Source organism: Lithobates pipiens, unplaced genomic scaffold (genome assembly GCF_037356315.1).
Source record: "Lithobates pipiens isolate NorthernLeopardFrog02 unplaced genomic scaffold, aLitPip1_a1.2 Scaffold_18, whole genome shotgun sequence".
Classification (NCBI taxonomy): Eukaryota; Metazoa; Chordata; class Amphibia; order Anura; family Ranidae; genus Lithobates; species Lithobates pipiens.
Window position 1 is genome coordinate 374,749,812 of NW_027507758.1, and position 288,358 is coordinate 375,038,169.

Genomic DNA, 288,358 nt, shown 5'->3' on the forward strand with positions numbered 1-288,358 from the left:
CGATGCATAGTAGCCCAGTATGCTTTGTCCTTAATTTCTGAATTTTATTTCAGACTTTTATGGTTTAAAGGGGTTGTAAAGGTAAATGTTTTAAGGTTCTATGCATTAAGGTGAAAAAACATCTGACAGTGCCTGTGCCCCCAGCCCCCCCGTTTTACTTACCTCACCCCTCGAAAAAGAAGCACCTGCGAGAGGAAGCCGAGACAGCCGCCGAGGGACCCCAGAAGAGCAGGTTCGGGGCCACTCTGTGCAAAACGAGCTGCACAGTGGAGGTAAGTATAACATGTTTGTTATTTAAAAAAATTAAAAAATTCACTTTACAATCAAGACCATTCTCATGAAAGGTGCCTTTTGTGCATGCCCTTCGAATGCAAAGGCCCCCTTTTGCCTTGAGGAATACATTAAGGGAGCTACTGAGGGAAAGGGGGTTCCTACCTTTCTATCCACAATTGTGCTTTCCTATTGAATGGGATCCCTCTACCATAAGAATACAATCTGCTCATACTCACTTATGGGACAGTCTTAGATTTTTCATATGCCCATTGATTACACCTTTTGTGGATCAATTCACACGTTCAGCAGGATTTTAAGTGTCTAAAGCCAACCATAGACGGTTTGAATCTCGGTCAGTACAGCAGGAACCAGTCAAGATTGGAACCATGTATGTGCAGATTAAATGTACCTAAGTTGATCACGATCAACTTGGGCACAACCAGTCTGTCGGATTTTACATGTGATTGTTGCTAAGGGCTATTATAGTTGCCAGCAGTAATCACTGTGTTCTCCCGGCAGGGGCAGGTCCCTCTCTGGGAGAACACAATGGCTCCATTGGAAGGATTCCCCCCTCAACACTGACAACCTGTGGTGAAAATCGCTCCATTAAATGAGCCAGGAATCCAAGAGCCACTTTTGTGCATCTTCTGCATACCTTTTAACTGTCTGGCATTCTTCCCATGCAATGGAAATTCATAATGTATAGTCCCCGTTTCCAATTTTTGCCTTGTTGCAGCGTAAGGGGAGCATGCATGCCACAACTTGGAAGTGACAGAGCAGACTGTGTCCTGCTGTGCTTCTTGTGGCCTTTTTGTCACTTTGCTATGCCTGTGTGTTCTTTATGGTTGCCCAAAAAGTAAATCTGTCCAGCAAGGAAAGCTCTTACAAGGCAGATCCAGATCTTTGTTTTAGGTGGCAAAGAACTTGTCGCCTCCACAGCAACCTTATACTGCTGCCCCCAGAAAACATTCAATTTTGCCCACACTGTCTGTACCTCATGACTTGAATATTGAGAGGAGAAGATTAAAAAGAGGAGATTTAATCAGGATGTCATTTTATTTTGTCCAGAAACCTTTTCATAAACCAGATGTACCAGATTCTGGGTTATATTTATAGAGTTTGCTGGTGGAGGTACAGCATACCATTGTGTTTTATACAAACTGGCTTGAAGTAAGGCTTACAGTGAACCCATTAGTATAGAAATATGAGAGCTACCATTATTGGTTTGGTTTTAAAAAGGTGAAGCTCCAGGCCTGTCATCCTGATGCAAAATCTAACTTTTTCTTTAGGCAAATAAACAAACCATCATCTATTTAAATACAACCTAAAGGGGACCTGCCATGACAAAAATCTGTGGACAGCTATAGAAGATAAGAATCTGGCTATAATGCTGCTTTCACTGCTTTCCGAGTCACGTATCTAGAACACATATACAGAAAGTGAAGTCAGAACTGATCTACAGATTTATTTCTCATCCCTGGTTTAGAAAATTTTGAAGACAGTGTTTCAACACGATAGGCAGCTAGCATTTTCTGGCCAGCAGTGGCTTCCCACGTATCCAATCACAAATATTCCAAATACACAACTTGCTTTTTACCTAAATGAATTTTGTGTTTAGGACTTCACAGAAAGTTGCTTTTGCCTGTGTCAGCTTGCAATGTCTATGGACACTCATATGTAAACTATTTTTAAGAAATGAGCAATACGTAAGACAGTATGCAGAACACTTGCCAATTTGAAAAATTGCAGTATTAAAGTATGTGTAAACACGAGGAGTGAAGTCACTTATGCAGGGTGTATCCAGACAACTGAATCATTTCCTATAAGGAGGGTGGTGAAGAAAGAATTTGTACTAACGCAGATAAAAAGTGCTTCAAGTGAGTTTGCCACTGTGTTAAATAGAATGATAGCCACCCTGTTAAGCTGGCCATACACCTATAGATTATCTGCAGATTTTCTATGGTTAGATGGAAAAAGTGGGAGATTCCTCCATCCACACAGTTTAGCGAACATTGAGAAATCTGTTGCACTTTTTCCATCTAACCATAGAAAATCTGCAGATAATCTATAGGTGTATGGCCAGCTTAAGGCCTCATTCACACAGGTGTTCAATCCATATGTTCGTTAGAAGGGCCCTCTTCGACTGCCCAGGATACACAAATGTTCCATACAGGGGCCTTCCGGCAGCCTGCTGAAATCAATGGCAGGTTGCCGGCTGTCAGAACTTTCGCACACATCCTGGAGCACACATAGAGTATCCTGGAGTGCACATTTGCTCTTCTCCATGCACTGGACCTGCATTGATTTGTGCTCTGGGATGCGTGTGAAGGTCCATGTAGCTGGTGGCCTGCATAGAACACTTTGTGCATCCCTTTGCAGGGATAAGAAACAGAGATTGTTCCCGCTGTACAAAGCCAACACAGGGCTCCGGGCTGTGATTAGACACAGCCGATCAACATGTTGGCCATGTTGACAGACTCCCACTGTGTGTAATCACAGCGGGTATCAGCGAGGGGGCCTGCATCTGTGCGCCCGAAACAGGCAGCGATGTACCAGTAAGTCGCTTTGCCTGTATGGGCTGCTTGTCTGCAGTATATTTTGGGTGGGCGGTCCACAAGTGATTAAATAAAAAGGACAAAAACAAAGAATATCCAGCATGTTTAACAAAAGATATACTACTGTGCCATAGGTGCCTATTGAATTAGGATGTGCAGCCCAAACACATATGCGTGTTTGCACATGTGTATATATACTGACTGTGTCAGTAGAACAGTGCATGGTGTCCGTAGGGCAGTGCATGGTGTCAGTAATTATTATTATTTAAACAAAAAAATGTTTTTTTATTTTTCAAGAGCCCTGTTTGGGTACTTTGAAATATTAGGGGTCTAAACAGGGGCATCTGCACCACCCAGGGTGATTAAGGTTTGCCCAGGCAATGTCTATATGTAAAAACTTAAAACCACAAAGTAAACTGTGGGGTTGATTTACTAAAGCTGGAAAGTGCAAAACCAGGTTCAGCCGTGCATGGTAGCCAATCAGCTTTTAACTCCAGCTTGTTCAGTTAGGCCCCTTTCACACGGGGCGGATCAGTAATGATCCACCCCGTGATGATCCACTCGCTCAGCGGGGATCGCTCCGTTGTCCCCGCTGAGCCGGCGGCGGACAGGGACCGCCCTGTCAGCTCTCCGCTCTCCTCTATGGGGATCGGATGAGCACGGACCGTCTGTCCGTGTTCATCCGATCCGCTCTGCAGACGGATAGAAAAATAGGATTTTCCTCCTTCTGCAGAATCGGACAGTAGCGGAGGCGGACGATATCTGGCGTCTGCGGATGTTTATCCGCAGACACCCGCTATCCCATAGGGATGAATGTATGCCCGTATTTCATCCGCAAACGGATGAATGAAATACGGACATATCGTCCGCATGTGTGACAGGGGCCTTAAACTTTGACAAAACCTGGAAGCCGATTGGTTTCTGTGCAGAGCTTCCCCTAATTTAGCACTGTCCAATACTAGTAAATCAACTCCTGTGTTGCAAAAAAGGAACAGCAGATGAGAGGAATTAAGGAAGATTCGTATAACAAGAAAAGTGGGAGATTCCTGTGATTTCAGGGCACGTTTCAGCTTGGAGAAGTGTGTTCCCGGTGTCAGTAATGTCACCCTGGATTATGTAGGCCTCTCATTATTACATGCATCAGGACATTTAGTTCTGCTACTTCTGTACAAGGCCAGTCCAGTGTGCAAGGACCAGTGAAGAGAGCTGGTAAATAACAAAGTCCTTTCATCCATCCTGTAACCTGAGTCTGTCACTAGGCAGCAGGTGCCTCTGTCATAAACAGGAAACTTTCACAGTAATTAGAGCAGATGTAGCTGGGAGCGGAGGGGACACTCACCTGTAACATGGAGACTAAATCACTTTTATCTCTTCTCTAATCTCTACCACACTGCCTTTATTTAGATTGCCACAAAGCAAGCGAATGCAATACAACTGACCAAAACAATCAGAAACCTTTGAACTATTATGCTACTGATTTTTAAGAAGAAAAGGTTACAGCAGCCTTTTTTCAACATTTTACCATAGAACATCATTTTTGGGTCTTAGTATATGTGTATAATCAGTAAAATGTAATTATAGTAAAAGAGTGCAGAACTACCGCTGCAGGAGCCGCTTGGTAATTTGGGTTCTGTCTTCTGCATCTCATCTCCAAGAACAATCTCAGCCCCTCTGACATACCCAGTTGAACGAAAGTAACTGCCAGCAGTTACAAGAACCTGGATATATACAGGTATACCCCACTTTTAAGTACACAATGGGGTTTATTTACTAAAGCTAGAAAGTGCAAAATCAGGCTCACTTCTGCATAGAAACCAATGAGCTTTTAACCCCAGCTTGTTCAATTAAGCTTTGGTAATAAAACCTGGAAGCTCATTGGTTTCTATGCAGAATTGAGCCTGATTTTTGCACTTTCTAGCTTTAGTAAATAAACCCCACTGTGTACTTAAAAGTGGGGTATGCCTGTACTCACCGGTCACTTTATTAGGTACACCGGTTCAATTGCTTGGTAACACAAATTGCTAGTAAGCCAATCACATGGCAGCAGCTCAATGTATTTAGGCATCTAGACGCAGCGAAGACAACTTGCTGAAGTTCAAACCACAGTCGCCATATCTAAATCCAATAGAGAACCTTTGGGATGTAGTGAAATGGGAGATTTGCATCATGGATGTGCAGCAGACAAATCTACAGCAACTGCGTAATGCTATCATGTAAATATGGACTAAAATCTCTGAGGAATGTTTCCAACGCATTTTTGGATCTATGCCACCAAGAATTAAGGCAGTTCTGAAGGCAAAAGGGGGTCCAACCCGGTACTAGCAAGGTATACCTAATAAAGTGGCCGGTGAGTGTAGATACCTTTTAACTTGGCTGTGAATTGGCACCAGTAAATAGACACAAGGCTGTTTAGCGATAAATAATCTCAATTGTATGGGTTAGAATAAATGGTGGTTTGAGCATAAATGAACACACAGAGGGTAGGGTTCTGAAACATTCTGCTACACAGTATAATTACTATGCTATGGTAATTTAGAATACAGTTCTGTACCATTAGACTGGATTGAATTCATGAATCCGTAAAATCAGCAATAAACAATGCATATAAGCATTAACTGCAATGTGAATAATAATACTATAGCTAGTCTAGAGTGCACTCTGGGAGAATGACTAGGATATGGTGCAGAATCCCATGAGACAGTTTTTTAGCCTTTATTTTTCTGTTTAATTTTTTAGTTAATTCAATACTTTTCTTTCTTTCCTCCCTTTTTTTCTTCTCTTTTCTCTTTTTTACACTTCACATTTAATTTCATACACTTGTTTCGCACACACATGCTCTCACGGCCAATGATGCTGGCCAAGGTTACATAATACAGCACAATAATTGGATGAAACAGTATCTTTATTATCATTTCAGTATAGGTGATAAGAACACTTTAACAGACATTAATGGGTTTCTAAATATTTTACATTGCCTTCATGGTAGTTTTAATTTTGTCTATAGTAGCCCTTTAATAACTTAGGACAGGTGCCTTTGGTACAGATTGCATGCATACGATTGTATGAAAATATGGCAACTAGTATGCAGGATCTTGCTGGCAGAAAGATCGATGCATAAAGAAAAATGCAAAAAAAGCCACCTAGCATCCCCAGTTACTAGGTTGCAGGCCCCTCTTACCACTTGGCCCCCGTACACACAGTCGGACATTCTGCCAACCAAATCCGTTGGATTTTGTCCGACGGATTTAGTCCGAAACTGTGGCATACACACGGTCGGACCAAGTTGTCTGATTTAGCGGTTGCCAAGAACGCGGTGATGTAAGCCGTGTACGGCGGGACTAGAAAAGGGAAGTTCAGCACTACGTCGACACCCTTTGGGCTCCTTCTGCTGATCTCGTGTTAGTAGAAGTTTGGGGAGAGAAGATTCGCGTATTTCAGATTAGTGATTCAGATTGCTACTGCTCTTCAGTTTGTGCTTGTCTTTGCGTATCTGATAATCAGTGCGTGCAGTCATTAAGTATTTGTTTCTCATTGTGGACTATATCTTGGTATAGTACGCTTTGAAAGGCATTTTTTATTGTCTGCTTGCTTCTGCTATTCAGTTCGTTCTTTCAGGCCTTGCTGTTTATCGGAGCTTTCTGGTGTCCGTTCTGACCAGCTGACCGTTTTCAAACCATGTTTCGTCTACGTACTCGTCGTACAGTTTGTGCTGTGCAGGGGCTTCATGTTGGGGTTCTTACTGTGACACAAGCCTGGTCCATGAACAGGGAGGGGAGGCGTTTGTGGACCAAGAATTGGTTGCGCCAGCGTCACCAGTTCTCGCACATGCCTTTGCTTCGTGAGATCCGCGAGAATAATCCTGATGATTTCAGGAATTATCTCCGGATGACAGACCCCGTTTTTCACCGTCTGCTGGCTTTGCTGACCCCTTATATCACCAGGCAGGATACCTGCATGCGGCAAGCCATCACTCCGGAGCAGAGGCTCATCGCCATGTTGCGCTACTTGGCGGCAGGGAGAAGCCTTCAGGACCTCAAGTTCTCTACAGGCATCTCCCCCCGGGCTCTGGGGATCATTATTCCAGAGACCTGTTCTGCCATCATTCAGGTCCTGCAGAAGGACTATATGAAGATAAGTTTTCTCCTTTAACATCACATTCTATGTATTTCATGATTGCTAATGTCTTGCATTTCTTTCCTCATCCCCTACTTACCATCATTGCAATATGCTCTGAGGCTGGGTTCACACTGCTGCGGCTACGAGAACCGGATGTGATTCGCACCGCACTGCAGTGCAAATCACATCCGATCTCTGTGCGATGCGAGTTCAGCCATACAGATAGTATGGCTGAATTCGCATCGCACCCGCCCCAAACTCACACAGGACCCTTTTTTTGGTCCGCAGCAGAATCGGATCGCATGGGTGTTCACACCATGCGATCCGATTCCTGTCTGAGTTTGCAGATCGCACTGCGATATGCGAACTGATCTGGGGGTGTCATTAACATTTCACTGACACTCCCAGGCAGTGTGAACTGCCGCCGGGCGGCATGCGATGCGGGAACCCGCAGCGGATTTGCGGCGTTCCCGCATCGCTGCAGTGTGAACCTAGCCTAATTCATATGCTCTGCCCCTTTGTCCTCATGCAGATTTGCCTCACTAACTTCCCCACCATGCTCTTCCTGGCCCATAAAACTATAGTCTAGTCACTTACCAATGTTTTTTGTCAGCTCCATAGTATTGCTTTCCCCTAAACACCCCCTAAAATATCTACAAATGTGATGTGTGTGCTTCAATTCATGCAGAGTGACTTTTTTTTAATTTTTGGGGTTGTGCCAAACTCACCCCTCCCCCCAACTGCTACCTCAGCTGATAGCAATCCTCTATCTGCTGACTTTACCAAACCCAATACACGCTATACCTACCTTTTTGATGATCACATTTATGGACAAGTTCACCTAAGCATGTAGTGTAAGGGCCTGCCTCAATACTTTCAAATGCTATTTTTTTTTTAACATATTAATTATCTTGATATGTAATAGCAGAATGTCAAAATGTGCTTCCATTTTGTTTTCATTTTGTTATTATGACACTTCTTACCTGTCCGGTGGGCTGCCAATAGTGTAAGTAAGGAGGGGCTTCCCAAAGTATCACACATTATTTAGGCATTCAGTTCTCAATCAAGTGGAGAGGGTTACCTGTCCTAAACATCCCCCCTCATTTTTTAGCAAGGGCACATCAGATGGGGGGGGGGGGTGAGGGGGTGATCACTCTCATAAGAGGACCTTATACTTTAGGCTTTAAATACTAATTTCCCAAAATGTTATACTCATTTTTACCAAAAATGTGGGTGTCTAATCTGCTTGCAATGTTGATTTGTCAAATTACTAATTTTTTATCTTGTTTCACTACACAACGCCACAGGAATGGCAGACTGTGGCCTCCCACTTTGCCAGTTTTTTTTCAAGTTGTGCCTTTTTCACCAACAGTGCAAACCCAAGTTCAGAGCGAGATGAGGGGGACAGTCTCTTCTTCAGAAAATGTTATGTTGTGGGTCTGCTACACACACACCTTGTTTTTGTAACTAATGTATGTAGTGCATTACTGACCAAAATCGTGCTCATTTTCAGCACCATGGCAGGAAAATGGCATGATTGTCCAAATTTACACCTCACTTTGGGTGCTTTTTACTAAAGGCACTTCCACTATGCATTACAAGTGCACTGCAAAAGTACACCTGAAACTGCACTTGGAGGGCAAAGTGGAGTTGCCTTTAGTAAATCACACTCCTTCTCAGCACAAACTAAATTTTACTACAAATACATTTTTGGCGCAATGAAAAAGGAAGCCACACATTGTTGATAATTAAACTTTTTAATACAAGCACATTCACATGTGCGTTTAAAAAAGGTTTTTACAACAAACCAAGAAATTGTGTGTATCCAAAACAGAGTTTAATCAGAATTTTGTTTACTTGTTGTTTTTGTGTAAACAGGCATGTATCAAACCGTAAAATACAGAACACAGGAACTTACAAAGTTCAACTTTGAAAAGTGAAGACAATATCAGACATGAGTATGTACAAACTGGGCTGATATTGCCTTCATCACATGGGGTGTGACCCCTGAAAAATCCAAATTTGGAAGATGTACACAGTGTGTTAACATGTGCTATCTCCCATCATGGGGGATCAATGTACATGCTTTGGGGCTGCAACCCCTTCATCTCAGACACTTTACACAAAACACGTACATTGATCCCCCATGATGGGAGATAGCGCATGTTTACACACTCTGTGCATCTTCCAAATTTGTAATTTCGATAAATACAACTTTTTTTTTTTTAATAGCAAAAATAAAACCCTATCTAGTTTTTTGTGTTTCACACTCTCCCCAAAACATCAATGATGTTCTTCATTTTATTTTTAACATCATTGATGTTTTGCTGTATATTTTCCAAATCCCGATTGCACCCCATTATCTCCCCAATCAGGATCTGGGCACTTTCACTGGTAAAACAAGAATCTTCTTCCACATCACCTACAAAACAAAGCAAAAAAGCACATCATGTAATAAAAATATGGTGACATACATTGCTGAGCTTACCGGAAGCTGTGTTCTCCAACACTCACCTGTTGTGGTGACAATTTGCCCCTTCCTCCTCTTGCTCCTGCTCCTCTGTTTGTGCTTTTGGAAGTTGGCCTTCTTTGGGAGGGGTGTGGTCCCTGGTGTCCTCATACTTGCCGAGTCTTCTCTCCCCTATGAGAATGTAAACAAAGAATAATTAGCACACAGAGGGCAGAAATAGGAATCTGAAACATTGCTTGGAAGTGTTGTACAATTGTGTTTTTTGGCCGAGTTCCAAGGTGAGAACATTATTGTGGACACTTTGTTAAGCTGGAATACTTCCCTGCAGAACGATGTTTCTTACGAACAAATGAAACCATGAACTTGAAAGTGGCCATTTTAAAATGCACAACATGAAATCAAAGCACATGGAGCAGTATGCAAGCAAGAATAATCATATGAACACATGACAACTACTTACTTTTTTTAAGAACACGCTTGATCCTTAGATACTGCTCGTGCTCCCTCAGTTTCAGGTCTGACCAGCGTTTTCTCAGTTGATCCTTGGATCGGCGTACCCCAAAATTCTTATGAAGACTCTTCACAACTTTAGACATGATCTTGGCCTTTCTGATATTTGGGTTTGGGTAAGGTCCATACTTCCCATCATAGTCGGTCCGGTTCAATATGTCGACCATCTCCAACATCTCTCCAAAAGACATATTTGAGGCCTTAAATCTTGTCTTCCTGGATTGGGACGTTTCAGGCTCCGGGATTTCCTCACCCTCCTCCTCGTAAGTGGAACTATTATTAGTGCGCACCTGCGTTCTCTCCGCCATGTGCTCTCCCCACTGCGCCGGAAGCGAAGGGGCGGGGAATAGTCTAGAAAGAACGTCAGGAGCGGGTGTAGTTTCACGCATGCGCACTGTATATAAAACGCAACACGCGTGTATCGTCCGTACGATCTGGGAAGAGAGTGAGGCGCGGACGCAACGAACGTGCAAACAAAGGTAAAATTTTTAACTTGGTGCTTCACTAGACTAGACTGCTTCTATATAGGCCGATGTTGGGACAAGATTAGGAGGGTTTTTAATGGCATTATTAGTATTTGAGGGTTTGTCTTGTGTTGTGTCTTGCAGACAATATGGATCCATTCCAAAACCCAAATTTTATGGGGCTATTCCTAGAACTCTACAAGGAGATGCCCTGCCTGTGGCAGTTCCACAACAAGTTTTATGCCGACATAACAAAGAGGAACGCAGCGCTGGAGAAACTGCTTTCTTTGGTGCGGATCATGGTCCCCACGGCAGACATGGCCTATCTGAATAGGAAAATTGGGGCCATGAGGAATACATATTTCAGGGAGAGAAAGAAGCACCTGGGGTCCTTGAGAGCAGGAGATACAGATGCTGTTTATTACCCCAGGATGGTTCACTTTGACAGGCTGCATTTTCTGGTAGACCAGGGGGTACCCAAGCCACCACTCAGGCCACCACTCTCCAGTCTTCCTTCAAGGCATCCTTCACCCCCAGCTGAGGCTTCCAACGTCCAACCTGGGCCTTCCAGGCAGCAACATGTGGTGGGGCCCAGCTTGAGACAGGTATTGCATTGTTGAACATATTTCTTGTGTTACATTGAATGATGTTAACTAGATGTTCTTATTGATCAGTAAGTTGTGATTTATCAAAGTGGTTTACATCTCAATAGACAGTAGTGACCAAAAATGATTGAAACGGGAAAGAAAAATGCTGGGCTCAGAATGATAGTCTGTTCTATTTGGTAACATTCAATTATCAAATGCCAGGAGCACAAAATGGTGTGATTGATGATCAAAAAACTAAAACTATGTCCCCTTTTCATACACAGGAAGACCCCAGTCGGGGGGAGGCTGTGGCAAGTGGCAGCCAGGAGGTCGACCAACGCCCTCCTCCTCCTGCCCCAACTACAGGAGCCCAGCCACAGCCTCGAAGGATGCCTGGTGGGAAGTGCCCAAGGAAGACGAGTGAGTGATGGCCTGGGTTCAGTCTGGTCTGCCAGAAGATGCAGCCTCTTGAAGACCCACATCCTGGGGACATAAATGGCATCTGAATTTCCTGTTCTCTAGGACTTCGGGACCAGACTTCTCTCCCTGAGATATGTACTCCTCAAGCCACCAATTTTTTATATTCTAATTTGTTCATGTCTGCCCTGGGGGCCAAAGGCTGCACCAAAGTAACAAGTTTCTCCAGCGCTGCGTTCCTCTTTTTATTTTATTGCGACCAAAATAAAGGTTTTTTTGTTTGATGAAATACTTGTTTATGTGTTTTTCTTCCAAAAGGCCAGTTTATTTTTGAGCAGGCAGGTATATTTAAAAAAAAATAAGTGAAATAAATAACAAGGGGTACCAACACTAAACAACCTCCTGTAGATTAAAAAATAAAAACAAAATATCAAAAATACAATAATGTTGTGGTAAGTTTACACACACAAAACACCCCAAAAAAAGGAGAAATGAGCAAACTGTATTTAAAGGAGATTTTTAGGGAATCCAAAAAAAAAAAAACATCCAAAAAAGAATAAACAAAATCTAAAATTGTGTAGATGTGACGCAAACTAAAATTGTATTGCTGAAATGGTTAAAAAAGAGTAATGAAATACGTTCGGGAGAAGTGTGTGTGACTATGAGCATCAAAAGAAGTTCCTTCTTGCAGCATTGTAAAGAACAAGAGAATGCGCTTCATGAAAGAATTTTTAACATTGCAGCGTGACAAATGTGCTATATCGCTTACGAGCAGTAGTTTTACCTGAACGAGCGCTTCCGTGTCGGAATTTGAATGTGAGCATGCGTGGCACTTTGTCCGTTGGAGTAGGCTACACATGATCGGAGTATGTCCTATCGGACCAGTTTGTCGTAAAATATTTCCAGCAAGTTGGAAAATTTGGTCCGACGGATATTCCGACGGAAACAGTCCAATGCATACCACACACAGTCGGATTATCTGACAACACGATCCGATAGGACACATTCCGACGGATTCTCCGACTGTGTGTACAAGGGCTTAGTGTGCTTCTGTTACTAGGATGCAGGTGTCTCCTATAATCTAATAGAGTACATTTGTGCTATACACATGTAACCACTAGCACAAATATCTACATGTGTACAGCATAAAATATGCTCAATATTGAGAAGCAGATTGTTCAGAAGTTTATGCAGGTGCAGTTTTTTAGGCTTGTGCACACAGGTGCCCAAAGCCATATAATATAATGTAAATTACAGTCATATTTCCCTGCCCAGGAGGCACAACTGCAGTGTACAGCCACCAATAGTTATGAATATGTCATGCTTGCATAAATACATGCACGTGCTAAAAATGTGTCCTAGGATTTATGCCTGTGTTTGTGCTAGCACAGCATATACCTGTGTCCTGCTAGTGTACACTCATCCATTTCTATAAGCAGCTGTACACTGCAGCTGTGTCCCCTGACCACAGAAATATGTCTGCAATTTACATTGTAAAGCCTCATGCCCATTTTTTTTTTTTTTTATGAATCTGAACACACTGCAAGTTTACTGACCTTCATGCAGTTGAGTGCATGGGCCTATAGGGCACTAGGAACTGTACACCCATGCAGAGGGCCATGTTTATCCATACCGAAGAGACATGTGGTCTATGCAGTCAGTCTGTTAAAATCAAGGACAGGTTTGACGGCTGCACAGATCATCACACACATCCCCATGGGATTGATGCACAGTTGTAGACATCATTCATACGGGTGTACTTCTCAGTACAGGCCATGTTTATGCACTTGAAAACAGGCCCATACTGGGACAAAAAATAGGCCCGGGCATTTTACACTGAGTAGCCTTTTTTTTTGGTTTGTTTATACCAAATTACAATTAATGGCAACTACCGGTTTACTGTGCACTTAAAGCTGTAGTAAATAATTCCTCCTGCTAGGCAATGTTAGGCCGGGGCTTCACAAGTAAACAGTGCATGTTTAGGAGATATTTACTGTACCTATAGGTAAGCCTTACTTATAGGCTTACCTATAGGTAAAAATCAACCAAGGGAGTTTACTCCCACTTATAATAATAACATGGGACTAAGGCCGCGTACACACGGGCGGACTGTCTGACGGACTTGGTCCGCTGAAACGTGTTTCAGCGGACAATCCGCTCGTGTGTGGGCTTCAGCGGACAGTCTGGCGGACTAAGTCTTTCGGAATTTCCGTAATATTGTCCGTCCAAACTTGGTTTCAGCGGACAGTCCGCTCGTGAGTAGGCTAGTTCGACGGACTAAGTATGGCGCATGCTCAGAAAGGATTTACACGGCCGAAGGTTGCATTGCAGTGTATTGGACGTCGTATTTCTAGTCCCGTCGTACGTGCTGTACACGTCATCGCGCAAGCTTTCAGCGGACTGTCTGTTCGTCGTGTGTGGTCAAGTCCGTTCATTCAAAAGTAGGACGGACTGTCTGTCGGATTGTCTGATGGACTTAGTTGGACGGATAGTCCGCCCGTGTGTACGCGGCCTCAGAAGAAAAAGTGATTCTGATTGGCTGGCAGAGGTTACAGCATATCATTACCTCTCACTAACTGGTTGCTAGAGATTATAGCACATAATTTCTGCTTGCTGATTGGTGTTCTAGAGGGTACTGCACATCATTACTGCTCACTGATTGGTGGCTGGAGGTTGCTGCACATTATTGCTGCTAACTGATTTATTGCTAGTGGTTACTGCACATCCTTACTTCTCACTGATTGGTTGCTAGGGGTTATTGCACATCATTACCGCTCACTGATTGGTTTGTACAGGTTACATAGATACTTAGTAGGTGAGGTTGAAAAAAAAGACAAAGTCCAACTTATGTGTGTGATTATAGGTCAGTATTGCATTGTATATCCCTGTATGTTGCGGTAGTTCAGGTGCTTATCTAATAGTTTTTTGAAACTATCGATGCCCCTTCGCTGAAATCACCACCTGTGGAAGGGAATTCCACATCCTTGCCGCTCTTACAGTAATGAACCCTCTACGCAGTTTAAGGTTAAATCTCTTTTCTTCTAATTTCAGTGAGTGGCCACATGTCTTATTAAACTCCCTTCCGCAGAAAAGTTTTATCCCTATTGTGGGGTCACCAGTATGGTATTTGTAAATTTTAAATCATATTCCCTATCAAGAATCTCTTCTCCAGAGAGAATAAGTTCAGTGCTCGCAACCTTTCTTCATAACTAATATCCTCCAGACCCTTTATGAGCTTTGTTGCCCTTCTTTGTACTCGCACCATTTTCAGTACATCCTTCCTGAGGACTGGTGCCCAGAACTGAACAGCATACTCCAGGTGCAGCCGAACAAGAGTCTTGTAGAGTGGGAGAATTAACGCTTTATCCCTGGAGTTAATCCCATTTTAATGCATGCCGATATTGTTTGCTTTGTTTGCAGCAGCTTGGCATTGCATGCTATTGCTGAGCCTATCATCTACTAGTATCCCCAGGTCCTTTTCCATCCTATATTCCCTCAGAGGTTCTCCCCCTAGTGAGTAGATTGCATTCACATTTTTGCTAACCAAATGCATTATTTTACATTAAACCTCATTTGTCATGTAGTCGCCTGCCCCATTTATTTGTTCAGATCTTCTTGCAAGGTTTCCACATTCTGCGGAGAAGTTATTTCCCTGCTTTGCTTAGTGTCATTCAAAAATACAGATATTGAGCTGTTTACCCCATCCTCCAGGTGGTTTATGAACAAATTAAACAGAATTGGTCCCAGCACAGAACCCAGGGGGACCCCACTTCCCACCCCTGACCATTCTGAGTATTCCCCATTTATCACCACCCTCTGAACTCGCCCTTGTAGCCAGTTTTCAATCCATGTGCTCACCCTATGGTCCATGCCAATGGACCTTACTTTGTACAGGAAACATTTATGGGGAACTGTGTCAAATGCTTTTGCAAAGTCCAGATACACCATGTCTACTGGCCTTAATTTATCTAGATGGCAGCTCACCTCCTCATAGAAGGCTAATAGACTGGTTTGGCAAGAACGGTTCTTCATGAATCCATGCTGATTACTGCTAATGATGCTGTTTTCATTACTAAAATCTTGTATATAGTCCCTTATCATCCCCTCCAAGAGCTTGCATACTATTGATGTTAGGCTAACTGGTCTGTAATTCCAAGGGATGTATTTTGGCCCTTTTTTTAAAATATTGATGCTACATTGGCTTTTCTCCAATCAGCTGGTAATCATTCCAGTCAGTAGACTGTCAGTAAAAATTAGGAACAATGGTCTGACAATTACTTGACTGAGTTCTCTAAGTCTCAGTTGCAAGCCATCTGGTCCCGGTCATTTATTAATGTTAAGTTTTCCAAGTGTGTTTCTAATTCTGTCCTCTGTTAGCCATGAGGGTGCTTCCTGTGATGTGTCATGGAGGACAAACACTGCAGTTTTGGTTACTGAAGCACCCCAATTCCCTTGTGAAGACTGAGGAGAAGAATAAATTAAAAACCTTCGTCTCCCCATCCTTTGTAACCAGATGTCCTTCCTCATTCTTTATGGGGCCAATATGGACTGTCCTCCCTTTTTTACGGTTTATATAATTTCTCTGCTATGTGTCTTTCGTGTTCTATCTTAGTCGCCCTAATTGCACCCTTACATATCTTGTTGCATTCTTTGTAAAGTCTGAATGCTGATGATGATCCCTCAGCCTTGTATTTTTTGAAGGACTTTTGTTCACTCTTTTGTTCGTTCTTTTACATGTATTTCACAATGGGATGCACTGGCTAATGCCCTTATTTAACATTTAGCCAACCAGCTGCCATAGTTATACTGCGGAAGGTTGTTACGGCTGCGCAAATCGCCGTAGCTGTATGCCGCTTCTTTTAGACATCACAGCAGCCCGACGCACGTCCCTAGAACTGGTGCGCGTTGCCGGCGGGCACGATGATAGCCGGGCACCCGTGATCGCTCATGACAGAGCAAGAACTTGGATCTGTGTGTGTAAACACACAAATCCTGGCTCTCTCAGGGCAGAAGAGACAGATTGTGTGTTCATATTATGTTTGAAGACTGATCTCTCTCCTCCCCTAGTCAGTCCTATCCCCCTACAGTTAGAACACACCTAGGGAACACAGTTAACCCCTTGATCACCCCTAGTGTTAATCCCTTCCCTGCCAGTGACATTTATGCAGTAATCTATTTTAGCTCTGATCCCTGTATAAATGTCAGTTGTCCCAAAATAGTGCCAAAAGTGTCTGATCTGTCCGCTGCAATGTCACAGTCCTGAAAAAATTGCAGATCGCCACTGTGACGTTGATGGCTAGGAACTCTGGCTCCTAGAAGGGGCACTCCAGGAGAAGTGGGGACAGAATGTCTACGGATGTCTGAATAAGTAAATTGGGTTAAGTAGGGTCTGAGGCAGCTTTCCATTCACCTATTGTTCAGTGTGCTAATGAGATCCACCTATTATCTGCTACGGGAAGTAATTACACTCCTAGTCATGTGTAGGGCACTGTTTTATTGTTAGGGGAATGCCCCTAGAAAATGAGTTAAGAAACTCCGTGCATGAGGAAGCATATAAAAAGCCAGCTGTGGCTAAATAAAGTTGTTGATTGACTCCCCGAACTGTGTGTCGTCCAGTTACTGTGGGGGGGGGGGGGGTAAAAGGTGGCCGTGGATAAGTTAGCACTTCCTCGGCTTCAAGGATTTCCCAGCGGACTTGAGGATCCGCTACAGCCACCATTACTAGTAAAATTAAAAAAAAAAGTAATAGTTAAAGTTACATAAATCGATCCCCTATTTTGTAGACGCTATCACTTTTGCGCAAACCAATCAATATACGCCTTTTGCGATTTATTTTTTATTTTTTTTTTGACCAAAAATATGTAGAAGAATACTTATTGGCCTAAACTGATTTATAGCGCAAAAAATAAAAACCACAGAGGTGATCAAATACCACCAAAAGAAAGCTCTATTTGTGGGTAAAAAAGGACATACATTTTGTCTGGGTACAACATTGTATGACCATGCAATTGTCAGTTAAAACAATGCAGTGCCCTATTGAAAATAATTGCCTGGTCAGGAAGGGGTCAAATATGCTCTTAAAGCAAACCCATCTCTCCTCTGTTCTTTGTTTCTAAGATTTTATCCCAATTTATATCTTCTAGCTAGGTTCATAGTTTAGGGAAGTTGGCTCTTTTGAAATTCAGTGTCTGTGTTCCCCTCGTGTTTCTTATTTGTGTCATTTATATTGAAGCCAATTGATCTGTAATCGCTGGGTCCTAAATTGCCCCATATTTCTACATCCGTGATCAGGTCTGTAATGTTGGTAATCAGTAGGTCTAGTAATGCATCTACCATCTGACCCATGAAATTGTCCTGCAAGACATTTAGGAACTGGCGAGCCTTAAAATAATGTGTGGTTCCCCCGCTCAGTCTATGTCCTGATAATTAAAATCCCCCATTATGATAACACTTCCCATCCTTGCTGCTAATCCAAATTGTGATAGGGGGTCCATCTCCCCCTCCTCCCTCAGGTTAGGGGGCCTATAGCATACTCCCAGTATTATTTTCCCCTTAGCTTCATCTGTGCTTCTGCACATTATTAGGTTACTGCACATTATTACCGCTCACCCATCTTTTAGCTCCATAACCTCAACCAACTCTCCATTGCCCTGCCCAACACCCCCCTGTACTCTTCATAGCAACACCCACAATGCCCTTCTTTACTCTCAATAGCCCTGCTCACAAATTTCTCTTTCCATAGCCCCACACCCAAATGCCACTCACCTCTCCATAGCTCCTCCCACAAAGCCCCCTCTGCTCTCCATTACTCCATCCCCAAATGTCACTTTGCTCTCCATAGGGATACCACTTAAAACCCACTAATTCCAATAACCCTGCCTACAGCTCCCCCTCCAATCATCAGATTTCCTCTAGGCACTCTCTGTGCCGATGGAGCCCCATAGATGAAGCTTGCAATGCAGGCATTCCCCGAAACTCCCTCGCCCCATACAAGCCAATGTCACTGATTACTCAGGTCGCTGACAGGGTTAGGAACAGTCATAGGCAGTGGGGAGAAAGACCTACCTGGTCCTGACCAGTCAAGCTCACTGTTAGCGGGCTGCCTGCCGCTCCCACACTGATCTCAGCTCCTACCCCACAGCCTCCTGAGTTTACAGGCTGCATGACATGGGTGGGGTCAGAGCGTCAATGTAGCCCCTGGCCCCATCCACTCCTTGCTCGCTGGGCAATAATAAAGTGCACAACACTGCCTGGCTTCTGTGCACCTGGCTGCCCTGCAGTGTCAGTGGGACCCTGATTGTTAGCAAATGCGGCCTGGCAGCCCGGCCCACCGGACCCTATGGCCAGTTTGGGCCTGCCTGAAAAGCACAAGTGGTCCTTGCAGCCAGCCATGTTAAAATCAATGACAGGCAAAGGGACCTTCATGAGTTTTCACCCTTATCCCTGGGTGTACAGCCACATGAGACTGATGCATAGCTAAGGTTGTAGGCTGCATGTGAAGAAGGCTGTACAGACTGCTGTCAAAGCAATCATGGATTATAACAGGCTGGCTGCATGCATCTCTGCATAAATGGGGCCCTCTGCATGGATGAATGAGCCCGTGGAAAACAGATCCATAAAAATAAAGTGTACTGATAAAAATTACACATTTTTGCACACAAATGCAGCAGCTATTAAGCTTCATTCACAAGGACAAAATGCATATTTTCTGCACAGTCAGAGCTATCAGAAGATCCTGTGTAAAATATGTCCCTAAAGTACTCACATTTAGACACATACAATTCTTCTAATGACTTTACATGTTTATGGTAGGTAGGTATATATGTACATTTAGGCCTTATTCACATGGCTGTAAAAAAAAACGCATGGCTGCAAAAACGCGAGTTTCAATTACGGATCTGAATGCAATTGCATAGTTTTCAATGGAGCCATTGACACAAACATGAGCTGTTTTCCGATCCATAACACAGGATACAAAAATCAGCCTCTAAGAACATGGGCTTTATCCACCTATAAGTATCGCATGTATATGTGTTTAAGTATGTAAATTAAAGCTGAACTCTGGGCACATTTTTAGATTTAGCATGCAGTGGGCGTTGCCTGCACTGCGTGGGTTAAAGTGGAACGTTAGTCAAGAAATTAAGTCCTGCTAGGTCACTTCAAGCTGGCCCCTTTTGCAGGTATAGCTACACTATATTGTCAAAAGTATTGGGACACCTGCCTTTACACGCACATGAACTTTAATGGCATCCCACTGCCCCAGTCTTATGCCCTGTACACACGGTCGGACATTCCGACGACAAAATCCAGATTTTTTTCTGACTGATTTTGGCACAAACTTGTCTTGCATACACACGGTTGCACAAACTTGTTGAAAAACAGATTGTTCAGAACCAGGTGACGTACGACGGGACTATAAAGAGGGCAGTAGCCAATAGCTTTTGTCTCGTAATTTATTCTGAGCATGCGTGGCACTGTGTGTGTCATTCTATACACACGATCGGAATTTAAACAATTGCATTTTGTTGTCGGAAAATTTTAGATCCAGATCTCAAACTTTGTGTGTCGGAAATTCAGACGGAAAAAGTCAGATGGAGCCCACGCACGATCGAAATTTCCGACAGTGTACAGGGCATTAGCCCGTAGGGTTCAATATTGAGTTGGCCCACTCTTTTCAGCTACAGCTTCAACTCTTCTGGGAAGGCTGTCCACAAGGTTTAGGAGTGTGTCTATGGGAATGTTTGACTATTCTTCCAGAAGCGCATTTGTGAGGTCAGGCACTGATGTTGGACAAGAAGACCTGGCTCGCATTCTCTGCTCTAATTCATCCCAAATGGACAAACATTCCCATAGACACACTCCTAAACCTTTAAAATTCAGTAATACACAGTCTCACCCTGCTTTGCACATACTCATTTGCTCTCTATATTTGGCCTGTACAAATCTGACAGTGTCTAATCTGCTTACAGCCCTAAAGAATTAAAGTTGAACTATAGGCAAAACTTTTTTTTTCCCATTTTGGATAGAATAATGGAGGCCATCTGTGTCCCATTATGGAGATTTACCTTCACTTCCTGCCCCGTAGCCAAACAGGAAGTGAGAGGAAATCCCTGAAAAGTAAGGGAATCCCACTGGGACCCCCAGGTCACCAGATCTAGAGTCCCCGTTGGAAGATTTCCCCTCTATTACTTTTCTAGGGACAACCCAGACTTTGGGATTTTCTTTCACTCCCACTTTCAATGATAATAGTAAACAGCAAAAATAGAGAAGGTAAATCTTAACAGGGACACAGACAGCAATAATAACCGACAAGCCTTCTAATCCCTCTCCACTCTATCCAAAATAGGTTTGCCTTTAGTTATACTTTAAAGCTGTAGAAAACTCTTTGAGTATAAAAAAAAAAGTCTCATAATGTGCTAGTATGCAGACGGGAGGCTCGGCCGCTGCACAGAGCTTTGAAGGAACGGCACAGGTAAGCTGTACCTTCAGAGCGCATTCGTCAGTGACGTCACGGGCTGCTGCTTGCTAGAATATCTCCTAAACTGTGCTTTATTATAAGCTTACCTGTAGGTAAAAGTAAATAACAAGAGTTTACTACAACTTTAAGCCCTCCTATCCTTTACAGCCAAGGAAGAAGGTTCTGTTTGATCTACAACTGCCATGGTGCTGCACATGTGATTAGTTATGACACCAGCCATATGATGGTTTGACAGTTTGGTTGAGAACATACGCAAATATGACTTTAGGATTTACTGCACTTTAGGGGCTCTGGGCCTCAGCAAAATGGCAGCCTCCAGCAAGAAGGAACAGGAGTAGGGCTGCAACTAATGATTATTTTCATAATCGATTAGTTGGCCGATTATTGTTTTGATTAATCGATTAATAACCTTAAAGGGGTTGTAAAGATAAATGTTTTTTCACCTTAATGCATTCTATGCATTAAGGTGAAAAAACATCTCACAGTGCCGGTGCCCCCAGTCCCCCTGTTTTACTTACCTGACCCCTCGAAAGTCCCGCGCTCACCCCCGACGTCCTCTTCTCCACTCAGCCTGGCCACTGATTGGCTGGAGTGGATGGATTGAAAGCAGCGCAGCCATTGGCTCGTGCTGCTGTCAATCATATCCATTGATGTTGGGGGTGAGGCCGAGTGATACAGCGAGCGGCTATAGTCACCAGCTGTATCACGGGAGCGCGCCCGCAAGTGCTTCTCACCATGCAAGGGAGCTCGCATGAACGTGAGAAGTACTTGTGGGAGGAAGCAGAGACAGCCGCCGAGGGACCCCAGAAGGCCATGTTCAGGGCCACTCTGTGCAAAACGAGCTGCACAGTGGATGTAAGTATAGCATGTTTGTTATTTAAAAAAATAAAAAATAACTTTACAATCCCTTTAAAATAAAAATAAAAAAGGTAATTTTGCTGCGATTTGCCTTTTTTAATATTTTTTTGGCCAATTTGTTATTGGGCAGATTAAAAAACGCAAATTGCTGCAAAAACGCATTATTACATGCTTTTCTGCAGCTTCTCCATTTAAGTATATTGAACCAAAAAAACAAAATAGCACAGTTTTGCTTTAAAAAAAAAAGTCCATGTCTTTTCCAAATACGCAGCAGCTAAAAAAAATCATGGATGTGAATGTGTCCCATAGGAAACCATGTAAATGAACTGTAGTGTGTTTCTGCAAAAAGCACCAAAAAACACAGAGGTGTGACCCAGGCCTGAGATGTTTAGTAACATAATGGGCTTAAAAAAACTAAAATGAGTACAAAAAGAGAAAATAATCGCTACTGTAAGGGGTTCATTATTTACTATGGGACAGTGAAAGTAATATTTACAGTAGCGATTTGCTCTTTTTGTACTATAAAGGGCTAATTTTTTTTTAACACCATTATGTTAGTGGCCGATTAATCGATTATAAAAATAGTAATCGATTAATTTCATAGTCGATTAATCGATTAGTTGTTTCAGCCCTAAACAGGAGCAATGCTGGGGTCAATTTACAACACACACTAATTTTGGTAGCATAATTATTAATTCGGAATGTATATTTCTTGCTAGAGAATATTTTTTATCAAGTAATATGGATAAAGTTCTTTAACTGCTTGCTTTGGTCTGGTGATTTGGCGAGCCGAGATATACTCACCTAAGCCTCTGATCCTCCTAGCTCATAACTGGTCCCTGCGGCCACCACCAACCCCCCCACGGCTTAGCGGTCTTGTGCAGTGGGCTGTTCCTGACATCATCACACCCATAGACTGGGCTCTGGATCTGAAGATGTCAGGAACATTCCACAGCTGGATGTGGGGGAGCGCCGTTATCCTGAGGAGCGAAGGATCAGGTGAGTATAGACTCTGTGTTCGCCCCTAGAAAAAAAAACAGTTAGCTCATGCAATGCTACAGCCCCACTGCATGGGAAAAAAATTAATTTACCTGGAGTTGGGCTATAAGTATTAGCAAAGGGAAAAGTATCCTAAAAACAAATTATGTATGCCTACGCGTCTTTGCGTGTTTAAATGCATCTATATGCAAGACCTTTGGTCTCCATGACTGTACTTTTTGCTGCTTTTCATCCTACCTATCCCACTGCTCCTTCAGTGTCACAACTTGACTTCCTCCCCTCCTCTTCCTTTCTCCATCAGGGTCACCCAAGGTTCTGTTCTTGGACCTCTCCTTTTCTCAATCTACACCACCTCCATGGTTCAGTTGATTGACTCCCATGGCTTTCAATATCATCTCTCGTCTCCTCACGCATCACAAACGTACTAGCAGACATACAGTATCAGTCTGGATGTCACATCACTTACCGAGCTCATGATATTTCCTCCCCCAGGTGCCACGTCCCCTGATTTCTCTGTCAATATCAACAGCTCAACTATGAACCCCCCCCCCCCCCACCAAGGTCCTAGGTGTAATCCTGGACTCCAAACTAACCCTTTGGCCTCACATCCTATCGCTACCCAAAATTTGCCACCTCAACCTTCACAACATCTCCAAGATACACTCCTTCCAAAACAATGTCACCACAAAGCAAGACCGCTCCCTGGTCATCTCTCGCCTTGACTACTGCAACTTTCTCCTAAATAGGCTATCCCCACTTCAGTCCAGCATGAATGCTGCTGCCAGGCTCATCCACCTCACAAACCTCTTAGCCTCTGCTATACCCCTCTGCCCATCCCTCCACTGGCTGCCACTCAACTAATAAATTAAATTCAAGATACCAACAATAACTTTCAAAGCCATCACTAACCTAGTCTCAAAATACCAACCTAATCGTTCTCTTTGCTCTTCCCAAGACCTCCTGCTCTCTAACTCCCTTATTACCTCATCCAATATTCACCTTGTTCACTTTCAAACGATCCCTGAAAACTCAGGCTTCTCTGAAGAGATATCTGGCCCCCACCTAACAACTGTACATTTATTTTCTCCATTGGCACACCAGTCACAGTTTTTACCTCTTTTATCTCTTGACCTTCTCACTTAAATGGTAAGCTCTGATTCCTACTGTATTAAAGTGGTATTGTATTTGTACTGTCTACCCTCATGTTGTAAAGCGCTGCATAAACTGTTGGCATTAAATAAATCCTTTATAATAAATTATTATTTTACTGATCATTACGCAGAAACTTTTTTTTCTTCAGAATTATTTTACAGCCCTGTGAATGAAGCCTAATGCTGGCCATACACGGTTAGAAAAAAAAACGATCAGGTTTCTAAAGATTTGTCGGACACACATGTGATAACCAGACATCATCCCAGTACCATTTCTTAGAGCCAGCAGTTAGCTTTCTTGTAAAAGCTATCGGAGCGGCTTGTTAGCTGCTTGATTGCTATTAAAAGCAACGGGAGGGAAAGCCACCTCCCTGCAGCTCTCTCAAGCTCTCCCGTCCCACCGGGAGACTGAAGCGACCAGCCAGTGCTTCCACCGGTTGTGGACAACCAAGCAAAGCCAGAATCACCTTTCATCGGCTTTTTGTAACAGTCAGCCCAGGTTCACACTGCTCCGACATGAAAGTTGTGCGAATTCTGAACCGACTTTGCCCTGCATCTTCAGTCTGACTTTTATCTATGGCATTGAAGTTGTATCAAAGTGGGAGAGACTTTTTCTAAAGTCAAAGTGACTTGTGTCAGATCAGTTAAGACAGCTCTCATAGGGAAACATTTAATTTGGCATGCCATGTGACTTGGAGTCTCACAAGCTAGATCCCATGTTCTGCCAGTGTACACTGGGCTTAAACCAGAAGTGACGACATGACATCACTTCTGGTTTACTTGGAAAGCATTGGTGCCAATTTTTTAAAATCAAAAGCATTCAAAAGCACCGAACTTGGTCTTTTGAACACTTAAGTGCACAGGAGGGATTTGGGGTCTTATGGACACCAGATATCTCCATAAAGAGTATCTGTAAACAGGCTTACTGCTGTCACTAGCATGTTTACATTCCTGTATAAAATAGATCAGAAAAAAAAAATAATAATAATTAAAACAACAGTGAAAAAATAAAAGGAATAATAACAAAAAATAAATAAAATGTAAAAGTGCCTCCGTCCTCCAGTGCAAAGAATGCCCATACCAGTCCTGCAGGCACGCATGCAGACCACACATGTATCCCCGGGAACATCAGATCATGGGCAGTAATTGTATATATGGCACTTGGAGGAATCATGTCTCACTGTGAATGACTGCATCTTCCCCGTGAGACCCTGAGACAAGAATGGTATACTGCAGCTGGGGTGGGACAAATTTTAATGGGGTGGGGGGGGGGTTGGATGTTAGGTGTTGCTGTAGATCATGGGGTGTTAGGTGTTGCTGTAGATGGTGTGTTAGGTGTTGCTGGAGATCATGGGGTGTTATTTGTTGCTGTAGATCATGGGATAATAGGTGTTCCTGTAGATGGGGTGTTAGGTGTTCCTGTAGATCATGGGATGTTAGGTGTTGCTGTAGATGGGATGTTAGGTGTTGCTGTAGACTGGATGTTAGGTGTTGCTGTAGACTGGATGTTAGGTGTTGCTGTAGACTGGATGTTAGGTGTTGCTGTAGACTGGATGTTAGGTGTTGCTGTAGATCATGGGGTGTTGCTGTAGATCATGGGGTGTTGGTGTTGGTGTTGCTGTAGATGGGATGTTAGGTGTACAATGCATGTACTGGGAGGCTCCTTGCTGCTCTGAGACTACAATGCAGATTTAAGGGGAAGCTGACACGAAGGCTGGACTGATCCATTCTCCATGCAGTCCAGAGCCAGGAAGGGAGGGGGGAGGAAGGAGGTGGTACCGGCACCCACAGCACCCCGAGGGCAGACAGAAGTAGACAGGCAGCAAAAGACAGAGACCTGCGGATCGGAGAACAGGGGCCGCACCCTTCCTTCCATCACACCGATCTTCTCTGCAGTACTGGCACCGGCCCAGACCCGGCACCGCGGAGATCGGAGGTGTGTGCGGCTGTCCGCATCCCATAGACCCGTGCTGTGTGTCTTCTATCATCTGTAGGCTGATTGTACAGAGGGGGGTCAGGGGGTCACAGAGCCTATGTCCCCCCGATCACATCTCCCGATTCCTGCACCCCGATCACATCTCCCGATTCCTGCACCCCGCTCCTCTGCTGCTTCTATTTCTCCTGGCTGGGCTGTAGAGTTGCCTGCTGATTGGGGCAGATTATAGTGCAGGTGGGAAGTGTCAGTGCAGATACAATGGGGAGATAGATCAGCCTCATCTGATCATAGAGGAGGTACTGCTGTGCTACTTTGGGAATAAACCTGTAGTTTGTTGTTGTTTTTACATTTTATTTTATTTTTTGATCAGGTGCCATGTTTAGAAGTTGTACTACTGTTGATTGTAACAATCTTGTTTTGCTTCTGAGCATTAGGTTCATTGGCTCAGGATCCTGCACTGACATCGGAAGCGTTCCCTATACAGGCGGCCATCCCTGACTTCTGATTTGGTATGTAATATTTTTTTATATAGGAAAGGACCCAGATTTTTTATTTTATTTATTAATTTTTTTTAGTTTTTGTGTGCATGATGATGGCCATACGCATGATGATCTCATCGAACAATTATTCTCGGTATTAGATAATATTATCAGATCTATGAACTATCACAAATCTTCAATCAATTTAGATTAAAACCAGCTGATTTTATCAAAATTGTTCTGATGAGTCTGGATGGATCATAGTAATGTTGATAATTCCATATGATCATTAAGCATATGGCACATTCAGTCGTCTTTCTGGCCAGACAATAAATTGATCATATGGTCACAGTATAAAACTGTTCTGTGTATAGCCACCATGAGGGGAAATTACGAAGACTGGAGCAGCTGTCCAACCAATCCGCTTCTAGCTTTAACTTTCAAAACTTAAAGCGGTAGTAAACTGTAAAAAAAAAAAAACTCCCTGCAAATTAAAGTGTTACTAAACCCACAACAGTAAAATTAGTGTGCATATGCAGTAAAGCATACTTGTTATACCCACTGTGGAACCTAAGGGGTTAATCCTTTGCATTGTGTATAAAGGCTGTTTGATCCTGTCTTCTCTGATCCTCCTCTTCCACTGTCTCCAAAAAATAACCTGATATTTACAGAACCAGGGGACAGGCTGCACACGCTCAGTCTGATGTGTGTTGCTAGAGAGTTGTTGGTTTTTTTTTTTTTTTTTTTTTTTCTTTTGGGGGGGGGGGGGGGGGGGGGTTGCATGTGATCAGCACTGTCCAGACAGAGGATGGGGGAGAATGAAAACTCCTCCTACAAGCTTTACTAGGAACTGATAGAAGTCACAAGACTGCTGAGGAGAAAAGATATTTATCAGTTTTTATTTACTAAAATAATAGCATTTTCATGTTCTGTGTACTGTGGGAGACCAGATATAGTGAATGCAGGGGCTAGGTTTAGTAACACTTTAACCACTTAAGCCCCGGACCAATCGGCTGGCCAAAGACCAGACCACTTTTTGCAATTCGGCACTGCGTCACTTTAACTGAAAATTGCACGGTCGTGCGACGTGGCTCCCAAACAAAATTTACGTCCTTCCCCCCCCCCCCCCCCACAAATAGAGCATTCTTTTGGGGGTATTTGATCACCCCTGCGGTTTTTATTCTTCCGCTATAAACAAAACAAGGACAATTTTGAAAAAAAACACATTATTTTTAACTTTTTGCTATAATATATATATATATATATATATATATATATATATATATATATATATATATATATATATATATATTAAAAAAAAAAACTTTCTTTTTTTTCCTCAGTTTAGGCCGATATGTACTCTTCTACATATTTTTAGTAAGAAAAAAAAAATTGCAATAAGTGTATATAGATTGGTTTGCGCAAAAGTTATAGCATCTACAAAATAGAGGTTAGTTTTATGACATTATATATATATATATATATATATATATATATATATATATATATATATATATATATATATATATATATATATATATATATATATATATATATATATATATAATTTTTTTTTTTTTTTACTAGTAATGGCGGTGATCAGCGATTTTATTTATTTTTCGTGACTGCGACATTATGGCAGACACGTCAGACAATTTTGACACATTTTTGTGACCATTGGCATTAATACAGCGATCAGTGCGATTAAAATTGCATTGATTACTGTAAAAATGACACTGGCAGTGAAGGGGTTAATATGTATCCTATTTGTGTTCTAACTGAAGGGGGGGAAGGGACTGTGCAGGGAAACTAACAGATCGCTGTTCATACTCTGTATGTACAGACGATTTGTCAGCTCACTGTTCAGAGCTGGAAACTGTGTGTTCACACACACAGCTCCCTGTTCTCTGTGTGCCTCAAGCGATCGCAGGAGCCCGGCGGCAATCAAGACCGCCGAGCTCTCGCATTGGCTCGAGGAGCGTGCGCCCCCTAGTGGCCGTTTATGCTACCGACGTAGCATAAGGGCGATTCGCGCAGCCGAGCCATGCTGCTGCAGTACAACTGCGCTGGCTGGTCGGAATGCGGTTAATGTCATAACGTGCTTGCATGCTTGGCATACTAGCACATTATGAAAGATTTATTTGAAAACGTAGCCCTCCAGCAGTGCACTGTTAACGCTGACAGGGCTTCCATGTTCACCTGGTCTTCCTTCCGGGCTCCTTCCACCGTTTGGCTGAGCCAGTGGCACAACATTTTTTTTTTTGTGGCCCGCACGCCGTCCATTAAGAGCGCAGTGCACATGCGCCGGTGATGTTACCGCTGCCGCTAAAGTAAATATCTCCTAAACGGTGTACGTTTAGGAGAGATTTACTGTATCCACAGGTAAGCTTTTTTATAGACTTACTTGTGGATATATAATTTAAACCAAAAGCCTTTACTACATCTTTAACTGAAAATAGAAACTGATTGGTTGCCATGGACAGTTGCTCCATATTCTGTTTGCTTGATTTACGGTAAATGTCTGTTCTATTGGTGTTCTCAGCTTACCTAACAAATGCTTCCTCACAACACGTTAACCCATCAGTTTTGTGCGCAACAGAGCTAATGCAATTTTAATGCTCCATAGATCTTTCTTGGCTGGATTCCCCTTGCTAATATCAAAGTTGTGTTTGTTCCCTGAAGCTGTGGATTGGCACATCTGGTTGTTGTTCTGCCGGTTACTGTCTTGTTAATCTGGCGCTCCCATTCATCACCTCCTGATCGCATTTGTTCATTTTTCCTGAACATTTTAAAGGAAACCTGCCAGCAGAGAACTATGGTGGGTGCCATTGCCAAGGTAAACTGGGGGTTAGAGATCATCCAAAGTCTGACAATTACTAGTCTTTTACCTGGCTGACATCACATATATCCTGCAATTCATAGACACCCACTACAATTCTGTCTGCTGTTCATACAACACATGATACTTTGTGACAGATTCAAGTAACTGTTGGTAGTAAGGTGTGTATGAATTTGTTGCAGAATTGCTTCAAATAGAACTTTTGTCTCAGACACAATTTACTCCAAAATCTAAAGCGTCTCCCCCCCCCCCCCCCATCCCACTTACCAGGAGTATGGCGATCACTCGCACTCACACACCAGGTCGCTGCCTCACTGGGTTTAGAAATCCCCTTGGCTTAATCTCCAAAACATACATCGACAGGTACATTTAGGAGCATTCTAATTGGTCGGCGCTGACCAATCAGAAGCCATCCTGTCACCATTGGCGAAGAGGAGAGAAAGCCGCTGGGATATCAAATCCCCCAGACTGGTATAGCGGTGATACGAGCTGTCAGTGCGGGGATCGCCAGACTCCAGGTTAGCAGGACCGGGGAGTGGGGGGATTGGGGAGGGGGTCCAGTGTAAGTTCACCTCTACAGATTTTCTGTAAAGATGAGCCTGCACTTTAAAGTGGCTGTAAACCCAGAGATGAAACAAATCTTCCATAAGTTGTATCTGTCTGAGCCTTCTTTCCTCTACATCCATACAAAATGCCGAATTTTATAAAGCTTGTCTGAGTTGTCAGAAAAAAGGGGCAGAGAGCTGATTGGAGGGAAAGGACACCCCCCTTCGCATAGCACATAGGAACCGAGCTGAGGCTGTCAATTGGCTGGAAGTTTCTCCCTTGTCAACTTTTTTTTTTTCCTTGGTGTCAGAAGTGATTTATGCTAATAGCAGAGTAGCGAGGCAGCAGATAGAAATGACACAGTGCTTTTAATTAAGACAAGTGACCTTTTTTCCCTGTACAAAATCGTGGTAAAATTATGCGATTTGTTTTTTCTGCCTGAAAACGCTATGCTCAGGTGTGAATGGGGCCTGAATATGAATGCTTACAAGAGACCTTTCCAGCTGCTTGGAGAAGGGCTCTCAGTACGTATCCCTCACTCTGCATCTTTTCTGTTCGACCAAAGTAACATTCTTTCTAATGTTCGTTACTGAATGCTGATTAATTTTTAGAATGCTACAGTAGCCTAGGTGTTCTGTGTAGTATACTTTTCTTATACACATGTGAGTGTCCAGATGAATGATTAATCCTCTGGCAAACATAGACTCTTATCCTGGCAATCCTAAATGACCCAGCAGCTAGGTAACCAGAAAGTGGACCAGCTAACTGCAGCCTGGTAATAGACAGCTTAGGTTCTGGGTAAACACAGATGGCCTATGGAGTGCACTGTACATTTACTTTATAGTACCGACCTTCAACATCCATTTCTTATCTATGATGGAGAGCAAAAATGTGTAAGGTGTAAGAAGACCTCCTAACATGCACACACATAAAATCTTTAAGTAGTCATATGAGTCACTGGCCACTCTGCAGCCTTTACTTTGACCATGCTGTACAGGAGCTGGAACTCCGCCTGAACTGTTCATGTACTCTCCCCCTGCTCTCCCTAGTTTACAAAGAATAGAAATCACTGTAGAAGCATGCAAAGATGCTGCAGTCAGTCTTACCTGTACTGACTCCCAGGGGCCTACCTAGAGCATTTGGCACCCGGAGCAGATTGCACCACCCCCCCCCCCAGGCGCTGGTGGGCAGGTAGGTGGCGCACCGCACATCGATGTGTAGCGCCTCTGCACACTGCGACCTACAACTTGAAAGAGTCCTCATTTCTCTGCTTCCCGGGCAGCCAGGCCCCTCCTTATCCGCCGCAACAACAGCGCAGAGGATTGTTAACGGCCACTGTCACTAGACAGAATCACATGTAACTGCCAGTGGCACACTTACTATGTGCTACTGCCAGTGGCAGCACTAGGGTTGGTGTCACCTGGTGCAGTAAAACATGGTGCCCCCCCCAAAAAAAAATTATTTTCCTGTTTTCTGAAAGTGTGCCAAAGATGCAGCATGTAGGACTTTTGGTGTGCTTTCAGAAAATGCAGAAAAAAAACATGAAACCTAATAGAAATCTATAGGACCGCAGCTATAACTGTGGGAAGACCCCTATTACACTACACAGCCTTCCCGTACCTCTGGACCCCTTTAAATTACACAGCACCACACCTATGGACCCCTTTACATTACACCCACCCACCTCTGGACCCCTTTACATTACACAATCCCCCCCCCCCGCCAAAACACATGCTCCTATACCTCTGGACCCCTTTACATGCAGTGTGGGAGACACAGAAGAGCAGCCCCCCCCCCCCCCCATTTTGGGATTTTTAAAATGTATTTAGTTATTTTTTTACACTGGTGGTGGATTGCTTTTCAGAGGGCATGGATTAAAGGGTTAGTTGATTTTTACAATCACATTTCCCATGCAGTGCAATAGGGATGCACCAATACCGTATACATTTTATTTTTGTTTTTTTTATTTTTTTATTGGCATGTACAAGTACCAGTACTCACTGATACCAATGCCTTTGCTGTGTGATTTGAGGCCATACAAAATGAATAGGCTCAAATTGCATTGCAAAGAATCGCATGTGATTTGAAAAGGAATGCAGTGCAATTCCTTTCTGAATCACATAAGGTTTCCTATACCACTCCTGCGTGAACCCAGGCTGAAGTCACTATGACAAGCCTATGACAAGCCTGGGTTCACGCAGGAGCGGTGGGGGAAACCTTATGTGATTCGGACAGGAATCCCTATTCAAATCACATTCTTTGCAGTGCAATTTGAGCCCATTCATTTTGTATGGCCTCAAATTGTACCGCAAAGGTATCCGTTTCACATATTGGAGCATTTGCACAAGTACAAAAGATTAGTATCGGCACTGATACCAGTATCGGTATTGGTGCAACCTTACAGTGCAGAGTCCCCAGTACATTAAAAAACACTGCTCAGGGTTTAAAAAAAAATAAGCTTCTTTTTAATGCCATACCTGTTGGCCATCGGTGGTCCCTCCCAAAGCCTGTCCAAAGAACTCAGATAAGTGGCCCTCCCCATCCTGCCTGGATGTCAGGATGCACCTGATGTTAGGCACACCCCCAGCTTGGCTGATTCAGTTCTCTCACTCTCTCATCAGAGGGAAAGAGAGTGCACTGCGCATGTGCAGGTTTTGAACACGCAAGAGTGCTTGTTCCTGTGAAACAGGAGGCATGCAACCAATGCCCATCGAGTCCTGCTATCTAGTTAGGTTGGAGAGGGTTGCCTACCTGGGAGTTTTTTCAAGACAGGCCTGGGCCTACATGTACAGTATGACATTGGAAAGAAGCTTATTTTGGATAGAGTAAGGGAGGGTTGAAGCTGCTATCAGTACTCCCCTTTTTTTTTATCTGTGTCTTATTAAGGTTTCCCTTAACTTCCTGTCCTATAGTGTAAACAGGAAGCGAGAGAATATCTTTTTATTGTGAGAAGAATACCCTCCTAAACAGTTGTCACAGGAACAGTTGTTCCCATTGGCAGATTTCCCCTCTATTCCACATACAGTAATAATCTTAGGGAGGTTCTAACGCCTCATCATGTAATATAAAATGTTTAAATTCTAAACTTTCCCTGTATAAAAGTAAGAAAAAACATCCTTACTAATCCAGAGTCTAGCGTTGTCTTGCCTGTCGGGAAAGTTCTCCTACACTGCTCCGCTCGGGCACTGACATCTTGAAATCCAGTGCATGCGCAAACACATCACAGGGATCTTTGCTGGGTCTGTGCATGCGTTCAACCCCCTGCTGCCTCCTTAGTTGAGTGACATAGAAACCCCAGGAGGCCGTTCACCGGACCATGGGCATGTGCAGAAGTGCTGCAATGGACCGTGGCCTGACCTGCAGCATTGAAGCACATGCGTGGGGTCCAGGAACATCATCCTCATCTAGAAGAAAATAACAACAGACCTGAACTTTTTGAAAAAAAAGAACAATTTTTTTTTTTTGTTTTGCAATTGTGTTTTAGGGAGGGGGAGAAGTCAGGGAGAGGAACATTGGAAAAATGGGTGAAAGTCCACTTTAATTACTAGTACTTGTTGTCATGTCATTTGTGTATAATAAAAACCTACATCAAGCATTTCCAGACCTGAGGACTTCTTAAAAAAAATGTTGATTATTTAATTTTCTTTTTGTTCTAGTCATTTAATAGTTAATAAGTCAGCAACAGAATGCCAGGCCTATTTGATACATGCACCTGGGTGCAGCTCCCCCTAGAGGCTTCATGTGTAAATGCCTGTGCCAGTGGATACAGTCTGGGGCTTCGTGCTCACCTCACCTATCGCAACACTAGTAATGAAACCGTGCAAGGTAGGTTCATGGTAATGTAGATCCAATTGCTTTTTGGGATCTCTCAGGATTTTTTTTTCTTCCCTGTTCTAGTATCACCCTTTTTATAAGGTTTATGTCTGTAATTAGAGATTTGTATAGCACATTAGATTTTCTACTACAGTGTACATGAATGTAATTGACAAGGCAGCATGGAGAAGAACATAAAACAGGAAGGTGAAATCTGGACCACCTGATACAAATGTAATCTCTGTCTCACCCTGTTCTTAATCTGTTGCATTCTGGTGACCCAGCATAAAGCTGCCCTTTATCCATATGTCCACTCAAACAAGATGGATAGAGGTACACCCCCCCCCACATCGGGACAATGTTTTTTGACAGCGGCACCTCAGTGGCGGTAGCTGACTGAGGACATTTTGCAATATGTCCTTCTGACAGTCAATCAAACAATTGATTATTTGTCAAGCAGGTACTGCCACATGCTAATCGAATTTAGACCATTGCCTGCTGAACCAGCAGAATTACGATCTGTCTATGGCCAGCTTGACATGGAAAAGGGTCTTGGCAATGAAGCCTTTCAAACCCAATTTTTAAACTTCTAATTGCTGGATTAAATTTTAAGCGTTCATTGATAGGTTTTACAGGATGCCTGTCAGGATTTACAATAGTTGTTGTTATATTTTAATTGGCCAAAATTTCCCAAAAATCTATCTCTTATTAAAAAAAAAAAAAAAAAAAAAAATAGTGTGTTTTTTTTTTTTTTTTTTTTTTAAGTACATATGGAGTATTCAACAGCAGTCTCTCCCTGTCAGGGCTGTAGATAAGGGGGTACCACCGGTCCTCCTGTACAGGGGCCCAGGCAGCAGGGTAAATCAGATGTGGGCAGGGAGGGTGATCGGCATGGCAGGGGGGCAATCGCTAGAATGGATCCCCTGTATGGCTCTCTCGTTCGCAGCTGAAAGTTGGCTTCTTCTCTACTCCCTCACTCCGGCTTTCAGCTGCTGCAGAGAGACATTCAAGGGATCAGTTCCAGTAATTGCTCCCACACTGCCGCAACTATTAACCTCCCTATGCACCATACGTTGCCCCCTTTGTGCTCCCCCAGCCCTGTGGTGCTGCTGGCTTCCCTTCTCTCCTTCCTGCCAGTAGCGGAAGCATACAATAGAATGCTTCAGGATGGAGAGTGGGAGAGAAGGGTCTGGTAAATATGTCATATTTACCAGCCTCTTTCCTGAATGAAGACAATGCATGATCGGTACTAATTACTCATAACTGAAGCATAGTAAACTGTGTTTATTTGAGGAGGGAGGGCGGTCAGGTTGTGTATATATACGGCCCAGTAGTTTCTAACAGCAGCCCTGCTCCCTGTAAATGCCTACAATCCTTAAACTGAGTCCCGGAGTTCCCTCATTGGCAGCTGACATCTTTGGCAAGTCTTCTTCTGGGTTCTGATCTTTGGGTATTTTGATTGGCTGAGATGATGTCAAAGTTCCACTTTGACACACAACCACCATGTTACCACAAAGAATGTTTCAATGTTAAATCTTTGTTTAATAGGGGCAGTTGTTTTCTTGACACTTTTCAGCAAGTTATCTCCTCCAGGAAGCAAGATGATTCTTATTATCAGTTCACAGAAAAGAGAAGAGACCGCTTGGTTTTATTGTCTAACTTTTTAACTTTAGGAATTTAAAAATATTGGATTTTTATATATTGTGGGTATTCCACGCACCATAAAAATCGCTTTCAATAAAATTGATTTTTTTCTCAGGTTATTCGACTATTGGGATGTGGTGCGGGAGCTTATCCATCAATCTAATTAATAAGTCCCTAGATTCTTCATATTATTTCATTCATATTGATAGAACATAAATAATGTGACCGCATTTGTCATGAACAATTGGTCAAGTAAGTTGATAGAAAAGTGATCAGTAATTAATGTGGCCTGCCTTTTGTGTCTTGTAGCCATGTTTATATATCTTCTGGAGGAAGGGGAAGTGGTGACAAGCTTTGAGGCAGTGACTGGCAACAGGAAGGTTCAAACGCAGGTTCAGAGTCGGAGTCGAGTAGAAGATTGCTGCTTTAGTTGTCAGTGGGAGGCACTGCCAGGTTACTGCCCCAATGGTAAGTAGCCACTCAATCCATTTTAGCTAATTTAGGATACATATAGGATGGCCTCCTAAATACACACATCTGCCTGCATCTTGGTTTAACTACTTCGCAAAGAGCATGGATCTTGCAATAACCACTAACAGACCTAATATTGTAAATTGTAGGTTTTCTGTGATTGTTTTCTAAAAACTTAAAATGACCAAGTGTGTAAACATGGAGATGCTTTTCAACATCTGTTGGTGCCATTTTTTTTTTGGCCAGTCACAGGGCGGGGTTCGTGCATTCGCAGTAGGTTCCCGGCTGTGAAGCCACAGCCAGGCGCCCACAGTTAAAAAAAATCCTGGCGCTGCCGGCCGGAGGGGGGGACAAGCGGGGGTTCGACCACACCCCCCCCGAACCCCCCCCCCCCCCCCCCCCGCATTGCTGGACCGTGGGCAGACCCTTTGCTCTTAAGCACTTTTTAATGTTTTCTATCTATTTGTATTATTTTGTACACCTGTACACTTTACTACTGGAAATTTGTATTTTCCTCTTTTGGTCCTTCCAAGGTGGTGAACGTTTGAACCAGGTGTTCCTCAGAACACATCCAAGAGCTTTCTTGAGGCAGTGTCTTAGACTGTCTTTACAATTTTGGGCTTAAAGTTTTTCTAAACCCAAGAACCAATCTTGAATATATTTCAGCTTATTAGTCCTTGGATGTGGTGACTGTTAATTTATTTTATATATATATATATATATATATATATATATATATATATATATATATATATATATAACACTTTTTTTTTTATGTCGTTTTTTTTTTTTTTTTTCTTCATTTTATTTTTATTTTTAGCTGATGATCTGGCCAGTAACGCACTTTCTGTCCTCTGGGCATAAAACACTCATTTACTGTACTGTATCTGTGGAGGGGCAGTGTTGTCACCATAAGTCAGTTGGTGAATAGGATTATAGAACTTCTACCCCCCCCCCCCCTTCTTCTCCATTAACGGTAGGGGAGGTGGGACCAACTCCCCTACAATTAGCTGTTCGCTCTATTTTGCTGTATAACTGCCTTCTATTTATAGGTTTCTTCTTTGTGCCATTAATTTGTTTCTTAAACCCACTGTTTCCAGTTTGTTGTTACAAACCAAGGTCACACTGTTTCAGGGATCACTCCTCCATCACTTTTTGATTGATGCATCCCCTCCGTTATACTTCATTGATGACCTATTTTTTTGTTGATGCTTATCCTTATTCTCCATTTTGACGAAGGTTGAGACTTTGTATAAGCATTTTTATATGCACTTTGCCATACTATGTATGTGTAATATCCTTTTGCTTTTTTTTCAATAAAAAAAAAAAAGTTCAGAGACAAGCTAATGATAGGGTGGCAGAGGTCACAGAAAGTAATCGAGATTTCTGTCAGAATCGAAAGGTATTTTTTATTTTTTTTGCCCTTTATTAACCTGGTAAAACATGAGGCTTTTTTTGGTATATTTAGCAGACCAAGAGGGAGCAAATAAAGTTAATTATTGGAATTTACATACACTTGAATGCATGCCTTTTTATAATGTAGTGCATGTAGTGCATTTCTATGCATCTTAACATGTATTTTCCAGTGGGAAGGACCTTCTCTTTGTATGTGCTACCATTTATTCATATTAACGATACACTTTATGAAGACTGCAGGTAAACTGGAGCAAGCAGGATTTTTTTTAATGAAACATACAACAATGTAGGGTGAAATTGTACCATGAAAAACAGTAGGGCTATCCATGTGCTGTAGGTGCAACTTCACATTTAAGTGTAGAGCTGCAAATGAACATCCCATAGATCTGGGCTGATGTTTTGCAGATCATTGAGTTGAATTCTGAAAGGTGCTTCCTTAAAGTGGAACTGCATCCAAATGGGGAGGTACTCTTGTCTGCTTCCCACCCCCCCCCCCTTTCCCCCTTTAAGGTGTGGTGTGTGTGTGTGTGTGTGTCTTATTTATTTTTTGCCACTTTTGGGCTTTTTTGACTGGTGGAGTGGGTACCTGGATTTGACAGGTACCCATTCCCACTTCTGGTCGGAATGCTGTGGCAATAAGTTCACCCCCCCCCCCCCCCGCAGCCTTCTGGGGCATGTCACAGGTCCTAGAAAGCTGTGGGACCATTCACAAGGCGCAGTGCATCTCGTGAATGCACAGTGGGAGGCCGTCTATGAAGCCACCAGCAGTCATTGCCTGCTTCACAAAGTAAACATGCTGGTGCCTGTACCCCAAGGCCGAGTGAGGACAGCGTTGGATCCCTGGACCGGTGAGTGTCCAATTATTAAAAGTCAGCAGCTACAGTATTTGTTGTTGCAGCGCTGACTTTTGATTTATTGAAGAATCGCTTTCATTTGAAAGCTTATACAACTTGTTTAATATTATGGAAATAGGTTTGGATTGCTTACACCATAATGGATGAAGGGACTGATTTCATGAAAACCGGAGAAGAGAAAAATTGTAGTTATCAATATTAGATAAAGGAGTGCTATGAATAGATCTGGCGCTATACCTGTGTATCAGAAACTTAATTAATGTGCTAAATTAAATTTGAAATTGTTACATTAATCCGGTGTGTAAGAGTTGGTGTGCAATATATTAGTGTTGGGATAAAGTATAAAATATAAACTGTGGGTGGGAAGTAAAAACTCAAAAATATATGTGTATAAATTGTTAAAAATTTACCAGCATGCTGGCTGGAAAATAAAGTATTGTCTCAGGTGCGATAAACCTAAATGGGTGATTACCTTATGCACTCTTAATCACATGAGTACCTTAAATATGTGAACTACTTAATAATTCAGGTAAAAATATTACATGTAAATATGAACCATAAACATAATACAATTGTGCACAAATGTGACAAATAAAATCTATGCGTGCAATAATACAATTGTGCACAAATGTGACAAATAAAATCTATGCGTGCAATACTAAAATGTACAATAAATCCGTGATAAATATCAATACCCCACGTGAAACATGCCAAATATTACGAGTGAAAAAAGAAAAAGGAAATAAATTTAAAAGGAGGTGAAAAAATTCCAGAAATAGAATAAAATAAAATAAAATAAAAATGAAAAATAAAAAATATTAAAAATAAAAATAAAGGATTTTTTTAGGTATTTGTCCCAAGTAATAAAAATATAAAAATGTGTACAAAGAGAAAAAAAGGGGGAGTAAAAAAGAAGCAAAAAAGCACAGTCTCTGATGCAGTGCAGTTAATGGGGGATTTCCCGTAGATACAGGAGGGGATGTGATGGATCCAAACAACTAATCTTCATGCATTGTGGGCACTTATAGGATGTACTCTCACCAGAAAAATAACCCCATCCGGGGTGGATCAGCCTTCACAGTATAAGCTACCGTGTCGCTCTCTGGCTTGCTTCAGATAGGCTGTTGAGGATCCCTCGTTATTTCCAGGTGGAGTGTGCCTCAGTATATATATTGAAAGAGAGGACCATACATAGTGTGATACTGTATAAATCACTTTATTAAGAAGATACTAAAAATTACTCACACTTTTGAAAGAAGAAAATGGCTTGAATAAATGCAGTATAAAGGTGCAGTGTGAAAGGTATGGAAGCTGCTGAGAGCGTTCCGTTCGTCTTCCACGCCGTAGTGTAAAGGTACAGTGTTAAAGGTAGGAAAGCTGCTGAGAGCGTTCCGTTCGTCTTCCACGCCGACTGTATTGGAAGTGTGTATTCGATAGGCCACGCCTATCGAATACACACTTCCAATACAGTCGGCGTGGAAGACGAACGGAACGCTCTCAGCAGCTTTCCTACCTTTAACACTGTACCTTTACACTACGGCGTGGAAGACGAACGGAACGCTCTCAGCAGCTTCCATACCTTTCACACTGCACCTTTATACTGCATTTATTCAAGCCATTTTCTTCTTTCAAAAGTGTGAGTAATTTTTAGTATCTTCTTAATAAAGTGATTTATACAGTATCACACTATGTATGGTCCTCTCTTTCAATATATATACTGAGGCACACTCCACCTGGAAATAACGAGGGATCCTCAACAGCCTATCTGAAGCAAGCCAGAGAGCGACACGGTAGCTTATACTGTGAAGGCTGATCCACCCCGGATGGGGTTATTTTTCTGGTGAGAGTACATCCTATAAGTGCCCACAATGCATGAAGATTAGTTGTTTGGATCCATCACATCCCCTCCTGTATCTACGGGAAATCCCCCATTAACTGCACTGCATCAGAGACTGTGCTTTTTTGCTTCTTTTTTACTCCCCCTTTTTTTCTCTTTGTACACATTTTTATATTTTTATTACTTGGGACAAATACCTAAAAAAAATCCTTTATTTTTATTTTTAATATTTTTTATTTTTCATTTTTATTTTATTTTATTTTATTCTATTTCTGGAATTTTTTCACCTCCTTTTAAATTTATTTCCTTTTTCTTTTTTCACTCGTAATATTTGGCATGTTTCACGTGGGGTATTGATATTTATCACGGATTTATTGTACATTTTAGTATTGCACGCATAGATTTTATTTGTCACATTTGTGCACAATTGTATTATTGCACGCATAGATTTTATTTGTCACATTTGTGCACAATTGTATTATGTTTATGGTTCATATTTACATGTAATATTTTTACCTGAATTATTAAGTAGTTCACATATTTAAGGTACTCATGTGATTAAGAGTGCATAAGGTAATCACCCATTTAGGTTTATCGCACCTGAGACAATACTTTATTTTCCAGCCAGCATGCTGGTAAATTTTTAACAATTTATACACATATATTTTTGAGTTTTTACTTCCCACCCACAGTTTATATTTTATACTTTATCCCAACACTAATATATTGCACACCAACTCTTACACACCGGATTAATGTAACAATTTCAAATTTAATTTAGCACATTAATTAAGTTTCTGATACACAGGTATAGCGCCAGATCTATTCATAGCACTCCTTTATCTAACATTTTCCACCCCACCAGGTGGATAGTAATAGAGGCAGCTCTTACCTACTTTCCTTTTTTATATTTTATGTGGATTCGCTCATAAGTTCCTTAGCGCAACCTACCCCTTTTATTTTTAGTTATCAATATTGACCAGCCAAAAGTTTTTTTATTTTTTTATTTGTGGAATAATATGGTGAAGCATGAGTGGTTGCTGTAGGCACAAATTCCCATTTTTAGAGCTTATTTTCTTTTCTCCACTTTTTCATAAACCAGTCCAATGCCAGTGTTTCGTCAGACATTCTGTCGCCACTATCTTGCTACACCCCGCACTCGTCCACAGTAAGGATACAGTGAGAAGGCGGCAAGGTGGATACCCACCGGAGTCTTGCATTTCACACTTATTTTTAACAGTAAACGCAGCTTATATAGTGAAATAGAGGATTTAAAAATCATCTGTCTGACTGTTTTGATGTTGAATTATAAAAGCAGCAATGTTCTGTCAGATCAGCAAACCTGTGAGAGCAGCACTGCTTTGAAAATTCAACATCTAAACAGTCAGACCGATTTTTAAATACTGTATTTCGCTATAAAAACTCAGTTTACTGATAAAACTAAGTGTGAAATGCATGACTCCAGTGGGTGCAACAAGATGTCCGCTTGCCGCCTTCTCACTGTATCCTTACTGTGGACAAGTGTGGGGTGTACCAAGATGGCGGCGATGGAACGTCACTTCCATTACAAAATCTGAGGGGTCGCCAAATCTGACGAAACACCGTCTATGTTGAATATGTAGCTAGAATTGTTTTGCCTAATGAGTATATCTGAGGGGTCGCCAAATCTGACGAAACACCGGCTATGTTGAATATGTAGCTAGAATTGTATTGCCTAATGAGTATATTTTTGCCATGAGTTTTTCTTTTCAAAGGAAATGGTATATAAACACACCATTACCACAAGTGTTTGGGAACACTGCTGTCAGCACTTTATGGTGATCTCAATTTTTATGTTATTTCTTTTTTTGTTAATATTTCATCCAGAATGTGCTTTATAATTTAGGGTCACCTTTTAAAAAAAATTACTGCACGTGTTTTTTCAGCTAAAACAAAAAATGAAATTTTTTTTTTTTTTTTTTTTTGTATTTACTTTTTTTTTTACAGGAGCCTGTAGAGCATTGCATCCATGATTAGCAGATTGCGGGTGCAATGTCAGGTTCCTGTAGACACTGCCTAAGCTTTCTGTCTGTAATTGTGTACAGGCTTCCTGTTTTAAAAGCTGTAGGAAGTGTCAGTGAACTATGGGAGCACTCGCCAATGCCCTCTCGCAGTTTATTGAGCGCTACAAACCAACTGCAGTGGTGGAAGATGGGGCTTGTAGTTCATTCATTCACAGATTGAATGAATGAATGGGGGGATTGGAGCATGTTACACACTGCACTAAATACAAGTGTAATATGTAACATGTTCAAAAAGGTGGACTTTGCTTTTACAGAGGAACTAAATTCTGTAGGCCCAAAAAAAAGGCAAGCAGAGGACAAGGGACTCGGGCAACCAGTGTTACCTGAGGTCCCTCTGCAGCTGATCTTTCTATTACTGACTTAGCATAGGTTGTGCTGCACTGTGTCTGTGTGTAAGCGGCTATCTTGGAAGAGTCAGGATTTTGCTTCATCATATCGGAGCCTCCAGCAAGGAGAACAGTGAGCAGCAAGTAGTGACATCACCAAACTCATTCCATATCTCCTGAGAGTAGCAGTCGGGGGGTCATGCCTATGATTTTGCACTGCAGATAGGCTAAGACAAAAAGTACCGGTACATTGTTCATGGTGCTTGAGTACAATTACCATTTCTAATTATTTCCTATAACATAGCATATGTTTTGTTCTAGGAAATAATTAGAAATTTTAATTGTACAATATATATATTTTTTTTCCTTTTGGCAGGTCTGTTTTTAGAATGTTCTCCCTTATTTGCATAAATCTCAATCTCTTCACTTCTCATTGTCTTTCTTTTTTCATGTTTTTAGGTCACCTTGTATTGGATGCAGACACGGCACATAATGTGTTTGTGCTCAGTGTGGGAGCTGTACATCCCTCTTCAGTAGTGAGTGTGACTCTGCAAAGTTGCAGAGAGCTGCAGACTCTTCCAGGAGGAACTGTGCGTGTGACCCTCAACTCTACCCTTACACCCTTGGCCCTGAGTCCAGGGGATCCTAGCGAGCATGGGGATGGTCTTTGTGACGACAGGTTGTGCTTATGGTGATTGTGTGTTATGTGTACTGGGCTTTCTGGTGTCCTTTTATTACAAACGTTGTCCTATCCCTCCCTTCCTGTATTTGGAATCTCTTAACTCTTTCTGTACGATCTGTCCTTCTATCACTACCACCACCATGTAGTCATAACCTTTGGTTAGCTGTAGTGCTCAAAATGCAAACCAAGCACTAAACAGCCTGATTGGTCTTTGAGGTATTTTAAAAATATTTTTCCAGAATTTTGTGCTGCAACAGAAAAATAAAGAGCTTCTTATCGTGTAGGACATTTTAGTCTTGGGTTGCACAAGTGGAAGTAGTCCAATGTACAAAATTAGAAAAAAATTATGTTTTGTAAGGCTTAGGCAATTTTAAACAACCATATTGGTTATATTTTCCATTTTTAAAATGCCCGTTTTAAAATATTTAGCTGTTTGTGTAACAATCTTCATTGTACTTCTTATATTTTTATCAGTTCTATAAACACTAATGGGCCCTTTCACATGGGGTGGTTTCCTTTCCAGTCAGCAGGGGATTGGCTCACAGATCCCCTGCTGATTGGAGGAGAGCGGGCAGATGATTCAATTTCTGTAGAGCGGACACAGACAATCTCCTATGGGTGGCCTGGAGTAGCACCCAGTTTATACCCACCTGTCCATAAGGATGCATGGACCTCCTGATCAGGTCTGCCTCTAACCATCTAAAGACAATTTGAGAAAATTCTCAGTACTTTAGAAACCATATAGACCATTCTAGATTAAAAGTGCTTGTTTTAATTTACTGATGCACGCATCCTACAGAGCACTCTTCTTGTGTAATAAGTTAGGTGTGTATCGTGACCTAATTACATCTATGTGACTATAGGGATGTATGCGCTTTGAAGACATTTCTGTGTTCTTTGTCTTACAGTCCGGCCAGTTGTTTTGGTGGTGTGAGTGGAGCATCGGTAAATTCTTGGCTGCTGATTCCAGATTCTCCTTCCCAGTTACTGCACTCTGCACATCCCCGATCTCTGTCTACTGCTCTCTCCAGCCTGGCTACTAACCCACAACGCTATCAGTTTACCTTCCACTTACAAGTTCAGGGACCTTGTCTTCTAGCAGGTAACTATTTTGCTTGTAAAATGTTATAAATAAATGTTATAAATAAAAGGAGAATTAACCCAAGTTTCAGTTAACACATTTGATGATTGGGAAAAATAAATAAAAATAAAAAATAAATAAATATATTGATTATATAGCCCCCTATTTTGGAGAAAATTTACTATTGCTTCTCTCCTTGTACAGGTATAGAGAGTCCAACCCATGCTCTTCGTGCTGATGCAAGCCCTTTTGCTCTCTCGGCTTCCTCCATCTGGATTAGCTTGGCAGAAGAGTATAAATGTGACCGTGCTTTGGAAGTTATCTTGCACCCTAGTGGTAAGTAATGGGGAAAAAAATCATGATTTCGACATTGGCAAGCACACAGAGCTTCAGAAGTATGTTTGATCTCAGCTCTAAATTGGATTTTACCCACAGCCGGCCATAGACAGTTGAAATCTCAGCTGGTTCAGCAGGAACCAGCCGAGATTCAAACCAAGTATGGGCAGGCTGAATGTACCCTAGTTGATCGATCGACTTTGGTACAATCAGCCTGTTGGATTTTACATGTGATTATTGCTAGCGGCTGTTGTAGCTGCTAGCAATACATGCTGTCTTCTCCCAGCAGGGATGGCTTCCCCTGGGGAAAAAAGGCTTGCCTGATTTTCCCCCCCCAAGGCAATTGGATATTCCCTGGATCAACAACCTCTGGTTTTATTATCTAGACATAATAATAATATCCAGTTATATTCACTTATGGACCGCCCGCCGCAGTTTTACGGTGGCTGTTTGAAGGAGGAGATCATTGTTATGGCAGCAGCTAGCTGCCATAAACCCGGTATCCCCTTCTTCAGCGGGTGTTCCACTACAAGATAAAAGTGGTCTTTGCGGCAGATTCACCGCGAGATCACTTTTATCGGTGGCGGGAAAGGGCCCCCCTCCTGCCGCTATCCGGTGCCCTCCGGCGCTTACAGGAGTCGTCGCCAGCGGTGGTGGCGATCGCGTCTTGTCTCCTGTTTGGTATGGAGAGGAGGGGGAGATGGCCCTCACCCGTCTCCATACATTTGCTGGGAGGAAGCGATGTGAAAACGTCACTTTTGCCCACAGCTCTTAAAGGGCCAATTTTTTACAATGAAATTACAAACTTTTTATTTTAATTGCATTTTAGTCTAAATATGAGATCTGAGGACTTTTTGACCCCAGATCTTATATTTAAGAATAGTGATGGCCGAACGGTTCGCCCGGCGGTCGTTTCGCGGCGAATTTCCGACTTTCGCCGTCCGCGGGTTCGAACGCCTTTTTCCGTCGTTCGCCCCGGCGGACTTACGTGTTTAATGTATACAAGAACTTTAACCTTTCGTGACACGTTTATCATGTGTTACAGGACAACCAATTGAGACATGACAGCTCATGGACACTTGGACATTCCCCCTAACCTATAAATACACCCGATCCGGTGGCCATTTTACATTCTTTCTTCTGTCACTGTAGGGAAAGGATCCTGTGTGGAGTAGGGACAGAGAAAACGCTAGCTATTTGGTACACAAAAGTTCTTTTCAGGACTGGTATAGGTGTTAGGTCAGCAGCCTGAGTTTCTTTTGTCAGTTTAGATAAAGGGACAGAGCGCTGTATGCTGCTATTTTAGGGACAGCTCAGCCAGATTAGTCTTTCTTCATCATCATCATCATCATCATCATTAGCTGTTACTATCAGGTCCACAAAAGAGCTGTTCCAGCTAATCGTTCCAGCCTACTCTTTTTTGCCAATTTGTATAGGGACAGGCAGGAAGCAGTGTGTCAGGCAGTGAGGATAATTTTAAAGACTTGCTGTTACTATTAGTTCCACAAAGGTTCTTTTCAGGACTGGTATCAGTGGTACGGTAATAGGCTTGTACACGTATAATATTCTTTCTTCCAAATATAGAAAGAATATTATACTTGACTGCTGCCCTTCTGCTGCAGTCTGCTAATCATTCACAACTCACTTGTTCCACAAAGCTCTTTATCAGGACTGGTAACTTGGTCTGTCTAGGGTGCTACGGTACATAGGCTTGGGTGCGGTACAGTCTGCTGTTCTGTAAGGACCGCTATCGGTCCACAATACATAGGGTTGCCGTGCACTACTGCTGACCGCTGCCCTATACTGCAGCAGTCCTTCATTGGTATAGGGACTGACGTACAGTCTGCTAATCACTAACACACAACCTGCTTGGTCCACAAAAGTTCTTATAAGGACTGGTAACTTGGTATAGGGTGCTACGGTACATAGGCTTGAGTGCGGTACAGTCTGCTGTTCTGTAAGGACCGCTATCGGTCCACAATACATAGGGTTGCCGTGCACTACTGCTGACCGCTGCCCTATACTGCAGCAGTCCTTCATTGGTATAGGGACTGACGTACAGTCTGCTAATCACTAACACACAACCTGCTTGTTCCACAAAAGTTCTTATAAGGACTGGTAACTTGGTATAGGGTGCTACGGTACATAGGCTTGAGTGCGGTACAGTCTGCTGTTCTGTAAGGACCGCTATCGGTCCACAATAGATAGGGTTGACGTGCACCACTGCTGACCGCTGCCCTATACTGCAGCAGTCCTTCAGCGGTATAGGGACTGACGTACAGTCTGCTAAACACTAATACACAACCTGCTTGGTCCACAAAAGTTCTTATAAGGACTGGTAACTTGGTATAGGGTGCTACGGTACATAGGCTTGAGTGCGGTACAGTCTGCTGTTCTGTAAGGACCGCTATCGGTCCACAATAGATAGGGTTGACGTGCACCACTGCTGACCGCTGCCCTATACTGCAGCAGTCCTTCAGCGGTATAGGGACTGACGTACAGTCTGCTAAACACTAATACACAACCTGCTTGGTCCACAAAAGTTCTTATAAGGACTGGTAACTTGGTATAGGGTGCTACGGTACATAGGCTTGAGTGCGGTACAGTCTGCTGTTCTGTAAGGACCGCTATCGGTCCACAATAGATAGGGTTGACGTGCACCACTGCTGACCGCTGCCCTATACTGCAGCAGTCCTTCAGCGGTATAGGGACTGACGCACAGTCTGCTAAACACTAACACACAACCTGCTTGGTCCACAAAAGTTTTTATAAGGACTGGTAACTTGGTATAGGGTGCTACGGTACATAGGCCTGAGTGCGTTACAGTCTGCTGTTCTGTAAGGACCGCTATCGGTCCACAATACATAGGGTTGCCGTGCACTACTGCTGACCGCTGCCCTATACTGCAGCAGTCCTTCATTGGTATAGGGACTGACGTACAGTCTGCTAATCACTAACACACAACCTGCTTGGTCCACAAAAGTTCTTATAAGGACTGGTAACTTGGTATAGGGTGCTACGGTACATAGGCCTGAGTGCGTTACAGTCTGCTGTTCTGTAAGGACCGCTATCGGTCCACAATACATAGGGTTGACGTGCACCACTGCTGACCGCTGCCCTATACTGCAGCAGTCCTTCAGCGGTATAGGGACTGACGTACAGTCTGCTAAACACTAATACACAACCTGCTTGGTCCACAAAAGTTCTTATAAGGACTGGTAACTTGGTATAGGGTGCTACGGTACATAGGCTTGAGTGCGGTACAGTCTGCTGTTCTGTAAGGACCGCTATCGGTCCACAATACATAGGGTTGCCGTGCACTACTGCTGACCGCTGCCCTATACTGCAGCAGTCCTTCATTGGTATAGGGACTGACGTACAGTCTGCTAATCACTAACACACAACCTGCTTGTTCCACAAAAGTTCTTATAAGGACTGGTAACTTGGTATAGGGTGCTACGGTACATAGGCTTGAGTGCGGTACAGTCTGCTGTTCTGTAAGGACCGCTATCGGTCCACAATAGATAGGGTTGACGTGCACCACTGCTGACCGCTGCCCTATACTGCAGCAGTCCTTCAGCGGTATAGGGACTGACGTACAGTCTGCTAAACACTAATACACAACCTGCTTGGTCCACAAAAGTTCTTATAAGGACTGGTAACTTGGTATAGGGTGCTACGGTACATAGGCTTGAGTGCGGTACAGTCTGCTGTTCTGTAAGGACCGCTATCGGTCCACAATAGATAGGGTTGACGTGCACCACTGCTGACCGCTGCCCTATACTGCAGCAGTCCTTCAGCGGTATAGGGACTGACGTACAGTCTGCTAAACACTAATACACAACCTGCTTGGTCCACAAAAGTTCTTATAAGGACTGGTAACTTGGTATAGGGTGCTACGGTACATAGGCTTGAGTGCGGTACAGTCTGCTGTTCTGTAAGGACCGCTATAGGTCCACAATAGATAGGGTTGACGTGCACCACTGCTGACCGCTCACCTATACTGCAGCAGTCCTTCAGCGGTATAGGGACTAAGAGTTTTGTCACAGGGTCATTTAAAAAATGACATGCAGAGGAAGAGGCAGGCCCTTCCGCAGGGGTGGTAGGGGTAGGGCAGGAGCAACAGGCTTGAGCCAAAGTGGGAAGTTGCAGAAGGTGCGTTCAATTACTTTAAAGGATGCACCAGACTTGGTTGAGTGGCTCGCTCAGCCTTACTCTTCTGCACCCTCCTCATCCTCTCGATCTGCACCCTCTTCTTCACTCTCTGCTATGTGCACCCCCAAAGACACTACCACCAACAACACGACCACCACCACCACCACCACATACCTTCCGCTTGAGTCACTGGAATTATTTTCCGATCCATATCAAGAGGACATTTCTGATGCGCAGCCACTCTTGGTATTGGATCAGGAAGAGGAGGTAGCAACAAGCGCTACTCAGCAGTCTGACGCCAGTACCCAGATCAGCCCAAGGAGGAGGTTGGTCCCCGGTGTTGCTGCCTACTCTACTTATAGCGGTGGGGAAGGTGACGTTGATGATGACGTGTCTAGTGATGTCACGTGGGTGCCCACAAGAGAGGAAGAGGAGGGGAGTTCAGAGGGAGATATGGACCAGCAGATAGGGAGGAGAAGCAGCAATGACTTACATTGCACAGCAGGGACAAAGCAGACTGCAAATGTATCAGGAGCGAGTCATCGACCATGTACGGTCACATCTGGCGCTCCCAGGACACCGGCACATGGCTCCGCAGTGTGGGCTTTTTTTAACGTGTCCGCTGCTGACAATAGCGTTGCCATCTGCAATCTTTGCAGTCAACGCGTTAGTCGCGGTAAGCCCAATACTCACCTAGGGACGACCGCCTTAAGAAGGCACATGAGCAGCCATCACCGAGCCCAGTGGGAGCAACGGAACACACAAAGCCACACTGCAGGCTCTCACCGTCCAGCCTCGTCTTCTACTTCTCCTTCTCCTCTCTCCTCACAATTGTCCTCCACTCCACCTTCCATCACGCCAAGCTCACATTTTTCTGCAAAAAGGCAGGCTTCCGTGGGCCTAATGTTTGAGCGTAAAAAAATGATGACGCCGGATAACCCTCTTGCCCAACGGTTGGCGGCTGGCTTGTCAGAACTCATAGCCCGCCAACTACTGCCATATAAACTGGTGGACTCGGAGGCCTTTCGCAAATTTGTGGCCATTGGAACACCACAATGGAAGGTCCCAGGAAGGAAGTATTTCTCAGAGAAGGGCATCCCAGAGCTATATGGCCATGTTCAGCGGCAAGTGAATGTATCTCTGGCACACAGTGTCGGTGCCAAGATACATCTGACCACAGACACGTGGTCTAGCAAACACGGGCAGGGAAGGTATATCAGTTTTACTGCCCACTGGGTGAACCTTCTGACGGCCGTCAAGCATGTAACCCGTGGCACCCGTGTAGATTTGGTTTTACCGCCACGGATTGCATGCAGGCCTGACTCTTCTTCTCCTCCTCCTACTCCATCCTCCTCCCTCTCCTCCTCAGCTGCCTCCTCCTTTTCCGCTGCTAGCGTCTCTTCCACTGCACCGCCCAAGCTCCCCAGAACCTATTCCACATGCCAGGTGAGACGTTGCCATGCCGTGCTGCGTCTGTTGTGCCTGGAAGCAAAGAGCCACACTGGCCCGGCACTCCTTTCAGCTTTGCGTTCACAGGCAGATGAGTGGCTAACACCGCTCAATTTGACAGTTGGTAAAGTGGTGTGTGACAACGGTGCCAATCTGCTTAGCGCATTGAAACAGGGCAAAATCACGCACGTGCCGTGCATGGCACACGTCTTAAACTTGGTCGTGCAGCGATTCCTTGTCAAATACCCTGGGGTCCAGGACATCTTGCGGCAGGCAAGGAAAATCTCGGCCCATTTCAGAAGATCTTACACGGCCATGGCTCGCCTTGCTGACATTCAGCGGCGACACCATCTGCCGGTCAGACGTCTTATTTGCGATTGCCCGACGCGATGGAACTCAACCTTCTATATGCTTGATAGGCTGCTCCAGCAGAAACGTGCAGTTAACGTCTACCTGTATGAACTCTGCGAAAGAAACGGTTCTGGGGAGCTGGGTTTTTTTTCACCGCGCCAGTGGCTGCTCATGCGCGACACATGCAGACTTCTGCGGCCATTTGAGGAGATCACCAAACTGGTCAGTCGCAGCCATGGCGCCATCAGTGACATGGTACCTTATGCCTTCTTTCTGGAGCGTGCATTGCGTCGTGTCATTGATCAGGCTGTGGAGGAGCAGGAGCGGGAAGATGAGGAAGTCGCAATGCTGGATGAATTCCCAGGGGGGGCTACTCTATCTGAGACAAGTCAACAACAGGAGTCTGATGAGGAGTCAGAGGAGGATGGTGCCGGGGCGGATGAGCAGGAGCAAGAAGAGCATGCTTTAAACCTTTCTGGGATCCCTGTTGTGCGAGGATGGGGAGAGGAGAATGAAGAGGACGACATTATCCTGGATGATGAGCAGGAGCCAGGCCACCACACCGCTTCCACTTTAGTGCAAATGGGGGCCTTCATGCTCCAGTGTTTTAATAGGGACCCCCGTATAAAAAGCATGAGGGTCAAGGACCAGTACTGGGTGGCAACGTACTTAGACCCCCGGTACAAACACAAAATGGCGGAAATGTTACCGCCGTCGCAGAGGGCTGTCAGAATGCAGCACTTCCAGGCCTTGCTTCGAGAAATGCTGCATTCTGCTTTTGCGTGCGCTGGCAGAGGAGCAATTCCCACTCCCAGAGAAGGATTTGCGGGTACCAATCCAACAGCGCCTGCAAGAAGAGGCCGGTTTGAAGATGTGTTGGTGACTTCGGATATGAGGTCATTCTTTCAGCCGACCCATCGACAGGTGTCATCCGGATCCAGCATCAGGGAACGCCTAGACCGTCAGGTGTCCGACTACATTGGGTTAACGGCCGATGTGGACGCTCTGAGGAGTGATGAACCCCTAGACTACTGGGTGGGCAGGCTTGACCTCTGGCCAGAGCTTGCCCAATTTGCAATCGAACTGTTGGCTTGCCCCTCATCCAGTGTCCTGTCCGAAAGGACGTTCAGCGCAGCAGGGGGGATTGTGACCGATAAGCGTACTCGCCTAGCTCACCACAGTGTTAACTACCTCACATTTCTAAAAATGAATGAGGCATGGATCTCGGAGGAATTCAACACATGTGATCAGTAGACCATGTATATGTCTATAAACAATTTTTGGAATCAAGCACACAGACCTTCTTAATTCATTTGGCTCACTTCCCTGACCCAAAAAAGCACACCGTACTATATGCCCCTACCCTCCTCTTTGAAGAGGTTGAGCGGTGTCATATTTCTACTGGGGCTGCTTATTATGAGGGGTTCCCACCATCCCTGTGCTGTGCTGACTTCCTCCTGGGTGTTCTTATTATGAGGGGCTCCCACCATCCCTGTGCTGTGCTGACTTCCTCCTGGGGGTTCTTATTATGAGGGGATCACACCATCCCTGTGCTGTGCTGACTTCCTCCTGGGGCTGCTTACGGTGCTGCTGTCAGCGCTGTATGTCACGGAGCTGCTGTCAGCGCTGTATGTCACGGAGCTGCTGTCAGCGCTGTATGTCACGGAGCTGCTGTCAGCGCTGTATGTCACGGAGCTGCTGTCAGCGCTGTATGTCACGGAGCTGCTGTCAGCGCTGTATGTCACGGAGCTGCTGTCAGCGCTGTATGTCACGGAGCTGCTGTCAGCGCTGTATGTCACGGAGCTGCTGTCAGCGCTGTATGTCACGGAGCTGCTGTCAGCGCTGTATGTCACGGAGCTGCTGTCAGCGCTGTATGTCACGGAGCTGCTGTCAGCGCTGTATGTCACGGAGCTGCTGTCAGCGCTGTATGTCACGGAGCTGCTGTCAGCGCTGTATGTCACGGAGCTGCTGTCAGCGCTGTATGTCACGGTGCTGCTGTCAGCGCTGTATGTCACGGAGCTGCTGTCAGCGCTGTATGTCACGGAGCTGCTGTCAGCGCTGTATGTCACGGTGCTGCTGTCAGCGCTGTATGTCACGGAGCTGCTGTCAGCGCTGTATGTCACGGAGCTGCTGTCAGCGCTGTATGTCACGGAGCTGCTGTCAGCGCTGTATGTCACGGAGCTGCTGTCAGCGCTGTATGTCACGGAGCTGCTGTCAGCGCTGTATGTCACGGAGCTGCTGTCAGCGCTGTATGTCACGGAGCTGCTGTCAGCGCTGTATGTCACGGTGCTGCTGTCAGCGCTGTATGTCACGGAGCTGCTGTCAGCGCTGTATGTCACGGAGCTGCTGTCAGTGCTGTATGTCACGGAGCTGCTGTCAGCGCTGTATGTCACGGAGCTGCTGTCAGCGCTGTATGTCACGGTGCTGCTGTCAGCGCTGTATGTCACGGAGCTGCTGTCAGCGCTGTATGTCACGGAGCTGCTGTCAGTGCTGTATGTCACGGAGCTGCTGTCAGCGCTGTATGTCACGGAGCTGCTGTCAGCGCTGTATGTCACGGAGCTGCTGTCAGCGCTGTATGTCACGGTGCTGCTGTCAGCGCTGTATGTCACGGAGCTGCTGTCAGCGCTGTATGTCACGGAGCTGCTGTCAGCGCTGTATGTCACGGAGATGCTGTCAGCGCTGTATGTCACGGAGCTGCTGTCAGCGCTGTATGTCACGGAGCTGCTGTCAGCGCTGTATGTCACGGTGCTGATGTCAGTGCTCTGTATTACGGTGCTGCTGTCAGTGCTCTGTATCTCCTGCACCCTCTTGTTTGCCTACCCTGGTCCCTGACCTTCCCTCTCCTCCATTGCCTTCATTAGCTCCATAGTCCTGAATTGTCAGAACAATTTCCCAAATAAAAAAAAAATGCTTGTAGTTATCGATCCCAAATTCACCTCATACATGTATTATGCTATTGTCCAGGTGGTGGGACTACGTGCTACCCCCTAATAATTACCCCGTGGCCGCAAATTCGACCTAAAGGTTTGCGAAATTCGCCTCCCATTGAAGTCAATGGAGCCCGCGGCGAACGGTCGTTTTCGCGAACGTTTGTGTCCGTTCGCGTTTCGCGTTCGCGAAACGTCCCGTCGGAAGTTCGTCCATCACTATTTAAGAAGACCTGTCATGCTTTTTTCTATTACAAGGGATGTTTACATTCCCTGTAATAGGAATAAGAGTGACGATTTTTTAATTTTATTTTTTAAACGGTATAAAAATAAAATTTAGAATAACAAAATAATACATTTTTAAACGCACCCCGTCCCGCCGAGCTCTTAAAGCGGGAGTCCACCGGGACTCCGCGTTTTTTTTTTTTTTTTTTTTTTTTTTTTTTTTTTTTTAAAAGCCAGCAGCTACAAATACTGCAGCTGCTGACTTTTAAATAGTGACACTTACCTGTCCAGCGCGCCCGCGATGTCGGCACCCGAAGCCGATCGCTCGCTCGGCTGCCGGGTCCCGCCGCCATCTTGGGTATGGGAATCAGGAAATGGAGCCTTTCGGCTTCATTTCCCGGTTCCCTACTGCGCATGCGCGAGCCGCGCGGCGCAATCCGGACGGTCCCCGCTGCCTCTGGGAGCTGTGTGTTTCCCAGCAGGCAGCGGGGCACTTGCTGAAGGGGGCGGGCGCTTGCGGAACGGGGGCGTAACGTACGCCCCGTTCCGCAGAGAGCTAGCCCGGAAGTGGGTGCAGTTACCTGGATTATCCAGGTAACTGCACCCCCCTCCCCCCTGAAAGGTGCCGATTGTGGCGCCGGAGGGGGGGGGGATTCCGATGAGCGGAGGTCCATTTTAGGGTGGACCTCCGCTTTAAGCAGAAGCGACCGTATACGAAAACGTGTTCAAACCACACATGCGAGGTATCGCCACGATCAGTAGAGCAAGAGCAATAATTATAGCCCTAGAACTCCTCTGTAATGCAAAACATGCAACCTGTAGAATTTTTTAAAATGTTGCCTATGGAGATTTTTAAGGGTAAAAGCTTGTCGCCATTCCACGGCGGGCGCGATTTTGAAGCGTGACATGTTGGGTATCCATTTACTCGGCGTTACAATATCTTTCAAAATCTAAAAAAAAATTGGGCTACCTTTACTGTTTTCTCATTATTTATTTATTTATTTTTTGTGAATTTTTTTCCAAAAAAAAGTGTGCTTGTAAGACTGCTGCGCAAATACGGTGTGGAAAAAAAAGTATTGCAATGATCGCCATTTTATTCTCTAGGGGGTTAGAAAATAAAAAACAATAATATAATGTTTGGGGGTTCTAAGTAATTTTCTAGCAAAAAAAAAAAAGTTTTAAACATGTAAACGCCAAAATCTCAAAATGAGGCAAGTCCTTATTCTGTGCATTTAGGAATGTACCCAGTGTTTTTTTTTTTTTTTTTTAGCAAGCAACTGAGCTAGTCATAACTAGTTTGTTTTCAAAGCTCTTCCTGTGAACAAAGCTTTTCCTTTTTGTGGAGATTTACATCCTCCAGCTGTAAAGCATTCCTCCCTGTCCTTATGTCATTTATGTATCTATACAGTGCCTTGCAAAAGTATTCGGCCCCCTTGAACTTTTCAACCTTTTGCCACATTTCAGGCTTCAAACATAAAGATATAAAATTTTTCTTTTTTGTGAAGAATCACCAACAAGTGGGACACAATTGTGAAGTGGAACGAAATCTATTGGATTTTTGAAACTTTTTTTAACTAATAAGAAAAATGAAAAGTGGGGCGTGCAAAATTATTCGGCCCCCTTGCATTAATACTTTGTAGAACCACCTTTTGCTGCGATTACAGCTGCAAGTCGCTTGGGGTATGTCTCGATCAGTTTTCCACATCGAGAGACTGAGATTCTTGCCCATTCTTCCTTGCAAAACAGCTCGAGCTCAGTGAGGTTGGATGGAGAGCGTTTGTGAACAGCAGTTTTCAGCTCTTTCCACAGATTCTCGATTGGATTCAGGTCTGGACTTTGACTTGGCCATTCTAACACCTGGATATGTTTATTTGTGAACCATTCCTTTGTAGATTTTGCTGTATGTTTGGGATCATTGTCTTGTTGGAAGATAAATCTCCGTCCCATCCATCCATCTTCCCCTCAATTTTAACCATCTTCCCTGTCCCTGCTGAAGAAAAGCAGGCCCAAACCATGATGCTGCCACCACCATGTTTGACAGTGGGGATTGTGTGTTGAGGGTGATGAGCTGTGTTGCTTTTACGCCAAACATATCGTTTTGCATTGTGGGCAAAAAGTTTGATTTTGGTTTCATCTGACCAGAGCACCTTCTTCCACATGTTTAGTGTGTCTCCCAGGTGGCTTGTGGCAAACTTTAGACGAGACTTTTTATGGATATCTTTGAGAAATGGCTTTCTTCTTGCCACTCTTCCATAAAGGCCAGATTTGTGCAGTGTACGACTGATTGTTGTCCTATGGACAGGCTCTCCCACCTCAGCTGTAGTTCTCTGCAGTTCATCCAGAGTGATCATGGGCCTCTTGGCTGCATCTCTGATCAGTCTTCTCCTTGTCTGAGCTGAAAGTTTTTAGAGGGACGGCCAGGTCTTGGTAGATTTGCAGTGGTCTGATACTCCCATTTCAAAATGATCGCTTGCACAGTGCTCCTTGGGATTTTTAAAGCTTGGGAAATCTTTTTGTATCCAAATCCGGCTTTAAACTTCTCCAACAGTATTACGGACCTGCCTGGTGTGTTCCTTGGTCTTCATGATGCTCTCTGCGCTTTCAACAGAACCCTGAGACTATCACAGAGCAGGTGCATTTATACAGAGACTTGATTACACACAGGTGGATTCTATTTATCACCATGAGTCATTTAGGACAACATTGGATCATTCAGAGATCCTCGCTGAACTTCTGGAGTGAGTTTGCTGCACTGAAAGTAAAGGGGCCGAATAATTTTGCATGCACCACTTCAGTTTTTTATTTGCTAAAAAAGTTCAAAATATCCAATAGATTTCGTTCCACTTCACAATTGTGTCCCACTTGTTGGTGATTCTTCACAAAAAATAAAAATTTTATATCTTTATATTTGAAGCCTGAAATGTGGCAAAAGGTTGAAAAGTTCAAGGGGGCCGAATACTTTCGCAAGGCACTGTACATGATTGTGTTCAAGTGGGTATACCAGGGTCCATGGCTGCAGCTGTCAGCCATAACCGCTGCTGGATAGCTTTTAGAAGCAACCGGAGTAGTTGCTCCTCCTTCCGCTCTCTGGTGTGGCTTTCCTGTTTCCCAGGCTTACCCGTCTCACCGGGCATCCCATTCAGTGGTTTCAGCCCATTGCCATAGAGGTGATCGAGGAGCAGAATGTCTTTGATCATCTCTATGGTCTAGGACAGTGGTCATCAACCCTGTCCTCAGGGTCCACTAACAGGCCATATTTTATGTATTACCTTGTGGAGATGCAGACTAGAATACTGCAATCACTGAGCAGCAAATGCTATCACCTGTGATGTATTTCAGTTATCTTGCAAACCTGACCTGTTAGTGGGCCCTGAGGACAGGGTTAATGACCACTGGTATAGGAGACTGTAAGCGACGATAATTTCAACACTTTTGGTTGAGTAAAATGTAAACCAAACCTGCAGGATATAATAGTCTATGGCTAACCCGCAGGAAAGCTGCAGGTGCACTGCACCCACGGTACAGGTGAACCACAGCACATCAGTGTGTACGCAGCCTTATACTATTATGCCCCTTGTATTGCTTCACACTTACCTGAAGATCTCTTCTATCCTGCTGCTGGAACCACTCTGGAGACCACTAGCTGGGATAAGAGGTGGAGTGCAGTTGGTATTACTCCGCGTGGGCAGCAGCCAGCACTACAGAGGAGGCATCCACTTATGCAGCTCTTGCTCCCTACTACCAACTTTACAAGTAGTCCCTCTGCATTGCACTCAGTTTTTCTCCTCTCTCCACGTTTTAGATTTTATGTTGTGAAGGCTCTCGCATGGCTGTGTACCTGATTAGTTATCTACAGCAGGGCTGGTTGGTTTATGTTGCTGTCAGCCGGCGGAATGAGCTGACAGCCGCATAAGCCGACACAGCTCCTATAGTTCCGGCTGCAGCCTTAAGAGGGGAGGGCAGAGTGATATCAGCTGCACTCCGCCTCTCCCTATAGTAGAGTGGACGTTCCTTTTGTGAGAAAGAGTTGCCGTGAGGTGTCCTGTCCTGTCCTGTCCTGTCCTGAGACTCCTGCCTGCCAGACCAAGACTGCTTTCGATAATTGTCAACTGTCATTGTTGTCTTGCTTTGATATGTGTCTATTAATGCTGCTGCCAGGATATATACATGTCTGTCTCTTGCTGGATATATACATGTGCTGGGCTGTCTCTTGCTGTGTGTGTGTGTGTGTGTGTGTGTGTGTGTGTGTTTATAGGCTAACCTTTTAGGCTTTATGCACACTGAACGTTAAAATAACTTTATAAAAACGACAGTAGCTTTGCAGTGAGTCTTTTTTAATGTTTTTGCAATAGCGTTTAGCATATTTTTATTTATTTTTTTCAATGGATCAAACACGTTAAACGCTGGCGAACCACGTTTGTGCGCATTTATTGACGTTTATGAACATTTTGCCATTTTTTTATGGTCAGAATAACAACTCCTGAACGCGATTTTATGGCGTTCAGAAACCAATCCACTTCCAGGTTTTTTTTTTTTTGTTTTTTTTTTTCAAACAAAGCTTAATTGAACAAGCTGAGGTTATAAGCTAATTGGCTAACATGCACAGCTGCTCCAGATTTAGCACTCTCCAGTTTTAGTAAATCAACCTCAACAGCTTCCTGGTCATGCGACTACTGTGATTGATAATCACAGTGGTCACATGATTGGAAACTACTGACCGTAAGCGATGACTGGGAGCTGTCTGTGACAGCTCGGTCACTGTGCTGGGAGAACGCAATGAGTGCACTTTCAGCAAAGGAGATCAGCTCCCTACAGATGCATTTGTGCAGCAGATGGGCGTTGAGGCCCACCCATCTTGCTGCAGCATATATGCCTACGCCCCCCTTTCTTCACACACACATTGTGGTAATGCACATTTTGTTTGATGGTACTCAAACACTCAAGTCCCATTCACACTAGGGGATTGTAAAAAAAACTTTTTTTTTTTTTAATTGCATTCATGCAGCAGCACTTTGTGATGCATTGCTGCACAGCACTATGATATAATATATGCTTGAATCATTTTATTGTTCTCTATCTAGAACAATTTTTTTTTTCCCAGTAGATGATTGTCCGCTGTGTTGTTTTGAGACATATTACTCTTTTCGGGAGCAGTTTCCCCTAACTATGATTATATGTCCTTTTCTGGAGCACCAGGTTGATCCACAGTGCCCTCCTTTTTTGGAAATGGCAATTTCCTTATTTGTTTTGACCCTTCTTCATCTAAACCTTATTCATGCACTGATTCCTTCATATATTCATTTTATTTTTATTTTTTGTAGTATGATCTCCACATCTGTTGTGACTGTTTTTAAGTATTTTTGTGTCCCTCGATGGATAGCAAAGAGAAAAATATTTTTATACTTGCCATAAAAGCCTGCTGAGTGACACGGGTTACGGGCTCTGTATTATTGGCTCTTCTACTGCTTGCCCACCAAACGAAAGCATGACAGTTAGAGGTGGAGTTATGAGGGCTGGCTTAACTTTTTTTTTTTTTTTGACCCAGCCTCTTGTAGGTGGCTGTATAACCAAACTGTTCAGGAATTCTTGTTTCCCTCAATGAACTTAAAGGATAAGTTCACTTTTTGGCCACACGTTACATGTTCCACCCATTTTTATGGTGGCATGTGTAACATGTTCCCAATGCTGCAGGCACCGCTCAATTTCTCTATTTCCCCCAGTGACAACAGCAGTTTGGGGAGAATTTCCCCTTATCTGTGAGTTTTTGAACATGGCCATGTCATTCATAGACAGAGCTCTGTGTATGAAAGAACTACAAGTCTGGACATCCTTTGCGGAGATGTCATGAATCTAAGTGTAACAAATGTTACTTATGCATGCACTAGGAAATGGCTTTATAATATACAAAAGTGCTGAAAGAGATTAAAAAAATGAATTTTAATTTCCAGAACCCCATCTCCCCCACCTTTGTTTGGAGAGTGGCACCAAGAGTTTTTCACAATATGAGGCACACGTAAAAGAAAGGAAAGATTTCATCAAAGGCATGAAGAAATCCAGTGACCCAGAAAGACAGGTGGGTACATTTTGATTAACAGGCTGAGGTTGCCATATTGCATATAAGGTGCTAAATAATTGGTATGAATAAAGGAAAGCTGTCTTCTTTTCAATAGGTTAACTTTGTACGGAGGCGATTTCACAAAGATCTTAACTTCAATCCAGTGCTGATGCTGAACTTTTGTCCTGACCTTACTGCCCTCTGTACTCTGAGCTCTGACCTTCCCACCGTTACTCGTGAAGTCATATTCATTGTCCATTTGATGGGAGAACAATCTTGCAATGTTCGGGTGAGAGCCAAGCTACGCTATTAAAGTTGCATTAAATCTACTTTTTGTAAGAGAGTCTCCACACTCTGGCAGCTTGGGGTGCATCTTTCTGGCCAGTAATCAAAAAATCTGAGTTGAAGCCTAACTCTGGTAAAAGTAAAAATACTCTGCTGTAGTGAGACTGCACTCACACTGCAAGGGTTAAATACTAGTTTAGTCTAAGGGAAGGTAAAAAGTTTCCAGGTCCTGGAGCTCCCCCATGCTCTGTCAGCGGGCTGTCTCCCGGCATCCTCACGTCTAGTGCTGCGCTATAGTCTCTGCATCAGTGTTGATGATGTCGGAGGACCTTGGTGTAGCGAAGAAGAGGCTGCAGTGACCACACTAGCAGTGTAGCGGAGCTTGCAGGAGTAGAGAATCAGGTAAGTAAAACTGCTTTACCCAGTCCCCCTGGCATAAATGCATAAATTAACCTGTGCAGTAACATGACAGCCCTACTGTGAGGAAGGACTTTTACTTTTTCCAGAGATCCGCATTTAAATAATATATTTTTTCCATGTTTTATGTAACACATTTTCAGTTGATTTATTCAAGTGAGAGGTTATTGTACCTCACAGATAAGTACAATTGAGTAGCTTATTAAATTCCATTTCAGCAGGTCAGCACCAGAGAACAAAGCCACCGAAATTGGTAAAATACAAATTTTACAACCGCTACAAAAAATGCTGTCAATGTATTTTCTCTATCGTCCATTGAGGGACACAGGGTATTGGTAATTCTTGAACATGTGGGTTATACTGCTGCCTACAAGAGGTGTGAACACTGGCAAACAAAAAGCTTTAAAGTGGTTGTAAACCTCAGACATGAAATATGAACAAAGCATATTCCTCTATAGTGCGTACAAAGCGTAATTTCAGTCTGCTGCTTTTGTTCTCTGCTATCAGCATTAATCACTTCTGACAGGTTTTCCTGACACCAAGATGGCTCAGACAAGCTTTAGAATTTCTGGATTCTGGACAATGCAGTCTTCTCTTCTCTGCATCCATTTAAACCGGTATAACATCTATAGGAAGATTTGTTTTTATCACCTGAGACCAATCACTTCCCTGGGTATATGGAAGGGTTTACATACACCTTATAGCAGTTCTTTGCTGTATTTTACTAAATGCATTACAAATACTTTGTCCATTTTGCATCCCAGATTATTTTTTGCACTCATGTTGCATGAATTCTTTTGTAATACGTTTGTCATAAATGCCTAAACATTATATGGTGGGGATGGATTTGTATTCTGGTCTATTTTGCCCATAAAGTGTTCTAATTTCTACACATACAGCAGATAAATTAAGTATTGAACACATCACCATTTTTTTTTTTTTTTTTTAGGTAAATGTATCTTTAAAGGTGCTATTGAAATGAAATTTTCACCACATGTCGGTAACAACCCATGCAATCTGTACATACAAAGAAACCAAAACAAGTTCAGCAATTAAGTTATGTGTAATCAAATGGACTGGCACAGGGGAAAAGTAGTGGGCACGCTAACTGAAATTTATTTAAAGTGGTTGTAACCCTAATAAAAAAAAAAGAAAAGGGGGGGGGGGGGGAAGAGACCATGTTACCTTTTCTATAGCAGGTTAAACAGTGCGTGTGCTGTCTAACCTGTCTCTCTGCAAGCGGTAAACAAAATCTTGGCTGATCCTGCCTGTTCCAGTGTCCTCCTCTGTGTGCTGACCATGGTAATCTTTGCATGCCTTCATCATCCCACTGCTCTCCTCTCTCCACCCTCCCTGCCTGTCAGCTGTGTGTGTGTGTGTATGTGTATGCCATCTCCGCCCCCCAATCCTTCTGCCGCTATTGGTAGTAAAGCAAAATTTAAAAAGTTTCACTGCCAGCCCCTCTCTTTTATGCAGTTGCAACACACTTTGTAAGTGTGTGTTGAAAACCAAGCCTCTAAATACCTTTTTTCAGATATCTTCAGGCTGGTCATGTGATTCCTTGCCCCTCTCCTCCCCCATCTAAGGGCTACAGCGGGAGAGGCTGAGCGGGCAGCGTGGCAGTCATGTGACCTCCCAGGCTGACATCAGAGGGAGAGCTTTGTCCCTCCCACTTTTGCCCAAAGATTGGAGGAATAGAGCTGCTGGGAGTCACAAGACTGGCCTGAAGATATCTGATAAAAGCTATTTAGAGGCTTCATTGTCAACGAATGCTTACACAGTTTGTTATGACTGCATAAAAGAGAGGGGCTGGCAGTGAATGGCTTTGTAAGGTTACAACCACTTTACTACTTCGTGCAAAATCCTTTTATTGGTAATGACTGCTTCAAGACTCCTCCTGTATGGAGACACTAGTGGCATGCATTGCTCAGGTGTGATTATGGCCTATTCTTCCACACAAACACTCTTCAAATATTGAAGGTTCCATGGGCCACTTCTGTGAACTCTGAACTTTAGCTCTTTCCATAGATTTTTTCTATTGGATTCAAATCAGGTGATTGGCTGCGCCATTCTAGCAGCTTTAATTTCTTTCTTTGAAATCATTTGAGAGTTTCCTTGGATTCGTGTTTGGGATCATTGTCTTGCTAAAATGTTTGCCCTCATTTCATCTTCATCATCCTGGTAGATAGCAGCAGATTTTTATCAAGAACGTCTTAGTACATTTTTCCATTCATCCTTCCTTCAGTGATATGAGGTTTGCCAGTACCATATGCTAAAAATAACAGCCCCACACCATGATGTTCCCACCTCCAAACTTCACTGTTGGTATGGAGTGTTTTTGGTGTGATGTGCCATTTGACCTCCAAACATGGTGCGTATTATTTGCCATCCAAAGAGTTCAATTTTGGTTTCATCTGACCAGACTATATAGTCGCGCTAGTATTTCACAGGCTTGTGAAAGCAAACTTTAAACAGGCTTCAACATGCTTTTTCCTCATCAATGGAGCCTTGTGTGGTGAGCATGCATACCGGTCATGGTGGTTGACTGCATTACTTATTGTTTTCTTTAAAACAATTGTACCTGCTTATTCCAGGTCTTTCTGAAGCTCTCCACAAGTGGTCCTTGGCTCTTGGACAACTCCTTCTGACAATTTGTTTCACTCCTCTGTCAGAGATCTTGCGAGGAGCACCTGGTCGTGGCTGGTTTATGGTCAAATTTTATGTTCTTTCCACTTCCAGATTATGGCTCCAACCGTGATCACTGGAGCATTCAGAAGATTAAAAATCCTTCTGTAACCAATGTCATCAGTAGGCTTTGCAACAATAAAGGTTGAAAAGGTATTGAGGGAGCTCTCTAGTGGATATTAATTTGCAGTTGCACTGACAAGGGGGCAAGATTTCTTTCTAACTATTGATAGATTTCGGCTGGTGTCTTGTCTTTCCCTTCTCTTTTGCACCTCCCTTACTTCATCTGTTCAATACATTTTTCCCTGTGTCCTTTTATTTTATTACACAGAACTTCTTCTGTTCTGAACTCATTTGTTTTGGTTTCTTTGTCTGTATGGATTGCATGGGTCATTACCGACATGTGGTGAAAATGGCATGTCAATAGCACCTTTAGAAATCTGTTTACCTAGAAAAATTGTGATGTTTTCAATACTTATTTTACCCACTGTATATTATACATGGCAATGGAGTTATTTTTCTGTAAAAAATATATTAACCTTAAAGATAAAATGCATTCATTTTAAAATGTTTTTGTTTGCAGTGTAACTTAACAGGTTTTTCTAAATTAGATGGCATATTATGTCCACAAATTGATATAATTTACCGTATATACTCGAGTATAAGCCGAGATTTTCAGCCTCTTTTTTGAGGCTGAAAGTGCCCCCCTCGGCTTATACTCGAGTCATCGCTGTCTGCCCGCTCGATCAGCGTGTCGAGCAGACAGACAGCGGCCATTCTATTCAAAAGCCGCGCCTCCGGCTCCGCCTTCGCCTGTGATAGGCGGAACACTGAATTTCCCAGCAGCCTGTGTTCCGCCTATCACGGACATCGTATCATCCTCGTACTACGGACGAGGATGATACGACGTCTGTGATAGGCGGAACACAGGCTGCTGGGAAATTCAGTGTTCCGCCTATCACAGGCGAAGGCGGCGGCGCAGCTTTTGAACTTTACAATGGCCGCCGACGAAGAGGGCACGGGACGGAGGCAAGGGAAGGCACGGCACGGGACGGGACGGGACGGCGGCGGCAAGGCACGGCACGACACGGGACGGATGCAAGGAGGCAAGTCACGGCACGGGACGGAGGCAAGGAGGCAAGGCACGGGACGGAGGCTCGGGACAAAGGTAGGCTGGACACACACACACACACACACACACACACACACACACACACACACACACACACACACACACACACACACACACACACACACACACACGGATGGAGACACACACAGGGATGGATGGATGGATGGATGGAGACACACACACACAGGGATGGATGGATGGATGGACACACACACACACAGGGATGGATGGACGGACACACAGGGATGGACGGACACACAGGGATGGACGGACACACAGGGATGGACGGACACACACACAGGGATGGACAGGCATGTCTCACCCTCGGCTTATACACGAGTCAATAAGTTTGCCAGTTTTTTTGGGGGTAAATTGGGGGCCTCGGCTTATATTCGGGTCGGCCTATACTCGAGTATATACGGTATTAGCACCATTGGTTGTTGCACATTCTTTTAACTGTATTTGGTAAGATATAGAGCAGTAGCTTATATCCACCAAATATAATTTAACTGTGTCCAATCTGGTTACTATGCTATCTGTACTTTTCTACATTCCGGATGATCCTGGCACTGACTTATTAGATTAGGATGAAACTTCCATATAACTTTTCCTTTTTTTTTTTTTTTTTGGTTATATGCTGCTTCCATGTTTCCATACAGCGTCATCTCCTTAGAACTGTGTTTGTGCCACCTTTTATTCTTTTGTTGTAGGAATCGCTTCTATTGGCAGTGAGGAGTTTGCCAGCTCGTGTTTTGCTGAACATAGCATGTGGCACAAGTGACAGCAGGGCCCTATTTCCAGCAAGCAGGCAATGCAGTAATGTGAGTGCGGGAAGAAGTACAGGGGATTTTGATAAATCTTGCATTGACTTTCCAGTTTCCATAACCTACACCCTGTATAATTTGCTGGGAGAAAATTGCTGTAAAACATCAAGTCTTTAAGCTCATGTCTGAATGATTTCCCACTGCCTGTCAACCATAAACCACATATAAAACAATGTTGGGCAATGGGCATTTGATTGACATATAGCTTCATTCCAGCCTGACCTTTAAAGGGTAACTCCAATTTAATAAAAAAAATAAAAATCGCAAATAAAAATATAGCATATAAAATTGCGACACAAGTCATGCTGTAATTTAATGTTATTAAAAATTACCTTTCCATTTCAACATAGAGCCATTTATTACACGGCTGGTATACAGCAGGTGTCCCCAACCCCCTCGCTGCAAACCGGTGCCAGTCCATGCCCTGCTCGTGGCCGAACCGCACTGAAGTAGCTGAGCAGTGGCCAAGCAGAGACCAGGTTTGGTTGCATCACCACCCGCGGTACCACCCCATCACCGCTGTTTGGTCCGCCTTCATGAAATTCTCAGTCTCTTCAGAGCTGAACCCTGTGTAATTGCCTATGCTGGGTTTTCCCCACTCCTGACTTGTAATGCCAGATTTCTTGCTGAGGTGATAGCACTGCAGAAGGCTGCAAGAGGCTTTACTTGTAGTAAGTTCTTTCACTGCACAAAGAAAACTCTTACAAAGTGACATGCTGCAACTGGTGGCAGGCAACAGTGACACAGTGCATCTGGTGGCAAGGGTGGTAGGCTACAGTGGCATGCTGCATCTGGTGGTAGGCTACAGTGGCATGCTGCATCTGGTGGTAGGCTACAGTGGCATGCTGCATCTGGTGGTAGGCTACAGTGGCATGCTGCATCTGGTTGTAGGCTACAGTGGCATGCTGCATCTGGTGGCAGGCTACAGAGACACAGTGCATCTGGTGGCAGGCTACAGAGACACAGTGCATTTGGTGGTAGGCTACAGTGACGCAGTGCATCTGGTGGCAGGCTACAGTGACGCAGTGCATCTGATGGCAGGCTACAGTGACGCAGTGCATCTGGTGGCAGGCTACAGTGGCATGCTGCATCTGGTGGCAGGCTACAGTGGCATGTTGCATCTGGTGGCATGCTGCATCTGGTGGCAGGCTACAGAGACACAGTGCATCTGGTGGCAGGCTACAGAGACACAGTGCATCTGGTGGCAGGCTACAGAGACACAGTGCATCTGGTGGCAGGCTACAGAGACACAGTGCATCTGGTGGGAGGCTACAGAGACGCAGTGCATCTGGTAGCAGGCTGCATCTGGTGGCAGGCTACATCGACGGGCTGCATCTGGTGGCAGGCTACAGTGGCATGCTGCATCTGGTGGCAGGCTACAGTGGCATGTTGCATCTGGTGGCATGTTGCATCTGGTGGCAGGATACAGAGACACAGTGCATCTGGTGGCAGGCTACAGTGACACAGTGCATCTGGTGGCAGGCTACAGTGACACAGTGCATCTGGTAGCAGGCTGCATCTGGTGGCAGGCTACATCGACGGGCTGCATCTGGTGGCAGGCTATAGCAACACGTTGCATCTGGTGGCAGGCACCATATCACTGTTTAGTTGCAGGAAAGCAAGTTCAGGGCTCTCACTGATCCTTATAGGTGTGTGCTCAAACACCTATGCCTTTCTCTGCACCTTCAGCTGCATGGGACAGTGAATGAATGGAAAGTGCTCTGTGCTGATCGGCTTCCTGATCATTCTCAAACTGAAGCATTGTAAACGCTTCCTTGGTAATTTAAAACACTGCATTATGCTCCGGGGGAGCGGAGCGGTAGGAGCGTGAGACCGTTATAAAGCATGTAGGAGAACATGTGTGCTGCTCCTCTCCTCTCAGCTCCTGGTGCACAGCACCAGTCAGTGATTTGTTTTGCGGAGCTCTGGAGAGGTAGAGGGGTGTGGAAGCCTACAACTTAGATGCCTGTCTGCCTCTTCTGTGCTCGGAGGGATGTGTGTGCCCCCTGCCCTCTTGTGTTCAGCCCTGACAGCGTGAATGGTCTGTCCCCAGGGAGCCTGAAGTGACCGACTGTGAGGAATTACAAGATCCTCTGCGAGCAGAGTCAGGTGGAGGAATGTGGCTGGGAGACAGCAGATCCCCTGGGCTAAATGGGAGCATTGAAAGTTTTATGTCCACACATGACACAGTCTTTGCGCTGCAACAGCTGACAGTGACCAGACAGAGCAGCTGAAAGATCTGTTCTGTTACTACAACTGCATATGCTGGTAGAGGGACACACTGATGTAAGGAGGGCACACAGATGGGGGTTGGGCAAATTGATCTAAGAGGGGCATTCTGAGGTAAGGGGGAGGAGACACTGTGATGGAAGTGGGGCAAGCTTGAGCTGTAGGGCAAAAAAACAGTGATTGGGATGTGCCCAGGCACACCTGGCAAACCCCCTGTGCACGCCTATGCTGGTTCTGTATTATGGTGAGTTGAACTATTTCACTATATATCACAAAGTAATAATAGAAATAATGCGCTAATGAAGAGCTAACTGCTGCCCCTCAACCACCCCTAAGCCTGCAACCACCCCCCCCCCCCCCAAATCTTCTTCCACCAAACCAAAGGGTTGGGGACCGCTGGTGTACAGAACACCCCCCAGAAATTTAATTTTCTGCTTGTGTGATTGGCTTAATGATTTACTCAGAAGTCTGCACCAAGTCACAAGTCAGCTTTTTGGCATCCCCAGCAACAAATATGCAATTTTTGATGAGATGCTCCCAAAGAGAAGTCCTATTTAAAAGGACGCAGACCCTGCGATTTTCCTCCATTTTTTTTTTTCTTAAAGTGGAATTATTCTTTAATGTGAATTTAGCATAGACCTTCTTTGTTGACAATTAAAAATGAGCTAAATAATTAGGTCTATGCACTACTGTTCTATAAAAATGGAATCGGCATTTAGGATTCTGAATATTTTGTTCTTAATAGGACACTTTGGAGCTGGCTTGTGATTTCATCCAAAGCAATAAAATGTGTGGGACAACCAGTAACCTGTTTTCTGTGCTGGGTCGGCTTATGGAAAATCCTGTGCATCGAGGTTATCCCAGACAACTATTTATCATCACGGATACTGATTTTAATAATATGAGCAGAATTCTTGAGCTAATTAGAAGACACACAAGAACTACACGGTGAGAAAATTCAATTGGACTATACATTTCATGCAAAAAATGTATGTTGCTCAAGACCTGTTTGCACTAGTTGTGGGCCTCCTTGATATTGCCAACAAAACGACAGATGCAGTTTCCCATTTTTACAAGTGAATCTGAATGAAGCTTGGTCATGACCAAACTGATAAATAAAAGCACTGTGCACTTCATTATGCATTTTTAACAAACACAATTTTCATTTACAGTATTTAACTGCCCTTCTAGATAAGAGAGATGTTGGGCTTCCTTTATTTAACCCAATTCCTTTTTATCAGGTGTATTTTGTAATCGAAAGTAAAGGCATGCCCCTTCATAAAACTTATTCTGGGAAAAAAAAAGTGAAGGAAAACTGCCAGCAGGGATGGAATACAGTATAATTTAATGTGCAAGTAATGTCATTGTGTCTCTCTCAAAGAAATCTGATAAATTATTGCAAAAATCAATAGCTACTTGTGGTCTGGGAAACAAGTGAAATAGTGCTCTTAGCTGCTCGAGTTTATTAGATGTAAAACCGAGGATTGTGGCTGTCATCCATTGTATTTCAACCAATATATCTTCTGCAGGCATAGTTGTGGTTAAGAGGGAAAAACTACATCATATTGACCAGTGAAATTGATTATACCTCTAAATATGTGCTATGAACAGTTGTCAGTGACAATAGTGTTCCTTGTTTCTTGCATTGACTAGCAACAACTCTTTTTTGTCTTATGTTGGTTCCCATTTGTAGGAACTACAGTGGCTCAGGGCAGTTGGGCAGCCCACATTACCATATTGTTTATATGGCTATGGTATGATATTCACTGAAAGCAAGATTTAATAGCCTATTGTGACATCCTAGTATTGCAGAATTTCGTATTGTTGCTATGCTGCCCCATAGTGTGTTTCTAGTACAATACTGCAATATACTAATATTTTGCATATATGCAGGGTGTTTGGTCTTGGACTTGGTGCAAGCACATGCCACAGATTTCTTGAGAAAGTTTGCAGAATAACAAGGGGAACAGTGGAGCTGGTCAGCGAGGGTGATAGACTCCAGCCAAAGGTAAGTCTAATAAAACTGATTCTTGAACATATTTACGGTAGATAATTGGTAGTGAAAGAGACAATAACACTAAAGTTGTCAATTTTATTGATCGATTACTAGGTTAACTGGCATGCAGATATACCTATCTGTAAACGTAACCTGGCAAGATAATTTGCCTTTTCACCACTACTTGCTCATGTTAAATTTTTTTTTTTCTTTAACCTAGCAGAAGTATAAATCTGCCTTTTGATTATTTTATTTTTTTTACAGATGTATACGTTTTTTATTCATAGTATGCTGAGATATAATGGCATATATACGGTAGCATAAGTACAGTCTTGTAATCAGACTGACATAGTGAAAGTCAAATATAAAGAACACCTCAATAGTCAGGAATATACAGCAAACAATATCCACTATTGAAAGATATGGAACAATGTGACGCAGACACAATCATAAGTTGTCCCTTATAGCTAACACCCAAGAATTAAAGTCACACCATAAAAAGTCCCCAAGGGTTATTGGAGCCCCTTGTCCATAGCTGCTAGAGAACAATTCTTGGGTGGAAGAAGCATCAATGAACATGTGAAAGTTATCTGAAAGCACTTAGGACTTGTAGCTATAGAATATAGGCATACTGGAGTGTAAAACAACCAGCTTTCATAAAAAAAAAAAAAAAAAAAAAAATATATATATATATATATATATATATATATACATATATATATATATATATAACCATTTGAGAACCACAAAGTCAAAAAAAGGCAATAACACAGTTGAAATGTGGATGACTTTATTTCCATTCAACAATGTGTGTATGTATCTCTCCTGTGAGATCCTCTCCCAAGAGAAAACCCCTGGCTCCGGGAGCTTACTTGCCTATGCTTGGAAATGTACCAGCGGTCATTGGGCTGGTAGAGCAGGAAGTAAAAGTCAATGGCTGTGGGTCTGCTCTGGAGGGCAAGGAGGCTCCGTCCATAATGCTTGTGGCAACCGAACTGGTCCTGTGCAGGGTGAAGAGGATAAATCGGTTCGGGGTCACTGGGGAGCTGGCTGAGGACATCACACCCCAGAACTGACAAAATGATACCCAAAGCCCTCCGAACATACATAAAAAGACTGCTAAGGAAAATTGCAATATGATTAGGCCCCCATAGCCATAATAATGGTCATAAGAATAAAAAAAGCTGAAAATATAAATAAATATAAAAATAAGAACATTAATAATAAAAAAATATCACGCCCCACCGTTTCTGATATACAGAGACAAAATGGTCCTCAGAATGAGGGACCAGTTCACTATATAAAACTTGGCTCCCCATGGAATAATACTAATACTATGCCAACTCAAAGGGATAGCGTGCAGAGCGAGATTGTTGTTGACCAGTTTATCCCTCCCCCACAGCTCAGTCCTGAGATTTCAGTAACCAATAATTTAAGCCCAGAGCCCAATAATGATTGTTCGCTCATGGCCCCCTCCAGGGTCATTGGCAGGCGAGGTGGTTTGACCTTTACTGTTCCTGTTAACCAATCAATAAAGCCCAATAACACTGGACTTAGAGGACTTTGTCTCTAATGGTATGGACAAACACCTTTTAGAACATTGGGTAACATATCCCCAATAGAAGTAGCCCAGGCCTTTTCCAAAAATGAACAACATGTCAATTGTTTTTTATTATACTCCCCACAGTCAAAGAAAAAGGAAAACTACTAGAGGAAGAGGTTGTGGAAGAATTATCAAGGCAAAACAAAAAATAAAGGAAAGAGAGCAATTAGAAGCCCAAGAGAGCACCATCAAAATGTATAATTTTTCAACTCATTCCCTTACTGGTGTGGGTATGGCATTACTCAAAAAAGGTCTGAGTTTTGCCCCTTCTAGAGGCCCTAGTAAATTTTGGACTTTTTAAAGATCTACATATTTTTACTCGCTAATTTAAGCATCACTATGCAAAGTCACAAGATGCTGTCAAAGTACTCGCGGTAGATCCATCTAACCCACAAAATGATTCAGTAGGGACAGACTCGATAGAAAATCATGTAAGCCAGGAGTTACACATCCCTGAAGAATTATGGGATGAAGGCCACACAGATACTTAATCAACTGATTGGTATTTAGACCCAGAGATGAGTCATACAGAGTTTCGACCCAAATCTTCTTCGTTTTTTTTTTTTTTCTCATGCAGTTTATAAGGATTTGTTATCATTGTGTGATGATAATAATAAAAGTAGAACTAAATTAAAAAATCTAACTTCAATAGAATTAAAAGCATTAAACGATATGGAAGGTATGCTTACCATAACCTTTTGGATAATAACACAAAAAACTGCCAAAAGATCCTTTGCCCAAATTCCAGCTCTCAACACCCTGGTGGAAGATGCGTTTAGAGATGGGTGTTAGCTAAAAAAAGAACCAATTTTTATTATCAAAAATCAGCAGCACCCTATACTTCTACCATCTCCCAAATGTCCACAAATCCCAAACAAATCCTCCTTGTAGACCCATAGTGGCCAGTACTGATAGTTTTATTAGTGGTCTATCACATTATATTGACTTCTTCCTACAGCCTGTTTTGTTTACAAACTTCCTGCTTTTATCAGAGTTTCCAAACATGTTTTGGAATCTCTACAACATTATCAATGGAAAGATGGGTATTTATGGGTGTAGTAAGGTCTCTGGCCTCTTTTGGTCTATTAAGGACCTCCAGGGCCAAAGATAGCTGACATCCTTCTGTATGTGGTGGGTTGTGAGGCATAGTGGATGCAAAGATGATGAAAGTCGTTGGGCACCAGACACTTCTTGGATGTAAAAGAGGTTTTATTTTTTTTAACAGTCTTTTTTGTATTTTTGGGAGTAGAGAGGGTTAGGGCCAGGACACCCTTAGATAGTTGCAAACTCAATTTGCAGACTCGGACTTCAATAGGAGGACAACCGTGCAGGGAAAGGTCTCCAGCAAGAAGCCACATCTGCACGTGTAGGAATGCTCTCTCCTATGGCAACAGTCTTTAACAGTTCCCAACACAAAGCGTAACAGTTCTTTCAGGTTCACTACAACTGCTCCTTGCAGTTCTTCCATACACTGAGCTCCTGGTCTCTCACTAGACCCTCTGATTCACTGCCACTGAATCCCTTGAGCTCCTCCAATCTTCACGGTGGGATCTCCCTCAAGCGTTACCCCCCACTTCTCTGCTGGGTCCCTAGCTTGGCACTCTAGCTACCTCTCAAGCTTCACCCACACTGGCCGACTTAGTCCCTAGCTTGTCACACAAGGCTGCTCTGCAGGCGTCGTCTCAACTGGCTGGGTTCCTGGCTTAATTCTCAATTACGTTTTCAGATTCTTCACCGTCCCCGTCTGGTGAGAATGCTGCTCCGGTACTTGCTTCAGTTACTCACTGTAGTCCCTGGTAATAAGGCGGATACTCCCTTTCTGTCGACAGCTTCCCCTCTACCTCCGACCACGACAGATTCTCCAGCCAGCAGAACCGTCACTTTTAGTTGGACTCCAAGCTGCAATCCCAATCCTGTGATCAGGGCTTAAGTCCTGCAGGAACGCATGGGAATGGAGTTCCTGCACTTTTTCCACAACAGGAACTCCGTTCCTGTTAGCAGCTGCATCCTGAAAGACTTATGCAAGCTGTGTGGCAGGTGCTACACCAGCAGCCGCCGCCGACACGGCTCGCAATAGTAAGTGCCGTACAGCAGGGGTGGACTGACCATTCAGGCATTGCCAGTAGGGGGCCCCATGACAGCTTCCTCTTCGATCTACCTGTCAATCACAGCTAGCTGACGGGTAGATCAGGTCCCTGCTGCTAAGAGATTGTATTTAGTCAGACCTCTTGTGATGCGCTCCTCCCCGCCAGCCCCTCCTGATTTTCTGTCTCCTCACCCCCCCCCCCCAAGTCTCCTGCATACTTGCTCTGTGTGTCCCGTTGAATCACCCCCTCCTCTATCTTCAGTGCCATATGATGAGAGAAGCCAGAGGAGGAGCACAGCTATTCTGCTCACAGGACATGCAGGGAGAAAGGTTGGCTGAGGGAGGAACATCAGTTTGGGGTGGTAAGCTGAGCACAATACCTGGCAAAGTTTAATGCCAGGAGGGAAGTTTATGTGGAAATATGTGAAGGGTTGGAATAGCAGCGAGTGTATGTTGGAGCCCTGCAGAGTTTGCAGCCCCCCAAGCTAACATACATCTCCTAAGCAGAAATGCATTCTGTCCAGGTAATGTGCAACTAATTAATGACCTTTACGTTTAACCCTGCGTTATCCAAACTCTGTTCAATGAAAAGTGTAAACTCGCCACATAAACACTCTATATTACAAAATAACATTCCCCAATAAAGCTCAGAACATGATGTTCACATTTGCATGGTAAGCACAATTGAATGAATGCTGATTAGTCAGAGAATTACTGTATTTATTTTTATTGAGGATTGTTTTTTTATGTACTGACAGTTAAGCTTCATACACACAATACAAAAATTTGATGAAAAATACCACTTTTGAAGTGTTCGTGCATATGAGTGTATCCTTCTTTTTTTTTTTTTTTTTTTTTTTTTGGTGGGGGAGTGGATCTTGGGTGGGAGTTCCCACACTTTTTTCGCCAGGACTTGACCCCTGCCTGTGATGCTCTTACACCTGGATAGGCCCTCGGACAGCACAGGCTAGCAGACAGATGTGTCCGGGATAGGCCCCATCTCCTGCCTAGCAGCCTGGGCAATACGACACATGTCCACCCAGACAGCCATCCAGGTGGCCCAGAACATAGATCACCTTACTCCACCCAAATATACAGTAGGGCAAAAAAGTATTTAGTCAGCCACCAATTGTGCAAGTTATCCCACTTAAAAAGATGAGAGGCCTGTAATTGTCATCATAGGTATACCTCAACTATGAGAGACAAAATGTGGAAAAAAATCCAGACAATCATTGATTTTTGAAAGAATTTATTTGCAAATTATGGTGGAAAATAAGTATCTTGTCAATATCAAAAGTTCATCTCAATACTTTGTTATATATCCTTTGGCAATGACAGGTCAAACGTTTTCTGTAAGTCTTTACAAGGTTGTCACACACTGTTGCTGGTATGTTGGCCCATTCCTCCATGCAGATCTCCTCTAGAGCAGTGATGTTTTGGGGCTGTCACTGAGCAACACGAACTTTCAACTCCCTCCAAAGGTTTTCTATGGGGTTGAGATCTGAAGACTGGCTAGGCCACTCCAGGACCTTGAAATGCTTCCTTCGTTGCCCGGGCAGTGTGTTTGGGATCATTGTCATGCTGAAAGACCTAGCCACGTTTCATCTTCAATGCCATTGCTGATGGGAGGAGGTTTTCACTCAAAATCTCACTATACATGGCCCCATTCATTCTTTCATGTACCCGGATCAGTCGTCCTGTTCCCTTTGCAGAGAAACGGCCACAAAGCATGATGTTGCCATCCCCATGCTTCAAAGTAGATATGGTGCTCTTTGGTTGCAACTCAGCATTCCCTCTCTTCCAAACACGACGAGTTGTGTTTCTACCAAACAGTTCTACTTTGGTTTCATCTGACCATATGAAATTCTCCCAATCCTCTTCTGGATCATCCAAATGCTCTCTAGCAAACCACAGATGGGCCCGGACATGTACTGGCTTAAGCAGGGGGACACGTCTGGCACTGCAGCATCTGAGTCCCTGGTGGCGTAGTGTGTTACTGATGGTAGCCTTTGTTACGTTGGTCACAGCTCTCTGCAGGTCATTCACTAGGTCCCCCGTGTAGTTCTGGGATTTTTGCTCACCATTCTTGCGATCATTTTGACCCAATGGGGTGAGATCTTGCGTGGAGGCCCAGATCGAGGAGATTTTTAATGGTCTTGTATGTCTTCCATTTTCTAATTATTGCTCCCACAGTTGATTTCTTCACACCAAGCTGCTTGTCTATTGCAGATTCAGTCTTCCCAGCCTGGTGCAGGTCTACAATTTTGTTTCTGATGTCCTTCAACAGCTCTTTGGTCTTCACCATAGTGGAGTTTGGAGTGTGACTGTTTTGAGGTTGTGGACAGGTGTCTTTTTTTTATACTGATAAAAACAAGTTCAAACAGGTGACATTAATACAGGTAATGAGTGGAGAACAGAGGAGACTCTTAAAGAAAAAGATACAGGTCTGCGAGAGCCAGAAATCTTGTTTGTAGGTGACCAAATACTTATTTTCTACCATAATTTTCAAATAAATTCTTTAAAAAATCAGACAATGTGATTGTCTGGATTTGTTTCCACATTTTGTCTCTCATAGTTGAGGTATACCTTTGACAATTGCAGGCCTCTCTCATCTTTTTAAGTGGGAGAACTTGCACAATTGGTGGCTGACTTAATACTTTTTTGCCCCACTATATAGATTCTCCCAGCAGGCAAGGGATTCAAATAAAACCCCTGCCCATTGGCTGAGATACCCCACATACCCATAACCTGACCTTGGGTCGCCCTTCTCATATCTAGTACCACCAAGTACCCGGCCACCTAGTGGTAGAAGAGAAAGGTGCAACAAAGCCAAACTTGGGGAGAAATCATTAGATCTCTATCAATCAACCAGGATAACTACTCCTGGCAAGTACATTTGTGAAGAGCTTCCTGCCTAAACTACAGGGTGCTACATGGGCATGGGATGTCGCTTCACTTTACACCTCAATTCCCCCACACTGTGAGCCCTTTAAGGGGCTTTGCAATATTTCCTGTACAAAGATCTGTCAATGAATTCACGGCAGGCAAAATTTTTGATTGAAGGTACTCAGTTTTGTTTACAACATAATTTTACTTTTCCTGACCAATTTTGCCTCCAACTGCAAAGCACTGCCAAGGGGACATATTTTGCTCCTTGTTATGCGAATATCACAATGGGTTACTGGGAGGAGCTATACATTTGGGACCACAACCCCCTTCACCAAGCGCATTGTGTACTATGGTAGGTACATCGATGATGTCTTACTCATTTCAAAAGGTGATGCAGAACAGTTCCTTGGCTTTTGTATCCCATTGTAATAACAACGAATTAGGTCTCCAATTCACACATGTTGTGAATTCCGATGCATTGGTCTTTCTGGATTTGGAACTTGCCCATGAGGGAAGTCGTATAATTTCCTGCAACCATGTGAAACCTACGAGTGGTAACTCCTATCTGCATTTCTCGAGTTGCCACCATCCTTCCTGGTTGAACAACATTCCTGGGGAACAATTTCACAGGTTTCAACGGAATTGTACGAAAACAGAGTATGAAAGACAATGGCAGAGCCTTAAAAATAAATTAATTGAGAAAGGGTATCCTGATACCTTAACAGAGGCTTTTCATAAGCACACCTCTTCCAGGTCATCCTTCCCAAACAAGAAAATTAAAGCGTCTGAGCCAAATTTATTTAGATTAGTTATGTGTTTCAATGATCAATATAGGAAGATCACTGGGATTATTTAGAAACCTTGGAAAATGCTACATTTGGCACCAACCTTGCCGTCCTTCCCCCAAGTTACTTTTAGGCCACGTACACACGGGCGAACTGTCTGACGGACTTGGTCCGCTGAAACGTGTTTCAGCGGACAATCCGCTCGTGTGTGGGCTTCAGCGGACTTTTTCAGAGGACAGTCTGGCGGACTAAGTCTTGCGGCATTTCCGTAATATTGTCCGTCCAACTTTGGTTTCAGCGGACAGTCCGCTCGTGTGTAGGCAAGTTGGACGGACTAAGTATGGCGCATGCTCAGAAAGGATTTACACGGCCGAAGGTTGCATTGCAGTGTATTGGACGTCGTATTTATAGTCCCGTCGTACGTGCTGTACACGTCATCGCGCAAGCTTTCAGCGGACTGTCTGTTCGTCGTGTGTGGTCAAGTCCGTTCATTCAAAAGTAGGATTGTCTGATGGACTTAGTTGGACGGATAGTCCGCCCGTGTGTACGCGGCCTTAGAACAGCCAGTACCCTCAAAAATATGATGGGCCCCAAGCAAATTGACTATCAGAAACAAGGCTTGTTCTATTGACATTCGATCCTATTTTGACCATAGGACCAGTATATTCCAATGGAATATAACTTTGCAACGGTATATTACTTTATATTACTTTCTCTGCCAGAAGTGGTAATATACTTTACAATTAAACAATTTTACTACATGTTCATCTGAATTCATAGTGTACGTGTTTTGGTGTTCCTGTAATTTTATTGTATGTAGAGCAGACTACTGATACACTGCGAAAAAGAGTAGGTGATCATCGAAGACCTTTCCAGAAAGGGTCTGTGGAGCATGGTGTGCTCACGACATTTTTTTTGTCTCGCCACAACAAAGACATTAAATGTCTGGAGGTTTTGGCAATAGAGTTGTCAGAAACCATGAATCAGATCGAGACAGAAGTACAATTAAATCACACTTATTAATAAAAGTAAAAAGGTAAGTAGAGTAAACGTATTCAAAGCATAGCCAAAGTCCAGTAACCGGATCGAGTAGTCGGCCAGTCCAGAGTTCAATAACCAGATCGGGTAATCAGCCAGGCCAGAAGTCAGGGATCCAAGTGGAGCAACAGCAAGCAGGATAAGAAGCCAGAAGGGATGTTGGCAACCCAGTCTTAAAACAGAACCGCAGGAGATGGTTTCTTGTGATGTGACCAAGGCAAAGGCAGATGTGAAGTGAGCTGGACAGCTTTAAGTAGGCAGGTGAGACGAGCTGGATAAGGAACAGCTGGTAACTGTGGAGGGAGATGAGAGCTGGCAATTAGCCGACAGCTGAGCAGCCAGCCCAGAGAAGGAAGGGCTAAGCCAGCCCTGACGAGTATATATCAGAAAGAACCCTAACAGAAAACAAAAGGTATTCCCTACTATGTAGAAGAGAAGTTTTTTTGTATTTTTAAACTCCATACACTATCACCCAATGGATTGAATGAAGTGTTAGAGACACGCTGCTTATAGTGATTATAGAATATATGGTATTAGACTATGTATCCAGTTATAATTTTCAAGCTAAGGGTTACTCAAAATGTAAGTTCACCTTTACAGAAAAATCTGTAAGGGGAACTTACACAGCCCCCCCCCCCCGGTCCCACTTACCTGTACAGCCACAATCTCTGGTTCTAAGCCCCGATATATTCGCGTCAGGAGCCAGAGGCTTAGAAATTCTCTCTCCATCCTCGCATCTCCTGCATAGCTGACGGGACAGGCTATGCAGTTGCTGATTGGTCGGTGCCCATGTGACGGTGCTGACTATTTGGAATGCTCCAAAATATCTCTCCCTGATGGAGGATGTTTTGGACATTCAGGTCAGGATTTCTAGTCCCCGGGCTCCTGATACGGATATACCGAGGCTTAGAATCAGAGATTGCGGTGGTACAGGTCAGGAGGAGGGGGACCTGTGTATGTTCATCCTACATAGTCTTTTTTGTAAAGATGAACTTACCCTTTAACCACTACAGCCCCGGACCAATAAACACCTTAAGGACCAGAGGTCTTTTTCCAATTTCACACTGCACTGCTTTAACTGGTAATTGCGCGGTCATGCAATATTGCACCCAAACGAAATTTGCGTCCTTTTCTTCCCACAAATAGAGCTTTCTTTTGATGGTATTTGATTGCCTCTGCGATTTTTTATTTTTTGCGATATAAATGGAAAAAGAGCGAAATTTTTGAAAAAAAAAAAAGATCTTTTCTTCTTTTTGTTATAAGAAAAATCGAATAAACTAAATTTTAGTCATACATTGAGGGCAACATTTATTCAGCCACATGTCTTTAGTAAAAAAAATGTCAATAAGCGTATATTTTTTGGTTTGCGCAAAAGTTATAGTGTCTACAAACTAGAGTACATTTTTCTGGAATTTACACAGCTTTTAATTTATGACTGCCTATCTCATTTCTTGAGGTGCTAAAATGGCAGGGCAGTACAAACCCCCCCCCAAATGACCCCATTTTGGAAAGTAGACACCCCAAGGAAATTGCTGATGGGTATGTTGAGCTCATTGAATATTTATTTTTTTTGTCCTAAGGGATTGAATAATGACAAAAAAAAAATATATATATATATATATATATTTTTTTTTTTTTTACAAAAAGTTGTCACTAAATGATATATTGCTCACACATGCCATAGTTATATGTGGAATTGCACCCCAAAATATATTCCGCTACTTCTCCCGAGTACGGGGATACCACATGTGTGGGACTTTTTGGGAGTCTAGTCGCGCACGGCACCCCGAAAACCAATCACCACCTTCAGGATTTCTAAGGGTGCAAATTTTTGATTTCACCCCTCACTACCTATCACAGTTTCGAAGGCCATAAAATGCCAAAATAGCACAAAACCCCCCAAAATGACCCCATTTTGGAAAGTAGACACCCCAAGCTATTTACTGAGAGGCATGTTGAGTCCATGGAATATTTTATATTTTGCCACAAGTTGCGGGAATATTACAAACTTTTTTTTTTTTTTGCACAAAGTTGTCACTAAATGATATATTGCTCACACATGCTATGGGCATATGTGAAATGACACCCCAAAATACATTCTGCTGCTTCTCCTGAGTACAGGGATACCACATGTGTTTGAAGGCCATAAAATGCCAAGATGGCACAAAACCCCCCCAAATGACCCCATTTTGGAAAGTAGACACCCCAAGCTATTTGCTGAGGGCCATGTTGAGACCATTGAATATTTTTTATTTTTTTGTCCCAAGGGATTGAATGATGACAAAAAATAAACAAAAAATTTTTTTTTACAAAAAGTTGTCACTAAATGATATATTGCTCACACATGCCATGGTTATATGTGGAATTGCACCCCAAAATATATTCCGCTACTTCTCCCGAGTATGGGGATACCACATGTGTGGGACTTTTTGGGAGCCTAGCCACGTACGGGACCCCGAAAACCAAGCACTGTCTTCCGGATTTAAATATAAAATGCTCCCAAAAAAACTGTTAGCGATGGCAGGGATCAGGCCTGACTCTGCGATCGCTGCAGTTATGTGTTTAGTGTTTTGTAAGTGACAGTGATCGATCGATACTGCACTTGGGTGGGCTGGGCGGAGGGGCAAAACGCAGGTGCTAGCAGGTATCTGGGCTGATCCCGCTAACAATGCGTTTTTTCGGAACCCTAAACTGCTGGGGACGCTAGTATAGATCTGATCAGATCAGATATTGATCTGTTCAGATTCTATACCACTACGGGAGGTTTATGCTTTGCGTGTGGGTGTTAGCGGTACTGGCACTAACCTAGCGCTGCCTGGGGCGACGCAGACCCTGACCCTAAAACCTAATTGATATCACCCGCCGGGTGATCAGGGGGTTAAACCTTTATTGGGTAATAAATGGTGGGTGCCCTGATGCTATAAAAAACAAACTAACCAGAGTCACCCGTAACACTTATACGGTGATCAGTGGTGAAAGGGTTAACTAGGGGCAATCAGGGGGTTCAAATTTTTATTAGGTAGTATATGGGGGTCCCTGGCGCTATATAAAAACCTGACGGGGAACCTAAATAACTAACTGGCTAACCAGCGTCACCAGTGACACTTATACTGTGATCGCTGGTGAAAGGGTTAACTAGGGGGAATCAGGGGGTTAAAACCATTATCGGGTAGTATATGGGGGTACCTAACGCTATAAAAACCTGGCGGTGAACCTAAAAAAATAACTAGCTACCTAGCGACCGTAGCGACACTAATGCAGCGATCAGAAAAATGATCGCTTAGTGACACTGGCAAAAGGGGGTGAAAGGGTTAACTAGCGGCAATCAGGGGGTTAAAACCATTATTGGGTAGTATATCGGGGTACCTAGCGCTATAAAAACCTGGCGGTGAACCTAAAAAAATAACTAGCTACCTAGCGACACTGATGCAGCGATCAGAAAAATGATCGCTTAGTGACACTGGCAAAAGGGGGTGAAAGAATTAACTCTAGGGGCAATCAGGGGGTTAAATCTTTATTGGGGGATGATAGGGGGCTACCCTGGACCTAACACTAACTGCCCTGACAGTTTTTACTGTCACAACTGACACTGAATACAGTGATCAGTAAAGAAATGATCAATGCAATCAGTGACACTGTGACTGGGGGGGGAGGGGGATCGGGGGGGGGTTTGTGTGCCTGTGTGTACCTACATGTCAGTGTAGTGTTGGTGCACACTTACTATTAGTCTTCTCCTCGTAGTCCGGTCAAAAAGACCGCCCCGAGGAGAATGACATCACTTCCTCCTTCCTGTGTAAACAATACACAGTGGGAGGAAGTTCGTCATTGGCCAGGAGCGATCCAGAGGGGGTGGCCAGAAACCAACGGCCACCCCCTCATCACCGATCGCTCCTGGAGGGAAACGGACCGCCGTATCCAGCGGGAGGGGGTCCGATCGGACCCCCCACCCGCTGGAAGGCAGGCACGTACATGAATTGCACTCATTTGATGTATTTGCATTTTTTTTTTTTTTCACCCTTTTTTTTTTTTTTTTTTTTTTTTTATCCTAACATCCTCCCCCCCCCCCCCCCGTCTCTTTGGAAACCCCATTCCCCTACCCCCCCCCCCCCCCCCCTTATAATGAATATATTATGTACAATGGTTTTTAATAGTGTGTTGAGTGTGTGTGGATTTTTTTTATTTATTTTTTTTAACCACCTCTTGACCAGGCCATCTTTTGCTATACGGCACAGCGTTTCTTTAACTGACAATTGCACGGTCGTGCGATGCTGTACCCAAATAAAATTGATGTCCTTTTTATTTTCATGTGACTTTAAATGAAGCATGTACCTGGATGCAAAAAAGCACTGTGGGTCTGTAAAGAGTTTTTTTACATATACCAATACAGATAAAGTAAAACCACAATGCAAGTAAAATGGGTATAAATGGATCAAAAAAATTCATATATATACATTTGGTATCGTGCCCACGATTGACACCATGTTCACATGATATAGCACAAAACATGTTTGGTAAAATGACAACATAATCAGACATAGTAGGTAAAGGGGTAAATGTGACTGCATGTGATGATGTAACTGTGGCATCAAAGAAAGCATGCCGCATTTCGTGGATGAGTCCACTCATCAAGAGCGTGTGCCACAGGAATATCTATGGAGTATTTTATATAGCTATAATAAACATTAGTGTGACTAGAATAAACAAGAAGTATAAAGGGGGCAGATAAGGAGAGTAGACATTATCCACCCATACTTACAAAAAGGGATACTGGGTGTGGCATGTGGTGGCAGGCAGAAGGTAGACGGTGAACATCATCTCTGATAAAGGTGCCAATAATGGCTGTTGATAAATTCGTATTCATTTAAATTGATGACTTTAATTAAAAAGTTGAATGTAATACAATTGTATATAAAAATATAGATATTTTTTAAAACTGTAGTTTATAGCCATATGCATCCTGCATTTCCGGTTTTGGTTTTGGCACCAAAATTTCCATTCTGTGCACCTCTAGACAGGGCACAAAGGCAGAGGTAAGGGGGAGGAGGGTCTTGTTTAACCCTCCAACACCCCACCAAGCCACAATGACTCCTGCTGCCCAGTGGGAGAAAGATTGAGGGCCTTCCTCCCACAGTGGGCAGCAGTCACCTCAAGCCCATTCATGTTGGACTTGGTGACCGAGGGGAACAAGCTCAAGTTTGAGAGATTGTTGGTCACCAACCCTCCCCACAATTGAGTAAATGAGAAGGTCCTGTGCCTCCAGATTGGAGACTTGGTAGATCAAAAAGTCCTGATCCCGGTCTTCGGTCAGATCAGGGCCAAACGCTTTTATTCCTCTATCTTTTTGTGATAAAGAAGCCTTCCGGTAAGTATCGCCTAATTTTAAACCTTCGATCTCTAAATCATTCAATCAAATAGAACTTTTTGCATGGCATCAGTGTTTTTGAGAACCTGCTTTTTCCCAAGGTGCTTTATGGCAACACTGTTTGCAAGAGTTGCCTACTTGCAAATTCCTATTCATCCAGCATACCAAACATTTTTGAGACTAGCAGTGAAAATGGGATCAGAGATCCGTCATTTTCAGTTCCAGGCGCTGCCCTTCGGGTTTGTCATGAAAAATGTAGATGACCTACCAGTAATAACATAACCAAAACCACATCCCAGAAAAATCGAGAAAGCAGAGGAGAAAAGGCCCGAGGGATAGTATGGGTAAGGGATTTGGTGAATATCCACAAGTAAAAAAGTATCGAAAAAATGACAAAATGTATTCAAACAAATATAGAAAAATACCAATACATAATAAAACCATAAATAAATAGTAATAAATAAATAGTACATAATAAACCATAAATAGAACAGTACAATACAGATAAATGTCCCGTAAAGTAGGTCAGAGAGATTCTCTAAATCAAGAGCACCAACTGACATATCAGAACAGGACACCCAACATGTTTCGGAAAAATCGTTACAGTTCCTTCTAGGGGTATGAGGATATATGCTGTAGTGTCTAGCATAAAGACAGATAAGTACAGATTAGAAGTATAATATATGGAATTCATGCAACAGATTTGAAATGAAAAGCTGGGGCACTTACTAGAAATATTTGATTACAATTTGTATGATGCTGGTACAGGATGATAACTTCATTCAATGCCACTGAGAGGGAAAATAATACTTCTAATCTGTACTTATCTGTCTTTATGCTAGACACTACAGCATATATCCTCATATCCCTGAAGAAGGAACTAATGATTTTTTGAAACAACATGTTGGGTATCCTGTTCCGATAGGTCAGTTGGTGCTCTTGATTTAGAGAATCTCTCTGACCTACTTTACAGGAGATTTAGCTGTATTGTACTGTTCTATTTATGGTTTTATTATGTGTTGGTATTTTTATATATATATTTTTTTTCTATACTTTTTTACTTCTTGATACTCGCCAAAACCCTTACCCATACTATATCCCTGGGGCCTTTTCTCCTCTGCTTTCGGGTTTGTCATTGGCTCCATGCATATATACAAAAGTCCTGGGGGAGGCGTTGGCGCCGTTAAGACAAAAATCAATTATGATCATCCCTTACCTGGATGACCTCCTAGTAATGGCAGAGTCGCAGCAGAAACTAGAGAAGGATCTCCAGACTGTGCAGGCATTTCTCCAGTCGCTAGGCTGGCTAATCAATAAATCTTCTCTGAATCCAGCCCAGTGAGTAACATATCTTATGTATGAGATTGGCTTGGTAGATCAAAAGATTTCCTTCCACCAGGAAAAGTTTTGAAAGTGACTCAGATAATTGTATCCTTACAAACCAACCAGTGGGTTTCACTGAGAGAAGTCTCAAGGGCAGTAGGCCTGATGACCTCTTGCTTTCCTGCAGTATCATGGGTGAGGTTTCACCAACTGCAACTGTTCCTGCTAAAAAAAGATGCGACAGATCCACAAGTTCTTTTGGAGGTGAAGGTTTGGATACCCTCCAGGGTGAAGAGAACCCTGTGGTGCTGGTAGAGGTCGCCACTTCACCTGACAAGGATTGGAATGGTTTATTCCAGTATCTCAAAGGATCATGACAGATGCAAATTCCTATAGATGGGGAGCCCATCTAAACAACGCAGTAGCACAGGGAATATGGTCACCTGTGGAAGCAAAGGCTTCACCAAATCAGAGGGAGCTTCTGGCAGTACAGCGGGCCTTAGAATCTCTTCAGGTGGAGGTCAGTGGTCACCATCTGCAGATTTGATCTGACAGCATTTCTACTGTAGCGTACCTCAACAAGCAAGGGGGTACGAGAAATCGGACTCTTCAAATCACAGCCCAGGAAATATTGTCATGGGCCAAGGTTAATCTGGCCTCCATTACAGCAATTCACCTCAAAAGGACTCAAAACTGTCTGACAGATTATATCAGCCGTTACCAGGTGTGTTGTGACAATTTGGTCCCTCCACCCAGAGGTTTTTGTGGAAATTACCAACAAGTAGGGTTCACCTGAGGTGGATCTTTTTGCAACTCTAACTTCAAGACAGATTCTTTTCCCTGAATCCAGTGGGTTGATCTATGGGGATCAACGAGCTTGCGAATCCCTGTCCATTCAGCCTCTGCTATGCCTTCCCCCTATCGGGCTAATCCCAGAAGTCCTCCAAAAGTTTCTCCTAGAGAAAACAAATCTCCTCTTAATATCCCCCTTTTGGCCCAAGAGGCAATGGTTTTCTGTTCCGCAGGCTCTAGCTTCAGAGCCTCCAGTCAGTTTTATTGTCTCAGGGTTTGGTGTTGCACCCGCAGGGGTCATCCTTGAGCCTAATGGCTTGGCCTTTGAAGAGAAGATATTAAGCTCCCAGGGATTCTCGGACAAAGTGACCAGAGCCCTGGCTAATTGCAGGAAGCCTGTTACAAGAGCTATATATTCCAAAGTTTGGAAAAAATTTAACTCTTGGTTGTGTGAAAACCCAATTTTTCTCAAGACGTTCTGTCAATTCTGGAATTTTCTCAGGAGGGTGCCAACAAGGGTCTATCCCTTGGTACTTTAAAGGTTCAGGCTGTGGCTATTAGTGTTTTCCTCCAGTATTATCTCTTGGAAAATCCTGTTTATAGCGAGATTTTTTTAAGTCAATCATTGGGTCTAAACCTGTGGTTGTCAGAGCATGTCCTACCTGGGGCCTGTCTCTAGTTCTACAGGCTCTAGTGGGTTTTCCCTTTTTGAAGGATGTGTCGGTAAAATTTCTCATGCTAAAGACAATTTTTCTAGTTGCAATTACATCAGCTCGCAGGGTCAGCGAAATGTGGGTTATTTTAGTCAAGGAACCTTTCTTCACAATTTTTGATAGGGTGGTGTTAAACATGGATCCAGGGATTTTGCCAAAGGTAGTCAGTACCTTCCATAGATCCCAGGATATTGTGCTGCCAACTTTTTGCAATGCGCCTAAAGGTAAGAATGAGAAGAACTTTTGTTTCCTAGATGTCAGAAGAATACTTCTCTTCTACCTAGAGGTCACCAAAAGCTTTAGAAAATCAGATGCCTTGTTTGTTTTTCTGGGGCCCATAAGGGTAAGGGAGCCTCCAAGACCACCTTAGCCAGGTGAATTAAGCAGGCAATTGCTGAGTCCTATAGGGTCCTGAGAATTTCTTCGCTATTTGTCAACACGCATTCAAAAAGAACCTTGTCCACATCTTGGGCCCGAAAAGGGCTGGAGCCTCACTGGAAAAAATATGTAAAGCGGCCATCTGGTCCAGTTTTTCTACCTTTGTTAAATATTATCACCTGGACCTCCTGTCTTCTCGGGAGCAGAAGACGTTTGGTCAAAATGTCCTCCAGGCAGTGGTCCCTCCCTAGACTTGTAAGTTCTGGCTCATCGTCTAATGGGTTGTGCTGGAAGATGACTTGAGAAAATCTGAGTTAGACTTACCGTTAACTCCTTTTCTGAGAGTCTTCCAGGATAGTCAGATTCTCATCCTATGGTTCTCGAATACTGAAGAGGGAGGTCTGTAGGATCGCCTTACATCTGAATGTGTTTCCTGTCCTGTTAGGAGGAGCCCTAAGTCTCATGGGCTGTCCTGGAAGACTCTCAGAAAAGGAGTTACTGGTAAGTCCAACTCGCCTTTCTGTATTTTGGCCTCTGTTGCAGGCAGTCGGTTCAGCCAGCTCCCCAGTGACCCCCCTGATCTGATTTATCCTCTTCACCCTGCACCGGATCAGTTTGGTTGCCACAAGCAGTATCGTCAGAGCCTCCTTGCCCTCCAGAGCAGACCAACGGCCATTGGCTTTTACATCTTGCCGTACCAGCCCCACGACCTTTGGTACATCTCCATCCATAGGCTCCCACAGCCAGGGGGTTTCTCTCAGGAGAGGATCCCGCAGAGAGATGCATACACACGGTTCTAATAATTGGTTTTATATTTCAGGAAAGCTGATTGTTGTAGGCTGGGCTCACATATGAGCATGCAGTGGCTCACAGCAGGTGTCTGGTGCGTCCTTGTTCACCATTGCAGTTCTGATTTCAGCCCGACATGTTGGCTGAATTCGGACCTGAAACGGACCAAAAGACGCACCGGGCTCCTGTGCAAATTGTGACTGGCTCTCTATGGAGCCAATGCAATCTCCTGCTGTGCGAATAGGATGCGGAGAAACCTCTGCATCCAATTCACACTAGTGTGAACCCAGCCTTACACTCCATTGTGCCTATATTTATATAGCTACAAATCCTAAGCAGTTTCAGAGAACTTTTACATGTTCAAGATCTAAAGTGAGTAACAGGGAGAAAAAGAAAAGGAGATGACGAAAGTGGGGGAGGGGGATCAGGGAGGAGACAAGAGAAGAAAAACAGGCACGCAATAGGGAGATGGTGGTGGATTTAGTGCTCAATATCCTTCTTTTCGTAACAGGAGGACATATCCCTAAGAGGTCCGTAGAAAGCAAACCATGATAATCTGGAGTTAGGACTTTTGGCCCCGAGTATATTAAAGAATTAGGTCTATAGCTTCCACCCAAGCCAACCATATTTTATCAAACTTCTTGGGACAGTTCCGTCTCATATAGGTAAGCTTATAAAGGGGTAAAACTGCATTCACCATGGCTCTCCATACAGAAACAGTAAGAAGATTCTGACATTTTCCACTTAGAATATTTTCTATGCTGTATTTTATGCACGGAAAGCTAAACAACCTTTTTATGATTTCATAGCCATCTTGTCTGTGATACCCAACAGTAGGAGTAAGGGATCAACAGCAATGGTCAAACCACTAATTGCAATAATATTCAAAAACACTGCCGAAAAAAACAGTTGGATAGAAGTACAGGACCAGACCATATGTATAAAATTACTAGTATCCTGACGACATTTAAGGCAATAGTCCAGCGCGGTATGATTTATAATGGGTAAAAATTGTAACTGGATAACCCTTTCTCTGGATGAAATAAAAAGGGGATTATCCCTCCGCCACACATGAAACAGCTGGGTAACCTTGGAGATGTGTTTACTCATGATTCTAACATACAGATTGGAAAGAGTTTTATATTATGCAAGATTAGGAATCTCTCAACAAAGAGGGAACCCAGATTAATAGAGCCAGGAAATTGACCCTGCACAGCTTGTTGTAATTGAAGAAACCTGAAGTATATATCGATAGGTAAGTGAAAGATGTGTCTAAATTAATCAGAGGAGATGTCCTTTCAGCATAAAATGCTGCAAAGCCTAACTCCAAACCCAGCCCAGACCTGTGGATCTGGGACAGATTTTAGATGAGGTAAAGAAGGGTTATCCCATAATGGAATATAGGGAGAGAGAATATGCCGTTCACCAAGGGCTGTACTCACCTGTCGTCATACTAGTACTGTGGTTCTCGAGAGTGGAAAAACTTGGATTGGAGTGGGTACCCCCAAGAAAATAAAAGAAAAATAATAGCCAAAGCTTTAGAAATTAAGAAAATGAAAGATCAAGATTTAAGGACATAAGAAACTCCTTTCTCAAGGTAGAAACTACCCTGAGAATAGAATTCCTCATATCCCTAAAATATTGGAATCTATGGAATGACAGTAAATTTAATTTCTCTCTTGTCCAATGAGGAACACAATAAGCCATTCACTTACAGGTTATACTGCTGGCTACATAAGATTGGCCACTGACAAACAAATATAAAATTGTAGACCAGACGAGGCTAGCCCCTTTTACTGCCAGCATGCCTCCATTTTTGTTAGTATCCTATTTTTAACTCTCTCAAAAGTCTTAACAGTTTTTTTGCTAGCATTTTTTTTCTCTTTAATCAAGAGTCTTTGCTACATTGCTGCTTTAGCTGCTCTCTACAATGGCAGTTATCCAGATCACCCTTTTTTCCAGCCTTTGCAGTAATGTCCCTGACTGCACATTGTGGGACTACACTGGAGGTGACCTTTGGGCATTGGGTTCTGAATTGGGTGTTTTCCAGACGCCCTTCTGGTAACAAGTTAGCTGCGCTGTGCTTTCCAGGCCAAAAGTTGTTGGCTTTACCTCCTGCACTTTCTCTGTCTCTATACTTTTGTGAGTAGGCCCATTGGGTATCGCACATAGTTACCTTGTTGAGCACTGCTGGGTGCTTGAATTTCAGAGTCTGTTAGTTTCACTGCTGAAAGTGTTACTGCTGAGAGATCAAGATTGATACCACCTGTTTAGTGAAGTGTCACGGGTGTGTGTGTTCTCTTTTCTGTCTTTTTTAGTATTGAAGAACCATCTTCCTGGTGCTGCTCTTGCTTTGCAGATAGCCACATATATCTCAGATCATCAGTCAATTCCTGCGGCCCACTTACACTGATTCGGTCAACTCTGGCCATCTGACTCTACACCTGCTACTAGCAGTTGGTTTTTGTGAGTACCTGAAGCCTTACCTTGTTCCCTGAGCTACATTGTTTTACTGTCATGGGTTGCAACATATCTAATTCCAGACATGAAGGGGACAGTTTCACTGTAACGAGTGTCCCCATTTTACACTCCACTAACAGCTCGGGTGCTCATTATACCAAGCTTACTGATGCAACTAAAATCTACAGCCTGGACTCGTCTTGCCCTCTGCTCCAGAAGTTTTGTTTCTAGGTATCCTTTTGTATGTATGACCCTTTAAGCCCAATAGCATATGTTTTCTGGCTCAGAACACAGATTTGCCAAAAGCATTCTCCTGCGCCTTTCATGTAGATTCTGTATTGGATCTGCCTGCGGCCTCCAAGCCATCAGCCTTTGAAACTCTGTCTGATCTCAAGTCTCTCTAGTATTTATCAGGCAAACTTTCTGCTGAGAAGTCTTGGTCTTCTGTCATCACTACCAAGCTAAAGAGACTGTTTACGGTCTTGTCTGCCAATTTAAATGCTATGCCATGGACAATTGTCAGGCAGACTTCCTAAGCCGGCAATGCTTTATCACCATCCTGCTTTATGGTCACTGGCTTTAACAGCATAGCTGTTGCAACCCAGGTTCCGAGGGGACAGGGGCATCTCTGAATCAGTTTTTACCAAGCTAGAAAGTATACTTCCTGCAAAGCCTCTCTCTGTATGTGAACAATATACTTCACTTTGCGTGAGGGGCAAGGCTTTCACACCAGGAAATTCTTAATGTGACTAATCCTTTCCTTTTCTACAGCTGAGTTTGGACCAGTATTTGGTCTTTAGCTCTATTAAGGGTCAGCTCTCTGCTATTGCTGCCTTGTTCCAGAGACCATTGGCCTCCAATTCCTTTATTAAGATCTTTTGTTCACTGCATATCCCATGTGTGACTTTGCGAGGACTGAATTTGATACTCCTTAGCACTTCAAACAATGAAGATATACCTGTCTCTATTCTTACCCATATGTTTTTTGTAGACTCACGGTGCGAGGCAAATGTCTGAGCTGGTGGGTTCATCCTGTAAACAACCAACCTTTCTGGCCTTGTACAAGTCACTGTGGAGACCCATAACTTCCTTCCTACATAAGGTAGGAACAGCCCTTCACCTCAACCAGAACATAATTTTTCTGTCTCCCATAGTTTAAGCATCAGCCACTGCTTCCTTCAAACTTACTGGTTCAATTTGTCTTTCCAGATGGTCCCCATAAAGGTAAACCGGCTTTGCAGTTCACCATTTCTCAGTGGCTGAGACAGACCCTTATTCAAAGTTCTGATTATTACAGATCATGTTTCACTCTTGCTTGTCCTTGCACACTCTACTAGACCTGTAAGTACCTTTTGCACTTTTTGGCATCATGCTACTGTTTCCCAAATGTGTAAGGCTGCCATCTAGTCTTCTGTTTTACAATTTTTTCCACATTCTACCACATGGATATTCTGGCCATATATAATGCTGGCTTTGGGTTTAAGGTCCTTGAGTTGGCTCTTTATGCTGCAGGCAGTCCCCAGTTCTGTTTTTTAAGGGACCTGTTAGTGTTTTGTTCTCTGTGTTGTCCATTCCTCAGTTGGACATCTTGACCGTTAATGATTTTGTATATCATTCAGTGGACAAGAAAGAGAAATTAGGTCTTTGTATTCATTGTCAAGTCCTTTCCGTTGAATCCATTAAGGGACACAGGCCCCACTCCACTGTATTTTATGATCATGGTCTTGGTTCTACTTTCCTACAAAACAGCCATGTTGGTAGTAGCAAGGGTTAGCCTGGTCTTGGCTATAATTTTTTAGTATGCCACGATCATGTAGGTGGCGGTATAACCCAATAAAGTAAAGGATTTTATGACAAATACAAAATCCTATTTTTCCTCATTTGTGGAACGTTGACCTTTATCTATTTTGGACTTGCATAGTACCACCACAAGCCAAGAACCCTTTGTATTTTCTTGACACAGTAAGAGTCAGTGTAGCATTGATTAATGACGGATTATTTTTTGCTCTGTGTCCATTTGGAAAGATTTCTCTTCACTTCTGGAAGTTTAGAAATTGAGTTAGTTTCACTAGTGAGGGGAATACCCCTCTAAAGCTGGCCATACATGGATCAAAATTTGGCCAGTTCAGCAGGCACTGTCATAATTTTGATCCATGTATCGCTGTTCCTGTTCATGGGGAAGTTGATCTATTGATCAATTTCTTATGAACCGTCTTGTTGATAAATTCTCGTTTTGATAAGTACATGCAGTTAGTAGGCTGTAACACTGATCAGTGTATTCTGATCGGGGGGGGGGGGGGGACACAATGACACATCACCGAGGATTCCCACATCCACATTGAATGTGTGGATGGGGAAATTGGGTCCGTGTTGAGTTTATTTTTTCCAACCTGCTGGCTGAATGAAAAAACTGACCCATGTCTGGCCAGCTTTAGACTATTGTCACTGGAACAGGTGTCTATACTGAAAGATTTCCTTCCACCTCCTTGTTCTGGTGACAACTCTAAAATTTAGCAGTTCACTGCACTTGCTGTCTTGGCAACAATAGTAACAAGAACAAATAGAGAAGTGAATCCTCCTAGTGGAACCACAGACAGCAATAAAAACTTGGTAGAGGTAATGGCATATCTACACTATCAAAAACTAAAAAAAAGTTGCCCATGCATACATCTTATAACTTTACATGTAAGTTTCCCTACAACTGTCCAACCAGAGGTAAATGTAATAGTTTTAATTGAAGCATATTTGAACTTGATCATGGAGCTCATTTTGAACCCCACTGTAGATTTCATATTGCATATGATTTGAAATGATGTTTACCAGTTGATCATTTTCTTGCCCATCTAGCTGATTAATGCATTGAAGAAGGCACTGGAGCCAGCTCTGAGTGACATTACAATAGACTGGTATATGCCAGACACTATGGAGGCTCTGCTCACACCAAATGAGATTGCTCCACTCTACCCTGGTGATTGCCTTATTAGCTACTGCACTTTATATAACATTGCCAGTTTCCGCAGCAAGAAAGGAATGGTGAGAATAATCGCAACTAAAATAAGCTACGTTTAATTGACTTCCTTGGTCGTATGTGGAAATTGTGTGTTACCCTGTTGTCTTTCAGGCACGGGTAACTAGAGGAGGATCACTTAGTTCTGTATTCCAGTCTCCTGAAGAGTCTCACAATTCAGGGATGACAGATGCAAGTTGTCTGAACCAGTCTGCTGCTGTGGAGGATGTTGAGCGAGCTCTGCAGGAAATTTCACATGAAATTTCATTGGAATTCTCAGCATGGAGTGAAGATCCAGAGAGAAGTGAAAGCACCTGTATGTATATACAGTACATGCAAATGTCACTAGCATCATTGTCTGTCAGTAGTTTTTTTGTTTTCCTCCATTGAGGTATACAAAATCTTAGCATTTGGGTTATACTGTCACTTACAGGAGGATTGGATACTGGCAAACAAACAGTAGGTTGGCCCAGCATATAAGTATTTTATTCTTCTTCTATATGTTGCTGCCAGAGATGGTCTCTACAATTGCAGCTACCCAGCAAGGCCTATCCTTGGCTTAACTTTTAGAGTGCTACAACTGGACCCAACTGCACTGAACATTTTGGGGCTAATTTGGAAGTGACTTTCATGTACTAGGTTTCGTGAAAGGTACTCTTCAGACCCAGTTCTGGTAACAAGCTGGCCTCAGAGCACTTTCTAGGTCCAGAGCCATTGACCTTGCCTCAGAGCTTGCCCCGTCTCATGAATCACTTGGCAGGAAGGTCAATTCTGGAGCTACTTCATTTGTTTGGGTCATCAGTCCCATGCCAATTATCAACTGTCTGGATTCCCTGGGTACACTGAGGCCTTGCCTCATACCATCAGCCTAGTTGCCTTACTGACACACAACGTGTCTGTTTCTAAGCAGTTTTGCTGTAAAGTTGACCCAACTCACACTCCCCTAACGGGAACATTTGTTCTGTGACTTCAGAAAGTACTAACGTCTGGAATCCTGTTACACTATGAATATATGGTCTTTCTCATTGGAGCTATCCTTGGCTCCACAAGATAAGGCCAAGTTCCCTGCCTTGTTGGCTGGGGTCTCCGATACAGACAAGCAAGGCTCTTTGGCCAAATTCATCCATGTTTTAGCTACTTCTGACTGCAGAGGCTCCAATTATGCCCCCATCTAAAGGATCATCCTGCTGTCTCTAGTCCAGGGTTTTTCAACCAGGGTTCCTCCAAAGGTTGCTAGGGGTTCCTTGAGCAATGCCTCTCAGATAATTCCTCACTGACACCATTGATCCTTTTTAGCTGTAAGGGAGTAATTCTTCCCACTGACCATCACACTAATGTATCATGAGTTGTAGATATAGTCATTTTTAGCTTTGGTTAACGTGCTCTTTGGAGCAGCACTGGGGACACGAGCACCTGGCTCTGCCTTGGCATAAGAAGAATGGCTATATATCCTCTCTCTGCTTCCTCCCCTCCTGGAAAAGGCATGCCTTGGTCTCTAAAACTTGGCTTGGTAGCCACCTGCAAGATCAGGTGTAAGAAGCCTGTGAGAACCTATATCGGCATGAAGCTGCTCCCCCCACTTTTTCTCAGAGGGCAGTTTGGTTGATCATGTAGACTTAAGGGTAGCTTGCCCTTCAGACATTTAAGTGCAGAAAGTGATCATTTAAGATTACATTCTAAACCTTTGGCCACAGTCCTTTCTTTTAGCTCCTTGCCTTCTACTTCCCTGTGTCACTGTACAGATGGGGGCTTTTGATGGGACCCCTCAGAGACCTCTCTCTCTGACCCATGGTGTGTCAATTCATTCAGTGTTGTAATTTAAAGGTAGTCAACCGTGGCACTCCAGCTGTGGTGAATCTATGCAAAGTTCCACAAATACCTGTCAAGCCTGCCAGTAAAGTCCACCTAATGGAGCTCCCTGTGATGTGTAGCAAAGATGCTGCACTGCTCCTGAATTTGGAGCAGTGTTGCCAATCTTCTGTAGGCTGTAGAAGCTCGTACTACAGTGGATGCAAAAATTTTGCAGAGGATGTAGCTATCAACATTGGCACTGCAGAGTCACAGGCCTTTAGCTTATCTGTGAGCATCTTAGACCCCTTTCACACTGGGGTGTTTTTCAGGTGCTTTTGGGCTAAAAATAGCACCTGAAAAACACCTCCCTTGCAGTCCCAGTGTGAAAGCCAGAGTGCTTTCACACTGGGACTCTGCACTGGCAGGACAAAAAAAAAGTCCTGCAAGCAGCATCTTTCGAACGGTGTATACACCACTCCTGCCCATTGAAATGAATGGGCAACGCTGCCGAAGCGCCTGCAAAGTGCTTCGGCAGCAGCGATACATGGGCGCATTTAACCCTTTATTTCGGACACTAGCGGGGGTTAAAAGCGCCCTGCTAGCAGCCGAATAGCACAGCTAAAATGATGGTAAAGCGCCGCTAAAATTAGCAGCGTTTTACTGTCAACACCTGCCCGCTCCATTGTGAAAGCAGCCTGAGGTTGCTAAAAACCCTTTCGTCGCTGGGAGCAGCAGTATCTGGGAGGGGAAGCATGCAAGAGATTTTCCTTCAATTAGGGAAAGTCAAAACAGGTGTTTTGTGGTAGTATGGTTTTTTTTTTTTGTTTGTTTTTTTTTTTTTATGCATCACGTGGTAACTGGATTTGGTACTTGTTTAGACTGTCACACTTTTAACTGTGATTTATTAGAAGGATTCAAAGAATGCACACAGACCAATCAGCTTCAATTCCCTAATTGAAGCATTTATGATGGGTCATAATCCCATACATTAATAAATGCATAGACACAAGGCTACCATCCATAAATAGAACCATAATACTAGTGTTACCTAATGTCATAGCAGGCTACATGGTCAATGCCGATGGGGGAAAAAATCGAGAAAGAGACAGCTCAGTGTAGCAGCAGAGACAGGAAATGTCACTGTATGATTGCATTGACTACCCATAATGTGTTTTACTAGTGTTTAAGGCCCATGGGTGCTGCTTTTCTTTCCTTTTCTTTCGTTCTTTCTTTCTCTTTCTTTCTTTCGTTCTTTTTCTTTCTTTCTTTCGTTCTTTTTCTTTCGTTCTTTTTCTTTCTTTCTTTCTTTCTTTCTTTCTTTCGTTCTTTCTTTCTTTCTTTCTTTTTTATTTTTTTTATCCTATTTCTAAATCTGTTACACAAACATGGATGAAAGTCTTATGCCTTATGTAATGTTACAAATTCTATCATTTAGGTGGAGATGGAGCTCAAGTAAGTGACATTAGAAGACGCATTGTACGCTCCTCCTATGTGCAGGATCAATACGTTCTCACTCATTGCTCTGTCAGCACTGATCCAACTCATGCATTGACCCAACCCTCCAGTAGTGACCGCACTCGTGCCCCTAGCCATGGTTCCACCAGCAGTGAGTCTGTAGGTTCTAGGGATACTGTTGCTGGAGAATGTATGACCCCCTGTTATGGTAAAGTCTCCCAACAAGGACAGAAGACTGTAACACAGAGTGAAGGTGTTTCTGCATCAAACAAAAACATAACTCCTTCGTGCAAGGTAAAAGATCACTACCATATTTTGTATTTAATTGTGTATTATAAAAATTTGTTCTTGGGTTATATAATACTTTTTGCTTGCTTAATATCAAAAGCCAGTTTCTACCCTGAACTAAAGCTTTCCTTTTTGTATGCCATTATTTCTACCAGGCTTCAGTCACCCAGAGTTCAGAGGAGCTGGTTAGAAGGAAAGCCTTGATTCAGGCAACAATGTTTGGTCGCAGTTTTTCATCTCCACATGGGGAACTGGATATGCTTCGGTTACGCACGGTCTTGGATAAGGTTTCACAAACCCGGGAGTCAGATGATGAAGGTCGTGCAAAACGCAGCGAAGGTCTCACTGATTCCTGTAAGTGAATGTTCCGGTAAAGAATAGGACTCGTTGCAAATGTGCTGGTGCAGTATAGGGTTATTGCTGTAATTGTACAGTAATGATCCTGTACTTTAAAAAATAAAAGTTTGATAAACGGATTTTATTTGAAAGACCATTGTACATTACATATTGTTTTCAGTGAATGATTTAGTATGCTTGGAGTCAAAGCTTTTCTTTTTTTAGTTTTAAAAAAGACATTGAAGATTAGAACCTTCAACTGGTTTTAATTGCTGCCAGAGTTCCTGTCAGGTCACTTTGAGAAGAAGTGAAGGGACCCTTCCCAGGATGCCTAGAAACAAACTCCTGGCAGGTTATAAACCTTCCTGGCATTACTTTAGTGTCCGCTGTAACTGTACCCTTTTCTTTATCGTACATCACTGCATTTGAATCTCAGTTTGGTGTGCAGCCATCCAGACTTTCCTTTCATTATTTTTAAACATAGAAATCTGATGGCAGAAAAAAGGTCCAAGCAGGCCATAGTCTTATTAATAAATATAAATACGATATTATTAGTGTGTATGTGTGAGATAGATATACATTATCTCACAAAAGTGAGTACACCCCTCACATTTTTGTAAATATTTTATTATATCTTTTCATGTGACAACACTGAAGAAATTATATTTTGCTACAATGTAAAGTGGAGTGTACAGCTTGTATAAAAGTACAAATTTGCTGTCCCCTCAAAATAACTCAACACACAGCCATTAATGTGTAAACCTCTGGCAACAAAAGTGAGTACATCCCTAGGTGAAAATGTCAAAATTGGGCCGAAAGTGTCAATATTTTTTGTGGCAACCATTTGATTTCCAGCACTGCCTTAAGCCTCTTGGGCATGGAGTTCACCAGAGCTTCACAGGTGGCCACTGGAGCTCTCTTCCACTCCTCCATGATGACATCCCGGAGAGGGTGGATGTTAAAGACCTTGCACTCCTCCACCTTCTGTTTCAGAATGCACGACAGATGCTCAATAGGGTTTAGGTCTGGAGACATGCTTGGCCAGTCCATCACCTTTACCCTCAGCTTCTTTAGCAAGGCAGTGGTCATCTTGGAGGTGTGTTTAGGGTCGTTATCATGTTGGAATACTGCCCTGCGGCACAGTCTCTGAAGGGAGGGGATCATGCTCTGCTTCAGTATGTCACAGTACATGTTGGCATTCATTATTCCCTCAATGAATTGTAGCTCCCCAGTGCCAGTAGCACTCATGCAGCCCCAGACCATGACACTCCCACCACCATGCTTGACTGTAGGCAAGACACACTTGTCTCTGTACTCCTCACCTGGTTGCCGCCAGACACACTTGACACCATCTGAAGTTCTGAATGATATAAGTTTATGTTGCTCTCATCAAGACCACAGGACATGGTTCCAGTCATTAATGTCCTTAGTCTGCTTGTGTTCAGCAAACTGTTTGTGGGCTTTCTTGTGCATCATCTTTAGAAGAGGCTTCCTTCTGGGATGACAGCCATGCAGACCAATTTGATGTAGTGTATGGTCTGAGCACTGACAGGCTGACCTCCCACCACTTCAACCTCTGCAGCAATGCTCGCAGCACTCGTATGTCTATTTCCCAATGACAACCTCTGAATTTGACGCTGAGCACGTGCACTCGATTGCTTTGGTCGACCATGGCCAGGCCTATTTTAAGTGGCACCTGTCCTGTTAAACCGCTGTATGGTCTTGGCCACCGTACTACAGCTCAGTTTCAGGGTCTTGGCAATCTACTTATAGCCTAGGCCATCTTTATGTAGAGCAACAATTCTTTTCTTCAGAGAGTTTGCCATGAGGTGCCATGTTGAACTTCCAGTGACTAGTATGAGAGAGTGAGATCGATAACACCTAATTTAACACACCTGCTCCCCATTCACACCTGAAAACTTGTAACCCTAACGAGTAACATGACACCGGGGAGGGAAAATGGCAAATTGTACCCAATTTGGCCATTTTTATTTAGGAGTATACTCACTTTTGTTGCCAGCAGTTTAGACATTAATGGCTGTGTGTTGAGTTATTTTGAGGGGACAGAAAATTTGTACTGTTATACAAGCTGTACACTCACTACTTTACATTGTAGCAAAGTGTAATTTCTTCAGTGTTGTCACATGAAAAGATATAATAAAATATTTACCAAAAAATGTCAGGGGTGTACTTTTTTTGTTGTGAGACACTGTGTATATGTATGTATGTATATGTGTGTGTGTGTGTGTGTGTGTATGTATATGTATATATGTGTATATATATATATATATATATATATATATATATATATATATATATATATATATATAAAAGCTTTGGTTGAGACTTCAAGAACTTGATATGTGCAATGTGGAGGAAAGAAGGGGGAAGAGGAGATATGATTGAAATCTTTAAATACATCAAGGGGGTAAAAGGGGTTCAGGAGGTCAGTATTTTCAATATGAAGACAAGATCAAGAACACGGGGTCATGGACTTCAAACTAGCAGCACGAAAGTTTGAAAGTATTATTTTATGGAAAGAGTAGTTGATGCTTGGAGAAGACTTCTAGTAAATGAGTCGGTCAATGGCACTCAGACATGCTTGGGACAAAAAAATAAAAAATAAAAAAAAATTATATATATATATATATATATATATATATATATATATATATATATATATATATATATATATATATATATATATATATATATTATAATATTTATTTTAAAAAATGTTGTTACCTGTTATCTCTGTACTCTTTTTACAAGGGAGGTCTCCAGAACATGACACAGTATTTCAAATGAGGTCCAACTAAAGATCTATATAGGGGAATTGGGACTCCCTTCCTCTTGCTGGTGATGCATGCTAGAAGTCTATTTGCTTTTCCCACTGCCTGGGCACACGGTTTTCTCATTTTGCAATCATCTGAAATAAATACTCCCAAATCTTTTTCCTCTGTGGTACTGGCCAACACTGTACCCCCAATGTTGTACTCTGTTTATATCCATTTTTTGCATCTGCCTGCTAGCATCCTAACAACAATGACTCAACCCCGCTGTCAGCCAGAAATCCCTATTGGAAAAAAAAATGGAGTGGGGGGTACCCTCCGATGCATACCAGGCTTTTCGGGTCTGGCATGGATTTTTAGAGGGACCCTATGCCAAAAAAAAATTTGTGTGAGGTCCCCCCAAAATCCACAACTGGCCCTTAGATCTGTTTATGGATTTTACTGGGGCCCCACACCAAAATACTTTATACAAAATTCCCCCCCCCCCCAGAATACATACCAGATCTTATGCAAGAATGCAGCCTGGCAGGCCAAGAAAGGGGGAGGGCCTTTAACAATGAGGTGGCCCCCGAGTCATGGTCCCTCCATGTGAATGCGTAAGGAGTACATACAACCTCTACTCCACCAAAAAAAAGTCAAATGCAAATAAAAATACAACACCGTTTTTGACAAGTCTAAACTAAGACTATAGCCTGCAGTTGGCTGATGTCACAGAGCCAGCCAAGACTCTGCAAGTATCCCGTCAATGATGGAATCCGCCCGGTTACCTGGCTGGCAGCTGAGCGATCAACATCTGCTGATCGTTCAGCTCGTGGGTCCACTCTGAACACAGTGGTGAATGTCCACCCCCTCCATAGTCCAGTGCTCCAGTGAGTGCTGGAGGGGCAGAGTAATTACTGACATTCACCACTGTGTCCTCAGAGTTGACCCGCGAACTGCGATCTTTGATCTCTCAGGTCTTGGTGTACAGCAAGTGTGGGACAGCTGCAGCCATCTAAATGGTATGAATGTTTGTTATTTTTGAATCCCACACTTCTTTTAAACAAAAATACTGAAGGTGAATCAAAACATTTTTGTTATATATTTTACAGGTCAACTTCCATCTCCTGCACAGCTAGACTGGGACATGCTGGTTGATGCACAGTATCTTTTTTCTGCTTCGCCTGCAACTGAAGGGGCAAATGTGGTGTCTGCAGGGAGCAGTGATTCTGGCTGGCAGTGTCGAGCTGTGATCCATGGCTATATTGGTGGGAAAAGTCACTCTTGGGACACAACTATAAACCTAGAGCTGCTACTGTGCACTGCGGAAAATGGAGGAAACCATATAGAGTGTGAAAAGTGCTGCAACCTGCACCAGTTAGCTGCGCGTTCTGTGATTCGGGACAATGAGGACATGGCCTGGAGGGAGTCTGACGTCGAACACAGTGAGTAATGCCTCATGTGATGTAATAGGTGGCTTAACCATTTGCCGACCAGCTCACACCGATATACGTCAGCAGAATTGCACGGCTGGGCAAAACAACTTATGGGTACGTTGTTCCCTTTAAGAGCCGCCAGGGGGACGTGTGCGCCCACCGCACGGCGGGGGACCCGATGCTTGTGGCTGGCGGGTGCGATCCCGGCTGGCCACACGTGATCACGGGCATGAGAAACAGCACGGGGATTTGTGTGTGTGTGTGTGTGTGTGTGTGTGTGTGTGTGTGTGTGTGTGTGTGTGTGTAAACACACAAGTCCTTGTTCTGTCAGGGGAGAGGTGACATATTGTTGTTTTTGCTTAGTAGGAACAATCAATATGTCTCCTCCCCCAGTCAGTCCTATTCCCATAAAGTTAGAACACATCCAGGAAACACACCCCTTGATCGCCCGCTTGTGTTAACTTCTTCCCTGCCGGTGACATTTACACAGTAATCGGTGCATTTTTATAGCATAAATGTCAATGGTTCCAAAAATGTGTCAAAAGTGTCCTATCTGTCTGCAGCAATGTTGCAGTACTGCTAAAAATCGCAGATCACTGCCATTACTAGTAAAAATAATAAAAATGCCATAAATCTTTACCATAGTTTGTAGTTGCTATAACTTTTGCGCAGACCATTCAATATATGCTTATTGCGATTTTTATTTAACAAAAATATGTAGAAGACTATATATTGGCCTAAACTGATGAAGACATTTTAATTTTTTTTTTTTTTTTTTTTTTTATATTTTTGGGGATATTTATTATAGCAAAAACAAAAAAATATATTTTTTTTTTAATTGCCGCTCCTTTTTTTTTTTTTTTTATAGCACAAAAAATACAAAGCGCAGAGGTGATCAAATGCCACCAAAAGAAAGCTCTATTTGTGGGAAAAAGAAGCAAATTTTGTTTGGATACAACATTGCATGACCGCACAATTGTCAGTTAAAACGACGCAATGCCAAATTGTAAAAAGTGATCTGATCAGGAAGGGGGTAAAATCTTTCGGGGCTGAAGTGGTTAATATAATCTGCATTATAACATGATTATTGATAAACTCACAGTAAAACTCCTGACCTTTTTTTTTAGGCTCTTCTCGACGATTTCGCCTAAAAGCCATGCAGTCCAGCAAATCCTGTTCGCAAGCCTCATCTTTTACCTGCCATGTCCCTGTAGACTCCACTACTCAGGAAGTACTCCCAGGACACAACATTGTTTGTAGAGGTGTGCAGTGATTTTCAACATGTGCATTTTATGCAGTAATTTTTCATCTGTTTTTCTGAGGTTGATTTTACTGTTTTGTATATAGGGGGGCAAAGTAGAAGAAGTTGCAGCTCCAACTCTACAAGATGGAGTGCTGGAGACAACAGAGGCTCAGAAAATACGGACGACTTATTTGAAAATGGAGGTAACCCAATGTTGATCCTAGCAGATGTCTGTTTTTACATTTGCTAGCCAAGAAACCTTCCTCTGTGTGTGCCTTTCTGAAAATAGTTGAACTTTTGTTGCTTGGATTCTGGCTTCAGAGCTAAGTCCTGTCAGCTACTATCCACTGTTGAATAAGTGTATTATTACTAACACTGTGGCACTTTCATTGGAGGGATTGGCAGTTATTGGGGCTTATCTCTAAAGTCTATCTCCCAGAATGTAAGGGAGATGGGCATCTTGTAGTGTCTGATCTTAGGTTGCACATTTTAAGTGGTGCTAAAGTCTCAGTGTTTGTTTTTCTTACCTCACTACTCCCCCTCTCCCCCACCTGACTCCTCACGATCCAGTGCTGTCCCCGGCAGCAGCCCCACTCTCCCCTCTTCCTGGTCTCCCAGGGGACTCTAAGAGCAATGGGAGCCATTGGCTCCTGCTGCTGTCAGTCAAACTCCTGTGAGGATTGAGAGGAGATGGGTCTTACTGGCAACGTGTGTGTGTCTGCTGTATGGACATCCACAGCTTGGCTCGGGAGCCCCTTCAGCATTGCGTTTTGAGGGTCAAGAAAGGGATTTTATGGGGAGTACAAAATTCTATTCTCTTTCTTATCCATTGCGGGACACAGGAAGTCTTAAACCTCCAGGACATCCAAAATCTGCACAACTGAGAGGTGAGCAACGCAGCAAACAACCACTAAAAGGCCCAATGTGAACAACATGAACTGGGGGCGTCCTGCTCAAAAAGGCACCTTAAGGGCCTTGCACTGAAAGTTTGCATCATATGAGGCAGGTAGAATTTGGAGAATGAGTGAACAGAAAAGACCAGGTGGCAGCTTTGCACATCAGGGAAAAATAAGCCAGATACCTAAAAGCCCAAGAAGTGCTCACCGCCCTACCGCCCTAGAGGAGTGAGCCTTAAAAGTAAAGGGGGGGGGGACCCAGTCCTTGAGCCTTTTGTAGCCAAGGATCTCTGAAACAAAGTGCAAAGACTTGACTTTTAATGGTGCTGACAGCAAAATGGTTACCCAGACCCAGTGGTAGGAAGGAGAGATCCAACCCAGGCAGAAGCTCCTAAGGTGGAAGCCCATAGAATCACACCAAGGAAAGTATGCCTTCTAAGTCTGATGGTTGACCTTGTGGGTTTTTCATTTCCTAGTCTTTAGTACTATAGGAATCCCAGGTTGAGATGGCCACCTCCATCAGGAACCTGGGCTTTAAAAGCTGCGATGTTAAAGCGATTGAATCAGAAGCAGAACAGTAGTTAAGCCCATGGGCAGTAGACCTGTAAGGTGTGACAGAGCCCAAAGTACCTCTTCTAGAAGTCTTATACTAAATCAACATCCTGCATCCACCTCAGCCATTCTGGAGCAATAAGGATCATCAAGTGCTTTGTATCTCAATTCTGGAGAGGAGACAAAAGTTTCAGGGAGGGCAAGGCATAGATCAATGTGCACTGATTCCACGAGGCCAACAGAGCATCCACTTTTTCTACCAGAGGATCCCTGCACCTGGATACAAACCTTTCCAATTTGTTGATTAGTCTAGGAGTCAGGAGGTCCACATCCAGTGTCCGTTACCTGTAACACAGGTCCTGTAGTAACCACTCTCCCGGGTCTAGGCCCTGCCAGCTAAATAAAACTGCCTGTCAGTTGTTTATGCCTGAAATAGAGGATGGACATGGCTGGAGAGTTGGGAACATAAGGTTCTGCCCAGGACAGAATCTGTTCTACCTCTCTTGCTGCAGCAAAGCTTTCTGGTTCTTCCCTGATAATTGATGTACACTACCATGGTGGCATGGTCTGACTGAATCTGGATTGTATGGCCCTCTGACACTTTAGTAAAATGCCAATGGGACAGCTAAATCACCTGAAGCTTCAAGATGTTTCTTGGGAGATTACATTATTATTATACAGGATTTATATAGCGCCAACAGTTTTGCGCAATGCTTTAAAACATGAGGTCAGCCAGTACAGTTACAATACAATACGCCTAATGACCAAGTATCCTGCACTGAAAAGGTACCAAAGACTCCATTAGTCTTCAGAACTTCAATTTTGACAACCACAGCTACTGCTGGAATAGAGCACATTTTGACCGCTAAGATTAGCCTGCCAGAGCAGCAGGTAGAGCGACAGCAGATACAAAGGGACAGCATGTACAGTGTACACAGGTGTGACTGGGGCCCCAAGGATGAACACACTGCTTCACTTCTGACAAGAGGGAAGCACAGGTGTCTCTAACTGCAAGCTTCATTACATACTCTGTACATGCACACCAGTGGTTTTAGGCAGCTCAGATGGATTAATGATGAGTTTACTTCCACTTTCATTCCCTGCAAAGGCAAAGCATAATGGACTACTATGCATCGCATAGTAGCCCATTATGTGTCACTCACCTGACACAGGAGCCAGCGAAGTCACCGCTGTCCCTTGTAGTCCGCCGCATCCATCTTGTTGGTGGGGTCTCACAGCTCCGCCGCTATCATTCGGCGAAGCCGCGATGACGTCACTCCCGCGCATGTGCACGGGAGCTGACACGCGCGGCAGCTCCGTCGCTGAGAATGCCGCGCTCAGTGCGCCTGCACGCCGCTGTCTACGGCGCATGCGCCGTAGACAGCGGTGCCTGTTTTCGGGCATATATCTCCTAAACCATATAGGTTTAGGAGATATTGCTTGGACCTACAGGTAAGCCTTAATCTAGGGGCCAGGAGCAGCGGAGAGGGACCCGAGAAGAGGATTCGGCTGCTCTGTGCAAATTCACTACAACAGAGCAGGTAAGTATAACCTGTTTGTTGTTTTTTTACAATCACTTTAACCATTTTAGCCCCGGAAGATTTTACCCCCTTCCTGACCAGTTCACTTTTTACAATTTAGCACCACGTCACTTTAACTGACAATTGCGCAGTCATTTGTTTTCTCACAAATTGAGCTTTCTTTTGGTGGTATTTGATCACCTCTGCAGTTTTTGCACTATAAACAAAAAAAAGCAACAATTTTTGAAAAAAATATATATTTTTTACTTTTTTGCTATAATAAATATCCCCAAAAATGTTTTTCATCAGTTTAGGCCAATATAAATTCTTCTACATATTTTTGGTAAAAAAAAACGCAATAAGCCTATATTGATTGGTTTGCGCGAAAGTTATAGTGTCTATGGGAAAGATTTATGCCTTTTTTTTTTTTTTTTTATATATTCTTCTGGCGCCTATTGTCAGTAGCAGAGTCTTTGCTTTCTTGCCATCAGCACTGTTCCGTCCAAGGTAGGAGCACCTTCACAGCAGTTTTAGCTGCCCGGGAGGCAATGCAGGCTGGGGAAAGTATTTGCTGACATTGGATCAGGCAAAGGCTTTTGATCGTGTTAACCATGGGTACCTGTGGTCGCTCCTTAATAAGTACAGTCTGCTGGGTGGATTTGTTGATTGGTTGAAAGTCTTGTATAAAGGGGCAGAAAGCTCTCCTCTTGTTAATGGTTGGGTTGTGCAGTCCTTTTGAGGTTGGCTCAGTAATGGCGGTGATCTGCATGAGCTCAGTAGCTATCCCGGGCCTCTGCTACCTCATTGGCCGAGACACAAGCTCCCGCTTCTGTCAGTCATAGCCAGTGAAGAGGGGGGCAGGGCTGAGCACATATGAGTACCCTCATAGCCAGCAGGTTGCTATGGTGGCACGCAGCAAAGAGAAGGGGCCAGGAGTCCCGGCAGGGAACCCAATAAGAGGAGGATCAGGGCTGCTCTGTGCAAAACCATTACACAGGAAAAGATGACATGTTGAGGTGTGTGTGTGTGTGTGTGTGTGTGTGTGTGTGTGTGTGTGTGTGTGTGTGTGTGTGTGTGTGTGTGTGGTATATAGTGATATATATATATATATATATATATATATATATATATATATATATATATATATATATATATATATATATATATATATATATATATATATATATATATATATAAATTTATTACACACTGCGCGATTCTGGCTAAAATGAGAATCCATGATTTTTTTTTTTTTTCCCAAGAATAATGATCACGGCGCTCGCGACGTAACATCGTAACGTCTTTCACATTGTACAAAAAATTGGACTAACTTTAAGGTTTTTTTATGAGTATTTTTTTTTTAAAGACTGCTGCGCAAATACAGTGTGACATAAAATATAACAATCACTGGCATTTATTCTCTAGGGTCTCTGCCAAATATATATATATATATATATATATATATATATATAATTATAATATAATATAATTGGGGTTCTAAGGAACTTTCTAGCGGAAAATACAGATTTTTAGTTTGTAAACAAGTGTCAGAAAAAGGTTTGGTCTTTAAATGGTTAAACTGACCTCATTTACACACAAGTTTATTCCTGTGATCTTAAAGATACGAGAGATACAATGGGGTTGATTTACGGAAGGCAAATCCACTCTGCACTAAAAGTGTACTTAGAAGTGCAGTTGCTGTAGATCTGAAATGAGGGGAATCTCTGCTGATTTTTATCATTCAATCATGTAAAAGCAAAAATGCAGTTTTTTATTTTCCTTGAATGCCCCCCCTCAGATCTACAGGGACTGCACTTGTAAGTGCACAGTGGGTTTGCCTTTAGTAAATAACTCCCAGTGTATCTCTTCTCTATCTCCCAGCACTGAGGAATTTTGATAAACATTACTGGCTTTTTTTTTTTTTTTTTTTGACGGCTCTGAATGGCTCTGCACTTTTCTCATAGAATCGAGGAAATGTTGGGTCAAGATTGTGAGGGGGGGTTGAATCAAGCTCACGATCTTTTAACTATTAATTGCGTAGCTCTAATATAAATTATATATTGCATGCATACCCTTTAAATTTTGTCTACCTCTTTTGTCACAGGCAGGTCTGCAGTCTCTTCATCTCCACTCAGACTACCTTCTGAGAATAGCATGGAAAAGTTGGGAATGCAAGAAGGTATGTTCACTAGGGCTGTATTTTCCACAGTGTCACTTGTTGGCCAGTCTCCAAGGAAGCACTGAGCCATACGAAATGAGCAAATTGTGATGGCTTTTTCTATGTTTCTTTTGAACATTCATTTAACCACTTCACGCCAAACGATGTACCCGTACGTAGCTGCCATAACCCTGGTATTTCTTTATCGTACGCCACGGGACACAGAGCCATAGTTATTAACTATATGGGTATATAGGCACCTTCAGGTGATGGACACTGGCATACCCAATAAAGGAAGTTCACTCCTTGTATAACCATTCCTCCTACCAGGAGTACATCCGTTTTTTCGCCTGTGTCTAAGCTGTTGGTCACGAGTGAAGATCTGCTCAACTGGAGGGATCCTTGCTGGATTTAAACAGCCTCCACAGACCGGATCCATCCAAAGTGCCGCTGAAGGACCCAGGGTATTGGTCATGCTTACATTACCTAAAACTTTTCCTGGCGGGGTGCTAATACAGGTCCAAGGGAGTGGAACCCCGATAAAAAGGGACCTGGTCCTTGAAGATTTGCTAAAAGCAGCCCACCGTGATGGGTGAAGGTTGGATCTGTCTGTCATCAGCAGAGTCCTGTGGCAAGGATAAGGTAAGAAGCCTAGGAACTGTAAAAGTCCACCTATGGTTTTTCTTCCTTAGGGAAAATTGACATGCCTTAAATCTCCACTAGAGGGAGTATATGCACATACCTTAATTTGCTGTCTTCACTTCAGCTCCGTGTCAATCTGTGTGAATTGGCAGCAGCTTGCAGAGGGGATTCCTCTTGTAGGTAAGATCTGCCATCTCACATTTCTCCCCCCTGGATGGACCAAGAGGGTTAGGGAAATCAACAGTTGTTGCTCCCCTTGCAATACACCCCCCGGAGGTCCTGGTTTTTGGCTCTAGAGGTTTCCCCCGCTCTACATCATTGTTAGTCTCTGCCTCTCTTCCCCCCGACCCCCTCGTGAAAGCTGATCACCTGGGACACAGGAGCAGTTGGGCACATAAGGGCTGCAAATGGGCATGGAAAGGATATTTTTCCCAGTGCTAGGCTGAAATTTTATTTGCAGCATTATACTGTCAGACTATTGTTCAGCGATTGGTGCATTTAAATAGTGCCTCTGCCTTTGTGCTTAGGACTATGCGTAACAAAAAAGACACCACAAAGACCTCAAAAAAGGTACCAAAAGATTCAGCCCCTGGCGCTGGGAACTCCAGCCGTGCCTCCACACTGTCATCTTCTCCTGAAATACCAGATGTGTCAAGCCAGGTTGAGTGATTGGAACCAATTGGTAGTGCAGCTGCTTCTCACATCTCAGCCCCTGTGTACATGACTGAAGATGCCTTTTCCTCCGCTCTGTTGGGGCTAGAGGGACGATTAGCGGCTTTAATCTCATCCTCCATCCAAATGTATAGGAAGCGTGGTAGATCCCCCTCCCCACCTTAGACCCTTTACCAAGGGAACAGTGGGTAGAGGATGAGGTGTTGCCCTCAGGCGATCAGGAGGAAAGACAAACAGATTGCTCCTCTGCAGAGGAAACAACGGTGGATGAACCCTTTTCAGCCTCGGAATCTGAGAAATTGCTGGTACAATCTTACGGAGATGGTTCGTTCTACTTTCAAGCTGTCCCTGAGTCAGCCATTTCTTCTTTGGGTTCCTTAAAACCTTCTCAGCCTTTGCATGCGTTTCCTGTCCATGCATTACTAGAACAGCTTATTTATGCTGAATGTGATCACCCTGATAAGCATTTTCTCCATCCAAAGAGATTTACAGTACTCTATCCCATAGAGGAGAAATTCACCAAAATATGGAATGTACCAGCAGTTGACACTGCTATATCCAGTGTGAATAAAAGTCTAACCTGACCAGTAGACAATGCACAAATGCTTAAGGATCCAACAGATAAAAGGTTGGAATTCCTGTTAAAATCCTCTTTTTCTTTGGCAGGTGCGGTTACTCAGCCTGCAGTCACTGCAATAGGCATCTGTCAATCCCTAAAAGACCAGTTCAGACAGGCTCTTAGGGAGGTTCCTGTACAGAAAGCCCGGGATTTGGTTGAACTACCAAGAGCATTATTTTTTGCCATAGACGCCATTAAAGATTCTATTCACCAGGCGTCCCGCCTTGCGCTTGTGTTAATACATCCAAAAGTTTTCAAGTGGTAAAAGTACTCTTGCCAGTTAAGAGAAAGCTTAAATGAAGGGAGTTTATTCTTTCTCGTGTATCAGGGGCATCTGCCTCTAGACAGTGGCGATGGCCTCCGCCGTCAGTCTAGAGGAAAGCCTAACTGTCAGGCCTAGGCACAAAAGAAGTCCCGAGGCTGGAAACCTGCAAAACAGAATTCTAAGCCTTATTATGAAGGGATACCCCCGCTCGCAAGGGTGGGGGGAAGACTTTTCTGCAGTTCTCAGAAGTCTGGCAAGAGGAAATTCAGGACAGATGGGTCATCTTCCTGGTAACTCTAGGGTACAAATTTAGAATTTCAGGAGTTTCCACCGTCTCGTTTTCTGAGGTCAAACATTCCCAATGATCCAGGGAAAAGGCAATCTGTGTCGGGCACTAGGGGCTGATCATACAAATCCCCACAGAAGATCAAGGTTTGGGGTTTTATTCAAACCTCTTTACGGTACCAAAACCGAATGGAGATCTCAGAACCATTCTAGATCTAAAGAATCTAAACCAGTTCCTGAAAATCCACTCTTCGCATGGAGTCGATCGGGTCGGTAGTTTCCATCCTACAAGGAGAACTTCTGGCAACTATCGACATTAGGGATGCATATCTGCATGTCCCTATATTTTCCGCTCACCAAAAGCTTCTGCGGCACGAGGTAGAATAGCATCATTTTCAGTTTTTAGCCTTGCCCTTGGGCTAGCTACAGCACCCCCGGTGTTTACAAAAGTTCTGGCCCCACCTCTAGCCAGGTTAAGGGCACAGGGCATAACAGTCTTGGTGTACCTAGACGATCTATTGCTAATAGACCAGTCGCAGCTTGTTTGGAGCAAAGCGTGTGCATTACAACCAGTTACCTGGAAAGGCTAGGTTGGATTCTCAGCCTAGAGAAGTCTTCCTTGAAACCGCTCAAAAGGCTGGAGTACTTGTGTCTGATCATAGACACAGTCCAGAAAAAGGTGTGCTTGCCTCAGGCAAAGATCAACACCATAAGAGCTGGTGCAGTTGGTCAGGTCAAAAAGAGATTCCCCCCCATTCGCCTTTGCATGAGGTTGTTAGCATAGATGGTGACTTCATTCGAAGCGCTTCCATTCAAGACTGTTGCAAAACAGTATCCTGTCTGCTTGGAACAAAATGGTTCAAGCTTCAGACTTGCCAATGTGGCTGTCCCCAAGCCTCAGTTGTGGGTTGGTAACCCAGAATCTGCTGAAAGGAAAATCCTTCAGACCAGTTATCAGGAAGGTGGTAAGGACAGATGCCAGCCTTTCAGGTTGGGGAGCAGTGCTAGAAAAGACAACTGTCCAGGGATAGTGGTCAAGAACCGAAAGGTCCTTGCCCATCAACATCTTAGAAATTCGGGCAGCCGGTCTAGATCTGAAGGCTTGGACATTCAGGTTACGGGGTTGTCCTGTCAGGATCCAATCCGACAATGCCACAGCTGTGGCTTACATCAATCACCAAAGGGGCACCAAGAGTATCTCACAGCACAGAGGGAGGTGAACCATATCCTAACTTGAGCAGAAAGGAATGTTCTGTGCCTATCAGTTTTCATTCCAGGAGTAGAGAATTGGCAGGCAGACTTGAGTCACCAGCAGTTGCTCCCGGGGGTATGTTCCCTTCACCCTGACATTTTTTGGGCTGTTTGCCAAAAATGGGGGCCTCCGGATGTAGATCTTCTGGCATCAAGATTCAACATGAAGTTGGTCGACTTCATGTCCAGGACAAGGGATCCACTCTCACGCAGGACAGATGCATTGGTGACCCTGTGGGATCAGTTCACTGATTTATACATCCCCCCCCCCCCCCCATTCAGTTACTGGCACAACATCTTTGCAGGATCAAGCTGGAAAGAAAGTCGATAATTCTTATAGCCCCAGCTTGGCCCATAAGGTCTTGGTATCCAGAAGTCTTAAAGATGGTGGGGGATCCATGGTCCCTTCCACTACATCCAAATCTACTCTCTCACAGGGGCCGATATTCCACTCTACCTTACAAACCCTAAATTTAATGGCTTGGCTATTGAAACCCACATTCAGAAGAAACGTGGACTTTCCAGGTCAGTTATCTCTACCTTGATTAATGCAAGGAAGCTAGCTTCCAGAACTATATATTATAGAGTCTGGCGAGCTTATGTTTCCTGGTGTGAGTCCAAGGGTTGGCACCCTCGGAAGTATAACATAGACAGAATTCTTGCTTTTCTACAATTAGTGGTAGAGATGAAGCTGGTCTTGAGTACTATTAAGGGCCAAGTCTCAGCTTTATTGGTCTTATTTCAAAGACCGCTTGCTTTACATTCTTTAGTCCAGGTTTTTCTGCAAGGGGTGATACGGCTTAATCCACCAGTCAGATCACCTTTGAACTTGGTTTTGTCAGCGTTACAAAAACAGCCATTTGAACAGATACAGCATATTCCCTTAGCCTTTCTGACAGGGAAGTTGGTGTTCTTGGTTGCTATATCCTCAGCAAGGAGGGTTTCGGAATTGGCTGCTTTTTCTTCTTCACTGATGGGCACTGATAAGTTGGCACCAATGAGCGAGCACTGAAGGGCATTGATAGGCAGCACTGGAAGGCTGCAAACATGGGTACTTATAGGCATCCCTGGTGGCAGTGGTAGGCATTGTCAGTGGGCACAGATTTGCATTTACCTGGTGGTCTAGGGGGGCATACGTCATGGTCCAGTGTGGATGGCCATCCTAGTCGTCCTGGGTGGGGATCCGAGGGGGGGGCTGCACTGATGAACAATCAGCACAGGCCCCCTCTGTCAGGACAGCCACCGATCAGCTCTCCTCTACTCGAGTCTGTTAGATGCCAATCAACGGCTCTTCCTGTTAACCAAGTGATCAGCTGTGTCCAATCACGGATGATCACGATGTGAAGAGCCTCCGTCGGCTCTTTACTGAGATCGGTGTAGCCGTGTGTCAGACTGACATTTTCAAGTCAAAGTGCACTCAACCAGAGCAGTTAGTGCTTCTTGGGCAGTGCATCTCCAGGCCTCCATGGCTCAGAACTGTAAGGCTGCAACTTGGTCTTCAGAACATACATTCACCAGGTTTTATCAGGTGGATGTAAGCAGGCATGAGGACATCAGCTTTGGACACAGTGTGCTGCAGGCAGCAGTATAGGATCTCAAGTCTGGGGGTGCCCTACGGGTTGTGTCTCCCTCCCCTGAAATAGCATTGCTATGGGACGTTCCATATAGTTAATAACTATGGCTCTGTGTCCCCATGCTGTACGATAAAGAAAATTAGTATTTTTCTAACAGCTTACCTGTAAAATCTTTTTCTTGTAGTACATCAGGGGACACAGAGGTACTCTTGGTAGGAGGGATTATATAGGGAGTGAACTTCCTGTATTGGGTATGCCAGTGTCCATCAACTGAAGGTGCCTATATACCCATATAGTTAATAACTATGGTTCTGTGTCCCATGATGTACTCCAAGAAAATGATTTTACAGGTACGTTGCCCTTTAAGAGCCCAGCCGTGGGTCTCGTGCGCGTCGCCAGCGGCACACTCGCGACCCGGGCCTGAGCCGTGGGAAAACGATCGGCGCCGGCTTCCCGCGATCAGCTCACAGAGCTGAAGAACGGGGAGAGGTAAGTGTAAACAAACCTCTCCCCGTGCTTCCTAGAGTGGCTGTCACTGATCGTCTGTTCCCTGTTATAGGGAAAGACGATCAGTGACGTCATCTGCCAAGCCACGCCCCCAACAGTAAACACACACACTTAACTCCTTCACTGCCAGTGACATTTTTAATCGCACTGATCGCTGTATTAATGCCAATGGTCCCAAAAATGTGTCAAAATTGTCTGACGTGTCCGCCATAATGTCGGAGTCACATTACAAAATCGCCGCCATTACTACTTAAAAAATTTTTTTTATAAAAATGCCATAAAACTATCCCCTATTTTGTTGACGCTATAACTTTTTTACGCGAACCTATCAAGCGCTTATTGCGATATATTTTTATTTTTACCAAAAATATGTAGAATACGTATCGGCCTAAACTGAGGAAAAAAAACGTTTTTAAATTTTTTTGGGGGATATTTATTATAGCAAAAAGTTAAAAAAAATACTGCGTTTTTTTCAAATGCAAATCGTTGCTCTATTTTTGTTTATAGCGAAAAAAATAAAAAACGCAGAGGTGATCAAATACCACCAAAAGAAAGCTCTATTTGTCGGAAAAAAAAGACACCAATTTTGTTTGGGAGCCACGTCGCACAACCACGCAATTGTCAGTTAAAGCGACGCAGTGCCGAATCGCAAAAAGGCCTGGTTCTTTAGCTGGAAAATGGTCCGGGGCTTAAGTGGTTAAGATAAAAGTGGTCTCCGCAGCTGATTCACAGCGGGATAACTTATCAGCAGAGGGAGAGGGGCCCTGCCCCCTCCCGCCATGCTCCGTGGTCTCCGCAGCTTGCTGGACCAGCCGGTAGCGGCAGAGACTATTGCGTCGGCTTCCGACTGAGGGGAAGATGCCTACTCGGCTCCATGGGATGAAACGCGCTCATAAGCTCTTAAAAGGAGAATTTTTTTTGTTATTGCATTTTTGTGTAAATATGAGATCTGAGGTCTTTTTGACCCCCCCAGATCTCATATTTAAGAGGTCCTGTCATGCTTGGTTTTTTTTTTTTTTTTATATATATTACAAGGGATGTTTACATTCCATGTAATTAAAAAAAAAAAAAAAATTTGAGTCATTTTTATTTCTAAGTGTCAAAATAAAAAATGTAAAAGTAAAATAAAAAAAAACCTTTTCGTCGCGCGCAGAAGAGAGCGTATACGTGAGTAGCACCCACATATCAAAATGGTGTTCAAACCACACATGAGAGATATTGCCGAGATTGTAACTCAAAACTGGTAACCTGTAGAAAATTTTAAGCATCACCTATGGAGATTTTTAACCACTACAATACAGGGCACTTTCGCCCCCTTCCTTCCCAGCCCAATTTTCAGCTTTCATCGCTCTAGCTCTTTCAGTGACAATTGCGCGGTCATGCTACACTGTACCAAAATGAAATTGTTATCATTTTGTTCGCACAAATAGAGCTTTATTTTGGTGTTATTTATTCACGACTCCGTTTTTTATTTTTTGCGATATAAGCGCAAAAATAGCGGAAATTTGGAAAAAAAACTATTTTATTTTTTCTATTTTAAAAGAAATCCAATAAAATCAAATTTTGTCATAAATTTAAGCCAAAATGTATTCTGCTATATGTTTTTGGTAAAAAAAAATCCGTTGTGTATAATAATTGGTTTGTGTGATCACGGACATATGTACGCAAATGATCATGTACATATGTGTGCAGGTGATCACGTACATGTGTGCAGATAATCATTGGGACATGTGATTTTAGTGGGACATATGTGGGGGACATGGTTTTATTATTGGGGACATGTGTGGGGACATTGTGTTGTGTGTGTGTGTGTGTTTACACTAGACTGATGATCAGTGAGTAAAAAGCTGTAAAAAACAGCTCATACTCACTGATCATCAGCCGGCTGCAGCGTTCTGCTCTCCTCTCCTCAGCGATGACTTCCGTGTGAGGAGAGGAGAGCCGATTGCCTAGCAACCGGCTGTTTGTTTACATCACATGACGGCCGTGATTGGACACGGCCGTCATGTGATCAGGAGGGCCAATCACAGAGCCCTCCTGCCGATCTAAGATGTGCCGTGTCCGGGTGACACGAGCACATCGGGATCGCGCCGCTGCACGGGCAAGCGCGCGCGATCCCGCTCCTTCTGATGGACGTTCCTGAACGTCCTATCAGAAGTAGACGGCTCCCACCTGGCCGTACATATGCATTGGCCGGGTGGGAAGTGGTTATGGGCAAAAGCAAATTTTAAAGCATGACATGTTGGGTATCAATTTACTCGGCGTAACATTTATCTTTCACAATAAAAAAAAAAAGAAATTGTGCTAACTTTACTGTTGTTGTCTTTTTTGAATGAAAAAATAAGTGCATTTTTTTCCAAAAAAAAAGTGCACTTGTAAAGACCGCTGCACAAATATGGTGTGACAGAAAATATTGCAACTACTGCCATTTTATTCTCTAGGGTGTTAGAAAAAAAATATATATAATGTTTGGGGGTTCTAAGTATTTTTCTAGGAGTGGTTAACTTGCTGTCCTCATTCCGTTGTACCTAAATTGGTGTGATGTCCTAATACAACCCTGTAACTCAGTTTATGCTTATATCATGTGTTAAATGCTATGCAAATCTGTATAAATATAGGGCAGATGCTTTTCATTCATTTTCAATCAAAAAGAGCGTAACTTTAGTTTCCATTTCTCAGCTAAGTTTTAAATTTCCCAAAAGATGTTGCACTACTTTTTACTTATATGTGGCAGGTTCAAATTCTGTCTGGTTTGTTAGTTCTTTTTCATTCTAACCTGTTTCTCAAAAATATATATATATATTTTTTTTGGAATTTATGATAAAATAGCCAGTTATTACCATAGCTCTGTATTTCAGGACAAAGCCCCAACTCTTTTGGCTCACAGAAGTCTTCAGATGTGTCCCTGACCTCTAGGTAACAAATGTTCTTTTTCCTTGAGGTTATAGCAGCAATGCCTTCTTAGTAATTTTAATGTATTCTACAAATGTGCAGGATAAGTGTGGGAAAGAAGAAAATTCGTAGCATGTCTGGGAAGCTGTCTCCACTCAAACCATGCTTAACTGGGGATAAAGAGCCAAACATTGATCTTGTAGTACAAGACTATTTACCACTGGTGAGCTATTTAGTATTTTAAAAATAAATACATACAATGAATAGTATCCCCTCCCACTTACACAAATTGTTGTTTATTTTCTCATATAGATAAGCTTGCAGTCTGCAGAGGGTTTTTTCAGCTTGAACAGCTCTTTCTCCAATATAGTGCAGATCTCGCTTCAACGGCTGCTTCGTACCTCCCCATTTTCCAGTCATCGTGGAAGCCTAAGCCCTGTGTCTGAGCCTTCCCCTTCAGAAGCTGGGGACTGTCTTAAAGGAGAAGCACAAAACTGTAAAGGAGGGTCTCAGCCTGAAGTCCCAGTGACACAGGAGAACTCTTTTCTCCCTGTCTACCCCTCATCATGCCCTGAAGCGCTTTGTCATCAAGCCGACAGTGGACGGGGATCTGAAACTGACCCATGTGATACCTCGCCATGTCCTTCAGAGGCAGGAGCAGAACTGGATGCAGATCTTGAAGGCTGTTCTTGGGCTACAGCTGTGGCTCTTGCGTGGCTTGAGCATCGCTGTGCAGGTTTCTTCACAGAATGGGAACTGTTGGCAGCCAAAGCAGAGGGATGGCTAAGGGCACAGACATTTCCTGATGGGTTACAGTTGCCAGCTTTAAAAGGGGCTGCCCGTCAACTTTTTCTCCTCCTTCGTCACTGGGATGAAAACCTTAATTTAAATATGCTCTGCTACAAGCCAGGTGATGTTTGAGATAATATTAATAGCTAAAAAAAAAAAAATACAATTACCCAGCACTGGTTGTTGGCCCATCAGACTGATGCTGGAACCCTTTTGGTGATGTTGGGGCACTAGTCAGTTTTTGTTTTTTAAATCAAAACCATTGTGAGAGCTGTTTAATAAGTGAAGAGGCAGTTTCCACATTTATTAGCTTAAAAAAATATAAAGTCTATACTTTTAATTTCCTTAAAACAATCACTCCATAGCAGTGTTCTTTGTACCCTAAAGTTTTAGGAACCAGGACAAAGTGGATAAGGAAATCAGTCCTTCTTCTTACGAGGAGTCCGTGTGGGTGGTGTGGATTCCAAGGGACTTGTCTCATCTGGTGGAACTCCGAGCCACAAGTGCAGCAAAATAGCTCCATGACAAATATGAAGAGCACCCGAGCTCATAGAGGTAGAGGGAAATGTGTTCCAGGACAGCTCAATAAGGCCAAGGATAAGGATCCTGGAAATAATTGAAAAGAAAGCTATAACCATGTTAATTTAATAAAAAAAAAAAAAAACACTAGGTGTCAATATACATACTTAGCAAGTCCTGGGAAGGCGCTAGTGTTTGTGCACCATAAAAGATATGGCAGTGTGTGGAAATACCAGACATAAAACTGATAGTGCAGAGAACGACTGAAGGTCACACCCAGGAAGTTACTGGAAAACAGGACAAAGATAATCTCTTAGAAAAAGTTAAGGAAAATAGGGCTTCAGGGGCTCATTTTCTACCACTTTCATGGAAATTGTTACAAACACTTGATTAATTATCCACTTCTATTATTAATGCTCAAGTATCTAAAAATAAAATCCAATTTGCCTGTTTTGGGAACAGTTTTAAAAAAAATGTTTTTAATATATTCAAATAAAACTATTTCTATTAAATGGTTATGCTTTAATATTACTTTCAGCGCTTAGTCTGTATGCTGTACTACAGAAAAACCTGTTGCTCTACCTCTAAATGTTTCTTAGACCTTGTACCCAGAATTCACATTTTTCCAATAGGTTGTGTGAATCTTGTATAAAAAACACTTATATGGATTGCAGATGTTCAACTATCACTCATGGGGTAGATTTTGGAAAACTATTATTGTTTGCACTTGTGAATCAGTTGCTTTCTTTTGCACATTATTTTTATTTATTTTTTGGTCTTAGTTCTGCATGTTTTAACTTTCAGGTTGTGCAAGCTCCTTTTAAAGACAAAAAAAAGCTTGGTAGCAAATCTGGATATATTTTATTTCCCAAATTTTTATTGAGAATAATAAAGTCAGAGCAAAATTCATTTACATAAAAGACTATCGCATTGGCGTAAGGTTTATATCAGGGGTGCCCAACCAGTGGCCTGCGACCCCCTGCTCTGGGATGGAATAAAATACTGTTATTAAAGGTAGGTTTATTACTAAAATCACGGTGTATATTTGGGCATATCTGTTCTGCAGTATTTACTGGGCTGCTTTCAAACTGATCCACAGGTGCAGAGAAGTGCACCTGTGGGTTACCTGCACTGAGCCATAAACTTCTATTATCTGCGAGTTTGGTGTGCTTTCTGCAAGTGCACCACACCTACAGGATATAATAGAAGTCTATGGCAAAGTGCAGCTAACCTGCAGGAAAGCCACAGGTGAACTGTGCTGCACCCGTGATACAGGTAAATAGTGCATCAGTGTGGATGCAGCCTTACGCCCCTTTCACATGGTCAGTCTGACCCTCTATTTACCTCTAAGGAGTGGAAGACGTAAATGGACTTGTGTCCATTTACAAACGCCTATCACCAATCCAATCCGCCATCCACCCATTATGGCCCGCGACCAGGTTGCCAAGTCGCTTAAGTGGCCCTTGCTCTTCAAAAGGTTGGGCACCCCTGGTTTATATTATGTAGCAGAGTGGTAAAGCACAGGGAAAATATATGCATTTCACTTTAGTTGAGCCTGAGGCCACGTACACACGGGCGGACTGTTCGCCCAACTTTGTCCGCTGAACAGTGTTTGGGCGGACAGTCCGCTCGTGTGTGGGCTTTCAGCGGACAGTTGGACGGACAAGGTTTTTTGGAATTTCCGAAAAACTGTCCGCTGAAACCTTGTTTGAGCGAACAGTCCGCCCGTGTGTAGGCTTGTTCGTCAAACAAAGTTGCGCGCATGCTCAGAAAGGATTTTCACGCCGAAAGCTATAATGCAGTGTATAGGACGTCGTATTTTTCGTCCCGTCGTACGTGCCGTTCACGTCATCGCGCACGGTTTCAGCAAACTGTTCGTCCGTCGTGTGTGGCCATGTCCGTCCATGCTAAGTTTGAGCGGACTGTTTGCCGAAACTGTTGGACGGACAAAGTTGGGCGAACAGTCCGCGCGTGTGTACGCGGCCTTACTCTCTCTCTCCAAATGCTATGTTGCAACATAGAAGGTGGGGGGGGGGGGGAAAATGCGTACATTTTTAGCCGAATAAGAGTAAGGCTTGGTTCACACATATGCAACGCTGGAACCAGCGCAGGTTCCCACTGCCCTATGCAAACTGCTGTGGGTGTCTTTTAACTTTGCATTGACACCCCCAGATGGATCACAATGCAAACTGCCAAATGGTGCAGGAATCGGATCGCATGGGTGGAAACACCCACCCATGCGATCCGATTCTAGTGCAGACCAAAAAAGGGTTCTGCACCATTTTGGTGGGAATTTAGCCATACAATCTGTATTTAGGGATTTCATTTGGCAAGTTAAACGTCCTCTTTTCTCCCTTGGCCATTCAGGGAATTGACTGTCCATACTGAGAGGCAACACAAGAGAAATTAAGAACTAGCATCTGCAGAGGTGGAAAAAAAAATCTTAAAATGTTTTAACAGAAAACTAGGTCACTGCCTTACAAATTTGAGAGTCAAGATTCTGTCTAAGCTGTGTCCAAGAGGTAAATCCCAACAGCCCTCACTACATCCATACAATGGAGGGAGATCTACCGGGGGTGAACATCAATAGTAATACGTTATCTTCAACAAACAAACAAAAAGGCATAATGAGCTAGTATGCATCACATACTGGCTCATTATGAAATACGTACCATAGAACGATGCCCTGCAGTGCCGCTCCCACAGCAGACATCTTTCATCTGAGTTACGCCGTTATTGGCCAGAGCTGCGATGACATCACTTCCGCGCAGGTGCCGCCAGTCACGGCATGGGTACTGAAGAACAGCACCAGTGGCCTGTTTCTTCAGTGTGCATGCGCCAATGTCAGCAGCAGCGCATATAGTGAATATCTACTAAACTGTGCACGTTTAGGGGATATTTACAGTACCTACAGGTCTTATTCTAGGCTTACCTGTAGGTACAAGTGGTGTAACAGAGTTTACAACCACTTTAACCACTTTCAGACCGGACCATTTTGCTGGTCAATGACTAGAGGTCTTTTTACAATTTGGCACTGCGCTGCTTTAACTGGTAATTGCGCGGTCATGCAATGTTGTACCCAAACAAAATTTGCGTCCTTTTCTTCCCACAAATAGAGCTTTCTTTTGATGGTATTTGATTGCCTCTGCGATTTTTATTTTTTGCGACGTAAAAAGACCGCAAATTTAGAAAAAAAATGATATTTTCTACTTTTTGTTATTAGAAAAATCCAATAAACTCAATTTTAGTCATACATTTAGGCCAAAATGTATTCAGCCACATGTCTTTGGTAAAAAAAAAAGTCAACTGTATATTTATTGGTTTGCGCAAAAGTTGTCACATCTACAAACTAAGGTACGTTTTCTGGAATTTACGCAGCTTTTAGTTTACGACTGCCTATCTCATTTCTTGAGGTGCTAAAATGGCAGGGCAGTACAAAACCCCCCCAAATGACCCCATTTTGGAAAGTAGACCCCCTAAGGAAATTGATAAGAGGCATGTTGAGCCCATTGAATATTTTATTTTTTGCCTCAAGCGATTGAATAATGACAAAAATTTTTTTTTTTTTTTTTTATTTTTTTTTTTTACACAAAGTTGTCAAAGGATATATTGCTCACACATGCTATGGGCATATGTGAAATGACACCCCAAAATAAATTCTGCTGCTTCTCCTGAGTACGGGGATACCACATATGTGGGACTTTTTGGGAGCCTAGCCGCGTACGGGGCCCCGAAAACCAAGCACCGCCTTCAGGCTTTCTAAGGGCGTAAATTTTTGATTTCACTTCTCACTACCTATTACAGTTTTGAAGGCCATAAAATGCCAAGATGGCACAAACCCCCCCCAAATGACCCCATTTTGGAAAGTAGACACCCCTAAATTTAGGGGTACACTAGTGAGACTCACAGGTAAAAAAGCACCTAGGCTGTCAGCGACTGTATCAAAACGCTACAAGAAAAACTGTTAGCGATCGCAGGGATCAGGCCTGACTCTGCGAACGCTGCAGTTATGCGTGTTGTGTTTTGTAAGTGATAGTGATCGATCGATACTGCACTTGGGTGGGCTGGTCTGGGCTTGGCGGAGGGGCTAAACGCAGGTGCTAGCAGGTATCTGGGCTGATCCCGCTAACAATGCGTTTTGGGAAACCTAAACTGCTGGCGACGCTAATATAGATCTGATCAGATACTATATTACTAAGGGAGGTGTATGCTTTGTGCGTGGGTGTTAGCGGTACTGGCACTAACCTGACGCTGCCTGGGGCGACGCAGACCTTATCTGACCCTCAAACTTATATCACCCGCCGGGTGATCAGGGGGTTAAACCTTTATTAGGTAATAAATGGCGGGTGTCCTGAAACTATAAAAAAATAACTAACCAACCAGCGTCACCTGTAACAGTTATATGGTGATCACTGGTGAAAGGGTTAACTAGGGGGCAATCAGGGGGCTTTATGCGGTAGTATATGGGGGTCCCTGGCGCTATAAAAAGCTGCGGCGAACCTAAATACCTACCTGCCTAACTAGCGTCACCTGTGACATTAATACAGCGATCAGAAAAATGATCGCTTATTAGGCTGGGTTCACACTGGAGCGATGCAGGAACGCCACGAATCCGCGGCGGGTTCCCGCATCGCATGCCTCCCGGCGGCAGTTCACACTGCCCTATGCGAACTGCTGGGAGTGTCAGTGAAATGTTAATGACACCCCCAGATCAGTTCGCATATCGCAGTGCAAACTCGGATCGCATGGTGTGAACACCCATGCGATCCGATTCTGCTGCGGACCAAAAAAAGGGTCCCGTGCGAATTTGCGGCGGGTGCGACCCAAATTCAGCCATACTATCTGTATGGCTGAACTCGAATTGCACAGAGATCGGATGTGATTTGCACTGCAGTGCGGTGCGAATCACATCCGTTCTCATAAACCGCTGCAATGTGAACCCAGCCTTAGTGACACTGGCGACGGGGGGTGATCACGGGGTTAAAGCTTTATTGGGGGGGTTAGGGGGGTACATTAGAACTAAAGGGGGCTAACCCTAACTGCCCTAACAGTTATTACAGTCACAAATGACACCAATGCAAAAAAAAAAAATATGCAATTGGTGTCACTGTGACTGGGGGGCAGGGGTAATTAGGGGGGTGATCGGGGGGTGTGAGTGTGCCTGGCATGTTCTACTGTGTAGTGTCGTGTTGGTGCAACTCACCGATCCTCTCTCCTCGGTGCCGGAACGAAAAATACCGACACGGAGGAGAGATTACATCACTTCCTCTGCCTGTGTTTACATTACAGGAGAGGAAGTGATGTCACGGAGCATTTCCATTCGTCGGGAGCGATCGCGAGGGGGTGGCCATGAATCAATTGGCCGCCCCCTCATCCCAGATCACTCTCGAACGAATACCGACCGCCGCAGGCACCGGGGGGCCCGATCGGGCCCCCCTCCCGTGGGAAGGCAGGGACGTATATATACGCCCATATGCCTGCCCGTGCCATTCTGTCGACGTATATCGCCGTGCGGCGGTCGGCAAGTGGTTAAAGGTGAAAGGCAGAGACCACCTTGGTCTCGAAGCAACCATGTTTTTGCATAAGGCTACATTCACACTCAGGCGCTTTACTGGCGCTACAGCACAAAAAATAGCACCTGTAAAGAGCCTCTCCAGTGTGAAAGCCTGAGGGTTAAAACCACCCCGCTAGTGGCTGACTAGAGCCGCTAAATATAGTGCCACGGATGCCCACAACGATCCAGTCTGAAAGTAGCATAAAATCAAATGAGGCTCCAAACAGAAGAACAAGGCTGATAACTCGGAGCCCCTTCTAGCCAAATTCATTGCCACAAGAAAGGCTACATTATAGGATAAGGTCAAAGAAATGTTAAAAAGAGGTTTGGGGGGGGGGGGGGGGGGGGTCTCTGCAACACCAATAATAGGTTTTAACTCCCACAGTTAAAGTGGGGCTGCACTGGGGGAGCAATGTCTGCAACCTCTTTCGTGAAAATACAAATAAGTAGCAAGAAGTTATTGAAAAAGTACAGCCGGCGTGGACACCTGACCCTTACTGGTGCTAAAGGCTATTGTACCCCAAACAGAAGGGAAGAAATAACACAGCCTGCTTAAAGTGATTGTAAATGTTTTTTTAAATAACATCCATCTCATACTTACCTCCACCGTTTTGCACAGTGTGGCCCCCAAACCTAGTCTTCTGGGGTCCCCTCCCCGGGGATGCTCGCTTCTCCTCACAGTAGTAAATCCCCTAGAAGCGCTCTCCCTGGGGGTTACCTTGCGGGTGTGCTCCCGAGTTAAGCATTTGTGTGCATAGACACAGAATGCTGGACTTGGCCCTGCATCATCAGATTTGATTCAACAGCAGCAGGAGCCAATGGCTGCGCTGCCATCAATCTATCCAATCAAGAGCAGAGAACCCCGGGCAGAGGTGGTGAGCGCATCTCTGCCGAGAGAACGAACGGGCTCAGGTGAGTAAAATGGGGAGCTGGTCAGTGTCAGTTTTTCTCCTTGATGCATTAAGGTGAAAAAAACAGGAGGGTTTACAACCCCTTTAACGCATGTAGTGAAACATGCAAAATTTCACACCAGTGAAACTAAGTCTTCCATGTTCAATGATAAATCTTGCAGGAAGTAGATTTATGAGTTTTAGGCATAGGCAGGATAGCCAAATCCACATGTCAGAACCTGGCATTCAACAGACAAGCTATCAAAGCCAATGACCAAGAAAAGAAGCATGGTGGTAGACCAAACCTTGGAAAAATAGATTTATTTTTTCCTTTTAATGATTTTGCCCAGTTATCAGCTGAAGAGACCATCACCCACTTGCAACAAAGCCTTCTGAGGCTGTTCCTGTAGTCCCCAAAACAAGGCTAGCATCCAGCACTATGTGGCACATAAATCTTGCTGCAGTGGGCACCAGCTGCATGCTATTTACTTGCGGTAGGACTAGGTCCTGCTAGATCACTTCAGGCTGTTCCCTTTTGCAGGTTTAGCTATATAAAACATTACAAAAATGCCTGTACTGTTTAAAATCCAGTAATACAGGGTACCACTGTGCTCTGCACATGCTCAGTTGCTCTATATTTTTAGGCACAATGCTGAATTTGTAGAGGCCAATCTGTTGACAGTTTAAAGGTTTACTGCTGTTCGGGGCTTCAGCAAGAATAACAACAATGTTGGAGGCAATTTACAGCACACACTCATTTTGGAAGCATAATTATTATTAATGTGGATTGTATGTTCCTTGCTAAAGAAAATTATTTTGATAAATTTTTCTGAGTAAAAGTTCCACTTTAGGCCAGTCAACTAAGTCTGGGAAATAAAAAACAGTGGCAAGCAAAGAAAGGGCTCATCCCCCTAAGGAATGGCTAGGAAGCTCAAACACTTTGTTAGTTCTTAAAGAAGCGTCTGATTATCCTTTAAAAAAAAAAAAAAAAGTAACCCCAAAACGTTTTCCGCTGTACTTCTCTTCGGGGGTCACAGGAGTACATTTACTATTGTAGTACTATGACACAGTCATCTGACAGGGCAGACCTGCTCAAAGAACCCAGGAATGCTCCACCTTTTAGTACATAGCTAAGAGTTGAAGCAAGGCATGACCTCCTTCTCTCCAGCTTGGAGGAGCAGAGTGAAAGGGCAGTTATTGTTCTCTGTGGCCTTCAATGCAGGTGGTTCCAACAGATATTTGGGAGCATTATAAAATACAAAATCTGTCTGTGCACAATTCAAGGCAAAACCCCTTCCATTTGGAGCTAGAGATTTTGCAAATAAAAAAGGATGAAAGTCCATTTAGAAATGAAGCTATACAAAAAACCCACAGTAGGCATCAGGTTAAACAGCACAAATAGTGCTGTGACCACTGGTCACTGCAGATAGCACTATGTGAAAACCAGGAGGGTGTCTGAATGCTAGAACCTGTGGTAGAGAAGGCTGCCAGGAGTTAACCCTTTCATGACTAAGCCTATTTTTGGAATTTGGTGTTTACAAGTTAAAATCCATATTTTGCGCTAGAAAAATACTTGGAACCCCCAAACATTTTATATATTTTTTTTTAGCAGAAACTCTAGAGAATAAAACGGCAATTGTTGCAATATTTTATGTCACACGGTATTTGCGCAGCGGTGTTTTAAAACGCAACTTTTTGAGAAAAGGGACACTTTCATGAATTAAAAAAAAAACTAAACAGTAAAATTAGCCCAATTTTTTTGCATAATGTGAAAGATAATGTTATGCCGAGTAAATAGATACCAAACATGTCACACTTTATAATTGCACGCACTCGTGGAATGACGACAAACTACGGTACCTAAAAATCTCAATAGGCGACGTTTTAATTATTTTTTTCGGTTACCAGGTTAGAGTTACAGAGGAGGTCTAGGGCTAGAATTATTGCTCTCACTCTGACCATCACGGCAATACCACACATGTGTGGTTTGAACACCGTTTACATATGCGGGCGCAACTTCCGTATGCGTTTTGCTTCGCAGGAGCTTTAACATTTTTTTAAAATACATATTTTTTTTTTTTTATTTGATCACTTTTATTGCTGTCACAAGGAATGTAAACATCCCTTGTGACAGTAATAGGTGGTGACAGGTACTCTTTATGGAGGGATCAGGGGGTCTAAAAGATCCCCAATCCCTCCTTTACACTTCAAAGTATTCAGATCGCCGTTCTCTGCGATTCTGGATACTGTATTTCTTTTTAAATCTGGCGCCATTGGCAGCGAGTAAATGGGAAGTGACGTCATGACGTCGCTTCCGTATTTACCATTAGGAGACTGGAATGAAGCCGCTTTATGGCTTCATTCCAGTCCCTGCCCAGCCGCCGGAGGCATCGGATTCTACATCGGTGCTCCCGATTGAACGGGAGCACCGGCCGAGCGGCTTTTATGGCTGGAAAGCCAATCGCCGGCTCTGAAACAGTACCGGGATGATGCCTGCAGGTGCGGGCATCATCCCGGTATAACCCCTGGAAGCAGAGTACGCACATCTGCGTACGCTCTGCGGCAAGGGGTTAAAGGAGAAACTGCCTCTGTGGAGGATCCCAGCACTGGTCTTTAGGTGGTCAGTGAGCAAGGAGAGAAGGCTTGGAAAAGCATGGAAGTCTGTGACAACACCACTGTATTTGCTACAGGAGAAAGGCAGCAAGAAATCAAAGTGAGGGAAGTCTAGAGTCATATGCACACACTTCACTGGAAATACATCGCCAAAGCCTTGGCCACAGGAGAGGATCGATGAAAGGCTGTTTGGGCTGAATAGATACCCAAAAACAGTGCATCAACAATAAAGGAGGAGGGTTCCCCCAACACATCTGCATAGGAATATTCATGCCATAAGCACACTATATAAGGATATAGGCTAGCCACTCCTAAAGCTCTATACAGGGCTCTATCCTCAGCACAACAATAACCGTCTAACCCAACTGTCTCAGCTGTGGTCCCAATAACTCAGCAAAGAAATTCACAGAAAACTGGCCTGCCCTAAATAGCGGAGTTCTGCATCAACTGGATTGTCAGTGTAAACTGCAGGACTATCAGACACAACTAGGGCTGAAACAACTAATCGATTAATCGACAACGAATCGATTATGAAATTAATCGATTACTATTTTCATAATCGATTAATCGGCCAGTAACATAATGGGATTAAAAAAACAAAAACTAAAATGAGCGCTTTATAGTACAAAAAGAGCAAATAATCGCTACTGTAAATATTACTCACTGTTCTACAGTAAAAAAATGAACCCCTTACAGTAGTGATTATCTGCTTTTTTTTTCTACTATAAAGGGCTTTTAACCCCGTTATGTTACTAAACATCTTAGACCTGGTTCACATCTATGTGTTTATTGGTGCTTTTTGCAGAAATGCTCTACAGTTAATTTACAAGGTTTCCTATGGGACACCTTCATATCTGAAAGGGTCAGGGACTTTTGAAAGCAAAATGGTGCTTTATTTGTTCAATATACTTCAATGGAGAAGCTGCAGAAAAGAATGTAATGCGTTTTTGCAGCAATTTGTTTTTTTTAGTCTGCCCAAAAAAAATGCAAATTGCAGTAAAATCACGTGCGCAAAAATCAAAAACACACAGCAAAAAGCACGGCAGAAACAGATCAAAAGCAAACTGAATAGGTGTGTACCGAGCCTTATGCTGGCCACACGGATCAATTTTTTAGATGAGAAAAATCCGATGAAAAATCTTTGTACATTTGCTGAATGAAAGAATTTTGTTTGACATTTTCACTTATTTTTAACATTCAGTTTTTAAAATGAATGTCATTTCTGAACGAAAACCACATACACTGTCTGAAAATTCCTTTGATTAAGAAGTTTTCTATTTTCAAATTTTCCCATCACTGTGGTTGAAAATGAACGTCAATTTGACCTACTTTTTTTTTTTTTTCTTTTTTTTTCTTTTTAATGTTATTAAAGCGGAGGTCCACCCTAAAATGGACCTCCGCTCATCGGAATCCTCCCCCCCCCCTCCGGCGCCACAATCGGCACCTTTCAGGGGGGAGGGGGGTGCAGTTACCTGGATAATCCAGGTAACTGCACCCACTTCCGGGCTAGCTCTCTGCGGAACGAGCGTAGGTTACGCCCCCGTTCCGCAAGCGCCCGCCCCCTTCAGCAAGTGCCCCGCTGCCTGCTGGGAAACACACAGCTCCCAGAGGCAGCGGGGACCGTCCGGATTGCGCCGCGCGGCTCGCGCATGCGCAGTAGGGAACCGGGAAATGAAGCCGAAAGGCTCCATTTCCTGATTCCCATACCCAAGATGGCGGCGGGACCCGGCAGCCGAGCGAGCGATCGGCTTCGGGTGCCGACATCGCGGGTGCGCTGGACAGGTAAGTGTCACTATTTAAAAGTCAGCAGCTGCAGTATTTGTAGCTGCTGGCTTTTAAAAAAAAAAAAAAACGCGGAGTCCCGGTGGACTCCCGCTTTAACCGATTAATCGAAACAATAATCGGCCAACTAATCGATTATGAAAATAATCGTTAGTTGCAACCCTAGACAACACCACAAAGAAACTGGGAAATTCTGGGCTTGATAGATAACTGCAGAAGGATTTTAAATATTCATAATAAATCTACCTTCTTTTGATAAGAAATCTTTCAATTCAAGCAAAAGAGCAGAGTTGAATGAGATGTCCGTTATCCCAGAGACATTAAGCATATATTAGGCAGGAATAAGATTTGAGGGGGTTGTAGTCTCTAGGGCAGGGGTCTCAAACTGGCAGCCCTCTAGCTGTTGTGAAACTACAAGCCACATGAGGCATTCCAAGGTTAAAGAGGAAGTAAACCCTAATGGGTTTACTTCCTCTTTTTTTCCCTGCAAAGGTAAAGCATAATGGACTACTATGCATCGCATAGTAGCTCATTATGTGTCACTTACCTGACACAGGAGCCAGCGAAGTCGCCGCTGATCCCTGTAGTCCGCCGCATCCATGTTGCTGGTGGCGTCTCGCAGCTCCGACGAATCACAGCGGCGAAGCCGCGATGACGTCACTCCCGCGCATGCGCACGGGAGTCGCGTCTCGCAGCTCCGCCGCTGCCACTCGGCGAAGCCGCGATGACGTCACTCCCGCGCATGCGCACAGGAGTCGACAAATTTGGCAAATCCATTCATGGATTTGCCGCATTTAGTGCGCCTGCGCGCCGCTGTCTACGGCGCTACAGGTAAGCCTTAATCTAGGCTTACCTGTAGGTCCAAGTTGTTTGGAAGGGTTTACTTCCTCTTTAACATTTACAAGCATGACTCCCACAGGCAGAGACATGATGGGACTTGTGGTTCCGCAACAGCGTGAGGGGCCCCAGTTTGAGACCACTGCTAGGGAGTCTTCTTTAACTATGTGCTTTTCTGTGTGAACAGAAGAGTCAAACTCGGGCCGGATCATTACGTGACCACAGCATGGCAAGTAAAAATTCCAGTGTGGAGATTGAGGGCTGCAAATAAAATACCTGCTGATCAGGCCAGAAATACCATGTGCTTCTAACTTTCAGTAGTGAGCGGGCACGGAAATCTCAGATTGTGTTATTGGCCCTACCTAGTTCACCTCAGAACTACATAACATTTCTTACTTTAGGTTGCAGAGATTAAATGTTTTCTAGTCCTAATGCACATCTTGTCTTGCAATAATGCTGCTCCTTCATGCAGTTAAACGAGTGGGCGCTGTCATCCCAGACCATTATATTCCTTGCATTAAAGGTAAATGTTTAGGCATCAGCATTTGCCCTCAGCCCCCCCTTTACTTACCTGAGCCCTCATTTGACCCAGCTCTGTGCACATCTGCAGATCCTCTCTTCCCCCACTTCCGGGGCACCGGGAGCCATTTGCTCTCAGTGCTGTCAATCAAAGCCAGTGACAAGGGAGCGGGGCCCTAGCGCTTGCACACACAAGTGCCCCCATGGGAAGAAACCAGGAACGCTGGCGGGGGACCTAAGAAGAGGAGGTTCATGGACACTCTGCGCAATGGAATTGCGCAGAGCAGGTTAGTATAGAGAGGTTTCTCTTTTTTTTATTTTTCCTGTACAATCGATTTAAGGCTTGAAAATAAAAAAATGCAGCCACCACATTGAAGAATCGCTAATCTGAGATATAGATAGATATATATATATATATATATATATATATCTCTATTAGTTTGTTCTTGGGTTTAGATACAGTTGAACTTTTCGTAAGGATACTGTTTGCTGAAAGTTGGCGTGAACGTGGTTTCCTTTGTGCTGGATCCTTCAGAAGAGTAAGAAGGCTCTGCCCAGACCTGCAGGTAATGACACAGTAAAATTATGCAAAAAAAAAAAAAATACATTCTTAAAAATCAAACCCACTAAGACCACTTTTCATTGTGTACCTGTGCCAGCGGTAAAAACAGAACAGTACAATGCCAGCTAGATGAGCTGTAAGTAGTGCCAGGTGAAAAACCCTGTGCTGGAACACATGCTCTGGGAGGAACCGCCAGTTCACTGTCCATTGAAACAGAAACTGTCTGCCAAAATCAAAGGATCGGATAAGATACCCAGTAGGATTTTCTAGCAGAAACGGGAGGGCCAAGATCACCTGTAGGATTACATAACAGTGCAAAAAGAAGCATAGAAAAAGTTACAAAAATTGCTCTCTGGAATCTGACTTCAGCACAAGCCTGACTGATAGTACCTAAAACATGTGTGAATTACGATTTGGAGAGACTGTAGATAGTTTATGGATAGTCAGTCACAAAATCCTTTCAGATTATATTCTCCAGTTCTATGCTTAAGGCTGTTTATGGCCATAAATGAGGTTACAAACTAGCATTTCTTACACCTAAAGAAGTCATTTTACAGACACATTTTTCATATTTGAAAAAGTAATTGATCAGTCCCTCCTTTTCCTGGAGAGAGAGTCAGAAACCTCACACGCATTGCTTCAACATTTCAGGCAAGTCATTTAAGTGGCAGGAGCAGATTTCTCCTTTTATATTCCAGGAAACGCCGGTGTCCTATCATATACTGTCCCCATCGGATAGTGTCCGCTGTGTACTGCGCATGCGCAGTACACAGCACACACAGATTCCGAAAATAGTCGAGGATGAACGGCGCCTGCGCCGTGAGTCCAGGTTCTATCCCCACCAACCAAGTGGACATAGAGTAGGAATATAAAAGAGCCGAGCACAGCGAGGCCGACCCTCTAATTTTCCCAACCCTATGTCCGCTTAGATGTTGGGGCTACCACCTCCACTCACGGCGCAGGCGCTGTTCATCTTCAGAGATTTTCCGAAGCTTCATGTGCTCCGTACTGCGCATGAGCAGTACGGGGCGGACACTATCTGCTAGAACACCGGTCTATGGCCAGCCTTGGTCACCCTACTTTTGGAAGCCAATGAATACTTTCCTATTACAAAGAACAGACATGTTAGAAAAGGTTTAGTAAAAAGGTCACAGGTCACACAATGTAATTTAAGGCAAAGAATCAAGTTTGCTTCAATGGCGCCTCCCACCCCTCCCCAGAAAAACTTTTTTTGCACTCCACCTGCCAAGTGTAAAGAAAGTACCCAATAATTCCAGGTATGTTTAAGAATGTGACCCCCCCCCCCCCCCCAATTCTGCTTCCCATAGTGAACAAAACATCCAGTACTTCCAGGTATGGCTGAGCATGCAACTCTCTACGCTTCCTCCCACAGCATAGTGTGCTGCTGGTGCTCCAGCCTGACAAATCTGGGTGGGAAGGGTACCCCCCATTCCTCTTTAAGTTTAGACTAGAGCAATTCAGAACTTACACAGGTTCCCCTTTCCTCACTGCTAGTGTAGAGGTGGGGAAACTTAACTGGAGAAGGCTGCATTGGCCGCAATAAAAAAAAAAATAAAAAAAAAAATAAAAAATACTTCCCATGGTAATAAATTTACATTGCAAAGATTTTGACAAATTGGTTGCCTATTCTTACAAAAAAAAGTTGAACATTTATGTCATTGTGCAAAGTGACTCTAAATTAGAGTGACATGCTCATTAATAAAGCAGCTGATGCACTTGTAGTGTTCTAAATGAGGAAAAGTGCAGTGTCAGCCTATCATTAGAAGTCTCAAATAATTTTTTGTTGCAGAGTATGCCTAAAATCGGACTTGTATCTTAGTGAAGACTTCTGGAGAAATCAGTGAGCCAATCACACACGCAGGAAATTACATTGCTGGAGAAGTTCTGTACACCATCTGTGTGCAGAAGATCTCCAGGTTGCCATATTGCATTGAGTTTTACAGAAAATTACAGCGCTGCAGATTGAAAAGGAAAGGTAATTTTAATTTAAAATTTAATTACAATATGGCTTGTATAGCAATTGTATTTGCCATTTTTTTCTAATAAAAGTGGCGTTACCCTCTAATGAACTAGGGCCCCCAAAGACTACACTAAAGATATTTAGATTATGATGTAGAAATTGTTGCCCTGAATAGGGAGGAGCCCAAGAATGGCGCTGGTGAGGGGCTTGTGGTAGGAGCTCCAGGTGTACCCTTCCCTCTAATGCAGGGGTAGACCAACAGCCCTGCTTCAGCTAATTTCAGCCACACTCCCGACACCCCTGCTCTTGTAACTGCCGTTTTCGCAGGACAGAGGAGCCAGAGACGGACACAGACTAGCGGCAACTGCTGCAGGGAGTAGGAGAGACTTATTCCCGACACACCTGCTCTCCTGCCTGACGCCTTTAAGGGAGAGAGGAGCCGGGCACTCTGTCCAGCAGCAATCGGGAGAGAGAGGTCACATCCCCGAAGGACTACCATGAGATTCGGCCGTGGACAGACGGCCCAGAACTGGAGGGGGAGGAATGGCACAAACTCTCTGACACCCGTTGGAGCAGGGAACCATTCAGCAGTGATTAGAGATTCCAAAGACCGGGCGGAAGCCGTGGGCGATTCCGAGGCAGAGCTTGGTCGGCACACCTGGGATACGGAGGAAATTCAGAGCACCCAGTCCAGGAGCAAGATAAAGTGGAGTGGCCCATAGGGGACCCTGGTAGCTCCCCCCCCCCCCCCCACTGAAATCAATAAGGAGAGAAACATTCTTAACAACCCTCAGAGGTTTAAGGCACTGCCCCTTCCATTCTTACAGTACATACAGACCAGAGAGAAAATAAATAGCGGTGAGTACATGTTGAACTTGTATAATACATTTACAGACTGTTATATAAGGGGACTAGGAACACTCGGTGCACTGTTGAACTGTTAAAGGAATATACTGTTGCTGAAAGACAGCTCACCATCTATTCGTACATCTAGCAATAAGTAACAGGTAGAGGTGCAGACAAGAATAAAAAACGAGGGGGAGAAGTGGCAAAATCGCCCAAAACAAGCCTAAGCCCCTGGTCCTATATAAAAATAAATTAAAAAAAGTACATGACCCAAGAAAGTAATGTCGATAAGCCAACAGGAAATATGTGAAAGAAAAAAAAAAGAAAAAAAAATAGATCACCACTAGACACAAGTATATTTAGCCAGTCAAGAACAGATTAGGACGTTGGAATAGACCTGGATATGAAAGATAAGGAAGAACAACAGCTGAATGCTCATTTACCAACTAAAGTAGAAATGGCAGCCATGTTTGCCACGCTGGAAAATTCTTTGAGAGCAGAAATGGCAATAAATACATAAAAGATTTGGGACATGTACTTACAAGAGTGGAAGACCCAGAAAAGAGATTGGATAGTCATACAACAAAACAATAAAAGAAATAAAAGCTCTAAAAATCGAACAAAAAGGAGCCGACATATAAAATGGAAGACCAGGAGAACCAGAACAGTAGGAAGGACCTGAGAATACGCAGAGCCCACACAAAAAGAGGATCTAGTAGAAAAAAGGTACCAGTTACTTAACGGTAACTGTTTTTCTGGGAAATCTTCCAGGATGGCACACCTGAGAGATGAGAGGCTCCTCCCTACAGGAAACATACCGTATATACTCGAGTATAAGCCGAGATTTTCAGCCTCTTTTTTGAGGCTGAAAGTGCCCCCCTCGGCTTATACTCGAGTCATCGCTGTCTGCCCGCTCGATCAGCGTGTCGAGCAGACAGACAGCGGCCATTCTGATTCAAAAGCCGCGCCTCCGGCTCCCCCTTCGCCTGTGATAGGCGGAACACTGAATTTCCCAGCAGCCTGTGTTCCGCCTATCACGGACTTCGTATCATCCTCGTACTACGGACGAGGATGATACGACGTCTGTGATAGGCGGAACACAGGCTGCTGGGAAATTCAGTGTTCCGCCTATCACAGGCGAAGGCGGCGGCGCAGCTTTTGAATTTTACAATGGCCGCCGACGAACGAAGAGGGCACGGGACGGAGGCAAGGCACAGGACGGCACGGCACGGGACGGGACGGGACGGGACCGGAGGCAAGGCACGGCGGCGAGGCACGGCGGCGAGGCACGGAGGCAAGGAGGCTCGGCACGGGACGGAGGCTCGGGACAAAGGCTCAGGACACAGGTAGGCTGGACACACACACACACACACACACACACACACACACACACACACACACGGATACACACACACACACAGGGATGGATGGATGGATGGAGACACACACACACAGGGATGGACGGACACACAGGGATGGACGGACACACAGGGATGGACGGACACACAGGGATGGACGGACACACACACAGGGATGGACAGGCATGTCTTACCCTCGGCTTATACACGAGTCAATAAGTTTGCCAGTTTTTTTGGGGGTAAATTGGGGGCCTCGGCTTATATTCGGGTCGGCCTATACTCGAGTATATACGGTAATCAATCGACAGCTGTTTTAAGTCCCCACCCTTCCCCTTGATCCTCAGTTTGTAGAGAAGTAACTCCTGAACCCGGTTCACAAGGGAAATCATTCCTCATAGGTACTCACCTTCTAGTGTTCTAGAATTTTCCCTCCTCCAACGGGCGGGAAGTAGGCCTGCCGTCCTGGAAGATTTCCCAGAAAAACAGTTACCGGTAAGTAACTGGTACCTTTCTCAAGTCATCTTCCAGGACGGCACACCTGAGAGGATAAACAAGTACCTCAGGCCTACCTTAGGGTGGGGCCACTGCAAGACCCTCTTGGCGAACCTTGGTTCTGCATTGAGCTTTACCTCCACTCCATACGCTCATATGCTTGATGAAGACATCTTAGCTGGATCATGCGGCTGATCTGCAGGTCTGCTCCACAGATGTCCCTGCCTTTTCCGCTTCGGATGCAGTATCTAGGTGAAATGGGCTCTTAAAAATGAAATTTTGCTAAAAGGGCGAAATGAAGGCCATGCACCGAGCCGAAACCTATTCGATCGGGTATACATCTTTATACTTCATCCTCAGGCCCTAATACTCCTCTGAACAGAACTCTCCAAGTTCTTACTAAACAGGGCGATTCATTATCCCCTTTCTCCAGTGTCCCATAACCCTACAGGGCTTCAACCCTAGGAAATGGTTCTGGCATCCCTGAATGTAAGTGGTCAAGGTTTTCTGACATGTGGCACCTGCAGCCCGAACTCCTGGCCCCTCCATGGAAAAGAAGGCTGAAATACAAAAAGGTGATACATGTATTATTAATATCACAAATAAAAAGATCATAGATTGTGGGCACGGCACAATAGATTTAGACAGAAAGGACACAAGCATAGACAACAATGTTGTGTGCCTGAGTGTGACTAGCTAAACCAATATATCAAATATGGGAAGAGACCCAAATCTGACCCTCAATGTAGACAAACAGTCCTCACAGTCTGGTTTTCTGATGTGCTGCCAAGACGTAAAAACATTAAGACTCAAGCAAACCCTAAATGCTGCGTATTTCTTTAGTGCAGCTAGCTAGGTCATAACTGATATATAAATACAGAAAGGACAGGAACCCCCTGTACTGTTGTGTTTTACCTATGTACAGCAAAACAAGGCTATAAATATAAATACAGAAAGACCCAAACTTCTATGTTGTGTATTTCTGACAAACAGTTATAAGATTAAATATGAACACCAACTCCCGTGTTGTGCATTTCTGCTATGCCACAGGGAAAAATATGGAACACAAGACAATCCTTTCTGTCATGCACTTCTGTAGTGTAGTTCAGATAGAACCAACACTGAGAAAGGACACAAGCAACCTGCAGCATTGTGTTTTTCTGAAACAGAAAGCACCAACAAGCTTCAATCTTGAGTATTTCTGCTGTGCAACAACATAAAAGCAGACACTGAGGAAAAAGACAGCCAGCCTTTACAGCTGCAATCTTTCTGGTCTGCTGCAAAATAAAACAATAACGCCATGATGAGTATTCCTGCTGTGTAGCAAAACCTCAATCAGAAGGGACAGATAAGTTTAGGGTTCCCACACCCGTGCGACCCAACCTGCGACTTGGGACTGCAAGACGCATGAGAAGTCATATACTATGGCTTCCAATGGGTACCATTTGTGTCTGTGCGACACCAGCAGTCCCCGATTCCTGGATCCACAGACCTCAAGATTACACAGGTCGCAGGGAAAAAAATTGCAATTTTCAGGTCGAACAAGTAAGGGGTCCCCAATGCTGTGACTCCCTGGAGGATTGCAGCCAACAAACCCCTGCTGTGTATCCCTAAGATGCAGAAAGGTAGATCCATGAGAAACACTGCTCACTGCTGTGCCTGATATACAAACGATAAGGCAGTAAATATAGGACATACAGGACACAAACATTCAATCTTTGTGTATGTCTGATGTGTAGCAATATACCAATACTGAGCAGAGATGCCACCATCCTCAATGTGTCTCTCAGCTGAGCAGCAAAACCAAAATCAGAAAAAGACAAGCAATCTTCACTGCTGTGTCCTTTCTGATATGCAGCCAATAAGGCAGTATATGCAAGACATAAAGGACAGACAACCTTCAATCTTGTATATGTCTGATGTGCAACAATACAACAATTCTGAATAGAGATAGCACATCCATATTGAAGCGATTTGGCTTTGCGACTCAACATGTCAAATCGCATGGCTAAAATCAGCACAACACCACTTTGTGGTGCTATACGGATTACCAAAGGCAGTATATGTACTACACCTGGCAGGGGTTCAATTTGTATTTCTGCCATGTAGCCCAACAAATTCGAACCATCAATTTTCACTGCTGCCTTTCTGATAAGGCAGTAATACAGGACACAAAACCTCACAGACCTTAATGCTGTATATATCTGATGTGCAACAATAAAACACTATGAATAGAGATAGCACATCCATATTGAAATGATTTGTCATGCGACTCAACATGTCAAATCGCATGTTTAAACTCGGCAGCCATTGCTGTTAATAGTCTGAATCAGCACAACGCCACGCAAATCAGGACCAGACTTCACTGCTGCCTTTCTGATAAGTAACCAACAAGGCAGTAAAACAGGACACAAAGCCCCACAGACAGACCTCAATCTTGTGTATGTCTTATGTGCAGCAATATAACCATTATGAGCAGAGATGTCACCAGACTCAATGATGTGCATTTCTGCTGTGCAGCACAAAACCAGAAAGTACAGACCGCCTTCACTGTTGTATTTTTCTGATCTGTAGCCAAACAAAGCAGTACCTTTAGTATATAAAGGACAACAAACAAGCTTCAGTGCAGTGCATTTCTGATGTACAGCAATATAGCCCTTATAAGCAGAGATGTCACAAATCTCAATGTGTATTTCTGCTGTGCCACAAAAACATCCCAGCAAGGACAAACTTTCACTACTGATCTACTGGTGTGCAGCCAATGAGGAGTCATGGTCTATCCCTTTATGAAATAACCAACAGGCAATTTATTTCATAGACATAGCCTGGGCTATAGATACTAAATCTCACCACCAGTGAAGGAACAAATCCTAAAATGGTTGGACACCCTACTATTAGTAGTTGTTGTCCTACCTTACCTCCATAGACTGAGCAAACGCTAGCCAGCTCAACCCAGGTGGTGCTGATTAGCAACTAAAGTCTCAATGAGCCCAGCCCTAGAGACCAATTTAACCCCTTCCCGCCGAGCGTACGCAGATCTGCGTACTCGGCTTCCGGGGGGTATACCGGGATGATGCCCGCACCTGCAGGCATCATCCCGGTACCGTTTTTTTACAGCGGGCGATTGGCTTTCCAGCCATAACAACCGATGCGGCTAAAAGCCGCTCGGCTGTTATGCCGGAGGAGCGGGAGGGGACGTCCCCCCGTCCCGCCGCCTCTCGCCGCTGTTACCGGTGCTCCCGCTCGATCGGGAGCACCGTTTAGCGATCAGTCGGCTCTGGCTGCTGGGGAGGAACTGGAACGAAGCCGTAATCGGCTTCGTTCCAGTCTCCTCATCGTAAACACGGAAGCGACGTCATGACGTCACTTCCTGTTTACTCGGCTGCCAATGGCGCCGGTTTTAAAAAAATATCCGGTATTCAGAATCGCCGTTTTCGGCGATCTGAATACATTGAAGTGTAAAGGAGGGGTGGGGGGTCTTTTAGACCCCCGATCCCTCCATAAAGAGTACCTGTCACCACCTATTACTGTCACAAGGGATGTTTACATTCCTTGTGACAGCAATAAAAGTGATCAAATTTTTAATTTTTATTTTTAAAACAATTTAGTCATTTTAAAATAAAATAAATAAAAAAATAAAATAAAAAATTTCAAAGCGCCCGCCGTCCACGCGAAGCAAAGAAAACGCATACGGAAGTCGCGCCCGCGTATGTAAACGGTGTTCAAATCACACATGTGAGGTATCGCCGCGATCGTCAGAGCGAGAGCAATAATTCTAGCAGTAGACCTCCTCTGTAACGCTAACCTGGTAACCGTAAAAAATTTTTAAAGCGTCGCCTATTGAGATTTTTAGGTACCGTACTTTGTCGTCAATCTACAAGTGCGCGCAATTATAAAGTGTGACATGTTTGGTATCTATTTACTCGGCGTAACATTATCTTTCACATTACGCAAAAAAATTGGGCTAATTTTACTGTTTTGTTTTTTTTTTATTCATGAAAGTGTCCCTTTTCCCAAAAAGTTGCGTTTAAAACACCACTGCGCAAATACCGTGTGACATAAAATATTGCAACAATCGCCGTTTTATTCTCTAGAGCCTCTGCTAAAAAAATATATATAATGTTTGGGGGTTCCAAGTAATTTTCTAGCAAAAAATATGGATTTTAACTTGTAAACACGAAATTCCAAAAATAGGCTTAGTCATGAAAGGGTTAAGACAGCCTCTAGAAGAGGTGGTTACCAATTTGGGGGGGGGGGGGGTAAATAGCTATTTGCAGGCTTCAAACAAGCAATTATGTAGCTCTTGCATAGAAAATCCTCAATTAAAAGGATTGTAACCCAAACCAATAAAAAAGTTTCTTCTTACCTCCTACACTATAATATAACCACAGTGTAAAGGTGGAGTGGGAGGTTGGAGCTTATGAAAGTTAACTATAGCAAGCAACCGCCAAAAGGAGGATCTGTCACAAGGGAACCCCTACTGTGCCACACAGTAGCTTGGTCTCTGCCCATCCTTAAATGTTAGGTCAGCTTTTAAACATCGTGAAGCAACTTCAGATTCCTAGCAGCTGGGTTAAAAGGGCCGGTAACCTAGTGCACCTGCTGACCAGGGGAGCTTCTAAATCCACCAACCACTGCCCAATAACTTGTTCAGTGGTATACCTGGCCTGTAAGTAACTTTGTATCTACCAGGTCCCCTCTGTATGCTATCATCCCTACTAATGTACCACAACTGGGCATGTAGGGAGAGGCTGGCAACCTACTGCTGCGATAACCACAGTGTGCTGTAAGAGTGAGCTGTGGCTGGTGGTTTTAGCAGTGGCGTCTGCGCTATTTGTATCCTGACCCCAGGTTCTGCATTGCACCAGTCAGTATATACATGGGGAAGGGGGAGCAATGGCCTACCTACCTCTTTCTCATCCGAGGTGGTTTAGGCACACTCGTTCCTCTGCACCACCTGTCCACCATACAGCTTCTCTGATGTAAGAGGGAGCTGCAGCTGGTGTTTTTAGCAGAAGCTTAAGGGCTATTTGAATCCAGACCCCAGGTGAGATCTCAAATGCCCAGAAACCCTCTGGCTGGAATTGGGGATTTTGCAGCTAAATTCCCACAGCAAAAGGAAAGTACTCACCGTTGTCGTCTTGCTCTTTTTGCCACAGCCAGCGGGCTTGCTTTTCCATCCTTATGGTCCACACGCAAGGAGGATAGCCGCCAAAGTGCTCCCCCCCCCCAACTGCTGTCCCCATAGGGAGGTGCCAGGTTAGGCTATGTCCTGCACTGTACCAGTCAGTCTATATACATGGGGGGGGGGGCAATGCCTTCCAATCCTCATTCCCATCTGAGGTGGTTAAGGCAGACATCCACCGTAGTAACTGGTGCCTCCTCGCTCTAGAGAAAGGAGGATGTGGGCGCCTGCTCCTACTGACTCTCAGCCTTCCCTCCTGGGTAAGAACGCCGCCGCCATTTTCCCGAAGTTTGAAAAGGACGCGGGTGCTTGTTGCCACGCCCTCTCCGGCAGCCCACGCGAGCTACCGGGGACCCAGGAGTCGGGGACATGATCCCCCTGGAAAGAACCGATGGCCAGCACCCCCGTCTGAACAGCCACCTGTACAGGTAAGGAGGAGAGACAGGATAATGGCCCCTGAAGTTCTGGGTACACCACTGTACCCAGGGTCCTTCAGCTCTCAGGGGGGCTCTTCCAATTTCTGCTGCCCCCCCTGAGCCCCTGAGGAAAAGATAGGGGAGCCCCCCAGGAAGGACAAGAATATCCTACCAGACCCAGAGGCTTCCCAAGCTTGTGGTCCGGCTCCTAGGGGGAGACCACCAGCCCCAGGCTTCGGGTCATTTGGAAAAAAACAAACAGTTTCGCTGTGTAGGGAGAAACGCAATCAAAAACTGAGGATCAAGGGGAAGGGTGGGGACTTAAAACAGCTGTCGATTGATTGTGTTTCCTGTAGGGAGGAGCCTCTCATCTCTCAGGTGTGCCGTCCTGGAAGATGACTTGAGAAAAATTCGGAAATTATTCAATCCAATATTGGGTAGAGAAGTAGCAAACCCAATAAAAATAGAAAAAGAGTACATAGGATAAGAAGACCAAAAAGTATATCAGCGGAAGCCCCAAGAGACATAATAGTAAGATTTCATAACTTCTAAGAAAAAATAATCTAATATGGAGAAATATGAGAGGCACCTGCCCTGTGGTCCAGCAATGTGGGTGCCCAATGCCTCACTCCTCTACCCCTCCTCCATGTGGCACCGGCCTTGTAACTGTAGGCACCCGGGTGCGCACTGTGTACACTCCTCCCAGCCTCTTGGACTGTAAACTATCTATTGATTGCATTATAACGCATCTGCATAAGGTTCAATGGCTCCTACATCACAAAGATTGAATTATCAGTCTTTGGTATTGAAGCAATTACATCTGATATAGATATAGGAAGAAGATTGAGAAGACTGATAGAATGGTGCTTTTGGCTGCGGAATTTCTAGTTTTCTACCGCAGCTAAAAGCACACAATGCTTTCCTATGGCCCCATTCACACACAGTGTTTAGCTGCGATTTCCTTACATGCGATTCGGTGCGAATGGAAAAAAATAGAATTGAATGCGTCCAAGTGCGATGTAGAGCAGCTATATGCACATAACCGCAGGTAATCACATCTTATAATCCTGTGTCAACTGTGGATAGCAACGTGAGAAGGGACTCAAGGGACCAAAAAAATAAATAGAAAAAAGGGTTGCTATGGGAACGATATTAGATAACTGCAGCTGAAAGCAACTGCACAGAAACGCACATAAACGCAGGTAATTGCACTGTACAAATGCAGTGCCTGGAGTCTTGAATTTCACAGAAAAAAAAATAAACATGCTAAACTGCGGCAGAACAGCCGTCCGTGTGAAAGGGGCCTAAGAAAGACCCACTGGATCTTTATGTTGAATACTTTATCCCCCTATAGCCTAAACAGACATTGAAATGCATGCCTTTCCAGATATTAATGTATTATTGTTGTTTTTACATTATATAGCATCTTGTGTTTACAGGTTGATATCTATACTGTATGCTCCCTCACCGTTTAAACTGTTTTTTTTTTTTTTATTGTAACAAAGATCCTATTCCCTTAACCACTTAAGGACCGGAAGAATTTCCTCGTTAATGACCGGCCATTTTTTTTGAAACACTGCGTCAGTTTAACTGACAATTGAGCGGTCATGCGACTCTATACACAAAACAAAATTGACGTCCTTTTTTTTCCCACAAATAGTGCTTTCTTTTGGTGGTATTTGATCACCTCTGTGTTTTTTTTATTTTTTGCGCTATTAACAAAAAAAAGAGCAACAATTTAAAAAAAATATATATAGATATTTTAATTTTTTGCTATAATAAATAACCCCCCAAAAAATATAAAAACACACAAAATTTCTTCCTCAGTTTAGGCCGATATATATTCAACATATTTTTGGTAAAAATCGCAATAAGTGTATATTGATTGGTTTGCGCATAAGTTAGTGTCTACAAAATAGGGGATAGATTTATGTCATTTTTATTATTTATTTTTTTACTAGTAATGGTGGCGATCTGCGTTTAGCGGGACTGCGACATTGCGGTGGACAGATCGGACACGTGACACATTTTTGAGACCATTGACATTTATACAGCGATCAATGCAAATGTCACTGGTAGGAAAGGGTTTAACACTAGGTGGCGATGAAAGGGTTAAATGTGTTCCCTGCTAGGTGTTTCTAACTGTATGTGGATGTGACTTACTAGAGAAGGAGCCAGATCACTTCTACTTCGTAGGAACACAGAATCTGTCTCTCCTCTCCTGAAAGAATGGGGGATGTACATGTTTACACATACATCCCCGTTCTGGCTGTTGTGCCCGTAATCGCGTGTGGCTGGTGGATATCATGGCCGCTGGCCACACGCATAGTGTGCCCCGCCGTTCAGCAGGCGCGCACCTACTAGAACCGTTAAAAGGACCGATGTACAGCCAAGGTGATTTGCAGGAACGTTCCGACCTGCCACAGTATAATTACGACGGCTGGTTGGCAAGGGGTTAAAGGATGTTATACAACACAGTGCTGTGTAATTTGCCCCCCTGTAACACCTGGCTGATTCTGCCAGTTTATACCCTTTCCTCTGTAATTTGACCATGGTTCATCATGGCTGCTGAGCCCTGACAACACCGTGGTCAATTTACGTGCCTCAGTCATCCGCAGCCTGCTCTCCTGTGTCCTCCTCTGCACCTCTTCCCACTGCTACAAAACCATGTGTTCTATATATAATCCCCATTGTTGGATAACAACATGTATCCTAGTGCCTGTGCTTTATTAAAAAAAAGCCGATTTCTACCCGCTTTAATGGCGTCTCCCGGCTCTCTCCTCCCTGGCCGACATCAGCAGGGGGGAATCTCGGCAGAAATCAGTTTAAAAAAATAAATAAATAAATAAATAAAAAAAAAAAAAAAAAAAAAGGCACAGACACTAGGATACAGCTTTTACCCACCACTTTAACATATTAGCTTTTGAGACAATGCAAATGTAGACTTTTAAACACTGTGATCACTATTTGTACGATTGCTACTATGTTTTATTACTTTCTCTGCATGATTTATTTTATTTCACTTTGTAGTTTGCAGACACTTTCTGCTTCAGTTATGCCGATTGGATTTCAGCCTCTCTTTGTGCAGGCCAAGCATGTGAGGCAATTATGTGATCAAAGCTGAAAATCCCTTGGAAGCACTGGCTCACATTTCTCTGTACTGTATATTACTGGATGGGCGGAGTCTATGACACCAATTTGCAACGAGTCTTGTTCTGTGTGTAGGTGGGGGTTACTGCACAGTGCGGAGTTTAAACTTTGACAGTCTACTGCCACTATGAGGAGCAGGTAGAGCCATTAAACATTTCACTGAAAGCATCCTAGGAGTTAAGTTTACACAGGAGCCAGTCTGCATTAGCTATGACAGGGACTATTTCTATAGCCTTGGGTGGAGTACATAGACGTCTGGACTTTACATCCTCACAAGCCAGCCAGCAGCAAGATTGTGTGAAATAGATTCAGCTACATTCTTCATCGAGACATCCGATTAGCCTATACATGCCTTGTGAGTGCAGTTCTTTTTTTGATTTTATTAATAAAAGATCTTATACTTTAGGGTTGCACGCTGAATAAGAGGGCTCTCACCTGAAGAATAGCACAAATAAATAGTTTTGGAATTGTGCGCAGTAGTCCAAATCGGCAGAGGAGGAGATACAGCAGCCCTGGAGCTAACAGAAGTATGTTCATTTTGACAGAGACAGCTAGGCTGTAAGAAAATAGCAGGTACAACTGTAAGATATTAACCAAAACAGTTCAGTGAGTTAAAGGGGTTGTAAACTCATGTTTTGCATTCAGGTGAAAAAAAACTTGACACTGACCAGCCCTCCCCCTAGCCCCCCCCTCCTGCCCATTTTACTCACCTGAACCTATTCGTTCCCTCGGCAGAGACGCGTTGTACCTCTCTGCCCGTGGTTCTCAGTTCTTGATTGGATAGATTGATAGCACCGCAGCCATTGGCTCCTGCTGCTGTCAATAAAATGCAATAATGCGGGTGCTGGGGCCAAGTCCGGCATTCTGTGTCCATGCACGCAAATGCTGGGTTCGGGAGCTCGCCCGCAAGGTTTCCCCCAGGGAGAATGCTTCTTCCAGGGGATTTTATCAATGCAAGGAGGAGCCGTGAGCGCCGCCGGGGGACCTCAGAAGACGAGGTTCGGGGCCACACTGCAGAACAAACTGCACAGTGGAGGGAAGTATATGTTTGTTATTTAAAAAACAAAAACGAGGGTTTACAGCCCCTTTAAGATGACCACTAATCATTAGATACACCCCAAAGGACAACAGCTAAACCAGTCTACAAAACATCCATGCTTGACATGATCAACAGTACAAAAGTGCAGCACACCAGATTGTTCACTCTTCACCACAAAAAGGAATGTGACCAGAATGCAATAGTGTATAAAAACCCTTTGACTTCAGAACCACTTTAAAAGCGGCGCTACACCTACACCCACATTTGGCACCTTTCTGGCTTTGACAGGTAGCCGCTCCAATCTCTGGCTCAGTTCACTGGAAGTTCCCCACACCCCCTCCTTCTCCCTGCAGCCAGCCCATTCACAAAGGGCAGCACAATTCATGCATGCACAGTAGGAAAGTGGCTGTAAAGCCCTTAGCCAAGATGGGGGGTGCCAGCACCTGAGAGCCGATTCAACACTTGGCTCAAGTGAGGACACCGCTGGATGCCTGTACAGGTATGTGTCCTAATAGTAAAAGTCAGCAGCTACAGTACTTGTAGCTGCCGACTTTGTACACATTGCTACCCATTGTGTTACAAAAACTCCAATAATAAACCAGTGGCATGCATTGATATAAAATCTCATTGCATGTTTTGGGGGATTGTTATTTTTAACAATGCAAACAAAACAAAGACTTTAGTTACTCTGCTGCCCAGCTGGCAGCTGCCTACCTGTAGAAAATGCAGCCCCAGCTCCAGTGATCCTGTAATATCAAATTGATGGAAAGGAATAGGATGACCATTGCCACAGGGTCATTGAAAAGCCGAAGGAGGAAGATGGAGTGGACGCGATATGACGCACAGCACATGAAGAAAAACACATAGGGTGGTACCTAGAAACAGTGAAAAATGTATTAGTATAATCAAATAAATGTCAACATTGATACAAAGCTAAAACAAGATCAGAATTTTTTATTTTTTTTCATTACAAAATTAAAAACAATAAATAAATATGTGGAGACAGACTATAGCCTTTTGGCTCACTCTGGTCAATCAGGCACTCCCACTATACAAACTAACCTGTGAAACAGGAGGCTGTCCTGATAAATTTCATAAAATATGGGACTTGTGGGTAACCTCTGATCGTACTTTCACACCAAATTTGTAGAATAATCGAGTATTAACAATTTTTGCTGAATCTTTTTATTATCTTTTCTGGAATGTTGTATTTTTATACATTGCTTTGAAGAGGTTACTTATTGTAAGTGTATATATGTACCATATATGGTTCTTTAACCCAAGATCCACTTGAGGTGACTGGACACTAATCATACGATGCATAGCAATATGGAAAACAGTTTGACACCCTTTTTTGGTTGTGACAATTTTCTTTATTTTGTACTTGAAACCAATTGTTATGTACAAATCGCTTTGTATACACTAGAGCTGCACGGGTTTTTTCTTCTTCTTTAGAATAAAGACCACGATTCTAACATCACCTTTCACATTATTAAAAAAAAAAAAAAAAAAAAAAAAAAAAAGGCTAACTTTACTATTTCATTTTTTTTTATTCATTAAAGGGTTTTGTTTTTTTTATTGCGTTTGAAAGACCGCTAAGAAAATACGGTGTGACATAAAATATTGCATCAGCCACCATTTTATTCTCTATAGGGCCTCTGGAAAAAAAAAAAAAAAAAGATATAGAGATAGATATATATATATATCTCTATCTATCATGTTTGGGTGTTCAAGTAATTTTCTAGCAGAAAATAAGATTTTTACCTGTAAGCAACAAATGTCAGAAAAGGTTCGATCTTTAAAACGGTTAAACCTCCCTCATTTACACTCAGAATTCTTTCCTTTGATGAAAGAACCAAAAAGACACTTTGTTTCTACTTATTAGTGTTGTGATAAAACTTGGCAGGCTGCCTGGATTTTTATTTTTTTCCAGTTGTGAGAACTCTCTGCACAATAGAAAGAATTGTGACATGCTGTTTTAAAGATCTGGAAGGGAAAAAAAATTGCGATTCTTAACCACTTAAGGACCAGGCCTTTTTTTCACATTTGGCGTTTACATGTTTAAAACAGTTTTTTTGGCTAGAAAATTACTTAGAACCCCCGAACATTATATTTTGGTGTTTTTTCTAACACCCTACAGGGTAAAATGGCGGTCATTACAATACCTTTTTTCACACCGTATTTGCGCAGCGATCTTACAAGCGCACTTTTTTTTTGGAAAAAATTCACTTTTTTGAATAAAAAAAAAAAAATAAGACAACAGTAAAATTAGCCCAAATTTTTTTATATTGGGAAAGATAATGTTACGCCGAGTAAATTGATACCATGTCATGCTTCAAAATTGTGCCCGCTCATGGAATGGCGTCAAACTTTTACCCTCAAAAATCTCCATAAGCGACATTTAAAAAATTCTCCAGGTTGCATGTTTTGTGTTACAGAGGAGGGCTAGAATTATTGCTCTCGCTCTACCGATTGCGGAGATACCTCACATGTGTGGTTTGCCCACCGTTTTCATATGCGGGCGCTACTCGTGTATGTGTTCGCTTCCTGTGCGCGAGCTCGTCGGGAGGTTTTACATTTTTATTTTTATTTTACTTGATCTTATTTATTTTTACATTTAAAACAACCCTTGTAATAGAAAAAAAAAGCATGACAGGTCCTCTTAAATATGAGATCTGGGGTCAAAAAGTCCTCAGATCTCATATTTGGACTTAAATGCAATAAAAAATAAATAAAAAAAAAGGCATTTTAAAAAATGACATTGAAAAAAAAAAAAAATAAATAAAAAAAAAAAAATGTATACACCTTTAAGAGGTATGGGCGGAAGTGACGTTTTGACGTCGCTTCCGCTCTCCTATGGTATAGACACGACTGGGGGCCATCTTAGCCTCACTCGTCTCCATACCCGGCCATCGACAGGACCCGATCGCCTCCGCCGCTACTGACGGCTCCGGTAGGCGGTGGAGGGAGGGGGGGTGGCACCTCTCCCGCCACCGATAACAGTGATCTCGCGGCGAACCCGCAGCGGAGACCACCGTTATTGCCTCCTGTAAAGTGGGATACCTCGGGTTGTGGCAGCAGCTGCTGCCGTTACCGAGATATCACTCTTCAAAGAGAGGACGTATATTTACATGAGGCGCTCCTTAAGTGGTTAAAGATTAATCGTGCAGCTCTAGTATGTACAATAAAATTACCTTTAAAAATTAATGTATATTTATATATAAAATAATGTGGAGACATAAAATCATAACATCTCAAACCAAGTCCTCCTTTGTTAATTAGGAGCAGGATTTGCCCCATTTTCTCAGTTTAAAATAAAGGCACAGGCTTTATACATTGATACATTATACACATCTATTAGATATAATTATATTCCCCCCCCCCTAAAAAACAAACCTAAAAAACACATTTACTGTGATACAGCTGCTTACCTTCTTGGTGACAATGTAGATACGAAACACAAGGAACAGTGTGAGCAGGTACAGCGCTGCAAAGATATACTGTGCCAGTCTGATGTTGCTCCCTTGCTCAGTTACATAATATAAAGCACTGAAAATGTATACAAATCCAGCTGGATACCTGTTCCAATACAATAACACAAAAAAGATCTTTAACGCAGACGTTACAGTACACTGGCATTGCTTCTTTTATGATCCCTACATTGCAGTCAGTTTCGGCCTCTCACATGATTTCAAATGTCTCACTCCAGCTACACCTCTTATATTATTAATCAGTGTCATAGGGGTCATGTCTCTTCTCCAGAAGGAAGGAAGGTGGTCAGCCTAGTTCTACCCCAAATCACCATTCACACCTTAAATCACGGAATTGTTTATTTTATTTCAGCTACTTCAATGACGTCATCAATTTACGCAGTTTTACATATGTATTACAAACTCACATCAGTCACTGCCCTCAAGGAGCTTACAATATAAGCTCCCTCCCTAACTCACATGCATACATACGCATACTGGGGCCAATTTAGAGAGGAGCCAATTAACCTACCAGCATGTCTTTGGTGTGCTAGGGGAAACCCACGCAGGCACAGGGAGAACATGCAAACTCTGTGCAGGTTGCGCTGTGGTTGGTATTCAAACCATCAACCCTAGTGCTGCTAGGCGTAAGTGCCAACTACTTGGCCACTGTGTTAAGCAATTCTGCAAAGTGCACCAACCAAAGATAGCAGCAGGAGCTTTTAGGCCATAAGAGACCATTTAAAGTGCTTCTGCATATGACAAACCTGCACAACACTAAAAGGCATATTAGTTGCCAGCAGATGGAAAATTCTGTAAACTATGAATGTAAATCCATTTTTTTTTCCTCTAGCAACCAACAGAATTATAGCCATCTTCATATAGCAAAAGACAGTAATGAAAGCAAATAGGTGATTGGTTGTTCACATCTATGTCCCTCAACTGTTGGAGGTAAAATTTTAATTGTCAGGTTAGAAAAACATATGCTTATCACTACTGTACCCCCCTTCTGTTCCATGCTACAAAACGTTTAGGAGGTGTCTGCAGGTGTTAAGTAGGTGATACAGTAACCTCCTGACAATAGATGAGCTCAGGCTTGTTTGGCTTCTAGTGTGAACTCACGCAAGTTCCGCCCACATATGGAAACGCTGTTCAAACCACATGTGAGGTATCGCCGCGTACATTAGAGAGCAACAATTCTAGTACTAGACCTCCTCTGTAAATCTTAACTTAAAAAAAAATAAATAATAAAAACCCCTTATATAATGTTTGGGGGTTCTGATAATTTTCTAGAAAAAAAATAAAATAAAATTTACATGTAGAAGAGGAGTGCCAGAATAGGCTCGTCATGGAAATGGTTAACAAGGGGTTTTCAGCTTAGTTTCAAAACTGAATCCTATATAGATCTCATGCCAAGTTGGATCACAATGGTACAGAAAGCTGTACCTATTTAGCCTCCATGGAAATTTTTATATTTATATATATATATATATATATATATATATATATTTATTCCATGTAATCCCTATGGGTGAGACTTGCATTAACCTAGATCTCCACCTCCGGTCAGTAAAAGCGGATCAGAATGCAAATATTTTCTGTTTAATCCATCTGACCCAGAGCTGGGTAGTTATGGGTGGATCCAATCCAACCAAAAGTAGGGATGTTTTGCTCTCCATTTTGAGCCACGTATTAATGACCGCCTGTGTAAAAGGGGACAAAGGCTGACACTTAGGCAGTCAAAGCATACACACATTTATTAGCTTAAAGGGTTAGTTCACCTTTACAGAAAAAGGTAAAGGTGGACAAATCTTCCCCACCCCCTGGTCCCTGCTTTACTTATCTCCAGGGCTACTGCTCACACAGCCGGTCTGGGGATCGATCTGAAATCCTCCCTCTCCTCTGTTCAGCAGCTTCTTGCATGGACCATAATGATTTGCTGTGACGGCATTGACCAGAATTTATCTAATCTGTCTTGGGAAGTAGCTGCACAGAGAGGAGCAGGGATTTCAAATCCCCAGACTGCTGCATAGGTAGTGACTTCTCAACAGCCCCCAGGGTAGGCACAGGGTGGAGAGGGGAGGGTGTCCAGTGATACTCAGCCTTTACATTTGTTCTAGAAAGGAGAACACACACTTTGAAATCTCCTCAAGAGTAAAATCCCTGGGAAGCCACGTTACCCCATACAAAGACTATTGGAACGGAATAGTCGTACAGTACATAGCTGCAAGTGTGTAAATGCTTTAAAGCAGGGCTCGACAAAACCCGGGCGCCAGGTCGCATTGGCGACTAGAAATAGCGACCTCGCGCCTGGGGCAATCCTGTCTCTGTGGACCCCCCCCCCCAGCGTGATCGCGTCGGGCCGTTCCGCCGGCGGCCGAAAATTTAGGCCGCGGCTTTGAGGCCTTCTGCGGTCCTATGATTCCTTATGGAATCTGGCGCCCTCTTGTGGACGCCGTTGGTATGACAAACCAGCAATGCTAATGACTGTTTTATATTACCTGCCTCTTCTTCCCTTTATTTAGAACCCCCTAAACATTATATATATTTTTTATTCTAACACCCTAGAGAATAAAATGGTGGTTGTTGCAATACTGTCTGTCACACCGTATTTGTGCAGCGGACTTACAAGCGCACTTTTGTTGGGAAAAATAATTTAGTTAATAAAAAAATAAGACAACTGTAAAGTTAGCCCAATTATTTTTTATATTGTGAAAGATAATGTTACGCAGAGTAAATTGATACCCAACATGTCACGCTTCAAAATTGCGCCCGCTCATGGAATGGCGACAAACTTTTACCCTTTAAAATCTCCATAGGCGACGTTTAAAATAAATTCTACAGGTTGCACGTTTTGAGTTACAGAGGAGGTCTGGGGCTAGAATTATTGCTCTCGCTCTACCGATCACAGCGCTACCTCCTATGTGTGGTTCGAACACCGATTTTATATGCGGGCAGGACAGGGCGCGTTTAAAAATTATTATTTTTTCTGCTTATTTTAACTTTTTTTTTTTTCCACTGTTCTTTTAAAAAAAATGTTGTGTCACTTTTATTCTTATTACAAGGAATGTAAAAATCCCTTGTAATAGAAAAAGCATGACAGGTCCTCTTAAATATGAGATCTGGGGTCAGAGAGACCTCGGATCTCATATTTACACTAAAATGCAATTAAAAAATTGTCATTTGAAAAAAAAAAAAAAAACGCTGCTATCTTCCCCTCACTCGTCTCCATGTCAGGCCAGGGACAGGTCCGGATCGCCGTCACGGACCTGGCTCCTAACTTTTTAAGCTGGCTCCTAGATTCCAAGCAAATTTGTCAACCCCTGCTTTAAAGAGAAGTATGGGTTTCCTTTTTTTTATTGCTTAATCCTTATGAGCTGCTAGTATCTACAAATCGTTCATCTCCTCTGAGAAGTGCCCTGTTTCTGTTATAAACAGAGTTTATTAGCTGTGGGATGGTCTACAGACTTTCATACAGTGTCATACTGACAATGGTCTAGCTCTGGAGTCTGGATCCACCCACTTTCCTGTCATCTTGCTTGATGTCGGCTCTCTGCTAGTTCCAAGACTTCACACAACACACAGAGCTGCTCTCCTCGTTCCTCTCCCCTCCCCTCCCCTCTATTGCAGATGTTCAGGAAAGCAGCAACTTCAGTGAGTGTAGAAGTCACTGGCAGTGGTCTGTATATTATATTCTACTCTCCTGGTAAAATTATAATACAAAGAAAATTTTTTAAGTAAAATCCAGCACTGGCTTTTGTCTGGGTGCGCACCTCTTCACCAAACACACCCACATGTCCTCCAGAGGGAGGGAGTAAAGGAGGGGCTGGATTGTGCAGCCGTTTACACCCCCTGCAAACTTTTGAACTGAGAAACAACTGTTCAAGGCCAATTCTGGGATTTTCAGAAGACTATTCTGCAAAATCTGAAGGGCGGAGGAAAGTAAGAAATGCAATGCAGGTATGAGGGTAGCCTGTACCACCTATTTTTGCATTCCCATACATCTCCTTCAAGCACTGTAACCAGGCATGTGCGTAAAGAGTATTATCCTAAGGGATTGTTTACAGTAGTTTCAAAATGTGGCATTGGACACACTTTTTTTTTTTTTTTTTTTTAAGTGCTCTGAATGCCAATCAAAGCAATTGAAACTAAATAAAACGGCAAGCTTACCGTCCTGTTTACACTCTGTTTTTGCTTTGCTTCAAAACATCTCAAGAGCCTCCATAGAAGTCTATGATAAAGCTAGCTAGCAGCACCCGCAGCTTGAGAGGCTTTTATTCAGCGTTAGCTTTGCATGGTCTTTGAGATATTGCTGGTATGAGATATCCCAGAATGCGCTGGGAAAACCAACAGGTTAACCAGAAAGATGTCATCAGCAGTTACTTCTAGTTTATGTGTATATATTCTAGAAGTGTCTGGTGAAGACATCACATGTGGTGTGGAACAGCAGGAAGGTGAGCGAGGCCCAGAGCAGAACTAGCAGACAGCACAAATGGCAACAAGGGAACACTATAGGACAGGGATATGCAATTAGCGGACCTCCAGATATTGCAGAACTACAAGTCCCATGAGGCATAGCAAGACTGTGACAGCCACAAGCATGACACCCAGAGGCACAATAGAACTTGTAGTTTTGCAACAGCTGCAGGTCCGCTAATTGCACATCCCTGCTATAGGGGAAGGTGAGCGAGAACTGAAGATACAGGACTAAGGGTCAAAAGATCAGCAGAGCTAGGGGACCGAAGTAGGAGAAACGTGGTCACGTGATCTAGCCATTTTATAGATAGGCAGCTCCTATCCTCATATTGATTAGTGGCTACAAATTAATAACTACTACAGTAGGTTACAGACACAAAAGATACACTCCGCATCTTTCCAAATAACTGTTCTACTTTATTATGAGGCAATTGAAGGATTTTATACACATGATTACAGGTATCACATTAATATTACAATTGTACGTTTATGGTAACAAGGGGAGTAAAAATAGGCAGACCAATTCTAATCAGGACTCGAAAAAATGCAAACATGTAATGAAAACATTATTAGTGTTGTGTGCACAGTGTCACATGCGGTGCGCAGAGTGGGAGCAATACAACAGGAGGTGAGCGCAGACCAGAGAGAGGACAGAGCTGGCGTTTACCACCTGGGGGTGAGATCAGCAAAGCTGGCGTTTACCACCTGGGGGGGGGGGGGGGGGGGGGGGGGGGGGGGGCGGTGAGATCGGCAAAGCTGGCGTTTACCACTTGGGGGGGGGGGTGAGATCGGCAAAGCTGGCGTTTACCACTTGGTGGGGGGGGGGGGGGGGCGGTGAGATCGGCAAAGCTGGCGTTTACCACTTGGGGGGGTGAGATCGGCAAAGCTGGCGTTTACCACTTGGGGGGGGTGAGATCGGCAAAGCTGGCGTTTACCACTTGGGGGGGTGAGATCGGCAAAGCTGGCGTTTACCACTTGGGGGGGTGAGATCGGCAAAGCTGGCGTTTACCACTTGGGGGGGTGAGATCGGCAAAGCTGGCGTTTACCACTTGGGGGGGGGGGGGGGGCGGTGAGATCGGCAATGCTGGCGTTTACCACTTGGGGGGGAGGGGGGAGGGAGAGAGAGACTGACTACTGAACAAGGGTGCTAAGCTGGAGATCTGCTAAAGGGTACCAATGAATGGGATCTGCTGAGTGCAGATTTTTACTGAGCCCCTTTAAAACAAATATAAAATCAACACACATACATGGCATTTTCCAAGCTTCATTAAAGCTTTAAACAAGCATTACTGAAGCATCAGCAAAGCATGTAGAAGTGGTAGGAGCTGTAATGTGTTGAATGAGCCCTAAGGTGGGCAGCGCTGTGTTTGGGTACATGTGCACAGCTGAAGATCACACAAGTGATTGGCGAGTACAGGTGCATGCAGGGTGTCCTACTCACACGAGGGGTCCGGTCTCCCCCTGCAGCTTGGTATAGTCGTAGGTCCCATTGAGCACCCCCTCCACCTCGTCCATGTAGGCTCTCCAGTCTATCTCAGTGTCTGTAGAGACAGAAGACATTAGTGCGGGGCTGAGCTCACAGTACATGTACATACAAGGAGTGCCACTCACAGGGGACCCTCTGGATGACCCAATGTGTCACCCCCAGCTCCAGCACACACAGGCACACTCCCAGCAGTGCCGTGTACTGGGGGTCAGTCAGGACCTGCCTACACTTCTCCGGTGCTCTCCGTAGAGTCTCCGCCAGGCCGGAGCGGGTCCCGGCTGTCCCCCCAGGGGGGCCCCCTCTCCTGCGGACACCGACAGCCGGAGACATCTCCACGAAGCCTCGTCTCTCACACACCGGCCTGGCCGGAAACAGGAAGACGCGTTCGGGGGACAGGTGGGCGGTCCCGGTACAATGACGTGTGCTGTGCCTTTAAGCGTTCCACGTGTATACACGGCGCAGTCCGGTGTACAAGCCCTGGCCCCGCCCTCTAGTCACGTCACCGGCCCGGCGGAAGCAGCACGTGTGCGGCATGTACAAGGAGTCGGGGTACTGGGATACCCGCTATGAGCGGGAGAGGGCGCTGCCTGAGGCTGGAGGACACGAATGGTTCGGTCCATATGAGGACTTCGCTCACCTAGTGAGGAGACAGCTGAGGAGCGGTCTGCGAGTACTGGTGTTGGGTATACATGTTCTGTACTACTGGAGGGGAGGGGCGCTAAAGTCTATCCATACCCCAAACTTCTGGGTGCTATAGGAAGCTCTTGTCATTGGCATGTTGGGGGGATTTCATTTCCTGGCCCAAAGATGCAATTAGAAGTGAGAAAAAAATCTGTGGGGGAATGGAAATCACTGAGGCTGCATTCACACCTGGGCGTTTTAAAGCGGAGGTCCGCTGAAAAAAAACCGAATACTGCAGCTGCTGTCGTTTAATATATGGACACTTACCTGTCCAGGGTGCCTGCGATGGTGGCAGCCGAACCCGATCTGTCCGTCGGCTCTCGGGTGCTGCCGCCACCATCCTCGGTAAGGGAATCAGGCAGTGAAGCCGTGTGGCCTCTCTTCCTGGTTCTCTACTGCGCATGCGTGTCCTCCCTGGTCCCTGCTGTGTTCTGAGACCTACAGAGTAGGTGCCGGAAGTGGCATCAGTCACAGAGAACGCCGCGGTGATCTATGCCAGGAAGTGGGCGCAAATCAGGGGCGGACTGACAACTCATTGGGCCTCTGGGCAATAGGAGATTATGGGGCCACACAGTATACACACACACACACACACAGTATATAATCACACAGGTTACACATACATGTACACACAGTATACACAGATATGTTTCTATTGGCTGAGAAGGTACTGGAGAGAAGGGGCAGCTATAATCTCAAAAGGATGTCGGTGTAGTGTCATATTTTTCTCCCCATCGTAGAATGCTCCGGAAGTGATGTTGCGGCCAGAAATTTCACACTGTGCATGCACGATGCGTTCCAAACACTTGCGCCATGCGTTCCAAAGGATTTGCGACAATGCAGACCAGTGAAACCGTCAGACAATGTCACGGAAGTGAGGGGAGGTAATCCCCTCCCCGAGCCACGGTTACCCGCTCTCTCTCCGCCATTCTCCGCTCTGTCTAAAGTTAACATCACGATTATCTCGCCTCACTTCCGTGACCTTATCTGAAGATTTCACTGAACGGCATTGTTGCAAATCCTCTGGAACGCATGGCGCAAGTGTTCGTAACACATTCTGGCCGCAACGTCACTTCATCGGTAAGGGACATTTCAGAGGCAGATGTAAAAACAAAACAAAAAAAACACAGATTTTTACATACTGTCCCTGGTTTTACTGAGGCTGGCAACCCTGATGGGGCCCCCTAGTGGTCCGGGGGCCCTCGGGCATTGCCCGAGTGGCTGAATGGTCAGCCCACCCCTGGAGAAAATACCTGGGTTAGACAGGTATCTGCTCCCTCCTCCCCCCTGAAAGGTGCCAAATGTGACACTGAAGGGGGGGGGGATTCCAAAAAGTGGAAGTTCCATTTTTGGGTGGAACGCCACTTTAAATCACTGCAATTTCAAAGAGCTGCAATAAACATACATAGTAAGGTTGAATAAAGACACCAGTCCATCCAGTTCAACCTGAGTAAGTGTCTACAATTGTCCCTATCCCTGTACATTGCACGCTCACATTTGTCCCTACCCTCAAGGAGCCCACAATCCAAGGTCACCATTCATATACTAGGGCCAATTTTGGATAGAAGCCAATTAACCTACCTGCATGTCTTTGGAGTGTGGGAGGAAACCGGAGTACCCGAAGGAAACCCACGCAGGCACAGGGAGAACATGCAAACTCCAGGCAAGTAGTGTCGTGGTTGGGATTTGAACCAGCAACCCTTTGTATTGCTAGGTGAGAGTGCTAACCACCACACCACTGTGCCGCCCGAATATGAATCGCACAGTTTTCAATTTCCGATGCCTTTCATATTAACCGTGTCAGCTCCAAAAGATTTAGCCCCCCCCCGAATGACTAGCCCATTGTTTGCAATACAGCACTGCATTCTCATATGATTGTGGGCAGAATTCTTCGTATTCCGCCCCACGATTTCAAATGGCTGCAAAACGCAGGCTGCCGATTGCGTAGGATTGACACTTTTTCTTCAAGCCAAGCAGGAACACTTTGGCAGCACACAGTCCTCCTCCTCCTCCTATTTTTTTTGAAAGTATACTCTATAGCAGAAGTCTCCAAGCTTTCTAAACAAAGGGCCAGATTACTGTTTTTCTGAGCTTTGGGGGGGTCGGACTGTGGTCAACGGCAGTAGAAAATGTACAGGGATCGTTGGAAGTAAACAATGCCCCATCGTTGGTGTCGTCGGGAGGAATTGTGCCACATCGTTGGTGTCACTGGGAGGAATTGTGCCCCATTGTTGGTGTCACTGGGAGGAATTGTGCCCCATTGTTGGTGTCACTGGGAGGAATTGTGCCCCATCTTTGCTGTCAGTGAGAAGAATCGTGACCCTTCTCGTTGGTGTCATGAGGAGGAATTGTGCTCCTTTGCATTGCTCTCATGGAGAGGAATTGTGCTTCTTCGCGTTGGTGTCATGGGGAGGAGTCGTGCCCCTTCACGTTGGTGTCATGGGGAGGATTCGTGCCCCTTCGCGTTGGTGTCATGGGGAGGATTCGTGCCCCTTCGCGTTGGTGTCATGGGGAGGAGTCGTGCCCCTTCGCGTTGGTGTCATGGGGAGGAGTCGTGCCCCTTTGCGTTGGTGTCATGGGGAGGAGTCGTGCCCCTTTGCGTTGGTGTCATGGGGAGGAGTCGTGCCCCTTTGCGTTGGTGTCATGGGGAGGAGTCGTGCCCCTTTGCGTTGGTGTCATGGGGAGGAGTCGTGCCCCTTTGCGTTGGTGTCATGGGGAGGAGTCGTGCCCCTTTGCGTTGGTGTCATGGGGAGGAGTCGTGCCCCTTTGCGTTGGTGTCATGGGGAGGAGTCGTGCCCCTTTGCGTTGGTGTCATGGGGAGGAGTCGTGCCCCTTTGCGTTGGTGTCATGGGGAGGAGTCGTGCCCCTTTGCGTTGGTGTCATGGGGAGGAGTCGTGCCCCTTCGCGTTGGTGTCATGGGGAGGAGTCGTGCCCCTTCGCGTTGGTGTCATGGGGAGGAGTCGTGCCCCTTCGCGTTGGTGTCATGGGGAGGAGTCGTGCCCCTTCGCGTTGGTGTCATGGGGAGGAGTCGTGCCCCTTCGCGTTGGTGTCATGGGGAGGAGTCGTGCCCCTTCGCGTTGGTGTCATGGGGAGGAGTCGTGCCCCTTCGCGTTGGTGTCATGGGGAGGAGTCGTGCCCCTTCGCGTTGGTGTCATGGGGAGGAGTCGTGCCTCTTTGCGTTGGTGTCATGGGGAGGAGTCGTGCCCCTTCGCGTTGGTGTCATGGGGAGGAGTCGTGCCCCTTCGCGTTGGTGTCATGGGGAGGAGTCGTGCCCCTTCGCGTTGGTGTCATGGGGAGGAGTCGTGCCCCTTCGCATTGGTGTCATGGGGAGGAGTCGTGCCCCTTCGCATTGGTGTCATGGGGAGGAGTCGTGCCCCTTCGCGTTGGTGTCATGGAGAGGAGTCGTGCCCCTTCGCGTTGGTGTCATGGGGAGGAGTCGTGCCCCTTCGCGTTGGTGTCATGGGGAGGAGTCGTGCCCCTTCGCGTTGGTGTCATGGGGAGGAGTCGTGCCCCTTCGCGTTGGTGTCATGGGGAGGAGTCGTGCCCCTTCGCGTTGGTGTCATGGGGAGGAGTCGTGCCCCTTCGCGTTGGTGTCATGGGGAGGAGTCGTGCCCCTTCGCGTTGGTGTCATGGGGAGGAGTCGTGCCCCTTCGCGTTGGTGTCATGGGGAGGAGTCGTGCCCCTTCGCGTTGGTGTCATGGGGAGGAGTCGTGCCCTTTCGCGTTGGTGTCATGGGGAGGAATCGTGCCCCATTGCGTTGGTGTCATGGGGAGGAATCGTGCCCCATCGCATTGGCGTCATGGGGAGGAATCGTGCCCCATCGCATTGGCATCATGGGGAGGAATCGTGCCCCATCGCATTGGCGTCATGGGGAGGAATCGTGCCCCATCGCATTGGCGTCATGGGGAGGAATCGGGCCCCATTGCGTTGGCGTCATGGGGAGGAATCGGGCCCCATCGCTTTGGTGCCATGGAGAGGAATCGTGCCCATCTCTTTGGTGCCATGGGGAGGATTTGTGCCCCATCGCGTTGGTGTCATGGGGAGGAATCGTGCCCCATCGCATTGGTGTCATGGGGAGGAATCGTGCCCCATTGTGTTGGTGTCATGGGGAGGAATCGTGCTCCATCGCTTTGGTGTCATGGGGAGGAATCATGCCCCATCGCTTTGGTGTCATGGGGAGGAATCATGCCCCATTGCGTTGGTGTCAGTGGGTAAAATAGTGCCTTAAGGGCCGGATAAAAGCAAGCAAAGAGCCGCAGTTTGGAGACCACTGCTCTATAGGATTGTAACATACCTGGGACACTTGTGGGTACTCCAAAGAGAGTAGTGATGCAGTGCACATATTGCCCCCCCCCCCCCCACCCTCCTGTCAAACCCTGTTCCGAGCCACAGAGACATGCTGCATTTTATCGCAGAGCACCAGCAAGCATCTCACTGCAATGTAGCCGCCCAACATTGCACTGAATAAAGTGTATGTTTTTGTACACTTAAAATTAAGCTGCTACAAAACAAAAATAAAGGGAGTCGTGTGGTGTGCTAAATCTGCACACTGACCCCTAGCGCAGCTAGCAATGCAGAGGAGCCGGAGCGGTGAATCGCTCCTGCTGCTCTACGTTGCAGTGTTAACCACTTGTCGACCAGCTCATGTACATTTACTGCGGCAAGTTGACTCTCTTGCGCGAACCAACGTATCTGTACGTTGGTCAGTGCAAGGAGGATAGTGAGCGCTGCACACCTGCTTTCAGGTACCTGAAGTTTCACTGATCATTTTAATATGAAAATTTCACTGAAGCTTTTAGGTTGGTATTGCCCAAATTTACTTTGATCCTGGTACTTGGAGCGCATGGCTGCTCTTCCATTCTTTGGACATATGAATGTATGCTCAGCCAGAGGGTGCATCTTTATAGGTCGGTCAGTCAGCCAGCCAAGAGATCCTCTGTTGAATTGTCCCTGAACATCCAGCTGCCTTCATAGGTCTATGGCCAGTTTAGGAGTAGGATTTAAAAAAATAAATATATATGCCGCATTTGCTGTGATTTTGTCAGAGAGAAGCTGGACAGGGCTCGGCCTCCAGATCTCAAATTTTGTTTATCGGAAATTCCGATGGAAAATGTCCGATGATGCCTACACACAGTCGGAATTTCCGACAAGCTTCCATCGAACATTTGTTGTCGGAAAATGTGTGTACGCGGCATTGGTGTCACTGGTTCCCACAAAGTCGGAGTCAGTGATTGCCATCATTACTAGTATAAAAATTCCAATATATACCATAGTTTGTAGACACTAACTTTTGCATAAACCTATCCATATACAGTCATGGCCAAAATTGTTGGCACCCCAGAATTTTTTTCTTTCTTCAGAAAATCAAGTATTTCTCACAGAAAAGTATTGCAGCAACACGTTTTGCTATACACATGTTTATTCCCTTTGTGTGTATTGGAACAAAACAAAAAAAGGGAGGAAAAAAAGCAAATTGGACATTCTGGGGGGTTATTTACAAAAGGCGAATTGCTTTAATTGATTTAAAGCAGTTGCTTTAAATCCGAGGTGGATATGCAAGGAAAAAAAAAAAAAAACTGCATTTTAGCTTGCACATGATTGGATGGTAAAATCAGCAGAGTTTACCCTCATTTCAAATCTATCCCTCAGATTTACAGCGACTGCACTTCCAAGTGCACTTGTAGTGCAAAGTGGATTTGCCTTTCGTAAATAACCCCCATGTCACACAAAATTACAAAAATGAGCCAGTCAAAATTCTTGGCACCCTTTCAAAATTGTGGATAAATAAGATTGTTGCAAGCATGTGATGCTCCTTTAAACTCACCTGGTGTAAGTAACAGGTGTGGGCAATATAAAAATCACACCTGAAAGCAGATAAAAAGGAGAAAAATTCACGAAGGCTGGATTCGCACCTCTGCATTTTTAGTGCTTTTTGCATTTTGCAGATTTGCACTACAGAACGTGTTCCATAGGAAATCATGGTGAATGAACTGTAGTGAAAATCTGCATAATGCAAAAAGCACTAAAATTACATAGGTGCCAATCGAGCCTTAGTCTTTGCATTGTGTGTCTGTGTGTGCCACACTAAGCATGGACAACAGAAAGAGGAGAAGAGAACTGTCTGAGGACTTGAGAACCAAAATTGTGGAAAAATATCAACAATCTCAAGGTTACAAGTCCATCTCCAGAGATCTAGATTTGCCTTTGTCCACATTGCGCAATTTTATGAAGAAGTTTGCAACCCAAGGCACTGTAGCTAATCCCTCTGGGCATGGACGGACAAAAAAAATTGATGAAAGGTTGCAATGCAGGATAGTCCGGATGGTGGATACGCAGCCCCAAACAAGTTCCAAAGAAATTCAAACTGTTCTGCAGGCTCAGGGAGCATCAGTGTCAGCGCAAACTATCCGTCGACATTTAAATGAAATTAAACACTATGGCAGGAGACCCAGGAGGACCCTGGGTCCTGGGTCTCTGCTGACACAGACACATAAAAAAGCAAGACTACAATTTGCCAATATATACTTGAGTAAGCCAAAATCCTTCTGGGAAAACATCTTGTGGACAGATGAGACCAAGATAGAGCTTTTTTGGTAAAGCACATCATTCTACTGTTTACCGAAAATGGAATGGAGTCTACAAAGAAAAGAAAGTACCTACAGTGAAATATGATGGAGGTTCGATGATTATTTGGGGTTGTTTTGCTGCCTCTGGCACTGGGTGCCTTGAATGTGTGCAAGGCATCATGAAATCTGAGGATTACCAAAGGATTTTGGGTTCGCACTGTAGAGCCCGGTGTCAGAAAGCTGGGTTTGCGTATGAGATCTTGGGGTTTCAGGCAGGACAGTGACCCCAAACATACATCAGAAAGCAGCCAGAAATGGATAGCAACAAAGCGCTGGAGAGTTCTAAAGTGGCCAGCAATGAGTCCAGATCTAAATCCCATTGAACACCTGTAGAGAGATCTTAAAATTGCTGTTGGGAAAAGGCACCCTTCCAATAAGAGAGACCTGGAGCAGTTTGCAAAGGAAGAGTGGTCTAAAATTCCGGGTGAGAGGAGTGCCAAGAATTTTGACCAGCCCATTTTTGGAGTTTTGTGTGACATTGTGTCCAGTTTGCTTTTTTTCCTCACTTTTTATTGTTTTGTTCCAATACACACAAAGGCAATAAACGTGTATAGTAAAACATGTGTTCCTGCAATACTTTTCTGTGAGAAATACTTGATTTTCTGGAATAATTTCAGGGGTGCTAACAATTTTGGCCATGACTGTATGCTTATTTGGGATTTTTTTACCAAAATTTGTAGTGGCATATATATTGGCCTAAATTTTTGAAAAAAAATTGTCCCCTTTTTTTTTTTTTTTTTTTATGTATGGGATATGTTATAATTTTATATATAATTTTTGATTCAAAATTGTCTGTCTTTTTTTGTTTATAGCGCAAAAAAAATAAAAGCAGCGGTGATCAAATACCACCAAAAGAAAGCTCTATTTGTGGGGGAAAAAAATTATATAAGTTTTTTTAGGGTGCAGCAGTGCATGACTGCGCAATTGTCCGTTAAAGTAGAGCAAAACATGGCCTGGTCATGGGGGGGGGGGGGTAAATCTTCTGGAGGTCAAATGGCTGCATTGAACTGCATGCTCTTTGGCGCATGCAGAATCAATTTGTCCATGGGTTCATGCTAGAGTAGCAAAATACATTTGAAAATGTGGTTCTACTTATTAGGGATCTAAAGTCTTACTAGGCTTACCAGCGCAGTGCCTGACCCATTTTATTTTCAAGGACAGCGTTTCTCAACTCCAATCCTCAAGGCACCCCAACAGGTCATGTTTTCAGTATTTCCCTCAGATGAAACGGCTTTGGTAATTACTAAGGCAGTGAAACCGATCAAATCGCCTGTGCAAAATGATGGTAAGCCTGAAAACATGACTTGTTGGGGCGCCTTCAGGACTGGAGTTAAGAAACACTGTTCTAGGATGACTGTTAAAGTAAAAAATATCAGGTCATTTGTTTACATTATATCTTGTTCCATGTATATTAAATGTTTAATTTCATTTTCACAGGATGTGGGACCAGTTCACTGAGTGCTGATCTGTATGCAGAAGGTGTGAGCCCCATTATCAGCATTGATTACTCACCAATTTGCATAAAGGAAATGACAGAGAGAAATGCCAGCATTCCTGAAATAAGCTGGATGGTGATGGATGCTCGACAGCTTCAGTTTCCTGACGAAAGCTTTGACCTGGTTATTGAGAAAGGAACTTTGGATTCAATGATGGTGGATGAGAAAGACCCTTGGAACATTACCCCAGAAACTGTCAACTTGCTAGATGAAGTGCTGAGTGAGGTAAGAATGTAATATTTCCCTAACCACTTACCCTCTGGAGCAATTTATTTTTTCATTTTTCACATATGATAAAATCAGCAATGTTGGCTATAAACTTAAACCTCCAGAACATTATCTTTTTTTCTGAGCACAGAGGCCTTGTAAAATCAAAGGATGCCAAAAACAAAAGAAAAAGTATGGCAGTTGCAATTCTTTGTCACACAGTATTTGCGCAACTGCTTATCAAATTTATATTTTCAGGAAATCTAATTTCTTTATTGTACATCACAGGACACAGATCAGGTTATAATCTTTACTATCTGGGTTATGTGCCACCTATAGGTGGTGAATGGACACTGACAGATCAATAAAATCAGAACCTCCCCTATATAACCCCTCCTATACAGGAAGTACCTCTATTTTTTTTTTTTTTTTTTTTTTTTTTTAAATCAGTGTCTGTAAGGCGGTGGCCACTGGGGGCCATGTGCTGTTTGGTCTGGCCCGGTCGTGCTGTGTGTGTCAGGAGTTTTGGGCTGCATCCAGGCACTAGAGGGTGCAGGACCACTCGTATAGCCTACCCCTGTGAAGTGTAGGCAGGAAGTAGAAGGGTGGACATTTTTTTATGTTTTTAAGTCTCACGTGGGCTGAAGAATTAGCGAGGCTTCTAGAGAGACACAGCAGCTTATGGGTATATAATGAGGTCAGAATACTACCTATGGTAGAGCTGGGAGACCAGACAGTGCAATTATATACTGCATCAGTGCAAAATTTTCATAAATGCATACTTGTATACTTGCTGCCTAATCCAGGGGCTTGTACAATGGTTTGCCGATACACCCCTGTACTAGTATCAATGCACTTAACCACTTGCAGTGGGCACTTAAACCCCCCTCCTGCCCAGACCAATTTTCAGCTTTCAGCGCTGATGCACTTTGAATGACAATTGCGCGGGCATACAATACTGTACCCAAATTACATTTTTATAATTTTTTTTCCCACAAATACAGCTTTCTTTTGGTGGTATTTAATTACAGCTGGGAGTTTTATTTTATTAAAAATGCAAAAAAAAAATGGTGTTTAATAGTTTTATAAAATTTTGCAAACAGGTCACTTTTCTCCTTCATTGAAGTGCGCTGATGAGGCGGCACTGATAGGCTGCACTGGTGGGCACCGATAGGCATAGTTAAGGCGGCACCGATAGGCACAGATAAGGCAGTACTGATGGGCACAGATAAGACTGCACTGATGGGCAAAGATGGGCACAGATAAGATGGCACGGATGGGTGGCACTAAGGGACACTGATAGGTACCACTGATGGGTGGCACTGATGGGCACTGGTAGATGACACTGATGGGCACGGATATGTGGCACTGGGGTGCAGCACCATTGTTGAGGCAGATTGTAGGCACTGCTGGGTGGCACTGTGGGCACTGCTGGGTGGCACTGACGGGGGGCACTTATTTATTCATGAGGTGGCACTGGCAGGTGGGCACTGGTAAGCTGGCCGTGATCGGGACTGATGTCCCGATCACGGCCGCCGGTGATCGGTTCTTTTTTTTTCTCCTCGCGCTCTCAGCGCGAGGAGGAAAAATTGCCGATTGCCGGCTCCGTTGTATCACATGATCAGCTGTCATTGGCTGACAGCTGATCACGTGGTAAGTGGTCGGGATCGACCCCTTGCTCGGATCCATGATCAGGCGAGTCTCATAGACTCGCCGATCACAGGGCGCGCAGGCCGCTCGTGCATGGGATGACATCAATAGACGTAGTCCCGGCAAAGGAGGTCCGCGCTGTAGCCGTCATTTGGCTATAGCGTGGATCTCTAGTGGTTAAAGAAATTGTGTCTGCAGAGTAGCGTGCATTTGATCTGCAGGATTAGGCAGGCTGCACTGAAGCGGCATAGAGGCTGCATTCATTATGCGTTGGATGTGCTTGATTAGTCCTGAAAAATGGGACCAAGTGCAGCTTAAATATGACATGGCATGCATACCTGTATAATTGCATTGAAGTACGTACATGCGTATTTGCATATGAACGTGTTGGCATGGAACTGCTTACTGGTATAAACTGCATAAGGGTACCTCCTCTGTGTAGTGGATTTGCACAGAGCAGCCCTGATCCACTTCTTCTTGGGTCCCTCTTCGGTGCTCCCTCCTGTCGAGTGCACCCACAGCAAGCAGCTTGCTATGGGGGCACCTGAGCCAAGTCATATTTCCCTGTTCCCATTCAGACATTGCCCCGCCCCCTCTCTCTCCTGATTGGCTAACTGATTTTAATTGGCAGCAACGGAAGCCAATAGCCCCGCTGCTGTGTCTTAGCCAATTGGGAGGAGAGTCCAAGGAACTTCTGGACAACGCTGGAGAGAGATGGGGCTCTGTTAAATATTAGGGGTGCTGGGGCAGCTGCTACACACAGAAGGCATTTTTATCTTAATGCATAAGGATAAAAACCTTCTGACTTTACAACCCCTTTAAGGGACTGCATATTAGGTTTTTGGCAAATATAGTTGCTACATTATTTACCTATTATACAAGTTAAATGGCTCCAGAAGGGAGAGGAGGCCTGGGGAGGTGTTCACATCTCCCAATGGATCAGTGGTACAGTGCCTTGAAAAAGTATTCATACCCCCTTGACATTTTCCACATTTTGTCATGTTACAACCAAAAACGGAAATGTATTTTATTGGGATTTAATGTCATAGACAACACCAAGTGGTCTGGCATTGCAGTGATTCTTGATGCATTACAATGTCATTGAAGTTTATCAGAGATGTGATGGACTGTGGCTGCATCACCCAAAACGCGCTTGATCTTGTTTGATCTCAGAGCCTAAGCAGGATCGAGCCTGGTTAGTACTTCGATGGCATACTGCCCGGGAATACCAGGTGCTGCAAGCTTTTTCCCTCCAGAGTGAAGGAGGCATCTGAGGCTGGTGTGTTTTGAGAGTCCCTCGGGCCAGAGGATCTTGGGGCTGTCTCTGAGAGGTGGTTCACTCTGTCTTTAGCTGGTGGAAACCCGGTAGGTTAAGTACGCTTCTTGGGGACCTTCAGGGTCTGCCACAGAGTCATCAGCCTTTTGCCTTGCATTGGCTCTTGGAGCAGAAGTTGTGGGCTCATTATTTATAAACACTCAGATGGTAGCGGCTCCAAAACCAAACTGGGACATGAAGTCTATCTTAGATCTCAATGCATTAGACACATTTCTAAACCTCCTTCTGTTCAGATGAGGTCAGTCCGATCAGTGATGGCCTCTGCAAGAGGTAGATTTTGGGTGTTCATATTCATCAATGACGCATAGCTTCATGTGGCAGTTTTTTCCAGGCTCATCAAATGTTTCTGTGATTTACAGTAGAAAGTCGCCATTTTTGTTTGGTGACATTGCCCTTTGGGCTGGCTACAGACCCCCAGGAGTTCACAAAGCTCCTAGCCCTGGTGCTGGACTTGCTGATCATGAAGGGGGTGTCTCTCAGGATACCTCAATCTTGCTCAGGGAGCAGTCCATTCCAGATTTAAAGCAAAATATAGTAAGTAAAGGGTATACTTCTATACATCTCTGCAGGAGGAAATTATATCTATGTTGAAGCAGTTCCCTACGTGCAGTTCTACTCCAAGTCTTTTGTAGAGGATCATTTTCTGTCTGGAACATGCAGGTCCAAGCCTTGGATTGCCCGAGGGCTCTGTCCCCGGAGTATTGCAGAGCTTGAATTGATGGTTGATTGTTCGGAATCTGGAGAAGGGGAAATTTCTTCCTTCCAGTGATATGAAAGATAACCACTGATTCCAGTCTGTCCAGTTGGGCTGGTTTGGAGATGGCTACAGTTCAGGGGACTTGGTCTCCACAGGAGAGAATAATGCCTCCATGCATTAAGGTAAAAGCCCTTCTGCAAGCAGGTGCCCCCCCCCCCCCCGCGCCCCTTATACTTACCTGAGCTCAATTTAGTGATGTGCACAAGAGCCGCATTCCTCTCCCTACTTCTCCCCCCTCATTGGACAAAGAGGCAGCAGCGTTAGCCGTTGGCTGCTGCTGCTGTCATTCACAGCCGCTCAAGACCGAGCATGCACAAATGCCCCCACTTGGGGGGGGGGGGGGGTAGGAGCCAGGAGTGTCAGTGGGGGACCCGAGAAGAGGAGGATCGGGGCTGCTCTATTTTATTTTTTTTTACCTTTTTTTAGAATTACTTTTAACAGTTTTTTTTACCATTATTTCCTTTTTTTTTTTATCTGGTAAATTCTATGTTATGCTTGTTAATATATGCAGAGTCCTAGCATTGTTTTCAAGGTAATATGATTCTTATAAAAACTGATCAGATAAGGAGCATCACCTAGTTGTCATCACTCTGCTTATGCTCCAGATGCCTAGCTCCCAGTGTTACACTAATAGTATTATTTTCTTTTAAATGAACAAATAAATGGATTACATTTTTTATTTTTTTTCTTGTTTTGTGCACTAGGTGGTGCTGTTGGTTTGACAATACATGGAGCAGCATCATTCCTTTTTTTTTAATTTATTTATTTATTTATTTATTTATTTATTTATTTTTTCAGTTTAACTTCTATACAGAAAATATACTTTAAAGCTCATCCCTCAGTTTTCATACTCTTTTTGTTTTGTTGGCCAGTATGTTGTAAAGTGCTTGATTTTAACCACTTCAGCCCCAGAAGGATTTGCCCCCTTCCTGACCGGCCATTTTGTGCGATATGGCACTGCGTCGCTTTAACTGACAAATGTGCGGTCGTGCAACATTGTACCGAAACAAATTTTTATGTCCTTTCCCCCCCCCCCCCACAAATCAAACTTTATTTTTGTGGTATTTGATCACCTCTTTGGGTTTTATTTATTGCGCTAGAAACAAAAAAAAAAAAAAAAAGCAACAATTTTGAAACAAAACACAATATTTTGTACTTGTTGCTATAATAAATATCCAAAAGAATACATTTCTTCTTCAGTTTAGGCCGATATGTATTTTTCTACATATTTTTGGTAAAAAAAAAAATCGCAATAATCGTATATTGGTTGGTTTGCACAAAAGTTATAGCGTCTACAAAATATGGGATACATTTATGGCATTTTTTTATTATTTTTTCACTAGTAATGGCGGCAAGCTGTGATTTTTATTGAGATTGTGATGGACACATTGGACACTTTTGACACTTTTTTTTGGAACCAGTGACATTTATACAGCGATCAGAGCTAAAAATAGCCACTGATTACTGTATAAATTTCACTAGCAGGGAAGGGTTAACACTAGGGGGTGATCAAGGGGTTAACTGTGTTCCCTATGTGTGTTTCTAACTGTGGGAGAAATGTGGCTAACTAGAGGAGGAAAGAGATCATTGTTCCTACTTAGGAGGAACACACGATCTCTCTCCTCTCCCCTGACAGGACTGGCACGCGCCCCTGCTACAGCGTCTTAAAGAGCCGACATACAGCTATGACGCCTCGTGCAGCTTTGCCATCCTGCCGCAGTATAACTGCGGCAGCTGGTCGGGAAGTGGTTAAAATGTTTATAATATTCTTCATGCAGTCTGAATTACAATTTATGTTAAGTATTGTAACAGGTCTGCTGTAACCTTTGCTAAAGACTATTTGTTGATTCTCCATTTTATTATTTAAAAAAAATAAAATAATAATAATATATTATATGGAGAATCAATAAATTTATATTTGTAAAAAAAAAAAAAATTGTATTCAACATTTTAATTTTAATACCATGAATATTAAATTGTTGCCCATTATCGGCATCTTTTAGCATTTAAGAAAAATGCATCCCTTTTTTGACTTGTATGTATGTCTTCATACTGGTCCATTGTGCTTCCGTTATGGGGTAAAAAATGTTTCCTGCTGCATTTTAGGTCACTTAAAAAAAAAAGCACCTCCCTGTTGAAATGCAGGAAGAACGCATCAATAATGCACCCGTGTTACATCTTTGAGCCACGTGACCTATGAAAAACACACCATGAGTACAGTAAAATCATGGTAAAACCACATTCATAATCGGTGCCATTATTGGCACCTTTTTCTCTATCAGCACAATGTTAAACACCATTTTTCAGCTGATATGTTTTGGCTGGCGAAATTTCGTATCTCCTAATATTATTCTCTCTCATTTTGATGTCTTTCTCCAGTTCAAGTGTTCTAACACTCAGGGTTTATTTACTAAAGCTGGAGAGTGCAAAATCAGGCTCACTTCTGCATAGAAATCAGCTTCTAGGTTTTATTGGCAAAGCTTAACTGAACAAGCTGAAGTTAAAAGTATGGCTACCATGTACAGCTGCACCAGATTCCCAGTGCTCCGGTTTTAGTAACTCTCCCTCAGAATTACATCTTTATTATACAAGCACGACACTTGCAATAAATATGTCTTGTGCTGGTATAATAGAAGTTGTGTTTTGTGTAACTCTTTTACTATAAGGCTGGGTTCACACCGCTGCGGGGGGAGATCCGGATGTGATTCGCACAGCAAATCACATCCGATCTCCGTAGCGCTGCGAGTTCAGCCATACAGATAGTATGGCTGAACTCGCAGCGGTCCCGCAGCAAACTCGCACGGGACCCTTTTTTGGGTCCGCAACGGAATCGGATCGCATGGGGGTTCACACCATGCGATCCGATTCCTGTGCGAGTCGGCAGATCGCACTGCGATATGCCGACGGATCTGGGGGTGTCATTAACATAACATTGACACCCCCAGCCGTCCGCATAGGGCAGTGTGAACTGCCGGCGGGAGGTATGCGATGCGGGAAAACGCCGCAGATTCGCGGCGTTCCCGCATCGCAGCAATGTGAACCTAGCCTAAATGTAAAATTAGAAGACCTTGGTTCCTCCTGTTGAGATATAGATAGAGATATATTATATTCTTAGTAGATTAGTAGTATTAGTATTTTGTAGAGCTGCGCGATTAATCGTCAAGAATCGTTATCGCAATTTTTTTCCCCATTGTGATCTTGACAAAAGTGTTTCACGATTCTTACTATGCAAAGAATTCTCTCCGCTCTTCTGAAGCTACAGCTGGCAAAAGAAAGGAAGAAATAAATCGGGCAGACAACATTCTTTAGTAGTGGAAACATTGTAACCATTTGTCTTTTAGATCAACTGAATAGACTTTGTGTGTAAGTGAGGAAAGTTTAACCAGTTAAACGTTTTTCTGGCATTTGTTAGTTTCAAGTTAAAATGAGTTTGTTTTTTTGCTAGAAAATTACTTAGAACCCCCAAACATTATATATATATATATATATATATATATATATATATATATATATATATATATATATAATTTTAGTAGAGACCCTAGAGAATAAAATGGTGATTTTCAATATTTTATGTCACACTGTATTTGTGCAGCGGTCTTTCAAATGCAATTTTTTTGGAAAAAATTACTTTATTGAATTAAAAAAAAAAACTAACCAGTAAAGTTAGCCCAACTTTTTTTTTTTTGTATTATGTGAAAGATTTTACGTTGCGAGAATTGTGAGAGAATCGTGATCTTTTTATTCTAAGCAAAAAAAATCATGATTCTCATTTTGGCAAGAATTGTGCAGCTCTAAAACATTGTATATTAAATTATTGAAAGAACAGTTGAGCTTCATTTGTGTACATTGATTTGCAGCGTGTTGTCATGAAAAGGAACATTTCTTTTGCAGGGATCAATGTTGCTGTATGAAGTACTGTTTGTGCTTTTAGGCCTGTGACTTGTTGCTGCTCTTATATGTGCATTCACTATTTGCATGACTGTCAAATTTACAATAGAGGTCTAATGCTGGCCATTGAGCCTGCCTAGCAGTTGGCACATATGCAGGTATATAATTCTATTTTGCCATTGTAAAGTTTCTATACGCTGGTTTTTGAAGGACACTTTAAAATCTTACAGCACTTAGTGTGTTGTTTATATTTTTAACTTGTGGTAATGACCTGTGACCTTTTCACTAAGCGAGGGCGGGGCTTCTAGTACTCAGAAAACTGTGGCTGTATAAGTTTCCATGGAGACAAAGTCAGTGTTGTCTGCTTAGGTTGTCATGGAAACTGCTGCCTGGAGGCATCTTTTTAGTTGGACAGACAAAATGCTTTTCCTTCTCCACCACGTACCATACTGCTGTGACACCTGTATTGTTTCATGTTGTCAGTGTTTAAGATTTGGCTAGCTTTACATTAACATTTTGTCTCCATTAATGATGTGTGGTTTTATTACCTAATTTTTGATGTTGTATATTTGTATGGATGTTCACCTAAATGTTCTGATTTTCTCTCTCAGGTTAGTCGAGTTCTCACCCCCAGTGGATGCTTCATCTCAGTTACATTCTCCCCTCCTCATTTTCGCACCCGACACTACGCACAACTAAAATATGGCTGGTCTGTGTCATGTGACACCTATGGAATGCACTTCCATTATTTTCTGTACACTATGCTGAAAGGAGGAAAGTTAACACCCTATGACATTGAAAGAGGACAAAGTCTTCATAAGCCACGTGTTATCTCAGATACAGTTCCAACAATATCTGCGTACGAAGATGAGGACTTCTTAAGAAACATCCAGATATGAATGTGTATATCCGTTTCAGATAACTGCCATTAAATGCAATAAATGTCCTTGTATTAGGTAATAAGAAGGAAACTGAACTGTTCACATTTAGGTAGATGAGAAAACAGAGCTACTCTGAATGCAAGATTCTACTAAAATGTGCCTTTTAAATCTATTGTAGCAAAAATAGTTTACATACTATAAAACACGCTAGTTCAAATTATTATGTGTTATTAAAGAGAAACCTGGGGCAAGACGTCAGTCAATGAACTACTTGTTTTATCAGGAAAATGCTGTTACTCTATTCAGAAAAAGAAAATATTGCTTATTTACCTTTTTATCTGACTGTTCTAGAGGTTCATTACTGTAATGATCGCCTTATGTAACCCAGTGTTAATTTTGTCAGCAAATTTCGATTTAGTCTTTTGACTAAAATGGCATTTTAGTTGTTGGTCCCATTTTAGTCTTCTGCAATTGTTTAGTCATGTTTATTTGATTTAAATCTCCAGTATATTTTAGTCGACTACAATCAAATGTGTTTAGTTAAATTGTAATGCATTTCTGTAGAATTTCAAAACTCGTTATATACTCCTGGAGTAAAATAAAAAAAAAACACTTAATATCATGTTATTTATGGTTTGAACAAACTACACAAAAACCGATTTAGCCACTGTTTAACCACTTCCAGACCGCCGCACGCCGATATACGTGAGATCGCTTTTATCGGAGGGAGAGGGCCCCCCCTGCTGCTGTCCGATGCCCTCTGGAGCTGCCGGTAGCGGTGGAGGCGATCGGATCATTCTCCTTCCTGGGCATGGAGACGAGTGAGGGGAAGATGGCCCACACCCATCTCCATACTATTGCAGGGCGGAAGCGACGTCAAAATGTCACTTCCACACATGGCTCTTAAAGGGCCATTTTATTTTATTTATTTTTCAAATGACAACATTTTTTCTTTATTGCATTTTAGTGTCTTTTTTTAAGAGGTCCTGTCATGCTTTTTTGCTATTACAAGGGATGTTTACATTCCTTGTAATAGGAATAAAAGTGACAACGTTTTTTTTTAAAGAAAATGTAAGATAAAAAAAAAAATTAATTAACGCGCCCCGTCCCGTTAAGCTTGCATGCAGAAGCAAACGCATAAGTGAGAAGTGCCGCATATGAAAATGACGTTCAAACCACAAACACCGTGACCGGTAGAGCGAGAGCAATAATTCTAGCCCTAATGCTCCTCTAACTCAAAACAAGCAACCTGTAGAATTTTTTAAACGTCGCCTATGGAGATTTTTAAGGGTAAAAGTTTGTCACCATTCCACGAGCGGGCACAATTTTTGTGTATTTTTTTTTTCATAAAAAAGTGCACTTGCAAGACTGTTGCGCAAATATAGTGTGACAAAGTATTTGAGTCACAGCTTCATTCCTTGCTGTACGTGCATGCTACTTTTCTGTTGCTGATTAACAACTTTAAGACCGGGCCTTATTTATTATTTTTTTTATTTTTTTTTAGATGTGTTTACAAGTTGAACAGTTTTTTTTTTTTTTTTTGTCTTGTGCTTCCGTTATGGGGTAAAAAATGTTTCTTGCTGCATTTTAGGTCATTTAAAAAAAAAAAATGCACCGCCCTGTTGAAATGCAGGAAGAACGCATCAATAACGCACCTGTGTTACATCTTTGAGCCACGTGACCTATGACCTATTAAAAAAATTCTACCGGTTGCATGTTTTGCGTTACAGAGGAGGTCTAGGGCTAGAATTGTTGCTCTCGCTCTACCGATCGTAGCAATACCTCAAAAAACGGTTTGAACACCGTTTTCATATGCGGGCGCTACTCGGGTATGCGCTCGCTTCTGCATGCGAGCTCGGTGGGACGGGGGCACGTTTAAAAAAAATATATATTTTTTTTTCTAATTTAACTTTTTTTTTACGCTGTTTAACAAAAAAATAATAAATTAGATCTGGGGACAAAAAAAGTGCATTTTAAGATGTATGGGGGGAAGTGACGTTTTGACATGGCTTCCGCCCTGCTATGGTATGGAGATGGGTGGGAGCCATCGTCTCCATACCTAGCAAGGAGACAGATGCGATCGCCTCAGCCGCTGCCATCAGAAGGCACTCTCCCACCACCGATAAAAGTGATCTTGCAGCGAATCCGCCGCAAAGACCACTTTTATCTTGTAGCTGGCCGAACATGGGGATACCAGGGTTATGACAGCTAGCTGCTGCCATAACAACGATATCCGTCCCCAAAGTAGGGGCGTACATTGGTGTACGGCGGTTGGAAAGTGGTTAAACAAGATAAACCTGAACACACACACACACACACTTCTCTTTCATTCATTGACCAACACAGCATCTTCATCTTTCGTCCTCATAGACGATGTCTGTGAGGACGAAATGCATCGGCAGACTACAACGCCACCAATTTTTATTTGAAAGTGCTTGATAAACTTCATAAATGTTAGTTTGTTTTTTAATGGAATTACGCTATATGCCCCTATCTTTCCATTTTATGTGTCCATCACTCTGAGTTGGGCCTCTATGTGATTGGAGAAAACCTATTGCTACCATTTGTGTTGGCGAAAGACTGCTTTGACGTTTTTTGGCATCCCAGCACCTGCGAATTTGAATTCCTGCAGATATTGTAAAAGCGTGCATGACCCTTGGAATATACATTCTTTTGGGTCAGATACATCTGGTAAGCCCGCAGCCGCAGAGGTGGTGGGATTGGCACATGGGTGTTCGCATGTTAACCTAAGATCGGATGGTGTATTTGAAACGTAACTACACATGTGGGACTTGAATATCTTCTTCTAAACAAAGAGACTTTATATTTAAAATATTTTGTTTAATATTGATTGTTTTGTGGATACACATAAGCACAATTTTATATGGCAAAGGCTTTATTAATATGTTTTTGGTGTTGTAGTACGGGTCTATATTTATAATTGATTTACAAAGAACTTAGGATAATGAGTTATTAACTATGATATTTTTAAGGCGATTGCTTATATGTGTATGTATGTATGTGTATATATATTTCTGCATACATTGATTTCACTGAGCTCACAGATAGTCATTCACAGATGGTCACATTGTCTTGGGACCATTGTGGCTAGTCTTTTTTGTGGGCGCCAGATAAAACCAGCTTTTTTGTGCTTCTTTCAAGCCTATAAATGACCAGACAATACACAAGGCCAGGGAACTTCAACTAGGACGGAAAGTGCCTAGGACTTGCATAGAGTGTCGATTCCAGAACTGCCTGAAGAATTCAGAAGTTGAGGGGTTCCCTGGATTGAATGCTGAATTTATCCTTGTATTGTAACCGAAGCTAAGTAAATCTACTTTTTATTATATTCTTTGTGTGTTTTTTAATCCTTGCATTTACTGACCACAGATCTGAAAGGGTAAATATCTGAATGACCCTATGGTTAAATATAACACACAATTTAACCCCTTATTACAGGTGTCTATTAGTATAAGTATTCACTATAGATAACACAAAAATCTACGTGGTTATACACGGGGATGTTATATACATTTTTTCAGTAAGTTCGTATATTATTTTTTTAGCGCTACACTTTTTTACAAACGGCATCTTCATCTTGACCTTAGGGTTATATCGCCACCTTCAGGAAAGGACTAGGAAGAACATATAAAAACAACAAAACTGCACAGTACCGCCCAGGGGGTGGTCCTACTGGCTGTAATCCCTCACACTGCATCAGCAGCTCAGTTTTTTTCTGCCTAGTGTAGGAGAAGGACCTGGCTCCCGGTGGGGACCATTGGTCCTGGGAATTTTTTCCATTCCTGTGATCTACAATCAACAGCCGGGCTGGATAATATAGGGGATCTCTCATTCTTCCTTTCTTCTCTCCCTGTCCCTTTCCCTCCTTCCAGGGAGTGAGGCTGTTTGGAGCCTCGCTGGATGACATTAAGAATGTTACTGGTGGTAAGAGTACATTGCTCCCACAGTCCAGGAAAGGGAAGGAGCCACACCGCAGGCAAGGGCCCTCCTTTTCTGCTCAGAAGCGGATTTTTCATCTCCCTGGGTCAGCAGGTAAGCATTCCCAGTCCGACAAGGTGCCCACCGAGGGACAAAAGCGTCCCTGGTTTCGCAAGCCTGCGAGCAAATCTGTTGCCGCATGAAGGTTTGCCCCCGCCCCACTTGGGTGGGGGATCGCCTTCGGGAGTTTGCAGCTCGGTGGACCTCCCTACTTTCTGACCAGTGGGTCTGCGAACTGGTTTCATCGGGATACAAGATAGTTTCTTTCTTGTCCGCCAAGCAGATTTTTTCCCTCCAACCTTCATCTTCCGGCTCGTCGGGAAGCCCTGTTCAGGACAGGACCTGCTGCTGCGCAGGATGCCAGAAAGGTTTCAGGGATTCTACTTCAATCTGTTTGTAGTCCCATATAAGGAAGGGGTCCGTCCGCTCCTGGATCTCAAGGCCTTCAACAGCTTTGTGAAAGTACAAAGGTTCAGGATAGAATCAGTTCGCTCTGTGGTCGCTGCACTCCATCAGGGGGATTTCCTGGCGTCCCTGGACATCAAAGATGCATAATTTCATGTGCGTCAGGCATCAGAGGTTTCTGCGATTTTCGTTTGGGGATGAGCACTACCAATTTGTAGCTCTCCCTTTTGGCCTGGCGTCGGCACCAAGGGTCTTCACCAAGGTGCTATCCCCAATTCTGGCTTTGCTGAGGCAGCGAGGGATCGCAATTGTGGGTTACCTGGATGACCTCCTTCTGAGAGCAGCTTCCGCCTCAGAATTAAGGGAGGATGTGACAATCACCATGCAAACTCTTTGGGAGTTTGGTTGGGTACTCAACCTCTAGAAGTCGGTGTTGGTGCCGACTCAATGCCTGGAGTACCTGGACTTGCTTCTGGACTCCTCAGAGGCGAGAGTCTTTCTGCAGACTCAAGCTGCGGTGAAGTTGTTGGTGACCCACAGGTGGTCATCAATAGATTTTTGCATGCGAGTCCTGGGTCTCATGGTAACCACTTTCGAGGGGGTACGGTATACTCAATTCTACACTCGAGTCTTGCAAAAGGAGATCCTGTCCAAATGGGACAAATCTCTGTTATCTCTGCATTGTCAAATTTGGGTGAGCCAGCTAGTCAGGGATTCCCTGCTCTGGTGGCTGAGGACTCTGGCACTTCGGTCCGGGAAGTCTTTCCTTCCTCTTTATTGGACAGTGATCACAACGGACGTCAGCCTGACCGGTTGGGGGGGAGTTTGGGGTGTACAGTCGGCCCAGGGTCGCTGGAAGCAGGCAGATTCCTGCCTGCCGATCAATGTACTGGGACTTGGGGCGATCAGGCGGTGCCTCTCCACATGGTCACAGAGGCTGCAGGGGCGGCCGGGCGTAGAAAACTGGCAAGCAGACTACTTAAGACGTCAGATGCTGTACCAAGGGGAATGGTCACTTTGCCTATGGTAGGGCATGCCAGATGTGGATCTCCTGGCTTCTCGACTCAATCGGAAGGTACAGAGTTCTGTTGCCAGGTCAAAGGATCCCTGGGCTGATGCGGCAGAGGCGTTGATGGCTCCATGGGGGCATTATCAGCTGATTTATGCCCCCCCCCCCTCAAGCTTTTACCACGTCTGCTTCGCAGAATGGAGGCAGAGGGAATTCCGGTGATTCTGATTGCCCCAGATTGGCCTCGGCATCCTTGGTACGCCGACATAGTACGAATGGTGGCGGATGTTCCTTGGTGGCTGCTGATATGAGAGGACCTTCTGACGCTAGGTCCAATACTTCATCCTGCTTTACAGTCGCTGGCTTTAACGGCATGGCTGTTGAAAGCCAGGTGCTAAGGGACCGAGGTCTGTCGGATTCGGTAATCTCCACAATGCTGAGGGCACGGAAGTCATCTTCTCTGAAGATTTATCATCGTACGTGGAAGGCCTACATCTCCATGTGGGAGGAGATGGGGTGGTGTCCGCATACATATTCAGTTTCCAGGATCCTGCTGTTTTTGCAGCAAGGAGTGGATCAGAAACTTACCTTAAGCACCATTAAGGGGCAGGTATCAGCTTTGGCTGTCTTTTTTTCAGCGACCTTTGGCAACTCATTCATTGGTGAGTACGTTTGTTCAGGGGGTTCGACATGTTGCCCCTCCAGTTCGACCACCACTGTCCCCATGGGATTTGAATCTGGTACTCTCGGTGCTTCAGAAACCACAGTTTAAAAAAACATTAGGGAGATCTCCTTATTGACGCTCTCTCAGAAAGTAGGCTTTCTAGTGGCTATTACATCTGCCAGGAGGGTTTCTGAGTTGGCGGCCTTGTCTCCCTACTTGGTCCTCCACAAGGATAAGGTGATGCTGCACTCGCAGCCTTCGTTTCTTCCAAAGGTGGTTTTGGACTTTCATCTAAATGAGGACATTATGCTTCTGTCCTGATGCTTTACATTCTTTGGACGTGGTCTGGGCTCTGCGGGTGTATCTGTCTGCTACAGCTCCTTATCGGAGGTCGGACTTGCTGTTTGAATCCGTGGCTGGTCCGGAAAAGGGCCTGGCGGTCTCGTCGGCCATCATTTTGTGGTTCAGGCATATGCCTTAAGTTGGCAGGCACCCCCCTTTCCTATCGGGGAGAATTCGACCAGGGCAATTGGTGCCTCCTGGGCTTTCCGACATCAAGCGTCCGTTTCCCAGGTGTGTAAGGCGACGACCTGGTCTTCCGTTCATACTTTCACTAAATTTTAAAATTTTATCTTCGGATGCTTGCTTCGGCCGCAAGGTTTTGCAGGGGGCTGTTCATCAGACCTTTGCTGTCGAAAAATCAGACGGACTTTAGCTTTAAAGCATGTTTCAAATCTTTCCGACGAACTCGAGTCCGGTCGAAAAATCAGTTCGGCTGTATGCTAGTCCGACGCTAGGGCAGCTATTGGCTACTGCCTGTGAACTTCCTTATTCTAGTCCGGTCGTACGTCATCACAGTCAAATCCATCGGACTTTGGTGTGATTGTGTGTTGCCAAGTCCGTTCGTTCGCAAAGACCGTCGTACCTAGTCTGCCGGAAAGTCTGGTCGTGTTACTAGGCATTAAAGTTATTATAATAGACAATAGGCGTAATATGGTGGCAGCAGCAGCAGAAGAAATATCCAGCTCTATTGAGGAGGACTGCTTCATGACAGAAAGTCCAAAATTAATGATCTGCAGTGAGCCATTTTTATTTTGCTTAATGACACTACAGTCAATTATCAAATGGATATGAGATGAATGATCTTGGGCCTGTCTGCTCTACTGGTGTATCTTTGTTAGTTTTACACGAGATACAAATAAAGTGGAAAAATATTTCCATAAGATGTTGGACCGGACACAATTAACTAATGAAATGTTCTAGCCAATGATTACAGGGTTGACAAAACAAGTACCTGCTGCAGTCTGTGAAAACCCTTGGTGATGTGGCAGATGAGAATATTCAGGAACTAAAAAGGCAGAGAAGTATGCCCGTGCCATACGAAAATCCACATTGCCCCACTTACAAGATGTTGATCTGTCTGATTCTGAAGATGTGTAAGAGGAGAATATTGAAAATTCACAGGAAGTGATGGGGACTTGTAAGTCTACAACAGCTGGAGGGGCCCTAGTTCCCTACCCCTGAATTAGGGGATAAAAAATCAAGTTTATTCTGATTTTACATTCTCTTTCACCCCACACAGTTGGCTCCAAGTTGTCTCTCTATAATATACTACATGTATGGCCCTTCCCAGGCCTGGCTTTAGGTGCCCTGTGCCATGCGAAAATTGACAGTGCCCCTCCCAGTGACCACATCTATATTTCACCTATCCCCTTTCAGGACGGCACACCTGAGAGGTGAGGGCTCCTCCCTACAGGAAACACAACAGCTTGTTATAAGTCCCCAGTATTGATTGTGTTTCTCCCGAACACAGCAGCATGTTTTTGTTTTATTTGAGACCAAATGATTGGGAAGGGTCAGAAAGTCCCCTATTAAGACAGGTTCTAGGGAAGCTGGGGAGGGCTGAACTAACCTGCAGGCTTATCCTTCTCACAGGTCGCCCTCAAGGCTGCACCAGCGCTTTGGCCTCCATCGCTGTAAGTGCAAAAAACACCGCCACCAGCTGTTTTCTTCCCCCTAAAGTTCATGGGAAAAGCCATCTTGCGTTGGAGAGGAAGTGCTGTGCTCCAGGCCTCACTCTGGATAAGTTCACTACCTCCCCACAGGAAGTGGGCGGCACAGGAAGAACAGCGTGACCCGGAAAGTCACTAAAACGCCAGGAGAACAGCGCAGAGATTGGTGTGGGGAAGAGCAAGCCGGCGAGCAGCAGTTGGCTTACTGTACTAAGCCCCCAGCAGCCCAGGTTCAGGCCAACCTCCTCATGGAACAGGAGGAGGAGATGGCAACTACAACAGCGGGCAGGTCCAAGTCAGGGCTTGGTGAGTATACCCCCCCTGGGGGTAGGGGGTGAGAGACTCTGGTTACTAAGGGGTCTGAGAATCCCTGTGCCAGCAAGGACTGGCTGGGTCTCACTAATCACCTTACCCTCCCCACCTCCCAATACAACGGGGCATAGCTCCTCAAAAAATGTGTGTACTGTAAGGATAAGCTTCAAAAATCCCATTCCAAGTCCTTCTGCTATAAATGTATTATTAAATTAGGGAAAGAAGCTTCAACCTTAATAAAGCAGTTTCTTTCATCCATGAAGATGGAAATGCTGGCAACAGTCAAATCTTTCCTTGAAGCTGCTGGGCAATCAACAGCCCAGGGCCCTGACCCAGAGGAGCTTGCCCCTAGAGAAGGCCCATCCTCCCAGGAAACTGTCACAGTCACTGCATCTAGCTCAGGTAGAGGAGGAAGATGAGGATGGGAGAGAAATGGAAAGCCAGGTCAAATCAGACCACAGCTCAGATGCAGAGGTTGATCTAGACCAGCTAAGCGAGACACAGGAGGATGTCAGGCTAAGGAGACACCTCTACACCCTGGAGGATCTGGATGGGCTCCTACATGCGATATATGCCACAGAGGAGATTCCAGAGACCCCCAGAGTGACCTCTGCACAGTACAAAGTATACAGGGGCTGAGCAAGGCGCAATCCAGGGTGTTCCCACTCCATCAGTCCCTAAAGGATCTGATCCTACAAGAATGGAGGGAACCTGAAAATTGAATTGTCAGTCAAAAAACCTGGAAAAGGAGATTTTCCTTTTAACCACTTACAGACCGGACCATTTTGCTGGTCAAAGACCAGACCCCTTTTTGCGATTCGGCACTGCGTCGCTTTAACTGACAATTGCGCGGTCGTGCGACGTGGCTCCCAAACAAAATTGATGTCCTTTTTTTTTCCCACAAATAGAGCTTTCTTTTGGTGGTATTTGATCACCTCTGTGGTTTTTATTTTTTGCTCTATAAACAAAAATAAAGCGCCAATTTTGAAAAAAACACATTATTTTTTACTTTTTGTTATAATAAATATCCCCCAAAAATATATAAAAAAACATTTTTTTCCCTCAGTTTAGGCCGATACGTATTCTTCTACATATTTTTGGTAAAAGAAAATCGCAATAAGCGAAAAAAAATAGGGATAGTTTTATGGCATTTTTATTAATAATTTTTTATTATTTATTTTTTTACTAGTAATGGCGGTGATCAGCGATTTTTATTGTGGCGGACACATCAGACATTTTTGACACATTTTTGGGACCATTGTCATTTATACAGTAATCACTGCTATATAAATGCAGTGATTCCTGTGTAAATGACACTGGCAGTGAAGGGGTTAACCAGTGGGTGGCAGTGTAGGGGTTAAGTGTTCCTAGGGGTGTGTTGCTAACTGTGGGGGGGTTGGGCTTTCATTTAGTGAACACTGATCTCTGCTCCAATCACATGGAGCAGAGATCAGCGTCACTAGTTGCTAGGCAGAATGGAGAAATGCTGTTTACACAGCATTTCCTTCATTCAGCCATCCCGTGAGACGATCGCGGGTATGCCTGCGGCGATCTAGTCCGCGGGACCCGCGACCGGACTCACGGGGGTCCCGACTGGCACGAGAGCACACCGCCGGCAGCGTGCTCGCGATGGCAGGGCGGAATTGAAGATTGGACGTACCTGTACGCCAATATACCTGCCCGTGCCATTCTGCCGACGTACATCGGCGTGCGCTGGTCGGGAACCGGTTAAAGAGGGTGGCGATGGGACAAAAAATTGGATGTCACTCTGTCTTAAGTTACCAAGCAGTCTAACCTCTCCTTTGAGGATGTAGGTAGTTTTAATGATCTGATGGACCATAGATCAGAATCTCTCCTTAGAAAGGCTTTGGATGCAAATTCATAAGCCATGAGTCCAGCCTTAACGGCAGCGTGTGTGACCATAAATAAACTGGGTGGAGAAGCTGACCAAACACCTGTCACAGGAATCCGAATCAGATGACATCATTGACTCCCTATCAGTGTTTGGAAAAGCCATTGCACACCTTGCAGATGCTGCAGTTGAGTCTGCAAGAGCCTCGGCTAAGACGGCCGCATTAATCCAACTCTGCTAGAATAGCTGTCTGGATTAAGGCCTGGGAAGGAGATGTCACATCAAAGGGTAAACTATGCGGCCTTCCCTTTCAGGGCTCATTGCTGTTTTGCCAGAGTCTAGGTCCTCAGAAAAGGTTAAGAAGTTTCCAGTAAAGCCCAAGGAGGAAAAAATAAAATGTTTTGGCCCTCCCCAGGGAAACCGCAGCATTGAGCCAAAAAAGAGCCCAATAGGGGGCGGGGCAATGGTAGGGAAAGGCAAAATAGCAATTTACTGTTTTCCTCCCCCAGAGTTGGCACCAAAGAAACTAAGTGTGGCATATGGTCTAAGCACTGACAGGCTGACCCCCAACCCCTTCAACCTCTGCAGCAATGCTGGCAGCACTCATATGTCTATTTTCCAAAGACAACCTCTGGATATGACGCTGAGCACTTGCACTCAACTCCCTTGGTCGACCATGACGAGGCCTGTTCTGAGTGGAACCTATCCTGTTAAACCGCTGTATGGTCTTTGTCACCATGCTGCAGCTCAGTTTCAGGATCTTCCTGTAGCCTAGGCTATCATTATGTAAACCATCAATTCTTTTTTTCAGATCCTTAGAGAGTTCTTTGCCATGAGGTGCCACGTTGAACTTCCAGTGACCAGTATGAGAGTGAGAACAATAACACCAAATTTAACAAACCTGCTCCCCATTCACATCTGAGACCTTGTAATACTAACACGTCATGTGATGCTAGGGAGGGAAAATGGCTAATTGGGCCCAATTTGGACATTTTCACTTAGGGGTGTACTCACTTTTGTTGTCAGCGGTTTAGACATTAATGGCTGTGTGTTGAGTTATTTTGAGGGGACAGCAATTTACACTGTTATACAAGCTGTACACTCACTACTTTACATTTTAGCAAAGTTTCATTTCTTCAGTGTTGTCACATGAAAAGGTATAATATATAATTTACAAAAATGTGAGGGGTATACTAATTTTTGTGAGATACTGGAAATATAATAAATTAGACATGCAATCTGCCATACAAATCTAAATAACGTAACCAAAAAGTGCATTCTACGCATACAAAAAGGAATAAAGTATAACAAAGAAAATCATAATAAAAAATTAGGAATTGAAGGGCTTGAAAATCCCCAGCTCAGTGGCTTTGTTGGGGTTCTTGTGGCTGGAATTGCCCCTGTCCGCCATGCTGCTGTGGTGGGTGGGGTTGCTGTGGTGGGAGGGGTGCCTGTGGAGGTGGGGCATCAAAATCCGAAATGTGGGTTTTTGATGTAACCCCCCGTTGAGCTGCAGCATGAGTTCCTCTCCTTTTGGTCTACATACATTTCCCTTATCTTATTTGCCGTCAGACACCCAAATGCCTCAGCTGCATCTGGGTCCGTCCTGATGGCACTAGTGGCCTGGCCAAGGAAGGCAGTTGTGGCCTCTTCCAGGTTCCTGCTCTTTCTGGCCCTTTTAGCAGGAGGGCATAGGGGAGGGATCTGGGACTTCCGTGTGGCTGCTGGCCACAGGCTCCTCCTGACTGACACTTTCCTGGGGAAGAACATGGGACATAATTAGTTTTTGTTTTTGGTCATCAATCGGACACAATTTTAATCTCCTGACTGTTGCAAATTGAATGTGGACAAATGGAAAAGACTATCATTCTGACCCCAGCATTTTTTATTCTTGTACAAATCATTTTTAGGCACTATTGTCTATTGATATGGAGACCACTTACTTTTTTTTTGGTTAAAAATATGTTCAATAGTGCTATAACTGGGACAAGCTGGGCTCCTCCACATCTTCATACTGTGTAGAAGGACCAGGGTGGACCGCAAGATCTGTGGCCTCAGCTGATGTGGAAGGGATCATTGACAGCGATGGCCTGGGTTCGGTCTGGTCGGTCAAAAACCGCAGACTGTTGTAATACCACAGCCTGGGGACATAGATATCCTCAGCTGATGCTCCCAATCTCTGTGATTCCTGGACCTTCTTGAGCTCTCTTTTAAAAGGTACTCCTCAGATTAGAGATTTTGGTCTTGATATACACGATGTCTACCCTGGGTTGCACTGGTTTGACCAACTCAAGCTTTTCCAACGCTGCCTTTCTCAAGATTTGAGTTTATTTGAGTAGTCTTGACTTTTGACCTTCCACAGACAGAGCAGCTCCCGGTATAGGTCAGTGACGCCTGGCAAAAAATCTGGCGCTGTAAATTTATCAACCATGATAAATGATCAGCATCATGATGACCATCTCTCTTCTGGATCCGACACACACGGCAGAACATTTGGGAGGGACAACATGGCGGATTCTGAGAATTCTAGGCAGCCCCACGGTGGTGGAGCTTATAGGAGGCACAAAGCCACCCCCATGAGCAAGGGTGAGATGATGTGCATCTTTGAGAAGAACAAATACGACTGCAAGCTTCTCAACTACGAAAGGCTCAATAGCCGAAAGGATCTAATTTTGGAGAAGGTCATTGCCGTTTTGCAGGGAGAATTTTCGGTGCAACGAACGAAGGACCAAATGAGAAAGTGATGGTCTGATCTAAAGCACTGCGAGCAAGACCAGATGGAGTCCATCCATCACATAATCAAAAAAAGTAAGCAAGATTTGTATCTAACCAATATGTATATGTGTAAATTAGCTGTCTGTATATGTTCTTTCTCCAAGTAGGTCTCAATAAATCAAGATAATGTTTTTTTCTCTAATCTTTGTCTGAATTTGTATTTGAAATATGAAGTTAAATATAAAGCAGATATTAACATTTTTTAATTTTTATTTGTTTTGACATGTATTTTTTTTAAACTATTTTTTTCTCTTCTTTCAATACGGAGGCACAAACAAAATGAGGCAAGCCACTAGAGGGGGCGAAGGGAGGCTACCCTCGCTCAGGTCCCAACAGGGGAGACAACAAGGCCATCTTCCCCCCCAAAAATGTAAGTGACAATTTCAAACACACTAATTTAGCCACTGATTCTAGGTGGGCCAAAAGTCATGGGCTTAAGGGGTAAAGAACACTTTCTGGTTGCTGCCTGGCTCATCAGTGCCGGTTAATGCAGCCTTGCCATTGTAGACATGAGTAGAGTAGAGGCCCCGGGGATCACAGTCACACAGAGTCACGCCTGCTAGAATCACATCATATATCCCCTATCCCATAGGAGACAAGAGGGTGGGGGCAGCCGCAGGAGTTTATCAGTGTTGGCACTTGTCCAGTGTTTGCTCTCTGTAAAATGACATCACCTTCCCTTTTTGATGCATTTTTCACTGAAAAAAAACACAGTGCAGCATGGTGGAGTCCACTAGTCAGGAGCAAACATTGTCATCAGACCAAGTGCAAGGTTGGTCAACTAATGCAGCAAAATGGATGATAGAAACAGATATGACCTGGGATGGCTTAATGAATGGTGTATTGTTTTTTTAGAGGAAAGTGAGTGTGGTCAGCTCAACCAGGATGTTGGCTTTGAGGCCTGGGATCTGACACCTGGACCCAGCACAGACCTTTCACTTGTTGAAATAACATCCCCTGATGCAAGTCAGAGGGCCAAAGAAACCCACAAGTGAAAGAAACTATTCATAAGCCTGTTGTTTCTTTGAATCTGGCTTCAAATGTGTATTCATGTCAAGTGTTTAGATGTCCAAACTGAACACCCACTCCGCACATTAGCAAAGTATGTAGTGCCTTAACATTAGCATGGAGAAGGGAGAGGTGGAAGGAGCTGGCAGTGTTGCTGGGTACCCAAGTTTTGTAGACCTGGGCACCAGGGCCAAGATTACAGAGTAATTGCAGTGTGTACATTCCTAGTAGTGTAGGTGTCTGAGGGGCAAGCAGGTTGCAAGCAACAATAGACTGTGTAGGTAAGGATTTCCATAAATTGACTAGTAATTTGACCATAATTCACTATGTAGGGCCTCAGCCACTTGACCATCGTTCTCTTAATACTTTTTTTCTCTTCTTACAAGGTCACGAACTTCCAAGACGCACAATTGGCAGAATGAGTGCAGATATGATACAGTGTTTGAATGATCTTGAGCAAATAATGGAGGCTGCCACTGCTTTACAGAGAAGAATATTTGATTATGTAGACATGCTTGCCAAATTTTAAGTTCATCTGGCCTGGGCTGAAGATTCTTGTTCAACTTGCTGGCTCCTGTTTGCAATTTTCATATTTACATGTTTTTAGAATTTTTAAGCCCTTGTTCACATTGATGCTACTTTGAACTTGCGCTACTTCACCTGAAGTAGCGTGATTTCAGGTGCTACTTGATAGACATTTGTGTGACTTCATGCACAGATGTCTATTGAAGTCGCACCTGAAATCTGAAAAAGTAGTGCAGGAACTGCTTTTGCAAAATTGGTATTGCACTGATTGGAACAGTGGCATTGCCTCCAATAGGCTGTGACTTGTCATGCGATTTGATCTCTCAAATCACATGACAAATTGCTACAATGTGAACCTTGGCTTTAGTGTCCAAGGTCAGTGTTTCTCCACTCCACTTCTCTAGGTGCACCACCGGGTCCTGTTTTATGTATTTTTCACAGTATAAAAATGACTGTGTGAATTACTATCCTAGAAAATGACATCATCACCTGTGCCAAAATCAACAAATATAGAAAACATGACCTGGGAATGCATCTTGAGAAGGAGAGTTTGGAAACACTGCCCTAAGTAATGTTAATTAAAAAAGCCAAAAATTGAAGATGCCCACAAATTGTGGTGTAAAAAACGTATTTCCCTCATGATCCCATGCCTTAAATGTGTGTCTTTCCCTCCATCTAGTTTGCTAAAGCTCCAAAGCACACAGTGTGTCAACATGTGCTAGCTCCCATCATGGGGTATCAATGGACGTGTTTAGGGGTGCAAACCCTTCCTCTGACCTACTTTAGTTATGAGGAAGGGGTTGCACCCCCAAAACACGTTCATTGATACCCCCTGATGGGAGATAGCACATGTTAGCAATGGACGCATTTTGGGGGTGCAAACCCTTCATCATCACTAAAATCGGTCAGAGGAAGGGCTTGCACCCCCAAAATACAATCATTGATACCCTGCGATGGGAGATAGCACATGTTGACACACTGGGGGTTATTTACTAAAGGCAAATCCACTTTGCACTACAAGTGCACTGGAAGTACAGTCACTGTAGATCTGAGGGGGGCATGCAAGGTATATAAAAAAAACAGCATTTTTGCTTGTACATGATTGGATGATAAAATCAGCAGAACCTTCCTTCAGATCTACAGCAACTGCACTTACAAGTGCACTTTCAAGTGCACTTGCAGTGCAAAGTGGTTTTGCCTTTAGTAAATAAACCCCACTGTGTGTTTTGGGGGTTTAGAAACTAACATGTTTGGAGCTACACACATTTTTGGCATGGGATCATAGGGGACATTTAATAGTTATGCCTCTACATGTACGTGGCTTCAAACTTTGTCTTGATCTCACCCCATCTGAGGAAGGAAACATCCACACAGTTTTGGGATAGTATTGTCTCATTTGGCCTTCACTTTACCAAAGTTGAACTTTGTAAGTTCCTGAGTTGGGAATGTGTATCTTATGTTTTCTAACATGCCTGTTTAGCCACAAAAAAGGAAAAATTAATTGCAAACATACATGCTATACACAAAGATGTTGGTTTGTTTTAAAACCTTAAAACACACATGTGAATGTGTAAAATGTTTTTTTACTAAACAATGCGCGGCTTATTATTTCAATGGTCAATACCAGTATATTAGTTAAGTTGTATTACCGTGACAATGTGCTCTTAAGTTTGGGCCTAACAAAAATTAAAGGTATAATGTTTTTGAACTTCATGCATGAGATCCATTAAGAACAAAAACATTGTGTGTGTGTGTGTGTGTGTGTGTGTGTGTGTGTGTGTGTGGCAGACCCACAGCACACCATAATAGTTAGCTGAACATCTTGGTGTATAACATACATGCTATACACCAAGATGTTGGTTTGTTTTAAAACCTTAAAACACACATGTGAATGTGCTTGGAGTAAAACATTTTTACTAAACAATGTGCGGCTTATTATTTCAATGCTCAATACCAGTGTATTAGTTAAGTTGTTGTAGTTACAGTGACAATGTGCTCTTAAATTTGGGCATAACTAAAATTAAAGAAGTTCAAAAGATATAATGCTTTTGAATTTCATGCATGAGCTCTATTAAGAACAAAAACATTGTGTGTGTATGCGTGTGTGTAGCAGATCCACAGCACACCATAATAGTAATGCTGCACAGTGCTCTGGGCGGTGGTCTGAGGGATGGCCTGTAATACACAGTGCTCTGGATGCTGGTGGTCATTGATCAGAGGCTGCCTAACGCTGCACAGTGCTGGATGGTGGTTTGACTGGGATGGCCTGTAATGCATGCACAGTGCTCTCAATGATGGTGGTCAGAAGAGGTCTGTAATGCTGCACAGTGCTGGTTGGTGGTCTCAGGCAGGTCTGAGGGATGGCCTGTAATGCACAGTGCCCTGGATGCAGGTTGTCAGAGGAGGCCTGTGCACACACAGTGCTCACTGCTCCGGACGGACAGTGGCCTGAGGGGAGGCCACAGGTCTGTAATTGTAATTTACACACTCACAGTGGGTGCTCTTTGCTCTGGACGGTGGTCGACATCGGGAGTGGGATTCTCGTCTAGGAGGACTTGGGAGGCCTGCAATGCACAGAGCTGCTCTGGACGGTCCTGTTATGGTGGCTGCAAACTCGCTTCCTTACTGGGAGCAGAAGCAGGCGGAGCACTGTGGTAACCGGAAGTTGGTTCACAAGGGTAAACGTCCCTGCCTCACATTTTCGTTTTGTTAACGAAATTGATATTGATTTTCGGCAGTTATCGGTGGATGAAAATGTGGTGTACTTTTTGTTTCGTTCTCTTCACTGCAAAAATGCTGCTTCTAGTTCTCCAATGTGGGGTTAATTCTGGAGGGATTGCCCAGGAGAGGGTGGCGCTGGAACCACACAACACACTTATCTGTTTTTGTTTACTTTCAACTTAATCCATTCAGATTACAATGCCAGCAACAGGGATGATTAGGCAAAGTGGATTGCTTCGTGTACAAGGTTAATGAGATGAAATCTGTACCTAGAGCGCATTTAGGATAATATTGCTGACTTCTTCTGACGATGCTAGTTTACTGGCTGTCATGCTTTTAGTGTGGCTTTAGTACTTTTTGAGTAACTGACCTAGAACAGGTATGCAGTTTTGACTTCATTACTAAAGAGTTAGTACATTTGGGCTGGCAGTACCCCCATCTCCTGAAAGCATAGTAACAGTTTGCCCACCGTGCTATTGGCAATATATGGCTACAGCATGGCTCTCCAGTTCTGGGAGTGCAGTGCTGTACCATATATCGGTGCAGTGCCCTCAGTGCTTCATCAGCACACATCAGTGAAGAATAGAAAGTACTTTTCTTATGTGAGTTATAGGCCACCTTCAGGTGATGGACACTAGCATGCCCTAAATTAAAAAGTGCACTCTCTATACAACCTCTCCCACTGGTGGGAGTACCTCAGTTTTTTCGCCAGTGTTTAAGGTGTCGGTCACAAGTGAAGATGTGCTGCGCTGAGCTCCACTGGGACCAATCCTTGCTGGGGCTAGCCATGCAGGCTGGATCCATTCAAAGTGTCTTTTTAGCTGAATTGATTGGTACCCAGGCCTCCTATCTGAAGAAATGAGGTTTTGCCTGTAAATGCTTCTTTTTTAGAGAGCTGGACCATGAGGATCCAGTACTTTTTGGTAGTAAGGCCATAAAGTTTTACTGGTGAAGGTGCTATTACAGGTCCAGGATTGTGGGTTTCCTCAAGGATCCCTGGCTCCTTAAGGTTTAACGGAACCTACCGTGAAGGTTGAAGATTGGGTCTGTTGATTTACCACAGAAAACCCTGTGGCGGGAAAGGTAAGTGGAGTTTTCTAAGAAATTTAAAAAAATGTTCCTATGAATGTCTCTTTTAAATCAGTAAATATTGTCATGCCTATGTGTCACCACTGGGGGCTGTATTGAGCACTTACGTCTCATGCTTCTCAGAGAGCTCAAGTTTGTCCAGGAAACAGCAAGTTTCTCTTCTCCGCTGCAGCAAGACCTCCAGTAAGTCTGGGGGGTTTCCTCTCTCCACTGGATGCCCCCCTGTGCCGTTTTATCTTCCCCTCTTCTCGGGGAAAGGACACAAAGGTTTTAAAAAAAAAAAACAGCGCAAATGGCACACCGCTCGGTGGCTTCCAGCCCCCCCCCCCCGCCATTCCTCCTTCCTCCCGGTGGATCCTATAGGATCAGGGGCCCGCGCTCACGTGGGAAAAATGCTATTTTTTTGAGAAAAAATTAAAAAAGGGAAAACCCGTAGATGGTGGGGCATCCTCCAACATCCAGCGTGGGAAGGTCTGGTTTTTAAAGCACCATTGTGTTATTTATGCTGCAGGAGGGACACAAGAGCAATGAGGTTGGTGACACAGGCATTCCTTTGACACATTTTACTACTGCATCAAGCTGAGCATTAATAGCAGTGACAGAGCTAAACTATTTCTCAAGCAGTGGATGCATTCCTTCTGGTAGTACCTTGGGTTTGTGCATCGGGCTATGGCAGAAGAGGGTTAAAAACTCAATAAAGGGCTCTAGAAAGACTTAGTCACACGGAAGCCTAGATCCATCACAGTAAGATGGCATCCTCCCCTGAGAGTAATATGGGAAAGGTCACTATATTCTGGTCACAGTGAGCCGTCAGGAGGGGCAAGTGTTGCAGCTGCTCTTAAACACTGCAGGCCCTGTGTATATTACTAAGGAGGTTTTTTCTTAAACCATTTGAAGCTTGAAGCAAAAGTTTGATGCATTAATTGCATCCCAGAGTGAGACTAAGCGTAACAGGTCCCCGTCCATTGCTCAGGACCCTCATACTGAGGAACAAGGAGCGAGGGATAGCAAATTTCTCTCTAGGACCAGGAAAAGGCTGATGCCTCCTCTTCATAAGAACCTGATGCGAAGTATCAAGCTCGCAGGAAAGGTTGTTTACAGTCGCTCACTGAATTGGCCTGCTCCACATTTTTACTGTCAGTAACGCAGTCAGTCGATGAGCCCACTTCTGCTTGGGTTCACTAAAGGTCCCCACAATCTGTTCATGCTTTTTCTATCCATTCATGGCTAAGAAAGCTTATGTATTCTGAGTGAGAGCACCCAGATAAACAGTTTTTTTTTCCTCTGAAAAAGTTCTCAATACTTTATTCTATGGAGGAAGGGTTTTATGGGGAGCTTCAGCAATTAACACTGCTATATCCTCTGTAAACAAAAACCTGACTTGTCCAGTAGACAATGCTCTTATGCTAAAGGGTCCAGCAGATAAGAAGTTGTAGTTCCTTTAAAAAAAAAAAAACTATATTTCCTCGCAGGTTCAGTCATTCAAACCTGCGCTGGCTTTCAGAGTATCTCAGGCCTTAAAGGGATTGTAAGTTTTTTTAAATAACAAACATGTTATACTTACCTCCACTGTGCAGCTCGTTTTGCACAGAGTGGCCCCGAACCTGCTCTTCTGGGGTCCCTCGGCCGCTGTCTCGGCTTCCTCCCGCAGGTGCTTCTCACGTTCATGTGAGCTCCCTCACATGGTGAGAAACATCTGCGGGTGCACTCCCGTCATACAGCCGGCGGCTATAGCCGCTCGCTGTATCACACAGCCCCACCCCCCGGCGTTCCGTGTCAGTGGATGTGATTGACAGCAGCGTGAGCCAATGGCTGCGCTGCTTTCCATCCAGCCAATCAGCGGCCAGGCTGAACAGTGGAAAAGACGTCGGGGGACGAGTGCGGGACTTTCGAGGGGTGAGGTAAGTAAAACGGGGGGGCTGGGGGTGCAGGCAGTGTCAGATGTTTTTTGCATAAAGTTGAAAAAACATTTACCTTTACAACCCCTATAGACCGCTTGTTTCTGCCCCCATATGGGGCCCGAAGCTCCCAGATGCCACCGCACACCAGGAAAAGAAGCAAAGGCAGAGTTTAATGGTGTGGCTTACGAGAGGTCACACTTTCACTCCCCTCCAGTGGACTTCAAAGGAGGGAGTGTGAGCATCAGCAGCCGAAAAGCAGACAGGTCCTACATGCATGGAATTTTGCAAGACTTACAAGTGCACCTGCTGTTCCAGGTCTTAAGGATTGGAAATGCCCTGACAAGATCTTTGCTCACATCAAGGACTGATTAGCCTTGTATCTGTTTGAAGAGGACTTTGGTAAGAAAAAAAAAAAAGTGGTCTGCTCTAGTGTGGATCTGGCAGTTTTTTAACAAGCCATCCACCTTTCCATTAGAGGATCACCCATCTTTAAGGACCCAACTTAAAAGCAGTTAAAAGCCAGCCCTAAAGCCCTTCTTTTTTTTTCTTCTTCTCTTCGCTGATGTATCCTGCTCTTTATCCTGTTTTGGCTGTGACCTTGCTTTGCCAACTCCTGGCTGGTTGGACATAGTCCATTAGAAGAAATCCTTGGTCATAGGATACTTAGAACAAATGATTGCAGCTCTAAAGTAATTGTAAATGTATTTTTTTTTTTCACAAACATGCTTCTCTGTACTGTGCAATGGTTTTGCACAGTGGCCCCATTCCTTCTCTTCTGGGGTCCAACATCAGTGCTCCTCTCCCCTTCCGTGTGCCCCCATAGCAAGCCATTTGCTATGGTGGAACTTGGATGGGCTCAATCCCAAGCTGTGTGTCAATTGGTGTGCATGCACAGAGTGACTCGGCCCCACCCCCTCTCTCTCCGCACAGGCTGTGATTGACAGTTGCAGATCCCAATGGCTTCCGAGCAAACCAAAAAAAGGGGGGGGGGGGTTTGAAAGGCTAGAAATCGTATGTGATAACACAAAATAATATCCCATAAAACACTTGTTTACCTAGTGTAGGTAGCGTCGCTCTAGTCAATAAACTTCATATATAACAAGAAATAGAAAGATTGTCCTCACTATAGCAGCGAGAGACCAGAGGACCAAATGAGGACCACAGCATGCAGTGTGGGGAAAAGATTATTTATTAAATAATTACAAATTCTGTAAATTCCTCCATTGGAGGTGACAATTGGAGCAAATAAACAAGATATGTATCCAGTGACTACTGTGCTAAACAGTCAATGGATATGGCAACACACATAACAATGCACATAGACAAAAAACAAAAAATTACCATAACACATAAACAATTGTCCGGGCACCAGATAATCTATGCACAGCTGTTCATGCCACGAGTGTATGTTGTCTAAAGAAATGTATTAAATATATAGTAGATATATGGCATGAACACCTGTGCAGAGGTACTTGGGTACTCAAGTCTACTGTAATAATATTTTTAAAAGTGTGTGTGTGGGTTGGGCTAGGAAATGCAGCATATTGCACACTCTGGTTTTTAGATGGAAAAATTATCCATGAAGTAGCAATGTGAGTGTATAGTTTATACAAAGGACAATGTTCATCAATAGGTAATATGCGCTTCCACTGTGACTGAGCTTCTTAATGCCGATGGTATAGAACTAGATTCCTAATCCAGGCTCAATGGAGGAATGTGCGGTATCCCGCACGTATGCAATTGGGACTATGTAGCTGGGGAAGGAAAAGGTGAAAGAAGAAAGACCATAGGCCACTATGCAATGGACCTCCTAGAGCGATTTTGATTATTGCTGTACATCCACACATCCATCAAAACTGAAGTCCATATTCAATATGGAGTATTGAGTAATCAGGGTAGTCGGCGCTCTCACTTCACCATACACAGCATAGCATACTAGGCAGTGTTGGATGAAAAAGTCAGCTATACAATACCCTCCTGGGACAGTGCCCTCCTCGATTTGGCAATAGTGGACTCCTTCACTGTTTATTTAATGCCTCTAGTTGTCCTACATGTAAGTGCTGAACTGTGCATATGTACTCCAGTCCTTAATCTCGTAACACACTTTGTGCTGCTCAGCAGTGCGCCAGTCTCCCCGGCTCACAATAAACTCCCTTCTGGACATGATAAAAAAAATGGCTTCTGTCCCGTGACTGGAGAGAGGAGAGCTGCTACTCACAGGCACAGTGCTGGATCAAGACCAGGCTTAGATAAGTATTTAGTGGGGGCTGGAGGAGAGCTGAATACAGAAGGTTTTTTTACTTTAATGCAGAGTGCTCTCAATGCTGTTTTGCTACAAAACTTAGGCATGCTGGTAGTAGAAGAGGGCTGGCCAAAAAAAGTTTTCCCAAGTCTTCTTCTAGGACAGCTCATGAGATATAGGCACCTCCTCCAACAAGAACAGGAAAATACACTTTAAAAGAAAGTACCTCTGTTTATCTGGCAGTCCTTTTTTTTCTGCCCACTAATTTACCTACCTGGCTAGTAGGATTTTTTGTGTGATTGCTCTTCGGGACCACCTCCTCAGTACAGTCCTGATGATTTTATGCACCACTATACTCCCCCCAGAGAAAGCGTGCATTTGGAGGCTTGTTCTAGTGAATTTTTGGCATAGCCTAATATTCCTAAAGTACTGTAGTTAGTTATGTTAGCATTTTCTGCCAACAGCCTACTGTTAGTCTTATAAAGACTGCATGCAGTAGGTGCACAATAGCTTGGGGTATCAGAGTTGTCTCCATATAACACATTTGTTGTATATAGCTTGTTATTCTTACACAGTGAAGATTAACATGGGTCCCTGGATGATAATATATGTCTCCAAGCTCTGGGCTTTGTTACACAAGGATGTTGGTGGTGGAAAGTCACTAGACATATGCTTTTGTAGCAGATCCCTATGTGCTTATATTCTATTTAGGGTGTTTTTATATCTCCACCATAGTTCAGACCTAGTCATTCCATGTTTCCCTTTTCTGTTGAAGGAGGTGCCCATATCTCATGGGCTGTCCTGGAAGACTCTGGGAAATAGTTAACAAGTCTAAGGCCGCGTACACACGGGCGGACTGTCCGCCCAACTAGGTTCGTCAAACAGTTTGACAAACAGTCCGTTCAAAATTAGCATAAACGGACTTGACCACACACGACGAACGAACAGTCCGCTGAAAACTTGCGTGATGACGTGAACGGCACGTACGACGGGACGAGAAATTCGAAGTCCAATACACTGCAATGCAACCTTCGGTGTGTAAATCCTTTCTGAGCATGCGCGGAACTTAGTTTGACGAACAAGCCTACACACGAGCGGACTGGAAATTCCGAAAAACTTTGTTCGTCAGACTGTCCGCTGAAACTGTCCGCTGAAGCCCACACACGAGCGGACTGTCCGCTGAAACACTGTTCAGCGGACAAAGTTGGGGGAACAGTCCGCCCGTGTGTACGCGGCCTTATGTGTGTCTGTGTGTTTTTGTTGTGTTTTTTTTTTACCAGTGTCCAATCCTTCTATAGGTGGCAGTGTAACCCGAAGGCAATTGATTGACTGACTTCCAGTGTTCCTCAATGGAGTCCAAAAAAGTATTTTACACTTGAGTACAAAAAAATCATTTACTGATGTTTTCAACTTAGAACAAATTCCAGGAGTTGGTCAATGTGACAAAGAAAAAGAAACTGGTGCCTACTGTTCTTCTCCTACTTTGGAAGTGTAGATCTTCTTGCTTGTAGGCTCCCAGTTTCTATATTATGTTTTGTCATTCTTGGACATCTAGCATAAGGAGTAATGTCCTGGGGAAAAAGAAGCCTAACTGGAGTTTTACTAGGCATGCACTTACTTGGATGCAACTCTCTGATCTGTTTCTCTCACAAATAATAGGACAACAGCAGTCCTATGTTCTTCATTAGACTTGTTTATTACATTTTATCCTGCAGGTGACTTCCTATCCCAGATGCAAGAGCCAACCACTTAGATAACATACAAAGTGCCATGTCTTCTTGAGTGGCCAATTTATTAGTTCTTCTTAGTACATTTAATGCTGCTCTTTGTTTGGTGAGTTCTCTTGGTCCTGCAGGTGTATCCATTCATCCACCCAGTGTTTCTATCCTGGTGTGAGGTTACCTGTGGATATGAGACTGTCCATTGGAAGCCCTTACTATGTGTCTGAGACTGATTTGAATTGTCACAATTTGAGTTGCCATTTGTCTTTTCACCGTAATACGTTAATATCTTGCACTCAGATTGCGCCCCACTACTCTTGTCTGTTAGCCTAGAGATTCTTTAGAGGTGCTTTGAGATCAGCGGGAAAATATTCTGAATGCTCCCAATAGGATTCTATGAACTTTTTATTATTCTGCATAGACATTTATGTACACATGATAGTTATTGTGCCATATACCCCATTACTAATGCAATATACTTGACAATATGGATATGCTCCCTTCTGCTGTGTGCAAAAGCCTCAGCATTGTTGCACTTGATTTCCCTCTATCTCACCAAGCTCATTTGAGTACAAAGAGAACTGCTAAATCCAATAAGACATTCCCAGTTCATGAACAAATAGAATGGGCAATCTATGATGTCTAATTCCAGAAAAGATTTTCACCTTTCTGAGAATCATTGCCAAGCTCCATCTAGTGGAAAGAGTCTTCACAAAAAAGTGGTCTGTTCTGGTAGTAGAATGCATGTGTCTCAGTCTTAAACATCTTACTGTACCATCTGATGATGATCCTTTATCTAGCGATTCTGCTGAAAGGAAGTTTGAGATGCTCTAAAACAGGGGTCCCCAACCACCGGGCCGTGGCCTTTCTGCAGCCGGGCCATGGGTGCGACGGGGGGCATGAGAGAGTCGGGTGGGTAGACGAGAGAGCTGGGTGGATAATAAAAGCGAGTGGATGAGAGAAGTGGGCGCATTGGGCAACCAGAGATGAGATCATCTCTCTCTGCCTGCCCCACATCACTGCTCTTCTGCCCTTACAGCCGTGTCTATTCAATGACGGAGGTGCGGCGGGAAGCAGAGAAATTACATCTCTCACAGCCCACACCGCATCATCGCTCTCCTTCCCTCACTCAGAACAGACCACTGCACAGAGGCCTGCCTCTGTGGTAAATGGACCAGCGCTGCCACCAGTGGCACTTTCAGGCAATGTGGCAAGTGATAATCCACATCTGGTGGCAGGCAGTGTGGCAAGTGACAATCCGCATTTGGTGGCAGGCAACTTGGCAAGTGACAGGCTGCATCTGGTGGCAGGCAGCGTGGCAAGTGACATTCTGCATCTGGTGGCAGACAGCGTGGCAGGTGACAAGCTGCATCTGGTGGCAGGCAGCGTGGCAGGTGACATTCCACATCTGGAGGCAGGCAGCGTGGCAAGTAACAAGCTGCATCTGAACGCAGGTGACGTGGCAAGTGACAATCCACATCTGGTGGCAGGTGACATGGCAAGTCACAAGCTGCGTCTGGTGGCTGGCGACAGTGGCAAGTGACACGCTCAGAGCTCCCACTGATTCTGCATTATGGTGAGTTGAACTATTTAATTTTATATTACACTGTAATAATATAAACAATGTGCATCAATCACCCTGACACCTTATCAACCATGGTGCCGGGAACGCCAGCCATTGCCCCAATAAATTGTCAGTGAAATTTGGCTTACCCCCATGCGATCACCGCCATTAAAAAAAATAGTATAATAATAAATATAGAAATTTCAATATACAGTATCTCATAAAATTGAGTACACCCCTCACATTTTCGTAAATATTTTATTATATCTTTTTATGTGACAACGCTGAAGAAATTACACTTTGCTACAATGTAAAGTAGTGAGGGTACAGCTTGTATAACAGTGTAAATATTCTGTCCCCTCAAAAAAAACAGAACACACAGCTATTAATGTCTAAACTGCTGGCAACCAAAGTGAGTACACCCCTAAAAGAAAATGTCCAAATTGGGCCCAATTAGCCATTTTCCCTTCCCGGTTTCATGTGACTCGTTAGTGTTACAAGGTCTCAGGTGTGAATGGGGAGCAGGTGTGTTCAATTTGGTGTTATCTCTCTCACTCTCTCATACTGGTCACTGGAAGTTCAACATGGCACCTCATGGCAAAGAACTCTCTGAAAATCTGAAAAAAAAGAATTGTTGCTCTGCATAAAGATGGCCTAGGCTATACGATTGGCAAGACCCTGAAACTGAGCTGCACACAGCAGTTCAACAGGACAGGTTCCACTCAGAACCATGTCCTGTGGTCTGATGAGACCAAGATAAACCTATTTGGTTCAGATGGTGTCAAGCATGTGTGGCGGCAACCAGGTGAGGAGTACAAAGACAAGTGTGTTTTGCCTACAGTCAGGTATGGTGGTGGAAGTGTCATGGTCTGGGGCTGCATGAGTGCTGCTGGCACTGTGGAGCTACAGTTTATTAAGGAAACCATTAATGCCAACATGTACTGTGACATACTGAAACAGAGCATGAACTCCAAAATGACCACTTCCTTGCTAAAGAAGCTGAGGGTAAAGGTGATGGACTGGCCAAACATGTCTCCAGACCTAAACCCTATTAAGCATCTGTGAGGCATCCTCAAACGGAAGGTTGAGGAGCGCAAGGTCTCTAACATCCACCAGCACCGTGAATTCGCCATGGAGGAGTGAAAGAGGACTCCAGTGGTAACCAGTGAAGCTCTGGTGAACTCCATGCCCAAAGGGTTAAGGCTGGAAAATAATGGTGGCTACACAATATGTTGACACTTTGGGCCCAATTTGTACATTTTCACTTAGGTGTGTACTCCCTTTTGTTGCCAGCGGTTTAGACATTAAAGTGGTTGTAAACCCTTACAACACACTTTGACCTACAGGTAAGCCTAGATTAAGGCTTACCTGTAGGTCCAAGAAATATCTCCTAAACCTATACAGTTTAGGAGATATTTGCCCGAAGACAGGCACCGCTTTCTACGGCTGATGCGCCGTAGACAGCGGCGCGCAGGCACACTGAGCGCAGCATTTTCACAGACGGAGCTGCCGCGCGTGTCGGCTCCTGTGCGCATGCGCGGGAGTGACGTCATCGCGGCTTCACTGAATGACAGCGGCGGAGCTGCGAGACACCACCGAGAAGATGGATGCGCCGGACTACAGGGGACAGCAGTGACTTCGCTGGCTCCAGTGTCAGGTAAGTGACACATAATGGACTACTATGCAATGCATAGTAGTCCATTATGCTTTGCCTTTGCAGGGAATGAAAGAGGAAGTAAACTCATCAGGGTTTACTTCCTCTTTAATGGCTGTGTGTTGTTATTTTGAGGGGACAGAAAATTTACACTGTTAGGCTACATTCACACTGAGGCGCTACAGCACTAAAAAATAGCATCTGTAAAGAGCCTCTCCTGTCTCTCCAGTGTGAAAGCCCACTCCTAAAGTGCCCCTGCCAATTGAAATCAATGGGGCAGTGGCGCTTTGCAGGTGGTTTTAACCCTTTTTCAGCCACTAGCGGGGGTTAAAAGCTCCCCAATAGCGGCCGAATAGTGACGGTAAAGCGCCACTAAAAATGCCGCTTTACCACCGACGCCCGCCCCAGTGTGAAAGTAGCCTAATACAAGCTGTACACTCTCTACTTTATATTGTAGCGTGTAATTTCTTCAGTGTTGTTACATGAAAGATATAATAAAATATTTACAAAAATGTATCCAACAGTTTGTAGATGCTATAACTTTCACACAAACCAATCAATATACATGTATTGGGAGTTTTCTTTTACCAAAGACATGTAGCAGGATTTTTTTTTAAGGGATACGTTTTATAGCAGAAAGTAAAAAATATTAGTTTTTTTCAAAATTGTCTGAGTTTTTTGTTAAAAAAACCCAGAGGTGATCAAATTCCAAGAGAAAGTTCTATTTGTGTGAGAAAAAAATCATACAATTATCAGTTAAAGTAGTGCAGTGTCACATAGCAAAAAATGGCCTTGTCACGAAAGGGGGGAACCTTCCAGAACTGAAGTGGTAAAATATCAGGATGGTTTTACAGTGAGTTACTCATTCGTGTAGCACGTGAAAAATTGGCGTCCTGCTTGCAGGGCTATTAAAGAGGAAGTAAAGTTCTCCTTTTTAATTGTACCTAAAGGTAAGCCTATAATACTGTATAATAAGGCTTACCTGTAGGTACTGTAATTATCTCCTAAACTTGCAGCGTTTAGGAGATATTTACTATGTACGCCGACGTCATCGGCACATGCGCTCTGAAGAAACGTTTCTCTGAAGATGCCGTTTCTTCAGGACCCTGTGGCATGGCTGGCTGCTCCCACATGGGAGTGGCATCATCGCGGTTCTGGCCAATCACAGCGCTGGAGCCCGCAAACCCAGAAGAAATTCCTGGGAAAATGTTAGCCGTCTCAGCGGTGTGTGGTCGCCAGCTGAGAGAGCTTCATTCTAAGGTAAGTATTTCATAATGAGCTAGTTTGCGATGCATACTAGCTCATTATCCCTTTTGTCTTACAGGTTTATTTTTTCTTAACAACCACTTTAACTCTTAATGTCATCCCAAACATAGAAGCAAACGCGCATTTGGTTGGTCGCAAAAATGCGTCAAATGCAGCAAAACCTGTAGTAAAAAACGTGCACACCACAACGCTCCAAAATGCTCCATGAGCTACTGTGGCACACTTGGCGTATGTAGAGTATCCCATTGAAATCAATCGAAAATGTGTATATATATATATATATATATACACACACATATCTCTCTCTCTCTGCACATTCCCGCTGACAGGACAGAGCTATGTATTGTTTGTATTCACAGAGCCCGTCCCCTACCTGAAAGTGCTGGATCAGGTACTAGATACGTAATTCACCGACTGATACAGCTCCTCTCTTAGCCATTTGGTTGTTACGCAACCTTTAGGAGAAGACTAGGCATAACATGTTATGAAAAACACAGAACTTTTAGTTCCGCCCAAGGGGTGGTCCCTTAGCTAGCAACCCCCCAGCCTGCCATGCAGCCATCAGTACATCAACAAGCGTAACGTAAAGAAAATTAGGAGGGGCGGGTGTGGTGTCAGTCAGTGAATTACAGAGAAAAGGATTTTACGGTGAGTACAAACATTTTTTTTTTTTTTTCAAAGTGCATTAAAGTGGTTGTAAACCCTTGCAAACCACTTTGACCTACAGGTAAGCCTAGATTAAGGCTTACCTGTAGGTCCAAGAAATATATCCTAAACCTACAGGGCCAACACAGCTCCTCTCTTAGCCATTGGGACATCCCCAAGCAGTGCCAAAACAAGGGGTGGGAAAACAGCATAAAAACTTCATCCACCATGGTAAGTGGGAACTAGTATGAACTTCAAAAACCAGGGCGCTCCTCAACAGAGAGACCCTACCTTCAAACCGCACCAAAAACTGAGGTAACAAATGCAACAGTGCATTAACTTAAAGGTACTGCGTTTTTACCCAAAAAAAACTGGAAAAAGGAAAAATTGCATATGCAATTGCAACTATACAGCCAACTGCAAAACTTTGTGGCCAAAACAGGCATCAGCCGATGCACTGACATCTACCTTGTAGAATTTTGTAAACGTGTGGACAGACGACCAGGTCGCTGCCTTACAAACTTGAGCGACAGACGCTTGATGTCGGAAGGCCCAAGACGTTCCGATTGCCCACGTGGAGTGGGCTCATGACCAGAAAGGGGGCACCTGCCCCTTCAAGGCATAGGATTGTACTACAATCTACCTGATCCACCTGGAAATGGTGACTGACGAGACCGCCATGCCTTTCTTTGAACCAGTCACCGAAACAAACAGTGAGTGTGACTTCCGGAAGGGAGCCGTGGCAGACAAATACACCTTCAGAGCCCGAACCACGTCCAGGGCATGAAGGGCCACCTCCTTAGGATGTGTCGGCTTAGGACACAGAGGTGGCAACACAATGTCTTCATTGATGTGAAACGCAGAGACTACCTTCGGCAGAAAAGAAGGTTGTGGACGCAACACCACCTTATCCTTGTGAATAACCAGATAGGGCGACTTGCAGAACAAGGCCGCCAGTTCCGAAACCCTCCTGGCCAATGTAATGGCCACTAGAAAGACCACTTTCTGGGAAAGAGTCAACAGAGGGATCTCTCTGATATTTTCAAATGGTGTGTTCACAACCGTAAACAAGGAACGAGACACTGCCTCGGCCTTCCTGTCCGTGGGATCCTTAAATGCAGGAGTCCCCTCTACCGGGATCGTGGTTACTTTGTTTAACCTGGATAATGGGGGGGTCCATGACCGGAGAAACCGACCACTTCTTGACAAGGCTTTTCTCAAAAGGGAAAAGGTTAGTTGCGGTCGACCCCATTCCTCCATTCCTTGTAAATGAACTTGTCAAAATAAGTCAGATACGGGAACACCTTAGGTGAACGGGCTGGCTTACGGGACCCAAAAGGGGCCGCTACATCAGCAGAGGGATCTGCTGGTTCCTGAATCTTCAGGGTATTACACACATCTGTGATAAGTGCTCCAACAAGCGCTTTATCACGCGTGGACCTGGATGGGGACTCATCCTCACTGTGTGAATGGTCCTGGTCAGCGTCATCTGAAATGACAGAGCAGGGCCCGAGTCTGAATTAGAGCTCTCCCCAGAGGACAGGGGGGAGGGGGCAGGGGCCGCTTTTAACACCTTTGCGCCCACGCACCGCCTCCATCCTGGTAACGAACGAATTGAGGACTGCTGACAAAGCGTCCAGGGGCACTGTGCATTCCACAGGCGAACCGGTTGCAATTGCCTGGATTTCGGTGGAAGAAACACCAGTTTCTGAAGCCATGCTGACCCTACCCTGTCTACCACCTGAAGGGGACTTAGGACAGTGATGGTCCCACCCTCCTAACTGCTGCTAGCTGAGGGGCTCTTTCCCGCAGGACTCACCACCCTGACTGGTTCTGCGCTGTCCAGCAATTAGTGCCTGTGTTCTCTGTCAGCTCCCAGGTGCAGAGGAATTCCCACTGTGTCATCCAAAGCTGCTGCATATGGCGCTGAAAACTATCTGCAATGTGCTCAGGCTCAAAGAAAATGGCCACCAAGTGTCCAGCATAAGGACAAAAAGCACTGGGAAAATGACCACCGGACTACAGGAAAGCATGCTGCTCCTAGAGACTGATGAAAAACGTGCTCAGGCTTCAAGAAAATGGCCGCCGGGTCCAGTATAAAGGACAAAATCACAGGGAAAATGGCCACCAGTTACAGGAGAGCACGCTGTTCCTTGTCCTCACCTAAGATGGCCGCTGAACACCAATTGCATGACGTTATGGGCGGAGGCTGCAGCGGATGTCCGGGCTTTTAAGCAGGGGTTTTTGGCATGGCAAATCTTTTCTCTTATTTGTTCCTCTAACACACACTTGAGAGGTTTAACTATATTGGTAAGCACTTTATACTTGGTATATATATCTAAAACACCACTATACTATGAGCACACATATTTACTCTTTTATTTGCACCTTACGGTATTTCTTTCCCATTTTCACATACATACATAATCTTTCTGTTTCTTCCCTTTTTTTTTTTTCTTCACATTTAGATTTCTCCCATGGTTTGCAAGACACCTTGGAACATCTTGTACTGTATATATGACTTTATACATATAGGATATCCCTATTTCAGATACACAAACTCATACTTTTATACATTTGCTATATAGTAAGTACGCCCTTATTTATTCTTATTTTAGATACTCATACCTACCTTAATATACATTTTATACAGTGAGTACGCCCTACAAGTCTATGGGAGAAGCATGGGTTCACATCTTTTTTTTACATCTTTGCCATGTCTACCCTGTGTCCAGCTTCGGTCCTCCACGCTGTGGTCTCCATCCATTCAGCTCCCTTGGGAGACATCTCTCGCTGACCTTTCTTGGGGATCGGCCATCGAGGCCAACCATCTGACAAGTAAGTATGGGATGATCAGTTCAGGCCTCATACGTGTGTCCAAATTATAAGTTTTACTTCAATATATATTCTATTTGTTGTTACAGATATTAGATATGCACATCAGCCCCTGAAGATGCGAGGAAAGCTTGCGAAACGCGTCGGGTTAGAGATGTACTATGCATGTCTGTACTACTAATAATTTGTGATGTTACACCACTATAATACTATGATCATACCTAGAGGACAATTATGTTATGTTGCTGATTTATCTGCCACCCATGCTTATGTTTTATGTTGGATACTTTTGGTACCACTTAAATAAACTTGGTTACTTTTTTACTCATATTTGTTTACTCTTTGATCAGCATGAACACTTCATTTAAAGTCCCATGGGCAACCGTTTCTCTGTTTTTGTATGCAATTTAGGGATGGAAGTGTTTCATGTCCAGGGGTCAGTATTCAGACCTTTTTCTTCTAAACTTATCCGGGTGGAAGACACCCAAATGCCCTTGTCTGCTGCTGCCCCCAGATCTTGACGGTTTATACCGTCTTATGATGTACTTACAATAGACAAGTTTGTTCATTTTATTTTGAATAATCCTTTTACTTGCGGACTTGGCCCCCTTGTACGGTTCCTTTGGATTAGGGATGGTGGTTTGTTTCCCAGATGGGAGCTGCGATGCACAAATGGGAAGTTCTCTCCCCTGCTGTCTCCGCCCCTCTATTCATTTGGATGGGCGGAGCCACCAGTGCATCGGCGTCATGCCTGTGTGCGCCGTGGAGGACTTCCACCATATGCGGTGTCTCCACGCATTCGGGCGCATTGTATCATCTGGGCGGTGGATGGGGCTCGCGGTGGCGTGCCGCCGCGTTGCTGTGGTTGGCAGGCACGTCGCGCCCCCCCCCCTCCTGACCGCCAATTGCATGACGTTATGGGCGGAGGCTGCAGCGGATGTCCGGGCTTTTAAGCAGGGGTTTTTGGCATGGCAAATCTTTTCTCTTATTTGTTCCTCTAACACACACTTGAGAGGTTTAACTATATTGATAAGCACGTTATACTTGGTATATATATCTAAAACACCACTATACTATGAGCACACATATTTACTCTTTTATTTGCACCTTACGGTATTTCTTTCCCATTTTCACATACATACATATTCTTTCTGTTTCTTCCCTTTTTTTTTTTTTCTTCACATTTAGATTTCTCCCATGGTTTGCAGGACACCTTGGAACATCTTGTACTGTATATATGACTTTATACATATAGGATATCCCTATTTCAGATACACAAACTCATACTTTTATACATTTGCTATATAGTAAGTACGCCCTTATTTATTGTTATTTTAGATACTCATACCTACCTTAATATACATTTTATACAGTGAGTACGCCCTACAAGTCTATGGGAGAAGCATGGGTTCACATCTTTTTTTTACATCTTTGCCATGTCTACCCTGTGTCCAGCTTCGGTCCTCCACGCTGTGGTCTCCGTCCATTCAGCTCCCTTGGGAGACATCTCTCGTTGACCTTTCTTGGGGATCGGCCATCGAGGTCAACCATCTGACAAGTAAGTATGGGATGATCAGTTCAGGCCTCATACGTGTGTCCAAATTATAAGTTTTACTTCAATATATATTCTATTTGTTGTTACAGATATAAGATATGCACATCAGCCCCTGAAGATGCGAGGAAAGCTCGCGAAACGCGTCGGATTAGAGATGTACTATGCATGTCTGTACTACTAATAATTTGTGATGTTACACCACTATAATACTATGATCATACCTAGAGGACAATTATGTTATGTTGCTGATTTATCTGCCACCCATGCTTATGTTTTATGTTGGATACTTTTGGTACCATTTAAATAAACTTGGTTACTTTTTTACTCATATTTGTTTACTCTTTGATCAGCATGAACACTTCATTTAAAGTCCCATGGGCAACCGTTTCTCTGTTTTTGGCCGCTTAACACTGAAAACATGAGGAACAGTGGCAGAAAATGGCGGTGATCAACGCTGCAGGGATTACAGACACAGCCTCAACAGACACCCCCAGGGAGAGAAAAAACACACCTCAGGGCACAGCCAGCCAGAGCAGCCCCCCTTGACAGCCCCTGTACATGACACACACACCTCTTAGCAGCCACATGCAGCATCCCCCACAGGGAGGGGGGAGGGAAGATAGGGACAGGGAGAGAAGAGAGGGAGGTGAGGGACCCCCGAATCGACCTCCCAGGGAATGCCCAGCTGCTCAGCCCCACGGAGGCAGGGAGAGCTGTACTTACCAGTCCTGAAGAGCTCGGAGACATTCCATCACAGACCCACTCTCCAATCAGTATGGGGTGGCTGTAGGCCTCGGCACACTGTGATGCAGACATCAGTAGCCTGGTCATATGTGTGCCCCGGAGCATAAAAGCTCACCAACCACCTCTGGAGCTGAGGTATGTCGTGGCCGGCCCAGCGCGTAGCTCTGACCTGCACACTCTTGCTGGCCAGGCTGCGGAGACTACAAGGGAGACTATCTGCTGTTGATAGCAGATCACTGGATCTTTCATCTTGCGCAAAAAGCAAAGCATCTGCAGAAAAAAAACATGGACCTTCTCCTTCACTAGGCAAAATAAAACTGATGGCTGCATGGTAGGCTGGGGGGTTGTTATCTAAGGGACCACCCCTTGGGCAGAACTAAAAGTTCTGTGTTTTTCATAACATGTTATGCCTAGTCTTCTCCTAAAGGTGGCGTAACAACCCAATGGCTAAGAGAGGAGCTGTGTCAGTCGGTGCATATAAGAGAAAGCTCCTTTTTTGGCTAGGCAGAGTAATTGCAGTAGCCAATCTATTCTGACTTTTAGTAAGTAACCTGCAAATAATTAATTTACATTTGAAGTCAATTTATCAAAACTGAAGCAGAGAGAATCTGGAACATATATGCATTGCAACCAGTCAGCTTCAACAGTGGGTATAGAAAAGAATCACCCCCTTTAAAATCACATTTTGTCGCTTTGCAGTCAGAAATAAAGGGGCAGACACAGTTTGTTTTATTCAGCTGTGTTTACTCAGTGCAACCTATAACATCCAAGTGAAACATATACCACCAACATGTCAGAACAAAAAGAAAATTCAAAAACAGAACCACTGAGTTGGAAAAAGGATCACCCCCTTATGTCAATATTTTGTTGAACCACATTTTGCTTTAATTATAGCCTTTAGTCTGTTGGGATATGTCTCTACTAATGTTGCACATCTAGACATTTTCAGTATTTGCCCACTCTTCTTTGCAGAACTGCTCAAGTTCAGTTCAATTTGATGATGACCATTTGTGGACTGCAATCTTAATCATTCCACAGATTTTAAATGGGATTTAAGTCTGGGCTCTGACTAGGCCATGCAAGGACATTCTCCTGTTTCTCCTTCAACCACTGTGTGGTCATTTTTGCTGTGTCCTCTGGGTCATTGTCATGTTGGAAGGTAAATCTTCTTCCCATTGACCTTTCTGGCAGAGGGCAGTAGATTTTCAGAAATGTTATGGAATTTTGCCCCATGCATTTTTCTTCTATCCTGACAAGTGTTCCAGTCCCTGTTGCAGAGAAACTACCCCATAACAGGATATTACCACCTCCATGCTTTACCATAGGAATGGTGTTATTTGGATTGTGAACTGTATTGGATTTCCGCCAGACATATCTTTTGGTGTTTGAGGCCAAATAATTCAATTTTAGTCTCATCTGAACATAACACATTTTTCCATGTGGCCTCAGAATCTTTAAGGTGTGTTTAAAGTGGTCAGATGAGACTAAAATGTAATTATTTGGCCTCAACACCAAACAATATGTCTGGCAGAAATTCAATACAGCTCACCATCCAAATAACACCATTCCTACAGCAAAGCATGGAAGTGGTAAAATATCCTGTTATGTTTTTTTTTCTCTGCAACAAGAACTGGAGGACTTGTCAGGATAGAAGTAAAATGGATGGGGAAAAGTACCATCAAATTCTTGAGGAAATACTGCAGCTCTTTGCCGTGGTTGAAGGAGAAAAAGGTGAATGTCCTTGCATGGCCTAGTTAGAGCCCAGACTTAAACCCCATTTAAAATCTGTGGAATGACTTGAAGACAGGAGTCCACAAATGGCCACCATTTAACTGAACTTGAAGGGGGTGATCCTTTTTCCAAATCAGTGATTCTGTTTTTGAATTCATTTTTATTTTTTCTGACATGTTGGTGTTCTATCTTTCACTTGGATTTTGCACTAGTAAACACAGCTGGATAAAAAATATGTGTATGTCTTCATTTCAGGCTGCAACGCAACAAAATGTGATTATTTTAAAGGGGAGTGATTCTTTTCTATACCCACTGTATATTTTATTTTTAGGCTCAATTTACATCTGCATGTCTTTTTTGCACGATACACAAAGGGCAGCCCATTCATTTGAATGGGCTGCCTTACACTTGGCAAATGTGCCAAAGAAGCTCTTGCAGCTTTTGAGGTGCAGTTTTTGGCACCTTTGTCTCTGTTAGAAGTTTTATTTGATCTAATATTTATCAATAACATTACTAACACATGAATTAATGGGTTAGAGCTTTATAGAATGATTGAGTTGTATATATTTATGTCTTCTAGATATGGAAAAGTGAAATATATAGACTTTTATACTTATGTATAAATATACATATTGTTATAGCTTCAGTCTGTGTTTCTCTTTGGAGAACTAACATATGGTAGTAATTAGCTCTCACCTTCCCCCATCACATATGGGAGAAGGAAGGTTTCACATTTCTTAAGATGCATAAGTTTGAGTAAGTTTTAGTTAACCACTTCCCACCCGGCCAATGCACATATACGGCTGGGTGGGAGCCGTCTACTCCTGATAGGACGTTCAGGAACGTCCATCAGGAGGAGCGGGATCGCGCGCGCGCGCCCCCGCGCAGCGGCGCGATCCCGATGCGCCCGTGTGACCGGGACACGGCGCATCTCAGATCGGCAGGAGGGCTCTGTGATTGGCCCTCCTGATCACATGACGGCCGTGTCCAATCACGGCCGTCATGTGATGTAAACAAACAGCCGGTTGCTAGGCAATCGGCTCCTCCTCTCCTCACACAGAAGTAATCGCTGAGGAGAGGAGAGCAGATTGCTGCAGCCGGCTGATGATCAGTGAGTATGAGCTGTTTTTTACAGCTTTTTACTCACTGATCTTCAGTCTAGTGTAAACACACAACACACCACACAGTGTAAACACAGTCTCCACATATGTCCCCATAACACACATGTCCCCAAAACATACATGTCCCCAAAAAATAAAAACACATGTCCCTAATAATAAAAACATGTCCCCCACATATGTCCCACTAAAATCACTTGTCCCAATGATTATGTGCACACATATGTACGTGATCACCTGCACACATATGTACATGATCATTTGCGTACATATGTCCGTGATCACACAAACCAATTATTATACACTTAACGGAATTTTTTTTACCAAAAACATGTAGCAGAATACATTTTGGCTTAAATTTATGACAAAATTTGATTTTATTGGATTTCTTTTAAAATAGAAAAAATAAAATATTGTTTTTTTTCCAAATTTCCGCTTTTTTGCGCTTATATCGCAAAAAAAAAAAAACTGAGTCGTGAATAAATACCACCAAAATAAAGCTCTATTTGTGCAAACAAAATGATAAAAATTTCATTTGGGTACAGTGTAGCATGACCGCGCAATTGTCACTGAAAGCGCGAGAGCGATGAAAGCTGAAAATTGGGCTGGGAAGGAAGGGGGCGAAAGTGCCCTGTATTGTAGTGGTTAAGAATATTAGTTGTTTATATGGGAATATCTCTTAAGATATTAATAAGAACAAGGGCCTTTTATTGAATATAATATACATACTGATTTATGTAATATTATTTGATTTAGGATTACAGATTAAATTATAATGTATAGGTTAATGGTTTCACGCAACCTTCACCATTACGTGTGGGGAGAAGGTGGTTGGAGCACGCGTTTTCTGGAGTTTGTATAATACATTTTGTCACTATAGTTTGTAGAACTGCAAGCAAATAAGAACATTGAACCTGCCTTTTTAGGAAGGAGGGTTCAGATTATAGGAGTAAGGCCGCGTACACACGGGCGGACTGTTCGCCCAACTTTGTCCGCTGAACAGTGTTTGGGCGGACAGTCCGCTCGTGTGTGGGCTTTCAGCGGACAGTTTCAGCGGACAGTTTGACGGACAAGGTTTTTCGGAATTTCCGAAAAACTGTCCGCTGAAACCTTGTTTCAGCGAACAGTCCGCTCGTGTGTAGGCTTGTTCGTCAAACAAAGTTGCGCGCATGCTCAGAAAGGATTTTCACGCCGAAAGCTATAATGCAGTGTATAGGACGTCGTATTTTTCGTCCCGTCGTACGTGCCGTTCACGTCATCGTGCACGGTTTCAGCAAACTGTTCGTTCGTCGTGTGTGGCCATGTCCGTCCATGCTAATTTTGAGCGGACTGTTTGCCGAAACTGTTGGACGGACAAAGTTGGGCGAACAGTCCGCCCGTGTGTACGCGGCCTTAAAGCTAGGAACAGAAGCATTTTGGCCAGACTGCTACAGACCCACAAGGAAGCTGCTACAGCTTCAGACATACAAAGACACACATTTGATTATATATACAATCTTCATTTCAAGAATATAACTACAATATTGATGTTATTTTCACATTCTACATTTTGATATTGTTCTTGTAATATTTTGCTGTTTTATTATTAAATCAATTTTTTAGTTTTTACACAAGACTCTCTACTTCTGAATTTTTCTCACCAATATCATTTACAGAATATCGATAATAATACCATAAATAGCGGTATTTAACAGTCTCACATGAAAATGTGCAACCGCTGGCTGCGTTTGGGTTGCCATTAACAATGAATGGCACTGCAAGCGCAACATGCATTTTGCTTGCGTTCCATGAGTGCATGAAAAAGCATGCTTTTGCAAAGCTGATATGAAGAAGCTGAAGATAGAATCTGATTGGTTGCCATGCAAAATTGCTCCAGAATCTGTCTGCTCTAGCTTTGAAAAACTCTCTCTTTATTGTACTTGCTTTGTAATATACCTTTAAATTAGTCATTTCTATATTTAAATCATTCTCTGCATAGCAACTATTGAGATGTTACCAGCAATGTAGGCAGTGCTTTCCCTTTACCTTTAGTGTAGTCTGCAGCAAGAGTTCAAGACCCAGCTGTCTTTTCTGGCAGGGGTGTCTGAATTCACAAAACTGGCTAAACATATTTTCAAATCCTTAGGCAGATAAAACCGTTCACTAACAGTATATGCTTGTTAACTGTGTATTAGTTATTTGACTGGATTTCTTCTTTATCATTCACAACAGGACAAACAAGTCATGCCATCAATATGTTTTTTGTGGGATCTATGCACCTGGGAAACTGGGCGTAAATTGGGGATCACACCCCAGATCACCAAACAGACAACATACTGTACATTTAAAATTTGGTGTGCTAGTGATATTTATATCTTACAGCTGAAATATTACATAACCACTCATCGTGCGTTGTGTGGGTGTGCTTCTGCAATGACTGTTACTTGGTTTGGTAGCTGGTTTCTGCACACAGTTAAAGGTATTAGAAACCTATTGCAAAGATATACACAGCTGCTTCACACTTGTTCAATAGGATCACTGCAGATCAGCCATAACTCATCAAGGAGCATCTCTGTATTCTATCAACCTTGCAAACCTCTACTGTGTTCTACTGTATGTGGTGTCAAGGTGAGAGCCAACAAACATTTAAAGAGGTATTAAACCCAAAAGCAAAAAGGTAATATATTGCAGCTTACCAATCCTTAAATGTGATGGCTGTATTCGTTTTCTATTTGTAGGCATATTTTTTATTTTTATTTTTACTTGATGATCTGCCCAGAAACACACTTCTTGTCTTAGCACTTCTTGTGTTAGGTTGGTTGTTCTATCTATGGAGAAACAATAGAGGCACATTTGGACAGCAGCACTGTCTGGAGTGAATAGTGTTTGATGTACCAGAAGGGGGACTCAAAAAAACAGGGACTGTTGTGTTAACGCTAGTGACAGACTACATCATATACATTCACTGGCCACTTTATTAGGTACACCTTGCTAGCACTGGGTTGGACCCCATTATGCCTTCAGAACTGCCTCAATTCTTTGTGGCATAGATTCAACAAGGTGTCAGAAACATTCCTCAGAGATTTTGTTCCATATTCACATGATAGCATCACGCAGATTTGTCGGCTGCACATCCATGATGCGAATCTCCTATCCAAAGATGCTCTATTGGATTAAGATCAGGGGTCTGTGGAGGCCATTGAAGTATAGTGAACTCATTGTCACATTCAACAAACCAGTGGTGAGATGATTTGAGCTTTGTGACATTATCCTGCTGGAAGTAGCCAGCAGAAGATGGGTACACTGTAGTCATAAAGGGATGGATATGGTCAGCAACAACACTCAGGTAGGCCATGGCATTTAAATGATGCTCAATTGGTACTAAGGTGCCCAAAGTGTGCCAAGAAAATATCCCCATACCATTACACCACCATCACCAGCCTGAACCATTGCTACAAGGCAGGATGGATCAGATTTCATGTTGTTTACGCCAAATTCTGAGCCTACCATCTGAATGTCACAGCTGAAATCAAAACTCATACATCTATTTTCCAAAGACAACCTCTGGAAATGACGCTGAACACATGCTCTCAACTTCTTTGGTTGATCATGGCGAGGCCTGTTCTGAGTGGAACCTGTCCTGTTAAACAGCTGTATGGTCTGGACACCGTGCTGCAGCTCGGGTTCAAGGTCAGCAATCTTCTTATAGTCTAGGCCATCTTTATGAGGTGCCATGTTCAACTTCCAGTGACCAGTATGAGAAAGTGAGAGCGATAACACCAAATTTAACACACCTGCTCCCCACTCACACCTGAGACCTTGTAACACTAACTCGTCACATGACAACGGAGAGGAAAATTGGCTAATTGGGCCCAATTTGGACATTTTCACTTAGGGGTGTACTCACTTTTCTTACCAGTGGTTTAGACATTAATGGTTGTGTACTGAGTTATATTCAGGGGACAGCAAATTTATACTGTTATACAAGCTGTACACTCAGGGCCGCTGATAGAAATCATGGGGCCCTGTACAGCCTACCTGACAGGGCCCCCTTCAGCTCCACCCCTGGTTCCTCCTTTGGCCCCACCCCTGGCTCCGCCTGTGGCCCCTCCCCAGACCCCGCCTTGAAACTGTCTCTGCAGCACATTACGGCATTGGCGCCATGGGTGACACTGTCTCTGCAGGCAGCACATGCCGTATGGGCCATAACGCATGTGCTACCTGCAGACAGTGTCACCCATGCCACCAATGCCATATTATGTTGCAGACAGTGCCACCCATTACACTAATGCCATAATGCATGCGCTGCCTGCTGACAGTGCCACCCATGCCATATTGTGCTGCAGACAGTGCCACCCATGCCGCCAATGGGGGACTGTTGGGGGTTGTGTGTGAAGCAGTTGTGATAGGTGGCCGGGGGGGGGGGGGGAAACGATGTTAGGTCATGGTGGCTGGAAGAGTTTTGTTTTTTACATTACATTAATTCGTTTTCTGTTAAGGTTGCCCGGGCCCCCCTGCTGGTCGGGCCTGGTACAACAGGGCCAGTTGTACTGGCCTATCAGCGGCCCTGTGTACACTCACTACTTTACATTGTAGCAAAGTGTAATTTGTTCAGTGTTGTCACAACAAAAGATATAATAAAATATTTACAAAAATGTGAGGGGTGTACTCACATTTGTGAGAAGCTGTGTGTGTGTATATATATATATATATATATATATATATATATATAACCGGGGTCACCAGTTAGGGGGGTTTAAAAGGCAGTCTTTCTGTACTGGGCCTAAGCCCCATAGGGTCAGCAGTAGGGAATGGGTTACACTTGGAAATATGAGGGTTCACTCTGGCTCCTCCTCCCAGGGGAATGCTGCATATTGACCTAACTCACTGGCAATATATCCCCCTACAATAGCAGCCACTCTTGCTGGCTGCTTCAGCTAATCCTTGTTTTGTTATGCAGGAAGACGGAGCCATGCTCTGATCAGGGGCCCCATCCTTTAGACCTGCATTGCCCCCCCCCCCCCCCCCCGTGGCATTTCACCCAGCAGTGAGTGGAATTGTCCTAGCCTGGGATGAAAGTTCTGGCCTTCAAGTGAAATTTTTAGTTGCCAGTACTGTATACTGCCCTGTGAATATAGTACAGTTGAGTTCTTTTCCCCCTCATCACTCACTAAAGGGGGCCCTTCAGAGAGAGCCTATAGGCAATGTATGGTGTCTGGGAGCTGTATGGTGTATGGGAGTCCTTTGGGGGTCATCTTTGCAGGTTGGGGGTTTCCATCAGATATGCGGGCCAGTCATAGCAGCAGTGTCATTACACTCCACTTTTTGATGCTGTTGAGATATTGTAACTTTTGCTCCTCTGCAGGGGTCAAGTCCTGGGGAAAAAAGTTTGAGAACTCCCACCCAAGATCCACTCGCCAATCAAAAAATAAATAAATGATACGCTCATATGCATGAACGCTTCAAAAGTGGTATTTTTCATCCAATTTTTCTATTGTGTGTATGAAGCTTAACTGTTAGTACAAAAAAAAAACAATCCTCAATAAACATAAATACGGTAATTCTCTGAATAATCAGCATTCATTCAATTGTGCTTCCATGCAAATGTGAACATCATGTTCTGATCTTTATTGGGGAATGTTATTTTGTATATAGAGTGTTTATGTGGCGAGTTTACAATTTTCATTGAACAGAGTTTGGATAACACAGGGTTAAACGGAAAGGTCATAAATTAACTGCACATTATCTGGACAGAATGCTTGAGGAGATAGTGATGTGTTCCTGCTCTCTCTCCCCCCTCCGGCTCTCATCTGCTTCATTGAAATCTATACAGGGGGATCGGTGCTTGTAACTCCCCCACCGCCACGCCGATCATCCCTGACTGTCCCCTGTGTCCTTCTCCGTTTCCTCCTCCGTGCTCCTAAGGCCCCCCACCATGTCCTCCTCCAGTCCCCCTCTGTGCTCCTCCGTCCCCTTTGTCCTCCTCCGGTCAACCTCCGCCCGCCCCTCTGTGTCCTCCTACTCTCCTCCTCCATTACCCCTCCGCTCCCGCTCTGTGTCCTAATCTGGTCCCCCTCCATGTCCTCCTCCGCTGCCCCTCCATTTCCTCCTCCACTTCCCCTCCGTGTTCTCCTCCGCTACCCCTCCGGTCCTCCCTTTTCCTGGATCTACTAGGATGGAGAGTGGAGGAAGGAGCCGGTAAATTTATATAATTATATATATATATATATATATATATATATATATATATATATATATATATATTGTAAAAAAATAAATAAATAATAGTATAACATTTAAATGTAAAAAATAAATTAAATAAAAAACTACTGACGCTGTACACTCCTCATCAGTGCCACCTATCAGTGCCCATCAGTGCTGCATATTAGTGTTACTGTCACATGACATTAAAACATTTATCGGTAATCGGTATCAGCGAGTACTTGAAAAAAAGAATCGGTACTTGTACTCGCTCTTAAAAAAGTGGTATCGGTGCAACCCTAGTTATGAACACTTCCTGCCATGGTGACCTCTTTTCAAAGGAATAGAAAGCAAAGTGAATCTCCCAAATGAGGGGGCAAACAGTTAGTGGGACAGTCTTGTAACTGGTATGGCAGAGTACGGTACAAATTGCAAATTCATATGTGCACAGCCTAGTGTCATAAGTACAGCCTCTAGAACCTGTCTTTTGGAAAAACTGGAATTTGTAGTGTTTGTTCTAAATCAACTTTTATGTGGATTGCCATGTCTAGTATACAGCAGATATAGGGTCAGTGGTGCCTAGCATGTACAGTTGGTATACTGTATATAACTAGAGTGTCCAATCTAATATGTGCTGTCATGTATGATCCATATCCAATGACAGACAGCCACTGGACCCAAAATAGTGTCTTATAAGTATCCTCACAAGTATGTCTTATTCATATATGTAAAAAAAGACAATTATTTTCCAACAGATCCCCCTTTTCTCTGTATCCCCTCTTTATCCTAAGCCACTCCACCCCTAGTTTTACTTGGTGTGAAAAAAATATTTACAGCAATAGCTCAAACTACAATGGTTAGTAACGTGCAATTTTCATTTCTCACAATTCTCTAATGTGAGAAATCTATAACCTTCTGGTTTTGATGATTTGACAGAATGCCCTTCACAAGAAAAATAGCCAGCTATTGCGTTTAATATCAAGTTATATTTTTTTCATTTCAATCCTCTGTTGTACTTGCATTGAAAGTTGCATATAATTTCCCAGCTAATGTATAGACCAGTTATTCTCAACCAAAGTTCCATGGGGCTCTACTGTTTCTCAAGAGATTGCTAGGGGTTCCTTGACTGACCTCCTATCGGATGGTGCCTTTACATTTCCAGGTTTATACCCATGCGGCAGAGCCAGTAGCATGACAAGAATTATCTTTTTTGCAATCTGTAGTGCGATCTGAGTGTCATCAACTGACAACCAATGCAAGATGCATTCTCCTAGTGGCCCCCGATGGACTGATCTTAGCAGCAGCTCCCCTAGACCTGAAAACGATTTAAAGGGTTCATTTGGGGTAAAAAAAAAAAGAGAGGTTGGTATAGACATTTGTATTCAGAAACATGATGATGTAGGAGTGCACTGATCAATCAAATTACACTCCATACAACAACTTGCTCTTTTTACAACAAACAAGGTCTATATGGGGTGGCAAAGGGTTTTTTATTGTTTCTCCATGACCAAAAGGTTGGCAGGCAAGCAGGGAAAAAATGAGATGCAGCAATAAACATACATTTGTGTTTTGTTTAGAGATTTACAGGTAGCTGTTAATTTATGTATTGGTTTTGTATAATGTAAAGCAGTGTTTCTCAACTTCAGTCCTCAAGGTGCCCCAACTTGTCATGTTTTCAGGCCTCCCATTATTTTGCACAGGTGATTTGATCAGTTTCACTGCCTTAGTAATTACCACAGTCTTTTCATCTGAGGGAAATCCTGAAAACATGATCTGTTGGGGCTCCTTGAGGACTGGCATTGAGAAACACTGATGTAAAGCAATTCAACATTCTACTTAAAATGTGTTATTATTAAATGTTTTAATGCATTGATTATAAGCCTCTTCTAAAGTTAACCACCAATTAAACTCTCAGCTTAAATCCGCTTGGGTGATTGGTGAGGACTGGGAGCACCCAATGTCCAGAAAAAAGTCTCACTTGATAATTTTTATAGTTGTTTATTGAAGATAAATGTACAGTATTTATTGGCGTATAACACACACCAACGTATAACATGCACCCCAAGTTTAGGAGGGAATTTAAAAGAAAAAAACTTTTAGGAGGGAAGTTTAAGGAAAAAAACTTACATTTAAATGCCCATCAATGCAGCCTTGTCAGTGTCAATTGCAGCCTTGCATTGCAGCCTTGTCAGTCATTTGCAGCCTTGCATTGCAGCCTTGTCAGTCATTTTCAGCCTTCTATTGCAGCCTTGCCAGTCATTTGCAGCCTTCTATTGCAGCCTTGCCAGTCATTTGCAGCCTTGTCTGTAATTTGCAGCCTTCTAATACAGCCTTGCAAGTCATTTGAAAATGATTTGATTTAAAAATGGCGCTGCCGAGATACAGAGCGGATGTCCTGTGTATTTCAGCGGCGCTCGGTAGTTCTCGGCCACTTTCGGCAGCCTTCGGGTATTTTCGCCCGCAATCGGCTATTTTTTGGCCGTTCTCAGCTATTTTCGCCCACACTCGGCCATTCTCGGCGGCTTTCGGCTTTCCGAAAGCCGTCAAGAACAGCCGAGAATGGCTGAAAATAGCCGAAGATAGCCAAGAACGGCCCAAGATAGCCGAAAATACCCTGAAGCCGCAGAGAGCGGCAGAAGGGTATAGAAACAGCGGGGGATCGGTGTATAACATGCACCCCCGATTTCCTCCTGATTTTAGGGGAAAAAAGTGCATATTATACGCCGATAAATATGGTATACAGTAAAGCAAAAGCGTTTCAAGAGAATTGCCTCCCCCTTCTTCAGGGCTGTATTTCTTGGAGAATGGTTAGACTCTGAGAGGGTTAAATATATTCGATCAGCGGCTCTTCAGTATACCGGCGTTGTGGAGCAGAGGCAGCAAAATACATTACAGATGTATTAAAACAAAGGTGTTCAAACAGTGGCAGCCCATCTATTAGGCGCGCAACCCTTTTAATCCATGCGTCTGGTCCCTAATCTCCATGCAGGGCGCCGGACATATGGATTTCAATGGGGGCACATGATCAGAGCCTGAGGCTCTAATTGGCTTCAAAAAAGGTTGGGCTCGGGCGCAGGGCACTGCGCCCTGAGCCCATCCAGTTGTGTGACAATAGCAAATTAATATTGTCTTCCTGATTCTCCTCCCAGCCAATCAGGAAGTGTCTCCTGAGACCTGATTGGCCGGAAAGTCCTAGGACTCCTAGCCAATCGGGTCTCAGGAGGACCCACTTCCTATTCGGGCATGAGGAGAAGCAACGGCCCCAGCTCTTCCCTGAAGCAAGGAGCAGCATCAGCATAGGGCCACTGATTGCCGCTGTCCATCTCCCACGGGGGGGGGGAGGCGACGACTGATCGTCGCTGTCCGTCTTCCGCGCACAGGGGAGAAGTGACACTGATTGTTGCCGTCCATATTCCGCGCAGAGTGGGGGCAGGTTTGTTTGTTGTTCCTCCCTCACAAAATATAAAGCACTTAAGCATCAGCCGCCACTGTGTTCAAACATGCAGTTTTCTGTCACTGGCTAGGTCAAACCTAGAGTTCTGTGACCAACAAATCTCATACTCTCTGCTGATTGAGAAGCACTAGTTCTGACTAAGCATGTCATTCATTCTGGAAGGCACCCCCATGCATGTAAAATCACAGTGCGGGTGCGGAAACCACAGGCAAATCACATTGTCTTTTTGAAAAAGTGCATTCATTTAAATGGGCTGCCGTGCCCATGCAAACTTGGCATACCAAAAAACGCATAGGTGTGAACCTAGTGAAAGACTATACTTTTTACTTTTGTTTTGATGAACTAGGAATATATTTAGCTTATTGCAGTGTGTGAAGGTGGGGGAGAGACCCACCACAAGGACCACTTTGTTATAGTTCAGCTTTAAACTGAAGGTTAGGCTTTAAGGAGAACCTACTATTATGTAATAAAACTAGTATGACTATAAGCACATATTTGCAAACAGGTAATCTAATCCCCAATGAGGATTGGCACTTTTCCTGTGCCACTGCTTCTCATTAGTTGCTCCCTTCAGATTCTGTGGTTCCATCTTGTTAATGTGAGCCTGTCACTAGATAAAGTTAACCACTGGTCTACCATAGTATGTTTATAATAATAAGCAGATAAATCAATCTCACATCTGCTGCAGCTGCACGCTTGGTACAGACTTTAAAGTGGTTGTAAACCCTTACAAACCACTTTGACCTACAGGTAAACCTAGATTAAGGCTTACCTGTAGGTCCAAGCAATATCTCCTAAACCTATATGGTTTAGGAGATATTTGCCCGAAAACGGGCACCGCTGTCTACGGCACATGCGCCGTAGACAGCGGCGCGCAGGCGCACTGAGCGCGGCATTTCCAAAAATGGAGCTGCCGCGCATGTCAACTCCCGTGCGCATGCGCGGGAATGACGTCATCGCGGCTTGACAGTGACACATAATGGGCTACTATGCGATGCATAGTAGTCCATTATGCTTTGCCTTTGCAGGGAATGAAAGAGGAAGTAAACCCATCAGGGTTTACTTCCTCTTTAACAGCCTGCAAATGTACAGGGCTCTCAAAGTGTGCCTCCCTGCCCCGCCTCCTCAGTGGTTCCCAGGCTCTCCGATTCGTCCGGTTTTGTGTACCATCGTTTTTTTGTTTTTTTTTGCGATTCCACAGAAGTATGCAATTTCAAGGCTTCACGTGTTGGTATCTATTTACTCGATGTAACCCATCTTTTATATTTTATCAAAAATTGGATATAAAATATCTTTGCAAAATGTAAAATTCAATTTAGTGTATTTTTTTTTTTTATAGAAATATGCATTTGATAAAAAGCTGTGCAAATGTGTGACATAAATCTGCAACTAACGCAATTTTATTCTTCAGGGTCTCTGCTTTCAAAAACTAGACTTTTTTTTACAGTAATTGCTAACAAAAATTCTGATTTTAAGATGTGTGCAAAAAATTTAAGAATGGCCCCTGTAGACTTAGCCTACTTTCACACTGGGGCGGGGGGACGTTAGCAGTAATTAGCGGCACTTTACCACTGTAATAGCGGTGCTTTTTGGCCGATAGTAAGGCGCTTTTAACCCCCGTTAGCGGGCAAATAAAGGGTTAATAGCGCTCGCAAAGCACTGCTGCCAAAGCACGTTGCAGGCGCTTTGGCAGCAGTGCCCATTGATTCCAAAGGAAGGGACGGTGGAGGCACTGTGCAAAAGATACTGCTTGCAGGACTTTTTCCAACATCCTGCAAGCACACCACTCCAGTATGAAAGCACTCGTTCTCTCACACTGGGGCTGCAGGGGAGGCATTTTTCAGCGCTTTACAGGAGCTATTTTTAGCCCTTTAGTGCCTGAAAAACGCCTCAATGTGAAAGTAGCCTTAGATATTTGTTTCATTTTAGAGCTCCAGGTACCGCTGTTATCCAGCACTTCAAGGTGTGTTAAATAGATTGTCCTCTGCTGGCTACTTTGGCTACTCTGGCTGTTTCTCAACCTTTTTCTGTCAAGGCACCCTTTAACATTTTTCACAATCTCAAGGCACCCCATTCTAAAATGTAAAAAACAAAACTAATAGTTTTACATAATTCTGCAAAATACACACATGTAGCATGCTTAGCCTAATGCACGTACACAGGGTCGGACTTTCTGATGGGAAATGTTCGATGTGAGCTTGTTGTCAGAAAAGTTTTTGATGTTGTCATTTTTTTCCCACTATTCTTTGCAAAATTAAGATTTAAGTGCACTGTGAAGATGTAAGGGCACTGTGGTTGTACAGAAGTTGATTCACCGATCAACTTCTGTACAACCGCCTTCCTTTTTTTCCACTTGATCAGCGCTGCAGGCAAAGTAAGTCTCTCTGCTGTCAGAATGCAATGACACAGCAAGGAGAATTCCCCCATCCACCTTAAATGTGTGAATGAGGGAATCAGGTCATTTTTGTTGTTCAACCCGCTGGTTGAATTAAAAAAACCTGACTCATTTATGGGCTGTATTGGTCTTCCAAAGCAGATACACCTTTACACCCTTGTACTGACTAGTATTTTAGCATTCTCTTCTCCCTCAGTTTCTCTCCCTCGCTCAGCTAACATGACCCCAATACTGATGGAGAGTAGCAGACAAAGATGCTGTGTAGGTGCCCAACATCCTCCTTATAAACTGATGACGTCATTGGTTGTTAGGACGTCGGTGGATGGAAGGTTGGAAGGATGCACACTGAAGACCCGTGGCTTTGTGCAACTAAAAGGCAAGCTTGATCCACCTGCTGGCTTGTATACACTTTTTGAGCAATATTTATGCATTTTGTCAAGGTATCCCTGAAGAAACCTGAAGGGTGCCTGGGCACCCTGGATGAAAAAGGCTGCTCTGTGTTACTACTGTGGTCTGTAGTGACAGACATGTCGGTGGGAGGAACCACGGTAGTCAGAGGGGAAATCATGATTCAGTACACTGGGCAGTATCAGATAGCTGCAGCAAGCCAAAGCTGGAGTTTAGTTTAAAGCGGACACATGCTAAGGCATTTAACATGCAAACAGCATCATGACAGACTACTAAGGACATATTCGGAGTTATTATTTCAATGTTTGGAAAATGCTACAATCCTTGGGTGAGGTCAAAGTTACTGACCTGGAAGTATGCATTTGTGTAAAGGTAGAAATTTTTACCCACATACCTGTTCTGGGCCAGTGGCTCAGAATATTTATATTTCTCCTCTCCCTACCTTCCTCTTTCCTATTTTCCCTTTGTCCCAGCATGGGTACTGAGCAAATGAAACCACATGCTAACCATTTTGCTTTGTCGTAATGTACAACCCCAAGTCAAATAAAGTTTGCATGCTGTGTAAAATATACACAAAAACAAAATGCAATGACTGCCATATTTTATTCACAATAGAAAACAGAAAACCTCAAATATTTAAACTGAGAAAATGCTCCATTTTAAGAAAAATTATGGCAAATTTAAAATTGATGGAAGCAATTTGTCTCAAAGTCGGGACAGGGCCATGTTTACCACAATGTAGCACCCACTCTCCTTTTAATAACACTCTGTAAATGTCTGGGAACTGAGGAGACCAGTTGCTGGAGTTTTGGGAGAGGAATGTTGTCCCATTCTTGCCCGATAAATCAAATGTTTAAACTGAGAAAATGTACAATTTTAAGTAAAAAATATGCTAATTTTGAAATTGATGGCAGCACACATCTCAAAAAAGTTGGGACAGGGCAACAAAAAGCAGGCAAAGAGGTAATAACAAGGAAGAGCTGAAAGAACCTTTTGCAACTAACTATGTTAACTGGCAACAGGTCAGTAACATGATTGGATATAGAAAAAGAGTCAGAGGGGGTTATTTACTAAAGGCAAATCCACTTTGCACTGAAAGTGCACTTGGAAGTGCAGTCACTGTAGCATTTTAGCTTGCACATGATTGGATGATAAAATCAGCAGAGCTTCCCCTCATTTTAGATATTCCTCTTAGATTTAGAGCGACTGCACTTCCAAGTGCACTTGCAGTACAAAGTGGATTTGCCTTTCGTAAATAACTCCCAGAGTGTCTTAAAAGTAAAGATGAGCAGAGGTTCACCAATCTGTGAAAAGCTGTGTCTAAACATTGTTAAACCATTTCAGAATAATGCTCTTCAATCATCTACAGTAAATAATATCATCAAAAGATTCTGGGAATCGAAGGAAATCTCTGCACAAGGGACAAGGCCAAATAGTAATATTGGATGCCTGTGATCTTCTGCCCTTCAGATGGCATTGCATTAAAATCAGGTATGATTCTGTAATGGATATCACTGCATGGGCTCAGGAATACTTCCAAAAATCACTGTCTGTGAACATAGCTCGACATGCCATCCAAAAATGCAAGATAAAGTATCGTGCAAAGAAGAGGAAAAATCTGAACATGATCCAGCCTGCTGGGTTGAATGAAAAAAATGATTTAACATGTGTACCGGGCATTGTTTGTGGAATTTAATGGAGGTTTAATTACTGTTGAAAGACTGATAGATTATTGAAAGTGCACAGTGGTTTCACATTTTACCTACATCCACCCTTTGAATTTGTGGTTCATATTATCTCTTTTTATGTTATGTTATTTTACACATTCCAGTATAAATGATAGTGCAGCACTATTTGTTATATCACATTTCATATCATTGTTATAACATTGTATTATGTTTATATGTAAATTTACAGTGTCCCAACTTTTTTGGAATCTGGGTTGTATGAATTCAACTGTATAAATGACCACAAAAGGAGCCTTTTCTGCTGTATATAAAATAACACCTCCACGACACCAACACTAAGGTGAAACGCCGCCATTTGTAGTGCACATTTCACAAGTACTTATTATTTCACAGTTGTGGTTGCAGTGGACATTTTTGCATGTTTTGAGTTGGCATATTTATGTATTGAGTATCTCATAATTTACGAAGTGTTCATATTTTTTAAGGAGACAGCACACCCTTTTTTATACACTGTATAATGGATAGTTATTGACATTTAAGACCTCATGCACACTGGACGTTTTTACAGCAGCTGTTTTTGTCAGTAGACGTTTTTTTCTACAGTGATTAAACTCTCCATCATGTTATCCTATGTGTCCATGCAGTGGCATTTTTGAGCAGTAAAAAAAAACCCCAAAACGAGTGGGTTCTGAGAGACGTTTTTCAGCTGTAAAAATGCTCTAACGCTGATAAACGTCGATAAATGCTCAAAACCTTTGCTCACCAGCAGTTTTTAACATTTTTGATCCATTGAAAAAAAATTCAAAAATTCAAAAAATTTGTTTTTTTCTTAAAAAAATAAAAAAATGCTAAAAATCGTTAACGCGGAAAAACACTAACAGACACTAATAAACGATAAAAAAATGAGACGTTGAAAAAAGTTAAACTCACTGCAAAGCTACTGGCGTTTTAATAACGTTATTTTAACGTCCAGTGTGCATGAGGCCTAAAAGAAAAATGTTGCTTTCGCTGCAATAAATACTTTATCTCCAGTTCTCTGTCCAATGTTATGCAACATACTTGTTTGAAAGCCCAAGGCTTTAAGGACACATCCCCTTGGGAAGCATCATCCTGTCGACCTGGGATCACGGGTACTTACTTCAATACTCAATGGTACTTACTTCATTACATGATCTCTGTTCAGGACCACCTACCATTGGAGAAGGGAGGAAGAAAATCCTGACCGCACAGTAGACACCTGGAAAAAGTATCCTACTAAAAATGTTTCAAAAATAAATGCAGAAATGACAAAACTGTAGTTGGGTTTTAAGAAATGCATCACTTTTTTACTGCATGGTTTTTAATTAAGAAAATTTTTAAAGAAAACCTGCTAACCCTGTCAACCTAAGAAAACATTCCGCTGCTTCCCTCTTTTATTTTATAAACTGCCCTACCAGCAGAAAATTAGGATGCCATTGGTTAAAAGCTTGGGATCCTTCACAATTTTTCTTATAGATGCTTTATAGATTAAGCCCATTCCCACTCATTTGTGAGTATTTAATATGAATGCCTTTGTGTTTGAGTTTTGCTGTATATTATTATACTATTTATACATCAGGGATACAGAATCAACAATACTGTATAAGGCATTCTTAATACTAAATTGCTAGACTGAAATAGGTATACCCCGCATCAAATATTAATATCCATTAATACCCATAGTAAAGGCTCATACACATGGGCATTTTTTGCAGGTTCAATGGAAACCGTCTGACATTTGGCCTATATGTACGGCAGCCTGTCCAACAGAATGCGGCTGAATGTCCGGTCTCTGTCGAAGAGGCATGATTGAAAAAGGTCTGCCAATTGGCATATAATCAGCACTCTCAGCCAATGGCTGAAAGCGCTGACTTGTGTTCTCTGGCGGGGGCCGCCCCCTGTCAGAACACAATCGTTTAGTGGGGAGATCACCGTACTTACAACAGATTGTTAGTACAAGATCTCCGCCCGAGCTCTTCAGCTTTTTTTTTGTTCAGCCCACTGGGTTGAATGAAAAAAAAAAATGATAGTGTGTACTGGGCGTAAAGTGGATATAAACCTGATTCATGAAATTTGACCTAGATGCATATTTCTGTAGTGTTTACTTATCTCTCTCCAAATCACTAAGTCCTGTATCTTTCTGCTGCTCCGTTCCTCTGTTATCAGCATGCTAACTTCTGACAAGTGCTCCGACACAGGAGATAAAAGCAGTTGAAAATTTGTGTTGGGGAGGTAACTTAGAGATAGATAAGCAGAGAGCAGGTCTATTCACAATACAGCTCTGCACGTTTCTTTTTTCCTGTGCCATGTGGAGGGGGGGTGTACCTTTCCTCCAATCAGCTGTCACAGTGTATGCTCAGACTCCACACCCAGTGCTGAACAGGAAGAAAAAATTCTAACACGATGTGCACTTTCTAAAGAATATATAAAGTTGAAGACAGCAGAAATATGTGTAAGACGTATGTAGGAGATTTGTTTCATCTCTGTGTATCATCTGAGGCTGTTCACTTCACTGGGTATAGGAGAGGGTTTACATATACTTTAAGGCAAGATCACAAGGTTGTATAGAAGAAAAATAACAATACAGAAGTTGCCATAACTTTTGAAATTCAAGCTGCTATTGTAGTTGAACTGAGCAATTGTGTGCTCCTTTTCTTTCAATCATCAATAATCTCAAATGCAGAAAGGTGCCTAACAGCAGAACTTCTAACACCGCACCATCATACAACTTGTTTTTTTCAATACGGAAATTTGTTATCATGTTGTAAACCACCTAGATTCCGAGGGACTTGGCAAACCTGTCATTAGTGGACTACTACATGTTGAATCAGAGTTTTATTGGTGATAAATTCCCATGTTGTTGGGGTTTTTGATACATGTAATGCAAATTGTATAGCTAAATTATATATTTTTTTTATATCCAGGGTGGAAGGCCATTAATGCACTTTTTGGAACCTACTTTTAAAAACAGACAAATTAATATAGCAGCACTCTTGTAAACCAGGTTTAAAATCAAAAGCAGTCATTAACCACTTCCACTCCAAGGACGTCATATGACGTCATTGACTTTCAGTGGTGATATCTGAATGATGCATGCAGTTACAAGCATCATTCAGATATCATCTTTTATAGCTGGCGATTCCCTTCGCCGTAAGAACAATCATAGTGGCAATTCAGCCGACTGATCGTTATTGTAGGCGGCTGGAGGGTGATGTGCCTTCGGTGCTTCTCCTGAGTCACCCATACAATCAGCGAGCCAGAGAAGGAATCCGCCACCGCCAGACATTGATCATAGAGCTTTCCGGTGACGAGATGGTCCCCAGTCATCTCTATGATCTTCAGAGGCCTGGGCACGAAATTATGATGTCATGTCCGTCCGGAAGAAGTAAACAAAGCTGAGAACTTGGCTGGACTGAAAGATCTTTCTTTTTTTTGTTTGGCACCATTCCACGAGTGTGCGGAATTTTAAAGCGTGACAAGCTAGGTATCTATCTACTTGGCGTAATGTCATCTTTCACATTATACTAAAAGATTGGGCTAACTTTACCATTTTGTTTTTTGTTTAATTCATGAAACAGTTTTTTCCCCCCAAAAAAACGCGTTTGAAAAACTTGTGCGCAAATACCGTGCAATGTAAAAAGTTGCAACAAACGCCATTTTATTCCCTAGAGTCTCTGCTAAAAAAATATATATATATATACTGTTTAGAGGTTCTGGGTAATTTTCTAGCAAAAAATAATGATTTTTACATGTAGGAGAGGAGTGCCAGAATAGGCTCAGTATGGAAGTGGTTAAACACAGACAGTGAAATACAAGATTTTAAGGTGAAGATCTGTTTGGTCATTTATATAGTGAAATATTTATTATTAAAACTTTTGCTTGTTTCAAAACATACATTAATTTGAGGCAATAGGCATCTGCAGATAGGGAGTCTACCCTTAGTACAGTGAGGAAAAAAGTATTTGATTGCCTGCTGATTTTGTACGTTTGCCCACTGACAAAGAAATGATCAGTCTATCATTTTAATGGTAGGTTTACTTTAACAGTGACAGAATAACAACAAAAAAATCCAGAAAAATGCATTAAAAAAAGTTATAAATTGATTTGCATTTTAATGAGTGAAATAAGTATTTGACCCCTTTGCAAAACATGATTTAGTACTTGGTGGCAAAACCCTTGTTGGCAATCAGAGGTCAGATGTTTCTTGTAGTTGTTCACTAGGTTTACATCTCAGGAGGGATTTTGTCCCACTCCTCTTTGCAGATCCTCTCCAAGTCATTGAGGTTTCAAGGCTGACGTTTGGTAACTCGAACCATCAGCTCTCTCCACATATTTTCTATGGGATTAAGGTCTGGAGACTGGCTAGGCCACTCCAGAACCTTAAAAGAGAAGCATGTTTTTTTTAATGTTTTTTTTACCCACCATACTTTCCTAGGTGGATGCAGTATCGGATCGATGCTGCATCTGTCCCCTGGCACCTCTGCACTGAGAACCTCTCAGGTCCCCAAGCGGAGAGCTGCTACCTGTCAGTTAGCAGCTCTCCTCCCTGCTCCTCCATGCTCACTGGAGCTCTAAGCTGTAGAGAGGCAGAAAGCGGCCATCTCAGGCTCTCAGCGGCTCGCTGAGAGGCTGAGACAGGCATTAGTCCAGGCACCTGGCAGATCCAGACTTTACTGTCATTATGACGCGGTGCCTGGACTGATTCCAGTGAGGTCAGCCGAGAGCGGACTTCAGACCACCCTCTGCTGAAAAAAACGTCAAAACAAATTGCACTCCTGTGATCCATGGGAGAAGCCCAGCCAAATGAGCTCAGGCTGGACTTCTCCTTTAATGTGCTTCTTTTGAGCCACTCCTTTGTTAACTTGGCCATGTGTTTTGGGTCATTGTCATGCTGGAATACCCATCCATGACCCATTTTCAATGCCCTGGCTGAGGGAAGGAGGTTCTCATCCAAGATTTGATGGTACATGGCCCCGTCCATCCTCCTTTTTCATGCAGTGAAGTTGTCCCGTCCCTTTAGCAGAAAAACACCCCCAAAGCATAATGTTTCCACCTTCATGTTTGAAGGTAGGGATGGTGTTCTTGGGGTCATAGGCAGCATTCCACCTCCTCCAAACCCGGCGAGTTGAGTTCATGCTAAAGAGCTTGATTTTGGTCTCATCTGATCACAAAACTTTCATCCAGTTTTCCTCTGAATCATTCAGATATTTATTACAAAACTTCAGATGGGCCTGTACATGTGCTTTCTTAAACAGGGGGATCTTGCGGGCACTGCAGGATTTCAGTCCTTCATGATGTAGTGTGCTACCAATTGTTTTCTTGGTCCCAGCTGCCTTGAGATCATTGACAAGATTCTCCAGTGTAGTTCTGGGCTGATTCCTCATTGTCCCCATGATCATTGAAATTCGACGAGGTGAGATCTTGCATGGAGCCCCAAACAGAGGGAGATTTACAGTTATTTTGTCTTTCTTCTATCTGCAAATAATCGCACCAACTGTTGTCACCCTCTCACCAAGCTGCTTGACATTAGTCTTGTAGCCCATTCCAGCCTTATGTAGGTATACAATCTTGTCCCTGACATCCTTGGACAGCTCTTTGGTCTTGGCCATTGTGGCGAGATTGGAATCTGATTGATTGCTTCTGTGAACAGGTATCTTTTATACAGGTAACAAGCACAGATTAGGACCACTCCTTTTAAGAGAGAGCTCCTAATCTCAGCTCATTACCTGTATAGAAGACACCTGGAAGCCAGAAATCTTGCTGATTGATAGGGGATCAAATACTTATTTCACTCATTAAAATGCAAATCAATTTATCACTTTTTTAAATGTGTTTTTCTGGATAATTTTGTTGGTAGTCTGTCCCTTACTGTTAAAATAAACCTACCATAAAAATTATAGATTGATCAGTTCTTTGTCAGTGGGAAAATGTACAAAATCAGCAGGGGATCAAAAAATGTTCTCTCTCACTGTATATCAGAATACTGTATGCATACACAAATGATTTATTGTACTGTTTTCTTTTTTTGGGTTGAAAACATTGGTCAGCTCATATCTGCACTGTGTTTGAGCAACTGCGTAATCATTAACCAATGTTTTCAAATGAGATGTTATTAAATTTTATAACTACCAACACTGTCAACACTGATCTATGTCATCGCAGATTTTTAATCAGGTAAACCATCAGCCAAAGAAAAAATTGAAGAGGCCAGAGATCACCTCATTCTGGTTTAGGTCTAATCCTTTGAGCATAATGAAGAGCGAATTCACACTGTTGATTGAATCTACGTGGTAAATACTAGGGGGGGGGGGGGAGGGGATACACAAAAACTGGTGCGTATAGATTCTGCTGCAGCTGCGCATAATAACCAAATAGCTTCTAACTTCAACTTGTTCAGTTAAGCTTCGACAATAAAACATAGAAGCTGACTGGTTACTTTGCACAGCTGCACCAGATTCTGTGTGCATCAGTTTTTAGTAAATCTTCCCCATTTTGCATCTTTAGTTTTTCCAAATCAGATCTTAACACATTTTACAGCAATAATGATAAATACAAAGTTTTACAGGTGAGAGTTTTTACATCAAGCTTGGCAATGAAAGTAATATATTTTTATTTTGTTAAAAGAACAGAAGCAAAATATATGCACTACCAATTTTTAAATGTAATTTTACTTTGGTTGTAGTGATTTGCATCGTAATAAACTCTTACATTCTTCATTAAAAAAAACACCCATTATTTTAGTACAATTTTTATGCATGGTGCTGGTTGATGATGTGATGGTGAGCAATACTGCCTTTTAGTACTAGGCTTCTGGGTTTGAGCCCCATCTTGATTATAGCTGTATATTATAATGGGGGTGGCCCCAGTTTATGTTAGCATCTGCCTAAATTGGCCTAGCAATTATGTGTGTAGGTGGAATAGACTTTAAAAGTACATCCTAGTCAAAGCTGAAAATTAAATCTTGAGATGTGTAGGGAACATTTCCTAACATTGCTTTACTGCCCCCAGTCCTTTTGTTTGTATTATGGTGATCCTGGAACATACCTGCTGGTGATGAGGGAACCTGTATTAAGAAGTTTATATAAGAAGTCATCTCTGGTGGGCTTGGCTCCTAGCATACTGACACAGAGCACCTGAGCTAGCTCTCTAGGACAACGGCCTCTGATTGTTTGAATGCCAGTAGCTTTGTACAGTGGAAGAGATCAGGCATTAGAATTAGGCACCTCCCCACTTGCCTAGGTCCAGATTTCAACAGGAGGTGAAGATGGAATCTGCCTACCAGGTGAGAAGCTAAGACATTCAAAGCAGTATCCCAGGGCCTATCTTCAGGGCTGAAGCCCTTCCAATCAATCAGCTATTAGAGTTTATCACAGTTGGTTTTGAAGTCCAGGATTGGGCCTCATATTCCTGAGATGGGTTGTTAGAGGGAGTAGCTAAAAATAAAAATAAAATTGTCCAAAATGTGTGACTTGGGTAGAGAATTTTCTGGTGTGAAGGCAAACCAAGTCTGTAGTAAACTGGGTTGATTCATTCAGAGATGACACAAGCCCCAATGTAATGTAGGTCAGACTTCAAAGGGGACTTTGAGATGGATACTCTTTGTAGCTCACCAAACCCTGTCCCCAGGTAGAAGAATTAGTGCTTTTTGCCAATTCCAGTCAGCACATCTCTTGTGTCTGGCTGCAGATTGCTTGAGCTGATTCTGGACCTAAAACCAGATATTGGTTCATGTTCTTATGCATGGCATCTAGTGCCAGAATCTCAGGAGTACATGGCATGGGCAAGGGCTGTCGAGGGTGTTTGCCATAAACATAAAACTGTGATTTTTAGGAATTGACATTATTGTGATTATTACAATTGAACTCTTATTAAGATAGAAGGGCAACCCAGTTGTCCAGGCTCAAAGGAAATGTTCGAGACTGGTTATTTCTCTGCTTGTTGGATTGTGGATGGTAGTCCAAAGAGAACTATAAATCTGTCCAAGGAATTATAGAGGCCTATCCAGCAACATAATGTACACTGGATCCCGCAGTAAGGCACCAGGGATTGATTTACTAAAGGCAAATAGACTGTGCATTTCGGAAATGCAGTTGCACTAATTTCCCCAAGAGCTTAGTATATGTGGTGAAGCCCAGCTGATTTCCATCATACAATCAGGTGACAGCAAAAATGCTGTTTTTTTTCCCCTGCACTTGATTGGGTATTCTTTGCAATTCACTCTGGTGAAAATGAATGCAACTGCACTTGTAAAGTGCACTTGACTGTGCAAAGTGCACAGTCAACCTGCTGCTAAAGGCACTGTAGGAAGAGGTATGAAATATGGCATTTAGAAAATCTGTCTACTGCTACGACAGAGATTAGTGATAAAACCCATAGAGATATGGCACCAGGGTTCTTTCGAAATAGGGGACAGAAAAGGCAGACTTTTTAATACTCCTCTACATCCCTGTGAAAGCCCAGTCACCAATTAAGGCGGGAAACAAACAAGTAGGTTTTGTGGACACATGAGTGTCCAGAAACCTTGGAATTATGGGCCCAGCATAGTAGTTTATTTTTTGAGTACACAGGTATGAAAGTTCTACCCAGAAGGGCGAAGGACTCACAGTTTTAAGCCAGAACCAGGATGGGAGGAATGATAAACTCCAGGCTCAGAGGGAGATTCTGAGTCCTGCTAATAAAATGAAGGAGGCAGAGCATCTGCTCTTGAATTGGCTCTACTGTATTTGAAGGTAATAACGAAATCCAATTTGTAAAAGAATAAAAACCATTAGGCTTCTCTGCGATTTCAAGCAACATGTAGTTCTTATTGTCTGTAAAGACTGTAATCCATTGAGGTAACTTTTACAAGGTATCATCACTCTTTCAAGGCTATTTTAACCACTTCAGCTTCAGAAGGTTTCACCCCCTTCCTGACCAGGCCATTTTTTGCGAAACGGCACTGCGTTAATTTAACGGTCATGGGAAACTATACATAAATAAAATTGATGTCCTTTTTTTTCCCACAAATAGAGCTTTCTTTTGGTAATATTTGATCACCTCTGCATTTTTTTTAGTTTTTGTGCTATAAACAAAAAAAGGCCGACCATTTAAAAAAAAAAATAATTTTTTTTACTTTCTGCAATAAAACACAACCAATAATAAATGTCTTCAACAGTTTTGGCCAATTTTATTCTGCCTTTTATTTATTTATTTTTTTTATTGTTTTTACTAGTAATGGCAGCAATCAGCAATTTTTTGTCATATTGCAGCAGACATATCTGACACTAAGTGACACTTTTTGGGGACCAGTCACACCAATACAGTGATCAGTGCTAAAAAAAAAAAAATGTACTGTCAACTGTATACATGACATTGGAATCACAGGTCTCTCTCTTCCTGTCTGACAAAATGACGGTCTGCCTTGTTTACATAGGCAGACTGCCATTCTGTGTCTCCAATGAATGATCACGAGTGCCACGTGCCCCAGAGCCAATGTAAGAAATCACATACCGGTAAGTGACTTTGCACTTAAGGGCCGCCCTACCGCAGTATATGTACATGGGGCTGTCCTTAAGTGGTTAATGGTGAGAAGCTCACGATTTGAATATTGCTGGCCTTGCCTTTCCACATTCCCCAGCTATAATAAAATGTAGGCACTTCTTGTTCCTGCTATGGCTTGGGAAAGGAGTGAGCATACTCCAGATGCATAGCCACACTCTGCTGCCCTCCTATCGTGACATCATCCCTGCCTGGTGAGGCCAGTGCATTCCAGCGTGATCCCGGAACCAAGTATACTATCTGTCGGCGCAGGAGCCACACACACCATATGGGGCTCATTTTCAAAGAGACTGTATAATTATGAAGTGCTAGTTTTTCTATTTTATTATCTGAGCTGTCATCCTTGTCTTTCTTTTTACTTTTACAGAGATTGCTTCAACTCTTGGGCCACCTGCCATGAGTATTCTAGACTTTTGAGTTTGGGCTTTAGATATTTTATGCTGGACTCTTCCATATCATTGTAATAATATATTCCCTTGGTGGTGCCATTTTTTTTTTTTGCTTGTGCCATTTTTGTTTTTGTTATCCTCACTGGGTGACTGGAAAATCCCACAGAAGACGTATCAACTTTAATGGAGAAGGACTTGGAAATGTCCAGCCTTAAGAGAGCAAGACAGGAAAGGAAGGCTCGTGGTCTTGGGATTGGCATTCTGAGATAAGGCTGCAACTAATGTGACAAGTACAGAAATGTTGTTTATGAAATTCTGATAATTCATGAAGCCTAGAAAGTGCTCAGTAGTCATGAGACCAGTAGGCAAGGGCTAGATGGAGATCACAGTGATCTACTCAGGGTCTAAGAAAAGACCATCCTTGCATAACATGTAGCGCAAGGAAAGTACTTGTTGCCACCTGAAGAGGCTTTTTTTTCACTTTGGTATACAGCCCATTGTTACAAAGATGTTGAAGGACTGTGCAGACATGATGTCAGTCAATGGAAAGATTATTATGTCAAAGTAAATGACTACATAGACATAAAGGAGGTCACATAAGATCTTATGAACAAAATATTGGAAAACTGATGGGGCATAACAAAGACCAATGGGCATCACCATGTATTCAAAGTGTCTGATGTCGGTCAGTGAAAAAATCCAGGGGAAAGATTATTTTGTCAAGATAGATGACTACATGGACATAAAGAAGGCCAAGGAAGATTTTATGAACAAAATATTGGAAAATTGGTGGGGGAAAACAAAAGCCAATGGGTATCACTATCTATTCATAGTGTCTGTCCCTGGTGTGGAATGCAGTTTTCCACTCATTTCTCTTTTTTATCAAAATCAGATTGTAGGTACCACAACGGTTTGTGAAAATCTTCTCCCCTTGGAGAGGATCAAATAGTGCAGTAATTACCAGCAGTGGGTATTGGTTTTTAACCATGATAGCATTCGGCCCGCAATAATCCACGCATTGACAGAATTAAATGTCTTTTTTTTTCAACAAACAAGAACCCCACTCCAGCAGGCAATGAGGACTTACAGATGAACCCCTTTAAAAGATTTTCTGTAATGTACTTCAACATCACCTGGGTTTCAGGAAGACTAAACTTGACCTTTAGGGATGCTGGATCTCAGGATCAAGTAAATTCTGCAATCATAATGCCAAATGGGTGGAATATGGCCTGTCTTGCATTTACAAATATATATAAAAAGTCCACAAAATGGGCTGGCACAAGGGAAGTTTCCTATATGCTGAAGCCAGCAGCTTAAGCAGTTTGTGTGAATGCTGGCAAAATGATGCCTTTAAAACATCAAAGACAGATATTCTGCAAAATCCATGTTTACAATTGCAGGCAAACAAAATTTGGTTCTGTAAGATGAGCCTAAAAACAAGCAACAAAACTTAGTATTTGTGAAAGGAAGAAGCAGCACCACCAGTGATCGGCAAAACTATGTTAGTTTATATTTTTCTAGACTCCTCTATAAGGCCCCTTGCACACTGGTTGGTTTTACAGTGGCTTCTAGGGGCATCTGGCATTTATTTTCTTGCCTCTAAACGCCCCTATATGTTAGCCTATGTCTCCTTGCACACAGAATTCTAACAGCGTTTAGTGGGAGGAGCTTTTTGAGGCTTTTAGAGGCAGGAAAAAAAAACATTGCCAGTGCGTCCAGGAACAGCAGTTTGGGCAGAAAAAAAACACTTGATGCTACTAAAAGCCACTAAACGCGCCTAAACACGAGTGTTTGAGCATTAATTAATTCAAATGGGCAGAATAAATTAGAGCTTGATGCCTGTAAAAGCTTTAGACACTTTTACAAGCGTCAGGCATTTTTTCTGCAAAAACCCTGCTGGCTTCTAGGAGAGTTAAACACTGTCCTGTGTGCATGAGGAAAAAATGTATCTGGTGGACTACTTTTGAAATAGTATAAATCCTCAATTTAGAGTTTTAAGCCCCATACACACTATCAGATTTTCTGCTGAGTTTTTGCTTCAGATTTACCAAAACCATGTAATGCAAGGGCCTGACTGCATACAAATTGAAACTCCTAAGGTTTGACCTCATATTATATGGTTTTGGTAAATCTGAAGGAAAAACTCAGCAGAAAAACTGATAGTGTGTATGGGGCTTTACCTGTATCACAGACTAAAACGCTAAAGAGCCCTGTTAAAAATCCTTTACTTCTTATACCAAAACTTTTTTCAGTCCTGTCCAGTATTGTGTCTGCTTAAAAGAAAAAGACAAGGAAAAACAAAACTAAAACAAAAATTGTTGCAAATCAAAATTGGTGCATATCAAAAAAAAAAAAAATCGGAAAATCCCAACAATGATTTACATTATCTCTATTTTTCATCTAATAAATTCCTTTAAAAATGCCCATATGGAAAGACATTGCTTCTGGCCCATAACTTTTTGGACCAGAGAAGAAATGCACCCTGTACACCCAGTAGTGAAGGTATTCCAGATTGTTATATTATTCATAAGTTATAGCATAAAATGGGAAATTACAGTACTTTATCACTCCATTCTCCCTAATAAGGAGAGATAAATACAAATCTGAAAAAGTTCTAGCTCTTTAACACTCTCTAAAACTTAAAAGTTTTGCTTAGAGCTCAATGTAACAATAATAATAGCGAGAATAAGTGGAATTATTTTCTGCACACCCCTACTAGTAAAGACTTGACCTCTGTTAAGTTGTCGCTGCTTGCAGTATAATGTGTTCCCGCATCAATATTAACTAAAAAATATAAATTGCTGCGCAACACCTTTGTGTCTCAATGTTATTACCCCTTTTTGGCTATTGTGAGTGCTTAAATATTAAATTAAATAATAAGTAAATAACACTACTATAAATCAACATAAGTGCTCAAAACAAGCAATATCACTGTTGCATTCATCGAATAATGATACGGCCCCCAATTGCATTGATGAATGATGCTAACACTTATCAATATTTATAAAAAATTACATGAACATGTCCAGCACAGGATTAATGAAGTCTTTTTCATCATTTTGAAGAATGCACAATTGAAGAGACTTATGTGATGGACATACTTATGTGATTTGTATTATTTTTTGTATTATTTTTGTTATGAATGTAAATGGACGCACGTATCATTATTAGATTAACGCAACAGTGAGATTAGCTGTTGTGAGCATTTTTGTTGATTTATAGTAGTGTTATTTACTTACTTATTATTTGATTTATTATTGGAGCACTTACAATAGCCAAATATGGGTAATAACTTTGAGACAAAAAAAGTGTTGCGCAGCCATTTTTATTTTTTGTTTAATAACAATATTAATATATAGTCCAAACCTACTTTTGTAGCCATTTAACATATTTCTTTCCAACCCACCCTCTACTATATCCTTAAATTTTTCCTTATGGTCACGTACATGAGCGTCATACATAGATCATGTATCATACCTACATATCATGTGTCAGGCACACAATGAAAACCCAATCTTTGTAGATAATGTTACAGCACTAACAAAGCTTACCGGTATTAAAAACCATGGGGCAGCCCTGCTACCTGCCCGCTGAACAACGTATTTTTGCTAGATGTATTTGAAAGATAATATTGAATGTGCTTCTTTGACTGTTCAAAAATGATTTAAATCAAACTATTGATTGACCAGAACTGCCAATTCAACATAAGACCCAGGAGAAACACACAAAGCTGCACCCTGCTGGTGATCAGTTAGTTTGTTTATTTATTTTATTTATTCACCAAATACAATTGTAATGGTAGTAATGTACAATGAGTCATTCTCAGAATGGCACAGCATTGCCTTATTGGATTCAGAAAATGGTGTATTATTACTAAGTCTTAAGTCCATGCAAAGGTTTTAAGAAGCTTTAATAAATAAAATAAACAAAAAACAAGAGGAAAAAGAACAAAAGAAATTAAAAAAAAAGGTACAAAATTAAAAACACAACTATTACGTCCCTTAAAAGAGGCGGTTAACAGCTGTTATCTCACATTCAGAGACTGCAAGGATTCCTGAAACCATCCCTTGGTTGCAAATATCAGTAAAACATTCTTCAACCAAACAGTTTAGTTAGTTCTAAAAAGTTAACTTTCTATGGTCACCAGCAGTTCTAGACAGAGAATGGAGGTGCCGCCACCACCAGAATATGTGACATATGCATACTTTTATCAAGTGACAACACTGACTTGGCTGAGTATCTCCTTAAGTTCTAAAAGCACCAGTATAGAGGCTATCACACTGTAAATATCGCAGTGTGTAAAATCTTGGAGCAATTTTGTAACCATAATGTATTATCTTAACAACATTCAATTTGGGGTATCTGCAGCAGTCAAATGTATTATGATTTCCTTTGATAACGCACCAGAGCTGTATTGAAAGATTTATCAATAGGACATCATTGCTTTATCTGGCATAGGTAAGTATGGTTATAATTAGGTAAGCAGACAGCTAGCTGATCTAAAGAACCTACATTTTTAGTTCAGCAAATATGAAAAATATGGTAACAGATACGTGTTCCCAGTTAGGCATTGTCTCATTAAATTAACTTTTTTTAAAGAGGCAAATTTTTTGTACAGGTAACTGTTTTGCTGGTAAAATGCAATCAAGGTAAACAAAGTTATACATATAAAATAGTTATAAATAAGGTGCTAATGCAAATGGCCATATAGTCTTCAAAACACATTACTGCTGCAGATCCACTGTAAAAAAAAATGCCCTGTTCCACCAGTTTCTGGATATTCCTGAAGCAGCTTTAAGAAATGTAAAGATTTCAATTCTATCAACTACTAGGTGATGTCAAGATCAAAGTTCACAGAATGTTCCTAAAACATGGTGGAAAGCAGTGTTCAGCCCAACAACACTCAATGCAGTAGGCTCTGCCTATAAACTAACCCCGCCTGGAAGAAGAGTGGTGTAATAGACCTACAGAGGTGCCAGTTCAGACATTAGTCAATAAAACAGGAGATATAGAGATTCAAACAAGGGTATATTATATATAAATGAAATATCTTGCGCAAGGTAGAAATATGTGCAAACATTCCATATCTCTGGCTTCACATTCTGAATGTAAAACTGAAAATTGCTACATGTGCAGAATGCAAATATTTACAGAAGGGACTACGAATGTAAACTTTTTATTATACATGAAATGTGCGCATATTTCTACATGTGCACTAAAGTAAAGCTAGCACATATATAATATATATTTATATATCTATATATAACAATTTTAGCTGGATATAAAGCATTTTTTGTATTTAAACATGTACTGTATAATACATTAGTTAGGGAGAAAGAGCTGACATGGAACAGGCATCTTGTAGCAAGCAGCGTATTGATGTGAATCTTGTCAGCACATACTGATTGTACGCATTTCACTGTCACCTGGGTCAGTTTTCACACATTCGTGGTGGTGGCAGCAGTATGTTACATAAACACCTGATAAGGGCACCCCCCAGTGACTGCCCTATACTGCCATCCAGCCGGCTGACAATAATTCTGCATCCAGAAGGTGGCTGTGTCTCTGATGTGACATTGCACAGTCACCAGCATATATCAGAATTCAGATTATTAACAAAGAGTTGTTTATAAAAATACAAATGTAAAGGGTTCCTCTTAAAAAGGAGCGTGCTTAGGAGGGGGTCCAGGATGAATTCGGAAGCTCATGCAAGAGATGGAGCAAATAAAGTCTTAGTCTTGCTTGGGTTTGGACAGCGAAAGGACAGCCTGTGCCTGCTCTGCGCCCTCCAGCTGCTCTGCTTCCGACCTGCTGGTATCTTGATCATGGGGGGGAGGGGGGGGGGGCAAAATGGGGAAGAATGGATGGTTGTCCAGTCTATTATTGTTCTGATGCTGGTTTATTGATGAACTGGAGGGGATATGGTATTAATAATCACAATTCAACCTATATATACCTATATATACATGACATACATGAATATATATATATAGATATATAAACACAGCTGCGCAGGTGGGTTCCCTGTGGGTCCACAAATACACACACAGCTAAAGATTATTACTTCACTAAAGACACATATTGTCAGAATAAAGTGCATTTCTAACAACCTACAGCCCCTGGGGTGTACACTGTGAGGCAGGAGGAGGAGGCAGCACCTGGCAAGGATTGGAGTTGATAGGAACAAACTCCATGGTGCTCCAGTCAACAAGCACCTTCTTGGCACACAGGCAGGTACTAAGGACAACAGCAGCCAGTGCACTGTATGGTTGGCTTTAACATGAGTTGAGACTCATCACTGCCCCCAGAGCCCAGGGTGAGGGACAGTGACAAGGGAAATAGGAAGGTGCTGAAATGGATATCTCCACATTGGAGGTCATTGGCGAGGACTGAGTGGAGTGGGGAGCCAGATGGCACCATCAGGAGACCTGCAGAGGGTCTGGATCAAGGTGGAGGGTGGAGATTTGCCAGCAGCCTCAAAGCCTTTCCTTCTTCTCCATGTCCACAAACATGCACAGCCAAAAGTGCTTACAAATCAGGGAGGAGAGTGAGCGCTGGAGAGCAACCACTTCCACACCTTATACTCCGGAGGGAGACTTGTCCGACACCCCCTTCAGCACCTCGTCTATTCTGTCATCTTCAATAACAACTGAGGAGAGGGAGAGACATTGGGTTGGGGATCAGAAGACTAGAGCACCAAGAGAGGTGACAGTAGGAGGGAAGGAGGGACAACAAAATAACAGGAGACCAAAGTGAGAAATGAGATGCAAGGAGTTGCAAGATATGGAGGAGGTGAGGCCTAGGAAAGCAAGCAAAACAACATGTGCATTCACTCCCACACTGCAGCTGGCCGTAGTCTAGCGATGCACACACACATATGAACACAATGATGCATACACGTGTAAACAGACATATCTTCCTAACTACATCCACAAAGAACACGATATATGAATACTGGAGCAAAGAAACACAAAGCCACTGTAGCAGAGAAATCACTGTTCTTCCTTTTTTAATGGTAGGTTGGAACAACCTGATTACTTCCTATGGAAAATAGTTCTAGTTGTTTCTTGTTTCATAAATCTGGCCTTAAATGTATATTTAAAATTATATTTAAAATGTTCATATTTAGGATTTACAAACTGACAATTAGGTATAACGCTTTGAAAAGGATATATGTAACATGTTTAGTATGTCTTTTAAAGCATTTTAGACAGTAAGAGTAGGCCTAAAAAATAACATGGCTAGGGTGAAAAGACACATGGTCACCAAGATCACCAATAAACTATTTGATGAAAGCAGTATCAAACCCAAAAACAAAGATGTAATATAATGCAGCTTACCAGTTCTTGGATGTGGTGGCTGCATTCTTTTTTTTCTTTCCCTATATTTTCACATGGTGATCCAGACAGTAACACACTTAAAAGTTGATTTACTAAAACTATAGCATGCAGAATCTGGTGCACCTGTGCATAGTAACCAATCAGCCTCCAACTTCAGCTTCTTCAATTACGCTTTGATAATAAAACCTAGAAGCTGATTAGTTACTATGCACAGCTGCACCAGATTCTGTGTGCACCAGTTTAAGTAAATCGTCCCCTTTTTGTCTTAAGGCTAATACACATGGGCAGTCAGGGGGGAGGACAGTGAAAACAAGCAGTTGAGCAGCAGGTTTTACCACCCCCAACCACCCAATAAATATACCAATGTAGCCACTTAGGGCTGTACCTATTCTGCAGTCATGATGTTTGCAGTTGTGGCATGTTGCACTTTGCAGGTCGTACCGCCACCAAATGTGGCCCATGCAAGGGAATGGGGTTGTGCAGCAACTGTGTGCAATGCATATGGGTGTGGTATAGTTTTGCAGAGTTTTGAGGGTAAATAGGAAGCAACATATTGCCTCTTTAATGCCTGACAAATGCTATGTTAGCTGCACATGTGAACAAGTATCTCCATGAATGAAGGAGCAATGGAGCCATGGCATATGTACACCTTGCTGCCCTGGCAGCTTAAGAGGGAACGGTTGGGGTCCTTAGGGTGTGTCTACTCTGGATGTAGGAGAAATGGAGACACCCTAGGAAAGCAACATTGTCAGTCTGGGTAAAAAGGTAGTGTTATGCCCTGTACACACGACCGGTTTTCCCATCGGAATAAACTCTGAAGGTTTTTCCGACAGATTTCTGATGGAATTCAGCTGAAACTGTCTTGCGTACACACGATCACACCAACTTCCAAATGTCAAGAACGCGGTGATGTACAACACGTACGATGGGACTAGAAAAAGGAAGTTCAATAGCCAGTAGCTAATAGCTTCCATCTCGTACTTGCTTCAGAGCATGCGTCGTTTTTGGACCGTCGGAACAGCATACAGACGAGCGGTTTTCTTGATAGGAATTATTTAGAACATGTTCTATTTCTAGATCAGTCAGAATTTTCAGGAAAAAAAAGTCAGATGAGGCATACACACGATCGGAATATACAATGAAAAGTGTCCGTCTGACTTCTTCTGTCGGACATTCCGCACGTGTCTACGCGGCATTAGATGCACTAGCAGATTTAAATGGACTTGATTAACACATTTCAGCCAAATTCCAGCTAACACTTTTTAAGCAGTTACAGCAACAGTTTTTTCCTTTTTAGATAAAGGTTTTACTTATATGAATAGAAGCTAACTATTGTAAGCACCCCTGTCAGTGCTAAATTGTTTGTCTCAACCTTCTAACTGCCACTTTAAAGTGGTTGTAAACCCTAAAAAAAAATTCCATAAAAAAAAAATAACCTGCAAGACAAAGGCACAATGAGCTAGTATGCATAGCATACTAGCTCATTATGAATTACTTACCTGAGATTGAAGCCCCCGCAGCGGTCCTCATTCAACGCTCCGGCGGCCGACATCACTCCCAGGGGTTACTTCCGGGTATATCGGCTCCGGCGCTGTGAATTGGCCAGAACTGCGATGATGTCACTCCCGCACATGCGCGTGAGAGCCACTGGTAACGGCACAGTCATTGCTTCGGTTTGCTTAACTGCGCATGTGCCGATGATGTCGGAACATGCAAATACAGGTATATCTCCTAAACCGTGCAGGTTTAGGAGATATCCAGTGTAGCTACAGGTAAATCTAATTATAGGCTTGCCTGTAGTAAAAAGTGGTTGTAAAGAGTTTACAACCACTTTAACTGGTCACCTTGTTCTGTTAAATGAAGTTGAAAAATACTGGCTGGGTGAAACTAGGTGAAAATAAAAGATAAAAAAGCCCAGAAAAGAAAATTACTGCAGCCACCACATCTAAGAATTAGTAATCTGCGATATATTACATTTTTGTTTTGGGTTTAACACCACTTTAAACCTACCATAAGATGTTTTGAGCTGGGGGAAAAATAATTGTACACAAATATTGTTAAAAATGGATATAGCTGGATTAAATGTGGTACATTGTTATCGTTTACCATAAAATAATGTCGGTGCTGAAACCTTCCACTCACTTTAATGCTCATGCTCTGGGAAAAGGCAGAAATTTCACTAGAGCATTTCAACTTTTTTTTTGCTTCAGTTCCCTTTTATATATTGTGTATTTGTACAAAAAAAAAAAACAGATCTTAATTTTAATTTAGCTATTAAACCTTTTATTCAAAATCTAGCCTTAAGTAAATGGTCAACAAAACGCCACAAAATTTGCAAAGCCTCGCCACTGCTTTAAAAAAAAAACAAAAAACTGTAGCTTCACATGGTATTTTTAACAAATGTTACTGCTGTTTTTCTTAATTCTAATCACCTAAATAAATGTCCCAGATTTGTTATAATTAAGGGCAAATGAAGCAGTATTACCACCTAATCCATACACTAAATTTATGATAAAAAAATGTTTCCCCAACGTTTTTTTAATCTTTGTTCTATTAAACTGCACAAAAGATAAGAAAAAAGCTTTACTAAATTGCATTTGACAAAAAAAAAAAAAACATCTCCCAAGCTCTGTCAGCCCAAATAAACAGATCAATACAAGCGTTGACTCACACAGGATTTGGATAGAACATTACGCACATGTATGCTGCAGCAGTCATTTCAGCACCTTGGACAGCAGCGTGTCCAGCAGCCAAGACGTAACACAGTCTCAACATGTGAATATACCTGTATGCATCAGGCTTTAGTGCTGGGACTTAGAAAAGAATAGGTTGCTCTAGTCTAGTATGTAGCTGACAGCAGAATGTTGTAATAGCTATGGTCACAAGTCACACCATTCATAGTGCCTGATACTGATCAACCCTGTGTGACCTGCCAGAAATCATGCAGTCTGAGGATCTGGACTGAGAGACGCTGTAACAATTCTATGACGTCATGATGATTCAGAGATGGTGATTTTTAACTAAGAAATATAATTAAATAAAACGGATCTGTCACTGAAAGATCTTTACAAATATGTATAGTATATGCATAAACTAAAGTGCGTGCTCTAAATCCTGTATCTGCTAGTAATTTTATAATCTATTCATTTTAGAAGGCTTCCACATATAGAGGTTTGCAGTTTATGGAAATTTTTCTGAAGATAAATGGAAATCTACCTCCAGGTGGAAGCAATGGGTGGCCCCAGACATGTCCTGTATACTTTGGGTAAATTTCCCTAACAATACGTCTGCTTACCTATCATTTATCTTATTATTTTGGAATAATCTTATTGCATGTACCCGGCTAGCCTGTTCCAATGCCCTGTGTTGCTATGTTTCCCTCCGATGAATGCAGTTTGCACCTACAGACCCATAAACTTGTATGGAGTCTACAGATACTAGCTAGGCACACATACTGAATTAGGGACACTTTTCTCCTTTACACGTGTAAATGTGTGGAATTACCTCTCTAGCAGGCAGGTTGCACCTAAATATAGATTTCTTTTGTAAATATATCTAATCTGTCCAGAGAAAAGTAGCAGAGCTTCTTTAATGAAGTCACACACTCTACATAATGAAATCACTTACACCCACAGACACAAGTGGACAGACCAGCTTGCTTCATGCAGCCAGGAAGATGGACAGAATAATAACCACACATACAACTTTAAAATATGCAATGCTTCATTCTGGGGGATGGGAGGGTTTAAAAAAACAGGAAAGAGCAGGAACACCAAAAAATGAATTAAAAAACATATTGGGGAGAGAAGTGGAGGGAGATCCAATGGGTGGTTTATGGAGGAATGGGCATTGAGGGGAGTAGACAGGGGGATTGACATGGGGGCATAGTTGTTGGATGGGTGGCAGGAGGAAGCATCGATGAATCATTGAACATAAGAAGGGTGATTGAAGAACTGAAAGAATGGACAATGAGAAGAGTAGCAATAAGGATGGGGATTGACAGGGAAAGATGAGGTATGGAAGATTGTGGGGAGCATAGATGGCAGATGGAAAACTACAGGCATTATTGGAGGATGGTAAATTGTGGGGTTTATAGAAAAATGAAAGGAGATTGAAAGAAGTACTGTATATATATATATATATATATATATATATATATATATATATATATATATATATATATATATATATATATATATATATAGTGATGGGAGGCAGGAGGGACTGATGGAGGACGGTAGGTTTTAGGGTTCTATATGTAACAGAATATGAGAAATTATAGATAAAGCAGAGACACTTGAGTGGAACATATATATAGGATGTGAAGTTGGAGGTCCAGACAGAAAAAGGAAGGTTGTGATATAATAGATGGAAAATAACATTTTGATGGGAGCATACTTACAGGATGGAAGACTAAGGTGATTGATGGAGGATGGAAGATTATGGGATCACAGAACATGGAATAATCAGGGGAGCATATACAAAAGATGGTTAATTCTCGATTAAAGAAGGAAGAGGGAATATTGGGGGAAACACACATAGATGATCACAGGCTGGAGGGACCGGTGGAAGATGGTAGATTATTGGTATCATAGATGGACAAATATTGAGGGAAGCCTATGTAGAGGATGGACGACTTGGGCAGGGGGGGTGTATGAATAAAGGATAGTAGATTGTGGAGATCATAGTTGGTTTGATGGGAGCATACATAGACAATGGGAGACTGGAGGGAATGATGGAGAATATAGATTATGGATATCATAATTGGAAGAGAGAGGGTTCAGGGAAGCATATATATAGAGAAAGAGACATAGATTGTGGGGATTATAGATGGAAAACAAAGGTTTAAGGGGAGCATTTATAGTGGATGGAAGATTTATGAAGGATGGCAGGCTGTGGGGGTCACATATGGAAGAAAATGGATTAGAAGGTGCATGTATTGAGCATAGGAGGCTGATAGATAATGGATAAAGTGTGGGGATCATAGATGAACGAGAGCATATTGAAGGGGGCATTTATAGAGGATGGGAGACTGATACAGGATGGTAGATTATAGGGATCATAAAAGGAAGATAAAGGATTGAAAGGAGCATAAATAGAATATGCAGGACTAATTGAGGATGGTGGATTGTGGGGATCATAGATGGAAAAGAATGGAATAAAGGGAGCATATGCGGAGAATGGAAGACTGATGAAGGATGGTAGCTTGTGGGGATCATAGAAGGACAAAAGAGCATTAAAGGGAGCATATATTGAGAATTAAACACTGAGGATGGTAGATTGTGGGGGTCATAGAAGGAAGAGAGATCATTAAAGGAAGCATATAATGCGAATGGGAGACTGATTGCGGGTTGAAGATTGTGGGGATAGTGGATGGCAGAGAGAATATTGAATGGTGCATAGATAGAGGATGATAGACTGATGGAGATTGGCAGATGTGAAATTATAGATGGAAGAGAGACTATTGAAAGGAACATCCATGAAAGATGGATATGTAGATGAAGCCATGAGAGATGCCAGATTCTGGGGAACACAGATTGCTGATGGGGATCCTTGATGGAGAATGGAATACTGAGCTGAGCAGGGGGTGAAGAAGGTTGAGATAGACCACACCAGGGAAGTGAGAGATGAGCGATGTATGAAAGGCTGGAATGAAGGGAAGTGTTGGGATGTACGTACAGGTTTACATCTAGTGGAGTAGATGTATGGGACTGATAGAGCCCTGAACACCTCATCTGCTTACCTCTCTTTGCTCTTCCGATCTGTCCCAATTTTGGGGGTCTTTTCTGCTGGTTGCCCCCATAAAAGGCGCTGGTGTCCTGAAGACGGCAGCTGAAGGAGATCTGCCCCACCTCGGTGTCTGAGCCATAGTGCCCCATCTTATCCTCACTGTAGGGGAGAATCTCAGACATGTTGACAGCACCAGCTCCCAAGTCTTGCAGCACGGAGATGTGGATGTAGAAGGTCTCAGTTGGGGGATCCTGGTGTAGACAGCTGCCTGGGATCCTGGAGAAGATGTTCAGATGGATAATAGAGATGGAAAATGGAGAGACAGGTCTGGGTTCGGTGAGATCGGCGTTAGCTGCGCTTCCCCAGCTCCTTCTGTAGACGTCTGAGGAGACTCTAAGAGATTCTACATCATAAAGGGAAGCAATGTCCAGGTGACGTCATGGGAGGGGGGTGTGTGACATCAGGAAGCGAGTGCGGAATAACAATGACACTGCAGCAAACAAGGAATCAACTTCACAGAAACAAACCCCAGAGAAGAGGACCGGGCGGGCGGAATCCTGGGGAGGAGTATATCCTAGGCTGGGGTCCGGGGACTTCCTACCTCGCTGGGCTCTGATGGACGGGCACCGAGTCTATTTGCATACATCGTCATAGAACACATGATCCGGACCTCGTATTTACATCGTTCATTTTTATTTCATTTCCATTTTATTACCTAGGTGCAGGCTGGATGCGGGTCACCTCTATCCGCTGACAATGACATGTCTAGTGCAGTGTATGGGCACACTGCAGGCCAACATAGCATTCATTATTATACTATAGATTTATATGATATGAGCACAGGAACATGCTGGAACCCTTATCAGTTATTAGCCAATCAGGAATCGTCTTTCCCAGTTTGTCTGCTGTAAATTAATTAAAGGTGACACTTGATTGGACGCAAGCCCTACCCCTCTCTAGAAATCCCTAGGGCAACCTTTCTCGACCTTTTATCCCCAGAGGAGCCCTTGAAACAATTTCCAGGTATAGGGAAACCCCTGTCTGCTTGTCTTAAAATGAAACAAAGTTGCACTTTTCATCCACATTCATACAGTACTGATTATAAGCCTGGACTTTGTAGCATTCTGCTATGGAGTCAGAGATCTAAGTACAGTCGATGTTAACCACTTCAGCTCCGGAAGATTTTACCCTCTTCATGACCAGGCCATTTCTTGCTGTTCGGCACTGCGTTATTTTTTAACTGGCAATTGTGCGGTCATGCAACGCTGAACCCAAACTAAATCTATAGAATTTTTTTCATACAAATAGTGTTTTCTTTTGGTGGTATGTGATCACCACTGTGTTTTTTTTTTAATTATATAAACAAATAAAAACCATCATTTTTTTAAAATAAAACAATATTTTTTTACTTTCTGCTATAAAACATTTCCAAAACAATGTCTTCTTAAATTTTGGCCAAAATATATTATGCTACATGTTTTTGATAAAAAAAATTCTCAATATGTGCATATTGATTGGTTTTCATGAAAGTTATAGCGTATACACACTATGGTATATATATATATATATACACACACTGTAATTTTTAATTATTTTTCTATACTACTAATGGTGGCGATCAGCGACTTATAATGAGACTGTGATAATACAGCGAGCAACCTGACACTTAACTGAGGCTTTGGGGGAACTGAGTGCCACTGACATCAACCAATGACATTAATACAGTAATCCATGCTAATAATATACACGGGCACTATCCTAATGACACTGGCTGGGAAGGGGTTAACATGCAGGGTGATCAAAGGGTGCTTTTAGTAGCTGATGCTCGATGCACAATATACGATCTGAAAATCGGACGACAGATCGTCTGATTTTTTTTGCTTGCTAATCACAAGTAGTAATTAAATGGGTTACTAAAGTGAGAATGCATTTTTTATATATGTGTGTATATATATATATATATATATATTATATATATATATATATATATATATATATATATATATATTTATTTATATATACAGTATCTCACAAAAGTGACTACACCCCTCACATTTTTGTAAATATTTTATTATATCTTTTCATGTAACAACATTGAAGAAATAACACTTTGCTACAATGTAAAGTAGTGAGTGTACAGATTGTATAACAGTGTAGATTTGCTGACCCCTCAAAATAACTCAGCACACAGCCATTAATACCTAAACCGCTGGCAACAAATGTGAGTACACCCCTAAGTGAAAATGTCCAAATTGGGCCCAAAGTGTCAATATTTTGTTTGGCCATCCTTATTTTCCAGCACTGCCTTAACCCTCTTGGGCATGGAGTTCACCAGAGCTTCACAGGTTGCCACTGGAGTCCTCTTCCACTCCTTCATGAAGACATCACAGAGCTGGTGGATGTTAGAGACCTTGTACTCCTCCGCCTTCCATTTGAGGATGCCTCACAGATGCTCAATAGGGTTTTGATGCCCCATAGATGCTCAATTAGGGGACTGGACATAAAAAAGCTGTAGCTAGGGCCAGGTTCTTGTAGAACCTTAGGGCAGCCATGACAGCTTGGCTAACTGTGTAACATTACAGAAAAATCTGAACTCCCTCCCTCCTCCTTTGTGTCAGGAATTCATAGTTTTAAACTTCAAAGCAACTGTTATCTCAACAGAGAAAGCAGAACCAGGCTAGGTCAGAAAAAACAGCTCATGTTGGCCTGGCAGGATGTTCAGGCCTGTCGTAAAACTGTCACCCTTTCAATTCAGAGAACCAGCAGATACCGGTCGTCGCAAATACCTGAATTCACATAAAGCTTAAAGCGGGAGTCCACCGGGACTCCGCGTTTTTTTTTTTTTTTTAAAAGCCAGCAGCTACAAATACTGCAGCTGCTGACTTTTAAATAGTGATACTTACCTGTCCAGCACGCCCGCGATGTCGGCACCCGAAGCCGATCGCTCGCTCGGCTGCCGGGTCCCGCCGCCATCTTGGGTATGGGAATCAGGAAATGGAGCCTTTCGGCTTCATTTCCCGGTTCCCTACTGCGCATGCGCGAGCCGCGCGGCGCAATCCGGACGGTCCCCGCTGCCTCTGGGAGCTGTGTGTTTCCCAGCAGGCAGCGGGGCACTTGCTGAAGGGGGCGGGCGCTTGCGGAACGGGGCGTAACGTACGCCCCGTTCCGCAGAGAGCTAGCCCGGAAGTGGGTGCAGTTACCTGGATTATCCAGGTAACTGCACCCCCCTCCCCCCTGAAAGGTGCCGATTGTGGCGCCGGAGGGGGGGGGGGATTCCGATGAGCGGAGGTCCATTTTAGGGTGGACCTCCGCTTTAAAGAGGAGGGCCGTTTAAAAAAAAATAAAAAAATTAAAAGTCAGCAGCTGCAAACACTGCAGCTGCTGACTTAATAAGCCAACTTACCTGTCCAGGGCGCCCGCGATGTCGGCCGCCCGAGGCCGACCCATCCCTGGGCTCTCGGGTCCTGGCGCCGTCATTCCTTCTAAGGGAAACAGGCAGTGGAGCCTTGCGGCTTCACTGTTCGTTTCCTACTGTGCATGCGCGAGTCGCACAGCGCTTTGTGAATGGGACGCGCTGTGTTCTGGGACACACAGTTCCCAGAACACAGTGCGACCTATTACCCAGAAGACAACGCGACGAGGAGAGAAGAAAGAAGATCTCTGGGGAGGAGGAAGAGGAAGATTAGGATTATGTGCCTAGCAACAGGCATTTCTGGTAAGTAAAAAAAAAATTTCTTTTTCATTTTTTTTTATTTAGATTTTTTTTTCATTTTTAATATTTATTTATTTTCAGGGTGGCCCTCCACTTTAAACAGTGGAATAAGTATGAAATTTCAGCATGTTTCATAACTTCCAAAGAAATAATAGCACAGCCATAATATGGACATATTTAGTTTCCTCCGATAATTTGTAACATTTTAAGTCCAGACACCCCTATGTCAGGTCCTATGGGAAACCACTGGTACCCATTATTCCTCCTATGTAAACTAGACATTAGAGACATGGCATGTTTATATTTGTTTTGAAGGAAATCTTACACTGAACAATAACCAATAACCAGTAAACACTATAGATGCAGAGATATGAATATGTATCACAAAGTGTACCTGGGACATGGTCAGGAGTGTAGACACCTCCCAGCAACCAACCTCTAAACAAGATGACTAAATGACTGGTCACTGGTAGCTGTCAACACCCCCTTTCATTTGACAGAAAAGAGGAGAAGCCAAGACAATGGTCAGTTCTCCTTTTACCATCCAAGCAGGAAAATCTGCCAAGTTTGAGAACCGATTACCCAGCTCATCGATCAAACTCTGGTCAACCCTCGGACATTAATTGCAAGTATTCTTTCTCCCCAATTCTACCTTATTTCTTTGTGGCTGTATATTGTCTTTATCTTTTTGAAATATCTTTTTTTTGTAAATGTTTTATTTGCGCCAACTTGACCTTTTCATTATAAACCTTTATGTTGAACAGTGTTAACCTTGTCTCTAAAGCTCCTAATGCAATCTATAAACGAACCTGCCTCTTAAAAGAGCGATACTGTTTTGAGTAAGGCTTCTAAGCAGACCTATCCATGGTGGCAGTGTGTGTTTCAGACGCTTATTCTGAAATCATAATTGGTATTGCTAAATTGATGGAAGTCCTGACCCTTTCTAAACAAACATCAGTGGTGGTAGTTAAAGGGTTAACTGCGTAATTAGCCCAATGAAATCACTCGTAGCCCTTGTACACACGATCGGAGATTCCGACGGAATGTGTCCGATCGGAGCGTTTTGTTGGATATTCCGACTGTGTGTGGTCTGCATCGGACTGTTTCCATCGGAATATCCGTCGGACCAACTTTTCCAATTTTCCGACAAAATGCTCTGATCGGACATACTCCGATCATGTGTAGAGAATTCCGATCGGACAAAGTGCCACGCATGCTCAGATCAAATTCCTACATCAAAGCTATTGGCTACTAGCCTGAACATAGTCCCATCGTAACGAAATTACGTCATCACGTTCTGAAAGATCGGATTTTCCATCACAGGGGGGCAGCACAGTGGTGTAGTGGTTAGCACTCTCGCCTAGCAGTAAGAAGGGTCGCTGGTTCAAATCCCAACCATGACACTACCTGCCTGGAGTTTGCATGTTCTCCCTGTGCCTGCGTGGGTTTCCTCCGGGTACTCCGGTTTCCTCCCACAAACCAAAGACATGCAGGTAGGTTAATTGGCTTCTGTCCAAAATTGGCCCTAGTATATGAATGGGGACCTTGGATTGTGGGCTCCTTGAGGGTAGGGACCAATGTGAGTGTGTAATGTACAGGGATGGGGACAATTGCAGACACTCGGGTTGAACTGGATGGACTGGTGTCTTTATTCAACCTTACTAACTATGAAACTATGAAACTATCAACTTTGTCCGACTGTGTGTATGCAACAGTTTCGGACAAGATCCGTCGAACAAAATCCGACAGACAAAATCCGACAGATTTGGTTGTCGGAATCTCCGACCGCGTGTACAAGGGCTAAGAGTGTTGGCACCTAGATTGTGGTCCCACAAACTGAAAAATCTTTGTGCTGGCCACAGCTGAGAGTGGCATTGTTACATAAGTGACAGCGTGGTGTGACTTTGGCCAGTCCTTTGTCACGAGTTAGCGAGGAGAGTATGGATATGACACCTGAATTTGTCACACTCCTCACCTGGTTGCTGCCACACACACTTGACACCATCTGGATCAAATATGTTTATCTTGGTCTCATCAGACCACAGGACATGGTTCCGGTAATCCATGTTCTTAGTCTGCTTGTCTTCAGCAAACTGTTTGCCATTTTAACAGGACAAGTTCCACTCAGAACAGGTCTCGCTATGGTCAATGAAAGAAGTTGAGTGCACATGCTCAGCGTCATATCCAGAGGTTGTCTTTGGGAAACAGGCGTATGAGTGCTGCCAGCATTGCTGCAGAGGTTGAAGGGGTAGGGGGCGAGCCTGTCATTGCTCAGACCATATGCCACACACTGTATCAAATTGGTCTGCATTGCTGTCACCCCAGAAGGAAGCCTCTTCTAAAGATGATGCACAAGAAAGCCCCAAAACAGTTTGCTGAAGACAAGTAGACTAAGGACATGGATTACTGGAACCATGTCCTGTGGTCTGATGAGACCAAGATAAACAAATTTTGTTCAGATGGTGTCAAGCGTGTGTGGCGGCAACCAGGTGAGCAGTACAAAGACAAGTCTGTCTTGCCTACAGTCAAGCATGGTGGTGGAGAGTAGTATTAGATACTCTAAGCCCTTGTACACACGGTCGGAGAATCGGTCGAAATGAGTCTTATCGGACCGTGTCGTCAGATAATCCGACTGTGTGTGGTATGCATCGGACTGATTCCGTCCGAATCTCCGTCCGACCCAATTTTCCAACATGTTGGAAATATTTCCCGACCAACTGGGCCGGACGGACCTAATCCGATCATGTGTAGAGCATGTTCATCGGACCAAGTGCCACGCACGCTCAGATCAAATTCCTACATCAAAGCTATTGGCTACTAGCCTGAATGTAGTCCCATCATAACGAAATTACGTCATCACGTTCTGAAAGATCGGATTTTTCGACAACTTGGCCCGACCGTGTGTATGCAACAGTTTCGGACACAATCCGTCGGACTAAATCCGACGGGCAAAATCTGACGGATTTGGTTGGCAAAATCTCCGACCGTGTGTACGTGGGCTTACAGATTTAGATGAACATGATCAACAAATTAAAGCTATACTCCATTTAACACTTTTTAAACAGTTACAGCAGTTTGGGATAAGGTTTTACATAAATAAACAAAACAGACAATTGTAAGTACCCCTGTCATTGGTAAGTGGTTTGTCTCCACACACTAAATTACACTTTTGCTGGACAGCTTGGTCTGTTAAAGGAAGTTGAGAAATAACAGACTTACTGGCCAGATTACTGAGTGAAAATAAAAGGAAAAAAAAAAAGAAACATATTCAGCCACTACATTTGAAGTTGAACTCCGCCCTACCTATCAAAGGCATAATTTGATATCTCTAACACTGTATACAAACCCCCCCCAAAACATACTAGTCCATGTTGTCTATTCAGTTTGGTCTTGCTTGCAAGGCAAAGTTCTTCCTACACTGCTATTTTCAGGTGCCACCATCTTGAATAGAGATCTACCAAGTGCACAGACATGCTGTGGGGGTCTTTCCCAGGTCAGTGGAACCTGGCAGAACCCTGCGGCATGTCTGCACATATGGATTGGATCCCCTGGATTTTTTTTCCATTGTGTGAGATGGAGGGGTGGAGGCGGGTGATAGAACCTTAAGGAAAGGAAGGGGTAGAGGTCTGCTTTAAGGATTAGTAAACTGAAATATATTACATTTTTGCTTTTGGGTTTTGATATGGTTTAAGTATAAGTAAAGGCAAAACTTTATTTATTTTTTTACATTTTAGACAAGAGTGGATATGGATTACAACACCTATTAGGTTTTTATTGGCTTTCTGTGCATCTGTTAGGGAGATTCATCCTCTCTATTTGTACTCTTTACTATTAGCATTGAAAGTAAAAAGAAAATCCCACATTTTGGGTTGTCCCCAGAAAAGTAATGAAGGGGAAATCTTCCAATGGGGACACTAGTTCTGGTGACCTGGGGGTCCTCAAGGGATTCCCTTAATTTGCAGGGATTATTTCTCACTTCCTGTTTGGTGATGGGTATAGGTAAATCTCTCCAATGGGACGCAGATGGCAAAAAATAAACTGACAGAGGTTATAACCCTCCCTTATTTTATCCAAAATAAAACAAAAGTTTTGCACTATGGATCATAAACAATTCCCATTTTTTTTTTCCAATTCCCTTTTTTTCCCCATAAAATACAAAAATAAAAATAAATTAAAAATATCCCATAGTTTGTAGACGCTATAACTTTTGCGCAAACCATTATCTGCTTATTGGGAATTGTTTGTATCACCCAAGATATGTAGCAGAATACCTATTACCTATTAAAGCAGAAAGTTAAAAATATTGTTTTTTTTTCAAATTGATATTTTTTTTTGTTTATATTGCAAAAAATTAAACCGCAGATGTGATCAAATACCACCAAAAGAAAGCTATATTTGTGGGAAAAAAAGGACATACTTTTTATTTGGGTACAGGGCTGCATTACCATGCAATTGTCAGTTAAAATAACGCAGTGCCGTATAGCAAAAAATGGCCTGGTCAAGAAGGGGGTAAATCTTCTGGAGGTCAAGTGGTTAATGAAAGCTGCCAATTTAAAAACATTTCGTTTTTGGATCTGCTTTAGGTGCTATTCTGTGAAGGCAGCATGAATTGAGGTCAGTGGCTGGTGAGGCACTGGCTAGTATCAGAGCCAGATACACACAAGTTACATATTGGCAAGTTAGGTATTGGATTCTCATTATGTAGGCGATTGCAGTTCTACTAGTTATATATAGCACCTTCATTAGTTCTCATAGTTTACTAGTTTAACCAACCAACATAAGGACTTTTTTTATATGTAAACAGCGTTCAAACCATACGTGTGAGGTATTGCCACGAACATTAGACCAAGAATAATAATTCTAGCACTAGACCTCCTCTGTAACTCTAAACACGTAACCTGTAAAAAAAATGTAAAGCATCACCTATGGAGATTTTTAAGTACTGAAGATTGGCACCATTCCACAAGTGTGCGCAAATGTAAAGAATGACAAGTTAGGTATCTATTTACTTGGGAGTAACACCACATTTCACATTATACAAAAAAATCTGCCTAATGTTGGTGTTTTTTTTTTTTAATTCATGAGTTTTTTCCCAAAAAACAGGCCACCCTGTCCCCCATTCACAGCTCACCCTCTCGCTCCCTATCAACAGGTAACCTACTCCCTCTCCTCCCCTGTCCACAGGTCACCCTCTCACCCATTCACAGCTCACCCTCTACCTCCCTATCTACAGGTCACCCTCTCAACCCCCCCCCCCCCCAGTCCACAACTCACCTTCTCCCCCTACCCTACAGCTCAACCCCCCTTCTCTCCCCCACGTTCCACAGTTTACCTTAGCGTGCACCCTCCCCCATCCACACTTTTGTACCCTCTGTCAGCATGTTACCTCTGCAACCCCACCCACAGATTATCTGTCCCTCCCCATTTCACTTCTGCACCTCTGTTTACAGCCCCCCTTAAGCCATATTTATCAAACCTCCAATATTTCACCTATGGACCCCCAGCTCCCCACACAGCTCTCACTGTGCACAATCTAATAACCCCCCCATCCCCAGGTCTGACTTTTGCAGAACAACCTCAACATCTTCACAGTTGTCTCTCTGCACAGACACCCCTCCCTTTCCCTTTGCAGCTCTCACACTGCTTCCAAGTTTACAGCTCAGTTTATCTTCACAGGATTAGAACCAGGGCTGGTGCAAGGATTTTTGACACCCTAGGCGAAACCTAATTTTGCCGCCTCCCCTTGGCTTCACCCTGACTTCACCCCCTGTTCTCTGACCATGTAAACCCCACCCTTTTGAATGAAGCGCCCATCAAATGCTGCCTCACCAATGCCTATCAAATGCAGCCTCACCAGTGCCCATCAAATGCAGCCTCACCAGTGCCCATCAAATTCAGCCTAACCAGTACCCATCAAATTCAGCCTCACCAGTGCCCATCAAATTCAGCCTCACCAGTGCCCATCAAATTCAGCCTCACCAGTGCCCATCAAATTCAGCCTAACCAGTACCCATCAAATTCAGCCTCACCAGTGCCCATCAAATTCAGCCTCACCAGTGCCCATCAAATTCAGCCTCACCAGTGCCCATCAAATGCAGCCTCACCAGCACCTATCAAATGCAGCCTCACCAACGCCCATCAATGCAGCCTCACCAGCGCCCATCAAATGCGGCCTCACCGGCGCCCATCAAATGCAGCCTCAACAGCACCCATCAATGCAGCCTACCAGTGCCCATCAAATGCAGCCTCACCAGAGCCCCTTAATGCAGTCTCACCAGCGCCCATTAATGCAACCTATCAGCACCCATCAATGAATGTTTGCTTGCTTCCGTTTATTCAGGAGTTGGGACACAGATTCAGTCCTCCGCCGCTGCTGCGCATCTGACAATATGTGCGAATGGAGCGGCGGTAGTCTGCTGATGCTGAGAATTAGTTGCTTGCTGCAGAGAGAAGAGGGTATGAACACCGGTGGCCGGGTGCCCTAGGCAGCAGGGCGCCCTAGGCGGTTGCCTAGTGGTAGCACCGGCCCTGATTAGAACGGTGCAGTTGGCTCCATTCTATTAGGTAGAATAGGCTTTTTTCCCCCTCAGCCTACTGTGCAGTCTCCTCTGTGCAGCGTCATCTGTCAGATCATGAGTGTACACAGAGCCGAGGAGGAATTTAAACAGTGCTTCACTCGGCTCGGTATTAGACCGATCTGATAGGCAGCAGGAGTGGACAGAAGATGCCTCTGAAAGCCCCAGATTATAAAAACTCCTTACATGTGCAGCGTTTGGATCTGGAGAACCTATCATCAGGTGTGGGAAAGGTGCCCTGGGTGCCGGCGCTAGCACACAGCCGATGGAGGAAGTATAATAGAGAACTTCATCCACTGGCTTCAGTGTTGAGTGACAGCCTGGAAAGGAGAGGGCTGCTATAGGTGGCGGAACGCCGTTCCGCCCCATTCTGGCTGAAAAAAGCCCTGGTTATGAAGAATGGTTGCAAGCACTGAACTTATTCTCTCTGGATAAGAGATGCTTGAAAGGGGATATGATTTCAATTTACAAATACCGTACTGCTGGCCCCACAATAGGGATAAAGCTTTTTTTGCGGAAGGGAGTTTCACAAGCACGTGGCCACTCATTAAAATTAGAAGAAAATAGGTTTAACCTTAAACTACGTAGAGGGTTCTTTACTGTAAGAGTGGCAAGGATGTGGAATTCCCTTCCACAGGAGGTGGTCTCATCAATAGTTTAAAAAAACTATTAGATAAGCACCTGAACGACCGCAACATACAGGGATATACAATGTAATACTGACATATAATCACACACATAGGTTGGTTTTTTTCAACCTCACCTACTATGTAACTATGTAAACCAGTAATTTCACAGTAAATGGATAAATAAGAAATTATTATTTTATAACACATAGCATTATAATATATTATTTAGCTTGATTAAAAAAGTACCTTTTCAACAGCAGCAGATTCTCCCTTTTAAATTACATGTAAACACGATTCATGAAATTAGAGCTGGGCACATATATCTGTAGTGTTTTGTTATCTCTCTTCAAAGCACTAATTCCCATGGCTTTCTCCTGCTCTGTTCTTCTGTTATCAGCATGATAACTTCGGCCAAGTTCTCTGTCACATATGATAAAAGCAGCCAGAGTTTTGTGTTGGGGAGGATGCTATAAATAGATTAGCAGAGCCCTGAACTATTCAACAAACATCTCTGAAAGTCAATGCATATGAGGAGAGGGGGTGTGTGCCTTTCCTCAAATCAGCTGTCTTGGCTGTATGCCCAGACTTCACTGCAGTGTTGAACAGGAAGAGAAAATCTGCTAACACAATGTGCACTTTCTAAACAGTATATAAAGCTGAAGACAGCAGATATGCGTGTATACATTTTGTAGGGAGATTGGTTTCATCCCTGTGTATCATCTGAGGCTGTTCACTTCACTGGGTATATGTGAGGGTTTACATCCACTTTAACCGTGTGAGAAAAATATGGTATTATGGGTAAACCTTATACCCTTAAACCCATGTTTTTTCCTTGTAGTTAAAGTGGTTGTAAACCCTTACAAACCACTTTGACCTACAGGTAAGCCTAGATTAAGGCTTACCTGTAGGTCCAAGCAATATCTCCTAAACCTATACGGTTTAGGAGATATTTGCCTGAAGACAGGCACCGCTGTCTACGGCGCATGCGCCGTAGACAGCGGCGCGCAGGCGCACTGAACGCGGCGGTTCCAAAAATGGAGCTGCCGCATTTGTCGACTCCCGTGCGCATGCGCGGGAGTGACGTCATCGCGGCTTCGCCGAATGACAGCGGCGGAGCTGCGAGACGCCACAAGCAAGATGGATGCGGCGGACTACAGGGGACAGCGCGACTTCGCTGGCTCCTGTGTCAGGTAAGTGACACATAATGGGCTACTAATGCGATGCATAGTAGTCCATTATGCTTTACCTTTGCAGGGAAAAAAAGAGGAAGTAAACTCATCAGGGTTTACTTCCTCTTTAAGAGGGCTGCACTGTAAAAAATATATTTTTTTTTACTTTCTACTATAATAAATATTCAAAAAATATATATAAAAAAAGAATTTATTCATCAGTTTAGGCCGATATATATTCTTCTAATATTTTTTGACAAAAAAAATCGCAATAGGTGTATATTGATTGGTTTGTACAAAAGTTATCGCGTCTGCAAACTATGGGATAGATTTAGGGACTTTTATTTATTTTTTACTGTTTTTACTGGTAATGGCAGAGAGCTACGATTTTTAGCAGGACTGCAACATTGCAGCAGACAAATCTGACCCCAAATTACACTTTTTGGGGACCAGTGACATTATTACTTTGATCAGTGCTATAAAAATGCACTGATCCTATGGAACGCTTTCAGATTTCAAGATTAATTTACAGAAATCGGAAGCACTTAACGTCTCCTTATCTTCCAACACCCAGGACCATATAAGCGAAAATTTCCCCTTCCGCTGGGCGACCCAAGCCATCCAATATTTGGGCACCAAGATCCCCCCGGACCCAAACCTTATTTTTCGGCTGAATTTTCAACCCCTTTTAAAGATGTTCACCGCAGACCTGGAAAGGTGGTCACATTTGGCAACCTCCTGGTTTGGTAGGTGTAATGTACTCAAAATGAACGTAATGCCAAGGTTATTATACCTTTTGCAGGCCCTACCTATAAAGATCCCCCAATCTTTCTTTAGAGCGTTGCGCTCCATGTTTATTAAGTACGTGTGGCGGAATAGACCGCCGAGACTTAGCCGAGCATTGCTCCAAAGACTGAAGCACAGGGGGGGTGAGGCTCCCGGACCCTGCATTGTACTATACAGCGGTTCACATGAGTAGGCCGGTAGACTGGTGCAGACATGTGGAGGATAAACTCTGGGTCCATCTGGACCGTGAATCGATCTTGTTCCCTATTGAGGGATTGCCTTGGAGCGGGACTAGCCTTACTGAGATGGCGCTGGTACATCCCCTTATCGAGCCTACGCTACGGGAACTGGACAGGTATTTCAAACTGGCAGGAGTGCCTGGATTTCCCTCACCCTTGACCCCCATAGTAGGACTCCCACACTTTGTGCCAGGCACATCCGATAAATCCTTCCGACTTCAACAGGACAGGGACCTAGCCTGGGTCTCTCACTTCTTGGAAACAGGGGATTGGAGGGATCCCTCGGCTCTATATGGGACGCTAGGGAACACCGCGATGGGCAGGTGGAAACTAGCCCGACTTTACCACCTCAAATCATTACCACACAGTGACCGCTTCCGCAGATCTTTAACCCCATTCGAGGAGATGTGCTTGGGAGAGGGATCGATCCGCGGATCACTTTCCCACTCGTATGGCTTCCTCTTGGACCATTCGTCTCAGGGGGACCCACCTTTCATTAGAAAATGGTAGCGAGACCTCAATGTTAAATTCTCGACAGACCAAAAGAATCGGGCGCTCCTTTTTGCTCACAAGTCTTCCCTGTGTAGCAAGTATCAGGAAATCACTTACAATATTTTGACCCGCTGGTACAGGACTCCCACGGTCCTAGCTGCCATCTTTCCGGGACACAGCCCCATGTGCTGGCGGTGTGGTACGCAAGCAGGTACATTGCGTCATATCTTTTGGGAATGCCCGCAGTTAACCCAGTTCTGGAGACAAGTTCTCAAGATTACTCATGACCTCACCACGGTAGACCTTCGGGATAATCCAGCTGCAATATTCCTCAATCTAACCCCTATGCTTGGTAAACGATACCGTAAATCACTTCTAAAACACCTCTTGAATGCCGCCAGGGCATGCATACCTAGTATGTGGAGGCAACAGTCCTCACCGGCAGTAACACAATGGTTTGCGAGGATCTGTGACATCTATCATATGGAGCAGCTGACGTCGACCATGGAGGAGGAACACGACGCCCATTGGATGCCCTTGAACCTTTTCAGGTTTTCTGAGGAATATAAGACTTATCTGTGAGTCCCATGGTGGGAGGTGATGGAAGGGCCCGGCTCGCGGGAACCACTGGAGTCTCCCCTCCTTATCTCACACCGTTCAGACCACGCTGGTCCACTCTACCCCCCTTCTTTCCCCTACTGTCTTTTCTCTTCTTGCTCTGCTCTTCCCTGCTCCCACCCCCCCCCCCCCCCCTCTCCCCCTACCCCTTAGTTTAGCAAAAATATAGTGATTGTCAGGGCTTTGTTACAATATTTCCTCATCTTCCTTACCGAGGAATGGCAACTCTTGGGATGGTACTGCCCAGGCTTCTTCTTATAAGTGGCAAGGTATAGCACCGAAGGGGATCTTTCTGGGACGGCCTGAAAAGGAACTGTCTCGGGGAGAGGTCCAGATGCTTGTAAATCGCTGGCAGACAGCCAGGTAAGAGAGCTAGAGTCGTTGATTTAGGGTATTCACTGCTGACAATGCTATTACACAGTACATTTATAGTTGACCTGTTTACTGTAATATATGTATTGATCAGTACCAAGGAAAGTTGAGTAACATGTTTTGTTCGGTATATTTCTGTATTACCTGCAATCCATAAATAAAGAATAAAAAAAAAAAAATGCACTGATCAATGTATAAATGACACTGGCAAGGAAGGGGTTAACACTAGGGGTGATCAAGGGGTTAAGTGTGTTCCCTGGGTGTGTTCTAACTGGGGTAGGGATGAGCTACCATGCACATGACAGAGATAGCTGTTCCTGATACTCAGAAAAGAAGATCTCTGACATGTCATCTGGCAGAATGGGGAATCGCCTTGTTTACATAGGCAGATCCCTGTTCTGCCTCTGTATACTGCGATCGCCCGCTATCTCCTGTGCAAAGACCAACGTACACCTGCGGCGGTTCACACAGGAGAAACGTCTTGCTGCAGTATCTTGACAGTCGCTGGATGGCAAGCAGTTAAGGTGTGAACTTTTGAAGATTGATTCCCCATATCTAGCTCTAAAAAGATCTTCTGAAAAACTTCAAAGGCATATTTTAGGCTTTCACTGGAAAAATTCTTGTCACTGGTGGCACTCTTTTGTCCTGATGGGCCTCAAATGTATGGGAACTACCTTGCGCTGGCTTTCAAAGTTCCAAACGATGTCAAACTTTTTAAAATATACAGCATCAAAACTCGTGCGGTTGCACATTTGGCAAGTATATGTGCCCCACAATTTCAGTCAAATGAATAGATATTCTTTTTTAAGTAAATGTAACTCAATTAGAATATGGACATGCACATACCTTAATGTGGTTGTTAACCCACTTTCCTATATTTCCACAATCTGTGCTGTCTCCTCATACAATGCCCCCCTGCCTCCTTTACCGTATTTTACAGCGGCTCCCAGCGCTCACGTAACCAGCTGTATCTCCTCTCTGCTCATCTTGCAGAAGCAGCGGGCTTCTCTGCTGAGGCTTCTCTGCTGACATCAGCGGGACGCGAGGAGAGAGGAGAAACAACCAGTCATGTGACCGCCGGGAGCCACCATGAGATACGGTGAAGGAGGATTTTTTTAAATAATACACAGAGACAGCGGGGCACAGTATGAGGAGACAGAACGGATAGTAAATATACATATAGGTTATTCCTGCAGCAGGAGGGGGGTGGGGCGGCACTGTCACTAGGTGTCACACAGAGAGGGGAGGGGGAGGGAGGAGGACAGAGGAGACAGACACAGAAGAGTAGGCTGCGGATGACAGAGGCATGCAAACAGACCACAATGTCAGGGGCTCAGCAGCCATGATTATAGTGGTCTGTTTGCAGAAGGGAGGGTACAGCAGGCAGGATCAACCAGGTATTTCAGGTGATACAGGGTGCCAAATTACAAAGCACAAGCACTGTGCTGTATAAAATGCTTTAAAGAATCAGGATCCATATTTTTGGGGGGGGGGGGGGTTAACAAACGCTTTAAAAGTTTTGTCTAGATTACTCAATATTATACATTATTTTTGTAAATGTAAAAGGTGTGTTTTAGGAACTAATGAAAATTAAGTAAGGTACTTAAAATAAAGTAAATTAGTTAACATTTATTTTTATGTTGAAAATTATAAATGTTTTTATGTTAAAATTACAAGCCAACAGAATCATGTTTATCAGTGTGTGCTGGAAAGGAGCATTTGTATTTTAGGCATGTGTCCCCTTCTATGACACTGCAGTGAGAAGACAGCCTCCACTGCAGCATTTTTATTGGACAGCTTGGACCAATGGTGCTTTGTTTTACCATTAGTCCAAGGCTCCGATTGTCCATTGAGCTCAGTGCCTCTGACAAGCTGTCAGAGGCACTGTGAGCTCATACTCTCAGTCTACTGCAAACAGAGTGTGCCTGCTTGTAGTTAACGACTTCCCATCCGGCCTATAGCAAAATGATGGCCGGGCAGTGGTTCAGTTATCCTGACTGGGCGTCATATGATGTCCTTCAGGATAACAGCCGCCGATGGAGGCTCTTTCCCACGTGATCAACCTTGTCCGATCGCGGCTGATCACGATATAAACAGGAAAAGCAATTGATCGGCTTTTCCCCACTCGCATCTGACACACGCGAGTAGAGGAGAGCCGATCAGCGGTTCTCATGACAGGGGGGGGGTCTGCGCTGATTGTTTATCAGCACAGCCCCCCTTCGGGTGCCCACACTGGACCACCAGGGAAGCTGCCAGGACCACCAGGGAAGAGGGCAACATGTGGATGACCATATATGTACCCCATGGCCATCCACAGGTGCAAATGAATGCCCAATCTGTGCCAATCAGTGCCTACAAATGGGCACTGACTGCCACCATTATGTAACAAAATACATCAGTGATGCCCAGCAATGCCACCCATCAGTTTCATCAGTCCCCCCCATCAGTGTCCATGAGTGACACATATCAGTGCCCATCCGTGCCCACCTATCAGTGCCCATCAGTGCCACCTATCAGTGCCACCCATAAGTGCCCATCAGTGCCACCCATAAGTACCCATCAGTGCCGCCTACAAGTGCCCATCAGTGCCGCCTACGAGTGCCCATCAGTGCTGCCTATGAGTGCCCATCAGTGCCGCATACCAGTGCCCATCAGTGCCACCTATTAGTGCCCATCATCAGTGCCACCTCATCAGTGCCACCTCATTGGTGCCCATCAGTGCGCCTTATCAGTGCCCGTCATTGAAGAAGAAAACTTACTTATTTACAAAAAAATTTAACAGAAACAAAGAAACTCAAAAAACTTTCGGTCTTTTTTTATTTGTTTGCTCAAAAAATAGAAATCGCAGAGGTGATCAAATACCACCAAAAGAAAGCTCTATTTGTGGGAACAAAATTATAAAAAATTTGTTTGGGTACAGTGTTGCAAAGCTGAAAATTGGCTTGGGCAGGAAGGTGTCTAAGTGCCTGGTATTGAAGTGGTTAAACTGGCCGCGCTGTATGTAGCTTCTAACAGGCTGTGCAAGAAGCCCCGTATCTCCTGAACCATAGGTGCTAGAAGCCCCACATTTGACCAGTGGTGGGGTAGGATTTTGGCTACCAATCCCCTAAATTTGGGGTCTCTGAGATCCCAGGTCGTCGAGCTATGACACTTTTTTTATGCCTCCCCTGACTGCACGTCCCTGCATCACTGTAATAGTGCTAAATATCTGTGGACTTTAGTTCTGCTTTAAATATTTACTTAGCTCCTCAATCCAGCGATCTTAACTTTTGATGCTGTACAATGCTGTATAAAGCTGTACAACTATCTCATGCTAGTTATGATAGTGCCTACACAGCTTCTATGCTACTAAGAACAGAGTGATCAAAGCCCACTGATTGCTCAGTTCTTGGTCTTCAGTGAGCAGTAAGAACTGTCAGTCACTGACTCTCTGCTCTGCTGCTCCAGCGAGCACTGGAGTGCCAGGCTGTATAGGGGGCAGGAGCAGCTGGCTCAGCCTCTCAGTGGCACGGTTCTGGTTCCAGGTCTCCCTGCTTAAAGAACAGAAGGCATTTAAGGATGTGAACTACTTCTTGCACTTAACCACCCCCTGTGAGAGCCCAGTCAGGGTTCCAGGGATATGGACTTTTATCACTACCAATGGACTTAAGGATTTTCTCACCTTTATAAGGTATGACTACCTCATAGGCATTTAGGGGCAGCAGGAGAACAGCTATGGGGCACTTAACAAAACATGTACAGGAATGTACACGCATCGGCCACTTTATTGGGTACACTTGTTCAATTGCTTGGTAGCATAAATTGCTAACTAGCCAATCACATGGCAGCAACTCAATGCATTTAGGCATTTAGACGTGGTGAAGATAACTTGCTGAAGTTCAAACCGAGCACCAGATTTGGGAAGAAAGGGGATTTAAGTGACTTTGAAACGTGGTATGGTTGTTGGTGCCAGACAGGCTGGTCTGAGTATTTTAAAAACTGCTGATCTACTGGGATTTTGACACACAACTATCTCTAGGGTTTACAGAGAATGGTCTGAAAAAGAGAAAATATCAGTTTCCCGTGTTTAGAACAGTCCGAGAGCAAAATTACATTTCTAAAGGAAAAAAAGTCATTTAAAAGTACTCGCTGCTATAATGAATTGTTGGTTCCAGCAATACACATAAAAGTAATTGAAAAAAAAAAACATCATGGGATTCCCCCACAGCCCATTACCAGGCCCTTTGGCTCTGGTGTGAATATTAAGGGGGAACCACGAACCAAATTTAAAAAAAAAAATTGCGTGGGAGTCCCCCCAAATTCCATACCAGGCCCTTCAAGTCTGGTATGGATATTAAGGCTAACCCCGTGCCAAAATTAAAAAAAAAAAATGGCGTGGGTCTCCCCCTCAAAATCCATACCAGACCCTTCAGGTCTGGTATGGATTTTAATGGGAACTTTGCACCAAAAATTTTTTTTAAATGGTGTGGGGGTCCCCCCAAAAACCCATACCAGTCCCTTATATGAACACGCATCCTGGCAGGCCACAGGAAAAAAGGGGGGACAAGAAAGTGCCCCCCCAAACCGTACCAGGCCACGTGCCCTCAACATGGGGAGGGCGCTTTGGGGTAGCAACCCAAAGCACCGTGTCCCCATGTTGATGGGGACAAGGGCCTCATCCCCACAACCCTTGCCCGGTGGTTGTGGGGGTCTCCGGGCGGGGGGCTTATCAGAATCTGGAAGCCCCTTTAACAAAGGGACCCCCAGTTCCCAGCCTCCCCCCTGTGTGAAATGGTAACGTAAAATGGTAAAAAAAAAAACGACTGACCCGCCTCCACGGGAGGCACCCATCGCATGCGTCTTCGCTTTGACAGTTCTTTTATAAAACTTTTTTTTGTATTGATACATGTCCCCTGGGGCAGGACCCAGGTCCCCAAACACTTTTTATGAAAATAACTTGCATATAAGCCTTTAAAATTAGCACTTTTGATCATTCATGTTCGTGTCCCATAGATTTTAACGGTGTTCGTGTGTTCGAACAAATTTTTTGCCTGTTCGCATGTTCTGCTGTGCACCGAACTGGGGGGGTGTTCGGCTCATCCCTAGTGTTGAGTCAGCCGGTCAGGAAGCGGTGACTTGGCAAAGGTGATGGAAGGCCTGGTATGAAGGATCTATTGTGCGTAGGCTCCTTCCCTAATGACTGGAACCCCAATACTGGGTTCAAACACGCAGCACAGGGATCCTAGAGATCCTGTCTGGGAGTCATGGAAGATCAAGTGAGGCTTTGGGAGAATCGTAAGCATGGGTTATGTACAGAGTACAGCTTCCTAGTATTCATGTGGAACATATGATTCAATGTCACTGGGAGTGAGGTGACTAATTACTGGGCTGGTGAAGTTCGGTACAGGCTCAGCAGCACTGGCTCAGAAATGCTGCACAATATAAAGAGTTAAAAAGTGTATTGATGATTGTCATCCGTAATACATAGAGTGTAGTGAGGAACTGATGTCAGTAGTGAACAATGTGAAAAGTATAGAAGTTAGGCCATGATTTACAAGGAGTTAATTGTGTTCTTTTGGAGAAGCATCGCTTTTAAGTTGGAGTGCTGCTTTAAATGCCAGCCTTGCATTAAATGGCAGCCTCAGCCCTCGTTTGGAGGCACTAGCTAGCGCTCTCTCTGTTTCCCACATGGGCGCAGAAAGCCCCAACAAATACCTGTCCGTTAGAGCCCAGAGTAATGAAATCTGACTTGGATGACACGGTATTTTCATATATGTGAGAGCAGTGATACTTCTCTATCAGTAATTTGTAGCATTAAATACTACGTACACCATCTCAAATGAATTTATGATATGGAATTAATGTTATCATTCTGTGTTAGGATCACATCCCACAATCACATTTAAAGGGATAAAAAGGTGTTTCAAATTCTACAGACAACTTTATGCACTGTGCCCCTTTGCCCTCCAGAGTTTTCAGTACGTTCATTTCAAAATAATAAAATTATTTTGTCACGACTGTTAACAGCATCAGTATAATTTGACAATGTGACTGTCTATTTTTAAAAAAAGGAGAAAAAGACATCTCTGCAAAGAAAACAATTAATACTCGCCTATTCCACTGCCCACACTGCAGGACTCCTCTGTGTTGAAAATTTAAGCTTGCGTAAAAATGTTCAGCATTCCCCCTGTGGTTTCCTCCAATGGCTTCTATGTCACTACCGGACACAGTCCTGAAGATCTTTCAGCAGGCTTGGATCCTCAACGCAGGGGAATTCGGTAGCATGGGGCAGTGGGACACGTAATAACTGCTTGCTTTGCAGGGGTGCCTTTTTTCCTTTCTTTTAAAATGCCAAGACGCAGCCATTATAACAGTGTTACACAAGTGCACCGTAAATACAGCTACAAAGAAAAATAAATAACTGAAAATGGAAAAATTATATTATAGAATAAAACCATAAAATGTGATAAAAAACATTTACTGAAAAGTGAGATTCATTCACCACAGTAACTAAAAGCCCCATACTGAATATGAATACACACAAGAAATGAAAGAAGCATTTCTGTATCAGGAGAATATCTATTGTGCTTGTACAGTAGATCACAACTGAGCTATTCAATTTGGTACACGGTTCACAGAAGCAAGCATTCACTCTTTGGAGAAATACCACTGTTCGAATGCATAAAAGGACAAGAGGCAGCATTACATTCATTTGTGCACATGGCAAAGATAATAGACAGGCACTCACACCACTTTTATATTACCCTATACCGCTATACTAACTGCTTTGGAGTCTAGTGAAGGCAGGAAAAGTTTCAAGTAAACATGGTAGTTTAATTTAAGCAATTGCAAACCCAATTAAAGGAAATTTCGTCTGCTAAAATGCTGATGTGTCAAAAACAAAAGTAAGACATTCGTTTTCACCTTTTTCATCCTTTGTTGTTCCTCAGCATTGATGATCTCCTGCAGTTGCTTTAGAGTGACTTCCTGTCTACATACATGCCCGTCCTCTCTTAACCCAACACAGCGCCAGAGGGGGTTGTACATATGCCACGGCAAAAATGATATCTGCTGTCATGCTGCAAATGCGTGCAATCATAGGCATGTGCAGGGAGTGTGGGACTCTGTGCGGTGCTGATTCCCCCTACTGCTCTGGCTTTCCCCCATGTTGCGTCCCCACATGTTTCAGGATGGAGAGAGTGGGGAAGGGGCCAATCAATATGTCATTTACCATCCCCTTCCTTTTCTAAATTAACACAATGAACACAATCACTGTGTTCAGTCATAATTGAAGCATATTAAACAGTCAGTTTGTGAATGAACAGGAATCTTACATATACTGCATCTACGTAGTTTTAAAACTTTTACATAGCTTTGCAACATCTGCACTCAGGGAACATATCTTATAATGCAAAGCTCATTATAATTTAAACACAGTGGGTGTCAGACTGAACCCTGTGGTACCCCACGTACAACTCAAATCATTTCAACTATAAATGAATTATCACAAATCTCAGTGAGATGTTTTAAGCCAGGTTTCTTTTATTAAATATTGCACTGATTATATGGGGTACACGTCAGGGCTGCCCCCTGTGCCCCACAATCTTTGCCCTGATGATGGAGCCTGTAGCTATGGCTAGCCAAAATATCACTATAGTTAAAGGGCTCAAAATCCATAATCTTGAAGAAAAAGTGGCATTATGCGCTGGGGACATACTGCTTTTTTTTTTTTTACTGTCTTGACCATTCTAGATACCTTTCGGGCTGAAAGTAAATTAGAGCAGATCCTCCTGATTGACCCTATCCTACAAGTGGATCATGATGTTACGCTTCAATGGGTGACCTAAATTATGTCCCTTGGGATGTAGATGACCAGAGAGGATGCAGGAGATCAGGATTATCAAAGGATGAAAAAGGTCAAAATTATATTTTGTAAACGAAAAAAGACTGCAGTTCTTTATGATATAGTTACATAGTTAGTAAGGTTGAATAAAGACACCAGTCCATCCTGAGTGAGTGTCTACAATTGTCCCTATCCCTGTACATTGCACACTCATATCGTTCCCTACCCTCAGGGAGCCCACAATCCAAGGTCCCCAATCATATATTAGGGCCAATTTTGGACAGAAGCCAATTAACCTACCTGCATGTCTTTGGAGCCTGGGAGGAAACCAGAGTACCCGGAGGAAGCCCATGCAGTCACAGGGAGAACATGCAAACTCCAGGCAGGTAGTGTCATGGTTGGGATTCGAAACCAGTGACCCTTCGTACTGCTAGGTGTGAGTGCTAACCACTACGCCACTGTGCCGCCCCTCGGTGGATACTACAGCAAATGTCATTCATTAAATTGCTTACTCTGATGTCACTGCACACTTTGCAGGTTCTCAAAGTTATGTCCTGGAGGGAAAGACATAATCAGGGTAGGCAAACTATAATAAAGACTAAACGTTAGCTGTAAGCAACACACACATAACTGTCAGCAACAGTGAGCAACTAGATGGACTGGGTTTTGAGTCCTCTTCTAACACTTGATGTGTTGAAATTCACACTTTTGAGAGGCTCTTAATTGGAAGTTATAAGAGGGAAGTGTGCTGTCTTGCACCTTTTTATACAAGATATGCAGCAGACATGTCGGTCAGATCTTACAATCAAGTACAGCTGCCTTTTATTTTACAATTGAAATTGGCTTGTACTCGCAATAGACTTGGGATTCTGCCAGACAGTAAACAAAAATAAGAGTAGGAGTAAGAGTAATGACTTTACTTTCCCCAACAAATACATCTTAGCACTGCCGGACACTTGTAATCTATAAATTTTAACCACTCGGTCTATTGGCTACATCGCTAACAATTACAGTTTTTACTCTGATTTCAGCTGGGCCACCTAATGTTGCATTTGTAAAAGCTAATGATGCTTGTTGAATCATACAAATCATTATAACTCATACTAGAGACTTAACTAGAACCCTCAGGGCTACACTGCCCAGCCCTCAATCTCCATCTCTGCAGCCTCGGCTGCACAGAATAACTGTTAAGGACTGTACAGAGCTTACGTTCATTCAACACAGTTTACTATGCTTCAGTTGTGAATGGACAAAGTTAGGGCTTAGTACTGATCACAAAATCTGTCCATTCAGAAAATGAAGGGGCGTGGTAAATTACATATTTGCTGGCCCATTCTCAGCTCTCCATCTTGACATATCCCGGGGGGGGGGGGGGCGGCGGAGTTGGCAGCGCTGCTGGGGGACAAAGGTGGGTCAGGGGAGAACACAGGGGCCCAGGGGAAGCAGGACCTGGATAGGAGGGGCAGTGGGGGTGACATATAGAGGAACTGATCCACTCCATTTTCCTTGCAGCCGCTGAACGGTGAGGGAGGGAGAGCAGGAGAAGCAGGCTGCAGGAGAAAAATGGGGGGGGGGGGTGAGTTCTTCTATCTACCATCTCCCGCCACCCCTCCTATCCAGGTGTACAGGGGAGCTGTATGAACCCCCTGGAGCATGGAGGTGGGTTGTAATTGCAACCCCTGTAGTTAGGCTCCTGACTCATACTCACAGATACCTCAAGCTGCACAGCTAGTTTGCTACATTTACAGAAATGGAAGAAATCTTTAAATTTCAATGAACATATCTTATTGTAATGACTAATTGTTTTTTTATAAGGTACACCTCTGCTCCTACTCTGGCTTTCCTGCCTTGAAGGTTATGGCTTTCACCTGTATTGGACTGGGCAATGAAATTTACAGATAAGAATGCCCTATTAAGCTATATTGCTAAATAGGCAGCATGCTGAAGATTCGGACTGCTGCTCAACTGTCAGGCTCTCCAGCAATTGGACATGACCCCTACATAGTGCTCCAATCAACAGCACTCATGCTTCCTGAGCAGTGGTGCTAATTGGATCATTGAAGTGGGCATGCAAGACAGCTACGCTCTCTGCTGAGTCTGGATCTCCGGGGTACTGCCAGCAAAGGCAATTTTAACAAAGACTGCAGAGCACTAGTTCATAAAAAGAAAAAAAAAAAAACACATCCCTTAGTGCTTATGCAGCTTGACTGCATTACAGTAATAAAAAGATAGCTTTAATTTGGCTTCATCGTAAAGGAAAAATAATATTTATTACAATACACTAGCTCCAAATATTTAGACAAATGTATATGATTATTTGCATTGTAAAAGGTATGGTCTGTAAAATGTATATTATCTTTATTCATAGGTTGGGTCCTCGTTTTCTTGTTAGTGAACCCTGTGTACTCCAATCTGACACTGCTGTCAAGGACATTTTAGAATCAGAATACAGGTAGACAGTAGCTTTTTCTTAAAGGAAATCTGTCATGAGTAAAACATAAGAGACTGCCTTGTGATTACGTCAACTGGCCTGGCTGTCACGTTGATCCTCTTTAGTGCTGTCTGTTTAATGGCAAGTATGCAAATGAGGACTTGTGACTTTACTCTGACTTTTCTGATCTGTGTGTACTTTTTGTAGGTCAGTGACTCAGAATTAAAGCCATACAGTATAACAGTCAGGCACATACTGTAGTAAGGCGATCAACAGTGGCAGCCTCTATATTTCTCTCATGGTAGATTTTCTTTAAAGGGCATGTATAGTCTTTTCAATTATTCTTCAGGTATACCTGTAAAAGAGATCCTCTTGATGTCAGTAATCATATCAAATGTGTTAATGGATTAAAAAAAATCTTCTTTTTAACAGTTATTAAGAAAGGTTTAAGGCTTGTTCGGCAGAAAAATTAACTTGCCTTGCATCACTGCCTGTCAAGTTTGTTCAAAGAAGTTCATAGAATGTATGGTCTATGTAGAACTTCTTTTCAGCAGGAATGCGGGGCAGCGCAGTTTTGGCACCTCTTGCACTGAATGTATTTTATAGCAAGAAGTGCTGGGATATGCTGGAGGGCCTGTGGATGCTGGCTACTGGGGTATCTATTGTCGCTGGTGGGGACCTATTTTTGCTGAGTAGGTCTGATTCTGGCTGCTGGAAGATCTGTTGTTCCTGGAGGGATGGTCTGGGAGGTGAGTAGGGAGTGGAGCCAAGAGACAGTGCTCAGAGGTGGGTCGGGGGCAGAAACAAAGGGTAACTCAGAAGGGGGGAGTTCTTGCACCTATTCTCTAAGAAAAAAAGCCCTGGGTCTATGACTCCAGAAACATGTAGCTTGAATAAGGGCTTTGCTTTCACTCCCAGCAGGTGAATGGAGCATGTTGAGGAAGCAAAACAATTGTTAAAGCTTCATACACACGATCAGACTTTGAACAAACTTTCCCGTGGACTTTTATACAAAGGGCGTTGGCTGTAAATTTGGATTGCATACACAGGATCTGACTTTTTAGGCAACAAACAGGAACGTAATGACGTTTAAACGTACTGACGACACTTCAAAAGAGGATGTTTAATTACTCCGGCGCCACCCTTTGGCCAACTTCTGTATTGCCTGATCTTTTGCATTGGTTCTGAGCATGCTGATGGTTTTGTGTACACATGATCGGACTTTGCTCCATCGGACTTATGTTGTCAAAAAGTCTATCCGTTCGCACAGCCAACAAAAGTCTGATGAAAACCAAAAAAGTTTGTCCAATGGATCGTACACACGATGGGATGTTGCCTTAAAACAGCTAATTTGCATGTTTGTTGTCAAAAAGTTCCGATCGTGTGTACGGGCCTTAAGTATTGGTGGAGATTTGCATTAACCCTTTCACTGCCAGGCCATGTACTTAATTTTTAACTTGAGATTTCAAGACCATTTTTTTTATATTTTACACTTTTTTTATCATGTTCATCAAATTTTATTTACAGCTTTGACAATTTGGAAAAATACCCCAATACATGTTTTGAAAGTACAGGACACTCAAAAAAAAAGATGGAGTTACTGATTTTAAACACTGCGAGATAGTTAAGCAAATGTTTATCAAAACAATATTTTTTTCTAAAAATTACACTAAAATCATCATTAGCACACACAAACATAACATGATTTAAGAATTCCTACTGAATCTAAAGGATAAAACTGTATTAAAGTATAACTAAAGCCAAACCTTTTTTTTGTTTTCTTTTAGTTAGAATGGAGATGGATTAGATCACCTGTCAGTTTTTATTGCTGTCTGTGCCCCCCCCGTTAGGGAAATTGACCCTCTTGATCTGTCCTGTTTACTATTATCATTAAAGTGAAAGTAAAAGAAAATCCAAAATTTTTTGTTATCCCCAGAAAAGTAATAGAGGGGAAATCTTCAAATGGGGACTCTAGTTCTAGTGAGCTGGGAGTCCCCAATGATTTCCATTGATTTGCAGGGATTTTATCTCACTTCATATTTGGCTATGGGTTAGAAAGTGAAGATAAATCTCTGTAATGGGACAAAGATGGTGAAAAAAAAGTCTGACAGGGATTATAACTAGGGTTGTCCCGATACCACTTTTTTAAGACCGAGTACAAGTACCGCTACTTTTTTCAAATACTCACCAATACCAATACTTTTTTTATGTCATGTGACAGTTTTCCAAGCACAATACAGAGTAGGTGGCACTGACATGCAGCACTGATAGGATTAGGTGGCACTGATAGAATTAGGTGGCACTGACAGATGCTGGGCACAGACAGATGGCGCTGATGGCAGGCACTGACAGGTGGCGGGCACTGACAGATGGCACTGATGGCAGGCACTGACAGGTGGTGGGCACTGATGGCTGGCACTGACAGGTGACACAGGCAGGTTGGTGGCACTGATGGGTGGCTGGCACTGATGAGCTGCACTTATGGACATTGGGCACTGATAGGTGGCATTTATTAGCACTGATGAGCTGCCTGCGATGACCAATCTTGATACACCTTGCACTCGGCCGCATAAAAGCAGCAGCGGCCATCCTGTTACACCCAGCCTGAACTATATGGGCTGGGTGTAAAAAGATGTCCGCTGCTGGCTTACTGCGGTCGAATGCAGAGTGTACCAAGATGGGTGTCGAGATGTCCAACCCCCGACACGGAGCATCACTTCCACTGTTCCACCCACTTACTTCCGGTTCTGGGTATCGGATCTGGCATCGGGAGCATTTGTGCGAGTACAAGTACTTGCACAAATGCTCGGTATCGGTACCGATATTGATAAACCCTAGTTTTGCCTATAAGTCTAATTTAAGTAACAAATATTTGGCAAATTTAAAATGTGCCTTTTTGACAATGATAAATCAAATGGTACCTTATGCTTATTAAAGCGAAAGTAAATGTTTTATTTTTACCTACAGCTAAGCTTATAATAAAGCTTACATGTAGGTTAAATGAATATCTCCTAAATGTGAACCGTTTAGGAGATTTTCTAGTGAGCAGCAGCCGGTGATGTCACCGGCGCATGTGCTCTGAAGGAATGGTCATGTGCAGGAGTGACTTCATTGTGGCTTGGCTATTCATGCAGCCGTAGCCCACAAACCTGGAAGGAGGACCAGGTGAAGATGGAAGCCTCTGCAGAGGTGACAGTGTGCTGCTAAATGGCTTAGTTTCAAGGTAAGTCTTTCATAATGTACTAGTATGCGATGCATACTAGCACATTATGCCTTAACCTTGTAAGGATTTTTTTTTTTCTGTTCAAGTTTACTACCACGATAGTCATGAATATAATACATCAAGACACATTTATACAAACACTGTATATGCCCCCTTAAGATCATACAATATGGAAAACTGGCTACACAGAAATAATGTCTCTTGTGGGAATCAAACTTAGGTGGTACCCCTGTGGGACTGCTTCTTTTGCACCCGTTTGTAAAAGTTCTCAAATTTTAGTGAGCCTGGTTTAGCTGTACCATTTCTGGGTATAATTCATATTTTACTGTATGTACAGTATGTGTGTTTACTATCATTATTTCTTTTTATAAGAGCTATATATGAGTTCATCTTAGATCAGGCTAACAATATGATTAAAGGAAGCCTTTGCTGATTAAATATAAAGGCTACAATTTCTGGTCTCCTTCAGATGAAAATGCTTGTTGCCTGGCAGTCACGCTGATTTTCAGTACATTCTTAGCCACTGATTCTTCCATTTAAAGTCTTCAAACCACAATTTTAAATGATAGGTGCCATGTTGAATAAAACCCCTAAAACACTTGTTTGGCTACCCTAATGCACACTTACAAGGGCAGGCTGTCAAAAGAGATCTCTAGGCATCTGCTTCTGAGTTCTGTCATCATAATTGTGATGAGACATTTTGGGTGTTGTACAGAGCTTTATTTTGTATGCACCAGGCCCCAAAGTCTCTGTTTATCAAGTCCTTACAAAAAAATCATATTATATGCCAATGTCAGCAATTCAGCAGGGAAAAGTTACATATGAAGATTTAAAACTACAGTAAATACCAAGGAAAGTGGGTCAGTGCAGAATCATGGGCATTTGTAATAAAATATTTATTATATTGATCTGTACATTGCCTTGCAGTATGCTCAGGAATGTTAACCTATACTGCACGGCCTTTGAGGGCATATTTACTAGTTTCTATATGGAACTGAAGTAGAAGTCTGGGCTAAACCTAATCTTAAACCTGCTCCCACCCCCATTCTAAGGCCAGCCAAACACGGTTCGAATCTCAACCGGTTCCTGCTGAACCGGCCGAGTATTGAACCATTAATGGGCAGGCTGAATGTACCAAGTTGATCGATCAAGCAATAATCACTTCTCCCAGTGAGGATGGCTTCCTCCACCCCCTGCCGGGAGAAGCCAATGGCCTGACAGGAGGGATTCTCGCATCAACACTGTGTTGATGGGGAAATGAAGCAAATTCTTTCCTGCAACCCGTGGTTGCGGAAAATAAATTTGCTCCTATACTATACTAACTAGTTTGTAGAAGAAAGATGTCTATATTTAACTATTCTAAGGGTGATGCAGTCCAAACAGCTGGCTCCCAGCGCGAGATCAACAACAATGGCTACAATGCCTATGCGGTGACGTCACCCATAAGCTTACTATGGGGCATCTGTACCTTGTCTCCCCTGAAACCGACCTCTGGAAAGATCATGTGACTGGACCAGAGTGCCCTTAGAATAGGCAAGTATATACATCTTTCCTCTACAGGCTAGTTAATATAGAATTTAGAACAGGGGTGGGAGCAGGTTTAGGACTAAATAGGTTTACCCTAGACTTTCATATGCAACAGCACTGGAGATAGGATGAGTATTGCAGCTAAAGCTTTTTTGTAAGTTCTAAAATATTCTGGCCAATATTTATTGTTTGCTTAAAGCAGAACTAAATACACAATATACTCACATCCTATCTAGCGGGCAGGGTCCCTTGCCAGTGTTCTATCGAGAAGTGCCCGGGATGAACTGCGCATGTGCTGCAAATGTGCTGTACGGAACAGCACAACAGGTAATTTTACGATCAGCTATTGTGATGGCGAGGCATGTTCATGTTGGTGAGGGGTGGATTTGTACATGATGGGGGCGAATTTTTAAATGATGGGCAGTGCTGCAAAGATGGGGGCGGATTGGACTTTTAAATGATTGGCAATGCGTGTTCATGTCGGTGAGGGGTGGATTTGTACATGATGGAGACGGATTTTTAAGTGATGGCCAGTGCTGCAAAACAAATATTTTTCTGCTTAGAAATCCACCCCTCACCAACATGAACATGCCCCGGCAGCAGGAGGCACAATCTGACACAAAAATTCCTTCCATAGGCTATTGCGCGCAGGCGCCCTCATAACAGCTGATTACAAAATCTACTGTTGTGCTGTTCCGTACGGCGCATGCGCCGTTCATCCCGGGCACTTCTCGACAGCGGGCACTATCCAAGTGTCAGGGCTGGGTTAGCCCTTCCTTATCTGGGCTGGCCACTCAGCTGTCGGCTAATTGCCAGCTCTCTTCTCTCTCCACAGTTACCAGCTGTTCCTGATGATGCTCGTCTGACCTGCCTACTTAAAGCCTTCCAGCTCACTTCACCTCTGCCTTCGCCTTGGTCACATCACTAGAAACCATCTCCTGCGGTATGTTTAAAGACTGGCTTGCTTGAAACGCCCCGGCAGTTTTCCAGGAATTTATTAACGATGTCCTCCGAGATTTTTTGCAGTTGTGTGTGGTGGTTTATCTCGATGATATCCTCATATTTTCCAAGTCCCTGGAGAGCCACTCCAAGTCCCATAGAGAACAATCTCTATTGTAAACTGGAGAAGTGCGAGTTCCATCGTGAACATTCCTGGGCTATGTCATTTCCACTGCTGGTTTTTCCATGGACCCAGAGAAACTTTCGGCAGTCCTACAGTGGCCTCGACCCATGGGTTTACGTCCTCTGCAGCATTTCCTGGGCTTTGCCAACTACTATCGCAAGTTTATTCATAACTTCTCGTCTCTGGTCAAGCCCCTGACTGATATGACCAGAAAGGACGTTAACCCACAGAGTTGGTCTCCGGCGTCCATTAAGGCCTTTGAGACTCTCAAGACTGCCTTTGTTTCTGCTCCTGTGTTGGCACATCCTGATCCTACGTTGCCTAAGTTGATGCTTCTGAGACTGGAGTTGGCGCCCTTCTGTCTCAACGCCCTAACTCCGAGAGCGCTATGCATCCGTGTGGCTACTTTTCCAAGAAATTATCACCTGCTGAGTGCAATTATGAGATTGGTGACAGAGAACTGTTGGCGATCATTTTAGCCCTGAAAGAATGGAGACATCTCCTTGAAGGTACCACTGTGCACGGTGTCTTACTGACCATAAGAATCTTACATTCTTGTCTGAGGCTAAGCGACTCTCTCCCAGAAGGGCACGATGAGCTCTTTTCTTGTCGAGTTTTAATTACATTGTCTCATTCTTACCCGGTACTACGAATGTAAGGGCTGATGCCTTGTCACGACAATTTTCCTCCACTTCCAAGTCGGAGTCGGTTCCGGTTCCTATGATTCCTCCTGATCATATCTTGGCTACGGTTCACACCAGTCTTACTTCTCCTTTGGGTGACAAAATTCTTGCTGCTCAGGTCCATGCTCCTCCTGATAAACCTTGTGACCGTTGCTTTGTCCCAGAGAGTCTCCGGACTGCTGTGCTCCAGACTTACCATTCTCCCAAGGCAGCTGGCCATCCTGGGAAGAATCAACTCATTTGGGCCATTTCCCAACAATTCTGGTGGCCTAGTCTACGGGCTGATGTTACTGCCTTTGTAGCTGCCTGTCCCATTTGTGCTCAGAGTAAGACTCCATGACACCTTCCAGTGGGCCTCCTACAACCCATACCCAATGGAGAGAGGCCCTGGACTCACCTGTCTATGGATTTCATTGTGGAGTTGCCCCACTCCCAAGGCAACAATGTTATCCTTATGGTGGTTGACCGGTTCTCAAAGATGTGTCATTGTATTGCACTTAAGAAGTTGCGTACCTCTAAGAAACTGGCTTCCATTTTTGCTCGGGAGATCTTTCGCCTACATGGGCTACCCAAGGCGATTGTCTCGGACAGGGGCAGTCAGTTTGTCTCCCGGTTCTGGCGAGCCTCTTGCGCACAGTTGGGAATCCAGCTTGTGTTCTCTTCTGCGTATCACCCGCAGTCTAATGGGGCTGCAGAACGAGCCAATCAGTCCTTGGAGCAATTCCTACATTGCTATATTTCTGACCATCATAACAACTGGTCTGACCTATTACCTTGGGCAGAGTTTGCTCACAACAGTGCCTTGAATTCTGCCTCCCAATTGTCTTCATTTATGGCCAATTATGGTTTCCAACCTTCCATGTTGCCTGACTCGTTTTGTTCCGCAGAGTAGTCCTGCATTAGAGAAGCATCTCCGTGGTCTTCGTTCCACTTGGGTACAAGTCCAGGAGGCTTTGCGTCATGCTAATGATAGGTACAGACTCCATGCTGACTGTAGACGCCTGCCTGCGCCTTCCTAGCAGGTTAGGGACAGGGTCTGGCTGTCATCTCGCAACCTCCGGCTTCGTGTTCCCTCACTGACGTTTGCACCTCGGTTTATTGGGCCTTTCCGTATCCTTCACAGGATTAATCCAGTGGCTTACGCGTTGGATCTTCCTCCTAGCATGCGCATCTCAAATGTGTTTCGTGTCTCCTTATTGAAACCGTTGGTCTGTAACTGATTTACCACCTCTGTGCCGCGTCCTCACCCTATAAAGGTTGAGAACCATGAGGAGTATGAGGTACAATCCATTGTTGACTCACGTAGGTTCCGTGGGCACATACAGTACCTGGTGCATTGGAAGGGGTACGGTCCGGAGGAATGCTCCTGGGTTTCATCCTCTGACATACATGCCCCTGTCCTCCTCCACGAGTTCCATAGACTGTTTCCCCTCAAGCCCGGTGGTCCTCTGAGGGAGAGGGGTCAGCGGGGAGGGGGTACTGTCAGGGCTGGCTTAGCCCTTCCTTCTCTGGGCTGGACGCTCAGCTGTCGGCTAATTGACAGCTCTCTTCTCTCTCCACAGTTACCAGCTGTTCCTGATGATGCTCATCTGACCTGCCTACTTAAAGCCTTCCAGCTCACTTCACCTCTGCCTTCGCCTTGGTCACATCACTAGAAACCATCTCCTGCGGTTTGTTTAAAGACTGGCTTGCTGACATCCCTTCTGGCTCCTTATCCTGCTTGCTGTTGCTCTACTTGGATCCCTGACTTCTGGCCTGGCTAACTACCCGATCTGGTTACTGGACGCTGGCTATACTTGGCTGTGCGTTTTCTATTTACCTTTTTATTTTTATTAATAAACAAGTGTGATTTAATTGTACTTCTGTCTCAGTCTGATTCATCGTTTCTGACACCAAGAGAACACCGCCATCTTCTCCCCTGGTGCCCTCCTGAGGCATCTGCATTGGCTGTTGTGAAATGAGACTATTCCTGTGCATGTGCAGGAGGCAATTATCCTGGTGGCAACACAGGGTCCATGCTGGTAATGCAAACTGAGCTGCTCATGCATAGCTTAGTTTAGATCCTGCAGAACACTGCGAGCAGGCAGGTAGTCTGTCTGCTTGCAGTATATTATAAAATACTTCAGTTCCAATTGAGGTGGACTTTAAATATAATTTGTTAAAGGACAGGTGTACTTTTGATACAGTTGTTCTTTAATTGCCCCTCCCTCCCCAAATTTCACATTTACCTGTCTTTGTTCCTCCACGATCTTCAGTGTGCGTCCTCCTCTATTATAATGTATTTGTTTTTGCCCAAGTTGGAGGCTTTTGTAACCTGGACTGTAGCTGATAACTGCTGAAGAACTTATTTTTTTGTTACTGTTATATTATCCTTCTGCAGTGTGGGCAGGGTTAAACTGAATATCCATTAATGCAGAAGTGCAGAAGCCATCTTTAAAGGATAAGTACACCTTTTGTAAAAAAAATAGGTTCCTACAAATAAGTACCTAATATAAGGCCTACCTACTTCTTTGAAATACCTCAAGGTGTGTCAGTAAGTGATGGGTGAGCGAGGTGTACAAAGAAATCACAAAACAATTCAGCTGTTTATCTGGAGGCAGGAGTACACATTTATTTACCCTTTTTCTGCCAAAGCCTTTTTAATTGTTTTACACTCGTTTAAATGCACATTTTTGGCCTGAAAATAACTTAAAACCCTCAAACAGAGGGCCTATAAAATGAAATGAGAGGTAACTACAATTTATTTATTATTTTTAAGAATTTTATGTTGCATGATGTTAGCTCCCAAAGACAAAAATATACAATTTTGCATCTTACCAATCCTTAACTGTGGTGACTGTATTCATTTTCTTCTTTTAGGACCCTTTCACATGGGTGGACCATTAGGGTCCACCTGTCAGTTTTTTAGGCAAACTCGATTGGACCATCCATTGCCGTCTATGAAATGGCAGATGTAAACGGACATGTGTCTGTTTACACCTGCCAACATCCAATCCTATCCATTACATACACATGGTGATGTGGTCCACGTCTGTCTGACTGATCGGATGACAGTTGGATGTAAACGGATAGGAGGTCACCTTCTTTACGTATGACTGCCCATAGAGGAAAGATTTCAGCTTACGCTCTGCATGAGCAGAGTGTACACGGACCTGTCATCTGCCTTCTCTTTGGGGAACAGCGGAGAGATCCCCCACTGAGCAAGCAGATCCGCTGCAGTCACCAGTGTGAGAGAGCCCTTATGCCCTGTACACACGATCGGACTTTCCGGCAGACTTGGTCCGGCGGACAGGAATCCGGCGGACAATTCGATCTCGTGTGGGCTCCAGCGGACTTTTTTTCCCCAAAAGTCAGACGGACCTTGAAATAAAACATGTTTCAAATCTATCCGACGGACTCAAGTCCCACGGACTAAGAATAGGGAAAACAGTTTGTCTGTGTGCTAGTCCGAAGGACCAAATACGACGCAAGGGCAGCTATTGGCTACTGGCTATTGAACTTCCTTGTTTAGTCCCGTTTATGTCATCGCATTCAAAATGAACGGACTTTCAAACGGACTTAGTCTGGTCGTGTGTGGCCAAGTCCATTCGTTCAGAAAGTCCGTCGGACCTCCGCCGAAAGTCCGTCGGCAAGACCATCAGACCTAGTCTGTCGAAAAGTCTGGTCGTGTGTACGCGGCATTAGGCTTTTTTTCCTTTTCACTTGGTGATCCAGCCAGCAACACATTTCCTGTATTAGGGTTTTTCCACTCTGGATATAGGAGCAAAGGAGAGACCTTTGTATAACAGTATTGTCAGCCTATGGAGAGGGTAGTGTTAGCTCTAACACTAGCAGATTTTGATATACTAACAAATTAAAGATAAAGTCCAGCTAACACTTTTTAAGCAGTTTTTTGGGGGATAAAGGTTTTTCATAAATTAATTGACCATCGTTCACATTAGTGTGATTTCTCCTGCATCTGTCATGTATGACAATGGAAATCACATTATTCAGTATGTTTCCCATTTACATCAGTGAAACATGGTGCAGTGTGATTTTTGAAAAGGTTCAAGTGCTTCTTTGATGCGACATGAAAAATGCATTTGTAGCACCCTCTACCTTAGGTAGGTAGGTTGCTAAAGTAGTGTGTTTTTGTTACAGACAGTGCAGGTCAATTTAGGCAGGCCTAGCTGTTTGTTTTTGATCTGGGGGCTGGGGAATGTACTTCATCTCTCTGGCACCTCCTCTGTTTCCAGAGGGTTCTGAAAAAGAGGCAGGGCAGAGGATGGGTGTGGCATGGAGTGTATATGGGAGCCCTGACCTATCCCCAACTAGGATTGGCAGGGGGCAGGCCTCCTATATATACTCATGGTCAGCCTGTTGTGGGAGGAGTTGTCAGGGTGGAAGAACTGAGTGATGGAGTGTTAGACTGTCGTGGCCCTTGAGGGAACCCCCTTTCTAGGGGTGGGTGACCTCGGGTCTGGAGTTCGGGAGGTGGAAAGGAGCCTCTCTCTACACAGTCACTTAGAGGTGTCCTGTACAGGAGCAGGAAGAGGACAGTGGGAAACACTGCTGGGCAAGTCATTCAGGAGGTATCCATTCTGGGGTCGGTGACTGAGAAGCACAGTGAGAAGCTCAGTGAGAAGGTCTGGGAGGGACATGCCAGGAGTGGATGTAAAGCCAGAGGGTGAAACTGTGGCATCGTTGAAGTCAAGTTGCTGCAGCCAAGAGGGTTGGCAGGATTTGCACCAGACTTTCTGGGATCAGTAGCCCACCAAGTTTCAGTTAGCACAAATGTCCTTTTCCATCTCTATTTGGTTGCTACCCCAAAGGGAACTGCAGACCCCTGCCAGCAAATGGCTATTATTGAACTGTTGGGACTTATTCAGAGTGAGGCCTAACCATGTGCTAACAGTGCACAACTACATTTTGGAGGCCCCACTGAGATCCACCATCACAGTTAACCTGCTGGCCGTCGCCCCTAGCAATGCAGATGAGGGGGGTCTTTGCTTGTCTTGTTGAATTAAGGACTCAACTAAGGTAAAAGACTTGTGTGTCTACCTGCAATTCAGCTATAACAAGTGCCGTTGTCAATAGCAACCATCCAGGATTGTCAGCATTGCTGTTCCTGCTACCCAGTCACTCCAACCAGTGCTGGGGTAAACACTTGTACCGATCCTGCAATTCACTGACTGTAAAATATGTGCCATCACCCGTGGCAACCACGGCAGTCAGCGATCGCACCTATGGATTAAAAATATGTTCAGCGCTCTGTACAGCATGGACATTTCCCACTGGATTACAGGAAACTAACTTTGCTCCAAACTCCTGCTTAAAGACAGTAAAGTGTGCCTGAGAATGTTTACTGTTACCCCGGGCAATAGGAAATAGCCTGGGGGTGCCTGCGGGCGGGACTATGTCAAGTCAGTGCTTTACAGGGAGGCATTGACTTTATTGTTGCCTTAGGCAACCACTGGACAATTTACCTGCTATCAGTCTCGTTACTTCAGCGCAGTCCGCTCTGAGCAACATGTCTGGGCAAATCCTGCTAGCATCAGCATGCCTGCTAACTCCAGCCTATCCAATCAGGGGTTAAAGCAGCACGTGCGGAATGAAGCCTGCTTATCAGTTCCTCAGGAACCGAACAGACAGAGAGTTGGAAAGCGGAGCCATGTCCTGAAGAAAACGAACAAGTTCCTGCTAACAGCAGACACCACAAGGCAGCTGAAGATGGTGGAGGGCAATCGGCTGATGCCCACATTGCAGTAGATACCTGATGTGCAGGAGCGGGCGCTGGTGGGTACAGGCAGCCAGATGGAGCTACGTGGAGGGCTCACCTTGGGAGTGGTGGACAGAGTAGTCACCGCTTTGTCCCGAGTGCCGAATTGCGATGGAGGAGACTGCTTGGAGCTGGATGACATTCCTGAAGAGCCGACCAGCTCTAAGCCCCTTGCTGTGCCTATTCGGAGGGAGCCAGAGGGAGGCGCACTTCAAGGTGAGCTGGATGAGTTAAGCGAGGGCCGGATCATAGATTGGGGTTCTCCCAGAATATTGGAAAAGTTTGGGTCTTTGGCGAGGCTAATAGAGTGGTCATCCCCTGAGGAAAGTTCCGAATAGGAGTGGAAAACAGGTGGTTCCCATCCCCCAGAGACCCAGATAGAGGCAGGAGAAGATGCTAAGCTTACAGCATGGACCCCCGTCCCATGCAGCAACCTCTTTATAAACAGACCCTCCACTACCCAGACCAGAGCTCCCACCTACAGGTAGTGAGTGGGTGGTGAGATCCCAGGATGCACGTGTCTTGCCTGGGAAGGGGAGGCCTAAGGAATTATCCCGGTTCTCTCGCTTCCAGAGGGAGGTACAGTGAAGGGTTGCTGTGGAGTGGGGTCTGGACTTCCCATATGTCCCCTCCCAGATAATGGACATTGTGGCAAACTCCTGGGGAGAGTAGCATCTACAGGGATCGAGTCCTGGTTGCAAAGGCGGGTCAGCCTACCAGAAGCCATTCAGTCTCTATCAGAGAGGAAGGGGATGGAAGGAGGAGATTATCGAATCATTGCTTCTATGTGTGAGGAGGACTGTTGTGCTGTACAGCCACATGGACTGCAGGAAAGTGGCAGAGTTGTGCGTGTTTTCCTTTCTGACTTTTGTAGGAACAGACTATGCCTGTCACCAAGTGTGCCTGATAGAGGGGCTGTCTAGTCATGGACACTTTGGGTGCACTGTTCTTGCTCCCCTCTTTTGGAGCCTGTCTGTCTGGGGAGGGGCCAGACAAATATGAACGGACGTAGAAACGTGCTGACATCACCGTGCTCTACGTCCGTTCGTATCTAAGCACGGGCGTTTGTTCTGTAGCCAGCCGGCCACAATTCTATGCAAGTTTTACTGTTCTTTTTATATTTATACGATTGTTATTTTGTTGTTACGCTTTTTTAAATAAAAGTGCCCTACGGGTTTTACCTATGTTTGCTCCACCTTCCCTTCTTTCGAGCAAACGACAATTTACCCCTCGCAATACCACATGGTATCAGTTGAGAGCTGATTAAGCGGAACCGGGTGACCTTGCCAGAGGATCTCACCGATCGGATCGTCCAGACGATTGGACTGTGTGTGGAGACTAAGTGGAGCCGGGTGATCTTGCCAGAGGATCTCACCGATCGGATTGTCCAGACGATTGGACTGTTTGTGGAGACCCCTTCCAGGAGAAAGGCCCCGGGCCGGGTTATGGCCACATGCGCTCAAACTTCTCACAGCTGGTAAGCGTGCATTGCATTTGGTGGTGGGATTTTCTCAACATAAATCACTTTACTGTGAAAATTTCTTCAGCACAAGTCACTTTATTGAGGAAAATATCCCAGTCGTCATTCAAAACTTTTTATGGACCGTGGACAGATTTCCATATATGTTTTCTTTTCCGTATCTGGATTTGTGTTTCTATAAGAATTTTTTACTTTTGGAGTTTTTTTATTCATTTATTATTTATATCTCTATGTACTGTTATTTATAATTTTTTTCTTAACAGGATTTATGATTTATTTAGGTTTATTTGAATTATTTTTTATTATTTTGTATAAGCGCAACCTTTTTGGATTTTTATGCTAAAGTAGTGTGTTTTTGTTACAGCCAGTGCAGGTGAATTTAAAAGCAGGGGTTTAGTTAGCACACATTTGCAAACGCGTGTGAAAGCTGCAAGGCCTCATCACGGCACCCTGTGTTGCTTGCAGTCCTAACACTATAAATTTATAAGTGTCTTCACAGTGGAAGCACATGCATGGAATGGATAGATGTGGAACAGGTGAGCCTGGAGGCTGCCCAAGCCCCGTTAAAGGAACAGGAGCACACTGGACACCCAGCAAGAGCACAATGGCAGTGAAGGTGCCCAGTTTGTCCCCGGGCCATATAAATGAACAGTAACAAAAAACTGGCCACTGCCCACACCAATAACTGGCCCTCACAGTAAGGAGCACATGGAGGGGCATTTTTTGGACAATTCTCCTTTTAAGGGGGCGTGGCAAGGGATGTGCCCTGTGTCTGTATACTTTTACTGATAGGTGTCCCTCATTCCCATCTCAAAAAGTTGGGAGGTATGTGAAAGGGTTAATTGGGAGGTGATCAAGGGGTTAAACCTTTATTAGGGGGTTTATGGGGGGTACCCTAAAGCTATCTGGGCCTACTACTAGCTGCCCTAATGCTGATTAGTGTCACAAGTGACACCAATGCAGTGAACAGTGAAAAATCGGAAAACTGCAATTGGTTAAAGGGAGTGCAGGGGTTAACTGGGGGCATTTAGGGGGTGAAAAGTGTGCCTACGTGTACCGTGTCAGTGTAGTGTTGATGCAAATCACTGTTAAATGTCCTCTCTCTGGAACCAAAAAGGATTCCAGGAGGAGAGGTGACATCACTGTGAATTGTAAACACAGGCAGAGGAGGAATTTCATAGGTCAGAACCGATCATCAGGTCCAGGTCAGAAATCATTAGCCTTGACCTGAAGACCGATCGGTCCTGCAATGAATCCGATCGCCGTGGGCACGGCGGGCGCACGAGTGATGTACTGGTATGTCGTTTTGGGGACGTGAGCCTGGCATGAGCCGGTTGGCAAGTGGTTAAAAAGCGAACATTTCACGTGTTTTGATGTGAGCCTTATGCCGGCCATACACGGTTCGAATTTCGAAAGAATTTTCTTTCAAAAATCGTATCTAAGAATTTTTGCATGAATTTCGCACCATTAGTGGGCTGCAGCAACAGCCGATTTTCGTGCGGAAATAAAATTTGAGGAATCGGACATGTTGGAAATTTTTAGAAAAACAAACGATTTTCTAATCAATGATGGGAGAATCGTGCGAGAAACGTAATAAGAAAAGAAAATGTACGGAGATAAAAGAAAATGTACGGAGAGAAAAGAAGATTCCCAGCCAAGAAAATTATTTTCTGTAGCAACATGAGGTGAAATTGAAGGCTTGGTCGGCCGAATTTCGAAAATCAATGGTGGCATCATCGGATCACAAAAAAAACGAATTTTCTGATTTTGAAAAGAAAATTCGTTCGAAATTCGACCGTGTATGGTCTGCATTAGTCATAGCCGCAGCACTAGTGTTAGGCTTAAAGAGAGATTCCAGGCAACAAGTTAAAGTACAAAGCTGACCATTGTAAACACCCCTGTCAGTGTTAAGTGTAGAGTATCTGAATTTTAACACAGCTATTTGTTTCCAAAACCTAATATATAACCAGCATCTCCCAGTTTCCTCATAAAAGCCAACTTTAAGGGTCCATTCACACTACAACACACATAAAAATGCATTTGCAGTCAGTTGCGCTTCTGCTCTCTATGGAGCCAGTCACAATCTCCAGTCATGCGAATTGGATGCAGGGAAACCGCATCCAATTCGCACTAGCATGAACCCAGCTTAATGCTGGGTTTCAAATTAACCCATTATTAGTCATAGCATGCATATGTTCTTACATAATATAGAAGCAGTTAAAAACATGCACCCTGCATTCCCACTGCCACCGCATTCACTCTTACCAATTCGTTTCGTCATCCAGAAATGCTAAGTTCCCTTCCTTACCCATTTACTTGCTGGCTCAGACTCCACTCCTCATATGACATAGTACATCCTTACCCAACCTTTTCAACACAGAGCAACCCTTAAAATCAGTGGTGAAAATACCAGGGTCGCATTTGTGACTGCCAGGGGGCCCCAAGATCGTGTGCTGTGGGCTCATAATTGCCCGACTGCTGCTACTGCTCGGGTGACAGTGGGTGGGTCTGGTGGTGGCAGTGCAAAAGCCTTTATCCACGGCTAGGAAAAAGCTGCAGAGCCTGCCGGGCTGACCTGATTGGAGGAGGATTCTACTCCCAGGGATCGGGCTGATGGACACCTGCTGGAGGAAGTGAGACTGACAAGGAGCTGGAGTGATCCACAGGTAGAGTTACCATAGGAAAATAAACCACAAGCTTGACCAGTCAAATGTCAGGACTGTGGCAGGGAGGGGAGAGCAGGATGGAAATAAAAGGAGCAGAGCACACCACCCTAACGCCAACTTGGCAGGAACAGGCTGGTCTACATGGCATACAGCCATCGCTCATCAGGGTTCTCTGCAGGGGGCACTCTGGAGGTACTATCTTGGTGCCTCTTACAGCCTCCTCCAGAGTGTCCCTTTAGTGCCTCCAGAGTTTTTCTTTACATCCTCTAGTAGTACTAATGGGGCCCTCTGGAGGATGTAAAGGTGCACCCTGAAGCATGTAAGGGAGCACTCTGGAAGCAATAAAGGGACACTCTGGAGGAGGATGTAAGGGGCACTGTGGAGGAGGATGTAAGGGCCCACTCTGAAGGAGGATGCAAGGGGGCCCTCTGGAGGAGGATGTAAGGGGGCACTCTGAAGGAGGATGTAAGGGACACACTAGAGGAGGATGCAAGGGACACACTAGAGGAGGATGTAAGGGGGCACTCTGGAGAAGGATGTAAGGGGGCACTCTGAAGGTACTAAGTTCGTACCACCAGAGTGCCTCCTTTGATCCTCCAGAGTGCTACCTTTCATCCTCCAAAGTGCCCTCTTAATACTATTAAGGTTTCACTCTAAAGGATATAAGGGGCCACTCTGGAGGCATAGATGTAAGGAGCACTTTGGAGACACTGATGTAGGGGAGCACTTTGTAGGCACTCTGGAGGATGTAATGGTGCTTTCATGTAAGGTGGGACTCTGGGGGATGCGGATTTAAGGGGCGACACTGATTTATAGGGAGAATTCTGTGGATTTTGATGTAAGAGAGAACTCTGATGTGAATGTAGCACTCATCCTGACTGTTGCACTATGTTGTTTTGTTTGTTACTTACTCCTGACCCTGCACTCTATACATTAGTTTTCTGTTCTTTCCCAGGGTGCCCCAGGTCTTTAATAATCTAATGCCGCGTACACACAGTCGGAATTCCGGCCAGAAAAATACAGATGAGAGCTTCTCAGCAGAAAATGCGACCGTGTGTATGCTCCATCGGAATTTAGCTGTCCGAATTTCCGCAAGCCAAAAATTGTTCTCAATTTTCCCAATGGAAAAACTTTCTATCAGTAATTCCGATTGTGTGTATGCAATTCCGACACTCCAAAAAATCACGCATGCTCAGATTCAACTACGAGACAGAAGCTACTGGCTACTGAAATTCCTTTTTCTAGTCACGTCGTACGCGTTGTACGTCACCGCGTTCTAAACTATCGGAATTTGGTGTGACCGTGTGTAGGCTTGAGTGGAATTCCGTCAGGAAAACCATCAGAGCTTCTTCCGACGAGAATTCCGATCGTGTGTACACGCCATTAGTCTTGCTCTGTTGTTAGCCTTTACATGTTGTTTGTATTTTTTAAAGTCTAAGTTGGCCTTTAGGGACATATATGTTACAGACATAGTTAAAATGTAATATGTTGTAAGCACCCCAAACCCCTCACCCCATGATCAGCGTAGTGCTTTGACATTTCCTCTAGCTTTCTACCTGAAAAAGAAAGAGCCTGACATTGCACCTGCCATCCACTGATCTACAGATTGTAGGGTGCAATGCTTTGCAGGCTCCTGTGGAGAAAAAATAAATAAATGCACTTTTTTTCCTGCAAAAATGTGTGCATTTACTATTTTATTATTATTTAGTCTTTAAATATCAATTATCTTAGTTTATAATAAGAGTTTATGTCATATTTTAGGTTGCCAG

General features: G+C 43.6%; 4 protein-coding genes across 5 annotated transcripts; 2 read left to right on the top strand and 2 right to left on the bottom strand.

The window, feature by feature from the left end:
- Positions 1 to 25,305: 25,305 nt before the first annotated feature.
- VWA5B2 (von Willebrand factor A domain containing 5B2) lies at positions 25,306 to 117,129 on the top strand. 2 transcript variants are annotated; one of them, XM_077487725.1, is made up of 22 exons: positions 25,306 to 26,323; positions 33,335 to 33,503; positions 35,445 to 35,603; positions 42,562 to 42,793; positions 43,693 to 43,886; positions 44,070 to 44,201; positions 59,257 to 59,381; positions 59,479 to 59,652; positions 64,593 to 64,703; positions 67,681 to 67,883; positions 68,829 to 68,943; positions 91,997 to 92,182; positions 92,271 to 92,472; positions 95,383 to 95,696; positions 95,846 to 96,044; positions 99,910 to 100,242; positions 101,361 to 101,495; positions 101,581 to 101,679; positions 106,549 to 106,623; positions 115,276 to 115,333; positions 115,412 to 115,532; positions 115,622 to 117,129. In XM_077487725.1, the coding sequence occupies exons 2-22, from the start codon at positions 33,365 to 33,367 to the stop codon at positions 116,228 to 116,230; spliced, it is 3,915 nt and encodes a 1,304-aa protein (XP_077343851.1). In that variant the 5' UTR covers positions 25,306 to 26,323; positions 33,335 to 33,364; the 3' UTR covers positions 116,231 to 117,129. The 2 variants fall into 2 exon arrangements, with proteins under 2 accessions (XP_077343851.1, XP_077343852.1); XM_077487726.1 differs by having other exon boundaries at positions 25,307 to 26,323; positions 42,562 to 42,781.
- On the bottom strand, positions 116,373 to 153,603 carry ALG3 (ALG3 alpha-1,3- mannosyltransferase). The gene is made up of 9 exons (XM_077487727.1): positions 153,399 to 153,603; positions 153,229 to 153,328; positions 147,273 to 147,420; positions 144,556 to 144,716; positions 143,238 to 143,358; positions 129,463 to 129,668; positions 129,296 to 129,372; positions 116,785 to 116,929; positions 116,373 to 116,704 (listed from the first exon to the last, which is right to left on the bottom strand). The coding sequence occupies exons 1-9, from the start codon at positions 153,601 to 153,603 to the stop codon at positions 116,518 to 116,520; spliced, it is 1,350 nt and encodes a 449-aa protein (XP_077343853.1). The 3' UTR covers positions 116,373 to 116,517.
- Positions 153,604 to 153,803: 200 nt separating this feature from the next.
- Positions 153,804 to 174,147, top strand: EEF1AKMT4 (EEF1A lysine methyltransferase 4). The gene is made up of 3 exons (XM_077487728.1): positions 153,804 to 153,956; positions 162,018 to 162,301; positions 170,529 to 174,147. Exons 1-3 carry the CDS (start codon positions 153,806 to 153,808, stop codon positions 170,814 to 170,816), a joined length of 723 nt encoding a protein of 240 aa, XP_077343854.1. The 5' UTR covers positions 153,804 to 153,805; the 3' UTR covers positions 170,817 to 174,147.
- Positions 174,148 to 235,955: 61,808 nt separating this feature from the next.
- On the bottom strand, positions 235,956 to 245,888 carry CAMK2N2 (calcium/calmodulin dependent protein kinase II inhibitor 2). The gene is made up of 2 exons (XM_077487729.1): positions 245,298 to 245,888; positions 235,956 to 238,863 (listed from the first exon to the last, which is right to left on the bottom strand). Exons 1-2 carry the CDS (start codon positions 245,464 to 245,466, stop codon positions 238,793 to 238,795), a joined length of 240 nt encoding a protein of 79 aa, XP_077343855.1. The 5' UTR covers positions 245,467 to 245,888; the 3' UTR covers positions 235,956 to 238,792.
- Positions 245,889 to 288,358: the final 42,470 nt, after the last annotated feature.

Excerpts from the sequence above, each read along its gene's own strand:
- VWA5B2 (XM_077487725.1), top strand. The coding sequence starts at position 33,365 with ATGCCAGGCCTATTTGATACATGCACCTGGGTGCAGCTCCCCCTAGAG. Across the intron at positions 44,202-59,256 it reads AGTTATCTTGCACCCTAGTG|AACCCCATCTCCCCCACCTT; the intron begins GTAAGTAATGGG and ends TTTAATTTCCAG. Across the intron at positions 101,680-106,548 it reads CGACTTATTTGAAAATGGAG|GCAGGTCTGCAGTCTCTTCA; the intron begins GTAACCCAATGT and ends CTTTTGTCACAG.
- ALG3 (XM_077487727.1), bottom strand. The coding sequence starts at position 153,603 with ATGTCTCCGGCTGTCGGTGTCCGCAGGAGAGGGGGCCCCCCTGGGGGG. Across the intron at positions 147,421-153,228 it reads GGGGAGACCGGACCCCTCGT|GTATCCAGCTGGATTTGTAT; the intron begins GTGAGTAGGACA and ends GTATTGGAACAG. Across the intron at positions 116,705-116,784 it reads GCCTTCCCAGGACTTGCTAA|GATCCTTATCCTTGGCCTTA; the intron begins GTATGTATATTG and ends AATTATTTCCAG.
- EEF1AKMT4 (XM_077487728.1), top strand. The coding sequence starts at position 153,806 with ATGTACAAGGAGTCGGGGTACTGGGATACCCGCTATGAGCGGGAGAGG. Across the intron at positions 153,957-162,017 it reads TCTGCGAGTACTGGTGTTGG|GATGTGGGACCAGTTCACTG; the intron begins GTATACATGTTC and ends TCATTTTCACAG. Across the intron at positions 162,302-170,528 it reads TAGATGAAGTGCTGAGTGAG|GTTAGTCGAGTTCTCACCCC; the intron begins GTAAGAATGTAA and ends TTTCTCTCTCAG.
- CAMK2N2 (XM_077487729.1), bottom strand. The coding sequence starts at position 245,466 with ATGTCTGAGATTCTCCCCTACAGTGAGGATAAGATGGGGCACTATGGC. Across the intron at positions 238,864-245,297 it reads GATCGGAAGAGCAAAGAGAG|TTGTTATTGAAGATGACAGA; the intron begins GTAAGCAGATGA and ends CCCTCTCCTCAG.